The sequence below is a fragment of the Carettochelys insculpta genome, chromosome 5 (genome assembly GCF_033958435.1).
Source record: "Carettochelys insculpta isolate YL-2023 chromosome 5, ASM3395843v1, whole genome shotgun sequence".
NCBI lineage: Eukaryota > Metazoa > Chordata > Testudines > Carettochelyidae > Carettochelys > Carettochelys insculpta.
In genome coordinates, this window is record NC_134141.1 from 129,816,537 (window position 1) to 130,104,894 (window position 288,358).

A 288,358-nucleotide genomic window follows, 5' to 3' on the forward strand; every position below is an offset into this window, starting at 1 on the left:
ATGTGCACCTTACTACACACGAGCAAGTGGTCAGTGTCACAGTCTGCGCTGTGGTAGCTACGTGTCACCCTGACATTACCTAAATGGCTGCGTTTGGTGAGGATGAGGTCAAGCTGGTGCCAATGTTTCGATCTTGAGTGTCGCCATGAAACTTTGTGCTGGGGTTTGACGTTGAAGAAGGTATTGGTTACGCAGAGGTCATGTTGGGAGCAGAGTTCAAGGAGGCGCTGTCCTTCTTCATTCATCTTCCCTGTTCCGGACTGTCCCAGACAGGATGGCCAGCTGTAGTGGTCGTTGGCAACTCTGGCGTTGAAGTCACCAAGGATGAATAGCAGCTCATGGGAAGGTACCGCACTGATGGCAATGCTAAGTTCATCATAGAACTTGTCCTTAACTTCCTGGGCAGAAGTTAAAGTAGGCGCATAGACACTGAAGATGTTGACCATGCCCATTGGTGTTTGAAGCTGGATTTTCAGCTTTCTCTCAGTTCCCACATTTGGTGGTACGACTGAGCCAACTAGGCTGTTTCTGATTGCGAAGCCAACACCGTGTTCCCTGGTCTCTTCTGGAGGCTTCCCATGCCAGAAAAAGGAAAAGTCCTTCTCCCTGAGACATCCAGAGGATGATAGCCTTGTTTCCTGGAGGGCCACGATGTCCATCCGCAGTCTTCTCAGCTCGTTGTTAATGATTGCTGTTTTCCGGGGGTTACTAATGCTCTGTAGGTCTTCTGTAAGGCCCGGAGTCATGGTCCTTACATTTCATGTGCCCAGCCTGAAGGCTGGATTATTTTGTTGCTTGTTTGTTTTGCCTGGTGTAAGGTTAAAGATCCACCTGTCGGTGATTCCCTAAGTCCCACACACCCAGTGGAGCAAGTGGACCGTGGTGAGGCAGCACCTACTTGGCTGGGGGCTGCCCAGCTTGAGGCGGGTGGTAGCTGCCCAGTGAGATCCGAACGGATCAGATCAGAAAGGATAGGTATGGTAAACAGGGAGGTGGTGCTGCCTTATATATCAAAAATATGCACATCTGGACTGAAGTGGAGATGGTTGCAGAAGACAGACATGTTGAGAGTCTCTGGATTAGGTTAAAAGGGGTGAAAAACAAGGGTGATGTCATGATAGGGGTCTACTACAGACCATCTAACCAGGTAGAAGAGGTGGATGAGAATTTCGCTAAACAGTTAACATTTTCCCAAACACAGCACTTGGTGGTGATGGAGGACTTCAGCTATCCAGACATATGGTGGGAAACACACCACAGCAGGGCACAGAATATCCAGAAAGTTTTTGGACTGCATGGATGGCAATTTTTTATTTCAGAAAGTAGAAAAAGCTACTAGCAGGGAAGCAGTTCTATATTTAATTTTAACAAATAGGGAGGAACTCACTGAGAATTTGAAAGTGGAAGGTAGCTTGGAAGAAAGTGACCATAACATCACGGAGTTCATGATTCCAAGCAATATTGAAAGGGAGAACAGCAAAATAGAGACAATGGATTTCAGGAAAGCAAATTTTGGTAAACTCAGAGAGCTGGTAGGTAAGGTCCCATGGGAAGCAAGATTAAGATTAAAAACAGCTGAGGAGAGTTGGTAGTTTTTCAAAGGGACATAATTAAGGGCCCAAAAATACCACGGCATAGGAAAGCTAGAAAGTATGGTAAAAGACTGCTTTGGCTTAGCAAGGAGATCTTGCATGATCTCAGTATAAAAAAGGAATCGTATAAAAAGGGGAAAGTAGGAGAAATTACAAAAGATGAATGTAAGCAAACAATACATGTATGCAGCGGCAAGATTAGAAAGGCCAAGGCACAGAATGAGCTCAAATTAGCTAGAAACAAAGGATAACAAGAAGTCATTCTATAAGTATATTAGAAGCAAGAGGAAGACCAAGGAGAGGGTAAGCCCACTGCTCAGTGAGGAGGGAGAAACAATATCAGGAAACTTGGAAATGGCAGAGGTCCTTAATCACTTCTTTGTTTTGGTCTTGACCAAGAAGGCTGATGCAGAAATGCCTAACATAATGCATGCTAGTGGGAAGGAGGTAGGTTTTGGATAAAATACATAAAGGACAAGTTAAAAATTACTTAGAAAAATGAGGTGTCTTCAAGTCACCAGGGCCTGATGAAATGCATTCTAGAATATTTAAGGAGCTGAAGAGGAGGTTTCTGAGCCTTTAGCTATCATCTCTGAAAGGTCCTGAGAGATTCCAGAAGACTGGAAAAGGGCCAACATAGTGCCCATCTATAAAAAGCGGGGAAACAAACCACCCAGGAAAGTACAGACCAGTTTAACGTCTGTGCTGGGAAAGATAATGGAGCAAATAATTAAGGAATTCCTTTGCAAACATCTAGATGAAAATAAGGTCATAGGCAACAGCCATATCATGCCACACCAATCTGATAGCTCTTTCTGGCAGGATAACAAATCTTGTGGATAAGGGAGAGGCAGTGGATATGGTATACCTAGACTTTAGAGAGGCATTTGACACGGTCTCACATGATCTTCTTATCAATAAACTAAGTAAATACAACTTAGATGGAGCCACTATAAGATGGGTGCATAACTGGCTGGATAACCCTTCTCACGGAGTAGCTATTAATGGTTCACAGTCATACTGGAAGGGCATAACAAGTGATTTAGATACTGGCATAGAGAATATGCTTATTAAGTTTGCAGATGATACCAAGCTGGAGGGGTTGCAACTGCTTTGAAGGATAAGCTCATAATTCAGAATGATCTGGACAAACTGGATAAATGGTCTGAGGTAAACAGGATGAAGTTTAATAAGGACAAATGCAAAGTACTCCACTTAGAAAGAAACAATCAGCTTTATACATATAGAATGGGAAGCAACTGTGTAGGAAGGAGTTCTGCAGAAAGGGACTTAGGGGTCATAAGCTGTGTCTACACGTGCACGCTACTTCGAAGTAGCGGCACTAACTTCGATGTTAGGCGGCGAGACGCCGAAGTCGCGAACCCCATGAGGGGATAGGAATAGCGCCCTACTTCGACGTTCAACGTCGAAGTAGGGACAGTGTAGATGATCCGCGTCCCGCAACGTCGAAATTGCTGGGTCCTCCATGGCGGCCATCAGCTGGGGGGTTGAGAGACACTCTCTCCAGCCCCTCAGCTCACTGGTGGCCGCGTGGAATGGCCCCTTAAAGGTCCCCTCCCCCTCCCTTCCTCTGCAGGAAGCTGAGGGAACATGCAGGCTGCAGCCTGCACACGCGGGCAGCCTGCAGCACCCTCAGCCCCACAGAGCGGCGATGGCTGGCCAGCAGCCCCCCCAGCGCCCCCAGGGGACCCCCCCCAAGGGGAGTCAGGGCAGCCAGGCTGGGAAGCGGCAGCGGGGCCCCTCCTGGATGGAGGCCGAGCTGCAGGACCTGCTGGGGCTCTGGAGCGAGGAGGAGGTGCCCCAGGTAATGGGGAGCAAGAGGCGGAACGCGGATGCGTTCGCTCAGCTGGCCGACGGCCTGGCTGCCCGGGGTCGCCCTGCCCGCACTCCTGACCACATTAGGAGTAAGGTCAAGGAGCTGCGGCAGGGTTACTCCCGGGCCCGGGATGCGGACAGCCGATCTGGGGCCGCCCCCGTCACTTGCCCCTTTTACAGGGAGCTCAGGGACATCCTGGGCTCCCGGCACACCTCCTCCCCTCCGGCCACCCTTGACACGTCGGCTGACGAGCCCCAGCAGGCCCTGCAGCCGGAGTCCGCCCCGGAGGCAAGCCCCGCACCCCGGGGGCCCCCCCCGGAGGCCACCCCCGGGACATCGCGGCAGGAGGAGGAGGAGGAGGAGGAGGGGGGCTCCTCCTCCGCAGAATCCAGCCTGCAGATCCTCCTCCTGCCATCCCGGAGCAGCAGCAGGGCCTCCGACCCACGGGGACCTCCGGACCGTGGGAGCGGACCGACAGATAGGTACCCCTCTCTGGTGGACACCCCTGGGCTTGAGGGGCGGGGGTAAGAGATATGTGTCCAGGGCCCCCCACATGCTCACATGGCCATGGCCCCAAGGACACCAGGGCCATGGCCCTCACAGGACTGCAGCCATCAGCCCGTGCCCCCGCCACCCCGCATGACAGTGCCATGCCCCATCCCCGGGCCAGGGGGGGAGTGGAACCTCGAGGGGCCCCCGGGAGGAGGGAGTGGGACACCCCGCAGCAGCAGCATGTGATGGAGTGGGGGGAGTGCAAAAGGGAGACTCAGGCTACATATGAGCAACAAGAGCCGAATAGCTCCCAGGGGCAAAGGAGGATCCTGGCGCTACAGCTGGCAGGTGACACCTCTGCCCTGAACAAAGAGGAGGGAGGAGCCGAGCTGGCTTGGAATTGGGGGGCGAGGGCGGGGGCCACAGGTAGAGGCTAGGGGAAGGGAGAGCTGGTAGGCAGCCAGCCTGAGGAGGGGGAAAGCTGCATCCCAGAGGGGCCCCCCTTGGGGTCTTCTCCCCACGACAGGTTGGAAGGACTGTCTCTTCCAACAGCTGGTGCTGTCACTCCTGCCAGAAACTGGGCATCTGTGGCCTAAGAAACCTCTCCTGCTGTCAGACCCTGCGGGGTGAAGTGAGAGTTGCTCCCACCAGGGGACGGGGTGCAGGGCAGGGGGACCCCTGAACCCCATCCATCACAGCAGCATCTGCCGGGGACGGGGACGGGGAACCTGCAACACAGGGCTGCGGGGACAAAGGCCACGGCTCAGGGCCCACACTAACGCCTGTCTCCATTCTTCTTCCCCCCCTCCTCTCCTGTGTTCTGCACCTGCACCATCACAAGGACCGGAAGAGAGTGCCGGCGAGGCGTCAGTCGTTCCGGAGAGCCCTCCGGGACCATCGCTCCAGGCCAGCCCCTTGGCCGAGGACCGACCGGCCCCGCGGCGGGCTAGACGGCGGACCCCGCGCCTACAACCGCCGCCGGCGACGGACCCCCAGCTGCTGGCCATCCTCCGTCGGCAGCTGGAGGTCGCGGAGCAGCACCTCCACGTGCAGGAGCGGGCGCTGGCCTGGCGCCAGGAGGCATGGGGGGCCTACATGCAGACATTTAACCGCCTGGTGGACTACCTGGCCCCCCATGCCGCGCCAGCCGAACCATCGCCCGCCCTGCCCGCTCCTGCAGCCCCACCACCAGCTGCTCCACCTGTCGCCGGCCCGTCCGCCGTCGCCCCGCCACCCACCCGCGAGGGCCAGAGCCCCGAGGGACCCCTGGAGCCACCTGACACTCGCCGGCCCCCATACCTTCCGGTCCAGCCCGCTCCCACCCAGCCACGGACCAGGCTGCGACCGCGGCGGGGCTCCCGGCCGGCCACGCCCAGTGCCGGGCTATAGGGGCGAGGGGCCCGGGACGTGGCCCCCCCCCTTGTATACATTTGCACCCGGTTTTTTTGGTCCCCCCGTTTGCCCCGTCCCCCCCATGTAAATAATTCTCCCCTTTATCCTCCCTGGTTTTCTTTTTATTATTTATGGCACACAGTTGTTTCTTTGCATTGTTTTATTTTTGTACATATTGCTTTGGTTGAACGTTTGTACCTAGTTTTCTGTTTGTGGTTCACATATTTCTTTACATCCAAAAAAAAAAAGGTTCGGAAAGACAAAAAAAAATTTACATTCAGCCACAAGTGCGTGCTGTCATTTGTCCAGGACAAGTGGGGGGGGCGGTGGGGTGCTCCATGGTGTGGGCGTTGGGGCAGGAGTGTGGGGGAGGAAGGGGCGGGCAATAGGGGGCCTGGGCAGAGTTCACCCCGCGGCCTGTTCGTCGAAGTGGGCCCGCAGGGCCTCCTGGACCCGGGTCCCCTCGGGGTCCACCTGCCGCCTGGGGGCAGCAGGTGGCTGGACGTGTGCCCTGCCGGCCTCCGCAGCCCAGCCCTGCAGAAAGGTCTCCCCCTTGCTCTCGACCAAATTGTGCAGGGTGCAGCAGGAACCCACAATCTGGGGGATGTTGTTGGGGCCCACATCCAGGCGGGTCAGGAGACATCTCCAGCATCCCTTCAGGCGGCCAAATGAGCGCTCCACCACCTGGCGCACACAGTTCAGGCGCTCGTTGAAGCGCTCCTGGCTAGCAGAGAGATGGCCCGTGTAGGGGTGCATGAGCCACGGCCGGAGGGGGTAGGCTGCATCTGCGATGACGCAGAAGGGCATGGTGGTGTCCCCCAGAGGGATCTCCCGCTGGGGGATGTAGGTCCCCACCTCCAGCCGGCGGCACAGGCCCGAGTTCCGGAAAACCCGGGCGTCGTGGGTGCTGCCAGGCCAGCCCACGTAAATGTCCTGGAAACGTCCCCGGCTGTCCACCAAGGCCTGCAGGACGACAGAATGGTAGCCCTTGCGATTGAGGTATCGTCCGCCCCTGTGATGCGGGGCGCGGATGGGGATGTGAGTCCCATCCAGAGCCCCGAAGCAGTTGGGGAAGCCCAGGGTGGCAAAGGCGGTGATGGTGGCATCTGGGTCCCCCAGCCTCACGAACCTGTGCAGGAGCATGGCATTGATGGCACGCACAACCTGCAGAGAAAGCACATGGGACGGCACCAATGAGGGGTGAGCAGGGTGTGCGTGGCCCTGCCCTGCCCTGGCCTGCCCTGCTCTGGCCCCCCTGCCCTGGCCCCCCTGCCCTGCTCTGGCCCCTCTGCCCTGGCCTCCCCCCGTGGGTTCGCTTACCTCCATGAAGACAGCCCCGACGGTGGCCTTGCCGACACCAAACTGCTGGCCCACGGATCGGTAGCTGTCCGGAGTGGCCAGCTTCCAGACAGTTCTGCACCGTGAGGGCATGCCGCATAGCAGTGTCCTGGTGCCTGAGTGCGGGGGTGAGCCACTGGCACAGCTCCAGGAATGTCTGCCGGGTCATCCTGAAGTTCCTGAGCCAGTGGTCGTCGTCCCACTCCCCAAGCACCAGCCGCTCCCACCAGTCGGTGCTGGTGGGGTAGCTCCACAGCTGCCGGCGTGTGAGGCGGGGGGTGGAGCAGGGTGCTGCAGGGGTATGGGTTGAGCCCTGCTGCCCTGGGGGCATCTCCTCCCCTGGGGCAAGGAGGTGCTCAGCTGCCTCCCACATGGCATGGGTGAGGGCAAGCCCTGCTCCTGCCGGGAGGGCTGGGTGGACCTCTAGCTGCTGCTGCTGCTGCTGCTGCTCCTGGGGTCCATGACTGCGGCGCCCGGGGTCTGTGTGCCTATGGCTCCTCAGACCGCGTGCTGTGCAGGCTGAGTGTGTCTGGGAGGGGCCCTTTAAGGGAGCGGCTAGCTGTTGCCCTGGAAGCGCTAGTCCGCCCTGTGACCCTGTCTGCACCTGTGCTGGCATCCCTATTTCAATGTGTGCTACTTGGGCGTGTAGACGTTCCCTCGCTGCATCTATTTCAATGTTGGGCTGCGCAACGTTGAAGTTGAACATCGACGTTGCCGGCCCTGGAGGACGTGTAGACGTTATTCATCGAAATAGCCTATTTCGATGTCGCAACATCGAAATAGGCTACTTCGATGTAGGCTTCACGTGTAGACGTAGCCATAGTGGATAACAAGCTAAATATGAGTCAACAGTGTGATGCTGTTGCCAAAAAATCAAACATGATTCTGGGATGTATTAACAAGACTGTTGTGAGAAAGACATGAGAAGTCATTCTCCCGCTCTACTTGGTGCTCAATAGGTCTCAATTGGAGTATTGTGTCCAGTCGTCGGCACCACATTTCAAGAAAGATGTAGAGAAATTGGAAAAAGTCCAGAGAAGAGAAACAAGAATGATTAAAAGTCTAGAGAACATGAGCTATTAGGGAAGGCTGGAAGAACTGGACTTGTTTAGTTTAGAAAAGAGAAGACTTACAGGGGACATGCTAGCAGTTTTCAAGTACCTCAAAGAGGGTAACAAGGAGGAGGGAGAAAGATTGTTCTCTTTGGCCTCTGAGGGTAGGACAAGGAGCAATGGGCTTAAACTGCAGCAAGGGAGGTTTAGATTAGACATTAGGAAAAACTCCCCACCTGTCAGGGTGGTTCAACACTGGAATAAGGTACCTAGGGATGTTGTGGAATGTCCATCACTGGAGATATTTAAGAGCAGGTTAGACAGACACCTTTCGGGGATGATCTAGATGGTGTTTGGTCCTTCCAAGAGGGCAGGGAACTGGACTCGATGACCTCTTGAGGTCCCTTCCAGTTCTAGGATTCTATGATCGTTTTGGAATCCTGGGACGACCAGCAGTGCGTACAGGACTTCTGCATGCACCAGTGCACTTTTATGAAACTTGGTGATGAACTGGCACCTGCCCTGAAGTGCAGCAACACAAAAATGAGGCAGGCTTTACTGGTTCAGAAGTGAGTGGCAATCGCACTGTGGAAGTTTGCAACACCCGACAGTTACCAGTCAGTGGCAAATCAGTTCCGGGTAGGCAGATGTACAGTGGGGTTTGTGGTGATGGAGGTGGCCTGTGCAATCTGTCGGCATATCCTCAGGAAGACTGTGACCCTGGGAGATGTACAGGCAATAGTGGATGGCTTTGCTGTCCCAGGGTTTCCTAACTGTGGTGGGGCAACAGATGGCATGTGCATCCCCATCATGGCTCTGGACCACCTGGCCTCAGAGTGTATAAACTGAAAGGGGTACTTCTCCATGGTGTTGCAGGGGCTGGTAGATCACAAAGGTTGTTTTACTGACATCAATGTTGGCTGGTCAGGGAGGGATCATGATGCATGCATATTCTGAAATTCTGGACTGTACTGAAAGCTCCTGGATGGGACTTTTTTCCCCCACTAGAAAATCAAGATTGGCGATGTGGAAATGCCTATTTTCACATTGGGCGACCCTGCATACCCTCTGCTCCCTTGCCTTATGAAGCCCTACAAAGGAGCCCTGGAACCCAGCAAGGAAAACTTTAATCACAGACTCAGGTGCAGAATGGTGGTGGAATGTACCTTTGGCCATTTAAAAGCAAGGTTCAGATGTTTATTAACATGTTTGGACTTTCTGAAGGTAATGTCCCCACTGTGATTACAGCATGTGCTATTTTGCACAACATATGTGAATCCAGGTGGGAAACTTTCCCACCAATCTGGAATTCTGAAGCTGAGGCCATAGGCAGGGCTATCTTGCAACCACCTACACAACCATCCACCAGTAGCCATGCTGAGGCAGCAGCAATAAGAGATGTTTTAAAAAAAACAGATTCATGAATGATCTGTAATGCACATGCTACCCGTGTTTTTCTGTGACATAATGCCAATAAATCATACCATGACTTAATGAATGAATGCTTTAACTTGGTGGGAGGGGGCTAAGTTGCAATAATTAGAATGCATGTGATGGGCAGCTGTGCCTTCAGCCACTGCCCCCCCCCCAAACACACACAGTTCCTTCAGCTGTGCACATATGTTGTGGACCAGGGACTCTGAGTGGGCAGCTGCACCTTTGGCCACCTTTCCAAGCTGCCCAGTTCCCTCAGCTGTGCGTCCATCAGCTGTGTGTCTGCTGCAGACCAGGGAGTACTGGTAGCTATCTGTGCCTTCAGCCCTCCCCCAGCCTCCAAGCTCAAAGGAATGATTTTATTTTGGTGGGAGGAGAGGTTTAAGTGGCTGGGAAAAGAAGACTTCTCAAGGGTGCTTGAATAGCCTTTTGCAGTGACCCTGAGAGGCTGGAGCACCAGGCTACCCTTGCCCTTCCTTCCTGCGCGTGGGGACCACGACGATAGGGGGTGGGCGACCTCTCCTCAGGGAACTCCGGCCACCGCGTATCAGCTGCTGCACTGCTGGGTTGGAAGTCCCTCTGCAGCTGCAGCAGGGAGCACAGGGCTGCCGATTGCTCTGTAACTGCCATTACGAGCATTGTGGTGGCTTCACTCTGCTTTGCCACTTGCTACTGATGGAGGTCAAGCATTCTCTGGTTAAACTCTGCTTGACTCTGATGCCACTCAGCTGTATTATGAAGCCAGTGAACAGCGTCCTTTGTCAGCTTGGTGTATTCTGCCTCAGTCTTTTCCATATGCTGCAGGATAAGATCTTGTTTGTATTTCTTTTGTCTACGATTCTTCTCTGCTATGCTGGGCACTGGCTCTGGAAAATGACGGTCAAATTAAGATACAATTCACATAATGTGCTTTGTAGTGCAATGAATGGGTCTCTGTGTCTACTATCAGTGAAACTTTACTTTTTGAAGGACACTCATGGGTTATTAAGGATGGTGCAGTAAGTGTGCATTTCACAATACATCACTTGCCATCACTTATCCAGCACATTTCTTTGCGAACATGGTAAGCTATAAGCAATTGTCTGCTTTTCGGGGGAAGGGGAGAGCTGCAAAGCAGGGGAAGCTGCTAGGTGTCTTGGCCAGGTGTCCTGGGGGTGTCCTGTGGCAGGGAATCTTTTTTTTTTGGCTGGTCCTGGTGCAATCTTCCCCAATGATCAAGCCACATGTAGGGGATGGTGGGAAGGGTTCGATTACAGATGCAGGGATGGCTGCTTGTGTGTGGGGGGGGCGTGGTTCGATGTACAATCAAGAAAAAAAATAATCCAAAGAAAGGCTGGATGTAAAGCGACATGGGAGGGGCAATGCCCAGCAGAGCATGGCAGCTGCATGGTGCCACACAGTCCTGAAAAATCAAAAGAAATGCTGGGACATGGGAGGGGAAACACCCAGGAGAGCCTGGCAGCCACAGGAGAGTCCTGAAAAATTAAAAGTGTTGGTTGGAAAGGGACATGGGGGTTGGAAGCACTGCTGAGCTGCAAACTGCATTGGGGGGTGGGGAACATTAACACGCTGTTCTGAGGGGCACAGAACCATAGCTAGCAATCCTGCACCCATACACAACTCTATAGCTATACCCACCCCCAACCTACTTCTAGCATGAAGAATAAATACTCACCTCAACCACTTGGTCCAGTGGGCTTGGGGACCAGTGTGGAGGTGACCGGTGTGGAGGGGCCCACCATGGAGGTGCCTGCTGTGGAGTGGACCAGTTCCAGGTCGATGGTGAAGAGCTCTGGGCTGTCTGGCATAACTTCCTCTGTCCCCCTGCTTATTGCCCCCTTCCTCCCCTCCGCTGTGTTCTTCCTCTAGGCCACTCAGCTCCTCTGGGCTCAACCCAAAGTCCATACCAGGGCCTCCACAAATGTCATAATTCAGAATGGGCTCTGTGGTGAGGTTGCTCCCAATAAGGATGTGCAGCTGTTGATAATAGCAGCAGATCCATGGAGCTGCCCTGACCACTGGTTGGCTTCCCAGACATTTTAACAGGCCTGCTGGAGTTCTTTCACCTTCAACTGGTATTGCATAGATTCCCAGGAGTAACCTCGGGCGGTCATCTCGCATGACATATGCTCATAGATTGCTGCATTTCTCTTGGCCACCCCAAGTCTCTTTGCCATCAATTGGTCTCCCCAAATGGCAATAAGATCCAGACTCTCCTGGGGGGTCCAAGCTGGGGCTGTCTTGCAAGCTTGGCAGCCTTTATATTTGTTTGGCTGGGCTGCTGAATCCCAATTCAAATTTTAATTCAAATTCAATCAAAACTTCACAGGCTTCCTTTGACCTTCTTCCTGCACACATGGATGGACAGCAGTGCACAACAAAGTGGTCATACTTGGAGGGTCACTGTGTAGCTTTGTGGGATACTTATAGGATGCTTCTGGAGGCTAATAAATTCAAATTAAGGACATGGCACTTCCACACTACCCTTGATTTGAGATTTTAAATTTGAATTTGATGCTATACCCATCCCATAATATCGATATTTTGTAATCATTATTATGGCTCAATAAATTGAGATAATAGTATTGACCGTGAAGACAGTGATGTTTTAATATTGAGCTAACAACTTGAAATTTGATTTTATCTTGTAATATAGACGCAGCCACAAAGTCACTTCCATTATCTGTGACAAAGACAAACATGGCACATCCATTGCAGGTTACAGCAGCTGATCACTCATCATCCATATTGTCTTCCTTCTAAGACCCTCCTCAGGTGTTGTATTTACTGCTCATAGAATCCTGAAAGGCAAAAAACCGCACATCCTCTGGGGGAACTCCTCCCACAGGCGAATTCCCAGGCAAACTCCTTTTGCCTGTCTTCTGCTTGCTGTTCACTCAGGCTACGTCTACACGTGCACGCTACATCGAAATAGCTTATTTCGATGTAGCGACATCGAACGTCTACACGTCCTCCAGGGCTGGCAACGTCGACGTTCAACTTTGACGTTGGACAGCACCACATTGAAATAGGTGCTGCGAGGGAACGTCTACACACCAAAGTAGCACACATCGAAATAAGGGTGCCAGGAACAGCTGCAGACAGGGTCACAGGGCGGACTCAACAGCAAGCCGCTCCCTTAAAGGGCCCCTCCCAGACACAGTTGCACTAAACAACACAAGATCCACAGAGCCAACAACTGGTTGCAGACCCTGTGCATGCAGCATGGATCCCCAGCTGCCGCAGCAGCAGCCAGAAGCCCTGGGCTAAGGGCTGCTGCACACGATGAGCATAGAGCCCCGCAGGGGCTGGAGAGAGAGCGTCTCTCAACCCCTCAGCTGATGGCCACCATGGCGGACCCCGCTATTTCGATGTTGCGGGACACAGATAGTCTACACGTCCCTACTTCGACGTTCAACCTCGAAGTAGGGCACTATTCCCATCCACTCATGGGGTTAGCGACTTCGACGTCTCGCCACCTAACGTCGATTTCAACTTCGAAATAGCGCCCAACACGTGTAGCCGTGACAGGCGCTATTTTGAAGTTGGCGCCGCTACTTCGAAGTAGTGTGCATGTGTAGACACAGCCTCAGTTAGCAATTGGCTGCTTTTTATATGTCTCCTGGTTCAAAACAGTTGGCCTGGCTCAAAGCCTTTCCTCCAGTCACCTGCTCAAGGCCCCCCTGGAACAAAGCCCTCCCAGTTCACACTTTTCAAACAACCAACTACAAAGTCAAACAGTCCTTACAATTAGCTCTACTCAAACAAATGGTCATGGCAGACAGACACTTGGATATTCAGCCCCTCAGCTCAGAACACAGATACGAACCATTGTACGATGGCATACTAACTTAAAGTGTTCTTCCTTTCCACAAGCCCAAGACAAGGAGGCAAAAAAATTGGCCAAGTGAGCCACACTACCACACTTAAAACTGAAAAGCAGATTATTTTTGCTATGAGGAAATGAAACAGGAGTATGCAGGGTTGTGTGATTGGGTGATACAAGTCAAATGAGCAGCTAATAGTTTAAGTGCAGACACAAAGATAGCAGCAGTCAGACAGAACCTCTTTTATCCTGTGCCCTCTCAAATACCTCCCTCTTGGCAACTGCAGCATCAAAAGTTAGGGTTCTCACATCTTGCACCAGTAACCATTCACCACGGAGGTCACTGGCTAGGCCAATCACAAAATATCTCAGAGCATGATTATCATTACATCCCCAAAATCACCGTCTTGGGCCAATCACTGCAACTAAACCAATGTATGGTTTCATTAGGCTGCTGAACTTAAAAATGTGTTTTTCTTTTTAATAGAATAGAACCTCTGGTGTCAGAATACCCAGTAAGGTGCTGCAGAGTCACATCAAAATAGGGCTTGGCCTCCAGGGGGTCCATCATAAATATCAATGCTGTCACAGCCTAAGAAGTTCTGTAACAGGGCAACCTAGCAGCACTAGAGAGTTGCATGATCTGCACATAATTTGAGAAATTTGTAAAAAAAAGTATTGCCATTAAAAGCAAGTAGGATGAACAGGCAGTATGGGTTACACAACAGACATACTCATTGCCATGATAATGTTAGTACTGTAGCACCGTAAAAACTAACAGATTTATTTGATCATAAGCTTTTGTTGACAAAACCCACTTTGTCAATGGGTTTTTGCCCACACAAGTTTATGATCAAATACAGAAGCATGGCTACCCCCTGATACTTGTCTTTGCTATAATGTTATGCACAGATGCATGCAAGAATGACAATTGCAAAACATCCAGAAAAACAAACAAAAAAGAAAGACGTAGTTAAATTGTCAAACAAAACATGCAAAAACCATGAACCAGTTAAGTCTGAACAGCAGACACTGAGTAGATGCATGCATCCAATATTATGCATGCACATACAAAGGAACTGGAACACTGAATATAGGGAACAAGGCAACACACACTCAAACCACACAATCAGTAATGAATCTAAGTTCTGTAAGAGGAAGAGAGACTGACCAGAGCTAGACATCATCCCATCACTTTCCTCCTTCAGCCAGTTGTCTCTCTATGGCTACGTCTACACGTGCCCCAAACTTCGAAATGGCCACGCAAATGGCCATTTCGAAGTTTACTAATGAAGCGCTGAAATGCATATTCAGCACTTCATTAGCAAGCGGGCGGCAGCAGCGCTTCGAAATTGACGCGCCTGGCCGCCGCGCGTCTGTAGCCAGACAGCCAGCCCCCTCTCAGACCAGCATTGCTGGGAAAACAAGGGAGCCAAAACAACAGGGCACTTAACATAAATTCCAGCACAGCCTTTGAAGCTGTGAGAAAGCACAGGTGTGCTGCTACAACGTGCCTCTGGGAACATATACAACGATAAGGCTCACAGCAGACAGAGAAGCTGTAACAGACACACACCAACATCCTAGGTGGGAAAATATTTACCCTAATAAAAGGAATGTCCAGTAATCGAAACTTATTGTTTCTCTCCCTTGCAAGTGTAAACTACTCTTGCGAGAGCTGGCGTCGCCCAGACGGACCAGCCCCAATTTGGCATAAGAAAGGAGAAAGAGAATAAAGGAGTACAGAGGTATAAATATGGGACCTACAGCACCATGATTTTTGAGTGCTTTTCACTATCTATCTGCTGGTCAGACAAGTGACAGCCTCCCAAGGCTTCTGCAGCTAAAAGGGTCCATAAACCTTGTCCCTTATTCGTCTTTCCGCAGAATTGAGTGACCGATCCTGGCTTGGCACCGCTGGAATCAAGAGATGCAAGGAGGGTAAGAAGCACCCACACCTGATCTCCTATCTTTAGTGTACACATATTTTGAAATAGAGCTCTATACTTTGTTTTCTTTCTTTGGGATTGTGGCTTCAGTTTTGTAACTTGTTTGTGTGTGTAACATCTATACATTTAAATAAGTAGGCACTAGCAATTTTGTAACCACATGATTAGAATCTAGTTTAATAAATTTTGGTAACCGTTTGTGCATAAGCCTGACTTGTTTCTCTGGGTTACTGTAAAGCAGCCAACACAATTAAAGAACCTCAGCCGTTTTGGCTATAAAGCCTGGCCATTAGGTGAGAGTACTAAGAGCCTAGCGTTGAGTTGTGCTGCCTCCACGGGGCAAACTCTTGGGGCGCCTGTCAGTCAATCCTGACTGCCCACTGCGAAGGGGCTCTGAGCTCTAGCAGTTAAAGTCACGGGTGTTTAGGACCTTGGGGCATCTGCCAGCCTAGCCCGGGCTGCCCGCCGCGAAGGGACAGTGCGTCCTAGTGGTTAAAGTCACGGATGGTATAAAACGGGCATAGCTGGCACCTCACCAAACATCCTTGGCCATCAGCTAACAGCGTCTTGTCCAGACGGGGCTGCTTTTCGAAAGGATGCCGCCTGCTTCGAAGTCCCCTTATTCCCATGAGCTGACAGGAATAAGAGGACTTCGAAGTAGGCGGGGTCCTTTCGAAAAGGAGCCCCGTCTGGATGAGACGCGCGGCGGCAAGCTGTGTCAGTTTCGAAGTGCCGCTGCCGCCCACATGCTAATGAAGCGCTGAATATGCATTTCAGCGCTTCATTAGTAAACTTCGAAATGGCCATTTGCATGGCCATTTCGAAGTTTGGGGCTCGTGTAGACACGGCCTATGTGACAGACTTCCTATCCAAGTCAATATAAATTATTTGGGGGTAGGGGGAAGATTCCATACAACACTGTATCAAATGCTTTATCAAACCCCAGATCTCTCTCGGTACTTATAGTGCCTTCATTGTAGGAGCCCTTCTCATGTTGCCCCCTTCGCCTACTCAGTTTGTAACTCCTTCACAAGAGCAATTAATTTGCTTTAGCAAGTTTTGCTCTTCAGAAATTTCCTGTGTTGCTAATTACTCATGACTACAGAGGGGAGAGAGAAAAGTTCTTACCTTTCCCGCGTGAGTGGGACATCTGGTTTAATTAGAAGAATTCGGTATCTGCCAGAAACAAACCAATTTAATAACAATAATGAATAAGCCTCTGATACCCTGAGATTATCCAGTATCCCCATTACAGCAAAGATGACCTCAAATCTGTACTCCCCAGACCATATTCACTATCTGAGGTCCTTTTTAAACTTTTTAATCAAGACATTTCAGTCATTGTTGGGCAGACTGGCATTTCCCCCACCGCAGTACAGGATTCACTTCCCCACCAACTTTCACCGAACAACATTTCAAGATTTTAACAAACCTATCTGCAAATTCCTCAAACGAGGGTCTCCAGGAAAAGCCATTTCGCCGAATCCGGATGGTTTCCAGTAATCCATTGTATCTGAGCTGAGAAGAGAGCACAATAAGTTTCAAAAAGAGATTAACAGATTTCACAGCCAAAAGGGACATTATGATTATCTAAGGTTGGCCTTTTGCACAGCATAAACCAAAGAAGTTCATATGAAAATTCCTGTAACCACACCAACAACTTCTGGTTCATCTAGGGACAACTGTTGGAAAAGTCATGTAGGAAAACAAAATGTCCTATACATTCTTGAAACTTTTTGGGGACAAATCTGTTTAAAAGTGGAAAATGACAGCTGGCCTTTTTAGGGTGCCTCACACTACGAAATAAATTCAAACATATTAATATCGACTTTGTAATTCTGGAATGTATAAGTTCGAATTCGACCATCCTCACCTCAAGTAAATGCCAATAGACACTAATATTACTGTGTAAGATTTTTACAGTGGCAAAGATCCTGCAGACCCACAGGAAATTACACTTTGAGCCCTAAGAATTGGGTAAAGATGGGTGTTTGAATTAATAGTATTGCACATTGAGCCCTGGGAATTGGGTAAACATATGTGTGTCCCTGTAGTGTGAAAGGGATAAAGAAATTTTTGTGGGTAACAAGGAAGAAAGAGGGTAGTGGAGCACTCACTGGGACACATATCTTGAAAAAACTCCATTACTGAACAAGGTGAGTAACTTCCTCTCCTTCTTCAAGTGGTATCCCTGTGGATACTTCACTTTAGGTGACTTCTGAGGTAAGGAGGGGGATTTGGAACTGAAGTCATAGTAGATGAAAGCACTATGGCTGCGTCTACACGTGCACGCTACTTCGAAGTAGCGGCAGTAACTTCGAAATAGCGCCCGTCACGTCTACACGTGTTGGGCGCTATTTCGAAGTTGAAATCGACGTTAGGCGGCGAGACGTCGAAGTCGCTAACCCCATGAGCGGATGGGAATAGCGCCCTACTTCGACGTTCAACATCGAAGTAGGGACGTGTAGACGATCCGCGTCCCGCAACATCGAAATAGCGGGGTCCTCCATGGCGGCCATCAGCTGGGGGGTTGAGAGATACTCTCTCTCCAGCCCTTGCGGGGCTCTGTGGTCACCGTGGGCAGCAGCCCTTAGCCCAGGGCTTCTGGCTGCTGCTGCTGCAGCTGGGGGTCCGTGCTGCATATACAGGGTCTGCAACTAGTTGTTGGCTCTGTGTATCTTGCACTGTTTAATGAAAGTGTGTCTGGGAGGGGCCCTTTAAGGGAGCGACTTGCTGTTGAGTCCGCCCCGTGACCCTGTCTGCAGCTGTGCCTGGCTCCCTTATTTCGATGTGTGCTACTTTGGCGTGTAGACGTTCCCTCGCTGTGCCTATTTCGATGTTGGGCTGAGCAACGTCGAAGTTGAACATCGACGTTGCCAGCCCTGGAGGACGTGTAGACGTTATTCATCGAAATAGCCTATTTCGATGTCGCAACATCGAAATAAGCTATTTCGAAGTTGGGTGCACGTGTAGACGTAGCCTATGTGAACAAATGTGATATTGGAAGATGCGTGTTGTAGCAATGCACAGCACTGTGTAAAAGTGTGCAGTGAAGTCCAGGCTGCAATTTTGTGTATTTCTGCAAATGGGATATTCTTGAGGAAGTCTACTGATATTGAAAGAGTCCTAGCAGAATTTATGTGGATCCCCACAGGGACTGTTGCTCATATTGGAAATAGCAAAGTTTGAGACAGGCTGATATCTATTTGGACAGGCATTGATTAGAAATGGTCTGTCATTTGGATCAGTCAGTGATGGAAAGAAATAGTTTTGGAGACTCATAACACAATTTTGTTTTATCAATATAAAACATGAGAGCCTTATGGATACCCAAAATGCATAATCTGGATTGTCTACTGTCCATATGAGGCTGTGGGAAGAATGTGAGTAAGCATATCATTTGGTTGAGTGAAAGGACGATACCACTTTAGGTAAAGATTTAGGGTGTGTTCTGAGACATACTTTTTCTTTAAAAAAAGATGATATAATGTGGGTCAACAACAAGGGCTGCTAGTTCTCCCACCCACCTGGTCAATGTAATGGCCACTAGAAATGCAACCTTCATAGAAAAATAAAAAATAGAGCTTGTAGCCAAGAGCTCAAATGGGGTGTGGAAGACCAGACTGAGATTCCAAGGTGGAGCCGGTTTATGTACATATGGCTAGGAGTTTGAGAGATCCTTTAAAAAGCATTTGGTGATGGGATATGTGAAAATCTAGAATATGTTGATTTTATTATGAAAAGTAATAATAGTTGACAGATGGATACAGATTGAGTGTGCAGAAAGTTCAGTTAGAGTTCAAGCAGGTAGTCTAGAACAAAGTCTAGAGTAGCCAACACAGGTGTGGGTCTGCTTCCATTCACCTCATGATTCGAAGCAGTTCATCTTACATGCATGTGTGCTGAGTAGTGTCTCCAAAGCTGTAAAACAATATGCTCTGTACATCTGTGCACTATGTCATTTCAGAGAGCCATGGTACAGCTGTGCTTTGAGTTGAAGATGTAGTGATCCAGATGCATGATGTGGCCCCCATCCTGCAATAAAAGTTGAGGCATAGGTGGGAATTTATGCAGTAGACAGAGAAGTTACTCACCTGTAGTAACGATGGTTCTTCGAGATGTGTCCCCGTGGGTGCTCCACAATAGGTGTCGGGCTCGCCCGGAGCCACAGATCGGAATTCTTCTAGCAGTTTCTATTGGATCGCGCATGCGCCGATGCGCGCCACTCCCTTGCGCGCCCCCGGCCATGTGCGCGATCCGGTCCCCGCCAGTTCCTTGACCAACCACCTCGGCTGCTCCTGAAAAACACCAGACAGAGATCCGAAGCGGGGAGGATGGGCGGGTGGTGGAGCACCCATGGGGACACATCTCGAAGAACCATCATTACTACAGGTGAGTAACTTCTTCTTTCTTCTTCGAGTGGTCCCCGTGGGTGCTCCACAATAGGTGACTACCCAGCAGTAACCCACGTAAGTAGGTGGGTAATCAATTTATGTGCAGCTTGCCCCCCGAGAGGACTGCTGTCGACAGACAGGTATCCTCCTCGAATACCCGATGCAGGGCGTAATGCTTGGCGAAGGTGTCGTAGGATGACCAGGTAGCTGCTCTACAGATGTCTTTTAACGCAATTCCCTCGAAGAAGGCTGTTGATGCTGCCACCGCCCTGGTGGAGTGAGCCCTAGGCGGAGCCAGCAAAGGGGTCTTTCGAAGCTCATAGCACATTTTTATACAGTATACAATGTGCTTCGAAATTCTCGGGGAAGAGAGGCCTTCCCCTTTTGACCTGGGAGCGAGAGACACCAGAAGCCTGTCCATTTTCTGGAAGGACTTAGTCCTGTCGATGTAGAAGGACAACGCCCTTCTCACATCTAGGAGATGTAGGTGCGCCTCCTTGCTGGAGCTGTGAGGCTGCGGGTAAAACGAGGGTAAGACTATTGGTTCGTTAAGATGGAACTCCGAGGAAATTTTTGGAATGAAGGCTGGGTGTAACCGTAAGGTTACCGCCTCCTTTGAGAATACTGTGCAGGCAGCGTTGCCATCACTGCTGTGAGCTCACTCACCCTGTGGGCTGATGTAACCGCAAGAAGAAAGGTTGTTTTCATAGTAAGGAGTCGGAGGGGTACCGTGGCTAAGGGTTCGAAGGGTGGTCCTGATAGCGTGCTGAGCACCAAGTCCAAACTCCACAATGGTGGTAGCGGTTTTCGAGGGGGGTACAGGTTTACCAGCCCCTTCAAGAACCTTGTGATGATAGGGTGGGCGAATACGGTGGGCCCTTCCTCTACATGCCAAAAAGCTGATATAGCTGCGAGGTGGACCTTTAGCAAGGATAGAGAAAGCCCGTCTTGTTTGAGGTCCAATAGGTATTCTAGTATTACGGTTATGGGAACATCGAGGGGAGCTAACTGTTTGGCAGAACACCAGGCTGTAAAGCGTGTCCATTTCTGTTCATAAGTCCTCCTGGTGGAGGCCCTTCGGCTACACTCTAAGACTTGTCGTACTCCCTCCGCACACATGCTGTCTAAGGCGCTGAGCCATGGATTAACAATGCTTGCAGGCATAGTCCCTGAGGGTGCGGGTGCACTATGGACCCCTGAGCCTGCGTGAGTAAGTCCGGCGCCACCGGTAGGGGGAGTGGTGGACAATCCGACATGCGCAGAAGCAAGGGAAACCATTGTTGTCGGTCCCAAGTTGAAACTATGAGTATCATGCGAGCTCTCTCCCTTCTGGCTTTCTGCAGAACCTTGTGGATAAGCGTTGTGGGGGGAAACGCGTAGAGCAGAGGGCCCTTCCATGAAATCATGAATGCATCCCCCAGGGACCCCTACCCTATTCCTGCTCTGGAGCAGTACTGGGACACTTCTTGTTGTACTGGGTGGCAAACAAATCGACTTGGGGAAACCCCCAGGTACGAAATATGCGCTGTAGTAGGTCGGAGCGGATCTGCCATTCGTGCGTGAGTGCGAAGTGCCTGCTCAGCTGCTCTGCCTTCACGTTGTGGGAGCCCGGCAAGTACGAGGCTTTCAACGTTATGCTGTTGGTGATGCACCAGTTCCACAATTGGACTGCTTCTGCGCAAAGCGTACGGGATCGTGCCCCTCCTTGTCGATTGATGTAGAACATAGTGGAGGTATTGTCGGTATTGATCCTGACTACTTTGCCGTGCAGGTATTTCCGAAAATGTCTGCATGCATTGAACACCGCTCTGAGCTCCAGTATGTTTATGTGCAGTGTCTGTTCTGCAGGGGACCATAGCCCTTGTGTCACCTTGCTGCCAATGTGCGCTCCCCATCCTATGTGGGAGGCGTCGGTTGTAAGAAAAATAGAAATTTGTGGTTGGTGGAAGGGCACCCCCACTAGCAGATTCTTGGGATTTCCCCACTACGCTAGGGATCTGTGCACTTCCGTCGTGGGCGACACCACCCTGTGGACAGTGTGGGATGCCGGTTTATAAACACTCGCCAGCCAATGCTGCAGGCTTCGCATGTGTAACCTGGCATTCTGTACCACAAACGTCGCTGCCGCCATGTGCCCCAACAGTTGCAGGCACGTTAGGACCGGCACCGCGGGGCTGTATGTCATGACTTGCACCAGGGAGTTGATGGCGCGGAAGCGGGCGTCAGGCACATATACTCTTGCTGCGATAGACTTTATGCGTGCCCCTATGAACTCTAGATCTTGCGTGAATGCTACTCTTTTGAACAGCTCCTGGAATTGTTTAAGGTCGTCCGGAGGGGAGACATCCCCGGGGGCCATGGCCTCATCTGGGGAGGATGAGGAGAAACCGCTGGGGTAAACCTCCCCCAAATCCTCTGGCTCCCGAGTTCGGTGGCATACTTGCTCCCTGGTGGGCTGTAAAGGGAAGTCTCAGGATTCTGGACCTAATTCCCCCTGGGACAACTGCGTTCCCGTCCCAGAGCGAGAGTGTACATGGGAGTATTGACGAGTAGTAGGAGAGGACCTGCCCCTGGATCAAGACCTGCGGTGTCTGTGTTCAACATGATGAGGACGACCATAGCAACATGGGCAAGGGCCTGGTGATGGAGACCTGGACCACAATCGGGGAGTGTACCCATGATGTCTGGGAGAGCGGGATCTCCGTGACGACATTGACAGTGGTGAAGCTGGTTTGTGATAGTACTCAAAGGGATCCATGCCCAAAAATCGTGAAGGTGGCCTGAGCCACAGCGAAATTGGTTGGAGGAACAGAGAGGGAGGCCCGAAATAAGCAGGTGGAGTTGCAGCCCGGCGGTGCGGCATGTGTATCTCGGGAGGGGGGATGGGTGATAAGGGCAGCGCAGCCCTGCCTGGAGATGGACTAGGGTGCCGGGTTTTAGCTCTGGCCTTGCCCCTCCCCTGCGGGGTGGGCGCTGCCCCCTCTGGTGCCGGGGATCTCGGCCCCGTTGTCGGTGCCGTGTGGGTAGCTTCCTCCGGCGCCAGCAGGCTCCGTGCCGGGTGCCCCTGGGCCGTTGGCGCTGCGGGAGCCGGTGCCACGTGCGGCGGCACTGCCGATTCCGGTGCTTGCCGCGCTGGCGCTCACGGCGCCTTCCGTGCTGCCTGTTGTATAATCGGAGGCTCGGCCTCTGCCACGTGCACTACTGCGCTGCTGCTTTCATCGGCTCACGGCTGGGGGCTCTGCGTTCCACTTGTCCTGCTCGCTGGGACTGCTGGCAAGGATTGAGCCGGGGAGAGTTTCCTCCTCTTCTGCACAGAGGGGGTCAAAGAGGCTGCCTTCCTTTTATGCAACCCCGAGGGCCCTTCTGTGTGAGGCTTCTCCGGCGGTTCAGGCTGGAGGGCCTTATCAAACAAGATCATTTTGAGCCTCATTTCTCTGTCCTTCCTGGCCCTGGCTGTAAGCTTAGCACAGTGGGAACACTTCTGGGTAACATGAGACTCTCCCAGGCAGCGAATGCATTCACTATGCCCATCAGAGGCCGGCATAGCCTCGCGGCATGACTCACACTTCTTAAACCCCAAGGAAGCCATCACGGTGAGTCTTTACTGTTAATAGGGTACTTAGCCACTAATCAGTGCTTTCTAACCCAAAATAACATTCACAGCCTTCAGGGCAGCGGACGGCTTAACAGCCTTCTTGTCCACCCCTCCTTCGTTCCTCTTCTCTCTGCTATCTAATATGCTCTTTTTTTTTTGTATAATAGTGACAAACAAACGAACTGGAACTCACTCAGATTGAAGTGACATTAGAGGAGGTTTTGGAGTTAATTGATAAGCTGAATAGTAACAAGTCTCCAGGACCAGACGGCATTCACCCAAGGGTTCTGAAAGAACTCAAATGTGAAATTGCGGAGTTATTAACAGTGGTTTGTAACCTATCCTTTAAATCTACTTTGGTACCAAATGACTGGAAGACGGCCAATATAACACCAATATTTAAAAAAGGCTCTAGAGGAGATCCTGGCAATTATAGACCGGTAAGTTTAACATCAGTACCAGGCAAATTAGTAGAAACACTAGTAAAGAATAAAATTGCAAGGCACGTAGAAGAGCACGAATTGTTGGGCAAAAGTCAGCATGGTTTCTGCAGAGGGAAGTCGTGTCTACCTAATCTATTAGAATTCTTTGAAGGGGTTAATAAACATGCGGACAAGGGGCACCCAGTGGACATAATATACCTAGATTTCCAGAAAGCCTTTGACACGGTCCCACACCAAAGGCTTTTATGTAAATTAGGTGGTCATGGCATAGGAGGAAAGGTCCTTTCATGGATCGGGAATTGGTTAAAAGACAGAAAACAAAGGGTGGGAATAAATGGTAAATTTTCACAATGGAGGAGGGTAACTAGTGGTGTTCCCCAGGGGTCAGTCCTGGGACCGATCCTGTTCAACTTGTTCATCAATGATCTAGAAAATGAGGTAAGCAGTGAGGTGGCAAAGTTTGCAGATGACACCAAGTTGTTCAGGACAGTCAAAACCAAAAGGGATTGTGAAGAACTACAAAAAGATCTCAGCAAACTGAGTCATTGGGCAGCAAAATGGCAAATGAAATTCAATGTGGCTAAGTGTAAGGTAATGCATGTTGGAAAAAATAACCCAAATTACACGTACTACATGATGGGGTCAAATTTAGCTACGACAGATCAGGAAAGGGATCTTGGAGTTATAGTGGATAGTTCTCTGAAGACATCCACGCAGTGTGCAGCGGCAGTTAGTAAGGCAAATAGGATGTTAGGAATTATTAAAAAAGGGATCGATAATAAGACAAAAGATATCATACTTCCCCTCTATAAAACTATGGTATGCCCACATCTTGAGTACTGCGTGCAGATGTGGTCTCCTCACCTCAAAAAAGATATATTGGCATTAGAAAAGGTTCAGAAAAGGGCGACTAAGATGATTAGGGGCTTGGAAAGGGTCCCATATGGGGAGAGGCTAGAGAGACTGGGACTTTTCAGTTTGGAAAAGAGGCGATTGAGGGGCGATATGATAGAGGTATATAAAATCATGAATGGTGTGGAGAAAGTGAATATAGAAAAATTATTTACCTTTTTCCATAATACAAGAACTAGGGGACACCAAATGAAATTGATGGGTAGTAGGTTCAAAACTAATAAAAGGAAATTTTTCTTCACACAGCGCACAGTCAACCTGTGGAACTCCTTGCCCGAGGAGGCTGTGAAGGCCAGGACTCTATTAGGGTTTAAAAAAGAGCTTGATAAATTTTTGCAGGTTAGGTCCATAAATGGCTATTAGCCAGGGATAAAGTATGGTGCCCTAGCCTTCATAACAAGGGCAGGAGATGGATGGCAGGAGATAAATCACTTGATCATTGTCTTCTGTTCTCCTTCTCTGGGGCACCTGGCATTGGCCACTGTCGGCAGATGGGATGCTGGGCTGGATGGACCTTTGGTCTGACCCAGTATGGCCATTCTTAACTACACATAAAAAACAACTATCTTATCTGTCTCTGGCTTTAGCCGGAGTGGATTCCATCTGCAGCCGATGGCGGTTGAGAAGGAACTGGCGGGGACTGGATCGCGCACATGGCCAGGGGCGCGCAAGGGAGCAGCGCGCGTTGGCGCATGCGCGATCCAATAGAAACTGCTAGAAGAATTCCGATCTGCGGCGCCGGGCGAGCCTGACACCTATTGTGGAGCACCCACAGGGACCACTCGAAGAAGAAAGATTGTCATGTGAAGACGGTATGGATACTCAGTTTGTTGTGTCCATTTGGGAGCTACTAGGATCATTCTGGCCTTGTCCTATTTTACCTTGTAGGGTACTCAGGGTATAAGGGCAGAAGGAAGGCATATAATATAGAGGACATTCCACTGGATGAGGAAGGCATCCTGGTAAACACGATGCAATCACACAGAAGTTGTGTTTGATGCACCACTGCCAGAGGCACATGGCTTTCATGCATATGGTAAAGAGATAAGTCATACATTGGGTGGGCTGTGCAGCTGTCTGCAACGCTAGTGCTTTCAGCAGGCAGTCCAAATATGAAATATCATTATGCCTTCCTTGGGTAGCTGGGCTTTTACTACAGCAAGTACTTTGGAAAATATCCTCTGTACAGGTGAAAGTCCAAAAGGTAGGACTTTATACTAAAAACGGTCCTGTCCAAAGGGTAGGACTTTATACTGAAAATGGTCCTGTGCCATTGTAAACCACAGAAACTTCTGATGTATTGAGTGTCTGTGTAACTGCTGACAAGCAGACTAGAACCTGAACCTCTGGAGGTTAGTGCATGCATCTTTACAGTTTGAACTAAATGCCAATTGGCTGTGGAGGATATGCATTCTCTCTCTCTGTCAAATGGTCTAAGTGCCACTAGGTGGGACAGTGAACCACACAGGTGTGTGGGTTACAGCTGGATATATGAAAATATGCATCCTGGAGGTTGAGGGCTGAGAACCAGTCCCCACTCTGTAATGTTGGATTCATGGTGCTTACCAGGATAATTTTGAATTTTTGTGTTTTTAAAAGTGTTTTGAGTTGCCTTAGGTCTAGAATAAGTCTCCAGTCTCATGTCTTTTTTCTGTATGAGAAAATACAGAGATAGAACCCTTTTCCTCTGTACTCAGCTGGTACAGTTTCTATGGCTCTGAGGGATATAAAAAGATTCACCTCTTCATGCAGTAGATGTAGATGAGAGGGGTCCTTGACGAAGGACCGGGAAGGAGGGTGGGTAGGGAGTTTGGAGGCAAGGGGGATGGAGTACCCCGTTTTGATGATTTCCCATACCCATCTGTCCTTGGTGATGGAACACCAGATGAGGTAAAAACGGATTAGGTGATCTCCAAAGAGTTTGCCATTGGGTGATTTGTCAGCAGAGAGTAATGGGGTTCCCGAGTCCATGGCCAAGATTTCAAATTTGCTGTCTGAATGTTGAAGACAGGGAAGCCATAGTCAAGGAGGCAGATTACCTTCTTCCAGGGGTTTTCTGTCTGTGGCTCTGCTGGTTGTAGAACCTGTTGCACTGACTCTGTGAAGGGGTCCAGAACTATTGCCAAGTTTGTAAGTGGTCTGTTGTCATTTGTTCCTAGGTGCATGGATATGTAGCAATCATAAAGTAGCCTCAGAGTCTTTCAGTGAGTTTAACAACTTGTTGGTCTTGTCTGCAAAACGTTTGGCATCTTCAAACAGTAAGTCCTCTACAGTGGCCTGTACAGGCTTTGGAAAACCAGACAGGTGAAGCCAGGAAGCATTCCTCATAACTGTTGTGGATATGGATCTTGCTGCAGAATCAGCACTTCTCCTCAGCACCTCTCTCACCACAGGCTCTTCCTCCAGGACCTGCTAGTGCTTGTCCTTCCAAGGCTTTCCATAGCACCTTCTCTCCACAGCTCCTTGAGTGCAGTGCGCTAACAGAAGAGGAGCCCTTTTTAGACAGTATCAACTGGTTCTTCACTGGTTTCAGGTGTCTTGATAGTCTGTCTCCCTTGGTTCTGGAAACATCCTAATTGACTCCAGGTGTCTTAATTGACCTGTGTACCCAAATTGTTTCTGGCAAGTCTCTGCTTGTACTGGATTAGCCCTTGTTAGTTTACCTCAGGAAAAGGGATCTACTTAATCCAGGGCTAATATACTTCATTTCTACCACTTTCCTGTAGCCCTCTGGCTTGATCCTGTCACAATAGCTAATATGATGCCAATTTTAAAAAAGGGCTCCAGAGATCATTTAAGAGTAGGTTAGATAGACATATGAGGGGTGGTTAAGATAGTACTTCATCCTGCCATGAGGGCAGGGTACTGGACTTGATGACCTCTTGAGGTCCCTTCTAGTTCTAGTGTTATATGATTCTATGATCCTGGCAATTACAGATGAGTAAGTCTAACTTCAGTACTGGGCAAAGTGTTTGAAAATACAGCAGACAACAAAATTGACAGACACATAAATGAACATAATTTGTTGGGGGAAGAGTCAGCATGGCTTTTGGAAAGCCAACAAGTATGTGGACAAGAGGGAGCCATTGGACACAGATACTTATAATGAGAGGGCCTGACAATCAGGCTTGGTATAAGGCCAAATCACATTGGGGTCACCAATGTAACAGGATACCTTTACTGGCGTGGTGTCCAGACATCTGTTCTGCTCCCTGCTGTGTTTACAACTTTTGGCTGCATGCATATTTGCCCTCTCGAAATGCCTGTGCTGGCTCTGATCAGCTAGCCTGCACAGCAGACTTCAGAGCGCTCCCAATAATCACACATCAAGAGAGGTACGAAAGAACTGAAACCAGGTTTATTGTTGACACATGGGCTTTAGCACACTGTGTCCCCCCACTTGGACACCAGCAGTTTTACACTAATGCATGCATGTGCCTTGACAATAAATGCAACTCAGTTGATGGCAAGGGGGCTCTGCACCCCCAAGATCACTCGACGCAGCCCCTGTTACACACACTTTTATACACCGGTATAAACAATATACACATATTATGTATACCAGGGCCTCCCCTAATTGTAATATGTTGACACCCTTACTTTAACTAGATACTACCCATTACCTTGTAGATAGCGGTACCATCTATATAGGTAGTCCATCATGTCCAAAGATGACATCTTGAGCTTGCACAAGCTCATTGGTTGTGGACTCACATGTGACTGAGGAGTCCAAGCTTTCAGCGGCATGGGCATTCACAGTGGGGGCAAGGGAATTGTCCTGACTGTTGGTGCGGCTGCTGCTGTTGCTTTCTTCCTCTCATGAGCATCAATAAGGTGCACGCGTCGCTGCTCTTCACAGTTGTCATACGCGTGTCATATGAGAGCACGCCAGCCTGTTCGGTCTTTTGCACGCTGCTCTTGCTGATCTGGTTTTAAACCAGCATGAGCAACGTTGACCTTCACGCAGTCTTTATACCTCTTGCAAGGCCTACCTTGATTCCTTTTGCCCTGGGAGAGTTCACAGTAGATACTACCCATTACCTTGTAGATGATGTTACCATCAAAACAACACTATCCACCATCGAAGGGGTAGCCGTGTTAGTCTGGATCTGTAACAGCAATGAGGGGTCCTGTGGCACCTTACAGACTAACAGAAAAGTTTTGAGCATGACCTTTTGTGAGCACAGACTCACTTCATAAGATGCTGGTCTTGGAAATCTGCAGGGCCAGGTATAAATAAGCCAGAGCAAGGGCGAGGATAACAAGGTTAGCTCAGTCAGCAAGGGTGAGGCTTACTACCAGCAGTTGATCTGGAGGTGTGAACACCAAGGGAGGGGAAGCAGCTGGTAGCAAGCCTCACCCTTGCTGACTGAGCTAACCTTGTTATCCCCACCCTTGCTCTGGCTTATTTATACCTGGCCCTGCAGATTTCCAAGACCAGCATCTGAAGAAGTGAGTCTGCGCTCACAAAAGCTCATGCTCAAAACTTTTCTGCTAGTCTATAAGGTGCCACAGGACCCTTCGTTGCTGTTACTATCCACCATCTTGTCAAAATGACCCTGTACTGAACCTGGGTTAGAATGTACTTGGGGCTAAGCTGTTATCTATGGGGAAGGTCCTACCATGTAGAATGTCCTGTTATCTTCCTAGAACATGTTTGTGTATCACTGAGCACTTAAAACTTTGGGGTAATGTTCTGATTATCCCTGTCTCTACCACATTCCTGTGAGCAGCGCCTGTCTAGCTCACAGCTTGGCTTTTTGCTTTGCTCTATGTTAATATAGTTAACCCTACGTTGTTCAGGCTTGAGGTGCTTTAGTTAGGCAATGACCATTGCTTAGGCCTTTAGCTTTACACCAAACCTGATTGTCAGGCCCTCTCATTACTACAGTTACATTTCAAATGGGTAGACCATGTAGTCTGTTCAGAAGAATCAACAAGGAATCCTGGGTGGCACAGGACTCCTCATTTTTTATAGTTTACTTAGATTTCCAGAAAGCCTTTGAAAGAGTCTTTCAGCAAAAGCTCTCAAACAAAGTAAGCTATCATGGGATAAGAGGGAAGGTACTTTCACTGAGTGGGAAACCAATATTCCCTATAAGCTCTACATTCAAGCAGCCACTCAGGAGAAACTGAAATGCCACCCAGTTGATTAGGAGAGTGTTTACTGCTAGGTTTTGTGTTTTTACTAGTGGTGAACACATGCCTCACGCACATAAAAAAGTTATCCCACACATGGATGGAAAGTGCCACATAAGACAGAAAAGATTAGAGGGAACATTGCTAGTAATTGTCCAAAAGTTTGGAAACAAACAGTACAAATAAATAGTTTGTTTTCAGAGGAGAGAAATAACTAATGATAGCTCCCAGGGTTCTGTACTGGGAGCAATCTTATTCAACATATTTATAAATGTTCTGGAGAAAGGAGTAAACAGTGAGGTGATAAAATTTGGAGATTATATAGAATGGCTGAAGAGAGTTAAGTCCAAAGAAGACTCTGAAGAGCTTCAAAAGGATCTCACAAAACTGGATGAGTGGACAACAAAATAGCAGATGAAATTCAATGAAAATAAATGTATATTGGAAAACAAACCTAACTACAGTAAACCCTCGAAATGCATGAGTTAAGTGCAACTCAAAATCCCGCTCCCCTGGCCCTGCATGGCCCTGGTGTAATCCCCATGGCCCTGGCTCAATCACTCCCCGGCTCCATGCAGCCCCTGTTCAACCCCTCCTGGCCCCACTTATCACTCACACATGGCTCCAGCTCACCCCAAATGCCCGACTCTGGCTCCAGCTCCCCACCCCTCATGCACAGCTCCAGCTCAACCCCCATGGTCCTGGTTCAAACCCCCTGCCAGCTCACCCCCCTACACCTGTCTCTGGCTCCACCTCCCTACCCTTCACGCACAACTCCAACTCAATTTCTACATCCCTGGTTCAAACCCTTTGCCAACGCACCACCTCTGTGCGTGGTGCTAGCTCAACTCCCTCCCCTTGCCCTGGTTCAAACCCCTGACACGTGGCTACGGCTCAACACCCCACCTCCCCAGCCCCTGGTCAAACCCTTGGTGGCCCAGCTCACCACCCAAGCACAGTTCCAGCTCACCACCCCCCATGTGCAGCTCCAGCTCAAAACACACCCCACCCCAGTTCAACTGTCTGCAGTCCCAACCCAGCCCAGGCTTAACCCTCCCCAACTTCCCCCCCAACCCCCAAACCCCAAGATTTACCTTTCCAAAGGAGCTGCAGGTGCTTCTGCTGTTTCCCCAGTTGCAGAACGTACATTCTGCCAGGGAAAAAAGCTGCCCCCCAACTTATGTGAAATTCGAGTTACACAAGGGTGCACGGGAACGCAACCCTCACCTAAATTGAGACACTACTGTATATGTTTAAAATAATGGGGACTAAAGAGACAGTTACCTGTTTGGTAACTGGTGTTCTTTGAGATGTGTTGCTCATGTGCATTCCAAACTGAGTGTGTGCTGGTGTACGCCCAGTTGCCGGAAAGTTTTTTCGACTAACTGGTAGCCATCTGGTTGGAGCGGTGCCCCCTACAGTGGTGCTGATAAGGAGACCTACTGTAGGGTTAGAGAAGATTTTGTAATGTTCGAGAGTGCAGTCTGACCCCTCTGTGAACGCTCAGAAGAACCTAAACAGACCAGTTTGTACAGGGTGAGAAGCTGCAGAACAAATAACCCTGCCAAGGCAACAACTGCAAATCAAAGTGCGCTTACCAAAACTTTAAGGCTACGCTGTCAGTAGGCCACAAAAAATAGTGATAGTAATACATAGGCAATTTTAAGCAAATAAGTTTAAGCTTTATTAGTTAGTGTTAGGAGGCCTGTTACAGAGCCTTTCCCCGCGTGAAGCTCCGACACGTCCGGTTTTCCCCCCATTGGTGACTGCGGCATTTCCGGGGCTCCCCTCACAGGTGTCATGCTTTCAATAAACTAAATATAGCACTCGCCTCCTGGGTGCAGCCTCGTTTCCGGGGAACCCGAGTCTGGTGGGTTACACCTAGGTACGCACCGCCTGACCTGCCCCCCACTCAGTTCCTTCTTGTTGGCTAACCTGACGGAGGGGAAGGTAGGTGGGTTTTGGAAGGCACATGAGCAACACATCTCAAAGAACACCAGTTACAGACCTGTCTTTTTTTCTTCAAGAGATTGCTCATGTGCTTTCCAAACTGGGTGAATACAAGCTAAATGTTAAGGAGGTGGGGTTGGAGCCTCAAAAGGACTGCAGCATCCTCCCTTGCATGCTGTGTCAGCGCATAATGGGCCATGAGCGTATGAATTGAGGACCAGGTGACTATCCTGCTGATGTCCTGGACAGGAAAATGGACTAAATACGCTGCAAAAGATGCATGTGCTCTGGTAGAATGAGCTCTGATCAGAGGGGGGGAGCATGCCCACCAACTTGTAACATTCTTAAATGCAAATCACTATCCAGAAGAGGATCCTCTGGGAGGAGACTGGGCAGCCCTTCATTCTGCAAGCCACTGCCATGAACAGTTGCTGTAACTTCCTAAAAGACTTGGTCCTGTCCATGCCAAAGCCCTGTGAACATCTAAGGTATGTAAACTCTGTTTCCTAGGAGGGGCTTGAGGTTTTGGGTAGAACACTGGCAATATCTTGGCTGACGTGGAAAGAGGAGACCACCTTCAGTAAGAATGCTGGATGGAGTCTCAATCTATCCTTATCTTGTGGAATACCATATAGCGTGGGTCCACTGTCAGTGCCCACAACTTAGACACCCTCCTCGCCAATGTGATGGCTGCCAAAAAAGCTGCTTTGTAACTTAGAAACAGTGGGGTCCAAGAAGCCATAGGCCGAAGGGGACCCCCATAAGTATTGACCACACCAAGTTAGGGTCCCACACAGGTAAAGGGGCCTGCACCCATGGCTTAACCCGCTCCAGGCCTCTCAAACCTTTTTAACCACCAGGTTTGAAAAGACTGAGGCTACCCTGGGACCAAGGTGAAAGGCTGAAATGGCTGCCAGACACACCTTAATGGAAAACAAGGACAGCCCTTCCTGACTTAAATACCACAGTTAGTCAAGAATGACAGGTATTGAGTCCTGAGAAGGGGAGAACACCTTTTAAGCAACTCAGCTGGAAAACCTCTTCCACTTGGCCAGATAAGTTGCCATTGTGGAAGGTTTCCTACTATTTAACAACACTTACCTTACGGGACCGGAGCATGAAAGCTCGACATCCCTTAGCCATGGAGCTTCCAAGCAGTGAGGTGCATGGATTGAAGGTTGGGGTGCTGCAGACACCCCTCCTACTGAGTTAGCAGGTCCAGCCACAACGGGTGTGTGATTGGTTTGCAGCCCGACATTTCCAGAAGGACTGAGCACCAGTGCTGCTGGGCCCACACTGGGGCCACCAGGATGACAGATGCCCTATCTGAAAGAATTTTGGAGTAGGACCTTGTGGACAAGCAGAATCAGAGGGAAAGCAAAGCTGGAGGCGGCCATACCGCGGAAGCCGATGCCGACATCTGCACTGGCATCAGGGTGAGGGAAGAGGAGGGTGCCAAGGATGTCGCTTCCAGAATGTCTGGCTGATCCTGAGACTGGTCCCACGGCGATGTTTCAAGTTACGCTGATGGTGCTGAGGAAAGCTGGCACCAATGGTGTCCTGGACAGCCCCATAAATTGCCCCTGGGATTTGTGAAATGCCTATGGGGTCCAAAACGGCCATTGGGTACCCTCCTGACCTACAGATGAGCTTCTGGCACCCTCAGAATGGCGGTTACAATGGCTGAGTCAGCTGTGGAACAATGACTCCAATTCCTGCCAGAACTTGAATAATAGGACTCCAACTCTGATGCTGAGAGCTCTGAAGCTGAAGACCAGGGGAGCCATGGGACCTTGTTGGAATGGTGCCTGGGGAGCTGGTTCCTGCATCGGTCCCACGAAAGATGGCGGGGTGGGGAACACAGCAGGCATCTGAGGTGGACAAAAGTGTTCCAGCACCACATACGGGGGCAATGTCAGTGCCAACAAACTTTGGGGCACGAGGTGGATCATCGCCAAAGCCACTGGGGGCAAGGCAGGGGAGGCAAGCACCTGTGGCCCCTCCAGCACCTGGCTGCTGTGCCTTTCTTTCGGCGGCCAGGCATGCAGTGCTGCGGTGCACGTAAGATCCTGCGCCATTCAGAATGCCTCTGGTGTTGAGGGGAATTCTAAAACATGCAGGTCCTGCCCTTGCACCGGAGTCAATGTACGTGCCTCAGGCTCATGCACTGGGTAATGTGGAGCAGGTGTGCTGGGGTCTCCTTGGTGCCGCAGGGGAGCGGCCCCTATTGTGACATTTCTTTTCCTTCTTTGACAATGAGGATTGCTTCTGTGCCTTCCCACCTGAAGGGTACCTGGCTCTTCCTCTCAGCACAGAGTCTCCTTCTGTGCTGACACTGGTGCTGGCGCTGGCGTGCTCTGCACTGAGGAGGCTGTACTGGGCCCTTTGGGGTGGGGAACATCTGGCTGCAATGCCATCTACATGAGGAGCACTTTGAGCCTCTGAGCCTTGTCTTTTAAAGTCCTGGACTTAAACAATCTGCAAATCACACAGTGGTCTCCCTGATGGCCCTCACCAAGACAGCCAAGATACTCCACGTGTGGATGGGACTTGGGCATATGCTTGCCATAGTTCTTGCAGTTCCTGAAGCCCCAGGAGCCAGGCATCTCTCAGCACTGAGCTGCCATGAGGTACAGTCCCAGTAATTAGGAACAATGAACACAAACTACTAAAATGTAAGTAGAACTATTTACAACTAATTTACACTATTTGCACTATGAACAAAGACTACCAGCAATGAACAAGAGAGAAAGGGAGCTCCAGCAACCCACAGTGTGGCGAGAAGGAATTGAGCAGGGGATGGGGTGGGCAGTGCATATATAGGTCACCATATTGGTGCCACTCTAGGGGGTGCCGCTCTGCCCCTATGGCTACCAGCTAGAGCAAAAAGCTTTCCAGCAATTGGTCTTGCGTCAGTGCACACCCAGTTTGGAATGCACATGAGCAATCACTGGAAGAAGAATTAGAAAGACTTGATTATGAACGGGACAACAGATGTCCATCAACAAGGCATTCAGTGGACACTTTTCAAACAGCTAGAGGACATTGATTTTGCTGATGATGTTGCCCTCCTTTCACATCAACATGAAAGCATGATAGAAAAGGTCACAACACTACACAAAACTACCTCAATGACTGGATTGAGCATTAACAAGGGAAAGACCAAAACAATGAGGATAAACCAGTCCAGCACCACCACCATCACGCTGGGAGGGGATGACCTAGAAGATGCGGAGCAGTTTATCTGCTTGGTGAGTATTATGGGCATACATGGAGGAACAGATAAGGATATCAATACCAGGACAGGGAAAGCAATAGCTGCACTCAATATTCCCATATAGAGTTCACAAATAATATCTGTGAAGATGAAACTGGGGATCTCCAACACAAAATGTGAAGAGTATGCTCTTTGAGAGACCTGGCGTACTAAAACGTTTTCAAATCACAAACTACAGTTATTCATAAACAGATGCTTGAGGTACATCCTTCACATCAAATGGCAAGACTTCATCACAAATTAGCAGCTTTGGAACAGAGCAGGACAAGAACCAGTTGACACTGAAATCAAGAGAAGAAAGTGGGGGTGGCTAGCCCATACTCTCAGAAAACCATCATCCTGCATAGTCCATCAAGCTCTCACATGGAACCCACAAGGAAAATGCAAAAGAGGAAGACCTAGGACAACGTGGAGATGGTCTACTGAGAAAGAAGGACAACAACTGGGGTACTCCTGGAGCCAGCTAAAAATTTTGTCCCAAGACAGAGTGAAGTGGCAGAGTCTTGTAGATTACCTATGCGCCATGCAGAACACAAGGGTTAAGTAGTAGTAGTACTGGAGAGTGATCTTGGAGTCAGTGTGGACAATTCTCTGAAAACATTCATACAATGTGCAGCGGCAATCAAAAAAGTTAACAGAATGTTGGAAATAATAAAGAGAGGCACAAAATAAGACAGAAAATATCACATTGCCTCTACATAAATCCTTGTTATGAAGGGATGATCTAGATCAGCATTTCATAGAATCACAGAATCATAGCATTCTACTGCTGGAAGGGACCTCAGGAGGTCATCTAGTCCAGCCCCCCTGCCCAAAGCAGGATCAACCAAACTAAAACATCCCAGCCATGACTATGTCAAGCTGGGACTTAACCTCCAAGAATAGAAATTCCAACAACTCTCTTGGTAACATATTCCAGTGCTTCATCACCCTCCTGGTGAAACAGTTTCTTCTAATACCCAACCTGCACCTAACCCTCTGTAACTTCAGACTATTACTCTTTGTTCTGCCATTTGTCACCATTGAGACCAGTCTCTCGATCCTCTTTAAAGCCTCTTTTCACAAAGTTGAAGGCTGCTATCAAATCGCCCCTCACTCTTCCCTTCTGTAAACTAAATAAGCCCAAATCAATCAGCTTCTCCTCATAGGGCATGTGCTCCAGATCCTTAATCATTTTCATTGCCCTCCACTGAACCCTCTCCAATGTGTCCATATCTTTTCTATACTGGGGGGGCCCAGAACTGGACACAATACTCCAGATGTTGCCTCACCAGTGTTGAGTAGAGGGGAATAATAACCTCTGTAGATCTGTTAGAAAAGCTTCTCCTAATGCACCCCAATATGCCATTAGCCTTCTTGGCTACAAGGGCACACCGTTGACTCATATCCAGGCTCTCATTCACTGTAATCCCCAGGTCTTTCTGCTGTTCTGCTACTTAGCCAGTCGGTCCCCCGTCTGTAACAGTGTTTGGGATTCTTCTGTCCCAAAGTGCAGGACTCTGCACTTCTTGTTGAAGCTCAAATTTCTTTTGGCCCAGTGCTCCAATTTGTCTAGGTCACTCTGGACCCTATCCCGACCCTCCAATGTATCTACCTGTCCCACTAGCTTAGTGTCACCTGCAAATTTGCTGAGAATGCAATCCATCCCCTCATCCAGGTCATTAATAAGGATGTTGAAAAATACTGGCCCTAGAACCATTCCTTGGAGCACTCCTCTTGAAATCAGCCACCAACCAAACACTGAGCCATTGACCACTAGTCGTTGGGCCCATCCATCAAGCCAGCTTTCTATCCAACTTACATCCATGTATCCAATTTATCTTATGGGCAAGAATGTTGTGGGAGACTGTATCAAAAGCTTTGCTAAAGTCAAAGTATGTCACATCCATTGACTTCCCCATGTCCACAGACCCAGTTACCTCATCACAGAAGCTAATCAGATTGCTCAGGCACGACTTGCTCCTGGGGAATCCAGGTTGACTACACTTGATCAATTTCCCCTCTTCCAAGTGCTCCAAGATGGATTCCTTGAGGATTCCCTCTATGATTTTTCTGGGGACTGAGGTAAAACTGACTGGTCTATAGTTCCCTGTTTTGTCCTTTTTTCAAAGATGAGTACTACATTTGCCTTTTCCCAATCATCTGGGACTGCTCCCAATCGCCACAAGTTGTCAAAGATAATAGCCAAAAGCTCTGCAATGACATCTGACAATCCCCTCAGTACCTTTGGATGCATTAAATCTGGACCCATGGATGTGTGTGCATCTAGCTTTTCTAAATAGCTCTTAACCAGTTCTTTCTCCACCAAGGGCTGCCCTCCTCCTTACCAGACTGCACTGCCTAGTGGCGTTGTTGGAAAGCTGACTTTCTCTGTGAAGACTGAGGCAAAAAAAGCATTGAGTACTTCAGCCTTTCCCATATCATCTGTCGCCAGGCTACCTCCCCTCATCCAGTAACAACCTTACACCCTCTTATTGTTAACTTGGCTGGAGAAACCCGTCTTGTCCTTCACATTCCTTGCTAGCTGCAATTCCAATTGAGCTTTTGCTTCCTGATTACCCTCCTGCATTCTCCAGCCATATATTTATATTCCTCCTTACTCATCTGTTCAACTTTCCACTTCTTATACACATCCTTTTTGAATTTAAGCTCACCAAGTATTTCCTTTGTAAGCCAAGCTGGTTGCCTACTATATTTGCTTTTTCTACTGCACATTGGGATGGCTTGCTCCTGTGCCTTCAATAAGACTTCTTTAAAATACTGCCAGTTCTCCTGAAATCCGTTCCACTTCATATTAGTTTCCCAGGGGATCCTGCCCATCAGTTCTCTCAGGGACTCAAAGTCTGTTCTTCTGAAATCAAGTGTCTGTATTTTACTACTCACCTTTCTTCCTTTTGTCAGAATCCTGAAATCTGTCATCTCATGATCACTGCAGCCTATGTTGCCACCCACTTCTGTTTCCTACTATTTCTTCCCTGTTTGTGAGCAGCAGATCAAGCTGAGCATGTCGCTCGGTCAGTTCCTTCAGCACTTGTCCCAGGAAGTTATCCCCAGCATTCTCCAAAAACTTTCTGGATTGTCTGTATGCTGCTGTTTTGGTCTCCCAACAAATGTCTGGGTGGTTAATGTCTCCCATGAGAACCAGGGCCTGTAATTTGGAAGCTTCGCTTAGTTGTCTGAAGAAATCCTCTTCTACCTCATCTGGTGACCTACAGCAGACCCCAAACACATCACCACCTCTGTTGCTTTCACTTGTAAGCTTTACCCAAAGACACAACTGGCTTTTCTCCCTCCATATATGGAAGCTCTGAGCAACCATACTGCTCTTTCACATAAATTGCAACTACTCCTCCTTTTCCCCCCTGACTGTTCTTCCTGAACAGTTTATAGCCTTCCATGACAGTGCTCCAGTTATGCAAATCATCCCACCAAGTCTCCATTAGTCCAGTCACCTAAGACTTTTGACTGTGCCAGGGGCCCTAATTCTTCCTACTTGTTTCCCAGCTTCTTGCATTTGTGTATAAACACCTTAGATAATAAGCTGATTGGCCCACTTTCTCCTTTCTAATGAGTGGTTCTTCTTTGTTGTACCTTCTTCCTTCTCCAATTCACGGCTTCTGTCACCATCTCCCGATGAATCTATTTTAAAACACTCCTCACGAGGTTTGCAAGCCTGCCAGCAAATACGCTCTTTCCTTTCTTCGTAAGGTGGCTCCTGTCACTTCCTAGCAATACTTGTTCTTGAAACAGAATCCCATGGTCAAAGAAATCAAATCCCTCTCTCCAACACCACATTCACAACCATGCGTTTATTTCCATAATTCGCCAATATCTACCTGGACCCCTTCCTTTAACTGTAAGGATGGATGAGAACACCAGCTGCACTCCATATTCCTTGATCTTCCTTCCCAGAGTTACATAATCCTCAGTGATCTGCTCAAAGTCATCCTTTGCTGTGTCTTTGGTTCCTACATGAAGGAGGAGGAAGGGGTAATAATCCACAGGTTGATGATTTCTGGAAGTCTCTCTGCCACATCCTGGATTCTAGCTCCTGGTAAGCAGCAAACTTCCCAAGATTCTGGGTCTGGATGGCAGATGGAGACTCTGTCCCTCTAAGGAGGCAGTCCCTGACCACCACCACTACTCTTCTTCTCTTGTGGGTGATGGTCATAGAACTGCCATCCCTGGCACTATGCATCCAGTGACTTCCAGTCAGTGGAATCTTCTTCTGATCCCTTCTCTGAGAGGTCTCTGCCACAGCAATCTCCACAATATCACCTGTGCAGAGAGCTTGAAAGCGGTTGCTTATCTCTACAGGAACTGGAGATGTTTGAATTGGCTTTCTTCTCCTGGAATTGGAGATCTCAATTGGCTTTCTTCTCCTGGAGGTTACATGTTTCCAGTTTTCTTCCTCAGTTTGTACTGCCCTCATTAGTTGCTCAGCCTGTTGTGCCTGCAGTACTAAATGATGCCTTCTGTCAAGGAAGTCTTCACCTCTGATGGACTGGAGGGTTGATATTTGTGCCTCAAGTCCTCTGAACTCTTCTTCCAAGATGGCAACCAGCTTCCATTTGGTACAAATGAAATCCCTTATATCTTCTGGGAGGAAGACAAACAGCATATGCAGTGCAGGTCACAATAGCTGACTTGTTACTATCTGTTTTTTTCCTTTCTTCAGAGAATTCCCTCAGAAGATATTAGAGCTGCTTTGAAAGGCAGAAGGAAAACAAAACTGGCTCAGTGGGGTTCACCTTCTCACAGGTGACTCCCCTGTTAGTAGCCCCTATTTCAAGCTCCCAGCTGGTCACACTCCTGCTGGTCACGAGCCACAGTTCCCAAACTGTATTCTGTAGAACAGTGGCTTTCCATGCAATGTGAATACATGTTCCATGAAAAAATTTTGATGCTAGCAATATTTTTCCTGCTAAAATTTAAATATGAAATTATGTGTGTGTCTACAATACTAAGTTATTTGAATAGCATTTAGATTGTAGGTATATTAATATTTATAATGCATTCATGATAGCACAGTTGTTATGCAACTCATGCTGAAGTAGCATCAATTTGGATCGTTTCAGAATGAGTCACGTTCAGAGAATTCACTTAATGCTGTACCTGATATGAGGATTTAACTCTCCAGCATCATTCCTAATATTAAGTCCATTTGAGATCAAAAGATGCAAAAACACTCTTCCCATTTAAAAAAACTGTTCATTGTTAATTATTTTCCAATAGTTTTCTGTAAAATAATAAATTTATAGAAACACAACATTTAAAGATATTCTCCATATCTAATTTGTTTGCATTTATTTTTCATAAAAATGTTTAAGTTTTAAGGAAAGACAGTCCTTTTTTAAACAATATTGTCATTTCTATTTTTGTACAAAAGAATGATACGAACCATCCTTCTTTCCTCTTAACCATCCTGTTGCATTGATGTTTTGTTTTGGATTTGTGATTAATTTTTAATTTTTATATTTAATTTTACAGTTGTTAAACATCCTCCTATCAGGACATTAGTTGCTCATTCAGATGATTTTCTCTTGTTATTTTTTGACCTTTGTAAAATAAAAGACATCTAAAACTAACTCTTTTAAATCAACTTTTGAGCATTACATATAGCAATTTTTGGTGTGAAACCCTCTCCCTTGCCTCCTGGCCCTGACCAGAATGGATGTGCTCCATCAACATATTCCAAGCCCATAAGTGTTCTGTGGCCAAATTAGTTTGGGAAACACTGATTTTAGATGGTTCCTGGTCCTGCCATGAGGGCAGAAGACTGGACTTGATCTCTCAAGATCCCTGCCAGTTCTAGTATTCTGTGATTCTATGGTATGTCCATATCTTGAATATTGTGGGGGGTGGGGTTTCTGGCCAAGGGGGAGGGTGCAGGAGCAAGGGAGAGTTCAGGAGCAAACCTGGAGTGGGAGAGCTGGGTGGAAGGGGAGTGCAGGAGCTGATTGGGGCTGGGATAGCTGGGCGGGGTGGGGGGGAGGGGAGAGGGATGGGGATGCAGGGGCTGGTCATGAAGGCAGTGGAGAGGGCACTTAACTGGCTCTGTGCTTCCTGCCACTCCAAGTTCCTACCAACCACTGCCCCTATTGGCCAAAATCTGTCCAACAGGAGCCGTGGAGAAACCCCCCACAAGAGCAGTTTCCAGCACTGCATTCCCGCAGCCAGCAGGAGGGGTAGCAGCAGTGTGCAGCACCATGCTTCTCCCCTGCACGCTGGATCCAACCTGCTAGACTTGGGGCCCCCACATATGCCTAGATGCTGCTATTGAATGAAGAGTGGTTAAAGAAGCCTTTTAAAAATTACATAGTTGGTAGAGCCATTGTGCTTGTTGATTGGTGGTTCTCTTAAAAAAAGTTGCCACTGCATGATGATTGGATGCTTTGCACATGTGGCTGCACTTTAGCGAATCGAATGCTGGCTTATGCAAGTATCACTGGTGTGATGAAAGTAGTGCATAACTAATAACTTCTGGAAATGGTAGTGGAGTAAAAAGTACAATATTTTCTTTTGAAACGATTTGAGTAAAAAGAGAAGTTACTCACTTATGTAGTAACGATGGTTCTTCGAGATGTGTCCCCATGGGTGCTCCACATTCGGTGTTGGGCTTGCCACAGCGCCACAGATCAGAGATTTCCAGCCGTATCTCATCGGGTTGTGCATGCGCCGATGTGAGTCGGTCCTTCGCGTGCTTTTGGTCACATGCGTGATCCGGTCCACGCAAGTTCCTTGATCAACCACCCTGGATGCTCCTGAAAGACACAAAGCAGAACTCCAAAGCGGGAAGGAATGGGTGGGTAGTGGAGCACCCATGGGGACACATCTTGAAGAACCATTGTTACTACACAAGTGAGTAACTTCTCTTTCTTCTTCGAGTGGTCGCCATGGGTGCTCCACGTTAGGTGACTACCCAGCAGTGACCCCAAAAATGGAGGTGGGTATCAGATTTATGTGCAGCTTGCCCTTGAAAGGACTGCTGTCAATAGACGCGTATCCTCATCCAACACCTGGTGCATCGCATAGTGCTTGGCGAAGGTGTCGCAGGATGACCATGTCGCCGCTCTGCAGATGTCCTTTAATGCCACTCCTTTGAAGAAGGCTGTCGACGTTGCCATTGCTCTAGTGGAGTGAGCCCTGGGCAGAACTAGCAGAGGGGTCTTACGGAGCTCATAGCACATTTTTATGCAGGATACAATGTTATTTGAAATTCTCTCTGTTGAGGGGCCTTCCCCTTTTGATCTGGGTGCAACAGACACCTGGAGTCCGTCTGTTTTCCGGAAGGGCTTAGTTCTACGTAAAAGGCCAACGCCCTCCTCACATCGAGTGAATGCAGCCGCGCTTCCTCACTCGAGGTATGCAGTTTTGGGTAAAATGAAGGTAAAACTATTGGCTCATTAATGTGGAACTCTGAGGCAATCTTTGGAAGGAAGGCCGGGTGTAATCGTAAAATCACTGCCTCCTTTAAGAAAATTGTACAGGGTGGCATTGCGATTATCACTGCCAGCTTGCTCACCCTGCAGGCTGATGCAATTCTGAGAAAAGTTGCTTTTATGGTAAGTAGCCGGAGGGGTACAGTGGCCAATGGCTCGAAGGGTGGTCTAGACAGTATGTCGAGGACCAGGTCTAAGCTCCATGAACGCAATAACAGTTTCCGTGGTGGGTATAGATTTGCAAGCCCCTTTAGAAACCGTGTGGTAAAGGGATGGGCAAATACGGTTGACCCCATCTCCATATGTCGGAACGCAGATATAGCCACAAGATGGACCTTTAATGACGATAAAGTAAGTCCACCTTGTTTCTGTTCCACTAAGTACTCTAGGATTGTGGGAATGGAGACGTCCAGAGCAGTCAATTGCTTGGACAAACATCAGGATGTAAAACACTTCAATTTGTGTGCGTAAGCCTTCCTGGTGGAGGCCTGTTGACTGCACTTCAGGACCTCTTTTACTCCTTCTGAGCATGTTCTCTGAGGCGCTGTGCCGTGGATTAGCCATGCTTTCAGGCAGAGCATTCAAGGATGGGGGTGTGTTATGGACCCCTGACTCCGCATGAGAAGGTCTGGTACTATCGGGAGGGGGAGTGGTGGGCAGCATGACATGCGTAGCAGCAAAGGAAACCATTGCTGTCGATCCCATGTTTGGGCTATGAGTCTTATGTGCACCTTCTCCCTTCTTCTAGGGCCTTGTGAATGAGCCTTGTGGGAGAGAATGCATACAGCAAGGCATCCCTCAGTGAACCTTGCCCAATGCCCATTCTGGAGCAGTATTGCGGGCATTTCTTGTTGGTGTAGGTGGCAAAGAACTCAATCTGGGGAAACCCCCATCTGTGGAATACATTGTGGAGTAGATTGGAGTGGATTTGCCACTTGTGCGTGAGAGCAAAATGTCTGCTTAGTTGGTCCGCTCTCACATTGTGGATGCCCGGCAGGTATGAGGCTTTTAGCGTTATGTTGTTTGCAATGCACCAATTCCATAGTCGGACCATGTCTGCGCATAACGCATGAGATCTGGCTCCACCTTGGTGATTGATATAGAACATTGGAGTCAATACCAACAACTCCACAACTACCTTGTCCCACAGGTATTTGCAGAAGCGCCTGCATGAATTGAATACTGGTCTGAGTTCCAGTACGTTTATGTGCAACGCCGTCTCTGCAGGGGACCATTGCCCCAGTGTCACTTTGTTGCCCATGTGTGCTCTCCATCCTATGTGGGACGCATCCATTGTGAGAAAAACCGCAATTTGCAGTTGGTGGAATGGCACCCCTAATAGCAAGTTCTTGGGGTCTGCCCACCATGCCAGAGACTTTTGCACCTCCATTGTGGGAGATACCTTTTTGTGAATGGTATGAATCATTGGCCTGTACACAGTCGCCAACCAGTGCTGTAGGCCTCGATATGTAGCCTGGCATTCTGCACCATGAACATGGTGGCAGCCATGTGCCCCATGAGCTGTAAGCAATCACCTGCACTAAGGATCTGACAGCGCGAAAACAGGCATCGTGCAGATATACTCTCAACGTAGTAGAGTCTAGGTGTGCCCCTATGAACTCTACGATATGCGTGGGCTCCGTTGTCGATTTCTGAAAATTGATGACTAGGACCAGCGAGAGGAAGGTCCTTGTAGTGATGTTTATCATGCGCAGGACATCTGCCCTTGAGACACCTTTCAGAAGGCAATCGTCCAGATACGGAAAAATGAACACACGCTGCCGGTGTAGGTAAGCTGACACTACCGCAAGCGTTTTGGTAAAGACTCTGGGTGCTGAAGATAGACCGACTGGGAGGACCCTGTATTGGAAGTGCTCCATGCCCACTTTGAAGTGAAGAAAGTGCCTGTGTGCCGGATGGATTGTTATATGGAAATACACATCTTGTAAGTCGAGGGCTGCGAACCAATCCCCATCATCCAGTGCCGTGACTATGGAGGCGATTGTAGTCATCTTGAAGCGCTGTTTGCACAAATACCAGTTGAGAGCCCGTAGGTCCAGGATTGGCCTCCAGCCTCCTGTCTTTTTCTCTGTTAGAAAGTATCGGGAGTAGAAACCTTTCCCTTGGAATTCATCCGGGACTCTCTCTACCACCCCTATAAATATGAGGTGGTCTACCTCTTGCTTTAACCTCATCTCGTTAAAGTTTTCCCTGGGGAGGGAGTGGGAAGGGGGTTTTGGTGGTGGTAGGAATCGGAAAGGGATGATATATATCTCTTGGCTATAATTTCCAACACCCACCCGTCCGTCGTAATGCTTTCCCATTGTCAATAAAACGGTCCGAGTCGGTGGTGGAGCATATGCTGTGATTGACAGTGAGGGATGTTCTTGGTATTGCAGTCCTCAACATAGCCGTCAAACTTGCTGTCCTGGGGTTTGCCCTGACAATGTACGTCCTTGTTGGGGACATTGCCTGGATGTCCTCTGCTGCTGCTGTTGGTGGCTTTAATCATCCGGACGTTTGTCGGGAGACCAATACATCAGCACGCAGACAATCCAGGAAGTTTTTGGAGAATGTTGGGAATAACTTCTTGGTACAAGTGCTGAAGGAACCAACTAGGGGCCATGCGCAACTTGACCTGCTGCTCACAGACAGGGAAGAACTAGTAGAAGAAATAGAAGTGGGAGGGAACCTGGGCTGCAGCGACCATGAGATCGTAGATTTCAGGATCTGGACAAAAGGAAGAAGAGTGAGCATTAACATACAGACCCTTGATTTCAGAAGAGCAGACTTTGATTCCCTAAGAGACCAGATGAGCAGGATCCCTTGGGAAACAAAGATGAAGGGAAAAAGAATTGGAGAACTGGAAGTATTTTAAAGAAGTCTTACTGAAGGCACAGGAACAAACAATCCTGCTGCATAGTAAGAAATGCAAACATGGTAGGCAACCAGCTTGGCTTAACAGGGAAATCCTTAGTCAGCTTAAATTCAAAAAGAATGCTTACAAGAAATGGAAACGTGGACAGCTGAATAAGGAGGAGTATAAACATATGGCTGGAGAATGCCGGGCAGTAATTAGGAAAGCGAAAGCACAATTGGAACTGCAGCTGGCAAGGGATGTGAAGAACAACAAGAAGGGTTTCTACAGGCATGTGAACAATAAAGGGATTATCAGAGAAAGTGTGGGGCCATTACTGGATGAGGGAGTGACAGATGATGCAAGAAAAGTTGAAATACTCAATGCTTCTTTTGCCTCAGTCTTCACGGACAAAGTCAACTTACACATGACGGTCCTAGATGATGCAGTATGGGAAGGTGGAGGGCAGCCATCTGTGGGGAAGGAACAAGTTCTGAGCTATCTAGAAAAACCAGATGTGCACTAGTTCATGGGTCTGGATTTAATGCACCCCAGGGTACTGAGGGAATTGGCAGAGGTCATTGCTGAACCTTTGGCCATTATCCTTGAAGACTCTTGGAGATCGGGGGAAGATACCAGATGACTGGAAGAAGGCAAATGCAGCGCCCATCTTTAAAAAAGGAAAGGAGGACAATCCAGGGAACTATAGACCCATCAGCCTTACCTCAATCCCTGGGAAAATAATGGAGGGAATCCTCAAGGAATCCATTTTGAAGCACTTGGAAGAGGGGAAGTGATCAAAAGTAGCCAACATGGCTTCACCAGGGGCAAGTCCTGCCTGACCAATCTGATTAGCTTCTATGACGAGGTAACAAGCTCTGTGGACGTGGGGAAGTCAGTGGATGTGATATACCTTGACTTCAGCAAGGCTTTTGATACAGTCTCCCACAACACTCTTGTCCATAAGTTAAAGAAATATGGATTGGATCCTTGGACTATAAGATGCATACAAAGCTGTCTTGATGGTCAGGCCCAACAGGTAGTGGTCAATGGCTCAATATCTGGATGGCAGTCTGTTTCAAGTGGACTGCTGCAAGGCTCGGTTCTGGGGCCGGTGTTATTCAACATCTTTATTAATGACCTGGATGAGGGACTGGGTTGCACCCTCAGCAAGTTTGCAGATGACAAAACTAGGGGGAGAGGTAGATACATTGAGGGTAGTGAGAGAATCCAGAGGGACCTGGATAAATTGGAGGACTGGGCCAAAAGAAATCTGATGCGGTTCAATAAGGAGAAGTGTAGAGTCCTGCACCTGGGGAGGAAGAATCCCAAATATTGTTACAGGCTGGGGACCAACTGGCTCAGCAGCAGTACAATGGAAAGGGACCTAGGGGTTATGGTGGATGAAAGGCTGGATATGAGTCAGTGTGCCCTTGTAGCCAAGAAAGCTAATGGCATACTGGGGTGCATTAGGAGCAGCATTTTGAGCAGATCTAGACAAGTAGTTATTCCTCTTTATTCAGCACTGGTGAGGCCACATCTGGAATACTGTGTCCAGTTTTGGGCCCTCCAGTATAAAAACAACGTGGATTTGCTGGAGCAGGTTCAGCAAAGGGCAACAAAAATGATTAAGGGTCTGGAGCACAAGACCGATGAGAGGCTGAGGGATTTGGGCTTGTTTAGTTTACAGAAGAGAAGACTTAGAGGTGATTTAATAGCAGCGTTCAACTTCCTGAAGGGGAGCTCTAAAAAGGAGGGCGAGAAACTGTTCTCAGTGGTGTCAGATGGCAGAAAAAGGAGTAATGGTCAGAAGTTGAAGAGGGAAAGATGTAGGTCAGATATTAGGAAAACCTACTTCACCAGGCGGGTGGTGAAGCATTGGAATGCGTTGCCTAGAGAGGTGGTGGATTTTCCATCCCTTGAGGTTTTTAAGTCCCGGCTGGACAAGGTCCTGGCTGGGATGACTTAGTAGGGGTTGATCCTGCTTGAAGCAGGGGGCTGGACTAGATGACCTCCTGAGCTCCCTTCCAGCCCTATGATTCTGTGATGTCCCTGATCGTAACCCTGCTGATATTGGGAGTGCTGGGCTTGGTAGGCGTAACGTCTTTGTTGAGGGTAGAATCTCTTCCTCCTATAGGGAGGGGTGTACTTCCCCAGTGTCCTGAGTGTGGTCCTTGAGTCCTTGCTAGACTGTAGGACCGAATCGGTGGAGTCAGCATGTAGTTTTTCCTTGTCAAACAGAAGCTCTACGATTTTTGTTTGCAGATCCTTGGAGATGCCAGATGTTTGGAACCACGACTCTATGTATCATCACTGCTGTGGCTGTGGAGTATGCCACTGTGTCCGCTACATCCAGGGCAATCTGGACACCTGTGCATGAAGCTGCATAGCACTCCTGGACTATTGCCTTCTAGGCAGGTTTCTTATCTGGGAGGAAGTCCATGAGAGACTTAAGTCTAGTGTAATTGTCGAAGTTATGATTTGACAGGTGGGTGGCGTAGCCAGCCATGCGCAGTAATAATGTGGAGGAGGAGTATACCTTCCTCCCGAATAAGTCCAGTTTTCTTGCATCCTTGTTGGACCCCGCAGACTTATATTGTGGTGCCTTTGATCTGTGCTGCGAAGATTCAACTACCAGGGAATTTGGTTGGGGGTGGTTGAACAGAAATTCCATACCCCTGGATGGTATAAAGTACTTCTTGTCTGCCCTTTTGTTCGTAGGTGGAATAGAGGCTGGCTCTGCCATATATTTGTGGCAGCTTCCATAATGGCTTCATCTAGTGGGATGGCTATTTTAGATAACGCAGGGGGTCTTAGGTTCTTGAAGAGTTTATGGTGTTTTTCCTGCACTTCTGTAATCTGTATGCCCTGAGTGTGCAACACCCTCTTAAAAAGCTCTTGAAATTGCTTGAGGTCATCTGGGGGAGACATATCCCCAGGAACAACCACCTCATCTGGGGAGCACAAGGAAGTGTCACTGCGATAAACCTCCTCCGGTTCCCTGGACACCTCCTGTGTCCATTCCCTTGAGGATTCTAGGGGGAGGTCTAACGACTCTGGACTTGTCTCCACTGGAGAGGCATGTGTTCTTTTTGAAGGGAGAGAGGAGATGTAGCCATGTATTGAAGATTGAGGCAGGTATCTGTCCCTCGATCTTGAGCCCCTGTGCTGATAATGTTCACCATGATATGAGTGGCCATAGCAGCAGGGGCAGGGTCCCAGTTATGGAGATCTAGACCATGATCAGTGTCTGTATGCATAGTGCCAGGAGGAGCATGATCACCTTGATGAAGTTGAGATTGGCGGGGATGCTCTACAGAAGTGCTCATGCAGTTCTATTAGGAAGACAGCAAGACCGGTGAAGGATGTCTGAGCCAGGGAGACGGTGGTTGAAGAAATGGAGATGGAGGTCTCAGGAAGGCTGGTGGTGTTGCTGCCCATTCTGGCATACCCATCTCAGGAGGAGAGCTGGGAGAAAGTGGTATCCCGAGAATGTCAGGGGATGGGCTATGGTGCCGGGCCTTGGATCTTTCCTTGCCCAGCCCGTGTGGCTGTATGGTCGATGCTGCCATCTCTGGTGCCTGGGACCTCGGTGCGGCTAGTGCCACGCCCAGTGCCACTACACGTGGTTCCGTGAGCATAGCTGTCTCAGGCACCATCGGGCCCCATGCCAGGGTCTACAGTTCCGGTGCTCTCGGTGCCACGAGACTCAGTGCCGTAGCTTCCAGTGCCTGCCATGTCGGCGCCTGCAGGGTTCTCGGGGCCAGCTGTTTACTGGTCAGAGCCCCAGGCATTGCTTTATGTTGTGCAGCCTTCTCGCTGCTTTGAACAGCCAGCGGTTCACAGCCCTGTGCCTCGCTTGTCCTGCCCACAGATACCACTGGCAAGGATTGAGTTGGGGATACCTTCTTTTTCTTATGCGTAGAGGTTAAAGAGGTTGCCTTCCTCTTATGCAGCCCTGAGGGCCCTTCCTTCTGGGGCATCTCCGACGGTTCGGGCTGGAGGGCCTTGTCGAACAAGATCATTTTTAATCTCATCTCCCTGTCCTTTCTTGCTCTGGCCGTTAGTTCAGAGCAGTGAGGATATTTCTGGGGGACATGGGCCTCTCCCAAGCAACAAATGCATTTACTATGGCCATCAGAGGCAGGCATGGCCTCGCGGCACGATTCACCTTTCTTAAACCCCGGCAAAGACATCTCTTTCAAGGTACTTAACTCCTTTCAGTGTTAAGTAAGGCACTTAACAGCTACTAATAGCTAACAAAGCAGATAATGTTTACAGTCTCTAAGATAGCGGACCGCCCCAGGCAGCTGCCTCCTCCTTCTCCCCCTTTCCTTTCCTTTTCTTTTTCTCTCTCTCTTTTTTTTTTTAACTATATACCAAAAACAAACTTTCAGTCTTAGAAAACGAGAAAAACTAGTAACTATATTATACCGATTTTTTCTGTCTCAGCAGTTGGAGCCGGAGCGGATTCTGTCTGCAGCCGTTAGTGGTTGAGAGGATCTGGCGTGGACCCGATCACGCATGTGACCGAAAGCGCATGAAGGACCGATGCGCATCGGTGCATGTGCGACCCTACAAGATACAGCTGGAAGTCTCCGATCTGCAGCACCGCGGCAAGCCCAACACCTAATGTGGAGCACCCACAGGGACCATTTGAAGAAGAAGTCTAAGTATCACAAAAATAAGTTACCGTAACTGACCTGAATATAATTGTCAGAAGAGAGCTACCACCTCAGTAGGAAAAGTATCATCCAAGGTTGAGATCTTGAATTCCAGGGAAAGTGCATCCAACTGTGTGTCTTACTAGGGAGGCTGGGAGTGATAACTCTAGTGCCCCAGTAGGCAGACCTGTTATGCTCAGAAAAAAGGGGTAGAGGGAGGGCTGGAGTATGCTCTTTGGTGACAATGTCCTGGAGTATGGAGAATCCTACGCACTCTGTGTTTGAGTGGAGAAAGAGCTATGCCTTCTGTGCTCCTTCCCCACTTCATTGCTGAAAGAATAAATTTCAGTGTTCATTCAAGCAATGCAGTCTTTAAACCGCATCCTCACAATGGGGTTGGTCCTGCCCAGTCCCACCTATGTTCAGGCCCAGCTCCTCTTTCACAGGCCTGGTTCATTCCTGACAGAATCCACTTGAAAGAAGGCTCTCCTAGCCCCTCCAGCCTTGCAAAGAAGACAGTCCCTACTCACCTGCTCCAACACCACTTGGCTGTCAACCACGCCTGGTTCCTTCTGGCTGTTTGGTTTGATACAGCGCACAAAGTGAGGATTAGCAGAGTACATTCGTTCCATCAGGACTGAGAGTGAATGCTAGTAAGAAGCAAAGAAATGGGTCAACAGTTCAGTAAGCCAAATTATTTCCTCAGACTGGTAGTCATGTTAGTCTGTAGCTTCACAGAAACCAAGCAGGGCTGTAGCACCTTAAAGGCTAACATTTATTTATTATCAGAGGGGTAGCCATGGTTAATCTGTATCCACAAAAACGAGAAGTCCTGTGGCACCTTATAGACTAACAGATATTTTGGAGCATAAGCTTTCATGGGCAAAAACTTGCTTCATCAGATGCAATGTAGTGGAGATTCCAGAGGTCTAATTATACAGAGCTCTACTCCCTCATGAAAAGGAGAGAGTCCCAATCAAGAGGAAGACCAGAGCTGACGAGCAGCTAGTGTGAAGGTGTGAACACCAAAGCTGCGTCTACACGTGCACGCTACTTCGAAGTAGCGGCACTAACTTCGAAATAGCGCCCGTCACGGCTACACGCGTCGGGCGCTATTTCGAAGTTAACTTTGACGTTAGGCGGCGAGACGTCGAAGTCGCTAACCCCATGAGCGGATAGGAATAGCGCCCTACTTCGACGTTCAACGTCGAAGTAGGGACAGTGTAGACGATCCGCGTCCCGCAACGTCGAAATTGACGGGTCCTCCATGGCGGCCATCAGCTGGGGGGTTGAGAGACGCTCTCTCTCCAGCCCCTGCAGGGCTCTATGGTCACCGTGGGCAGCAGCCCTTAGCCCAGGGCTTCTGGCTGCTGCTGCTGCAGCGGGGGATTCATGCTGCATGCACAGGGTCTGCAACTCGTTGTCGGCTCTGTGCATCTTGTGCTGTTTAGTGCAAGTGTGTCTGGGAGGGGCCCTTTAAGGGAGCGGCTGGCTGTTGAGTCCGCCCTGTGACCCTGTCTGCAGCTGTGCCTGGCACCCTTATTTCGATGTGTGCTACTTTGACGTGTAGACGTTCCCTCGCTGCGCCTATTTCGATGTCGGGCTGCGCAACGTCGAAGTTGAACATCGACGTTGCCGGCCCTGGAGGACGTGTAGACGTTATTCGTCGAAATAGCCTATTTTGATGTCGCAACATCAAAATAAGCTACTTCGATGTAGGGTGCACGTGTAGACGTAGCCCAAGAGAGGAGAAACTGCTTTTACAGTTGGCCAGCCACTCCCAGTCTGTTCAATCCTTGGTTAATGGTGTCAAATTTGCAAATGAATTGTAGCTCCACAGTTTCCCTTTGGAGTCTGCTTTTGAAGTCTTTTTTTGTTGCAGGATGGCTACTTTTAATTTGGATACTGAGTGTCCAGGGAGAGTAAAGTGTTCTCCTACAGGTTTGTGCATGTTACCATTCTTGATATCTTACTTGTGTCCATTTATTCTTTTACACAGATATGGCAAAACAAAATAACAAAACACCACTGGCCATCACATACAGCTCCCAGCTAAAACCTCTCCAGCGCATTATCAGTGATCTACAACCCATCCTGGACAACGATCCCCCGCTCTCACAGACCTTGGGAGGTACGCCGATCCTCACCTACAGTCTGGCAACCTGAAACAAATTCTCACCAGCAACTATAGACCACACAACAGTAACTGCAACGAAGTGTCCTGTGGCACCTTATCGGCTAACAGAAAAGTTTTGAGCATGAGCTTTCATGAGCACTGACTCACTGATGAGTCTGTGCTCATGAAAGCTCATGCTCAAAACTTTTCTGTTAGCCGATAAGGTGCCACAGGACCCTTTGTTGCTGTTACAGATCCAGACTAACACGGCTACCCCTCTGATACTTGACAACAGTAACTAACTCAGGGACCAATCCCTGCAACAAACCTCTGTGCCAACTCTGCCCACATATCTACACCAGTGATACCATCACAGGACCTAACCACGTCAACCACACCATCAGGGTCTCATTCACCTGCACATCTACTAATGTAATATATGCCTTCATGTGCCAGCAATGCCTCTCTGCCATACACATTGACTAGACTGGACAGTCTCTATGTAAAAGAATAAATGGACACAAATCAGATATCAGGAATGGTAACACTATGGCATCCCATCCAAAATTATTAACTTGATTCGTTCAGTGTATGAACCCTTGACATACTAGTTGTTCAAAACTGTATCTTGACAGAATCCTTCAGCATACTGTCTGGAGTGCAACAAGGGCGCCTATTGTCACTTTTCCTGGTCTTGATCACAATGGACTGGATTATGAACCGGACAACAGATGGCCATCAACAGGGCGTTCAGTGGACATTTTTCAAACAGCTAGAGAACAATGATTTTGCTGATGTCACCTTCCTTTCACACGAACATGAAAGCATGAAATAAAACGTCACAACAGTACACAAAACTGTTTCAGTAACTGCACTGAGCATTAACAAGGGAAAGATCAAAACAGTGAGAACCAACCAATCCAACAATACCATCACCACTCTGTGAGGGGATGATCTGGAAGATATGGAGCAGTTTACCTACTTTGGGAGTATTATGGGCATAGATGGAGGAAAAGATAGGGATATCAATGCCAGGGAAAGCAACAGCTGCATTCAAGACTCTCCATCGCATATGAAGATCACAAAGAATATCTGCAAAGATGAAACTGCGGATCGTCAACACAAATGTGAAGAGTATGTTCTTGTGTGGATGCAAGACCTGGTGTACTAAAACGTCTTCAAATCACAAGCTACAGACATTCATAAACAGATGCTTGAGGTACATCCTTCACATCAAATGGCAAGACTTCACCACAAATGAGGAACTAGGGAACAGAGCAGGACAAGAACCAACTAACTTTGGAAATCGAGAGAAGAAAGTGGCAATAGCTAGGCCACACTCTCAGAAAACCATCATCCAGCATAGTTTGTCAAGCTCTCACAATGAACCTGCAAGAAAAACACAAAAGAAGAACTTGGATAACGTGGAGAAGGTCTACCGAGACTGAAGGACAACAACTGGGGTACTCCTGGAGCCAGCTAGAAGTTACATCCCAAGACAGAGTGAAGTGGAGGATATTTATAGATGACCTATGCTCCACACAGAGTACAAGGGTTAAGTAGCAGTAAGTCATCATCATCAATAACCATAGGCTCAGGGCCCGTTGGTGTCTGATGCCTCTTCTCACTATTTCCTTCCATCTTTTCCTATCTGGTGCAGAGTGGCTTAGTTTCTGTAGACTAGCTCCACACCATGCAAAAACCTGTAGAACACTTCAACCTCCCTGGACACTAAGTAACAGATTTAAAAGTAGCCATCCTATAACAAAAAAACTTCAAAAACAGACTCCAAAGAGAAATTGCAGAGCTACAATTCATTTGCAAATTTGACACCATCGGTAAAGGACTGAATACAGACTGGGAGCGGCTGGCCAGTTACAAAAGCAGTTTCTCCTTTCTTGGTGTCCACATTGCCACATTAGCTGCTCATCAACTCTGGCCTCCCTCTTGACTGGGACTCCCTCCTTTTCATAAGCCTGTGTAATTAGACTTCTGGAATCTCCACTACATTGCATCTGATGAAGCATGCCTTTGCCCAGGAAAACTTATGGTCCAAAATATCTGTTAAGTCTATAAAGTGCCACAGGGCTTCTCATTAATTATTAAGTAATGTGTTTTTGTGGGTAAGGTCCACCTCTTCAGATTTTCAGATTGGAGTAGCCAGGAATTTAAGGTGCTACAAGACTGCTTGTCTTTTTGTGACATTATTTCCTGATTTTGGACTCAAAAATGTGTAATCCACTCACTCCCCTTTGTCCTAGGACTATAGCAATGTTAACTGCTCACTTAATTTTGAATGGCCTTTTGCAATATTTTAACTCCTTTTCTGTTCCAACTTTTAATTAGCTCTGAAATTCTGAGTACACTACCTCCGTGTCAGCTTGAAAGCTTGCCTCCTTCACTAACAGAAGTCGATTCACCTTTTCTCAATATGATCCCAGGACAAACATGGCAACAACAACACTGAAAACCAAGAAAAACCTAGACCCTACTGGATCTTTAGTCCTGTTAATGAAAACTTAACAGTGCCTGCCTGGGCTCTGGCAGTGGGAGCTCCCTCCAAGCAGTGCGCACCAAGGCTTTTCCCTCACTATGGCCTGCATTTGTAGCTCAGAGAAGTCCCTTATGCATGTGCCAGGAGCTCTACTGATCATGAGTGGGTGTCTTGGGGCCAGTTTAGAATTTCCTTTCATGTTACTTAACAAGCACAGCAAAATAATAATACTTTACCCGGAACTGAGAACCCACTGACTGTTTCCGTGTGTTGTTGAAATTATCAGTTGTTCCTGGCAAGACCTGAAATCAGACCCAAACATATGTATCTTACTCTCTATACCATTCCCCAGAGCTCCAGCTCCCTGTCTCTACCCAAGGAACAGGTTCACATGGCAGTTCGGAAAAAAGACAAGAGAATGGATTTCAAAGGCTAATGTGAGTATGCATTTGCCAGAGACAGAAGTGGGAAAGCCCAATGCCACAAAAGAAAAAAAGAGCTATACAATCAGAGATAGATTGCAATGTGCAGGACTGCCTATCCTTATTCTCTCTCCTCTTCTTACAGCTGCTTCTGATGGGAGAATCATGCCACCAGAATCAGGTCACCCTGGGGACTAGGGCACCATTTGGGAAGGAGTTAGAGTGATACTTTGAACCCTGAATTTCACAGCTGAGGCGTACCAAAAGCACATACCCTAGCCCCAGATGCAGCTTTCAGCTGCAACAGAGCTTGTGTTGTTCCCAGCTTTGCCTTTGGTGCAGTGAGTTTGTCTATAAATATCGGGAGATGAGGTGATTATGACAACAAAAGGCTTGTCATTCAAGTAATTGAGGGATTATTAGATGATCATGAAAACATTGCCAAATACTCCACTTCAAAGATAGGAAAAAAGGGTAGGAATAAACAGTGGTGCGCTTCAGGGGTCTGTATTGGGATCAGTGGTGTTCAACTTATTCATAAAAGATCTTGGAAAAAGGTTAAAGAGTGTGGTGGCAAAATTTGTAGACAATATTAAATTATTCAAAATAGTTAAGTCCAAAGATGATTGTAAAGCATTACAAAGGGATCTCACAAAACTGCGTGATTGGGCAATACCGTGGCAAAAGGAATTAAATGTTGACCAATGAAAAGTAATGCACAAGGAAAAACAATTTCAAATGTAGATACAAAATGATAGGTCTAAATTAGTTTTTACCACTAAGAGCTTTTACCAATAGAGATCTTGGCATCATTGTGGAAATATCTGATTGATGTGCTGTGGCAATCCAAAAAGCTTAACAAAATACAGAGAGCCAGATGATTTACCCAGTGTTATTTGGGTCCTTAACTCAATTTTTGTTTTTTTTTGGAAAATAAAATGAAAATGTACATTCTTCATTTAAATCATTGCTCTCATGTGGGGCTCAAGGTGAGAGGTTCAGCACGCAGGCTATGCCAGAAAGAGCGGACTATACCAGCCCTCTCTCACCACAGCAGCTTGGGACCAGGTGATAAGCACTTATCCATGGCTGCTGCAGCTCCAGAAGGCACAGCCATAGGAAATGTATACATCCTCTAGCAAAGGCAGGTCCAGGTTAGCCTAAATGGGGGCCACAAAAGGACCACCTGTCCCCTGGCAGCAGCAGCAGCTCTGGGTTGGGTGCCCTGGCACAGGGGGGGAGATGCTCCCCTCTGTAGCCTGTTTGGGGCTCCTGGAAGGTCTTCTCCCCTTCTGGGTCAGTGGGCAGCCTTCCCCCTGCACTGCCATAAATGGCCAAAAATCCCCAAGTCACTTGTTCAGGGGGACGAAGTCCCACCTTGCCTCAGGTGGGTTAGCAGCAACAGTTCAAAAGCTCCCTGTCTTACTTCAGGCAGGGGCTGGGGAAAATTAGCTCTTGGTAGGGCCTAGCCTGACATTTGGGCAAGAGCAGGCCCACAGTCTTAGAAAGGCCCCCAGCCCTAGCTCAGGGCAGGGCAACAAGCCCACAGTTCACAGAAAGCCCCTGGCCCTAGCTCAGGCATGGTGGCAAACAGCTGAAAGGAGCCCACGCCCTGGTGCAAGGTGGGCAGCAACACCACAATCTTTAGGTGGCCCCCGGCCCTAGCTCAGGGTGGAGCGGCAAACCCACAGTTTCAAAGGCCCGGGCCCTCGTGCAAGGTGGGGCAACAAAACTACAGTCTTTAGGTGGCCCCCAGCCCTAGCTCAGGGCAGGGCAGGGCACCACACATCAAAAGGAGCTCAGGCCCTGAAGCAAGGCAGGTAATGCCCAGCCTAACTCAGCACGGGTCAACACAACAGTCTCACAGTAGCCCAGGCCCTAACTCAGGGCAGGGCAACAAACAAACAAAGTTCAGGAGGCCCTCCAGCCTTAGCACAGGGTGGGGTGGCAACTCAACAGTTCACAAAGCCGAGGCCCCAGCTCAGGGTGGGGCAGCAAACCCAGTTCACAGTTCTCCCTGGGCACAGACACTTACCTGTGCCAGCCAATGACAGGGGAAACTGCCACCAAGCAAGTGGGTGGCAGGGGGATACAGGCCCACCCGCTACACTGCATCCCAGCCCAGGGGCCCCAATTGCAGCAGCACAGCCTGCTGCATGGGTCAGAGGGGAATCCAGACCACAGCACAACAACCCGAGGCCCTTTAATGGTCCTCTCACCCCCTGGGCCACTCTTGGTCTCCCACCCCCCCGGCACATACTCGAAGTCTGGCTGACCTCTTGGGGCTCACAGGGTTTCAGGTCCAGCTGAGATCCAGGGGCCCAAGTCCAGGCTTATGCAGTGTATTTATTCTGAGCCTGCCTCAGGCTGAAGAGCATACTCAGGTCAGTTCTCTAGATCCAGCTGGTCTTTTTTGGCATGCAGGTTCTGCTGGGGTCCACAGGGTGTCAAGACCAGCAGGGGCCATAGTGGCCCAACCCAGACCTTGGCCTCCCTCAGCAGGTCCTCAGCCACCCAGGCAGGGAGCCCTGAGCTGTCCTGTAGAAGCTCAGCATAGGCTGAGTCTTCAACCTCCCACACAGGGAGGCCAGATCCATCCTCTGGATTCTCTAAAGGCTCAGTCCCACCTGAGCCCTCAGCCCAGGCTCTTATAGCCTTGGCCCCACCTTATGACTTCCAGTCAGGTGACTGGGAGGGGCCAGGCTCCATACAAGATGGCTGCTGGAAAGGTTCCTCCCCTTCCACTTAGTGGGGTGGCTACTCCACCCCATTACATCTCCTTTAGCCCCAGCAAGGAGCAAATGCAGCTGTGGGTGTGGAGCAGGCACTGCCTTCCTCAGCCCCCAACACAGAGCTTCCATAGCCAGAAAGGTGAGGTACCCCTCCCATGACCCCACAACAGAATAGCCCAGAATGGGAGCAGCTGCAGTAGTTCTGCACTGGGGCTAGCTAAGAGAGGTGGCTCTCTGTATGCCTACCATGAGCCACTGCCTCCCTGAGCCATCTTTCAACATTTGCTCAGTTGTGTCAATTCTGAGAACCGTACTTACTTTGGTGATTCTGTCTCTTTTCTGTTTGGTTTTACAAGAAGCTGTCGCATTCCAGGTATATCCCATTTGGGAAGGGTGAGGTACAGTTTCATCTGACCCAGGCACTTGCCAGCCAGAGTGAGGAATGCAGCAAACTGCACTTTCCCCTCACTTAGTGATGAAGGGGAACAGGTGGAGTGTGGGTGGCTCGAGGCCTGGGAAGTCTGAGATGGGGAAGCAGTGAAGGGCACCCCCAGCCAGCCCTTTTTATCTGCTTGGTTATTGTCTCTTTTCTGCATGGTTTATGAGACACAATCCCATTCAAGGCTCATCCCATTTTCCTGGCACAACCATAAAAACAGCCATACTGGGTCAGACCAAAGATCCATCTAGCCCAGTACCCTGTCTTCCAAGAATGACAGTGAGAGAGCTGTGTTAGTCTGTATTCTATCAAAACAAAACAGCAGAAATATAGCATTTTAAAGACTCGCAAAATAACGTACTAGGTGATGAGCTTTCATGGGACAGACCCACTTCTTCAGATCATAGCCTTACCAGAACAGACTCAATACATAAAGCACAGAGGTCCAAAAATTGTTATGACTTGATTGTCCAGTGGCCCCCCTGGTTCTTTAGCGGGCTTCCTTCTTCTAGTGTACTCAAAAAACATTTTGCTATTAACTTTCTGAGTTTTCAGCAAGCTGTTCTTCAAACTCTTTTTTTTTGGCTTTTCTTACTATGTTTTTACACTTGACAGTTCATGCTCCTTTCTATTTTCCTCACGAGAATTTAATTTCCACTTTTCAAACAATGCCTTTTTATCTCTAACTACTTCTTTTATCTTGTTGTTAAGCCACAGCTGTACTTTTCGGTTCTCTCGCTGTGTTTTTTTAATTTTGGCTTACACATTTAAGTTGACTCTCTATTATGGCATCTTGAAAAGTTCCTGTACACAGTGCAGGGATTTAGTTTTTGGCCCTGTACCTTATAATTTCTGTTTAAATAACCTCTTAATTTTTGTGTAGTTCCCCTTTCTGAAATTAAATGCCACAGTGTTGGGCTGCTGAGGTGTTTTCCCACCACAGGGATGTTAACTTTTATTACACTGTAGTCACTATTTCCAAGTGATCCAGTTATATTTATCTCTTGGACCAGATCCTGCACTCTACTTAGGACAAAACCAAGAACTGCCTCTCCCCTTGTGGGCTCCAGAGTCAGCTACTCCAAGAAGCAGTTATTTAAGGTATCAAGAAATTTTAGCTTTGCATCCCTTCCTGAGGTGATGTGTACCCAATCAACACGGTGATAGTTGAAATTCCCAAATATTATTGAGGATTTTTTTCATAGCCTCTCTGATCTTCCTTAGCATTTCACAACTTGCTCTACATTATAAGAGGAAGATATATACTAAATCTGGTGATCCTAGCTGTTACCATTTAGTAGTAGTTCTTGAACAGACAAACAAACAGACACACAGACAGACTCTCAGAAATATAGTAGATCATTAGGAAGGAAATAGATAATACAACAGAAAATTTGTTCGAAAACCTCCCCTAATGATACTTCATTCTGAGACAGATCACATTATAGAATCACAGAATCACAGGGCTGGAAGGGACCTCAGGAGGTCATTGAGTCCAGTGCCCTGCTTCAAGCAGGATCAACCCCTCACTAAGTCATGCCAGGCAGGACTTTGTCAAGCCGGGACTTAAAAACCTCTAGTGATGGAGATTCCACCACCTCTCTAGGCAACACATTCCAGTGCTTCACCACCCTCCTGGTAGTTTTTCCTAATATCCAACCTACTCCTCTCCTATTGCCTCTATATAAAGTGATTGTATGCCCATATCTTGAATACTGCATGCAGATCTGGTTTCCCCATCTAAAAAGGAAGTACTTGTTTTGGAACAGGTACGGAGAAGGGCAACAAAAATGATTAGGTGTAAAAAAACAGCTTCCATGTGAGGAGAAATTAAAAAAATCTGAGCCTTTTCAGCTGGAAAAAGAAATTACTAAAAGATGGAATATGTTAGAGCCGGGGTGCACAAACTGGGGTGTGTAAAATTTCAAAAGGGGTCACAACACAATTGGCTGCCCCTAATCCCTGAGGAGGCCCTCCGGTGTGTCTTGCAGCCTCTGTCTCCATCTGCCATCAGCAGAAGGACAGCTTCATTTCCATTCCCTACCTCTCATGCCCAACTGGAAGCAGGTGCCTCTGCAGCCTCTGTGGGCTAGGATGACCTGTGCTGCCAGTCCTTCTGTTCCTCACCGTCCCCTGGGAGTGCTGAAATCATTTCCAGTCTCCCAGCCTGAGCAAGCGGAGGCAGCTGAGTGGGGGTAAGCCTCTACCAAGACAAGTCAGGCTTTTTTTTTTTTTAGTGTAATTAAGTCGATCTTTTGTTCTTTTGTTTAACTTTGCCTGGGAGGGCTGGAGAAGGGGGCATGGGGCGGAGAGGGTTCTTTAAACAGCAGGGAGCTCTTGGTTTTTCATTATTTTTAACCCCAAACTGGACAGTGGGTGGGACAGGGTCTTGAAACAGCAAGATAAAGAGGTTTTATATATATATATATATATATATATATATATATATAAAGCACTCTCTGTTTCATTAACATTTTTGAAATATTACTGTTTTTATGTATGTATACTTGCATTTATATACCGATTAATGAAGTTTTTACGTTTTACATACTCATTTTCTTATATGTACTGAAAGAGGGTTGTTTTTTTTTCATGTGAACATAAGTGAAATTTGTGTCTGTTCAGATTACATTAGACAGGTTGAGAGGCCACAACTAACTGCAGAAATGAAAAGGGTGACCTGACGTAAAAAGTTTGCTCACCCCTGTGTTAGAGCTCTAGAAAATCATGAATGGTGTGGAAAAACTGAATAAGGAATTATTATTTACTCCTTCACTAACATAAAAGTTCATCCAATTAAATTGATAGACAGCAGATTTAAAACAAACAAAAGACATTATTTCATCAGTCAACCCGTGGAACTCTTTGCTACGGGATGGTGGTGTAGCCAGACAGAATCCCCCTTGCTCTTCTCCATCTTGCCTGCCCCTCTGAGGTGCCTCAGACCAGCACAAAGTACAGGGAAACAGCACAGTCTTAGAATGTTTTGAGAGCACAAAGTACAAGGCTTAAGAATGTTTTGAGATGCCTCACAAACACAGATGTGCCATGTTAGCATGACCCTGGACTGGGAAAAATACAGATAAGAGGGCTAATAGTCTGGTCGATGACCACAGGGCCTCAAGCTGCCCTTGGCTGGTACTGATAATTGATACGCCCACATTTTGTCCCAGAAAAGGAATTTCCTGTCCATGTGAAAAAAACACCCTGTCTTAATAAATTTAGTTATCTCTATCTTACAAGTGTAAATTAGATTGCAACTGCCTTGTAAGAATTTGCGTCACAAAGATGAGCCAGCACAATTTGTACCTTGAGATAAGGAAGAATCTACGTGCCCCAAGGGGTATAAAGAAGGGTCTGGCAGCCCACTCTAACTGAGCTCCAATTACCTATACCTGCTGGTCGGGTAAGGTCTTTACCTCCCGAGGCCTGAGGGGACGCCCTCCTCATTTGTTCTTCACGAGGGATTCAGTTAACGACGTTGGCTACGCCGGAGTCGAAGGACGCAGGGGTGAGAGTTATACCTGCAATGTTTTTTTTGGGCACATTTAATAGTAAGAGCTCTTTAGTCTGAGTCGTCTGGTCCTCAGATGGGTAACTTTCTCTAATTGACGTGTCATTTGTATCATCCTACTATAGTAGCTAAGCAAATAGAGCAATAACCTTGTAACCATTAAGATTTTTATTGCAATAACCGTGTAACCATTAAGATTTTTGTTTCTGCTTTAATAAATAGTAACCATGTTTAAGCTTCAACCTGACTCCTTTTAGTTGCTGTGATTCAGCCGAACACAAACAAAGAACCATAGCCGTTTGGCTATACCAGCCTGGTCAGTGGTAAGGTGCAGTAAGAGCTGAGCTTTGAGTCATGTTGCCTCCATGGGACAGACTCCTGGGGGTGCCCGTCAGCCTCCCTGGCTGCCCACTGTGAAGGGACAGTCTGTCCTAGCAGTCAAAAACTTGGGTGGTATAAGCTCTCTGCACCAATCTCGGGGGCACCCGTCAGCCACACTGGCTGCCCACTGTGACAGGACAGTCTGTCCTAGCAGTTAAAGTCCCGGGTCAACCTTGGGGGCATCCGTCAGCCATCTTGGCTGCCCGCTGCAAAGGGACCCACCATCCTAGCAGCTAAAGACTCGGATGTAAAATAGGCTCACAGACCACTCATTACCCGGCCATTGGCTGACAGGTGGAAAGGCCCCAGTAGAAATAAAATAAATTAAAAAAGGCTAGATCTATCAATGGTTACTAGCCAGGATAGGCAGGGATGGCATCTCTAGCCTCTGCTTGCAACATACTGGGAATGGGAGACAGGGATGGACTATCTGATGATTGCCTCTTCTGTTCATTCCTTCTGAAGCACCTGGGATTGGCCACTGTTGGAAGACAGGATACTGGGCTAGATGGACCATTGGTCTGACTAAGGATTGGCCATTCTGATGTTCTCATATAGAACCCAGATGTATCTGCCCCCTTCTGTACCTCACTAGACCCCACTCCCCTCATAGAGGTGACGTAGAGGCCAGAAGACCTCACAATGTGTCTCTCTCTCCCTGCAGAGTTAGTGACAAAATAAGAATTTACATTAAAAATTTAAGTTTAACCAGTGTCGCTTAAGTGACTTGCCACAAGATGTCAGAACATGTTAGTGTTACAGCTGAGTGGATCTAATATTTATTGATTTTTCTTTCTCTCATATAGTAATTACATAGATACAGTTCTGCTGCCAGTTAATTGCTAAGTTATCTACCAGAAAAATAATGTTTTCAGATGCCCTAGCAGACCCTGGAAAGAGATTGTTTGTGAGAGGAAGGGCAGATTGGGTTAATTGTCCTCCTACCCCATTGCTGCTTGGCTTAACTGAGCATGCTCAGTAACATAGCTGAAGCTGCTGCCTCAGTCTGCCCCCCCCCCCCGTGCCTTGCTTGCCCCCTCCCCATCTCCCCACACTATCACAGCATGCACATGTCTCCCCATCCCAAAATATGACACGGTGCCCCTGCATGGAGACCTTATGGTTCTTACCTTGGCTTTAATGTGAGGCATCAGGGTCCCTGTTCTGGAGACTGTGGCTGGATAAAGAAAAAGTTATTGCTGAATTCTGCAATCCTGTCCCTCAAACCACCTGAAACTATCAGCAGATCTGTAACCCCCCCCCACCAGTGCAGAAATCTTTACCTGGTGCCCCTCTCTGTGTATTAGGTTGTCCCAATGACAGATCCAATTATTGTCATAATAACTGAGTTAGAGAATTAGGAGATTAGCTCAGCCAGTTTTGGTTGGTTCTAGCTTATAGTGTGAGATGGAATAAATAGAAAAGCTGCTCTCTGTGTTCAAGCAATTTCTTCCTAAACTTGGTGACTCCAAAACAACATACAGTAAACCCTGATTTAATGGACTAATGCAGGGAAGGGGAATCTATTAAATCTGAAAGTCAGTTATACCCATATCTGCAGGAATGGAGCCACCTTGCCAGGTGCACTAGGGAGCTCACTGTTTGAGACCTCGAGGAATGCAGCAGGCTCGGGAGAGACAGCTAGGCTGCGGCGGCCCCGGAGGCCCCAGCTGTGGTGGTAGCCCCCACCGCTCCAGAGGCCCCAGCTGCTCTGGCAGCTCTTCCAGTCCTGGCAGCTCCAGCTGCTCTGTCTCCAGCAGCTCTGGTGAGTTGCTGGTATTTATCTGGGGGTTTGGGGCAGGCTGTCGGACAGCGTCCATTATATTGGGGTCCATTAAATCGAGGGTTTACTGTAGTAAAGAGACAATGACGATGGGATTCCTGTGCTGCTTCCAGCAATAGAAGAAGTCACTATAAGAAAACAGTCCTTTTTCTATTCTGAAGGGGGTGGGGAGGGAGGTGAGAATGGACCCTAATGGTGCAAACTTCAGATTTTTTTTTTGTTTAAAGGCATGGCTATACTTAGAGGGCCACTGGGAACATTTGAGGATACTATATAGCAATGACACATATATACTAAGCATTTCAAGCTTCCTGTTGTTGCAAATGACATTAAGGAAGAGAAGAGGTAGTCAATATTCTTAAGTGATGTAGAGGTGAAGACATACTACCTGCTACACAGTATACTGCACCCTCTTAAGAGAGAGACTAAATCTTAGGCTATTTCATAGAATCATAGAACACTAAAACTGGAAGGGACCTCCAGAGGTCATCAAGCCCAGCTCCCTGCCCTCTTGGCAGGACCATTGTGGGAACCTATCCCACAGTTCCCTCGGCCCCACATTCTGAGCCAGGAGCCAAGCGCAGTGTGTAGCTTTGTGGGATACGTACAGGATGCTTGGGAAGGCTAATAAATTTGAACGAAAGACACGGCGCTTCCACACTTGCCTTTATTCGACATTTTAAACTCAAGATTGACGCTATACCTGTCTGTTAATATTGACATTGTTATCGATATTAGGGCAGACTAAAATCAAGCTAATGACATTTACAGTGAAGACAGTGACATTTTAATGTTGAGGGAACTCCTTTAAATTTGATTTTATCTTGTCGTGTAGATGCAGCCTTAGTTCTTCTTTGGTCCCATTTTTTTTTAACCCAAGCCTCCTGTACTTATGTTTTTGTCATGGGAGACCTGGGATTATACTTTGTATCTTGGTAGCTGTGATCAGCATGCTGCACAAACATTCAGTCTAAAACCGACACCCTAGGCGGAAGGAACAGTGAAAGGGATACAAGTGAAGGGGCTGTAGTCCAGGGTTAAGCAGATGCCTGTGCCACAAGCAGGGCTCCCAGGACAGTGCACAGCTCTTACAGCAGCACTTGTTTAATGGATTCTGATGGATTTATTCTTTCATTTATGCACTGTCAGGGACCATTGGTGACACTACCCATTGGGCACGCATAGCAAAAGTGTACTGACCTGTAAACAACACACTAAGTAGTGGGGTGACACTGTTGATGAACAGACTGCGGATATTTGCGGGTAAAGTGTCTCTATTCTTTTCTAGGAAGCCACTGGAAGCATACTGAACCTGGGAAAAGAAGCAGTGCAAGAAAAGCTATTTACCAATGCAACCCAAGATCAGTAGAGCCCAAAGTGTGACATCAAGATCCACACTGGCAGCAAACAAGAGTCCAGGATGTACAAAAATCCATGATTTTTAAAACATTTTTGTATTAATGTTTTTTTCATGTCCTTTCAAATACAATGTGTTTTTCTTTTAAAAAAAATGAACCTGTTTAGAATGAAACCTGAATTTAATGCAAGACATGTTAAGGCCTACATTTATTATAATACAGTTGTAAATAAAAAACACATTGTGATAAGAGAAGTTTATGAATCAAAAACACTTAAGGTTCCTTTCTTTAATGCGAACGCATTTTATACGTTTGTTTTTCAAATTCCAGCTCCCATCCTGATGCAGCTTGATATACATCATGAGCAAAAGGTAAATTAATTAATAAGCAACATTTTATTCACTCTTTTCTAACCTATTAAAATGTATGATTAACAAGAATTTGAAAATATTAAGTCATATTATTAGTCAAATATTAGTCATAATTATTCTCCTAGGTAGCAAAAATTTTCTTCTAGGGGAGGATCATGATTTTTTTGTCCAAACAGGGTCATCAGCACAAAACAATTATAGAGGCATTTCTTTTGGTGCCTTAAACCATGATTTAAAGTAGTTGATTTCAATCAGTTCATCCCACAAGAATCCAAGCATTTACATTAGTATGAATTTTGTGTCTTCTATGGATGCAGTTTGAGTACCCCGCCTTAAAGAAATGCAAATAATAATACCCAGACACTACAATAATGGTGGGTGGCTGGCAACATAAACTGAAGATAGCAATCTTTTTTACTTTGCTTTCCTCATTTTAATCCATTTTCTTTCTATTTGCAACATTTCATTGTCATTCCTTTTTCTATTCTCTTTCCCTCATTCCATTAGGTAGTTACACTCTCCACAATACTTTCTTCTCCCCATTCTCCCACTCCCCTTATTTCTGGCTTTCAGTGTCACATGGTCTCTTCTGCTTTAATTAGATGTTAAGTATTTTAATAATAAATACAACAAGGAGTCCTGTGGCACCTTAAAGACTAACAGACTGGGCATAAGTTTTTGTGGGCTGTACATCACTTCATCAGATGTATGACGTGAAAGTTTCATGCATCTGAGGAAGAGAACTGCAGCCCATGAAAATTTATTTCCTAATAAACGCTATTTTTCTGAAAAATACGAACAGCTGCTACCTCTCTGAAGCTACTGTAATCACAAAGGCTATGGCCACACTAGGAAGTAGTTTCAAAAGGAGGGTCAATTTTGAAACAAGCAGCAGAGCAACTACACACAAATTGCCTGTTTTGAAATAAAAAGGTGGTCATTTTGAAAGCATTGTTCCACTCCCATCTTGGAAACAATGCCTCATTTTGACATCAATTTAGAAAGGAAATGTGTGTAGCCACTCCCTTGGTCACCATTTTGAAATTACCAGTCCTCCATAGTGCTGGCCTCTCCCAGAGCACAGAGACACTCTGGCCAGCACCCAGGGCTGTATGGCTGCCAGCTCTGGCTGCTTTAAAGCTGCAGGGACACAGAAGCCCCACGCAGGAAGCTGAGCATATGCTGGCAGCCATAGGAGCACATACCCGTACCTGCACACTCCCTAACACCCCCCAGAATGGCGAAAAATCATCTAGCTGGAGCCACGGCCAGCAGGCAAGACCCCTGGGAGCCCCAGGAACCCCAAGGCACCAGGTGGCATGGCTTGCAGGACCCTGGGCAGCTGGCAAAGTGGAGGGGCGCTCTGTGGCTGGAGGTTGAGGTTTGAGATGTCCTGACCATCTGGGAGGATGAGGATGTCCTGCTCCATCTGGAGGGGCAGAAGAGCGATGCAGCCAATTTCACTTGGCTGGCTGACAACATGGCCGAAAGGGGCCACCCCCCCCGCAGACTCCCGACCACATGTGCTCCAAAGTTAAGGAGCTACACCAGGGCTACACAAGGGCCCAGCACTTGGCCAGGGGTCGGGGACAGTGCCTGTGAGCTGTGCCTTCTTCGCTGAGCTGAACCAGCTTCTCAGCTCCTGGGAGGCAGGACTCCTGGAATGGGCCCTGGACACCACTGAGCCAGAGGGTGAAGATGAGCAGCCACAACTGGGGCCCTCCACATCACCCCGGACCCCACACCTGGAGCCCCAAAGCGAGGACAGGGACAGTGAGGGAGAGCGAGGCAGTGAGGGCATGGTCTACATTGCCGTACCCTCAGGGAACATGAGGTGGGCCACTTCCGCCCAGGCTCCCCCGAGCCTCCAGAGGCACATTCAGGTATGACCAGGTATGTTGGGCATCCCGGGCCCTGGGGACCAGCTTCCGCCGCTGCCAATTCGGGGCTGGTCACATGGCCAGAGGCCACAGTCCACGGACCCTGGGGACGGCCACAGTTGCTGTCCAGGAGAGGCCTGTGCTTTGGGATGCCCATGTGGGGCCATGGACAGGCACAAAGAGCATGTGGCATGGAAGAACATGGAAAGGCCAACCGAGCCCCACATATGAACCAACCATGGACGGACCCCACTGTGTCCAGGATGAGCCAGGACCCCCCCCACGGGCAGCGGGAGACAGCTGGTGGGGATGTGGCCACCATCCCACAGGATCTAGTCGTGTGACTGATGGGGCACCCCTCTCTCCCTTTGTCTTCACAGACTTGACATCTGTGAGCCACCCCAGGCCCCTCAACATCCCAGGGAGGCCTGCAGCAGCTGGCAAAGGGGAAGGAAGGGATAGCTCAATGGTTTAAGCTATCCCTCCCTGCTAAACCCAGGGTTGTGAGCTCAATCCTCAAGGAGGCTGATTAGGGCAAATAACTGTTAGGCATGGTGCTTGGTCCTGCCACAAGGGCAGGAGACTGGACTGGAATAGTTGACCTCCTGAGGTCCCTTCCAGTTCTAGGAGATATGTATATCAAATTATTTATTTACATTTTATCTAAGGGGCAACACCACTGAACACTGGGCCCCAAGCCAGGCAGGCCCACTGCCACAGATGGTGGATGACCGCACAGCAGCCTACACATCTGCATGGTGGGAGCAAAACTGCTTCCTTTGGGAGTGGTTGATGATGGAGTGGGCAGCTTGGGACTAGGTGGCCGGGTACCTCGATACCCTCACCCAGGCCGTCACCAGCCATCTGCTCCATTGACAGCCCCTCCCACTGCTGCCCCCACCCCACCTGAAAGGGAGAAACTGGTGCAGTGACTGCAGGCTGGTGTGCCCACCCCAGCCATAGCTTCACTCACCCCTATCACAGAATCACAGGGCTGGAAGGGACCTCAGGAGGTCATCTAGTCCAGCCCCCTGCTTCAAGCAGGACCAACCCCCACTAAGTCATCCCAGCCAGGACTTAAAAACCACAAGGCATGGAGAATCCACCACCTCTCCAGGCAACGCATTCCAATGCTTCACCACCCACCTGGTGAAGCAGTTTTTCCTAATATCTAACCTACACCTCTCCCTCTTCAACTTCAGACCATTACTCCTTGTTCTGCCATCTGACACCACTGCGAACAGTTTCTCACCCTCCTCTTTAGAGGTCCCTTTCAGGAAGTTGAAGGCTGCTATTAAATCACCCCTAAGTCTTCTCTTCTGTAAACTAAACAAGCCCAAATCCCTCAGCCTGTCCTCATAGGTCTTGTGCGCCAGCTCCTTAATCATTTTTGTTGCCCTCCGCTGAACCTGCTCCAGCAAATCCACATTGTTTTTATACTGGGGGGGCCCAAAACTGGACACAATGTTCCAGATGTGGCCTCACCAGTGCCAAATAGAGGGGAACAGCTGCTTCTCTGGATCTGCTTGAAATGCTCCCCTCCTGGCAAGCCCAATGTTGCCAACCCCATGCCGCCCCCATACCTAGTGGTGCTCCTGCCACTGTCCCAACTGCCTAGGGAGCCCCAGACCTGGGGTAGTTGGGGCTCCCAGGTCACTGTGGCTCCCATCCCCCCACCCCTATGGACAAGTGAGGCCCCCCTGCTACCCCCCATGTATATAGTTCTCCCCACGCCACCCTCCCATGTAAATAGTTGCATTGAGGCTTGAGCGGTTTGGAATAAGTGACAGTTAACTTTATTAAAAGGGTGTTGGTGTAGTGCATTGCGTGGAGACAATGAGGGATGTGCGTGCAGATGGGGGTGCTGGTGGGGCAGAGGTGAGAGGTGGGTGTGTAGGGGAGGGGTTGCATGGGGCAGGCTGAGAGTGGGTCATGGAGGTGCCAGGGTGAAGGCCTCCTGGAGGTCCTCCTGCATGCGCACCCTGTCCTGGTGTGCCTGGCAGCACAGGGCCACACCCAGCTGCTGAAACTGCAGGACAGCCTCAGCTGCCCAGCACACCACAAAGAGCTCGTGCTTGCTCTCCATGAGCTTGTGGAGGGCACAGCATGCACCCACGACTGTGCCCATGCTGGGGAGACCCACCTTCAGGCACGTGAGGAAGCACCTGAAGCATGCTTTCAGGCACCCAAAAGCCTGCTTGACTGTGTTCCAGGCTTGGTTGAACTGGGAGTTGTAGTGTTCCTGGCCCTCAGTGGTGTGGCCCATGTAGGGGCTCATTAGCCAGGTCTGGAGGGGGTAGGCCGCATTGGCAACTATGCATGGGGGCATAGACATGCCCCCCACCGGGAGCTCCTGTGGTGGGACGTAGGTTCCATTAGCCATCCTGCACCCAAGCCACAAGTTGCGCAGTATGCGGGCACTGTGGGCCCTGCCTGCCCACCCCACACAAATAACTGTGAACTATTCACTAGCATCCACAAGGGCCTGGAGGACGACGAAATGATAGCTCTTCCAATTTATATAATGTCCGCGGCTGTGTGGTGGAGCCCAGATGGTGACATGGGTGCTGTCCAACATGCCGAAACAGTTGGGGAACCCCAGCTGCTGGAACCAGGCCATGGAGGTTTCCACGTCTCCCAAGCAGATGAGCTGGTGCATGTGGTAGGATGCATGGGGGCACCTGGCCCCTTCCGCAGAGCCCCTCCCAGGGGCCCATCATTGGTGCATGACTGTGGCAAAGGACAACCCCAACGGTGGCCTTCCCCACCCCAAATTGGTGGCTGACTGAGCAGTTGCTCTCTGGGGGGCCAACTTCCACACGGTGATGGCCAGCCCCCCTTTTCTACAGGGGGGTGCAGGCCACATGCATGTGTCCTGGTGGTGTAGTGCTGGTGCCAGCCACTGGTACAGATCCATGAAGGTGGCCCTGCTCATCCTAAAATTTCAGAGCTGCTGATCGTCGTCCCACTCCTCCACCTTTCCCCGCTGGTGGGGTACTGCCAGAGATGACAGCGAGCCCGGGGAAAGGGATGCTCCAGGTGCACTGTAGTGGGGGCCTGCAGGAAGCCAGCCATGTGGCAGACAGTCTGGAGCCTGAGATGGACTGCAGCGACGACAGCCATCAGGCTGGCCATGATGTGAAGGACATCATCCTAGAGGTGCTGCATGTCCATGGCACGCTGCGGTGTTGGGTCTGAGCAAGGCTCTGCCGGTGCTGTGCTGGGAGGATGCATGCCGCACACAGCCTGAGCCCTCGGCATGTGCATGGGGCAGGTGTTAGGGAGCGGCCCCTTAAGCAGGAGGCTGGCCTGTGCTCCAGGAAGAACTTGCCAGCTATTCTACCCTTCCCATGCCATTTCCTGCCCCATTCTTGCAAAAGGAGTCTTTCTACTGTGTAGCTGCTCCCTTTCAAAAGGACCTGGGGGGAGGGGTGTGGTTCCTTTCCATGCTGAGGATCGCAACGTCGCTCCACACTTGGTGTGTAGTTGCTCCACATCGAAACAACTCTCTTTGAAACTAGGGATCTGGATTTCCCCTTTTGAAATCCCTTGCTACTGTGGCCACAGCCAAATGTCTTAGATGGTAACTCCCTGTACAAATACTGAATTGAAGAGTTAAATCACAGAACACTAGTACACTGAACTGCCTATTCATTTCTTACAAAATTCACTTTCATGTAAATGAGGAATTTAATATATTATGGCTAAGGTTATCAGTCCAGGGAAAGTATGTGTGTATCTGTCCTAAATTAGGCTCCTTAGTCTATATTTAAGCTTTGAAATAAGTGGCCCAATTTTCAAAATGCTAAAAGTCCTAGTTGCTCCCACTGTGGTTGCTGATGTTTGCAAATACCGCAAAGATTCTGGTATTCTGGGCTTATAGACTTCAAGCCTTAGAAAGGAATCAGCAAAGCACTAGCCTAACACAAGAGTTCATCTACAGCAGACACCCAAACATCTGATCTAATTGAAATCAGGCCCTGAGCAGATAATCAGAAATTCAGATACAGTCATACCCCGAGATACACCCATTTGGGTTATGAGAATTTGACTTTACAAGGAGTTGCATTCAATACCCTTACTTCAGCTTATGAGGCATTTCTTCGCATTTACAAGGACTGATTTGGATTTTGCACGCATCAGCGGGATGTGGCCGCCCTGCAGCGAGAGAAAGGCCGCGGCTCTAGGCAACGGCTGCTTGCAGCTGCTGCCCACCTGGCACATCTCTCCGCAGTGCCTGGCAGCAGTTTCCCGGAGCCCCTGGCCAGCCACAGCAGGCGCCCACCTCCAGAGCCGGGAAAGGAGGAGACAGCGCCCACCCGCGGAGCCGCCACCCCGGCCCACCCCCACCTTTACCTTGACACTGCTGTGGCTGGTCTGGGTCTCCGCCTCAGTGCTACGGCAGCGGCACGGCACGGCCTGGCCAGCAGATGTGGGCTCCCTGCGCTCCTGGCAGTGTGGGCCGGGGCCAGGCGGAGACTGGTGGCTCTGGTAGGCGAGCACTGAGGGGATGGTGTCGGCCGCATTGGTCTTGACAAAGAGGCCGTGCAGGGAGGCAGCAACGCGGTGTGGGGAGGTAGACTCGTCCGAGTCCCAACAATAGATCATGCTGCTCTGCGAGACGTGGATGCTGGGTGCACAGCCCATCCTGGCCCTGCCGCTGCCGCTCACCCCCACAGGTGGCTTGGGGGCCGCTGCCACCCACTCTGCACAGCTGTGCCTCAGGCGCCACTCCCTCCCGTAGCGCTCCATCCCATTTAGCGCCTGGCTTGCCTGCCGCTGCCTCCTCGGCCGCCGCTGGTGGGGCCTCTCCACCGCGGAGCCCCATACAAGTGAGGCATCGCCTCTTGCCAGCTGGGGGCCCCCTGTGCATGCCTAGCTCCCCGCGTGACCAGCCCCTGGCACTGCCCCCTCCCCGCTTGCTTAACCTAAGCTGCGCTCAGGATGGGCTGCCGCCCCGTGCCCTGCTCTGCCCTGCCCATCCCCTTGCACTGGCCCCGCTTCTGCAGCCGTGGGCAGCTACCCGGCTTTGCGCCCCCATCCCAGGCACTCTTCGATTTCTGTTCCCCTTGCAGCCCTGTCTCTGCACCTGGGACAGCCCCCTGAAATCAGGTAAACAGCCATATTATAGAGTAATTAATGAAGAGAAAATGCCTTGTTAGTTTGTGTTATGATAACTAATGTTAACTATTGAAGTAATTGTGTTCATTTTAATGGGATTTGGTGTTGTTTTAGCATAAATGGGTGTAAATTTTGGGGCTCAGGAACGCATAAAATTTTTTCAAATTGAAATTAATGATAATTATGTTTTCAACTTAGGAGAATTTGCCCTAAGAGGGGTTTTTCAGGAACAAATTACCCTTGTAAGGCAGGGGAAGACTGTAATCTGGAGAATGGTCAAAGAGCTTTCTATCTGTTATTTTAAGATGTGTGGTTAATTTTAAACCAGCTGATCCCTCCAAGAAAATCATTAACACGCATACTCCTTTTGTATTTTCAGTGAACACGAACTGTTACTTCTAGTAAAGAGTAACAGTTTTAAATGATCATCCTAAATTACAACAAAAACAGCAACAATGTACTATTTTGGAGTTGCCTGAGTTTATCATTTGTGGATTTTAAAATAGGTACTGTACTTTCTACTAGAAGTAAAAGCTTATGTAAACTATGAAAAAAGAAGCAGTTTATGTTTTAATACTTTATAACGACCTCGTGTGTATTTGTTTACTTAATACAGAGAAGTGGATAATAGAGGGTCAGATACACAGGGTTCTACTGTACCATGGTGATGGGTAGGTTACAAATATTTAGACAAAGTCTATCGCTTCCAGGGGAAGCCCCACTTTGCTGAAGGGCTACAGTCCTCCCACAGATTCAAAATCTTTAAGAAACCTCTGTATTCGTCTGGACTGACCTATGTAGTACAGGACGTGGAACTTCTCCAAATTAATTCATACAGTAGATGTTTTAGAAAACATCCAATCTTGATTTAAAAATTATCATTGATGGAGAATCCACCATATAACTTAGTAAACTGTTCCAGTGGTTAATTACTCTTACTTTAAGAAATCACGTGTCATTTCTGGTCTGAAATTGTCTAGCTTCACCTTCCAGAAATGATCATGTCAGACCTTTTTCTGCTAGACTGAAGAGCTCATTATTAAATATGCGTTCCCTGTGCAGCTACTTTGATGCTAATTAAGTCACACCCTGTTTGTTAAACTAAATTCACTGAAAGTGAATTGACATGGGGTTTATATAACAGATTCAGATTCCTAATGTCTGCTTAGTGTCCATACTCCTGTACCTCTAACAATGTCATATATGCCATCATGTGCCAGCAATGCCCCTCTGTCATGTATATTGGACAGACAGGACAACCACTTCGCCAAAGAATGAAGAGAAACAAAGCAGACATTAGGAATCTGAATACACATAAACCTATCAGTGAACATTTCAATGGAGTGGGCCAAACAGTTAAAGACCTGAGAATATGCGTTTTAAAACACAGAGGGCTTGTCTACACTATCACTCTCCTTCGAAGGAAGGATGGTAATTAGGGTGTTGGGAGTTTACTAATGAAGTGTTGCGCTGCATACGCAGAGCTTCATTAAGCAAATTCCCCCCGCGGCAACTTCGAAGTTTTAAATTTCAAAATATCAGCTTACATCGAGCCACGGCTCACCTGCTGGTACTTCAAAGTGCCAGGACAACTTTGAAGTCCCTTTGCTCCTCAAAATTTTGAGGAAATGTGAACTAGAGTTTATGCTCAAATTCAATACTTTGTGACTTGATCTTAATAGAGATAGAAAGTACCTTATGTATTACAAAGACAGCTTCCCCATCTTTGATATTCATAGTGATCTCATGCAAGTCACTTAACTTAATTTTCAGTAAGTAATTTCCCACTCCTCCCCAACCTTTTCTCCCCCTTCTGTCCTATGTATCTGATTTGTTAGTTTTTAAGGTGCTACATGACCGCTTGTTTGTTTTGTCAGTTTTCATTTTGATTTTTTTTGGCCTGTATCTCTCTGTTATATAATCATGATGCCAATTCACTTTCAGCACCATTTCCAGTACAGCACTATCTCCAGATCTGAAGAAGTGGGTTTGCCCCACCAAAGCTCATTACCCAATAAATTATTTTGTTAGTCTTTGAAGTGCTACATGACCGCTTTTTTGTTTTGTTATGATACAGACTAACACAGCTAACTCTCTGTTACTAAACAGACAAAGTTTCTTGAATCTACCACTACAAGGCAGACTTTCTAACCCTGTAATCATTCTCATGATTCTTTTCTGAACCCTCTCCAATTTGTGAACATCCTTGAATTATGGGCATCAGAGCTGGACACAGGATTCTAGCAGTCATCACACTGAGATTCTCTTCTTCATGAATTCCAGGATCACACTAGTCTTTCTAGCCACAGTGTCACATTAGGAACTTGTGTTCAATTGATTACCCACCATAACTCCCAAATCTGTTTCAAAGTCACTGCTTCCCACTAGTCAGGACTGGGGACTCTAAGTATGTCCTATGCTTTGTTTCTAGATGCACACATTTACCTTTAGCTATATTAAAACTCTAAGAACTCCAGTTTAGCAAATGACTGAGAACACACTGAATCATTGGCCTGTGCTCTTCATTATTTACTTGCCCCAATTTTTGGTTCATCTGACGACTACCAGCAATAATGTTGTTTTCTTCCAAGTCATCAATGACAATGTTAAATAGGATACCTCCTAGAAAACCCCATCTTGCCTAAGGTGTGGACCCCAAAGAACACCTCTTCTGCCTATAGCCAAATGGCCCCAAAGCACACACATTCTCTTTCACCTGTATAAGACAGAACACCACTCTGTACCTTCAAAAGTACTTACCTTCCCTGCATAGTGAATGATGCTGAACCCTAGCACATGGCTCCTGCATGGCTGGAAGTGTGAGTTCCCCTTTAATGTGCTGTTCAGTTTATCCACAAAGGTTTTATCACTTGCCTGCAACACAAGAGATTTCACAGTAAAACCCTGCAAAATGAGAAATTAATGGTTATTGTTTATGCAACTTTCCCATTCCCGCCAAGACACTGGGCAGGGATCTACAACTGACTGGAAACTTATTGCAATACAATACAAATGTAATAAAAGCTGATCTAATAGCTGAGATAGTGATGAAGAGAATTCTTGTCTGTACAATGACTCCTCTTACCAACAGTTACTTAGCCTTTCAGCAAACTCCAAACTGTATACCTGCCACCAACTTCCAGGACTGACATTCACCCACATGTGAATAAAGGGATGAAGCAGATTCTCCATCAACTGAAGCCTTTACCTCAAGATTGGGTGAGTCTCTTCATAACACATCCATCTAATCTCAGACACAGATTACTGGGTGAAATTCTGTGGCCCACATTATCTATTCAGTTTGTCTGTTATGAGTTGCACAGAAATGACTCCATATCCCAGGGACAACTGCACCATTCCAAAGTGGAACTATATGATCTAATGTGCCTCCCTGACTTGCAGATCTTTGGCATGACAAAATATGCCAAAGCCCCAATCCTGCAAATGCTTTTATACATAATTCACTCTATCTATGTGAATAATATCATTAAAATCAAGTGGGCTAATTGTTATTATCTGTACGATTGAAACATAAAGCAAATATTGAGGACCTAAAACAAATCTAATAGAACTGGTACATTGTGAGGAAGAATAAAAAGCTACCAGGTGAGCTGGCGAATCCTAAAATTATTTACTGTGCTCTGGCTGTAATTCCTCTGGGGAAAAATGCAAAGAGCGGCAGTAGCCAATATAACTTCACAGGAGATTAACTTCAAAGATGGGGATATGTAATTAAACAATGCCCAAAGTATGGGAATCATCAGCATAAAAATGTATCACTCTTCAGTCAGGAAACGTTTCTTTTGTTGTTCATTCAAGTATCAAGCAGGCTGCTATGGGATTATCAGCAAAAACGGTATTTTTTTGTGTCTGGTGTATTCACTTTGTGCATTTAGCATTTACACTGATTTTTTACATTACATTATTATGCTCAGGAAGGGTCTTATCAAAAACAATAATGTTATCCAAATAGCAGCAAGAACCCTCAATATTACCAAATTGCTGAGAGAGCATTCTCAAATAACCAATGGAGCACAGACTCACAAAACCAAAAGGGATTCATTGAGAGCTGTACCTAGCTAATTGCATTTTGAAAACAAGCTTCCAGACACAGGTATTTGCCAATAACCAAATCAGTAACCCAAAACAGAGAAAATCTGGAATCCACTGTCCCAGCACACCACATCAGAAATTGCTCATGTCTCACATTTATTAAGAGCCCTAAAATTTTTGAAGTTGAATTTTACCATTTTTCCTGTATGCTGTCACTGTGGATAAATTTTGAGCTACAAGCCACAGAACAGATATGATTGTATCTAATGGCTTGACTATAAATGATGGATCGTATGGTGTGTGCTGGATGGAACCTGGAGGAATGTAGGTAAGTGTAGCAGTCAGTGGGTTTTAGTAGAGAGTGGTGTTGATGTGGCCATCAGTGATTTGTACTGTGGTGTTCAGGAAACGTCTCTCTCATGTGGAATGGTCAAGGCTGAGATTGATGGTAGGGTGCAGGTTGTTAAAATCTCTGTGGAATTCTTCCAGAGTCTCTTTACAATTGGTCCAAATGATAAAATGTCATTGATGTAGCATAAGTAAAGGAGAGATAATAGGGGAAGAGAGCTGAGGAATCATTGTTCTAAGTCAGCCATAAAAATGTTAGCATACTGTGGGGCCATGTGGGTGCCCATGGATGTGCAGCTAATCTGGAGGTATAAATTGTCCCCAAATCGGAAATAATTGTGGGCGAGAACAAAATTACATAGGTTAGCCACCAGATTTGCTATGGTAACATCAGGGATGGTATTCCTGATCGCTTGTAGTCCATCTTCATGTGGAATATTGGTGTAGAGAGCCTCTACATGCATGGTGGCAAGGATGGTGTTATCAGGAAGGTTTCTGATGCGTTGTAATTTCCTCAGGACGTCAGTGATATCTCAGAGACAGCTAGGCATGCTGGTTGCATAGGGTTTGGGGAGAGAGTCTACATAGCTAGATAGTCTGGTAGTAAGGATGCCAATACCTGAAATGATAGGGCATCTGGGGTTTCCAGGTTTATGGATTTTAGAAAGCAAATAGAATAATCTGGGTCATAGTTCAGATGGTGTGTCTGAGTCCCATGAGCTCCCATGGGAATAAGGGGACTTCAAAGTAGGTGGGGTCCTTTCAAAAAGGAGCCCTGTCTGGACGAGACGCGCGGTGGCGAGGCGCGTCAATTTCGAAGTGCCACGGCCACCCGCATGCTAATGAAGCGCTCAATATGCATTTCAGCACTTCATTAGTAAACTTCGAAATGGACATTTGCGTGGCCATTTCGAAGTTTGGGGCACGTGTGGATGTAGCCGTAGTGTCCTGAGGTATGAATTTAGATTGTTTATTGTCCTTTCTTTTTGTAGGGAGTGGTAATGCATATTATCGATTTCTTGTCTCGTGTAGGTAAGTCCCACTCTGTGGGGTCTTGCGTGGCTGTGATTATTGATCCTCTCCAGCCTGCAGCACAGGATACTGATCAAGTGGTTCCTCAGTTTCTCAGAGAGTGTGGGGCATAGTTTCTCACTATGATCAGTGTAGTACGTTGGTTGTAATGTTTTTTTTCACCGTTAGTCCCTTGGGTACCATGTCCATCTTTTTGCATTTGAAGACAAAGATGATGTCTGTCTGCATCTGAGCGATTTTTTTCATATAGTTGATAGGCCTTTACCAGACTGGCCAACTCCACATATATACGCTGAGGGAGTAGAGTGTGGTTCTAAAATCTTTAAGTGTATACAGTGATTCATCTGTCCCCTCAGTGAACAGGTGGTCTTCAAACGATAGATCTTCAACTGTTGTCTATACTTTCCAGGAAACCCAGTGAATAGAGCTGTGATGACTATTTCACAGCAAGTTGCACAGAGCAAGAAGTTGTCATTGCGCCTTCCAATGTTACTTGGAATGATGACCTAGCCTGCAAGTGTTCTTAGTCAGGAATATGTCCTGTAAATTCATAGTAATTAACAAAGTAATCTGTAGTCATGAGTGTTGCTAATTTGCAATCCTAATGTGTAAACTCAGTGATTAATTCAATTTTCTTCTGAAGAGATCTAGTCTGTTAGGCTATGGCTATTCTATTGTTGCTACTTCGGGATACAAATATATCTTGAATGGCTGAACACCTATTTTGAACATGGTATTCCTCTTCCACTACCATTCATCATGAGAAGGGCAGCAGAAACAGCTGCTTATTTCAAACTTCAGTTCCGTTTGGGGTGCACCTACATTTATAAAAGTAAACTCAAAATAATTTATGCAGTTTGCATTGTGCAAATTGTGTAAGTTATTTCGATTTACGGGTACAGCGTAGCCATAGTTTTTGTGCTCTTATGGAGATCAAAGTTTTTCTAAAGAAAACTCAAACTTAAGAAGTCTTCATCCCAGTTTCAGCTGGGCCCAGCCCTGAAGGCTTGTCTTCTTCCCAAACACGTCTTGCCTGGAATGTGGCATTCTCCACAGGTTGATTCAAGGCCCAGAAGAAACCTTCTTACTCCCCACTGCTGCTGTCAGTATCTAACAGCAATCACCTGCAGCTATCTCCCCCTATATAGGGCCAGGAGCATCCTCAAGACTTTTATTCAGGTACATTGAACTCTTTTTTTCTCATAAAGGGTCAGTCACTCTATGACAGTGAGACAAAGTAGCATTGCTCACAACAGTTTAGAAAGTATCTTGGTGCTTCCTTGCCCTCTTACTTCAATGTTACAGAGCCAGGATCATGGTTCTTATGAGTGTGCCAGATATGCGCATGCCATTACAGCAAGCCTCATGAGATGGGAGCGACATTTGCTCTTTGAAGATGACTTAGAGGGAAATTTATCCCTCTTCTCTTTGTTTGAATAGTTTCTCACTCTTTCCCTGCTGCATCTTACTGATGTCTTTTGAAAACTGTTTCAGAGAAGGTGCCAATATTGTGCTCAATGGAGCACCCCTGCAGCAAGTAGACTGCGCAATCCCCCAACCTGGGTCCCTGAGCTGGCTTAAGGTCCTGCCCTCATGAATCTGTTCATTAGGAACTTTTCAAGCCAGCTCTCTCTAGATTGCCTCATCCTCTGCGATAACTAGCAGCAGACACCACACTTAAAAGTAGAGTCAGATGTTGTGGTCATCCTTCACAGGAAACTGCCTGAGGCAGAGCAAACAATTTTTAAATTCAATCAACTCGAGCATGTTAGGAGCCAGTCTTTTAGATACAGCTGAGTCGGCAAGTTAAAATCTGAAAAATTATCCCTCCTTGCACTCATTTTCTACTGCAGGTAAGTCACCAAAATATAAATGAAAACTAATATACTTATTTATAAATAACTATACACACAAAACAAAAGAACTAACCAAATCTCAGCTGTGTACAGATACAGTGCACTCCATCTCAGGCCAAGTATGATGAGGAACTGGAGTGGAGATTGCCTAGTGCCACCTTTCATAACCTCGATAAAGAACATGAGAATACAGAGTATCGGAGGGGTAGCCGTGTTAGTCTGGATCTGTAACAGCAATGAAGGGTCCTGTGGCACCTTACAGACTAACAGAAAAGTTTTGAGCATGAGCTTTCATGAGCACAGACTCACTTATTCAGATGCTGGTCTTGGAAATCTGCAGGGCCAGGTATAAATAAGCCAGAGCAAGGGTGGGGATAACAAGGTTAGCTCAGTCAGCAAGGGTGAGGCTTACTACCAGCAGTTGATCTGGAGGTGTGAACACCAAAGGAGGGGAAGCTGCTTTTGTATTTAGCCAGCCATTCACAGTCTTTGTTTAAGCCTGAGCTGAGGGTGTTGAATTTGCAGATGAATTATAGCTCAGAAATTTCTCTTTGGAGTCTGGTCCTGAAATTTCTTTGCTGTAGGATAGCTACTTTTAAGTCTGCTACTGTGTGGCCTGGGAGATTGAAGTGCTCTCCTACGGGTTTTTGTATATTGCCATTTCTGATATCTGATTTGTGTGCATTTATTCTTTTACGTAGAGACTGTCCAGTTTGTCCGATGTATACAGCAGAGGGGCATTGCTGGCACATGATGGCATAAATTATATTGGTAGATGTGCAGCTGAGTGAACCCACGATGGTGTGGCTGATCTGGTTAGGTCCTGTAATGGTGTTGCTGGTGTAGATATGTGGGCAGAGCTGGCAACGAGGTTTGTTGCATGGATGGGTCCCTGAGTTAGAGTGAATGTGGTGCGGTATATAGTTGCTGGTTAGGATTTGCTTCAGGTTGGCAGGTTGTCTGTGGGCAAGGACTTGTCTGCCTCCCAAGGCCTGTGAAAGTGGGGGATCATTGTCCAGGATGGGTTGTAAATCCTTGATGATGCGCTGTAGAGGTTTTAGCTGAGGACTGTAGGTGATGGCTAGTGGTGTTCTGTTGGTTTCTCTCTTGGGCTTGTCCTGTAGTAAGAGGCTTTATGGTACACGTCTGGCTCTGTTGATCTGTTTTTTCACTTCCTCAGGTGGGTATTGCAGTTTCAAGAATGCTTGGTAGAGATCCTGTAGGTGTTTGTCTCTGTCGGAGGGGTTGGAGCAAATGCGGTTATATCTTAGGGCTTGGCTGTAGACAATGGATCGTGTGACTACAGAGAATACAGAGGTGCATGTTGTGAATAAGGCCAGAAGACTACAGGAGAGTAGTAGAAGGGAAATTTATTAGCCCCAAATTAAATAGGTCCCTGTTCCTTGGATAAATTAATAGAAACTAATTTAGAACTAGCAGGAACTTGCCAGAATCATTCAGGGCAATCAAACCTCTTGGAGCCAATTAGGAGGTTTCCAGAATCAAGTGAGTCAGACTCATCAGAGCACCTGGGGCCAATTAAGAACCAGTTAGACTGATTAAAAAGGGCTCCTCTTCTGTTAGCTCAGGGCATGCAAGGAATTGAGGAAAGCAGGTGCTTTGGAGGACCTGGAAGAAGCAAGCACAAGTAGGTACAAGAGAGAAGACCCTGGGGAAGGTGCTGGGGAGGACTGTGGGGAATTGGCCCAGGGAACTGTAGTTGTCATTCACCTATTATCTTAGACATTTGCATACAGCGGCTTTCATTGGACCCCTGAGCTGGAACCCAGAGAAGAGGGCAGTCCAAGTTCCACTCACCACACTCTCCCCATTTAAACACTGGAAAAGGTATATGTCCTTCCCTGTGTCACTTAGGACCATAGGTTTGGAAAAGACCACAGGAGGTCATTGAGTCCAACCCCCTGCTGAAACCAGTACCAATCCCAATCAAATCATCCCAGCTATGACTTTGTCAAGCTGGGACTTACAGATCTCTAGGGAAGGAGATTCTGCCACTTACACCAGTAACCCATTCCAGAGCTTTACCACTTTCCTAGTGGTATAGTTTTCCCTAATATCCAACCTAGACCTCCCACACTGCAACTTGAGACCATTGCTCCTTCTACTGTCATCGCCACCCTCTTTGAAACCCCCTCTTCAAGTAGCTAAATGAATGGATTGCATCCTCAGCAACTTTGTGGATGAAAAATCTAAGTTACAGAGAGGAAGGTCTAGGCTGGATATTAGGAAAGACCATATCATTAAGAGGGTGGTAAAACATTGGAATAGGGTACCCAGAGAGGTGATGGAATCTCCATCTCTAGAGGTTTTTAAGTCTCATCTTGACAAAGCCCTAGCTGGGACGATTTAGTTGGGATTGGTCCTGCTTTGAGCAGGGGGTTGGACTTGATGACCTCCTGATGTCTCTTCCAACCCTGTGATTCTATGAAAAAAATATTACCAGGCTCCCTCTGCTTTATGTGGCAAAATTTACATTCCAGAGGTAAGTGTTTGTCTCATTCAAGAAGGTCACATTTAAATGCACAACAAGGGAGGAAGAATTTGCTACACTTGTACATATTCATATGCAGCTGTCTCATGGCAATGCTGGGAAAGCATTAACAGAAGAGTTATCACAGTTAAACCACTGTACGGGCATTGTGTATGATCTTCAAACACATAGTTTTTGGCCAAACCAAATCTGATTTTTGCTGGATGGGCCTCCATTTTCAGGACTTCACTGCCCAAAGGCAACTTCTTACCTCCTGGAACTGTTAAAATATGTGGCTAACTAAGGACTGTAACACCATGTTCCCAACCGGATATCAGAGTACAATATTAATTCCTCAAAAATGTGATTCCTGAAGTTGTCCATTGAATACTGAGCTACTGCTTTGCATATCTACTGAGGATCCTGTCTAATGCTTGCTCTACACTTAAAAGTTAAGTTGACATAGCTAAGGTGCCATAACTACGCCAATCCATCCGCCTGTGTAGAAACAGATAGATAAAAAAAAAAATACTTCCATTGACTCAACTACCCTCATTTGGGAAGGTGGAGTTTCTACAGTGACAAAAATAAACCCTTCCATCACTGTAGGAAGCATCTAGACTAGTGGTTCTCAATCGAGGGTTCATGGTCCCTGAGCCAGTTTAAGGGAGCCACAGCACCCAGTGGCTGAAGCCTGGCACCCAGAACCATGGTTCTCCCAAGGCATTTGTGATGGAGTTGGGGGAGTGCATGTGAGACTCAGGCTGGATGAATGTGAGACAGGCAGAGCAGCTCCCAGTGGCTAAGGATGACCCCTGGGGGTGTAACCTAAGCTGGCAGGTAACACCTCTGACCTGAACAAAGAGTAGGGAGGAGCCAAGCTGGGTTTTAAATTAGAAGTGGCAGTTGGAAGCTGGGAGGAGAGAGAGTTGGAAGACAGCCAGCCTGGTGAAGCAGGAAGCTACACCCCAGAGGGGACCCCTCGGGCTCCTCTCCCCAGGATGGGTTTGTATGACTGTCTCTGACTGCTGCACTGACTCTTCTGTAAGACGCTGTGCCTCTGTCGACTAATAAACTTCCTGTTCTACTTGCTGAGTGAGAGCCACTCCTGCCTGCGGAGGGGGTGCAGTGCTTGGGGACCCCTGAACCTCATCACAGCATTGAAACCAGAAGCAGAGACCCAGCACTGAAGCCCAGAACCCCAGTAGCTCCATGGACCTGAAACTAGGAGTGAAGCTCAAGTCCAGAGCCCGAGTACCCCCATATGTCTAAAGCCCAGAGCCATGGGGCTCCAGCAGCTAAACCAAAAGGATGCACCCTGCTACCCCTAGTGTCTGATGGCCAGGGTCCCAAGGCCAAACATCCTCTGCCCCTTGCGGCTGAAGCCTGGAGCCCTGCAGCGTTAAAGTCCCAAAGCTCTGCTGTCACACCTGATGGCTGAAGCCATAAGCTCCACCCCCTGCTGGGCCCTGGAGTTTTTACAAGGACTCAGAAAATTCGAGACCTCCTGATCTAAATTACTGCATTAGACCCACTGAAAGAGGGGAGGAAGGGCAAAAGGCAGTTGCGCCTGGGTCTGGCTTTTCAAAGGGGCCCCAGCTCCATCTGCCCTTTTGAAATGCCGTGGAGTACTATACTGCTGTTCTGTGCATGGGGGAACAGGGGGAAGGAAGGGCTGACTGCCACAAGCCTCGCCCCCTCTGTGGGCAGGGAGCTGGGCTTCCCCTCCCACCTTCTCCCTGGGCTTGCAGTGACTGTTGGCACCAACTGAACTAAAGACTAAAGCTTTGGTATCAAAGCTGTACTTCTGCAGCGTCCAAAAAGTAAACACGACCCAAGGAATGTCTAAAAGAAGAGTGGCCTCATAGAAGAAAAACAAACTGTAAACATCTACAGCAGGTTTTACTCTGTCCAAATATTTAAGCAAACTTCAACCGTCATAAGAGCAGTGCAAGAGACTTTACTGGATAGGTCTCCAATTAGGCATTCTTCTGATAGCTCCTTTTTTTCTGCAGAACTTACTATTATCTCAGAAGTATAATGATGAGAGTTGAAAAGTGAACATTGTTTAGTGCTGATCATTTTAGCAGAATCTCAAACTAAGTTCTCCAGCAGAACTACTTATCACACGTCTTGGAGGGAGAATTCCTTCTGAATCCCACCAGTTCATCTTTCAGGGAACTAGTTATTCCCTACAGCTGGTTTTAGCCTTTAGTGTCAAGTGTAGGGAGAAACCATTCCCCCAATTCCCTCTAGGAGATGATCCTGCAGTCTGATAAGTCTCAATATCATGAAATTCACCCTGAGTTCTCCCCATTACTCCTAGTTACTCCCCTCACGTATCTGCAGATCGAAGTGCCTGTGCCTCATTCCATTTCACCATCACTTAGTTCCTTTAATGCCTGAATACCTAACAGTTCTCATGTAGACAGTGCCTGAAAAGCAGCATTCCAGGGGCTTGTGAGGTGGGATGTGGCATGAGTCTTAGTGTATAAAACAAGGAGTATTACAGCAGTTGAGAATCAAGGCAGAATGGGATACAGCCATGCCCCACATACTGACCAACTCTCACAGCACTTGAATCCTCCTCTGTACTTTGCTACCATACCCTGCTGGACCTCCCTCTCTCTTGAAAGTTCCCATCAACCCTCAGCACCCAAGGATCTTGCCTAGACTACAAAATATTACTACATTTGAGCTCACTGAACACTCAATAGCCATGATGACACAATGCTGCCCAGGATTAGCTCTGGCCTGGAGCCTCACAGACATGATCCAACATGGTAACCTTTTCCACTCCAGAAAAGGCCAATGTTTCACCTCAGAGATATGTTGCAACAGCACCCACAATATCTTCTCTGTCCCTATAGCACTCCAGTCACAATCACCATACCTGAGGGAAAGCACTCTGCTCATCTAGGAGAGAGAGAAGCCCCAGTGGCTTGGCCAGGAACAGGTCCTGCAGCAACAGAAGGAAAAAAATGAGTCTCTCACATAATGGCAGTGGAAACAGTCCATTCTCTCCTGAGAGGCCACCTTCCCTCCATCTGTTCACTACACACTTTGCCTCTGTCTTCAAGGAAACTTTTCCCTAGATCTTAACCCTGCCAACCTTGGATGCAACACCTTCTCAGTCCCTCCCCTGGACCTGGGGCTCGAGAGCTCTCTCCCATGCCCAGCTCCAGGTTACTCACCAGAATGGGTTTGTTATTGTTGAATGTAATTGTCTCCCAGGGCAACCCTTCCTCCTGATATGCAGCCTGCTCCAGCTGGAAAATGTGCTGAGACAAAGAAGAGAGTAAAACCGGAGCTCCCACTTGCACCAAAAGTCTTTAACCAAGCAAGCCATGCCTCTTTCGCCTTGACATGCTATGTGCAAGGCAGAGTCATAGCTTCAAACCACCTCAGCACTCACATGCCTCACCAAGACAAGGTTACGCCTATGGGCAATCCTGCTACGCCGGGGCAACATGCAGTGGTAACTCCCATGCATGAGGAGGCCCCTTCTCCTGGTCATGTCTCTGCTCCCATGGCAGGATCACCACTATCATTTCCTCAGCCCCACGGGGGGCATACTGTACTACAAGAAGTCACCACTCTTCCCTCCCATGGCTCTCCCGACACCATGTGGCAGCCCCTGCCAGGCCAGAGATACCACATCTGGAACTCACATAATTGAAGAAGTGCTGCAGCTGCTCGTTCGCCAGGTTTATGCAGAGCTGCTCAAAACGATTCACCACAAAGTTCTCAAACCCAAAGATATCCAAGATCCCTGGAAGGAGGGAGAGGAGCCTTAACATACACCCTTGCAGACTCACGAAGGGGGTGGCTGAACATTCCCTTGGCTACGCCCCCTATTTTGTCAGCTAAAATTTCCCTTCATTGAGCCCATGACATCACACCAAGCTCTCAGCCCATCAGAGACTGGTCTTGGTGGGAACCCCTGAATTACACCTCTTCCACAGGCTGCCTTGTCAACCTTGCACTGAATCTCATTCTCTCACACCAACCTCATCTGTGCAGCCAGCTACACCTCATTCACCTTCACTCCACAGACACCCCCCTTACAGACAATAATATTAGAACTAAATCCCAGTGAACTCTAGAGACCACCCTTACCAAAAATTCAAATTCTAATTCAAACCATGCCCCTTTGCAAAGATAGAATTCTCCTCCAGATTTACATCATTGCAGCTAGTTTCCTCTTCAGACTGAGCCACCCCAGAGACAGTGTGAAAAAGACAGTTACTTATTGCCATAACTGATGTACTTCATGATGCGTTGCTCATGTCAATTCAACTTCGGTGTGTATGCTCACCACATCCACTGGTGCCTAAAGATTCTCCCTCAGCAGTATCCGTAGGTGACAAGCTCCAGAACCCCCCCGAGTGAGGTACCCAGGCCACGCTATGTAGGGTGCTGCCAGGCCCCCTCCTCCATCCATTCCAGAAATTACAACAGAGGTCAAGGAGTGTGGGATAATGAATGGATAGGGGCAACACATCTCTAAGAACACCAGTTACAAAAACAGGTAACTGTTTTTTCTTCGTCAAGTGCTTGATCGTGTATGTTCAACTTAGGTGACTCCAACTAATATCTGTGGAAGTGGGTAGGCATTTAAGAACATGCTGAAAGAAACACAGCTCTACTGAACCCATCATTGTCTCTATCTTGTTTTGTGATGGTGTGATGGGACAAGCTATGTACCAAGACTTACATCATGGCCTTACACATTTCTTGAACTGGGATGTGAGCCAGAAAGCCCAAGGAAGACGTGAGCCCCTTTAGAATATGACGTCATCAACTGGGGCAGCTGGACACCTGCCATCATGTTTTGATGCAGGAGGTGACCAACTTGGAAATCCATTGTGAGGATACTGGACAATCTTTCATACATTTAGCCTAAGCCAGGAGCAACTGGGAAGACTTATGAAAGGCTTCATCTACTCTAGACAGAAGGCAAACACTCTCCTGACTATAGGACTCCTCCCCAGCCTCTGTACTGGGGATATACCTCATACACCAGTTCTATATGGAGCAACTCGCCTACCTCCTATCTGAGAAAGGAGTTGAGTTTGGGGTGAGTATACAGACACGCATGGCTCCTCACAATGGTGAAATATATATTCTTGGCTCTGTTCAAGATCAGCAGGAGTGAAGAGAGGGGTTTGCCACAGGGCTTTGGCTATCAGGCAACGCTATCATGAAAACATAAGGCCACCCTAGTTGGGGAAACCTAGCCACCCAAACAGAGTCTGAGGCTTTCTCCACCTCCTCAGTTTGGAGGTCCAAGTTGGTGACCACCATTTTCTAAAAGTCCTGATGTGCCATAGTGTCACCCTGAGGGATCTATGGAGGAGTGCCACGATAACCTTGTCTGAGGATAAAGAAGAGGAAGCTTGGGCTAACTGCCCTTCCTCCACTGATGTGAGCTGATCCTCCATCTCCTCCTACACATTGGGGTAGGAGGTCTAATGGACTCTGGCACTGGTGGGCGGCTTGCTGGGGAACCAGAGAGTATGTCCAAAGACCCAGCCACCGAATGGGTTGCCTGGAACTATACTGAGAATCCCCAGGGAGCCCACGGAACGGCCATGGTGCCTGGGGCTACTAAGCAGTCTGTGAAATGGACTGCACTACTGGCTGGGACGACTTAGATGTGGTTGGTCCTGCTTGAAGCAGGGGGCTGGACTAGATGACCTCCTGAGGTCCTTTCCAGCCCTATGATTCTACGAAAGGAGTCCAAGAAAGCTGGCTGTATTTTAAAGAACCTTTACAAACAACAGACACACGCAATCCTGATGTACAGTTAAAAAAAAAAAAAAAAAAGCAAATATGGTAGATGACCAGCTTGGCTTAACAGAGAAATCTTAGGTGAGTTTAAATGCAAAAAAGAAGATTGCAAGAAGTGGAAACGTATACAGATTATTATGGAAGAGTAAAAATATACTGCTTAAGCATGCAGGAGTGTTATTAGGAAGGCCAAAGTGCAATTGGAGTTGGAGCTAGCAAGGGACGTGAAAGGGAACAAGAAAGGTTTCTACAGGCCTGTTAGCATTAAAAGGCTGGTCAGGGAAGGTGTGTGACCCTTACTGAATGGGGGAGTTAACCTACTGACAGATGATGCAGAAAAAATTGAAGTAGTCAATGCTTTTTTTGCCTCTGTCTTCACAGAGCAGGCCAGTTCCCAGAACATGCACCATGCAAGTATAGAATGGGAAGGAGGTGGGCAGTCCTCAATGGAGAAAGAACAAGTTAAGAATGATTTAGAAAAGCTGAACATACAGAAATTCATGGGGCTGGATCAGATGCATCCAAGGGTGCTTAGGATGTTGGCTGATGTGTCTGTAGACCCACTGGCCATTATCTTTGAAAACTCATGGTGATCACGGAAGATCCCGGACTACTGGAAAAAGGCAAATGTAGTACTTATCTTTAAAAAAAGGGAAGAAGGAGATCTGGGGAACTAAGGACCTGTTTGCCTCACCTCAGCCTCTGACAAAATCACGGAGGGGATCTTCAAGGAATCCATTTAAAAGTACTTAGAGAAAAGAAAAGTGATGATGAATAGTCAACATGGATTCACCAAGGGCAAGTCATGCCTGACCAACCTGATTGCCTTCTGTGATGAGGTAACTGGCTCTGTGGCTTTGGGGAAGGCACCTCGACTTTGTCAAAGTTTTTGATAAGGTTCCCCACAGCAGTCTTGCTAGCAAGTTAAAAAAAGTATAGATTGGATAAATGGACTTTCAGGTGGATAGACAGCTTGTTAGATCTTTGGGCTCAATGCATCCATAGCTCTGTATCTGGCTGGTGGCCAGTATCAAGCTGAGTACCCCCAAGGGTCAGTTGTGGGGCCAGTTTTGTTCAACATCTTTATTAATGACCTGGAGTACGGAATAAATAGTATGCTCAGCAAATCTGCAAATAACACTAAGCTAGAGAGAGGTTAATATGTTGGAGGGTAAGGATAAGGTCCAGAGAGACGTAGACAAATCAGAGGACTGGGCCAAAGGAAATCTGATGAAGTTCAACAAGGACAAGTGCTGAATCCTGCACTTGGGATGGGGGAATCCTAAACACCGCTAGTGGCTGGGAACTGACTGGCTAAGCAGCAGTTTTGCAGAAAAAGACCAGGGTATTACAATGGATAAGAAGCTGGATATGAGCCAACAGTGTGCACTTGTAGTCAACAAACATAAAGGTATAGTGGAGTGCATTAGTAGGAGCATTACCAATAGATGTAGGGAAGTGATTCTTCCCCTTTGTTCAGCACTCGTGATGCTGCATCTGGAATTTTGTAACCAATTCTGGGGGTCCCATTGAAGAAATTATGTGGACACACTGGACAGTGTCCAATGGAAGGTGACCAAAATGATTAGGGGGTTGGAGCACATGGCTTGTGAGGAGAGGCTGAGGAATTTGGTTTTATTTAATCTACAGAAGAGAAGAGTGAAGGAAGATTTGATAGCAGCCTTGAACTACCTCAAGGGATGCAGAGAGGTAGCTGTCTTAGTCTGTATCTTCACTAAACAAAACAAAAAAAAGCAGTCCTGTAACATCTTAAAGACTAACCATATTATTTAGTAGATGATGGAAGAAGTGGATCTGTCCCACAAAAGTTTATCACCTAATCAATAATATTGTTAGTATTTATGGAGCTACAGGACAGCTTTTTTTGATTTACCTCAAGAGCAGTTCTAAAGAGAATAGAGAGAAGTTCTCAGAGGTGACAGGCGATTCAAAAAGGAGCAATGGTCCCAAGTTTGGGTGGAGGAAGTCTAGGTTGGATATTAAGAAAAACCATTTCACTAGCAGACTGGTGAAGGTCTGGAATGGGTTAACCAAGGGAAGTGGCAGAACCTCCTTACCTAGAGGTATTAAGTCCTGTAGCTCCATAAATATTAACAAGTCCTGGTTTGACAAAACCCTGGCTGGAATGATTTAGTTGGGGTTGGTCCTGCTTTCAGCAAGGGGTGGGACTCAATGACCTCCTGAAGGTCTCTTCCAATCCTATGATTCTATGATTGCATCGGGCAAAGGGAGAACAACTCTGACGCAGTGCTGGCTAAGAGCAGATGCCTCCAGATGCCCAAGATGGTGAGTGCACATGCTGCTCTGTCTGATATCGAGAAGCGCCCAATGATGCAGATGCCAGAGAACCATGGAAAGTGTTGAGGCCTACAGTCTGTGGACCAATGACAGTCTTGAGACCTGTGCCTAGGCAACAGGGACCAACATCAAGAAGCGCCAGGATTTGGACCCTCTGACTTTGATCTGAGAATTGCCATACTAGTGAGTAATGCCGGCATGGGGAGTGGTGTTGTGCATGCAGGAATCTGGCCCTCGATTAACAGCTCACTTGCAGGGAATGACTACTCTGGCATGCCACAGCTGCCAGCGGGCACCTGCCTCCATAGATCTATGTCTGGTCTCTGGTAATGCTTGGGCTGAAGTACCTGGCTCCAGTCTCTCTCCCACTGAGTGTTTAGGGCAATAGTGGGACCTCTTGTCTACCTGAGAGAAGGAGAAAGAGCATTGAGCACTTGGAGACTGAAGAGTGAACGATGGCTTCCCTCTACGTCAAGGCCCAGGCTATGCTGGAGTGGGTGGCATCGTCAAAAAAACATCTTGACCAATCTGAAATGCCTCCAGAGTGGACAGGACCTGGTTGCTCAAGGTAGGCATTGGAGAACAAGGGGGAGTGCCTAGTTCCATCTATGCCAATATTTCATCCAAAGGGTGATGTGCCCCATGGACTGATGGATGTTTAGTCTCACACGTGGATGGCAACTTTTCCTTTACTGCTGTCCTAGAACTCTTAGTTGGTACCACAGAAAATGACCGGGGCCAGGTTAATGATGCTAGGGGAGTGCTCCATACTGAGGCGCTGGTGGTTGGTGCTGATCTTGGGGAGTGAGTCTGGACTCACTTAGCAAGGCTTGTAGCCACAGTATTCTGTCTTTAGTGGTTCAAGGACAATAATATGGCCACTTTTCATCTCGAGAGACCATAGTTAGCAGCAGTGGTGAGGATCTACGGGCAGTGTTCGAGTCTGCAGTTTCTCTTGAGGCTTATCTGTCCACTATTGGATTTGCATAGTCAACTGCAATAAGTGCATTTCAGTCTACTTCTGAATTCCTGAGTCTAAGAGCTTTTCCTTGTAAGACAAAGTTCTTTTCTTTGCACATACACTATCAAAGGATGATGTGCCCTGTCCTAGCAATCGTTGCCAAGTATTTTGATCTGATGATGTAGATTCCCAGGATTTTGGATCCATGTTGAATTTTTTTTTAAATGGTGTTTTTGCATGTATCCTTGAATCTCACCTTTGGTTTTCCTCTTGTTCTCCACCCACATGACAGTTCACCGAAGAGGATTTCTTTGGAAAGATGTTCATCACCCATTCTTCTCACATGACCAAGCCATTGTAGTCTTCTGCTGTTGGGGATTGCAATGAAACTGGGCATGCCAGATCTTGACAGCACATCTGCATTTGAAACTTCATCTTGCCCGTGGATATTCGTAATTCTGCAGAGGCAGTGAAGATGGGAACTGTTCAATTTTTTTTCCTGGGTCAAGTAGGTGGTCCATTCCTCAGAACCATACAGCAGGATACTCAACACACATGCCTGGTAGATTAGTATCTTTGTTTTCACTGTCATCTTAGGATTGTTCCATGCTTGTTTCATAAGTCTGCCAGAAATCGTAGATGCCTTCTGGATTCTGATGTTCAGTTCTTTGTCCATGGATAGGTTTGTGGTGACAGTAGATCCAAGGTAACAGAATTATTGAAGCACATCTAATGGGCTGTTATCCAGAATGACATCGGGTCACTGAGGTATACCCTGAGTGAATACAACCGTTTTCTTCATGCTTACATCAAGGGAAAACAGCCTGCAGGATCTGGACAGAGAATCCATCAGTGACTGTAACGTGTCTTCATTCTGAACGATAGAGCTGCATCATCTGCGAAGACGAATTGCCTGAGGAGGTCTTTCTTGACCTTAGTATTGGTCTTGAGTCTTGCCAGGTTGTTGAGAGTACCCTCTTAAATGCTGCACTGCCTGGGTTAGTGTTTGGAGCAATTATGTTGCCCAAGCAGTACTATCTTACTCTCGGTCACCCCAGTTGAATCCGAAGGAAAGACAGAAGTCAGTACATTTGGAAATGAGGTGACTGCAAGGAGATGCCAGAAAGCAGGTTTGATGAATCCTCCCTGCTAACTGCCTTAGGGTCTTCACTCCGGATTTGCTGTTTGGGTTTACTCCCATACCCTTTGGATCTCCCAAACCTACTCAGAAGGCAGTGGGGAATTTTCTGACAGGCTTGTATTCCCTGGGGTGACATAAGGAGTCACACTTCCTTGGATGCCAGTGACCAAATCATGGTTCATATGCCATATGGATTAACCGAACTAATCCAAGGACTTAAGTAACCCAGACCCTCATCTTATGCAGAATGAGGAGGCAGCAACCACTCAGTCTGACCTTTCAAAAGAGATGATACTCCTGTGAGAGAGAGTTTCTGGATCAGTATCTACCAACTCATATTGTATCAATGTACTATATATGTACACCATAACACAGTATACATAGTACATTGATACAATATGAGTTGGTAGATACTGATCCAGATACACTTCCCCTCAGGGCATTCTTGTTTTTATATGGTAACCCAACAATATTCTGTCAGGAAGCGAGTACCTTGCCTAGTGCTTAGAGCAGAAGCTGAGGCATCTGCAAACTTGAATTCTATTTCCAGCATTTCCTTGTTTCAACTTTAGCAAAAGTCCACAAATGGCACACCAACATTGAGAGTGGCTTTCAAAGCACATTGGCAGCAAAGCAGTTAGAAGAGGCCCATTCCTTCAGCACTTGTGAGGCCCAGCTCTCTCTCTGCCTTAGTTTCTCCATCTGGAAACTGTGTTTAATAATAACTCCTGTCTCACAGAGATATTGGGAAAATGAAAAAGAAGTTACTCATCTTCATGCAGTAACAATGGTTCTCTGAGATGTGTCCCTGTGGGTGCGCCACCTTAGGTGTCATGCTTGCCCTGGTGCCATGGACTGGAGATCTTCATAGCCATTTTCAGCTGGACCATGCATGTGTGGACTCTGATGTGCTGCTTTGCACTCTTTTAGTCACATGCACAGTCCAGACTTAACCAGTTCCTCAAAACTGCTTCGAACCTGAAACAGAAGAAGAAGAATCGAAAGCAGGGAGGAAGGATGTGTAGTGGAGCACCCATGGGGACACATCACAAAGAACCATCATTACTGCACGAAGGTGAGTAATTTCTTTTTCTTCTTCGAGTGTCCCCATGGGTACTACACCTTAGGTAACTGAGTAGCAGTACCCTCCCACTCCCCAAAATAAACTAGGAGGCAGGTACCAGATTCAGGTCTTGTTCAGGACAGATAACACCACTGTGGATAGAGAGGTATCCTCAGTCATTTGCTGGTGGATGGTGTAGTGCCTGACAAACATGTTGTAGGATGCCCAGGTTGCCGCCCTGTGTATGTCATGAAAGGAGACTTCTCTGATGAACGTCGTTGACACTGCCATTGCTCTGGTCAAGTGCGCCCTTGGTTGGCAAGGTAAGGACATGCTCTGCAGCGAATAACAAGTTGTGATGCAGGATGTGATAAGGTTAGACAGTCTCTGCAAAGATATTGCCTTGTCCTTAGGATGGCAGGCTATAGACACTATCAACCTCTCGGTCCTCTGAAAGGGCTTGGTTCTCTCAATATAGAAGGCTAAGGCCCTTCTCACATCCAATGAGTGCAGTTACACGTCACGTGCCAAGGTGTGCAGTTTAAGGTATAACGCTAGGAGCACTACTGGCTTGTTAATGTGGAACTCCAAGGTGATCTTAGGGGTGAAATAGGGATGTAATCTGAGCATCACCTTTCTCAAAATGATATATGGTAGGATTGCCATCAGGGTGGACAGTTCACTCACCTTTTGGGCGGATGTAATTTCCAGGAGGAACACAGTCTTTAACGTCAGCAATCGGAGTGAGACCATGGCTCGTACAGGCCTCTCATCAGTATCTCTAGAACTGTGTCCAAACTCCATGGTGGCAAAACAGGCCATCTTGGGGGCGGTACAGATTAGCCAGCCCCTTGAGGAAACGTGACGTAATTGGGTGAGCAAAGGCTGATGTACTGTCAATTGTGTGCCTGAATATTGCAGCCAGGTACACTTTCAATGATGTCAATGCTATATCTTGTTGTTTCAGGTCCAATAGGTAGTCCAGAATAGTATGGATTGGCACTTCACTTGGAGACAGTTGTCTGGAGGAGCACCAGATCATGAATTGTTTCCATTTAGAAAGGTAAATCTTACATGTATTCTGTCGCCTACTCTACACAAGCACCTCTTTCACCTGGTCTGAGCAGAGGTCCTTGGCATTGTTGAACCAGCTATGAACCAGGCTGTGAAGTGGAAAGTGCAAGGTTGCGGGTGCACAATTGCCCCCTGATCCTGAGTCAACAGACCTGTGAGACAAGGCAGGAGCTGCAGCATGTGCAATGACATCCTGCGCAGGATAGAGAACCAATGCTGGTGTGCCCAGGCAGAGGCTATCAGTATGAGTTTGGCTTCATCCCTGTTGACTTTCTCTAGCACTCTGGGAATTGGTACTGTTGGGGACAATGTGTATAGTAGTGGACCCCTCCAACTGATTAGGAAGGTATCGTCTAAGGAGTTTGGTCCCAGACCTGCTCTGGAGTAGTACTGATTGCACTGGTGATTCAGATTGGTGGCAATCAGATCTATGACAGAAAACCCTCATGGATAAAAAAAAAACAGGGAGAAGGATGTTGTGGCGGATCTCCCATTCGTGATCCAGTGCAAAACACCTCCTCAAAGCATCCACTTCTGTGTTGTTAATGCTTGGTAAGTAAGACAGTACTAGTGTTATGTTGTTGTGAATGCACCAGTTCCACAGGCGAATTGCCTCTGCACAAAGGGATTGGGAACATGCCCCTTATTGGCAATTGATGTAATACATCGTGTCCATATTGTCTGTGAATATTTTGACAGGCCTACTGTGGATGCATGCTAGGAAGTACCTGCATGTGTCATGCACCGTTCTGAGTTTCAGCAGGTTTATATGGAGAGATGTCTCCGCAGCAGTCCACCGGCCTTGTACAGGTTGGCCATTCAGGTAGGCTCTCCATGGTATGAGAGAGGCAGCCATCATTATCAGCGCGGTTGGTTGTGGCCAATGAAATGGGACACCTTAAGGCAGATTGTCTGGCATAGTCCACCAACACAGTGACTGGAGAACTTTGCTTGGTACTGGGATCCATTTGGGAATATTGTGACTTGTGGGTCTGTACAAGGTCACTATACAATGCTGGATGCATCAAAATCACAGGCATGCATTTTGAACCACATAAGTGGTGGCTGCCATGTACCTCATAAGTTGAAGACAAGTTATGATCTGCACCTTTGGACTTGTAGACACTGTGTGAACTATGTCTTGAATGGTACAGTAACACTGGAGCAGAAGGTATGCCCGAGCTGTGATGGTGTCCAATTGTGCACCAATGAACTCTATACTTTGTGTGGGCTACACAATCAACTTCTGGTCATTTACAATGAAGCCCAATGAGTGAAAGGTAGCTTTTGTGACATGCGTCATCATGGCAACTTCTGCTTGAGATGCCCCTTTGGTAAGACAATTGTCTAAGTATGGAAAGATAATAATGTTGAGATGCTGGAGGTGCACTGCAACAGTCTTGGAGAACACCCTGGGAGCTGTGGTGAGGCCAAAGGGCAGAACCCTGTACCGGAAGTGTGCCTCACCCACCACAAACCAGAGAAATCGCCTGTGGGCAAGATGGATGGTTATATGAAAATAAGCATCTTGGAGATCAACCAATCAACATGATCTAGTGCAGGAATTATGGAGGTCAATGTGACCATCTTGAAATGTTATTTTCACAGGTAGCAATTCACATTTTGAAGGTCCAGTATCAGTGTCCAGTATCAGTCTCCACCCCTATCCGCCCAACTTCTTCTCGTTGAGGAAGTATCGGGAGTAGAACTCTCTCCTGAACTCATCTAGTACTGGTTCCACTGCCCCTATGGCAAGGAGGTGATCCATCTGTTGTCATAACACGATCTCATGAGAGGGGTCCCTGAAAAGGCACAGAGTAGGAGGGGTGGTGTGTGGGATGGTGTGGAGAGGGATGGCATAAGCCCAAAGACACTATTTCCAACACCCATCTGTCTGTTGTTATTTGGGACCACTGACTGAAGTATGGTCATAGACGGTGATGAAATAACTTCATGGGGGGAGGGGGACTGGGCAGAATGGTGACCTTGGTGGGATTGTGGCTCTCGATGACATTGTCAAACTTGCTATCTAGGTTGTTGCGACTGCTGATTGTGAGGCCGGTTGTTCCTACACTTCAATGCTCCCTGAGGGGGGTCTTGATTGATCAAATTGTCTTTCACAGAACTGTCTCTGGAATGGTTGAGTATCTCTCATATGATATGGCCCAAACTGTCGGCGCCTGAATGGCGGGGCGTACATACCCAGACTTCTCAGGGTGGTTCGGGAGTCCTTACTTGAACGTAGTACTGTCTCTACAGATTCAGTGAAGAGCTTTCATCTGTCGAAGGGCAGATCCTTCACTTTACTTTGGAGCTCTTTAGGGACACCTGAAGTCTGAAAACAAGACACCCATCTCATAACTATTGCTGTGGCTGTAGAGCGAGCCACTGTATCGGACACATCAAGGGCAATTTGTACACTGGTCCTTGAGGCAGCGTAGCCTCCTTGGACAATCGCCTTAAGTAAGGGCTTTTTTGAGTCTGGTAAGTAATCCATTAAAGTCATGAGTTTGGAGTAACTGTCAAAATTATGGTTTGAAATATGGGTCTCACAGTTGGCCTCGTTAGAAGCAAAGTAGAGGAGGAATAGATTTTGCGACCAAAGAGGTCAACACGTTTAGAGTCTCTCTCTGTCAGCTTATACTGAGGTGCTTTAGCTCTGTGCTGAGGAGCCTCCACCACCAATGAGTTGGGCTGAGGTGGGTAAACACATTCCATATTGGAGGAAGGGACAAAATATTTCTTGTCTACCCTTTAGTTGGTCACAGGAATGGACGCTGGCATCTGCCGTATATTGTCTGCAGCTTCCACAATGGCTTCTCCAAGAGGGATGACTATTTTCAAAGAAACCAGGGGTCTCAAGTTCTTTGACAGTCTTTGTTTTCCTTCTTGGACCTCTGCCCGTTTAACACCCTGGCTGCAGGCAACCCTCCAAAACAAGTCCTCAAACTCCCTGTGATCATCAGGGGGAAATATGTCACTGGGAATGACTGCCTCATCTGGCGAGGACGAGAAGGCATCAGTAGGGGAGGGCACTCGAGCTAACATGTCAGCGTCAGAGAAAAGGACCTCTTCTTCCCCTGATTGAGGGGGAGAGGATGGAGGTTGAGGCTCAGAAAATGGTGGAGCTACTGGAGACAGGCTGGGTGACCAGGAAGCCACTGAATAGTTCTCTGGGGACTTGCACCGCATACATGTATCCCAGTCCCAATAATAATGCATCTCATGGTCCTGAGTTCCAGAATAGCTCTACTGGTGTCTCACAGAAGAGTAACACCTGTGCAGGGAGTGATATCTATAGCCATGTCTGTAAGATAAATGACACGACTGTGACTGCACTGATGAAGGAGGTGGAGACATGGAGATACGACTACCCTGGTGCCGCTGTGGCTTGACTTCATACAGTGAAGGAGATCGTGGTTTCAGAAATGGAGGTGGCCATCTGGATCTATTGGAAGGTGACAGCGGACAGAGGAGTGGTGATGGAATTGAGAACCAACCAGGAGATAGCTGCGAGGTAACTGAGATAGGTGGTAATAGTGAGTGATGTGAAGAAGGCTCAGGATTATGCCTGTGCTTGGACTTGGAAGTAGCTTTGGTGTGTTTACTGTCTTTGGTGCCGGTGCCAGTACTCAGGTTGGCTCCGTAGATGACTGGGGAACGGTCAGCGCCAATGCACTTGGTACTGGCATCAGTTGTGCTGTGGACTTGTGGCTCAGTACTGATGTTGTAGGTGCTATACAGACCGATGCTGTCATCAGTGCTGCATGGACTGGTGCTGTCACTGGTGCCACAGTTGGTGCTGGGGCAGACAGTACTGCTGAACTCGGGCCCATTGATGCCCATAAGCGTTGCGGTGCAGATGCCACCATCAGTGTCGATTTTGAGTGGTCCAGACCCGATCTGTTTCCCGGTTCTGCTTCAGGTCTCAGTGCCAATAAAGGGACCAATTTCTTGGTGTAGGCCCTTTTAGATGAGCCACAGACCATCTCAGTGCCACCCTCAACCTCACTCATCATTCCGCTGGGTAAACTGGGCTACAAGCGAGTGGAAGAAGCTCTTGGCCATTTGTGCGCAGCAGCCTCCTGAAGAGAGCACCCTGCGCTTGTGCTGGCTATCTTCAGAAGGTTCAGCACTCTCTAAAGAAGACAGCTGGAGGACCTTGTCAAACAGGATCATGTGCAACCGCATCTCCCTGTCTCTACAAGCCCATGAAGTTAGCTTTGAACAATGTGGGCACTTTTGAGGAACGCGCCCCTCTCCCAGGCACTGAATGAACTTAGAATGGCTGTACGAGGCTGGCATTGCCTCTTGGACATGTTGCACTTCTTAAAACTGGTGCTGCTGGGCATGATTATATAAGTTTTCAGCCGTCAGTGAGTTAGCAAAGACCTTTTTTTTTTTTTTTTTTTTTTGGTAAAACACTAACTACAGAACCACTAGTAGGAGTCTGTCAGCTCCAACAATGAACTATTAACAAGGACCATAACTGATTAAAACTTTAAACTTACACTTTTAAAGTTCAACTATATAACTCTCTCTGTTTCAGATAAAAGAACCAAGAAGGAATTCCATTGAGGGAGAAGGAGAAGAGAAGGTAAAGCTCTGTCTGCAGCTGTTGGCAGTTAAGAGGAATTGGCTGAGTCCGGACCATGCATGTGACTAAAAGAGTGTGGAGAGGCGTGTCAGAGCCTGTGCATGTGCAATACATCTGAAAAAGGCTACGAAGATCTCCAGTGTGCGGCGCCAGGGCAAGCTTGACATCTAAGGTGGAGCACCCAGGGGGACACTCGAAGAAGAACCAAAACTTATTTGACTAATGCCCACTAGCAGTCTATGCCAAACTTGCTCTTGAAGCCTTCTAGGTGCTGGGACCTACAGCCCATGGCAAGAAAGGAAGCTGAAAGTGGGCAGACTATGAGCCTTAGGTCATCATAAACCAAGGTAAGTAGGTGGAAGAAAATCCAATGGCCCACGAGAATATGAGCATCCTTTTGCCATCCAAGCTAAACACTTTGCTTCTTCTCTCCTGCTCCTCTGAATCCATGGCCTGGGATAACCTCAGGATCAATTAATTTGAGCACAATGTTCAAAATGCTGACAATAACTATACAGCAACCAGGCCAAAGCAATTCTACATGGTAAGTGTAGCAATGCAGCCTCCCTGGGATCTGCTTCTCTCTCACCCTGGGCTGGCTGGCCCCATCCACAGGTGGGCTGCAAGCACTCTGCTGACATGGGCTGAGTTACCACCCTGAACCTGTACTCACAAAGAGGGTGCTTACCTTGCCAGTGAATGGCAATGCCAGAGCTGGTTGGGTCCATTCACAGCGTGGCTGCAAACACACTATGGGCTGGAGGGGCTGAACTACCAGCCTGCCCCTGCCCCCAGCAGATCTCATTTCCCTAAAAAAAAGGGGTGGAGGAAACCTTTCTACTATCTTCTATCGCTCCACTCCTGTCTGCTTCATTTCTCTTTTTGCTCCCTCCCGACTCAGGGGGAGATGCTTCTGGCTGAGCTAAGGCACATGCAGCTGGGAAAAGCTCCAGGGCTGCAGATAGAGTTTGCAGGGAAGAGTAAAATCCCATCCATTTTTAGATTTTTTTAAAAACCTGGCTGGACAGAAATTTAATGGCTGACAAAGAGGACCTGTACAAGAAAAAACAGACGTATGGTAACCCTAGAGGACAAAACGATCTCCAGAGCTAATACTTCTTGGATTTGGGTTTCTCTGAGACAACTAAGATAGTCTGCATGGGAGTCATTAACTGGCATAGGCCTGCAGCAGCTAGAACACTTTAAAGACAGGGGCGCAGGGGCATGCCCAATCCACTGGCTAAGTCCCTAACAGGGATCTAACTAACTCGTAGGCACAACTATTTACAAGTAATCATCAGGATGAAGTTTAATAAGGACAAATGCAAAGTGCTCCACTTGGGAAGGAACAATCAGTTTCATACATACAAAATGGGGAGAGACCATCTAGGAATGATTACAGCAGAAAGGGATCTAGGGGTTATAGTGGACCACAAGCTAAATATGAGTCAACAGTGTGATGCTGTTGCAAAAAAAGCAAACGTGATTCTGGGATGCATTAACAGGTGTGTTGTGAACAAGACACAAGAAGTCATTCTTCCTCTCTACTCTGCACTGGTTAGGCCTCAGCTGGAGTATTGTGTCCAGTTGTGGGCACCGCAGTTCAAGAAAGATGTGGAGAAATTAGAGAGGGTCCAGAAAAGAGCAACAAGAATGATTAAAGGTCTAGAGAATGTGACTTATGAAGAAAGGCTGAAAGAATTGGGCTCATTTGGTTTGGAAAAGAGAAGATTGAGAGGACACATGATAGAGGTTTTCAGGTATCTAAAAGGTTGTCATAAAGAGGAGGGAGAAAACTTGTTCTTTTTGGCCTCTGAAGATAGAACAAGAGGCAATGGACTTAAACTGCAGCAAGGGAGGGTTAGGTTGGACATTAGGAAAAAGTTCCTAACTGTCAGGGTAGTCAAGCACTGGAATAAATTGCCAAGGGAGATTGTGGAATCTCCATCGCTGAAGATACTTAAGAACAGGTTAGATAGATGTCTATCAGGGATGGTTTAGACAGTACTTGGTCCCGCCATTGGGGCAGGGGGCTGGACTCGATGGCCTCTCGAGGTCCCTTCCAGTCCTAGTAATCTATGATTCTATGATCAGCTAGAGGGATACTTTACAAATGAATATGCTACTAAAATAAAGACTACAGCTGAAGCTGTAGCATGCACTTCCAAGCACTGTCACTGTTGGCAAGAAAGAACTGAGAGAGGAAGAGGTCTGGCAGTGCCCTGTATAGCAGAACCTACATGTACAACTCCAGGGGGTGCTGGAGCTGGGCCCCCATGGATACTGCTGAGGGAAAATCTTCTGGCATGGGTGCATGCCATGAGCATATACATGATGAACAAGCACTTGAAGATGAAATAATCTTCTCCAAAGCCACCATCTTCCTGAAATTACAACCATGTACTCAGTCGCAGTGACACCTCCTCCCCCAATGTACTTTGTCTCTTTGGCTGTGGCATATGCATTCAGGGGGCTGACAGGAGAAAAATAGCTGGGACTCACCAATCTCGTTCAGTTCTACCTCAGGATCCACATTCTCAGCCAGCAGTTCATTGATTTTGTGGACAATCCAACCAAACACACGGCCATAGACCATCTTAGCAATGGAGTCCCGGGCATCTGCACAGTCATATAATAAAGACAGATGGTCACCTAGCCACAGGTACTCCTGGCTCTGGCAGAGTTTCTGTGCTTCCCTCTATGCCATCAAAAGGACCTTACGGTGGAACCTTCCGATACCTGGGGGCCCAAGAGACCTAAGGGCTCCAGAGGGAGAGGGCAGGACAACAATGCACATGCTAACTAGGGAATTTGGGACTGGGCTAGCTCTCTGCACCTTTCCATATGATTAATGCTCTGTCTGAAGTGGGTTATAAAGCTCTGTTTAGACTATAACTACCTATCCATTAAAAGATGGATTTTGACCTTCACCTATCCATTAAGATTTCTAGGGAAGAACACTTCCACTCTACTCTGGATTGCTCATGTGCCCTCTTACAATGGTGCAGTGTTGGAAAGAATATGTTTAGGAGACCATATAAAATGGAAGGTCTCATTTGTTGAGGATTTTAACCATCTTTTAGAATAATTTCCCCAGGATAATTGACATACAAACTCCCTTCATCTTTTATCAAGTACTATGCAGTTTCTCTCTGTACACAAACACATCCATGGGGCTAGATCTAATGTATCCAAGCATATTGAGCATTGGCTGATATGTTACCTATCAGCTCTGTGTTGTTGGGGAACCAGGGTACAATAGCCAGCCTCTCTGATCCACAAAATGCCTCTCTGCCCCCAGCCTCTGCTTGAGCCAAAGACAATCAAAAGAAATACTTACAAAAAGAAATGAAAAGGTGAGCAAAGGCACGCCTAACCTCCTCTAGACATGGGTGTCAGGATTATGGAAACTCCCCTAACCTCATTTGCATCAAAGATAGAAAAGGGAGGCATCTCCAGTAGCATATAGAATGGAATACTGAGATTCCACAGCAAAACTGTACTGAACAGGAAATCACTGCATGATGAGGAATCTCTGCTCTGGATGCTAATGAACCCAAGGCTGCACACACCCAGCTTAGTAATTATCAGATCAATTCTATTAATAAATCCTCTGTTGGCATCTAAAATACTGAAGATGCCTAATTCCATTACGAGCTCCTTCAAAGGAACACTGCCCATAGCCAGGAATGATCAGTTCCTATTATCTAGCCTAAACAAAACAACTGTGAATCAGTTTACCCATAAACAGATATAATGATCTCCCTTGGACCATTGTTCTTTCTCAACAATGCCCCCCTCTGCTCATGCACAAGTAGAGATGTCTGGATCCAACATCTGCATCAGTTCCATGGGGACTTCATCTTCTTCTGATTGATCAACCTGAGGGCTCTGTCTCCAGCACTCTGCACCTAAGCCACTATCACCCACCACAACCGCCAAGGAATCCTGATTGATTTAAACTTCACAGAGTGGTGAGTTCCATCTCTTTCTCTCTAGGTATAGCCGTCTGACACTGCCTCGTGTAATCAGATAGTTTGCTAAACCTAACGTTCATAACTAAGTTTAAGGTATTTTTAATATTATAACTGCTTTTGTTTGTTTGGCTCTCCTTACATGATTACTACTTGAAAATAAATAACTTTCATGGTTAAGCTGGTTCCTCCCCCCACCTTCTTTCGTGGGTATTTTTGGCTTCTCCATCTGCTCTGCAACAATGCTCCTCATGTCAAGCATGGGGACAGTACATCAGCTATACATCATGCCCGGAATCTATGTCATTTTTGTTCATATGTCTTTCTAGTCCTAGGCTTGTGGCTATTAATGAGAATTGATTGTACTTCCATTGAACATTGCAGTTCCAGAGTTGTCAACTCTGAAGAAGCCACTCTCAGAGGTGCAAAAGTTTGACATGTGGGTGGACACATCACTTCTCTGTCATGCATCAACAGGTGAGGAGTCTGTGAGAGATGTAAATATAGAGCCAGCAACATCTGTTTGAGATATGGTTACTAGGCTTGTCTGGGCCACGCAGTAGATATTAGGATGACTCAAGCTTTGTCCCTGTCTTATTTTGTATACCACCTTCTGAATTATGGGTCTCAGAGGGAAGGCATACAGTAGAAGAGCATCCCAGGTGATTGCGAATGTGTCCCCCAGAGAGTTCCTGCCTAGTCCTGCTTGAAATCAGTGCTTGGGGCATTTTGCTTTACTGTTCTATAGTCAGGCATCCCCAAGTTTGAAATATGGTATTTATGACCTGCAGGTCTATTTCCCATTGGTCAGTGGTAATTGTGTTCTGCTTGCCTGGAGGTATGTAGCCAACATTTATATGTTGTTTGCTATGCACCAATTCCAGGGATTAATAGCTTCAGTACAGAGTTGCTACGAGCATGGTCTGCCTTGGTGGCTTATATAGTGTATAGTGGTTGTGTTGTCCATGAAACTCTTTACTGATTTGTTGCTGATGAATGGAAAAAGTGTTTGTATGCTTTCCTGACCATCCTCAGTTCCAGGATATTGATATGCAGAGTTGTTTTGATTGGGATCCAGCATCCCTGTACCATGTATTGACTTGATTAGATCCCCCAGCCCTGTAGGGAGGCATGTGTTCTAATTATCAATGCAGGCATTTGTGCTGGGAGTGAAACACCCTGGCAGACATAGTGAGGGATTGTCCACCAGTTCAGGGATAGGCTGACTGTGTGAGGCATACTGAGTTTTCTGTGAATAAAAAGTGTCTGTGGGGCTTGTAAATGGTGTTTAGCCATGCCTGGAGGATCCTCATATTAAGCCTTGCATGGTTTACCACAAAGGTCATGTGCTGCAATGTGGCCTAGGAGTTGTAGGCATTGTTTTGCCGTGACTCAAGGGCTCTGATGGACAGTATTTGAATACTGTAATGTTTCAGTACATCTCTGGTGGAAGTATTGCTCTGACCCTGATGGTGTCCAGGTGTGCCCCACGAAGTTAAGTTTAGGGATAGGTGTGAGGTTACACTTGAGAAAGTTGACTTAGAGTCCTAGTGATATTAGGATAAGTAAGGTGTCTCCAACTGCATGCTTAATCTCTTGGTTTGAGAATGCTACCTACCATCAGGCAGTCATTGAGGTAAGAGAAAATGTTTATGTCCCTTTGTTCCAGTTGGGTGGCTACTGCTACAAAAATCTATGTAAATGCCCTTAGGGCCATAGCCAGACTAAAAGGGAAGACTCGGTATTGAAAATGTTGGTATTTGATCTTGAACTGCAGTACTCTCCTGTGTGCTGGATGTATTGCGACATGAAAGTAGGCATCCTGTAGGCAGAAGAATAACATCCAGTTATTGTTTATTATTGTTGCCAGTGTGACCATCTTGAAGTGTTCGTGGCACAGGTGCTTGTTTCAATCTCATAGATCTAGTATAAGTCTGTATCCTATACTTCTCTTCTAGGTAAGGAAGAATCTGCAATAAAACCCCTTTCCCCTGTGTTGTAATTACACTTCTTTTGTTGCTCCCAGATAGCGAAGGTGCTGTACTTCCTCTTCTAAGAGGCTTGCAAGCAAAGGTTCCCTGAAGAGGGACGGGGAAGGAGGTTTGGTGAGGGGAGGAAAGGGATGTAATAGCCTCTGGTTATTATTTTCAGTATCTACCTGTTCAACGTTAAGTGTTGAACCATGTTGGATAGTGTGGGAGAAAGTGATTGTTGAAGCACTGGAACGTAGAACATGCTAGGAGAGAGGTTGAACCCTAAACCAAAGTTCCAAAAGAATTATCTTGATGTATAGGGCTGTGATGATAAGGATACGTCTTGAGGCTGGCGTCTTTTTGGTTCTCTTGGTCACCTTCATTGGTCATAACACCTTTGTACCTCTGGATAAGGAGAAGCCCTAAATTGCTGGCTGTAGAATCTATCGCCTCTCACTTGATTGCTGTACATACATGCCTAGGGTTTTTAAAGTAGCATGCGAGTCTTCTAATGTGTGTAGAGAAGTGTCAATGAATTCCGCAAACAGCTTTTTGCTTTCAAATGGTAGGTCCCCAACTTTATAATGTATCTCTTTAGGGAACCCAGAGAGATGTAACCAGAAGTTCCCCCTCATCACAACTGCTGTGGCAAGAGATAAGGCCCCAGCATCTGCCAGGCTGAACGAGACTTGGAGAGCTGTACAGGAGATGAGAGGACCCTCTGTGGGAGTACCTTTAAACTCACCTCTTGTTTGCTCAGCCAATTTATCAATAAAATATGTTAAAGAGTCAAAGCATTAAAAGGGTATTTGCACAGGATAGCCAAATAGTTCACAATTCTGAACTGTGAGGAGGTGGAGGAGTAAGCCTTTCTACCAGATAAATCAAGTCTCTTCCATTCTTTGTCATAAGGGGTGGACTTCAATTTGGTCTGCTTGACCCTGTGGTGTACTGCATCCACAACCAATGAATTAGGTGTGGGGTGGGTGAATAGAACTTCTGCCCCTTTGGCAGGGAAATAGTATCTTTTGTCTGCCCCCGTTGATGTCCGGAGTGTGGTGGCAGGTCTCTCTCAAACTATCTTTGCTATGTCCAAGACAGCTTTACCTATCCATTAGGCTAACTTGTTGACTGATGAGGTCTGGAGGATGTTGGTGAGCTTATGTTGAGGCTCTGGCATCTTGGTCACTGATATCTTGAGCAAGTCTGCCAGTCTTTTAAACAGGTCCTTGAAGGACTGAAGTCATCAGCTGTAGTAGGTGGGAGGGGCATTAATGTTACTTCAGGTGAAGAAGAGGAAATTATAGATAGTAGTCCTGTGTCTTGTACCTGAGACTTGTTTTCATCCTCATCTTGGGAGGGGATGGAAGAGGGAGGTTGTGCACCTTGGGGGCTTTTGTGTGGTCTGCATTTGTGCCCAAAACTGTCCCCCTGGGTACCAGAAAGGCCATGTTGTCCATATGGGCATAGGGGCATACTGGAGAATGGCTGCCACTGCTTTGGTGGTTGCTGCAGCTGTTTGGGCAAGGAGCATCTGGGCAAATGCAGCATGGATTGTATCTCCTTTTCTTCCTTGTTGGATGAAAAGCATGCCTTGGAGCTGACTGTTGTGGAGATGGAGGTAGGCATCCATCTACTGGGGTGGCACTGGTACTGAACAGTGGTGTCCCTGGTACTGAGGTGGGAGCTTAGACTGTGTGTGCTGTTAGTGGCGGCAGTACTGAAAACGTCAGTACTGGAATGCATATTACAGATTGCAGGGTTGGTACTGGTGTGGTGTGCACCGTGAATGTTGTTGATACCGAGCTGGTAGTGGTCAACATGGGTACCGTAGTCTTCGGTGCCTTTGATACTGATGATGGCACATGCTTCTTCAGCTGTGTACTAGTGGCAGGAGAAGTCTTAGTAGTTGTCTTTTCCTCTCAGGACACTGGTGCCTTCAAAGTTTCTGGTGCCTCATGGTCCTGTGAGGCTAATGGTACTGTGATTGATTTCCGGCCAGAAGTCTTCTTTTTTTGACTGTTCTCTCTGAGGTGAACACTGCAACTTGTAGTTCACTGGCTGCTTGGGGACATCTGTGCTGGGGAAGCCCTGGTCTCAGGCCATGTCTACACTAGGAAAATAAGTCTGTTTCATATATGCAATTCTAGCTATGCCCCTACCAGACACCAAATCAAACCCCGGAAGATCAAACCTGAGTGGCTCAATCTTCTGGGTAATGTAGATGTGGCCTTGGGGTCTGAGATTGGTCTCAATGATTTCTTCAAAAGAAAGAGCTTCAGTTGCAGGTTTCTTGCCTTGAGCAATCTGGCTGAGTCCTTTTTACAACATGGGCACTTCTGGCGAACATGTGCCTCACCTAAACTGTGGAAGCATTGAGAGAGGCCACCTGATACTGGGACTGAGAGTCTGCATGTAGAGCATCTCTTTAATCCTTGTGAGCCGGACATAGCTGTGTTATAGACAAAAGACTTTTTTTTTTTTTAAAATGCGATGACAAGTGGCAAACAAAAAAAAAAGAAAAGAAAAGAAAAACAGTTATGTGAGATAACTAGGAAAAAATGAAAGGGTTTTGTTTTTTGTTTCTTTCTTTTTTTTCATTTTTTTTTAAGATGTGACAGACCGCTGCCTGGGGGCTACAGAATTCTGCAAGAAGGCAGGTATACTGGCTGGTGATAACCCCTGACTTCACCCAGGAGTTTATCTTACAAACAGATGCATCAGACATGGGCTTAGGAGTGGTCCTGTCCCAAGTACTGGAAGGAAAGAAACACCCAATCCTATATCTTAGTAGGAAATTGCTCCCCAGGCAGAGAAAATATGCAGTGGTCAAAAGAGAGTGCCTCGTGGTCAAGTGGGCTATGGAGGCCCTACGATACTACCTACTCGGGCGTCAGTTTGTCTTAGTTACAGACCATGCTCCGCTGCAATGGATGCAATGGAATAAAGAGAAGAATGCCAGGGTGACCCGGTGGTTCATATCCTTACAGCCCTTTCAGGTGCAGCACAGGGCAGGTAAACTGAACGGGAATGCTGATGGACTTTGTAGGATGCACTGTATAATGTCCCAAGTTGCCCAACCCCCTGGTGTTGAGCAGTGGGGGAGGATATGTGGCAGACTGCTGCTTGGGGGCTACAGAATTCTGCAAGAAGGCAGGTATACTGGCTGGTGAGGAATGCTATCCTGTTTCCCAATTAAGGCAGACAGCTGGGGGCCTCATTAGCCATTAGCCACAGCTGAGTCTAATCAGCAGTCATTGGCCCTGCACTCCCTATAAAAGGTTCCCCCTAGCTGGTTGCAGGGGGGGAAGATTTTGGAAGGAGCAGGTGCAGGTGCAGGAGCACTGGGAAGCGGTGGGTGAAGTGGCTCAGGGTAAGGTTGCTACATTGGGGCAGGGGTCAAGGCCCTGCCAGCAGCCTCTTGACCTTGTAGGGACCCTGGGCTGGAGTCCGGGGTAGAGGGCGGGTCTGGATTCCCTCCACCCTTCCCCAGAGGGTTACTCCACTAAAACAGGCATGGGCCTGCAAGCGGACTGGTTTTATCTGCCCCAGTTGGGATTTGCGTATGATGAGGATGGCTTGCTAAGCGGAGACTCCTGCCTCTGGAAAGGCCTGGGCAGATAAGGGGTCTCCATGAGTCTCTGAGGCACAACTGAGAAAAATGCCAGGAAGCGCAGGGACCCACAGGGGTTGACAAGGGACTTCATCACAAAGAGAAAACAAGAGAGTATAACCTTGGATGAAAGAACTGGGGTTAATAACTAACTTTCCTATAGAAAACTATTCTAAGGAAAAATTGAGCGCTGCTGGAATTCTGACCTCAGCCAAGGGCAGTAGAGAAAGAACTGAGGGACAGCTGATGGAGTGTAACAGCACGCAGAGCCTAAAGATGCGTACCACACAGGGGAACTGCTGCTAAAAACTTCCAACTATAAGTGCAGGACCTCCAGAAACAACTTAAAGAGGAGCACCCACAGGGACAATTCTTGAGGAGGAAATAATTCTTCTGCCCTACTCTGTGCAGATTAGGTCCCAACTGGAGTAGAGTGTCCAGTTCTGGGTACTATGTTTCAGGAAAGATGTGGAGAAACTGAAGACGGTTCAGAGAAGAACATCAAAAAATATTAAAGGTTTAAAAAAAAAAATTATCTGTGAGGGAAGATTGAAAGAACTGGGTTTGTTTAGTTTGGAAAAGACGCTTGAGAAAGAACATCAGAGCTTTCAAGTAGCTAAAAGAGTGTTATGGACTAACATATTTTGGAGCATAAGCTTTTGTGGGCAAAAACATGCTTTGTCAGATACATGTCAAGTGTATCAAGTGCACATGCTTAGAAATCTTGCTGCCATGCTATGAATTTACATGGTAGAAAATAACTATTTTATTGTCTGGAGTGACATGAAAAAAAGAGATTTGATAGACAGAGCGAGGAGTTTTCACACTCCCAAACTGTGTCTTTTTTTCTATGTAAAAGTAATTGAGAGGTCTCGGAAGGGTAGCCGTGTTAGCCTGTATCTGCAAAAACCATGAGGAGTCCTCTGGCACCTTAAGGACTAAGCTTTTTGGGCATAAGCTTTAGTGGGTAAGACATACTTCGTCAGATTCATGGTACGAAGTGGTTTTCACTCACAAAAGCTTATGCACAGAAAAATCTGTTAGCCTTTAAGGTGACACAAGATTGCTTGTTGTTTTAAAAAGTAATTTAGAAATTCTCATATTTCAAAAGTTTGTTATTAAAACCAATTTATTTTAATGTATTTTTTCTTAATGAAGACATATCCAAATTTCATTTCTTTCTTTATGAGGAAGTATAAAGAAAGAAAACTGCATATTTTTTATCATTATATATATTATTCTTTCTGCTTTTGACACTATTCTTTCTGCTTTTGACACTCATTCCTTGGTGGTAGACTATTATGATACCATTTAAGAATCTCTTTCTTACATGCTACAAAGGATTGGGCACATTGTTAGTGCTTTGGACCAGGAAGCCTAACTTCACCTACAGCATTGTGCATGCTTCCAGGCACACTTACTACAATTCCAAAGATTGTTACTGATTTGGAGGAGTTAAACTTGTCAAAGATATGAATCAGCTCTCCAAGTTCTCCAAAACACTAAAGAGTTGAAAGGACCATGCCTACCCCAGCTTCCAGGGCCCTAAGCCACCCCTTTGTTTCTGAAAGCAGATACTCATAATTGACAAACATATGCCTAACTTTTAATGCTGGTGAACTGGACTAGTAGATGTCCTATGGAGTTGCCTGAAGAAGTTTGCCCAACTCAGAATGTGCCTGTGCACTGAAAAGAAACATACACATTTGGTCACGTGTGAACACACATAGATAACATGTGCCATTCTAATCAAAAGATTTATCAAACATCCTTATTTAAATAATGAATGCATATTCTCAAAATACAACTTTTAAAATTTATTCCCCCATTTGACCTCTCACATGCTTTTGTTATTGCTGTTTGAAAAAGCAGTAAGTCAAAGTGCACTACAGACCAGTTAGTGTTCTATAGAAGGGTCCAGATGGATAGGTACTACATGATATGCTACAGCAGTGTTTCCCAAACTTAAGACATTCACATATCCCTTTTGGGACTTCAGCCTTATCAGCATACTCCCTCTCCCAGTGCCGTCCCAGTGCTTATATCCTGATTTTTACTAATTTATTTTCTGACACTTACAACTTGATATCCTTTCACATACCACACTTTGGGAAACACTGTGCAACAGTGCTTTAAGGCCTGCATTCCAGCTTGCCACACACTAAACAGTCATGTGGACAAGCTCTCTGCATTTATACAGGCCCCATCAAGAAAATATTCTGTCGTTAACAGAAATAATTTGTGATGACAACATGTCCCTGTACTATTTTATCTTCTGATCTGTAGCCCAAATCAGATTTCTCTCCTGTGTTCTAAATGTATTCAGAAGCACCACAGAAGGAGCAGCACGAGTAAAATTAACCATGTCCTCAATAGTGAGGGTGCAAGACACCTATGAATGCAAGTAATAAACTGTACTCAAAGACACAACTAGAAGCTCCAGCAGAGGAAGGAAACCCTTACAAAGGGAATATATTAATGATCCCAGGGACAAAGCAGAGGCCACCTTTTTAAAGGATAGTCTCCCTCTCTCACATATAAACATGTTCACATGAGTGCAGTAGACTAAAACCTAACACAAAGAGCTGGAGAAACATACTGTTTAGAAGACAGACCATCTGGCTGGTTGGCATATATACAGGATTAAACCTTAACAGGAGAGGCATCTGGTTAAATCTGTTATGTTTGTACGACAATAAGAACGGCCATATAGGGTCAGACCAAAGGTCTATCTAACCCAGTAGAGAAAGGTTACTCACCGTAGTAACGGTGGTTCTTCGAGATGTGTCCCCGTGGGTGCTCCACATTAGGTGTCGGGCTCGCCCGGCGCCGCAGATCGGATCTTCCAAGCAGTTTCTGCCGGACCGCGCATGCGCCGGTGCGCGCCGCTCCCCCGCGCGCTCCCGGCCATGTGCGCGATCCGGTCCCTGCCAGTTCCTTGACCAACCGCCTCGGATGCTCCTGCAAAACACTAAACAGAGATCCGGAGCGGGGAGGATGGGCGGGTAGTGGAGCACCCACGGGGACACATCTCGAAGAACCACCGTTACTACGGTGAGTAACCTTTCTTTCTTCTTCGAGTGTCCCCGTGGGTGCTCCACATTAGGTGACTACCCAGCAGTAACCCAAGATAGGAGGTGGGTAATCGGATTATGTGCAGCTTGTCCCTGAGAGGACCGCTGCCGAGAGACGGGTATCCTCTTGGAATACCCTGTGAAGGGCGTAATGTTTGGCGAAGGTGTCACAGGATGACCAGGTCGCCACTCTGCAAATGTCTTTTAGCGCAACGCCCTTGAAAAAAAGGCTGTTGATGCTGCCACCGCCCTAGTGGAATGAGCCCTGGGCGTGGCCAGTAAAGGAGTCTTTTTGAGTTTGTAGCACATTTTTATGCAAGATACGATGTGCTTAGAGATTCTCTGCGAAGAGAGACATTCTCCTTTTGATTTGGGAGCGATAGAGACTAGGAGCCTATCCGTTCTCCGGAAGGACTTGGTCCTGTCCATATAGAAAGCTAGCGCCTGCTCACGTCCAGGAGGTGTAGGCGCGCCTCTTTGTTAGAGTTATGAGGCTTTGGATAAACAAGGGTAAACAATAGGTTCGTTAGTATGAAACTCAGAAAGAAACTTTAGGAACAAAGGCTGGATGCAGCCGTATGGTTACCGCCTCCTTGGAAAAACAGCGCAGGGCGGCGTTGCCATAACTGCCTCAAGCTAGCTCACCCTGTGAGCTGACGTGATTGCGAGAAGAAAGGTCGTCTTCATCATAAGGAGGCGGAGGGAAACCGTGGCCAAAGGCTCAAACGGTGGTCCCCTTTTCGCATTAAGCACCAGGTCCAAGTTCCACAGAGGTGGAAGCGGTTTCTGAGGGGGGTATAGGGTTACCAGCCCTTTGAAGAACCTGGTAACCATGGGATGGGCGAACACCGTGTGCCCTTCCTCTTCGTGTCTGAATGCCAAAATGGCGGCCAGGTGGACCTGAAACGAGGATAGCGAGAGTCCTCCTCTCTTGAGGTCCAGTAAATACTCTAATATCACAGCCATAGGCACCGAAAGGGGGCTAGCTGTTTGGTAGAACACCATGCCGTAAAGCGAGTCCATTTCTGCTTGAAGGTCTTCCTGGTGGAAGTCCTCCTGCTACTTTCTAGGACTTGCTGCACTTCCTCCGTACATGTGCTCTCTAGGGAGCTGAGCCATGGATTAACCACGTTTGTAGTCGCAGGCTTTGGGGGTGCGGATGCACTATGGACCCCCGGGCTTGCGTGAGCAGATCCCGCGCCACCGGAGGGGACATCGGTGGCCGGTCCGACATGCGCAGGAATAGGGGGAACCATTGCTGTCGATCCCACGTTGGGACTATCGGGATCATACAGGTTCCTTCCCTCCTGGCTTTCTGCAACACTTTGTGGATGAGCACTGTGGGAGGGAAAGCGTAAAGCAGGGGGCCCCTCCATGAGATCGCGAAGGCATCCCTCAGGGACCCCCGTCCCAGTCCTGCCCTGGAGCAGAATCGTGGGCACTTCTTGTTGTGCTGAGTAGCAAACAGGGTCTATCTGGGGAAAAACCCCATGCGTGGAAAAATCGGTTGCAGCAGATAGGGACGGATCTGCCACTCGTGCGTGAGTGCGAAACGCCTGCTCAGCTGGTCTGCCTTCACATTGCGAGCGCCTGGTAAGTACGAGGCTTTCAAGGTTACATTGTTGGCGATGCAGCAGTTCCACAACCGGACTGCTTCTACACATAAGGCACGGGACCGAGCTCCTCCTTGCCGATTTATATAAAACATGGTGGAGGTATCGTCTGTACTGATCCCGACTACCTTGCCTTTCAGTTGGTCTCGAAAGTGTCTGCAGGCGTTGAACACTGCTTTGAGCTCCAGTATATTTGTGTGCAGTGACTGCTCCATAGAGGACCACAGCCCTTGCGTCACCTCTTCGCCCATGTGTGCTCCCCACCCTATGAGGGGGGCATCTGTAGTAAGAAAAACCAATACGTGTGGTTGGTGGAAGGGTACCCTTGTTAGCAGGTTCTCGTGGTTTACCCACCATTGCAGGGATTTGCGCACCTCCATTGTGGGCGACGCCATCCTGTGAACAGTGTGTGCTGCCGGTTTGTATACGCTCGCCAGCCAATGCTGCATGCTGCGCATGTGTAACCTGGCGTTCTGTTCTACGAAACGTCGCTGCTGCCATGTGGCCCAGCGGCTGTAAGCACATCAGAACCGGCACCATAGGGCTGAAGGTGAAGCCTTGCGCGAGGGAGCCGATGGCCCGAAAGCGAGTCTCTGGTAGATACGCCCTCGCTGTAATAGAATTTATGCGTGCCCCTACGAACTCTATGTCCTGTGTGGGGTCTGTCTTTGATTTTGTCAGATTGATAAGCAGGCCGAGCGAAGAGAACGTGCCTGCTGTGACACATATTATGCGTAGTACCTCCTCCTTCGAGGCCCTTTTGAGTAGGCAGTCATTCAGATACTGGAATATAAATACCCCCTGTCTGTGCAAGTAGGCTGACACCACTGCCAAGGTCTTGGTGAAGACTCTGGGGGCTGTAGGAGAGCCCAAACGGTAGGACCTTGTAAGTCGAGGGCTGCGAACCAATCTCCATCGTCTAGTGCCGTAAGGATGGAGGCGTTTGTGATCATCCGAAAACGTTGCTTGCGCAGGTACCGGTGAGGCCTCGAAAAATCTAAGATGGGCCTCCCCGTGAGGAAGTACCTCAAGTAGAACCCTCTCCCTTGCAGTTGCTCCGGCACTCTTTCCACTGCCCCTACGAGCATGAGATGGTCTACCTCCTGCTTGAGCCTCGCTACATGGGAGGTCTCCTGGAGGTGGGGCCCCGGGTGGAGGTCATGGCGGTGGGAGCAACTGGGAGGGGATGGCGTACCCCGTGGCTATGATCTCCAGCACCCATTTGTCTGTGGTGATCCTTTGCCACTGGTTATAAAATGGTCGGATGATGACCTTGAGCACTGGTTTCATGCCCTCTGGAAGCGAGTCCATGAGGGAGGTCAACCTAATGTGGTTGTCGAAATTATGGTTCGCTAGATGCGCTGCGTAATTTGCCATTGGCAACAGTAGCGTGGAGGAGGAGTAGACCTTTCTGCCCAACAGCTCTAGCTTTTTGGCATGTTTGTCTATTCCCCCACGTTGCGACGACTCCACCACCAAAGAATTTGGTTGTGGGTGGCTGAACAGGAACTCCATGCCCTTCGTGGGCACGAAGTATTTTTTTTTTTTTTTTCGCTCTTTTGTGGACAGGCGGAATAGTCGCAGGAGTCTGCCATATCATAGTGGCAGACTCCAAGATTGCGTCATCAGCGGTATTGCTATTTTGGAGGAGGCCGGAGGTCTCAGATTTTTGAGGAGCTTATGGTGTTGCTCTTGCACCTTTGCTGTCTGGAAGCCTTGCGTGAAGGCCACCCTCGTAAAACAGCTCTTGGAACTGTTTGAGATCGTCCGGAGGATGGACGCCCCCCGGGGCCGTAGCCTCATCCGGGGAGGAAAGCGAGGAACCGCTGGGGTACGTCTCTCTGGACCCTTCCGGTTCCTGCTGATGATGGTACACCATCTCACTAGAGGTGTGCGAGGAAAATCTCGGGGTTCCATAACCAGTCCCCCCTGAGATGCTTAAGTCTCTGTCCCCGGTCGCAATTGCCCTCGGGGGTACGAGATCGTTCGTAGGGATCTTTCCCTAGTAGATTGCCGATGGTGTCTATGCCCTGCGTGGTAGGGGCAACCATGGCAGTATAAGTACTGGTCTTGGGAAGGTGACCTAGACCACTCCCTTGGTGCATACCCTTTGCGTCTGGGGGAGGGAGACCGTCGAGACCCCGGAGAGAGCGACTTTGCCTAATAGTCCAGCGGTTCAAATCCCAGGAAGGATGGAGGTGGTCCCAGCCAGGGTGAGGCTGGTTGCAGAAATGGAGAAGGGGGCTCCGGGTAGGCCAAGGGGGGGGGGGACCCCTGCCTTCTAGTTGGAGTCTGCAACATAGCGGAGGGCTGTGAGAAAGCAACTCCACAGCCCTGTGCGGAGAGGGGCTGCAATGCCTCCTCTTGTGTGCAGTCTTCCCCCTCCCTTGAGGAGGTAACTCCGCCCCTGACATACAGGGGATCCCGGCCCCGTCCGCACCGAGCTCGGCACACTCGAAGTCGGTGCCGCACGTGCGGTGTCCTTCGGTGCCAGCAGGCTGCGTGCCTGCGCGCTCTGCACCGCCGGTTTTCCGGGGGTCGGTGGTACCGGCGCTTGTTTAGCCGCCGCCCTGCCTGCGGTGCAGGGCGGCTGGCTGATTATCGAAGGGTGAGCCGCTTGCATGTGGCTCTCCGTGCCGCCGCCGATCAGCTGTTGCTGCGGCTGGGGGCTGCTCGCTCCTCCCGTCCCGCTCGCTGTTGCTGCCGGCAGGGATCGGGCTGGGGAGCATACAGGGCATTCCGGCGTCTGCACCGAGCTCAGCACGCTCAAGGGCGGTGCCGCATGTGCGGTGTCCTCCAGTGCCGGCAGGCTACGTGCCTGCGCGCTCTGCACCGCCGGTTCCCCGGGGGTCAGTGCCGCTGCCCGCGGTGCCGCCGGTACCGGCGCTTGTTTAGCCGCCGCCCTGCCTGCGGTGCGGGGTGGCTGGCTGACTATCGGAGGCTGAGCCGCTTCCACGTGGCTCTCCGTGCCGCCGCCGATCAGCTGTTGCTGCGGCTGGGGGCTGCTCGCTCCTCCCGTCCCGCTCGCCGTTGCTGCCGGCAGGGATCGGGCTGGGGAGCATACAGGGGATTCCGGCCCCGTCCGCACCGAGCTCGGCACGCTTGAGGGCGATGCCGCATGTGCGGTGTCCTCCGGTGCCGGCAGGCTACGTGCCTGCGCGCTCTGCACCGCCGGTTCCCCGGGGGTCGGTGTCGCTGCCTGCGGTGCCGCCGGTACCGGCGTTTGCTTAGCCGCCGCCCTGCCTGCGGTGCGGGGTGGCTGGCTGAGTATCGGAGGCTGAGCCGTTTCCACGTGGCTCTCCGTGCCGCCGCCGATCAGCTGTTGCTGTGGCTGGGGGCTGCTTGCTCCTCCCGTCCCGCTCGCTGTTGCTGCCGGCAGGGATCGGGCTGGAGATACTTTCCTCCGTTTCTGCGCTGATGGAGTGAGGGAGGCAGCTTTCCTTTTAAGGGCCCCGGAGGGTCCCTCCTGCTGCGGCCGCTCCGGCGCTTCTGGCTGGAGGGCCTTATCAAGAAGCAGCATTTTTTTTTTTTTTTTTTTTTTAAAAGCCTGAAGAGGACATTGTTGATGAGTCTTTGAGTTTTTAAGTGGGTACTTAGCACCTTCTTTGTGCCGTTTTCCCCGTCCGATGGCCTGCCTTAGCAGGAGGGCTGATAGCCCTAGCTCCTGGCCTCCGGCGCTTGTTACTGGGACTGGCTGAGCTGTCCCTCTCCTAGCTTGTTCGTTGTTGTTTTTTTTTTTTTTTTTAACAAAATAACAACCGGCTAGCTTATAGTAGCCTAAGTGCCTGAAAAAAAACTTTAAGAAAAAACAGATAAAGTCGTTGAATACACTACTTGGCCTTAGCCTAGTTGGATTCCGTCTGCAGCCGACGGCGGTTAAGAGGAACTGGCGGGGACCGGATCGCGCACATGGCCGGGAGCGCGCGGGGGAGCGGCGCGCACCGGCGCATGCGCGGTCCGGCAGAAACTGCTTGGAAGATCCGATCTGCGGCACCGGGCGAGCCCGACACCTAATGTGGAGCACCCACGGGGACACTCGAAGAAGAACCTCTCTTCTGAGTGGCCAATGCCAGATGTCCCACTTCTGACTCACCCCATTTCTGACTCTCTCACATACTGTCTCTTTCAATTCACTTTTCAACACATACTTGTATCGATGTTGTTACTATGTTTCACTCCCTGCAATGCACATATATTCTCTGTAATTTTCTTTCATCAAAGAGTGTTAAGTTAGTGTTCTGACTGATCTATTTCATTAAATTATTTGAGCAGAGTGTTCCAAAATGTCCAACCCATCCTAGCTAGAGTAATTTTTTAAAATATATATTATATCTGGGGTTCTTGTTTCTACTGGTGGTGCACATCCCCACATTCCTCGGACCACATAACAAAATATATTCTCCCCCTGGAGGAGAAAAATTAGAGTGAACATTGCAGATGGTGTAAGTTCGTTGAAGGACATTCCGCTTCCATCTACTTCACTTCAGTTCTTGCCTAACTAAGAATACATTACCAACACCCTGATCAGGATGATGAGGATTTTGAAATGTTCCAAATGACAAGAGAAGCAATAAAAGTAGAAAACTCAATAAATAAATAATAGGGGATTTCAACTGTCCCCAAGCTGATGGAGCTTATGTCACCTCCAGGCAGAGACGCAGAGATAAAATTTCTAGACACCCTAAATGACTGCTTCTTGAAGCAGCTAGCTCTAGAACCCACAAAGGGAGAGGAAATTCTTGATTTAGGCCTAAGTGGAGCACATGCTCTGGCTCAAGATGTTAATATAGCTCAGTGGTCAGCAACCTTTCTGAGGCGCAAAGCCAAAATTTGAGCTTTTGACCTCTATGAAAGGTCCGAGTGCTGGTGATAATTTTTAAAGTCCCTAGTAGTCCTACCTACAACAGATTGATTAATAAATAAAGATGCAGAGCTTTATTGTTGAGGTAGTGGTTGGTAGCATTAGCTGATCTTTTATTAATCCACAGGTGGCATGGCTTTGAGCAAGCTCCTGGCTGCATGGGAGAGGACTAGGCTGAGCTGCTGCCTGACATGCCAATGAAAATCACCTTGTATGTTGGTCTTGGCACCTGTCCGGGGGTTACTGACCCCTGATATATCTCAACAACTCAGTAATAGCAACCATTATATAATTTAATCTAACATCCTTATGGAGAGGGGAAATACCAAAAAAGCCCACCATGGCAGCAATTAGCTTCCGAAAGGAGAACATACACACACAGGAAGCTACATAAATGGAAATTAAAAGGAAGAGTCTCAAAAGTGAAATGCCTGCAAGCCCCATGGAAATTTTTAGGAACACTTTCAATGTACACACCACAATTGGAAAAAACCTAACGAGGGACAAAAAAGTGCCACCGTAGTGTTGTGAAACTGGTAGCACTTTTTTGGTCCTCTTGCTATGTTTTTTGTTTTTTTTTTAAATTGGTGATGTGCTAATTTAAACAAACAACAAAGTAAAAGATGTTAGGGGCAAAAGAGGTAAGTGTCTTATGCCTAATGAACTATCTTGTATATCAATCACAGGTCGATCATGGACATCACAACATGAAAGATTCTTTACTTCTGTACTCTATATTCTGGCCATCTCAACCATCTGTATGGGGCAGTATTAATATTGTGAGAAGTCAAGTCCTCCCAGACAACCTGAACACCCATGCCTCGTCATTTACTTACTACATGTTTTAAACATTAGCATGGTTATTTCCCTGTCACAGTAGTCGAAGCACCAAGAGAAGAATCTGTTGACTCAGTTAAAGATCGTTTCTAAGATCAGTCAGAACATATAGAAAGACAGGTTACTCACCGTAGTAACGGTGGTTCTTCGAGATGTGTCCCCGTGGGTGCTCCACAATAGGTGTCGGGCTTGCCCGGCGCCGCAGATCGGATCTTCCAAGCAGTTTCTGCTGGACCGCGCATGCGCCGGCGCGCGCCGCTCCCTTGCGCGCTCCTGGCCCTGTGCGCAATCCGGTCCCCGCCAGTTCCTCGACCAACCGCCTCGGATGCCCCTGCAAAACACTAACAGAGATCCGAAGCGGGGAGGATGGGCGGGTAGTGGAGCACCCACAGGGACACATCTCGAAGAACCACCGTTACTACGGTGAGTAACCTGTCTTTCTTCTTCGAGTGTCCCCGTGGGTGCTCCACAATAGGTGACTACCCAGCAGTAACCCAAGATAGGAGGTGGGCAATCGGATTATGTGCAGCTTGTCCCCGAGAGGACCGCTGTAGAGAGACGGGTATCCTCTTGGAATACCCTGTGAAGGGCGTAATGTTTGGCGAAGGTGTCGTAGGATGACCAGGTCGCTGCTCTGCAAATGTCTTTTAACGCAACGCCCTTGAAAAAGGCTGTTGATGCCGCCACCGCCCTAGTGGAATGAGCCCTGGGCGTGGCCAGTAAAGGAGTCTTTTTGAGTTCGTAGCACATTTTTATGCAGGATACAATGTGCTTTGAGATTCTCTGCGAGGAGAGACCTTCTCCTTTTGATTTGGGAGCGAGGGAGACTAGGAGTCTATCCGTTTTCCGGAAGGACTTGGTCCTGTCTACGTAGAAGGCTAGCGCCCTCCTCACGTCCAGGAGGTGTAGGCATGCCTCTTCGTTGGAGTTATGAGGCTTTGGATAAAACGAGGGTAGAACAATAGGTTCGTTAATGTGAAACTCAGAAGAAACTTTGAGAACAAAGGCTGGATGCAGCCGTATGGTTACCGCCTCCTTGGAAAAAACAGTGCAGGGTGGCGTTGCCATGACTGCCGCAAGCTCACTCACCCTACGAGCTGACGTAATTGCAAGAAGAAAGGTCGTCTTTATTGTTAGGAGGCGGAGGGGGACCGTGGCCAAGGGCTCGAACGGTGGTCCCATCAGCGCGGTAAGCACCAGGTCCAAGTTCCACGAAGGTGGAATCGGTTTCCGAGGGGGGTATAGGTTTACCAACCCTTTGAGGAACCTGGTAACCATAGGATGGGCGAACACCGTGTGCCCTTCCTCCTTGTGTCTGAACGCCGAGATGGCGGCAAGGTGGACCTTCAACGAGGATAGTGAGAGTCCTCCTCTCTTGAGGTCCAGTAAATACTCTAGTATTGTAGGTATAGGCACCGAAAGGGGGGCCAGCTGTTTGGTAGAACACCAAGCCGTGAAGTGAGTCCATTTCTGCTTGTAGGTCTTCCTGGTGGAAGTCCTCCTGCTACTTTCTAGGACTTGCTGCACTTCCTCTGTGCATGTGCTCTCTAGGGAGCTGAGCCATGGATTAACCACGCTTGCAGTCGCAGGCTTTGGGGGTGCGGGTGTACTATGGACCCCTGGGCTTGCGTGAGCAGATCCGGCGCCACCGGAAGAGGCATCGGTGGACAGTCCGACATGCGCAGGAGTAGGGGGAACCATTGTTGTCGATCCCACGTTGGGACTATCAGGATCATCCAGGCCCCTTCCCTCCTGGCTTTCTGCAAGACTTTGTGGATCAGCACTGTGGGAGGAAAAGCATAAAGCAGGGGGCCCCTCCACGGGATCGCGAACGCGTCCCCCAGGGACCCCCATCCCAGTCCTGTCCTGGAGCAGAATCGTGGGCACTTCTTGTTGTGCTGAGTGGCAAACAGGTCTATCTGGGGAAAACCCCATGCGTGGAAAATCGGCCGTAGCAGATCGGGACGGATCTGCCACTCGTGTGAGAGTGCAAAATGCCTGCTCAGCTGGTCTGCCTTCACATTGTGCGCACCTGGCAAGTATGAGGCTTTCAAGATTATATTGTTGGCGATGCACCAGTTCCATAAGCGGACTGCTTCCGCGCATAAGGCACGGGATCGAGCTCCTCCTTGCCTGTTTATATAAAACATGGTGGAGGTATTGTCTGTACTGATCCCGACGACTTTGCCTTGTATATGGTCTCGAAAGTGTCTGCAGGCGTTGAACACTGCTCTGAGCTCCAGTATATTTATGTGTAGTGACTGCTCCGTGGATGACCACAGTCCTTGAGTCACCTCTTCGCCCATGTGCGCTCCCCACCCTATGAGGGAGGCATCTGTAGTGAGAAAAAATGATATTTGTGGCTGGTGGAAGGGTACCCCTGTTAGCAAGTTCCTGGGGTTTACCCACCATTGGAGGGATTTGCGCACCTCCGGTGTGGGCGACACCACCCTGTGAACGGTGTGTACTGCCGGTTTGTATACGCTCGCCAGCCAGTGCTGCATGCTGCGCATGTGCAACCTGGCGTTCTGTACTACAAACGTCGCCGCTGCCATGTGGCCCAGCAGCTGTAAGCACGTCAAGACCGGCACTGTAGGGCTGAAGGTGATGACCTGCACAAGGGAGCCGATGGCCCGAAAGCGAGCCTCTGGTAGATATACTCTCGCTGTAACAGAGTTTATGTGAGCCCCTATGAACTCTATGTCCTGTGTGGGGTCTATTTTTGATTTTGCCAGATTGATAACCAGGCCGAGTGAAGAGAACGTGTTTGCTGTGACGCGTATCATGCGTAGTACCTCCCCCTTCGAGGCCCCTTTGAGCAGGCAGTTGTCCAGATACGGGAATATAAATACCCCCTGTCTGTGCAGGTAGGCTGACACCACTGCCAAGGTCTTGGTGAAGACTCTGGGGGCCGAGGAGAGGCCAAACGGTAGGACCTTGTACTGGAAGTGTTCGTTGCCTACCATGAACCGGAGGAATCGCCGGTGAGCCGGATGGATAGTTATGTGGAAGTACGCGTCCTGTAAATCGAGGGCTGCGAACCAGTCTCCACCGTCCAGTGCTGTAAGGATGGAGGCGATTGTGATCATCCGAAAGCGTTGCTTGCGCAGGTACCGGTTGAGGCCGCGAAGAGCTAAGATGGGCCTCCAGCCTCCTGTCTTTTTCTCCGTGAGGAAGTACCTCGAGTAGAACCCTTTTCCTTGCAGTTGCTCCGGCACTCTTTCCACTGCCCCTATGAGCATGAGATGGTCTACCTCCTGCTTGAGCCTTGCTACTTGGGAGGCCTCCTGGAGGTGGGGCCTGGGTGGAGGTCATGGCAGTGGGAGCGACTGGAAGGGGATGGCGTACCCCGTGGCTATGATCTCCAGCACCCATTTGTCTGTGGTGATCCTTTGCCACTGGTCGTAGAATGGTCGGAGGCGATGGTGGAATAGCCGCTTCGGATGACCTTGTGCGATGGTAGTGATGGCGCAGCCCTGGATCTGTGTGTCAAACTTGTGGCCTTTGGCCCTGCCCCGAGGACGCACGGCTCTGTTGTGAACTTCGCCTGGGAGTTCTGTACTGCTGGTGCTGTTGCTGTCGCCCTTGCTCGTAACCCCTGTGGTACTGGGGACGCTGTTGCTGGTATTGGTACCGTCTTTGTTGAGGGTAGTACTTTTTCTTTTTGTATGGAGGGGTGTAAATCCCCACGGTCCTGAGTGTGGCTCTTGAATCTTTACTGGAATGAAGGACCGAGTCAGTTGATTCAGCAAACAGCTTCTGCGAGTCGAAGGGAAGGTCAACTATCTTCGCCTGCAGATCCCTCGGTATACCCGAAGTCTGGAGCCAGGACTCCCTTCGCATCACCACTGCCGTAGCTGTGGAACGTGCTGCTGTGTCCGCAACGTCCAGGGCGATCTGAACTCCCGTCCTCGAGGCCGCGTAGCGTTCTTGCACGATGGCCATGAGCACCGGCTTTTTGTCCTCTGGAAGCGAGTCCATGAGGGAGGTTAACCTAGAATAGTTGTCGAAATTATGGTTCGCTAAGTGCGCTGCGTAATTTGCCATTCGCAACATTAGAGTGGAGGAGGAGTAGACCTTTCTGCCGAACAGCTCTAGCTTCTTGGCATCTTTGTCTGTTCCCTCTGTCCTGAATTGAGATGTCTTTGATCTTTGTTGCGACGACTCCACCACCAAGGAATTTGGCTGTGGGTGGCTGAACAGGAACTCCATGCCCTTCGCCGGCACGAAGTATTTCTTATCCGCTCTCTTCTGGACAGGCGGAATAGTCGCAGGGGTCTGCCATATCATAGTGGCGGACTCCAAGATTGCTTCATCAAGCGGTATTGCTACTTTGGAGGAGGCCGGAGGTCTCAGATTTTTGAGGAGCTTATGGTGTTTCTCTTGCACCTCTGCTGTCTGGATGCCTTGCGTGAAGGCCACCCTCTTAAAAAGCTCTTGAAACTGTTTGAGATTGTCCGGGGGATGGACGTCCCCCGGGGCCGTAGCCTCGTCCAGGGAGGAGAGCGAGGAACCGCTGGGGTGCGTCTCTCTGGACCCTTCAGGTTCCTGTTGGTGATGGTACACCCTCTCACTAGAGGTTTGCGAGGGAAAATCTCGGGGTTCCATAACCAGTCCCCCCTGAGATGCTTGAGTCTCTGTCCCTGGTCGCAATTGCCCTCTGGGATACGCGATCGTCTGTGGGGATCTTTCCCTAGTAGATTGCCGATGTTGTCTATGCCCCGCGTGATAGGGGCAACCATGGCAATATAGGCACTGTTCTTGGGAAGGTGACCTAGACCATTCCCTTGGTGCATACCCTCTGCGTCTGGGGGAGCGAGATCGACGAGAGATCTGGGACGCTGGAGAGAGCGATTTTGAATAGTATTCCAGCGGTTCAAACCCCAGGAAGGGTGAAGGTGGTCCCAGCCAGGGTGAGGCTGGTTGCAAAAATGGAGACGGGGGCTCCGGGTAGGCTAGGGGGGACCCCTGCCTTCTAGTTGGAGTCTGCAACATAAGCGGAGGGCTGTGAGAAAGCAACTCCACAGCCCTGTCTGGAGAGGGGCTGCGATGCCTCGTCTTGTGTGCAGCCTTCCCCCTCCCTGGAGGAGGTAACTCCGCCCCTTGACGTGTAGGGGATCTGTGCCCCGTCGGCGCCGTGCTCGGCACGCTCGAGGGCGGTGCCGCACGTGCGGTGTCGTCCGGTGCCTGCAGGCTGCGTGCCTGCGCGCTCTGCACCACCGGTTCCCCGGGGGTCGGTGCCGCTGCTTGCGGTGCCGCTGGTACCGGTGCTTGCTTAGCCGCCGCCCTGCCTGCGGTGCGGGGCGGCTGCTTGATTATCAGAGGCTGAGCCGCTGCCACGTGGCTCTCCGTACCACTGCCGATCAGCTGTTGCTGCGGCTGGGGGCTGCTCGCTTCTCCCGTCCCGCTCTCTGTTGCTGCTGGCAGGGATTGGGCTGGGGAGGCTTTCCTCCGTTTTTGCGCTGATGGGGTGAGGGAGGCAGCTTTCCTTTTATGGGCCCCGGAGGGTCCCTCCTGCTGCGGCCGCTCCGGCACATCTGGCTGGAGGGCCTTGTCGAAGAGCAGCATTTTAAGCCGCATCTCCCTGTCCCTCCTTGCTCTGGCTGTTAGTTTTGCACAGAAGGAGCATTTCTGTGCAACATGGGACTCCCCAAGGCACCTTATGCATAGACTGTGCCCATCAGACGCTGGCATTGCCTCTCGGCAGGACTCACATTTCTTAAATCCTGAAGAGGACATTGTTGGTGAGTCTTTCAGTTGTTAAACGGGTACTTAGCACCTTCTCTGTGCTGTTTTCCCCTTCTGATAGCCTGCCGCAGCAGGAGGGCTGATGGCCCTATGCTCCTGGCCTCTGGCGCTTGTTACTGGGACTGGACTGAAAGCTGTCCCGCTTGCTGTTTGTTTGTTTGTTTGTTTGTTTTTTTTTTGAAAAATAACAACCGGCTAACTTGCAGTAGCCTAAGAACTTGAAAACTTTAAAGAAAAAACAGTTAAAGCCTATTGAATATGCTAATTTGGCCTTAGCCTAGTCGGATTCCGTCTGCAGCCGACGGCGGTTAAGAGGAACTGGCGGGGACCGGATCGCGCACATGGCCAGGAGCGCGCAAGGGAGCGGCGCGCGCCGGCGCATGCGCGGTCTGGCAGAAACTGCTTGGAAGATCCGATCTGCGGCGCCGGGCAAGCCCGACACCTATTGTGGAGCACCCACGGGGACACTTGAAGAAGAATGCCTATTCCCTTCACATGATAATCCTACAACCCTGGGTGACCAAAATCCAGTTAATGGCTCCAAAATGTGTTTGAACAGACCATTTGTCATTATGGTACATGTAAACTCAATGATAACCCATGCTGCTTGCTTGCGTTCTGTGCCTCCCAGAATCTTTCCACTGTTGGGTCATGATTCAAGCAACAACAAACAAAGCAGGTTTCATGGATTTTTCATTATGGAATCATTCACAAGAAGTCAGACCACATCATTACACACAATAGGCTTCTCTTCGCCTCCTGTAAAGAAGCGGTTTCCAACTTTTTCAGTAACATGGCACGCTGCAATGGAACAAACAACTCCATGGCATACCCACTCTTTTTCAGCTGAATCAATGGCTCATAAACATCACCTTTACTTACATTTACTATACTTATGGTCTTACCAGAGAGGCTGGCAACATAGTAGTGAATACAAGCTAAACAAGGATAAAATGCATTAAGGTTTCAAATCCAACACAGAATACACCATCTTAGATTGTGAGCACAGATACATTTTCAAAATCTCCTCAATATCATGCTAGGTATGTTGAGTAAATGAGTAGTCACTGAAAGCAGGCTCTCCTCCCACCAGCCTGTTAGATCCACAGTGTGGCATTTAAACCTTGTCTCAGCTCCAACAGGCTTGTGCTCCCTCTACAGCAGAGAAGAGGAACGCGCTCCCTGTCAGTTTGTTTGGGCCAGAAAGCAGCATTTCAGCTGCCTCCCAGCACAAACAGGGGCCTGAGGGTCAGCATTTCCGCTCAGAGTGGTGCTGCAAACAGCCAAAACAGAGAAGAAATTGAAGAAATTTCATGGCACACTTGGATAGTTCATGTGGCTCACTGACTGAAAACCATTACAGTAGAGTATATTATAGTGCAAAATTCATGACAAACAGATCACCATCTAGGGGTCCCCTTGCTCCCAACAGTAAGTAAGCCTCTACAATGAAGAAGTTTGACATCAACACAATTTGCATGCCAGGTTTAGCCCACAAATTTTGTACTGACATCAGCAACAGATTTTTGGGCCTACCTAATCTGCCAGATGACATGGAGGCTTCCTGGTTCTTGTTCACTTCTACCCACAACAAACCAATCTGCTGAGCAGACGATTGGCTATAGGCATCCAGCACACTAAGCATGGCTATCAGAGGAGGCTTTCCATGTAATTAAATCACAGCTCACCAGCATGGTGATAGGTGCACTCATAATCGGCTCAAGCAAACACTAAACACACTGGCATTCCATGATCAGGAGGCTTATTATAACCATGTTGTGGATGACGTTGAATGTGGCTTAGCTAGAGGTGACTTGAAACCAGCATTCCATGCCATGCATAACCTCAGTGGTAAAGAAGTAGTCACTACGAATACTATCCGGAATGACAAGGAAGGTCATCCATGTAAATCCAATAATGATATTCTCTCACTGGCCTATTCTGTTCATTCTCTCTGAAGCACTCACTTCACAAGGCCACAATCATAATCAGAAGACTGGATAGTAGGTCACAAATATTGCTCAGACCTAGTATGGTTGTTTTCATGTTCTGGGTTCCCTTTCATCTGGCTGTTGATCTTAGTCAAGACGGAAAGTTGGTGCTGACATACTGGAGCCAGGGGGTCTGACAAACAGGGGAGGTGGAGTTGGGTGTTCCAGAGTACCATTTCAGGAGGGGGAAGCAGCCAGGCATATCAGGACACTGCTTATGCATCTTCCCGTTCCCTTGACTCTCAGGGAATAAGGGGAAAGTATATAGATCGCATGAATTACTCCTTTGCCCCCTCCCCTAACTGGCCAGGAATGAGAGGCATGTGTACAAACCATGTACTACCCCCTCACTCCATGACAGTCAGAGGAACAGGAAGAAGAGCAAGCAGGATCCTGGCTGCTGCCTGCACTGCTGCCCTCCCAAAACGGTGACCTTGTGGTTGCTGTCCATGTGCTGCTATCACCATAGCTTTCGTTGTCTCCTCAGCTATTCCAGAGATCAGAGCTTTGTGAGGGGCACTTGTTCAGGACAAACCTGAAGCTGGATCAGAGCCAGTTTAGGTATTTCTTTTCCTTTTATCCCTAGACCTTTTTGCCTGCAAGATAGAATGTGGTGTGACTAGGAGCACCTGAGACTATCCCCAGCAGGAAGAGTGCAGATGGACTCCGCCTGACTAGAGGCAAGAGTCGGAAATCCATGGGCACGGGGAAGCCAATGGGTCCTGGCTTTGTACCAGGCCCTTGCCTGAATCCTGACAGAGATATCCAAGACAGAGACAGGAGTTATTGGAGACTAGGTTTTATTATTTTATCTCTGAACTGGCTTAACAAAGGGTGGTTGAACACCAGGCTAGGAAGTCCCTTGGACCAAGTAACTGTTTTTTGACACTGATCAGACTTCCAGGCACTGGGGGAGGGGGCACAGGGAAGAGGGGAGGGAGGAGCAGGAGGTGGCACTATGTTCCTCTCACTACAAGGTGACAACCGACAGACTCTACTAGTCAGGGTCCCACATGCCTCTGGAAGACAGAAGGAAGAGTCTCAGGTGCGACCTTGATGCCATCGGTACTTCCATGACAATAAAGGAGTGGGCCAGGAGAATTCATTTCTAACCGCTCTTAGTTAGCTATTTCTGGAGGCCTGTGAAGCCATCCTAGGGCCAAATGATCTCAATGGAATAAGAATTCTCTGCAGTGCAAAGTGATCAGCTGCGGAGACTGTTCTCTCCTACAGACAACCTCCCAGCCTTATGAGGATTCTCACCAACAGCCACAGTCTATATCGCAGGAACACCAGTCCTGGGACTCTTCCTTGCAACAAAGCCCACTGCCAGCTTTATCCACATATCTTTTCTGGAGATATCATCACTGGACCTAACCAGGTTATTCACAGAATCATGGGCACATTCTCATGTTCCTCGACTAACATCATATATGCCATCATGTGCCAACAATGTCCAGATGCTTTGTATATCGGACAGACTTCAAATTCTCTTAGACAAAGAGTTAATGGGCACAAAACGACATAAAAACACTCCTGACCCACAAACCAGTTAGTTGGCATTTTAATGGAGTGGGCCATTCTGTTAATGACTTAAGAGTTTGGGTGTTACTGAAGAAAAATTTTCACAACACTCTTCAAAGAGAGGCTGCTGAACTCTCTTTCATATTCAAATTTGACACATTAACATGTGGTCTGAACCAAGATTGGAATTTTCTGGGTCACTGTAGGGGCTCATCTGCATACTTGGCTTAATCTAATTCTTGACTCCCCCTCCCCCAGCCCTCTACTCTCTGATTTGCTCACTTTGGTAATTTTTCTTCCGATTTGTCCACCTTGATTACGGTTTTTGGTTCTCTGTGCCTTAAATATTGAATCTGTTCTGGTATGGCTATGGTCTGAAGAAGTGGGTCTGTCCCACGAAAGCTCACCTGATAAATTATTTTGTTAGTCTTTAAAGTGCTACTTGACTGCTTTTTTGTCCTGCTTCAGAGAGTGTACATGTTCTGTTGGGACAATGCCACACCAGGCTTTAGGGTCATGGATATGATAGATGTGCCCAGAAAGGCTCTTCCAGACTTTTCTGATTTACCTTTCCTGTCCCTTACCCTCTGCTTGCTGCAGGGTGTGGAAACGCTGAATCTGCTCTCCCCGGGTTATAGACAGCTTACAAATGAGGCATTTCAATAGCTCCTGTTCCTTGACTCCAAACTGACCCTGGGAGAGAAGGGACCAAAGAGAATGATCAGTTGGAACTGCTAGTTCCATAGTGCTGTGGCCATGTCTCTGCACCTCTGTGCAGCACCCAGTACAACAGGGCCATGATCTGGACTGGGGCTTCTGGACAGTATTGTAATGTAATAAAAAAAATGACAGTGAGGAAATCAAGTCACAAATTCTGATGTTACCACTCTCTCTAAGACCAGCTTGCTTGCTCGCTCTTACAACACATAGCTCCCTCCCTCTTGGGCCTTCTTGTGCTGCTGCTGCAGCCTCTACCCAACCCATGCACACACACACACCTTCCTAGCAAGAGCCACATTTACATCCAATTAGCTATATAATACATTATTAAGCACTTGAGATGAAAGCTGTGTCGGGGAGAAAGAAGAAGTTACCCATTTTTGTACAGTAACAATGGTTGTCCAGAATGTGTCCCTGCAGATGCTCCACATAGGTGTCAGCACACCCCTGCACTGTAGATCACAATGTTTTGCAGAGGAGTGTCCCCCTCCCCCGCACATGACCACTAGATGTCTGAGGACATCACCAGACTGCGGAGTGAGCACACGGCACAGCTCTCACCTGTTCCTTTTCTACCTGGAGTTCTTATAGACTCCAAGTAGAGGGGAGAATGGGAGGGTTGTGGAGCACTCACAGGGACTCATCTTGGAGAGCCATCATTACTGAGTAACTTCTTCTTCTCCTTCAAGTGCTCCCTGTGGGTGCTCCTCGGACGTGACTCTGTAGCAGTACCCATTTGATGGAGGTGGGTATTACAGTCTTTATGTGGATTGATGCAGGACCATATCTGCCAAGGCAGTTGCAGGTATCAGCCCTTTCTGCAGCACATAATGCTTTGCAAACATATGGTGTGAGGACCACATGGCCGCTCTACAGATGTCTACCAGAGGGACATTACTAAGAAAGGCATTTGTTGCAGCTATGGCTCGTGTGGAGTGGGCTCTAATGGTCTGTGGCAAATGCTTTCCTTTAGGTTGGTATGCAGTGTATATGAACTCTGCAAACCAGTTGGATAGGTGTTGTACCCAAATACCTGTTCACGTACGAGGCCCTGACCATTGTATGAAGAGTTTGTCAGATTTTCTATTTGATTTAGTTCTATCAAGGTAAAAAGCAAGTGGGAGTAGTAGTTAGAAGGGATAAATATTAGATAGCTAAATAAGGAAGGCTGAAACACAAAGTCTATAGGTAGAGACCTACAAGATTGTAGTTTGCCTATTTTAGGCCTTAAAATGAAAAAAAGGCTGATGCCACTAAATAATCAAAAATAAATCAATGTCATAAGATTATTGCAAAAGGTATACCACAAGGTAAACTTGCAAAATTTGGTCAAAAATTATTTTTAGATTGCAAAAACACTGTAGAAACATATTTTTGCTTAGTGTGCGCCTTAATCACAGAATACAGGCTGCGTATCAGTGATAACAAGAATAAAAAGAACTATATATGACCTATAAAAATAGGGTACATCAAGTTTTTGGAGACAACAAACCAAAAGGAAAAAAAGGTTGACACTTTCATGCACATATGCAGAATATAGATATAGGCAAAAACACATCATAAAAAGATGATGCCCAAACTGAAAAAGCGGCGCTTCACATAGAAAAACTCCAGCAGATGCCATCCTCTTACTTATGATCACTTTGTAAGAGACCCATCAGACTCTAACACTGTTCTAAGAGGAGAACATGATGACAGCGGGGCATGTGTATGTTTACAATTTGAGTCTCATGACACAAAAACAAAGGGCCAGCAAATGAAATAATTAGTCTATAATTATTAAATAATTAGTATATAATTATTAAAAAAGAATAATTAGTAAACAATTTGTATCTGCAAAAACAATGAGGCACTTAAAGCAAGCAAAAGGAATTATATCTTCACATAACACATAGCCAACCTGTGGAACTCCTTGCAAAGGGATGTTTTTAAGTTCAAGACTTTTAACAGGGTTCAGAAAAGAGCTGGATAAATTTAAGGAGGACAGGTCCATCAATAGCTATTAGCAAGGATGGGTAGGAATAGTGTCAGAAGCTGCAAATCGGTGACAGGGGAGGGATCATTTGATGATTACCTTTTCTGTACATTCCTCAGGGACACCTGGCTTTAGCCACTATTGCAAGACAGGATACTGGGCTAGATAGACCTCGGTCCGACCCACTATGGCCATTCTTACATTCTCATTCTTATGCTCTGATATTCATTATTGTATTAATAAACTTTAATCAAATTGATAAAATATATTGGACTGTGCCATGTAATTGTGTGTGCTACTTTCCTTGGTTTTCATGTGTTCTTGTGAGCTCCACATCTGAAACAAGTGGCAGAGGTAACTCTGTTGAAATCAAGAATGTAGCCACCATTCTAAGGTCACTAAAATTACTTCAACAAAAATAGCTACATCTCAGAGAGCTGTGGCACATCCCATGGTGGGACTCTGAAATGAAGTCAGAAACCCAGAACTGGATCTACTCATCGGGATGCCACTGTTGAGAGTAGAATACTGAGGTAGCAGAAGAGGGGGTGGCACACAGGAGCCTGTAAAGAAGATGAGTTGCTGCATTGTGGATGAGCTGGAGGTTTTTCAAATCAGGGAGCGTTATTCTTAGTGAAAATTGCAATAGTGAAGCCTAAATTACAGGAAACTGCACTCCACCAAGGCTAGCTCAGATGCAATGTGCAAACAGGCCTGTGCGAACAGTAGATGACCAACAGATGAGGAAAAACAAAGCTAGTTTCTGTGTTTCAACAAACTAGGAATTAAAGAGATATGGGTGTCAGGCCAGAAAGAAGAAGGCTGCAGTAATTCAAAAAGGAGATATCAGAGCCTGAACAAGTGTTTTAACACTGAGGGCAGAGAAGACAGATTAGGTTTTCAATACAATATAAAGAAAGCAGGATTTGGATTCTGCCTGGATGTGAGGGACTGAGATAGAAAAGGATTGGTCTGTAGCCCCAATACTTCTCCAGCTCCACTTTTGAGCCTGCCTTTGAACTGAGTAACCTGCTGGTGGTTAAAACCTATGTAAGGTGTGTGATGGGGGAGAACAGGGCTTCAAGACACCAGACAGCAGAGCAATCTGATGTATTCCTAGGATGACTCCTCAATTTTTTGGAGTGTCTTTACTATCAGGGATAGGAATCCCCTCTGCTGCATCAGTCAGGGGTAGCATAAGCAGCACCAAAGCATGGAAGGAACCCAAAAATGGACCCTTTCTGTCCTTCATATATAGATTTATAGAAAATTCCTAATATAAATATTTCCCAAAGCTCTCACATATCCCCAGTGGGAGCACAATCTTGTCACACACTTCTTAGCCTCTCACTTGACTCACCGCTGCTGCCTTCAGCCACCCTTTGGCTGTTTCACTAACTCTCACAGCCCCATTGTTCTCCTGGGACTGGAAGGTCACATTGCCCAGAGACAGGACTCCACCCAGGATTGTCTGCGTGTCCACCTGCTCCTAAAATACACAACAGAGATGACATCCACAGATGTGTCTGGACATGTACGTATATGATGAGCCCAAGCATCCCCCATCTGGTGGAACTTCAAACTTGCTGCAGTAGTGGAGGGAAAGGAAGGTCAGATATGGGGAAGAAAGGGCACTCTGAACTGAATTTCTTAGCCTGTGAGCAGCACAGTAAACTGATGGAGGGAAGCGGAACTAGAGCAAATGGGTTGAACTGAGTGTGGAAATAGAAGCCAGGAATAGGGATCCCATGATTCTACAGGGGGGCATGAGCAGGTGGTAACAGTGACAGAGTATCTATGGTACTCACCTGTTCCTGGAAGCCCACCATATCCAGGGCATTACGCACCTCCCAGTACTTGTGCTTCCAACATGCAATCACATCCTCTGCCCTGACCCAGCCACTTATGTACCTGGGAAGACAAGTGAGTCAACCTGTCATTACTTGTATTAGGATACAGTCTGGATACTGTGGTGCTCCGTACCTGCTTTCATCCTTTGCACGCTATTAAAATACTTTATGTACAAAAATATCCTATGTGGTATCATATGAAAACTCATAACTCACTGGTCAATATTGTTCTGATAAAATGTGAGGCAACAATGTATGTAATAAGATTTTATTGTATGATGTTACTATGACATACTCTCATCTAGGGAGCAGCCTAAACTGTTTCTCAGAGACAAAACAAACAGAGTCCTCAGACAGGTGCAAAACAGGCCATATCACTTGCTAATTGTTATTTGTTGGCAGGTAAAGCGGCACAAGCAAAATCAAACTTAAAAAGTAATAGTTTGGGGCTTCATTCCACCAAGAGTTTGTCTCTTGAACTTCAGCTGGAGACACTTCTCAAAAAAGGCAAGGCAAAGAACATCATTCTTCTCTTTCTCTCTACCCACAGCATCCATGATATCTGAAGAACATAGGAAGCAGCATGGGACAGGTGAAGAGATCCTGACAGAAAGAAGTTGAGCTAGTAGGACTACTGATGCATGAGCTAAGAAACACCTTGCTTTGAATTCACCCAAGTTTGTTAAGTTGGACATTAGTTATGTTCTACTTTTTTCTTGCAACAAAATCTGACTTTTATGCCTCATTAGTTGTATTCATTTAAAATCTATGTTTCGAAGTTAATGATTTTTTATTGTTTATCTAAGTCTATCTGTTTGAACTGAAGTTTTTGGTAAACTCCATTTGGGATAAGATTTGCATATATAATTTTTTATTAATAAAATTACAGCCTTCATCTGACTTGTGTTGTTCAGTACAAGACACACATTTCTGGAGAAACTCAGGGACTGCAGGTTTGCTGGTTTTGTTCTGCTGTAATACTCATTCAACATAACTGGGAATAATTTACATGCTGAAGCCAGTGTGTGAACAAATTAGGAGTGGCAGTTCTCACAGCAAGGTAATGTGAAGGGCACCTCATGTAGGAGACCTGAAAGGATACAGCTGTTCATCAGTCCAGAATGTACCCTGGTGTATCACATATGCCTCATATGGGAACACTGTGCAGGACTGAGTCAGTCCTTGTGCCAAAATGATAGGTCAGGCACAGGATGTGGAGAGGACTGCAGGGCCGTGTCTACACGTGCCCCAAACTTCGAAATGGCCATGCAAATGGCCATTTCGAAGTTTACTAATGAAGCGCTGAAATGCATATTCAGCGCTTCATTAGCATGCGGGCGGCAGCGGCACTTCGAAATTGACGCGCCTTGCCGCCGCGCAGCACATCCAGACGGGGCTCCTTTTCAAAAGGATGCCACCTTCTTCGAAGTCCCCTTATTCCCATGAGCTCATGGGAATAAGGGGACTTGGAAGTAGGCGGGGCCCTTTCGAAAAGGAGCCCCGTCTGGACGCGCCGCGCGGCGGCAAGGCGCGTCAATTTCGAAGCGCCGCTGCCGCCGCATGCTAATGAAGCGCTGAATATGCATTTCAGCGCTTCATTAGTAAACTTCGAAATGGCCATTTGCATGGCCATTTCGAAGTTTGGGGCACGTGTAGACGTAGCCCAGAGGTACAGAGAAAGAACTAATTTCCTGACCACTGACAGAGCCAGGAACAGAACGCAGTCTTCTGAGTCCCAGACCAGTGTCCCATCATTAGACAATACTTCATCTCTGTGCAGATCCCAGCTCCAGCCTTCCATGACAATCCCCAACCTTGTGCTCTCCTCTTATTACTTAGCCCTCACATCAGATCCAATCCTCTTCCCTGCCACCTCCCACATGGGGCTGTAGGAGCCCATTCTGATCTACATCCTACTGCGAAGCCAGTGCAGATCCTACCACTCATGTACCTGTACAGTGAGGGATCTAGCAGTCCATATATCTCCCTTTCCTCTGCTGTGAGCCCAGCAAACATATAGTAGAAGACATGGAAATTCCTCTCGCCAGCATCTTGTTGCACCACACGAGACTTCTCTAACAGATACTCACTCAGCTTGGCACCCCTCACTGTATGGGAAAGGGGCAAAAGGAAAGAAATCATGACACAAAATGACAAGTTCCACTAATCCAGAGACCTAGCCCTGGGTCCCACCTGTACTCCTCTGGAACCTCAGCTGTATGTATTTTCCAAAGCGACTGCTGTTGTCATTCATCACTGTTTGTGCGTTGCCAAAGGCTTCAAGCAATGGGTTCACCTGAAATGGAAATGCAGAGTTGATGTGGAAGTCTAAAACAAGAAATCTTTAATGTTCCCTCCCAGCTACAATGGAATGGCCCAGGTAGGTTGCAGAGGGAATCAGAGGAATTATGTAATCGTGTAAAACAGCCTCCTGGCCTCCTGACATCCAGAGAGAAAAAATAAGATTTTTAGTTAGTCAAATACAGCTGGTAATTCACAATGTAGCAAAATAATTCAATGTAACCATGGACTGTATAAACACATGTACTATGTCCTGGAGCAAAGAGAGGATAGTATCATTTGTCAGGCCCTGAAAAGAATCCTTGGGTTTCTGCCCTCAGCCTCTTAATCCCAGAAGCCTCCCACTCCCACCAGGCAGGGAGAGTAAGGAGGGGCCCCTCTTATGGATGGCCCCAGCTGGGATATTGTTTGCAGGTCGATGTCACACAATGCTAGAAAGATACACACACTGGGGGAAGCTCACAATAGAGAAAAATATTAATATGGGGCAGAAGAACTGGGTTATAGAACTCAGGAAATAATCTTTCAATCTTAGTTAATAATGACTGGAGATGGAAGGGCCCCTCCACATGATAATCCACAACTATGAGATAGATTCACTGCTCCACTGCATGTTTCCTGTGCCCCCAACCTCCTGCAGTGACACAACTGCAGGTTACAATACTCCAGCAGCAATTCATGGATTTTAAAGACAGAGGAGACCATTACGATTCTCTAATTTTGCCTCCTGCTTAAGGGCTCATAGAAGCTCACCCAGTAATTATTATGTCTTATCAAGCACACTTTACTTGTGATCTATAAAGCCTCCTTTAAAAGATATGTAATCTTGATTTAAATACTGTACTTCAAGTGATTAAAAATATGCCACATCCTTATGCCAGTTGTTCCAACGGTTAATTATCCTCACTGTTTAATATGTGCACTTTATTTCCAGTCTTAGTTTGTCTCGCTTCAGTTTCCAGGCATTGGATCTTGTTATACCCTTGTTTGCTAAATTAAAGAAACCTCTGCTATCCAAAATCTCTTTCCCTCCAGGTAGGCAATGATCAAGTTACCTATGTAGCTACCTTTGGATAAATGAAATGGACTTTCTTTAGTCTCTCACTGTAAGGCAAGTTTTCCTGATCTTCAGTCATTTTTGTAGCTCTCTTCTGAACCCCTTCTAATTTGTCAGCATCCTTTTGGAGGAGTGAACACAAGAACTGAACACACTGTTCTAGTAATAGATTTCATGAAGGCTTTATATAGCTGCAGTGCCACCTCTCTGTTTCTAGTTGATATTCCCCTCCACAAACACTAAATTATCGGAGCTGCCCTCTTAATTACTGCATCACATTGGAAGTTCATGTTCAATGACTGTCTACTGTGACTTTCACTGCTTTCCAGAATACTGTCTTCTATTTGGTAAGCGTAATGTACATTCTTTGTGCTTAGACACATGGCCTGTCACCTTCCTGTGTTAAAACAGAGGTTGTACAAACAACCCCACATTACCAACTGATCTAGATTGGCATGTATAACTGACCTAACTGACCCGTCACTTATTGGTGGTGATGGGGGACTTCAAATATCCACATATCCGTTGGGAAAATAACACAGCAGGGCATAGATTATCAAACAAGTTCTTGGACTGAATTCAGGACAATTTTTAATTTCAGAAGGTTTAGGAAACTACTAGGGGAAAGCTGTTCTAGATTTGATTTTAACAAATAGGGAGGAAATGGTTGAGAATGTGTAAGTGGAAGGCAGCTTGGGTGAAACTGATCATGAAATCATAGAGTTCATGATTCTAAAGAATGGCAGAAGGGAAAAGTGCAAAATAAGACAATGGATTTCAGGAAGACAGACTTCACAGTAAACTCAGAGAGCTGGTATGTAAGGTCTCATAGGAAGAAAGACTAAGAAGAAAAATAATTGAAGACACTTGGCAGTTTTTCAAAGGGACATTATTAAGGGCCCAAAGAATAAACTATTACACTGAATAGGAAAGATAGGAAGTATGGCAAGAGAGATACTCCCTTAGCCTTTCTCCTTCCCAGGATAACCCACAAGGCAGTGGGGTGTGGAGAATGTGGTTAGAACGCTGTGGTTGACGCAGCCCTCGATGCCGTCGAGCTCCTACCAGTAATGGACGAACTGGATCAAGAACCGACTGTGGATGAACTGAAGAGAGCCATTGACAGCATTGCAGCAGGAAAGGCCCCTGGTCAGGATGGTATACCACCAGAGGTAATCAAATGTGCCGCGGACACACTCCTGGAACCCCTACATGAGCTACTGTGCCTCTGCTGGAAAGAGGTGAGATTCCACAGGATATGCGCGATGCTAACATTGTAACCTTGTATAAGAACAAAGGAGACAGAAGCGACTACAACAACTACCATGGAATCTCCCTCCTAAGCGTCACTGGTAAACTGTTTGCTCGCGTCATCCTTGGCAGACTCCAGAAGATTGCTGAGAGGGTGTACCCCGAATCGCAGTGCAGATTCCGCGCAGAGAGGTCTACCGTTGACATGGTCTTCCCTCTAAGGCACTTGCAGGAGAAGTGCAGGGAACAGAGGAAGCCACTCTACATAGCCTTCAGCGACCTGACCAAGGCCTTTGACTTGGTCAGCAGGGATGGTCTGTTCAAACTGCTCCACAAGATAGGCTGTCCTCCACGGTTACTCAAGATGATCCAGTCTTTCCACGAAGACATGAGAGGAACCATCCAATATGACGGTGCATTATCGGATGCTTTCAGAATCAGGAGCGGCGTCAAACAAGGATGCGTGCTTGCTCCGACATTGTTCGGGATTTTCTTCGCACTCCTCCTGAAGCATGCCTTTGGATCTTCAACAGAGGGCATCTTGCTGCACACAAGACCTGATGGGAAACTGTTTAACCTTGCAAGGCTGAAAGCTAAGTCTAAGGTGTGGGAAGTCCTCATCAGAGACATGCTGTTCGCAGACGATGCTGCTGTAGTGTCTCACACAGAAGACCAGCTTCAAAAACTGCTGGATCAGTTCTCCAAAGCGTGCAAGGACTTTGGGCTTACCATCAGCCCAAAGAAGACAAACGTACTCGGTCAGGATGTTGCTGAACCCCCATCAATCAGCATTGACAACTATACGTTAGAGGTCGTCCACGAGTTCGTTTATCTCGGGTCCACCATCACTGACACCCTGTCGTTGGACACTGAGCTAAACAGGAGGATCGGAAAAGCGGCCACAACTCTGTCCAGACTCAGCAAGAGAGTGTGGAATAACAACAAGCTGTACACTCACACCAAAATGCAAGTCTACAGAGCCTGCATCCTCAGCACCCTCCTTTATGGCAGCGAGACTTGGACCCTGTATGCCCATCAGGAAAAGAGGCTGAACGTCTTCCACTTGCGCTGCCTCAGGCGCATCCTTGGAATATCATGGAAGGACAGAGTGACCAACACTGCCATCCTCGAGCAAGCTGGAATCCCAACCATGCACACCCTCCTCAGGCAGCATCAACTCCGCTGGCTTGGCCATGTCCACAGGATGAATGAAGGAAGGATTCCAAAAGACATCCTGTATGGTGAGCTAGCCTCTGGCAAAAGACTTCCCGGACGCCCCTAGTTGTGCTACAAAGATGTCTGCAAGAGAGACCTCAGAGAGGTAGACATCAAGCTGGACAACTGAGAAGAACTAGCAGATGACCGCAGCAGATGGAGGCAGGGGTTACACAAGGGCCTTCAGAAGGGTGAGATGAAGATCAGACAGCTAGCAGAGGAGAAGCGAGCGCACAGAAAGCACAATAAGGACTTGCCAGACACCCACTACATCTGCAAGAGATGCAGCAAGGACTGTCACTCTCGTGTGGGTCTTCATAGTCACAATAGACGCTGTAAATGAAGTCCTCAATTGAAACTGTAAAGGGCGCGATCCATAGTCTATGCAGACTGAAGGACGCCTACATGGCAAGAGACTACCTAGGCTTAATCAGGAGATCTTAAATTATCTAAAAATATAAAAGGAGTCTTATAAAAAGTAGAAACTAGGTCAAAATGCAAAAGATGAATATAAGCAACTAACAGAAGTATGTAGGGGTAAAATCAGAAAGGTAAAGGCACAAAATGAGCTCAATTTAGCCAGAGACATCAAGGGTAATAAGAAAACATTTTACAAATGCATTAACAGCAAGAGGAAAATCAGGGCTGGCCCACTGCTCAATGAAGAGGGAAAATCAATTACAGAAAACACTGAAATAGCAGAGGTGCTTAAGGACTTCTTTGTTTCTGTTTTCACCAACAAGGTTAGCGGTGACTGGATGCCTAACATAGTGAATACTAGTGGAAATGACGTAGGTTTAGAAGTTAAAATAGGAAAAGAACAAGTTAAAAATTACTTTGAGAAGATACACGTCTTCAGATCACCAGGGCCTGGTGAAATCCACCCCAGAATACTCAAGAAACTTACAGAGGAGATATCTGAACCATTAACTATCATATTTGAAAAGTCATGGAAGTAGGGAGAGATTCCAAAATTTGGGTAAAGGGGATATATAGTCCCCATCTATAAAAAGGAAAGTGAAAACAACCCAGGGAACTACAGACCAGTCAACTTAACTTCTGTCCCAGAAAAAATAACAGAGGAAATAATTAAAGAATTCATCTGCAAACATCCGAAAGGTGAAAAGTTGATAGTTAATAGCCAGAATGGATTTGTAAAGAACAAATCATTTCAAACCAATCTGACAGCTTTCTTTGACAGGATAACTAGTCTTGTGGCTAAGTGAGGGAGCAGTAGACATAGCACACCTAGCCTTTGGTAAAGCATTTGATATGGTCTCGCATGACCTTATCAATAAACTAGGGAAATACAACCTAGATGGGGAATATTATAAGGTGGGTTCATACCTGTCTGGATAACTGTTCTCAGAGAATGGTTAACAGTTCACAGTCATACTGGAGGGGCATAAAATATGGGATTCCATGGGGTCCAGTTATGTTCAATAGCTTCATCGATTTAGATAATGGCATAGGGAATATGCTTATAAAATTTTCAAATGATACCAAGCTGGGAGGATACCAAGTGCTTTAGAGGATAGGGTCAGAATTCAAAATGACTTGGGCAAACTGGAGAAATGGTCTGAGGTAAATAGGACTAAGTTAAGAAGGACACTACAGCCGTGTCTACACGTGCACGCTACTTCGAAGTAGCGGCACTAACTTCGAAATAGCGCCCGTCACAGCTACATGCGTCGGGCGCTATTTCGAAGTTAACTTTGACGTTAGGCGGCGAGACGTCGAAGTCACTAACCCCATGAGGGGATAGGAATAACACCCTACTTCGACGTTGAACGTCGAAGTAGGGACCGTGTAGTCGTTGCGCGTCCCGCAACGTCGAAATTGCGGGGTCCTCCATGGTGGCCATCAGCTGAGGGGTTGAGAGATGCTCTCTCCAGCCCCTCAGCTCAATGGTGGCCGCATGGAGCGGCCCCTTAAAGGTCCCCTCCCGCTCCCTTCCTGTGCAGGAAGCTGAGGGAACGTGCAGGCGGCAGCCCAGACACGCGGCCAGCCTGCACGTCCCTCAGCCATCCAAACCAGCCACCCCACCTGCGATGGCTGCCTGGCAGCTCCCCCAGCGGACCCCCCCCAAGGGGAGCCAGGGCAGCCAGCCCAGCCAGGCGGGCACCCAGGCTGGCAAGCGGCAGCGGGGCCCCTCCTGGACGGAGGCCGAGCTGCGGGACCTGCTGGGGCTCTGGAGCGAGGAGGAGGTGCTCCAGGTAATGGGGAGCAAGAGGCAGAACGCGGATGCCTTCGCTCGGCTGGCCGATGGCCTGGCTGCCCGGGGTCACCCTGCCCGCACTCCTGATCACGTCAGGAGTAAGGTGAAGGAGCTGCGGCAGGGTTACTCCCAGGCCCGGGATCCGGCCAGCTGATCTGGGGCCGCCCCCGTCACTTGCCCCTTTTACAGGGAGCTCAGGGACATCCTGGGCCCCCGGCACACCCCCTCCCCTCTGGCCACCCTTGATACTTTGGCCGATGAGCCCCAGCAGGCCCTGCAGCCGGAGTCCGCCCCGGAGGTAAGCCCCGCGCCCCGGGGGCCCCCCCCGGAGCCCACCCCCAGGACATCGCAGCAGGAGGAGGAGGAGGGGGGGGGCTCCTCCTCCGCAGAATCCGGGCTGCAGATCCTCCTCCTGCCATCCCGGAGCAGCAGCAGGGCCTCCGCCCCCCCGGGGATCTCCAGACCGTGGGAGTGGACCGACAGGTATGTACCCCCCTCTGGTGTACACCCCTGGGCTTGAGGGGCAGTGGGTAATAGATATGTGTCCAGGGCCCCCCACATGCTCACATGGCCATGGCCCCAAGGACAGCAGGGCCATGTCCCTCACAGCAGTGCATCAGCCCCTGCCCCCCCGCACGACAGTGCCATGCCCCATCCCCGGGCCAGGGGGGAGCGGAACCTCGAGGGGCCCCCGGGAGGAGGAGGTGGGACACCCCACAGCAGCAGCAGCAGCAGCAGCATGTGATGGAGTGGGGGGAGTGCAAAAGGGAGACTCAAGCTAGATATGAGCAACAAGAGCCAAATAGCTCCCAGGGGCAAAGGATGATCCTGGGGCTACACCTGGCAGGTGACACCTCTGCCCTGAACAAAGAGGAGGGAGGAGCCAAGCTGGCTTGGAACTGGGGGGGGAGGGCGGGGGCCACAGGTAGAGGCTAGGGGAAGGGAGAGCTGAAAGGCAGCCAGCCTGAGGAGGGGGAAAGCTGCATCCCAGAGGGACACCCGTTGGGGTCTTCTCCCCAGGACGGGTTGGAAGGACTGTCTCTTCCGACAGCTGGTGCTGTCACTCCTGGGAGAAACTGGGCATCTGTGGCCTAAGAAACCTCTCCTGTCAGACCCTGCGGAGTGAAGTGAGAGTCGCTCCCACCAGGGGACGGGGTGCAGTGCAGGGGGACCCCTGAACCCCATCCATCACAGCAGCATCTCCCGGGGACGGGGATGGGGAACCTGCAGCACAGGGCTGGGGGGACAAAGGCCACGGCTCGGGGCCCACACTAACGCCTGTCTCCATTCTTCTTCCCCCCCTCCTCTCCTGTGACCCGCACCTGCGCCATCAGAAGGACCGGAAGAGAGTGCCGGCGAGGCATCAGTGGTCCCGGAGAGCCCTCCGGGGCCATCGCTCCAGGCAAGCCCCTCGGCCGAGGACCGACCGGCCCCACGGCGGGCTAGACGGCGGACCCTGCGCCACCACCAGCCGACGGCGACGGACCCCCAGCTGCTGGCCATCCACCGTCAGCAGTTGGAGGTCGCGGAGCAGCACCTGCAGCTGCAGGAGCGGGCGCTGGCCTGGCGCCAAGAGGCATGGGGGGCCTACATGGAGACTTTCAACCGCCTGGTGGACTACCTGGCCCCCCATGCCGCGCCAGCCGCCGCAGCGCCCGACGTGCCTGCTCCACCCGCCGCACCACCAGCTGCTCCGCCCGTCACCGTCCCGTCCGCCGTCGCCCCGCCACCCACTGCCGAGGGCCGGAGCGCCGAGGGACCCCTGGAGCCAGCTGAGACTCGCCGGGCATATCTTCCGGTCCGGCCCGCAACCAGCCAGCCCCGGACAGGGCTGCGGCCGCGGCAGGGCTCCCGGCCGCCCACGCCGAGTGCCGGACTTTAGGGGTGAGGGGCCCGGGACATGGCCCCCCCCTTGTATATAGTTTGAACTTATTATTTTGTGCCCCCCGTTTGCCCCGTCCCCCCCATGTAAATAGTTCTCCCCTTTATCCTCCCTGGTTTTCTTTTTATTACTGAGCACACTTTTTTTTTAACTATTGTTTTATTTGTACATATTACTTTGGTTCCACACGTTGTATATACTTTGTTCTTGTTTTATATATTTAATAGTTAAAAAAAAAAGTTCTCAAAGAAAAAGCAGTTTAAGTTCAGCCACAAGTGCATGCTGTCATTTGTCCAGGAAAAGTCGGAGGGGGGTGCGGTTGGGTGCTCCATGGTGTGGGCGTTGGGGCAGGAGTGTGGTGGAGGAAGGGGCGGGCAGTGGGCAGCCTGGCAGAGTTCACCCCGCGGCCTCATCATCGAAGTGGGCCCGCAGGGCCTCCCGGACCCGGGTCCCTTCGGGGTCCACCTGCCGACTGGGGGCAGCGGGTGGCTGCACGTTGTCCCTGCCGGCCTCCACAGCCCAGCCCTGGAAAAAGGCCTCCCCCTTGCTCTCCACCAAATTGTGCAGGGCACAGCAGGCACCCACAATCAGGGGGATGTTGTTGGGGCCCGCATCCAGGCGGGTCAGGAGACATCTCCAGCGTCCTTTCAGGTGGCCAAATGAGCGCTCCACCACCTGGCGCGTGTGGTTCAGGCGCTGGTTGAAGCGCTCCTGGCTAGCGGAGAGATGGCCCGTGTATGGGTGCATGAGCCAGGGCCGGAGGGGGTATGCCGCATCTGCGATGACGCAGAGGGGCATGGTGGTGTCCCCCAGAGGGATCTCCCGCTGCGGGATGTAGGTCCCCACCTCCAGCCGGTGGCACAGGCCTGAGTTCCGGAAAACCCGGGCGTCGTGGGTGCTGCCAGGCCAGCCCACATAAATGTCCTGGAAACGTCCCCGGCTGTCCACCAAGGCCTGGAGGACGACAGAATGGTAGCCCTTGCGATTCAGGTATCGTCCTCCACTGTGATGCGGGGCGCGGATGGGGATGTGAGTCCCATCCAGAGCCCCGAAGCAGTTGGGGAAGTCCAGGGTGGCAAAGGCCACGATGGTGGCATCTGGGTCCCCCAGCCTCACAAGCCTGTGCAGGAGCATGGCGTTGATGGCACGCACAACCTGCAGGGAAAGCACATGGGACAGCACCAATGAGGGGTGAGCAGGGTGTGCGTGGCCCTGCCCTGCCCTGCCCTGCCCTCCCCCGCCCTCCCCTCCCCTCCTCTGCCCTGCCCTGGCCTCCCCTCCCCACCCCTGCCCTCCTCTGCCCGGGCCCCCGTCCCCTGCCCTGCGCTCCCCCCGTGGGTTCTCTTACCTCCATGAGGACAGCCCCAACGGTGGCCTTGCCGACACCAAACTGCTGCCCCATGGATCGGTAGCTGTCAGGAGTGGCCAGCTTCCAGACAGCAATGCCGACCCGTTTCTCCACTGTGAGGGCACGCCGCATGGCGGTGTCCTGGTGCCTGAGTGTGGGGGTGAGCCACTGGCACAGCTCCATAAATGTCTGCCGGCTCATCCTGAAGTTCCTGAGCCAGCGGTCGTCGTCCCACTCCCCAAGCACCAGCCGCTCCCACCAGTCGGTGCTGGTGGGGTAGCTCCACAGCCGCCGGTGTGTGAGGCGGGGGTGGGGGCGGGGTGCTGCAGTGTTGGGGGTTGAGCCCTGCTGCCCTGGGGGCAGCTCCTCCTCTGGTGTAGCAAGAAGGTGCTCAGCTGCCTCCCGCATGGCATGGAGCAGGGCAAGCCGTGCTCCTGCCGGGAGGGCTGGGTGGACCTCTGGCTGCTGCTCCTGCTGCTGCTGCTGCTGGGGGTCCATGACTGCGTTGCCTGGGGTCTGTGTGCCTATGGCTCCTCAGACCGCGTGCTGTGCAGGCTGTGTGTGTCTGGGAGGGGCCCTTTAAGGGAGTGGCTAGCTGTTGCCCCGGAAGCGCTAGTCCGCCCTGTGACCCTGTCTGCAGCTGTGCCTGGCATCCCTATTTCGATGTGTGCTACTTTGGCGTGTAGATGTTCCCTCGCTGCGCCTATTTCGATGTTGGGCTGCGCAACGTCGAAGTTGAACATCGACGTTGCCAGCCCTGGAGGACGTGTAGACGTTATTCATCGAAATAGCCTATTTCGATGTCGCTACATCGAAATAAGCTATTTCGATGTAGGCTTCACATGTAGACGTAGCCTAGATTTCCTGGAAATGCTTCTCCTAATGAACCCCAAATATGCCATCAGCCTTCCTGGCTACAAGGGCACACTGTTGACTCATACACAGCCTCTCATTTACTGTAATCCCCAGGTTCGTTTCTGCTGCACTGCTGCTTAGCCAGTTGGTCCGCAGCCTGTCACAATGCTTGGGATACTTCCATCCCAATCATCTGAGACCTCTCCTTAGCTCCAAGATTTTTTAAGGATAATGGCCAAGGGCTCTGCAGTAGCATCTGCCAATTCCCTCAGTACCCCTGGATGCACTAAATCCGGATCCACAGATTTGTATGCATCTAGCTTTTCTAAATAGCTTTTAACCTGTTCTTTCCCCACTGAGGGATGCCGAACTCCTTCCCATACTTCATTGCCTAGTGCCATAGTCTGGGAGCTGACTTTCTCTGCGAAGACTAAGGCAAAAAGAAAAAAACATTGAGTACCTGAGCCCTTCCCATATCATCTGTCACCAGGTTACCTCCCTCATCCAGTAGCGGCCCCACACCCTCCCTGATAACCTTATTGTTAACATGCCTGTAGGAACCCTTCTTGTTGCCCTTCACTTTCCTTGCTAACAGCAGTTCCAATTGTGCTTTTGCTTTGCTGATTACTCCCCAGTATTCTCCAGTCACATATTTATATTCCTCAGTCACCTGTGCACGTTTCTACTTTTTCTATGCGGCTGTTTTGAGTTTAAGCTCGCCAAGGATTTTCCTGGTAAGCCAAGCTGGTTGCCTACTACAATTCCTTCTTTTTTTTTACTGCTCCCCAGGATGATTTGTTCCTGTGCCTTCAATAAGGTTTCTGTAAAATGCTGCCAGTTCTCCTGGGCTCCTTTCCCCTTCATATTAGCTTCCCAGGGGATCCTGCCCATCAGTTCTCTCAGGAAGTCAAAGTCTGCACTTCTGAAATCAAGGGTCTGTATTTTACTGCTCACTCTTTTTCCTTTTGTCAGAATTCTGAAATCTACCATCTCATGATCACTGCAGTCCAGGTTCCCACCCACTTCTATTTCTTCTACTAGCTCTTCCCTGTTTGTGGGCAACCGGTTAAGCTGTACATGGCCCCTGGTTGGTTCCTTCAGCACTTGTACCAGGAAGTTATTCCCAACATTCTCTAAAAATGTTCTCGATTGTCTTCTTGAAGATCCTTCCAGTTCTTGTGTTTTATGGTTCTATGATTTACTATTTCAATTTTTGTGTCATCTGCAAGTTTTACTAATGATGTATTTCCTGCAAATCACTGATATTGACATTGAGTGGCACTGGACCAAGACAGATCTCTGTAGTAGTCAATGAAACATAACCACACTAGAGAACAATTCTTCAGTTACAACTCATATTTCCTGATCAGTTAATATGTTTAATACATTTTATGAGGGCTATATTGATTTTGCATAGTGTTAAATAAAGTCAGACTGTCATGCAGAATTAAAGTATAATATGTTAACACACTTACTTTTATCACCTGATCATGTGACCTCCAAAAGTAGTTTGTCTAACAAGACCTATTTTCCACAAAACCATGTTGGTTCTGACAGGGATCAACATTATGCTAAACAGCCTATGACAAGGAACATACTGTTTATTCATTTCAAATACTGGCATAAATCTGGCTATCTTCTAGTCTGCTGGACTACACTATTCACCAGTGTTCTAAGATTTAATACAAAACCACACTAATGGTTCCAAGAACAGTATAGCTATTTTTAAAGATTTTTAGATACAGCTTATCTGATCCTGCTGAGTTAGAAATGTTTAAGTTGAAGAGATGCTGTTTAACATCTTCCCTAACTGCTGATGGAATAGAAGTTATTTCAGTAATCAATATATCATCCTGCTTCTCAAACAATATTTAGTGAACCTATGTATCTTGTCTACATGACTAACAGTCTCATATTGGATTTATATCGTTGCTAGGATTTCATTTACTCTGTGCTTTTGCCACACCCAGTGACTCATTGGCAGAACCGCCTGAGCCAACTGAGAGTCTCTGTGTGGCCACTCCTCTATCTATCTGGCAGCATTCTCCTTCAGCAACTCACCTGTAGGATCTGTTGCTCCAGTTGTGAGTTGCCCTTGCACAGGTTCATGATGTGTCGCAGCATCAGCTTTGCACTCTCAGTTTTCCCTGCACCACTCTCTCCACTGGCAAAAAAGAGCAGAGGGTGAGGACAGGAAACTGCCACCACTAGAACTTGGCTGTTCTTCCCCTTATATTTCAGTGCATCGCCTATTCTCTGAGCCAACACCTACCCTTCCCCAACATATACCAAGCCTACTGCACAACTCAAGGTGCCTCCTACTGACACTGCCTACATTACTACCACCTGGACCTACCACCAGGGCACTGAACTCTGTAGGTCACCAATGCCCTGGTAAGCCTCCACACCCAGTGTAGCCATGTAGCACCCTCCACTTGAGATTCTTCCATGACCCTGCAAATGGAGGGTCTTACCAATCATGACATTGTCTCCCACCACCCTGTGAAAATGACCAACTGGGCAGCCCCTTAGGCAGCCAGCCCAAAAGAAAATTCATATTGACCCCATGTCTTGGCAAAGAGGGAGGAATGACCTTGAAAGTCCTCGTGGTAGGTTCAGTCACTGCACTCCCCTTGGGACTTTCACTTGATGTGCCGAAGTACGATTAAGCCCACCTTCCTGCCCTCATGGGTGCCTCTCAGCTCTGTCCTGCTGAGCTAAGCACTCAGACCTCTTGCAGCAGTGACACAAAGATAGGGTCACAGCCCTCTGCATTATAACAGAGATGCTGAGATCAGCTCAGCTCTGGAAAGGTTCAGTTAAAGGAACTCTCCTCAGCACCTAAATGCACAGCTGCAGTGGGACGTGAACCTCCTGATAAATCCATCTCACTTCATATAAGGTTTGACACAAAGTAAGCTTGTGTTTGCCCCTTTTCTCATGGGAAAGAGATACACAGGAAAGAGAGTTGTACTTCACTGCACCAACACAGATTCCTTCCCTTCCCTCACTCCGTAACAATTACTTACATTGTAACAGAGAGGAAACGTGCTAGTCTATACACTATCAAAACAAAAAGCAGTCAAGCAGCAATTTAAAGACTAGCAAAATAGCAAAATAAACTATTTTGCTAGTCTTTAAAGTGCTACTTGACTGCTTTTTATTTTAATTACTTACATTGGGTTTATTAATGAACTAAAGTGATTTTATTAAGTATAAAAGATAGAATTCAAGTGGCCATAAGCAACAACACACAGAACAATGTAGGTTACTAAACAAAATAAAACAGAACAAACAAACTAAGCATAATACACTAAGAAACTGGTCACACATAATACCTCCCCATCAGAGTTGTGCTAGTAAGTATCTTTCACAGACTGAAATGCCTTCTAGTCTGGGCTCAATTCCTCTCCTACCCTGGGCCCTCTTCTCCCTACTGAGTATTAGATGTTTCCACCAGTCATCTAGGGTGGAGTAGCCAGAGAGAACTGATAGCCAAGTTTACCTCCTTCCCTGCCCTTACATAGGTTTTGTATAAGGCAAGAACACTTTGCCTTCAGTCTAAACCTTTTCTGACTTTCAGAAAAATACAGCATCCAAGATGGGTCCCAGCATCAGACAGCATGGTCATGTGTCTCGGTAAGACCTACTATAGCCCCTCCTCCCAGGCTTACAGAAGAACCAAGTCTATCCACAGATCCTTATCCTGAGCACTGGGCTATTAAGTTCCTTAAGTATTATTAATGACACTCATTTACCACAACTATATTAATGATAAAGGTTTATTCTTCATATTTCTAATTCCAAATACAGGAATTATACATCAATACAAACAGCATATATACATTCAGAAGATCAAAACCCTTTGTGATAACATGTCACATGAAGGATATTCCAGTTATGTCATGAGAGTGGTGGCCATATTAGTCTGTAACTTCAAAAACAACAAGAAGTCCTATGGCACTTTAGAGACAAACGAGTTTATTAGGTCATAAGCTTTCATGGGTAATGAAGTGGATTTTACCCATGAAAGCTAATGACCTAATACATTTGTTAGTCTCTAATGTGCCACAGAACTGCTTGATGTTTCTAGTCATGTTCATATTTTCATAAAGCACACAGAATACTCCATCACACACCTACCTCCACCAATCTTTTGCATGTGACAAGGCATCATTTATCCTCCCATCCCTCCCAAGCATAAACTGCCCCACTGGTTTCATGTCCTTAACTGAGCTGTGATCCTGTGACAGCACATGTGCCCTAAGACTGAAGTCCTACCCTGTGTGAAGATCTGTCAGTTACTGAACAAAAGCAGGAAATACCACACATACTCCAAAGGGCAGGACTGTTTACACACCTTGGCAATGCACCTTGGGTCCCAGGTGTGGCTTCGGCTCTGCAGCTTTCTGTGGCAACAGCGTGGAGTGATAGGGCAATGTACAGTTAGTTAGTTAACACAATACCTTAAGACTAAGAGACAGTATATAGAAAAGGAAGAGGGCAGCAAAGAAACAGTGAAATGGCCAAGATAGGAAATGGGAAGTCATTCAGAATATATACAGTTTCCTATATTCCCCCCAAAACTTTTGCCAGAGGGAAAAAACAAGCTGCCATGGTTTATGTGCATGAAAGACACCCGTCTGGGAATATTTTGAAGAAATTTGTTCCCTGGGTAAAAAAGGAAAACATGTCAAGTGTAAGCAAAGCAAGAAGATGGTGCAAAGCCTAGCTGCATGAATGATACATCAAAAGCAAAACTGTTCACTGAGAGAAAAATATGTGGAGGAAGATGTGGATAGGGGTCAGTGGATCAACTGGATAGTAACTTAAATAATTCACTTTGCAATGCATCTTTCTTCAAAACTCACTCTTATGCCTTTTCGGGGAAGTGTGATTTGACAAGTAAATTCCCAAGCTGTTTGTTGTGTTGGATATTGCTACAAAAAAGTTTCTTAGCTAATCCTTATGGCTTATTTAATTAGTTAACTAAGTGTAGAATCTTAACAGAAAGGTACACTTGTTTGTCCAACAAAACAAAACAAAACAAATCAGAAATGTAGCACTTTAAAGACTGAAAAACTGATTTATTAAGTGATGAGCTTTCGTGGGACAGACCCATTTCCTCAGGTCAATCTCATTTCCAACACAGACTGACATTAAAAGTACAGAGGACCAAAAGGGAAAAAAAAACCCTATTGCAAATTTTTTTTAATTTTTTTTTCGTCCTCTGTACTTATAAATGTCAGTCTGTATTGGAAATGAGATTGATCTGATGAAGTGGGTCTGTCCCATGAAAGCTCATTACCAAATAAATCAGTTTGTTAGGTTTAGAATCTATCACTCAAATATATAGTACAGAAAGCTGCAGTATGAGAAATCTAGACTTGCCAGTTGCCACTGAGTGTCATTTTCTTATTTTATATTACCTAATACATGGCCTTTATTTGTAATGTCATAGCCACAGGCCATAATGATGATGCCATAAGTCTATTCCCTATTTTACTCCTGCATAACTTAGGTTTTCCATGAGCCCGTGATTATTATTTCCAAAGGAACCCCAGCCTATACAGTAAAACCCCAGTAATCAGACATAATCAGGACTGACTCATGGTCAGATACTCATAAAAGTTAGATAAGCTGTGCTGGGATTGGGGGTTATGGAGCGGGAGGACAGGGATGGGAGGGTGGGGCTGCCTCAGGCCCTTTTGAAATGATGGTGGTTGGCTCCCTGGGTGGGCAGCCCCCACCAGTCCCGGGGAGCTAAGACCCAGCTGGTTCCAGGCCAGAGTCATAGCCGCCCAGAGAGAAGAGCTCCGGGGTGCAGAGCTGACACCAGCCCCGGGGTGGGAAGCCCTCACTGGTCCCAAGGTGCAGAGACCCAGCTGATCCCAGGGCCTGAGCCACCTCAAGCCCCAGGGCACAGAGCCCCAGCTGCCCTGGGCTGGCTGGCAGTCAGCCGGTGGCCCTGGGGCGCAGAGCTCTGGCAGGCAAGCAGACTGTTAGCTGCCACCAAGCCAGATCCCTGGGCAGGCAGCCATCCCTGCGACCTGCCCAGGATGAGGAGGTCCTACCGGACAGCGGGGGGAGCCCCAGCCAGCCAGCCTGTGTGGGCAGCTGGCTGCACAGTGCTTGGGGAAATTATCCAAGCCCCTGATTATCCAACATTCCGTTTCATCCCACAACACCTCAGGTGATGTGGGATAAAATGGAGCATTGGATGACTGGGGTTCCCCTGTGCAATACTTGTTTTCTCAAAAAACACAAATACCAGTGAGTTCAATGGAGCTTACTCCAAAACTGAGTCTCAGGAGGGAGTCCTCACTGTTTTACAAAATTAAGTTCACTCTAAGCAGAGTCCATCTTAGCTTTTGTGGTAACTTGATTTAAATCAATCCACCTTGCGACAAGGACTTCAGCTCTGACACAAGCAGGAATGACGATGGCAGATCATATCAGCCTTCGTTTAGGAGCTGGCTGTTATGCAATGTGCCAGCTGCAGTCTCTGTGAGACACCTGCATTCAAACCCAGCAGAGCAAGCGGCAGTGGCTAATCTGAGTAATGATGAACATACAGAACTTAGGCCATGCTATTTCTGGGCCTGTTTTGAGGGATGGGATCTCCTACCTTCACAGCAATCTGTGCACTCAGAAGCAACAGAATTCAACATTTCTCCAAAACTAAATGCTACTTTGATGAACTAAGTATAACAAGGGGGCCATCCTTTACTCCTCCTTCAGATCTTTGCTCATGCTAAGTGTTTTCAATTATTGCTTTTGCTGTTTGTAGACAACACAAACCATGAACTTCCTGTTGTAGCAGCAGAGAAACAAGTTAATAACCTGATATATACATGTATATGATATATTTTATCATTTGTCCTGAAAACTTACCATACAAAAAGCACAAGCAGCAATCAGAAAAGAGATCACACAGGCTACTGACTTATCAGGGAACCCCAACTAATGGTTCTTACTTCACTCCTCTCCACCCCCTTCTCCAGGAGCCTAACATATAGCACCTGACCACAACCCTGACTTCATCATTACAGAGTCACCTACACTTAGCATACCATTAGAAACTGTGCCCTGATCCAGCAAGAATCAGGGAAAGCATGGCAAGAAGTGTCAGCAGGTTAAAAAAGGGAACAGGCAGACAGGACTCATGGGTTCAACTCCCTCCTACAGGGCTTCCTACATCATTAATAAGGAATTTCCACTCTAAGCATGTCCATTTTCTATGTATAGAAATGAGACATTCCTCCCAGGATCACACCAATCACAAGGCTTATCTTTCAAAGAAGTGTAATAGCCAAGAGGTAAATCTAGCAAACACTTAAACATAGTCAAATTTTACACAGTATTCCAAAATAACCAGGAGCCTGGCCCAAAACCCAGTAGTGTGCAAGGGGCTTTCACCTCCAGCTAATTCTGTCTACTGCACTGCACAGTTCCACAGTTGTCTAATAACAACACAGTGCGACCCTGCTTAACATGTCAGGTTCCATAACAAATTCACTCTGCTTGCAAGTGTCTGTGTATGTTATGGTTGGAGATGAGTTTGCAGATTAGGCTGGGTCCTAAACCACTGAGGACATTGAACAGCAGAATCTCATGCAAGCAATAGAAGAAGACTAGGAAACAGCAGAAGGATCAGCAAACAAATCTAATGTATTTGTGGCAAGCCATCCCCTTGAGAAGGCAGGCAGCTGGATTCCACACACCACTTTCATCTCTGCACTGTTTCTACAGTCGCTAGATACAGCAAGTTAAAGTTATCTAGTCTGAAGGTGACAACAAGCAGATCATTGTAGACAGATCCTTGTCTGGAAAGTAAGGGGGAGTTTCCTACTAGTATGTTTCAGCACTGATATACCCAATGGTACAGGCACACAAAGGAATTAGAATTTCTTCCATTCTTTCCCTTAATCCAGTGATTCTCAAATTTTTTGGCCCACAGCCCAAATCACTCAATGCAAATCTTTCTGTGGACTACTAACCAACAACCCAGGATGACAAAATGTCTTCTTTTATCTCAAAATATCTTAATTATTAAATTATTCATATTAGGCTACTGGAGTTATAAGAAGGCATATACAGGTTGAAACTTTCTTGTCTAGAACTCTCTTGTTGGGCAACATCCATGGTCTGTAAGGGCCATGGATGTTGCTCGACCAGAGACCATGCGGACAAGAGAGCCTCAGTTGCCCAGAGGCTTGGGAGACCCTGCAGGGAGACTGGCTGGGGCCAGACCTGGGAGCCCCATGAGGAGACTGGCCACGGCTGGGAGCCCAGCTGGCATCCCCACAGCAGCAGAGAGTCATGCTGGGGCTGGGGTCCGCAACAGCAGTCCGTGGCAGCGTGGAGCTGAGCCACGCCATGACTGAGGATGTCTGGAAGAAGCCCTGTGGCACCAGGAAGCAGTGACACAGCAGCAGGCAGCTGTGCTACAGCCAGGGATCCCTACCAGCAAGCGGGGGATCCCCACAAGCAACTCCATGGCAGTGGGGAGCCGCACCAGGGCCAGGGATGCCCAGCAGCAGCCCCTCAGAAGTGGGGGGCAGCCTTGGGGCTGAGGATCCCTGCTGGAAGCCCTGCAGTAACAGGGAGCTAGGCTGTGGGGGAAGCCCCCCTGCAGCCCAGCAGCAGGGACCCCTGCCAAAAGAGCCCCCCTCCATCTCCACAAAGCAGCCTGAGAGCAGGCAGATAGTGGTGCTCAGAAGGGGGAGCACCCATCAGGCGAGCCCAAGGCCTGACCTCCTTTGGTCCAGCAAATTCCTTCATTTGGAACCACTCAGGTCTCAAGGGTGCCAGACCACAAAGGCACAACCTATATAACTGGTAAGAAAGGAAACATTTATAATCAAAATCGTTAAATAGATTAAGTGCTCTACCTTTGTTAGTTTATCAAACTTCATTTTAAATAAAATATTAATTTATCTCTAAAAATAGGTTTCAATGTGGTCTTTATTTATGGCAGGGGTAGGGAACCTTTTTTGACTTGGGGGTGACTGATCTACAGAAAAAGCAGTCAGGTGCCATAGAAGTAAGAGGCAACCCTCCCCCTAAAACAAACAAACAACCCCCTACCCCAACCCTCACTGATGTGCCTCCAACTGACATATCTCACTCCCATGATGCTCCAGCCCCACTGCAGGCAGGGAGGGGCAAGAGGAGGGCAAGGAGACAGGGAGAACCAAACTTCAAGGCTTCCCACAGGCCAGATTAACTTTTTTGGGGTCCCAGGTGTAGTAATGAAACGGCCTGACAATCAGGCTTGGTGTAAGGCATGATTATATATTACGATTTAAAAATAATTGCACATGGCTACACAATCTCACGGAAGAGAGAAGTGTTTGTTCTTTTACTTTCACACGTATATACCATATGAATGCTATCCAATACATTGTGGGTTATCCAACACAGAAGGACTCTCTGATACCACATAGAGTAACCACACCTATACAGTTGTCTGAACTTATAAACTGAGACCTTACCATCTATCACAATCAGACAGATAGCAAGCCAAACCCATCCAGCTGAAACTGTTTTAAAGTTAGTGTATAAAGCAGAAGGAAGGCAACAAGCAAAACATAACCACAGAGCCATGCCACCTGATCATAAGAAAGCCTGAGAGTGGACAGTTGCAAACAGGAAAAATTCCTGGACAAAAATTGACAACAGATGAAAAATGGTAAAAGAACTGACTTTACTAAAAATACACAGGAAACATATGTTTGTTGCTGGATGGTTCACAATGTTCTTAATTGTAATTGGTCTATTTTTTGTGTTTGTTTTTATACACCTCCTGAACAGGCATACGTAAAAAATAAAATTAAGCAGCTAAAATTTGTTAAATTTGGCAAAATATCTAAATTTACGTCATGAGGATGCTAAACGTGTGTACTTCATGATGAGCACCCCTTGATGGGCGCAGAAGCCAGTCAAGGTATATTATGCAAACTGTGTGGGAACTCACACTGGCCTAGAGGTTAATCAGGCTTGGTACATTAAACACAAAGGATGGTGGCTATGTGAATGCTATGCTACAACTGACTCTAATGATACTAAAAGAAGCTGGGTTCATATGGTAAGCAAAGAACTGGTTCAAGAGGTGATACAAACACGAGATATGGTCTGTGCTCTGAGGTACTCAAAATTTTTCCATACCCAGACACACGTGTGCTGCCAATGATATTGGATTTTGTTTGCCTGTTACCAGCACAATTCAAATTGGTTCCCATGCCTTTTGGCCAACAAGCAGTGTTAATACCACTACTGAAATGCTTACCCCCCATCCCCAAACACTCTACAAGATCTTTTGATTAATTTGTTTCCTCCTATAGAACCTTTACAAGTGGACATGCATAAGTTGGTAGCCAGAACAGGAGAGACCCCAATACCCATAGCCCAACAATACAATCCTGCCACTGAGCAAAAATTGCTGTTTGCAGAAACAACTGAGGCCCAACACAGATGGTTAATAGGTACTCATAAGTACTCATGTTTGCTTATATTTACACCTTTTACTCACATTCACATTTATATTGATATATCTGATATACTTATTCACACAGGAATTCCCATGCCTATCACCTACTCACCTAATGATTTATATAATCTTTATGTAACAAGTTATAAGCATTTACGAGCACTTACAGAATCACAGAACGCTAGACTGGAAGGGACCTTCAGAGGTCATTGAGTCCAGTCCCATGGCCACATAGCAGGACCATGATAGACCATCCCCTGTAAATGTCTATCTAACCTGGTCTTAAATATCTCCAGTGATGGAGATTCCACAACCTCCCTCAGCAATTTATTCCAGTGTTTAACCACCATGACAGTCAGGAAGCTTTTCCTAATGTCCAACTTGAACCTCTCTTGCTGAAGTTTAAGCCCATTGCTTCTTGTCCTACCCTCAGAAGCCAAGGAGAACAATTTTTCTCCCTCCTTCTTGTAACCCTCTTTGAGGTACTTGAAAACCGCTATCATATCCCCTCTCAGTCTTCTCTTTTCTAAACTAAACAAGCCCAGTTCTTTCAGTCTTCCCTCATAGCTCATGTTCTCTAGACCTTTAATCATTCTTTTTGCTCTTCTCTGGACCTTCGCCAATTTTTCCACATTTTTCTTGAACTGGATGCAGTACTCCAACTAAGGGCTAATGAGCGCTGAGTAGAGCAGAAGAATGACTTCCCACTTCTAGCTCTCAACACTCCTGTTAATTATCAGGTTGCTGAGTTAGTCTCCTTCTTCAAAAACAACAAGAAGTCCTGTGGCACCTTAGAGACTAACATATTTTGGAGCATAAGCTTTCATGTGCAAAGAGCCGCTTCATCAGATGCAAGTTCTTGGCCCCCTGGAGGTGTCCCACAGTGCCCCAATGTGACCACTCTGGCCACCACTTTTATCTCTGCTGCTGTCTAGGTGTGCAAGAAATGGCCCAGGAAGGTCTGGATTTCATTTCCTGTTTGGTCAGAATGGAGAGCACAGCAGGCAGCACATCTCAGTGGCACATATGGCCATGAATTTCCAGGGTTGCAGATGAGCTCCAGCATGGAGCATGCAGGAGATCTAGGACCTCATTGCTGTGTGGGGGGTTGAAGCTGTACTAGCAAAACTACAAAGCATCAAAAGAAATGCAGACTTCTTACTCCAAGATCTCACAGAGTATGATGGAAAAAGGATAAAACAGGGATGCCCTGCAGTGCCACATGAAAACACAGTTGCTCAGGCAGGTGTACCAGAAGACAAAGGAAGCAAATGAATGTTCAGGATCATTGCAGTAGACAACCTGCTTCTATGAGCGGCTGCATGGGATTCGGGGGGGGGGCAGGGGGGCAACCACTGTCCCTAAAGGGTTCTGTAGATATCTCCCAAGAGATCCCTCAGGCAGCCTCTGGAAACAGCAGGGAAAACATTATAGATGAAGAAGAGGACGATGTTCTCCAGTTCTGGGCACCCCAATTCAAGAAAAATGTGGAGAAATTAGAGAAGGTCCAGAGAAGACCAACTAGAATGATAAAAGGTCTGGAGAACATGACTTATGAAGAAAGGCTGAAAGAATTGGGCTTGTTTAGCTTGGAAAAAAGAAGATTGAGGGGGGACATGATAGCGGTTTTCAGATATCTTAAAGGATGTCATAAGGAGGAGGGAGAAAACTTGTTCTTCTTGGCCTCTGAGGAGAGAACAAGAGGCAATGGACTTAAGCTGCAGCAAGGGAAGTTTAGGTTGGATATTAGGAAAAAGTTCCTAACTGTCAGGGTGGTCAAGTACTGGAATAAGTTGCCAAGGGAGGTTGTGGAATCTCCCTCGCTGGAGATATTTAAGAACAGATTAGATAGATGTCCATCAGGGATGGTGTAGATAGTGGTCGGTCCTGCCGTCGGGGCAGGGGACTGGACTCGACGGCCTCTCGAGGCCCCTTCCGGTCCTAGTGTTCTATGATTCTATGATTCTATAACAGTGGTTAGCAGGCAAACAGAGCGGCTGATCTCACTGACAGCCAAGAACTTTTTTTAACTTTGTGCCTCATCCCCTTCACCCAGGATGTTTTGCAGCCAGACTCTGATAGTGGGGAGAGCATCTCCGCTCAGTTCTCATTTTTAATCATGCTACAAGTGAGTTAGGAGAACTGGGTGTGATCTATGGCAGGCACTGTACCTACACAGCCCAGAGACCTCAGAACAACTTGTTAATGTGTCTGGGGACAGAGAACCAATCCTCTTTTAACACCTCCATAAAGCTCTCCCAATCAGTGATGCAGGTCTTAAAAAGATCATACTGTCCCCTGATATGGAGCCCTACAAATATTTGTAATTGTTCTCTCTCTTACCTGATGACAATACACTGGTTCTGAAGTCCTGTTGTCAAACGCCCCAACATGGCCTGGTACGCTCTGTCAGCAATGGCAAAGATGTGCGGGGGCAGGGTGCCCTTGCCATGGTTCTGATATTTCTCTGCTATCTGGGAGCAGGGGAAGAACACAATTAATGTTTTGATATTACAGTCAACTCTTTAATATCTGGCAATCCCAGGACTGGGATGTTGCTGGATATTAAAAAATGACACTTAAAAGAGAGATGGCTGTGGGATCCTTGGTGGTGGGCAGAAGACCACACCAGCCCTGTGGCTGGGAGATGGCTGGGGTGCAGAGCCCCTCCAGCAGCTTCAACCTTGCGGAGCTGGCCAGAGTGCTGGGTTCAGGGGAACTCTTGCAGACCCACAGCTGGGAGAAATCTGCCGGGGGAGGGGTGGGGCTCTGCGGGTGGCACAGGTTCCACTGTGGTATGGGGAAACACCAACACACGAGGCTTTGCCGGCGTCCCCGGGATCTGCCGCAGCACAGGGGAACACCAGTGCACAGGGCTTTGCTGGTGGCCCAGGGCCTGGGGATCTCCTAGCAGCCTGGGCACCATCGCAGTGCAGGGCTCTGCCAGCAGCCCGGGGATGTGCCAGCAGCCTTGGGCTCTGCTGACAAGCGTGGCTGCACCAGGGCATGGGGCCCTGCTGGCAGCCTGGACACAGGGGAACCCAGTGGCCCCAGGGAGAACTCAGGCGAGAGCAGAGCTCCATCAGCAGATGGGCTGGGGAGCAGAGCTCCACTGGGGCAAGGGGAACTCTGGCAGCCAAGGGGCTGAGAACCAGCCGGTCCAGCCCCAAGAAACCAGAGGTAGAGCCAGCAGGTGCTGATGCCAGTTAATTGAGAGTTATGGTTTAACAAATACTGGTTTTGAGTTTACTGTACGATTTCCATGATATGATACAGTAAATCCAAAATACACCATTTGTCAGATGAAGATGTTCAGAAATGTAATGTGCTCTGGAACTCCCTGCTACTGCTCTGCTTTGGAACCTTCTGGCAAACTGCAAACGTCATCTCTGTTCTTGAGCATTTGTGGGGAGGAAGACAATAACATAGGGTGTGAACAGTGGTTTCACTGTGATGGTTTCTGCAATGACTATTTTTTTACTGCTGTATGGTCAAGTCAATGAGTATATTTTATATGTATTTAAATCTACAATACTGTCTTTCAAATAAGATGAAGCACCTAGAGGCATGGGTGACAGAGAAATCAAAACACAGCTGACAAAACCATATGACACTACTACATTTTCGAAAGCATAGAGGCTCAAAAGCATATGGAAAAGCCTCCTACAAAAGTCCAACTAGCAACGTTCCTTATGTATAACATAACTTCACAGAGAAGTAATGTGATTGGAATATCCAACAGCAAAGGGAACTCTTTTGCAAAACTCTGTTTCCCTGTCTGGTCCAGCCCCAAGAAGGATCACCTGCAACCACATGAGGCACCACACACTCCTGTTAGTACCACCACATACTGGAATGAGGAGAGACTTACTGGTTTCTCATAGAGTGGGAGGCTCTGGAATGGGTTCATCGCAATCAGAATGTCCCCAATATATGTCTAATGTAAGAAGAAAATTCCCATCAAGATAAGTAAGCTTTGCACTATGTCCCCCTTGCACTACACGATTGAGCTGTAGTGAGAAACCCATGTTCCTTTGCATCGCTTCCCACCACATCCCCTTGCCCCACAACCCCAGTAACCCACCCTTCCCAAGCAGTACTTAATTTGTACTGAAAGAGATACTCAGTACATTTTTAATTTGCATAACTGGAAATGTACTGCAGGCTTAGCCCTGGTAGCACAAATTAAGCACAGTCCACGCACCCTGTGCACACACATATAGTGTGGCATAAGGTCCCCTAGGCCCCTTTCCGCCCTCCGTGTCCCTTGGCGCTCACACATAGCCCAGTGTCCCTGAGCCCCCCAGTACACTCTTCCAGTGCCCCATGACCCAGGCGGCCCCCACACATACCAGAAGTCCCTTCTCTTACCCTCCTGTCACTTCTGCACAAGCGGAGCCCAACAGCAGACCCCTCGGCCGCAGCTCCCCTTCGCCCGCACCCAGCATTGCTCTCGCTCCCCCACTCACATAGATCCGCTGCTGCTGGAAGCGGCTGCCCAGGCTCTGCAGCAGTCTCGCCTCGTCCAGCTCTGCCAAGGCCGCCAGATCCTCGCTCCCGTCGCAGGCCAGTGGCCCCGACTCCCCAAGAGGCATCATCCCAGCAGGGATTAGCACCGAGCGCACCCCAGCACCAAGAACACAACCAAAAGAATTGGATCGAGCCGATGAAGTGGGTCTGGCCCAGGAAAGCTCAGCATTGAATAAATCATTTTGTTTGTCTTTAAAGTGCTACATTTCTGCTGCTTTGTTTTGTTGGAGCACAGACTAACACAGCTACCTCTTTGTTACTAGTCAACAAAAAGAATGCTAATTTTTATAGACCCAGAATATAAACAGCTGCAAGAAGGAAAACTAGAGTGTGAAAAGGCAAATTATTGTGATTGTGACATCTCATTGTCTCATTGCTTTGTTCTAGGGTGGTACTCTTTAGATTTTTTTAAAGCTATGAGCTTATCTACACAGTGACCCTGTAACTATAGTGGTTTGAAAGTGTACAGACAAGTCCTAAACTCCACATCAAGAAAATAAAAGCCTATCCAAAATGAGTAGTCACATGAAGCTCCCTTATATTTTGGGAAATAAACAAACAAACAAACAAACTGCAACCCAAGCTGGAGAATAGCTAGGCTACTGATGTGCTGACCACAGCCTATCACCATGCTGATTAACACACTGACTCATTGGTTCCTTGGCTTGTCCTATCAGTCCATATTGGTCAGTTGTTGCCTGTTTGGGGCAGTGTATTCCTATGTGTTTTCTGTACAGTGTCTAGCACATCATGACTCTGGCCATAACTGGCGCTGTCCCAGGTGATTCAAAACAAATAATAAATCCCACCTGTTGGTGCATTTATGCCAGTATCCAAGTGATTACTTCCATATAGCTAACTCCTTTAGCTGTACTTTCTAGTTGCCATCCTTTGTCCTACTTGCTACTGTTTTCCTTTCTTCTCTTTCCCTCAGACTCATTATTTTAGGGTTACCATATCTGAATTTTCAAGAAAGATGACACCCCTCACAGAGAGTGGATCTGTATTGGTATCTACCAACTCACATGGTATTGGTGTACTGTCTTGTCTCTGTGGCGCCCTATAGACTAACAGATGCTTTGGAGCGTAAGCTTTCGTGAGCAAAGACCCACTTCGTCAGATGCGTCTGACAAAGCGGGCCTTTGCCCACAAAAGTTTATGCTCCAAAATATCAGTTAGTCTATAAGTCGCCACAGGACTTCTTGTGGTTTTTGAAGATACAGACTAACTCAGCTACCCCTCTCATATTTGTCTTCTCTCTTTCTGTCTTGGCAGTCACTCGATAATGAGTAGGATATCTTCATGTAACCCTCTTATTTGTGAGTCCGTGATGGCTGATCAGCCTGATTCTGGAGCCAAAGGTCTTATCACAGAAGGGTCAGATGTTGGTAGCTGCTGGAAGGAGGTGGGGCAGTTTTTGCTGTTCCTCTCTTCTTCTCTGCCTCTCCTCCTCTGCACTGCAGCAGGACCTCTCAAATTGTGCCACCCCCTCACAGATTAGCACTCTACAATGGTGATGGTCCTGGGCAAGCTCCTCCCAAGCATTGATACCAATGCTGCACTTTTTCCTATATGCCTTAATCCCAACTCTATAGCTCTTCCACTGGCCCCCAATGTTCTTCTGTCCCTCCTTCAACTTGGAAAACAGAATCTGTTTTGGGAGGCACTGATCAGACATCCAAACTACATGACCAGCCCAACAAAGCTGTTGAAACAAAAAGCAGTCAAGTAGCACTTTAAAGACTAGCAAAATAGTTTATTAGGTGAGCTTTCGTGGGACAGACCCACTTCTTCAGACCATAGCCAGAGCAGAGCGGACTGAATATTTAAGTCACAGAGAACCAAAAACAGTAAGCAAGGAGGACAAATCAGAAAAAGATAATCAAGGTGAGCAAATCAGAGAGTGGAGGGGTGGGGGGAAGATCAACTTGGCTCAATCTAATTCTTGATCTTCCTCCCCACCCCTCCACTCTCTGATTTGCTCACCTTGATTATCTTTTTCTGATTTGTCCTCCTTGCTTACTGTTTTTGGTTCTCTGTGACTTAAATATTCAGTCCGCTCTGCTCTGGCTATGGTCTGAAGAAGTGGGTCTGTCCCACGAAAGCTCACCTAATAAACTATTTTGCTAGTCTTTAAAGTGCTACTTGACTGCTTTTTGTTTTGATAGTGCATAGACTAGCACGGCTTACTCTCTGTTACTATTCAACAAAGTTGTTGGTGAATGATAATGGTTTTAATGCTAGTCATGTTTGATTCTTCCCAGACACTCATGTTCATGTGTCTATCTTCCCAAGAAATATTTATGATTCTCTTGATGCAGCATTGACGATACTATTGGAGTACCTTCATATGACACTTGCATGTTGTCCAGGTTTCACTTGCATACAGTAGCATCGGAATAACCACTGTGTTGCATACAAGTAGCTTTGTCTTGCACAAATGTCCTGGTTTTCAAACACTCTCTGTCTCAAGCAGGCAAAAATCAGAGCTTGCACAGCTCAGATAATGCTGGATTTCTACACCAACATCAACCTTAGCAGAAAGATGACTCCCAAAGTATGGGAAATGCTCCACATATTGACACAACATGAGTTGGTAGATACTGATACAGATACGCTCCCTCTCACGGGTGTCCTCTTTTCTGAAAGTTCAAATATGGTAACTCTAATTTATTTAAGTCCCTTTTAAACCTTTCACCCAACACTTTCACCTTTCTCTTCGGCTGGAACGATTTCACTCCAATTTTGCACTTCTTCCTCCGCTGGTTTACTCTCCAGCGACTCTCTCGCTCCTCTCTTCCCCCTGTACTTGCTGACCTCCCTGTTCATCCACCGCTCCGTTCTGCTGCGACCGAGAGAACACAGCAAGCGATCGATCATCCGGGCTCGTCCATGCCCTTATCCCCCTCGGAAGGGCTCCTCAGACTCCAACCCCGGCTCCGCGCCTCCTCTTGCCTCAGGCGCCCCGCTTCCCCGCCTGACCCAAGCCTCCGCGTTTCCTCCCGCCCACTGCTCTCCAGACCTCCTCCGGCCCCGCCTTCCGGCCCTCGCTACAGCCTCGGCTCCATTCGCCGCCCAAGCGCCCTTCTTTTCCTCGCGCCCTAAGTCATCCCGGGCTTGTCAGACTGGTCGTTCCGGTCCCAAGCTAAGTACTGGGTAGGACTTGCCCGCCAGCCGGAGCCGGAGCCATCGGCTCCTTAGCCAGGCATACGGCCCGCCGTAGCCCCTCCCCCGGCCTAGGTGGCGGCCGTTTGAATGCTGGAGTGCGGCTCTGGGTGGAGCAGCTGCGCGGCTGACTGAGGCCCAGCAGGCAGGTAATTGAGTGCCGAGTTTCCTCAGGGTTTGGCTTTGCTCGCTCGGAGCCTCGGTCTGTGGGCGCCAGAAGCTGGTGTCATCAGCGCTAGGACGGTAGCTGGGAGGGTGGAGATGCTGTGCCGCTGTCCTGAGGGGGTGCGTGGGAGCCTGTGTGGGCAAGATACGGGGGAAAGCGGCCTTGGGCTCGGCTCCTGTGGCCGGGACAGGAGCTTCTTCCGGTGTACTAGGGTGGGGGCAAGGTTCTGTGCCGCGCTGTTTGGAGTGGGGGCTGTGCCTCTTGTTCGCGCTGTTCTTTGTGGGGGGCGGGGGAGGCACGGCACAGTGCGTGGCTCTCCTCTGAGGTCGCGGGCCTCGTGCAGTAGCGTGGAGGAGGGGAGAACCGTGAGCTGTTCCGTGGGGTGAGGGGGCAACCCTGTGCCTTTCTGCTGTACTGGGCATGTGTGGGACTGGGGGAGACCAGAGTCCTGCGTTGCCCTATGGGGGTGAGCCAACCTTGTGCTATCTTTCAGTATTGAAGGGGGGCCTGGGGGAGGGAGTGGAACTGTACACTGTTCTGAGCCGGCGTAGCCCTGTTCTCCTCTTCTGCAGTTTTCTGGGAGGAAAGGGACAGCATGGTGTACTGGAAGGGGAGAAGGAGACGACCCTGTGCTCCCCTGCTGCACACTCTCTGTGTGTGTGGGCGGGGGGAAGGGGACCGTGTTCTCGCCTGTACGTTGTTGTGGGGGGAAGAGGAAGTTCTGTGGTGAGGGTAGGAAAAATGACTATAGGTGGAATGCTCTTTGGAATATTCTACAGTGGAATACTCTTTAGGAAAAATGAGAAGGATTGACTGTGGTCCAGTCCTCCCACTCTAGTTGCCCTTTCATTATTTATCCACAGTGGAACAGCTTCAACACCAGAGGCGAAGGGAGCCACCACACTAGAATATTCCATAGGTCAGTGGTCACAGAAATGTCCTGAGAGATGGGAAGTACCCCCCCATTTTTTAAAAAAACCCTCTTTGTCAGCTGGGGTTCCCACATTGCAAGCGAGTAATCTAACCAGGGGGCTAAAAGTTATAAGGGTACCACAACATCCTACTCTTGGACTTGAAAGTGACCCACATGAACCATTGGATGGACCCTGAGCAACTTACCGGATTGCTCACCTATGCTGAGTGCAGGGCCTGAATGCCCATCTTTCCTCACTCTGGTGCCTAGCTGAGAGATACTCCTCTAGAGTGAAGTAGCAGAGTGCATGCTGATAGGGCAAAACACAGGTGCCTAAGGAACATTTATCTCTACAATTTAAACGCCCACTGCATTTAGCAAGAGTCTGAGGGGGTTTCTTGGAGCCCAGAGTGGGATATACGTGCCTTTGGTCTGGCTATGGTCTGAAGAAGTGGGTCTGTCCCATGAAAGCTCACTTAATAAACTATTTTGCTAGTCTTTGAAGTGCTGCTTGTCTGCTTTTTGTCTCATTACCCTTGTCGATCATCACTGCTTGGGCCTCTGATCATGCTGTAGGAGTCTTGTATCAAGATGACAAAACCCATGTTTAAATGTGGTACTACTCTAGTAGGCCTGCTGATGGGGAGGAAGACTGGGGACAAAAGGGGTAAACAGTCCAAGGCCCAGCAGTTCAAAGAATCTCAAGCTCTTCAAAGCACCAGTGGAACAATGCTCACCATGCTCCCGGAAGCTCTGAGGGTTGGGGAAGAGTGGCGCTGCTGAGGACTAGCTGCCCTGGCTCTGCTCTTTCTGCCTGAGACCCACTACTTGTGGGAGCACGGAGTCACTACACACACACGCACACCTTGCACAGGGGCCTGGTGAGGATGTTTGACATATTAGAACACTGGGAACCAGAGAAATGGCTACTTATTGTATATAGATGGAAAGGATTGCCCATGGCTACTGTTGCCTGATTGCGTATAATTATACAAGCTTATTTACCTGGCATTGTTTGGGTCCTTAACACAATTAAGACTGTGCACTTTCCCCTTACTTCCTGACACGTATGAAGGGGAACAGACATTGCTGTCCCTGTACAAACTGGGGAGGGTGGGGAGCTTCAGCCTCACCCCCCTGCTCTCCCTAAAGGGCACCTGGGGGGTGGCAGGCTTAGGACTGAGACAGTCCTGGATGGAGGGGTGTGTGCCCCACCCAGCCCCTTTTACCTGCCTGCTGATTTTTATCTGTTCTTTATGGCTTAATGAGAAGCAGTCCCAATCTGGGCACATCCCATTTTCTGGGCACAACCAAACCCTAACCTAGTTCTAAGTTATGATAAGAGAAAGCTGTATGTTGAATTTGGTGGTCCTAGCTCCACCATTTTGGAGGAGATCTTGAACAAACTCTTTCAAATATATAGTGTACTAGAAGATTTACTGTTTGATTCATTATTATTCTTATTATTTTGACAATGTACATGCTTCATTTAACTCATTGCTTTGTTAGGGGGCTGGGATGCAGGGTTCATTATGCAGCTTGCTCTGGGGAGAGGGGGATGACCCAGCACTTTTCCATCACAACATCTTGGGGCCAAATGAGAAGCGCCTCTTTGTGGCCACTGCAGGTCTAGTGGGCACAGCTGGGGGAGTGGTGCATTAAGTTAGGTGAGAACACAGAAGGACAGCTTGTCCCTCTGCAGCAACATCTCCAGTTTGGATGCCATGACTAGTGAGGAGGCACCACTTCCTCTGGTCCTAGCATGGAGCAGATGCAGCTGGAGGTAGGAGAGGAGGATGTTAGGAAAAGCTAGTAGAGTAGAGTGGTGAGACTCTGGAATGGGTTACCTAGGGACCTGGTAGACTCTTCTTCCCTGTAGGGATTTAAGTACCAGCTTGACAAAGCCATGGCTGGGAAGATTTAGTTGGAACTGGTTCTGCTTTGAGTAGGCAGTTGAGCTCAAGACCTCCTCAGGTCTCTTCCAATCCTATGATTCTATGAGTCTCATCTCCCTATGGACTTCACGGTCAGTAGCATGATTCTGATCAGATAGTCTAGAATACATCCTACTGCTGCTGCTATTATTATTATTATTATTATTATAATAATAGCAGGGAATTACTACCCATAGAGATTCTGTGGTACGATTTGGTTCATTTAAGATTTTTACTCCTGGGCTGTGGCCACACTTGGTCAAAACTTCGAAATGGCCATGCTAATGGGAAAATTGAATACTAGTGAGGTGCTGAAATGAATATTTAGCACTTCATTAGCGTGTTGCCAGCTGCAGCATTTCAAAAGTGCCGCTTTCGAATGCACGTGGCTTGGCTACGTGGAAGTCCTTTTTGAAAGGACCCGCACGTTTCAAAATCCCCTTATTCCTCAGCTGACTTCACATCCACTGACTTCTCCATGTCCACAGAGCCTGTTACCTCATCGTAGAAGCTAATCAGGTTGGTCAGGCAGGATTTGCCCTGGTGAATCCGTGTTGGCTACTTTTGATCACTTTCCCTTCTTCCTGGTGCTCCAAAATGGATTCCTTGAGGAACCCCTCCATTATTTTCCCAGGAACTGAGGTAAGGTTGACCAGCCTATAGTTCCTTGGATTGTCCTCCTTTCCTTTTTAAAGATGGGCACTATGTTTGCCTTTTTCCAGTCATCCGGGATCTCTCCTGATCTCCAAGAGTCTTCAAAGATAATGGCCAAAAGTTCAGCAAGGATGTCTGCCAATTCCCCCAGTACCCTCAGGTGCATTAAATCCATACCCATGGACTTGTGTACATCTAGTTTTTCTAGATAGTTCAGAACTTGTTCCTTCCCCACAGATGACTGCCCTCCACCTTCCCATACTGCATTGTCTAGGACCGTTGTGTGGGAGTTGACTTTGTCTGTGAGGACTGAGGCAAAAAAAGCATTGAGTACTTCAGCTTTTCTTACCTCATCTGTCACTAGGTTACCTATCTCATCCAGTAACAGCCCCACACCTTCTCTGATAACCCATTTATTGTTAACATGCCTGTAGAAATCCTTCTTGTTACTCTTCACATCCCTTGCCAGCCGTAGTTCCAATTGTGCTTTCACTTTCCTGATTACTCCCTGGCATTCTTCAGCTGTGTGTTTATATTCCTCCTTAGTCAACTGTCCACGTTTCCATTTCTTGTATGCATCCTTTTCGAGTTGAAGCTGACTAAGGATTTCCCTGTTAAGCCAAGCTGGTTGCCTACCATGTTTGCATTTCTTACTGTGCAGCTGAATGGTTTGTTCCTGTGCCTTCAGTAAGACTTCTTTAAAATACTGCCAGTTCTATTGAACGCTTTTCCCCTTCATCTTTATTTCCCAAGGGATCCTGCTCATCAGCTGTCTCAGGGAGACGAAGTGTGCTCTTTTAAAATCAAGGGTCTGTATGTTACTGCTCACCCTTCTTCCTTTTGTCCGGATCCTGTCTTGTGGTTGCTGCAGCCCAGGTTTCCACCCACTTCTGTTTCTCCTACTAGTTCTTATCTGTTTGTGAGCAGCGAACAAACAGACCACAGGTATCTTTCAATGAAACAACGAGCAAACCACGAACATTACAGATAACTTAACCGAAGGGTCAGGTAATCACTCTTTCTTTATCAGGATAACTTCCTTGCAAAACTCTCCTGTTTGCTGCTTCTGTTAGGTGGTAGACAATGTAACTAGCTATAGGATGGGTTTGCATGATATTAATTCCATACAAAATTATGGCATGGCTAAAACAACACTCAATATGTTGAGATAAATGGTGGAAATATAATTTTTAATGCTAATGATAAAGTGTTGTGAAAAGTTGTTTTGTTTGGTTTTTTTTGGGTCAACTGAATTGGGAGGGAACAGCTCAGTGGTTAGAGCATTGGCCTTGTAAACCCAGGGTTGTGAGCGCTGTCCTTGAGGAGGCCTTTCAAGAGTCTGGGGCAGGTTAGATTAAAAACGTGTGTAAGGGATGACGATAGGTCCTGCTGTGAGTGCAGGGGACTGGACTCAGTGACCTCTCAAGATTCCTTCCAGTTCTTTGTCAAATTAATCATTATATCATAGAAATTTGACTGTAATCCTGTGTGAGAATATCAGTGCTAATAAAAATAGCTGATATAATTTCCTGACTTCTATAAAGCATTTACATTAGTTATTGTAGATAAACACCTGAACACGAGCTCAGAGTGGGTTAAAATGATGATGTTATGAGGGATTGACAAGGGAATGCAAAGTAGCAGCAGGGATAGTAACAGAGAGGTAGCCATCTTAGTCTGTGTGCTAACAAAAACAGAACAGTGGTAATATAGCACTTTAAAGATTAACAGAATGATGTATTTTTGGCGATGAACTTTCGTGGGACAGACCCAGTTCATCAGATCAATAGCATTTCCAGTACAAACTGACATCTGTAAGTACAGAGATCCAAAAAAAGTTCCAATAAAAACTAACAAATCAAGTACATGGGACTGAAGGACGGGATGAGGGGTGGGGAATGCTTGTGTCTCGCCTGAGATGATAATGAGCATTGAAGGAAGGGTAGGAGTCCTTGTAATGAGTGAAAATATTGTTGTTTTTGTTCATACCAAGTGTTAATGCGGCGAATTTGAATATGAACTCCAATTCACAAATCTCCCTATGCAATCTGTTTTTGAAGTCTCTCTTTGTTGTAAGACACAAATTCTTGGGTCTTTAACAGAATGACCCACTGAAGTGTTCACTGACCGGCTTATGTGTATTGAGATTCCTGATGTATGTTCTTTGTCCATTCATTCTGTGGTGAAGAGTTTTCCCGGTTTGTCCAATATACATAGTGGAGGGGCATTGCTGGCACATAATGGCATGTGTAATATTGGTCAAGGTACACGAGGATGAGCCCTTGTAACTAAGATGGTTAGGTCCAGTGATATCTCCAGAATAAATATGTGAACAATGTTGGCAGCGGGGTTTGTTGCAAGGAAAAGTTCCAGGATTAGTATTACTGTGGTGTAGCCTGTGATTGCTAGTGAGAATCTTTCTGAAGTTAGGAGGTTGTCTGTAGGAGAGGACAGGCCTGTCACCAAGGGCCTTCCAGAGTATAGCATCATGATCTAGAATAAGTTGTAGGTTGCTCAGGGTGGCTGCCATTATGCAAATGAGGCACTGAATATTCATCACCGCCTCATTAGCATTTTAACCTGCTTCATTTACATGCCCCTTCTGAAAGGGTGGGGCCTGTGTAGACATAGCCTATGTGTTCTAACTGCTGTTGGGTAAGTTTGTGAGATGCACCATGGGCTGTCTCATTAAGAAACTAACTGAAAGCTTTCCTGGCCTATTTCTAAGACCAGTTGTCTCGTTCTATGACTCTGCAGAGATGGGACATGTGGCTGGGGGTGAAGTGGAGGAGAGAAAAAGAGAGAGAATGCGAGAGTATATGAAATGGCTGCTGGAGAAATCTCAAACTGTATATGGCCTCATTATAAAAGGCAGTCACTCACTGTTAAGACCACAGCAGCTCTTGAGTCAGATTGTGTCCCTTCTCCCCTGCTTTGTGGATATAGGATACAGGGAAAAGGAGACACCCTGATATCAGCACTCCCGCTCAGCTCTACACATTTAATAGGAGGATGCCCTGAGTAGCTGCAAGAGGGAAGAGTAGGTCATCTAAGCATGCAGCTTACAGGGAACACAGACAGAAGGGCGTTATGACCTGACCGGGTGTTAGAGATGGGGTGCAGGATCTGGCCTGATGGTGCTTACCCATGATGGTTCCCAGTTGGTGGGGATGGGGCTAAGACAGCTTGCCTGACTGCCCTGGCCCCGCACCACTCCCAGAAGTGACCACCATGTGCAGCCCTTAAGTAGAGGAACCAAGTAGCCATGCACACTGCCCACATTAACAGGGACCACTGTTCCATCTTTCTTTGGCCATAGTTGCTGGCTACTGGGAACTACATCTCCAGCACTGTGGGTGGGGACAGCAGGTGAAGCTGGTCTGATGTCCTTTGCACCTAGAGGCTGCAGGGACATGCCAAGGATTCTAGTCTGCAGCACAGAGAGATGCTGCATGAAATTAAACAGCAGGCTGCATCCATCCCACAGACGACAGGTTCCCCACTTCTGCCCTACACAATTAAACAGTAGCAGTGCACAAAACCTCACTATATAGGGTGCAGTTTTGTTTCAAGTGTTTGTGGCTTTTATTACTCAAGGTAAAGCTACCAGCTGTTTGCTTTCCTATCCCTGAATCAGTCATAAAGAATCATGCTACTTCAGCCTGGGGTTGCACTCAATACTGTGGAATTGCAGCGGGCCCGCTGGGAGATGAAACAGAGCCGGACAGCCAAGGAACTGGTGCAAACAGAACAGAAATACCTGGAGCAGCTGGACTTGGTGACCACAGTGAGTATCAGGACTTCCTGGTGATGCAGTGACACACAAATATGTGGGTACACAGGGACTTGTAGGTCCCTTTTTGTCATTCCCCCTGTATCAGGTTCTCCCCGGATGCCATGTGGAACTAGGGTACTAGTGAATTCTCTGACTTATCAGTCAGAATTGTGGTCAATCAGAGCAGTGGGAGGAGAGGGGGAAGTCTCCAGGGAGCGCTACATTGCTGTTACCCCAGCTGGGTTGGGAGAGTGGCAGGGCTGATACACGAAGCCAGTTTGTGTCGTTGTTCCTCCCCCACCCCCACCAATTCCTGCCCCTGCCAGGCAGTGCCCATGGGCTGGATTCAGCTATAGCTTGCCTGATGCCAGGTTATGAGGCTCGGGGCTCCAAACTCCCCATGTCCTTCAGTGGACCAGATGCTGGGGAGGGGAGTACCAAACCTCGAGAGCTGGATCCAGAAAAGCCACTGGCTGGATCCTGACCATGGGTCAGAGGTTCCCCACCCCTGGTGTAGTTACTTCCTTCTGTGAACTGTGAGGGATAACACTTCTGTGTATCTCTTTCCTGATTAGTATTTTGTGGCAATTCTGAAGGCCAAAGGGACACTGAAACCAGCTGTTCGGGAAGCTATCTTTGGGCTCCTGGAATCCATACACCATGCCAGCTAGTAAGTGACCTGCTTGAGTGAATACCACACATGGATGGGAGAGATGCCCAGGGCATTGCTAACCTGTGCACATCTGTTAAGACAACCAGAGTATCCATAGCTATGAGAACTATTTGGATATTTAGAACAACAGTCTCTGAAGGGGAGGGACTTCACAGGCTTTTTCCCCCCGTACTATGCAGATGGCCTATTTGCATTATGTCCATCCCACTCTAACCAGGTTGAAGACTGTGCTTTTTGTTGTCTTGTAACCTGTACTGCCACCTGAGCAATGTATAATATGTCTCCATTCCTGGCCCAGGTGCCTTTTACCATGTCAGGTCCTGTTAGCTCATGGTCGGGCAAGATACCACCTATGCCCTTATTTTCATCCGAGTCTTTTAACTGCTAGGACAGACAGCCCCTTTGCAGCGGACAGCCGGGACAGGCTGACGGGTGCCCCAACGGTTGCACTGAGAGCGTCCCACACCCAGGTCTTTAGCTACTAGGACGAGAAAGTCCCTTTGCAGCGGGCAGCCAGGGTGGCTGATGGGTGCCCCAGAGAGTCTGTCCCGTGGAGGCGGCAAGACTCAGCGCTCAGCTCTCAGCACTTTTACCAATGACCACACTAATTACAGCTGAAAAGCAGCTGGGTTCTTGTTTTGTGTTTGGCTTGCGCAGTAGCAGGGAGAGTCAGTTTACAGCTTAACCAGTTACTTATTTATTGACCAAGGAGACTTAACTCTTATGGTTACAAGCTATATATACTTTGTTACAAGCTTACAAGATTTATACTTTGTTATAAAGTTTACAAGGTTTACACTTTGTTCTTTAGTTGCCAATAGCTAGCATGTAACAGTTCACAGATCTATTATTGAATGTGCACAAAGAAAACAAAAGGAAGGCAATACTCTTAACAGGTCTTATTCTCGCCCCTGCATTACCAACGTGGCATGGCCAGCATTTTCACTCAATCCCTCAGGAAGAAGCAATATTAATAACAAGGAAACGGGCGTCCCCTAGGACCTCGGGAGGCAAAGACCCTCCTGACCGGCAGGTAGAGGTGATTGGAGCTCAGTTAGAGGGTCTGCCGGACACTTACTTTATACCCATTGGGTCATGTACGCTTCTTCCTTATCTAAAAGGGTGCCAATTGAATTAACTCATCTCAAGACACTAGTTCTCACAAGGCTGGTTCACACCTGTGGGTTGGAGATAATTTTAGGGTATTCTTTCTTTATGGGCCAGAGATTTTTTTCCTCCGTCTGGGACGTTTGTGTAGGTGAATCAGCTGATGGTACTTAGCCAAGGGTAGTCTGAGGCCCGGCTGTTTGTTAGCCCATTGTCTCTTGCTGCAGCTCTGGAACATCAAAAAGACTGTGCCTGAGACAAGCACATCTGCGCGTTTGGGCATTCCAGGGCTGAGCTGTTTCTTTTAACCCTTTGGTGCTCTGAAGCACCCAGGAGAGATGAGATGGAGTAGAGGAAAGTGGGGGTTCTGTCTAGCTACAGCTCCATAATCGGAATCTTTACTATGTACTGAAAACATTAGTTATTTGGACTATTCCCCTCTTTGTCTGATCAGCCATAAAAATGTATGCGAAAGAGGCAACTTTTGACCCCACTGAAATAATGTACTTCTAATGTTTTATTGTTTTATATAGCCTTTTACAGGTGTAACTGATTTTAGGAAAGGGTTAATTTTGTATTTTTAATTTCTGTGTTTAAATTTTTTTTCTGGTTTTGTAGCGGTTGATTCTAAATTTTGTATTCTTATATCACCCATAAACTATTGTCCATATAAGATACTTTATTATTCAACTAAACTGTTCATATGCCTACCCACAGGCTGACCATTTGCTTCTCAATGTTTTAGAAAATAATCCTGTTTAGTTCACTCAGGAGCCCTTGTATGTATTCTGGATTTAATTTCTGGGTGGGAGGGGGCCATCCCTCATAATGAGTGATATAACAGAGCTTGAACTAGAGGGAGCCAAGACAATTTTGTTTATGTTGTTACCCACTTTGTGAGCTGGTCTCCTTGCACACAGTATTCTGCTGCTTCACTTGGAGAGAGGTAACTTGAAGCTAGGATTGGAGGGTTTCTGTCAGGAGTTGGAGCTCTATGGCCACTATGCTGAAAACTTGGAGGAAGCTAAGAAAACCCTGAAGGTGAGTACTCACTCTGTCCTCTTTTTTTGTCATGTCACTCTTCAAGCATAGATTTATCTCCTCTTTCTTTCCAGAAATAGTAGTAAGGGACCGGTTGTTTCCTGTTTTCCAGGCTCTTCCCTCTTCCTTGACCTATGGTGAAATATTCAGTATTTATTTAGCATGTCATACTTTCAAAGCTAAAGTTTTAAATAAGGGAGGGGAATCATGAGGGAGCACAGCTTTTCCTTTTCTAAAATTGTTTCCCTTCTGGCTTTTGGGAATTTGGGTCTTGTTCCTCCTTTTGCTGGGTCAGTGCAAACTCACCAGGGAGGGGAATTTGGAAAGGGATCATTAGGAAGGAGGAGCTTCCATCTGAATGGAGGATTACCAGCACTCCTATTCTTTCCCATTACCAAGAGAATCCTGAAGGGCAGGTGGGGGTTGGGGGGGGAGATGACGACTCCCAGATGGGATATCTATCTTTTCTTCTTCGAGTGGTCCCCGTGGGTGCTCCACAGTAGCTGTTGGGTTCGCCCAGCGCCGCAGATCAGAATTTTTCTAGCAGTTTCCACTGGATCGCGCATGCACTGATGCGCGCCGCTCCCTTGCGCGCCCTCAGTCATGTGCACGATCCGGTCCCCACCAGTTCCTTCTCAACCGCCAACGGCTGCAGATGGAATCCGCTCCGGCTCTAAAGCCTGAGACAGATAAGAGAGTTGTTTTACTTGTTAGTTCGTTGTTTTTCACTATTATACAAAAAAAAAAAAAAAAAGGAGCATACAAAATAGTAGAGAAAAGAGGAACGGAGGAGAGAGTGGCAGACAAAGAAGGCTGTTAAGCCGTCTGCTGCCCTGAAGGCCGTGAATGTTATTTGGGTTGTAGAATACACTGATTAGCGGCTAAGTACCCTATTAACAGTAAAGACTCACTGCGATGGCTTCCTCGGGGTTTAAGAAGTGTGAGTCATGCTGCGAGGCTATGCCTGCCTCTGATGGGCATAGTGAGTGCATTCGTTGACTGGGGGAGTCTCATGTTACCGAGAAGTGTTCACACTGCGCTAAGCTTACAGCCAGGGCCAGGAAGGACAGAGAAATGAGGCTCAAAATGATCTTGTTTGATAAGGCCCTCCAGCCTGAGCCGCTGGAGAAGCCTCACACAGAAGGGCCCTCTGGGTCACATAAAAGGAAGGCAGTGTCTTTGACCCCCTCTGTGCAGAAGAGGAGGAAACTCTCCCCGGCCCGATCCTTGCCGGCGGTCCCAGCGAGCAGGACAAGCGGAACGCAGAACCCCCAGCCGCGAGCTGATGAAAACGGCAGTGCAGTAGTGCACGTGGCCGAGGCCAAGCCTCCGATTATACAACAGGCAGCACGGAAGGCACCGTGAGCACCAGCGTGGCAAGCGCCGGAATGAGCGGTGCCACTGGACACTGCACCGGCTCCCATGGCGCCAACAGCGCAGGGGCGCCCAGCACGGGGCCTACTTGCGCCGGAGGAAGCTACCCACGCGGCACCGACAACGGGGCCGAGATCCCTGGCATGGGAGGGGGTGGCGCCCACCCTGCAGGGGAGGGGGAAGGCTAGAGCCAAAACCTGGCACCTCAGTCCATCTCCAGGCAGGGCTGCGATGCCTTTATCACCCATCCCCCACTCCCGAGATACACACGCCGCATCGCTGGGCGGCAACTCCACCGGCTTATTTCAGGCCTCGCTCTCCGTTCCTCCAACCACTTTCGCCGTGGCTCAGGCCACCTTCACAATTTTTGGGCATGGACCCCCTTGAGTACTATCACAAACCAGCTTCACCATTATCAATGTCGTCATGGAGATCTCTCTCTCCCAGACATCATGGGTACACTCCCCGATCGTGGTCCAGGTCTCTATCACCGGGCCCTTGCCCATGTTGCTATGGCCGTCCTCATCATACTGAACACTGACATCGCAGGTCCAGATCCAGGGGCAGATAGTCTCCCACTACTCGTCAATACTCCCGTGTACACTCTCGCTCTGGGACAGGAACGCAGTTGTCCCAGGGGGAATTAGGTCCAGAGTCCCGAGACTTCCCTTCATAGCCCACCAGGGAGCAAGTATACCAGCAAACTCAGGAACCAGAGGACTTGGGGGAGGCTTACCCCAGTGGTTCCTCCTCATCCTTCCCAGATGAGGCCGTTGCTCCCGGGGATGTCTCCCCTCCGGATGACCTTAAACAATTCCAGGAGCTGTTCAAAAGAGTAGCATTCACGCAGGACATTCAAATAGCAGAGGTGCAGGAGAAGCACCATAAACTCCTGAAAAATTTGAGACCCCTGGCTTCATCTAAAATCGTTATCCCACTGGACGAAGCCATTATGGAGTCAGCCACTAACATATGGCAGACTCCGGCCTCTATTCCGCCTACGAACAAAAGGGCAGATAAGAAGTACTTCGTCCCAGCCAAGGGCATGGAGTTCCTGTCTCGCCACCCACAACCCAATTCTTTGGTGGTTGAATCGTCCCAGCAGAGGTCAAAGACATCTCGGTACAAATCAGGGGGTCGGATAAAGATGCTAAGAAATTAGAGCTGTTCGGCAGGAAGGTCTACTCCTCCTCTACCCTATTATTGAGAGTGGCGAACTACGCGGCACATCTATCAAACCATAACTTTGACAATTACTCTAGACTCACCCCTCTCATGGATTCACTTCCGGAGGACAAGAAGCCAGTGTTAAAGGCGATTGTCCAAGAGGGCTACGCAGCATCGCGAACGGGAGTTCAGATTGCCCTGGACGTGGCGGACACAGCGGCATGTTCAACAGCTGCAGCAGTGGTAATGCATAGGGAATCCTGGCTCCAGACGTCTGGTATCCCCAGAGATCCACAGGCGAAGATCATGGATCTTCTTTTTGACAAGCAAAAACTGTTTGCAGACTCAACCAACTCGGTCCTCCACTCTAGCAAAGACTCGAGGGCCACACTTAAGACCTTGGGTATCTATACTCCCCCATACAAGAAAAAGAAATTCTATCCTCGGCAAAGACGCTACACTTACCAACCACAGTGCACAATATCAGCGAGGCTATGACCAATGGCGCCATCAGCAGCAGCAGTACAGGGCCTCCAGGCGACGTTCTCAATAAAACCGTACACCCTCGGGGCAAGCCCAGAGGCAGCAAGTTTGACGGGTTTGTCGAGGACTGCACTATCAACACCATCGCTCAATGCCACTCTCACCTCATGTTCCATCATCGCCTCAAACTGTTCCACTCCCAATGGCAAAAGATCACAACAGACAAATAGGTGCTGGAAATTATAGCCACGGGTTACACGATCTCCTTCCAGTCACTTCCACTGACGAAACCTCCCACCCGGCCTCCTCTCAGGGACACTGCCCACGAGGCGAGGCTGAAGCAGGAGGTAGATCACTTCATGTTCATAGGGGCGGTGGAAAGAGTGCTGGAACAATTCCAAGGGAAAGGTTTTTACTCACGCTACTTCCTAACAGAGAAGAAAACAGGAGACTGGAGGCCGATTTTGGATCTATGGGGCCTCAACTGATACTTGCGCAAGCAGCGCTTCCGGATGGTTACAGTTGCCTCCATACTTATGGCACTGGATGATGGAGACTGGTTTGCAGCCCTCGACTTACAAGACGCTTACTTTCATATAACAATCCACCTGGCACACAGACGCTTCCTCCGCTTCACGGTTGGCGGGGAACATTTCCAATACAGGGCTCTTCCGTTTGGCCTATCGTCGGCACCCAGAGTCTTTACCAAAACCCTGGCAGTGGTATCAGCCTACCTGCACAGGCAGGGTGTGTTTGTTTTTCCATATCTGGATGACTGCCTACTGAAAGGGGCCTCAAAGGCAGAGGTCCTACGCATGATATGCATCACCACGCACACGTTTACTTCTCTGGGCCTAGTTATCAACCTCTCAAAGTCAAAGACCGAACCCATGCAAGATATAGAGTTCATAGGGGCGCGCATAAACTCTATCGCGTCAAGAGTATACCTGCCCGATGCCCGCTTCCGCACCATCAACTCCTTGGTGCAAGTCATGATGTACAGCCCCGCGGTGCCGGTCCTAACACGCCTGCAACTGTTGGGGCACATGGCGGCAGCTACGTTTGTGGTACAGAATGCCAGGTTACACATGCGAAGCCTGCAGCATTGGCTGGCGAGTGTTTACAAACCAGCATCCCATACCGTCCACAGGGTAGTGTCGCCCACGACGGAGGTACAGAGATCGCTAGTGTGGTGGGAAAATCCCAAGAACCTGCTAGTGGGGGTGCCCTTCCACCAACCACAAATTTCTATTTTTCTTACAACTGACACCTCCCACATAGGATGGGGAGCGCACATTGGCAGCAAGGTGACGCAAGGGCTATGGTCCCTTGCAGAACAGACACTGCACGTAAACATACTGGAGCTCAGAGCAGTGTTCAATGCGTGCAGACATTTTTGGAAATACCTGCACGGCAAAGTAGTCGGGATCAACACCGACAATACCTCCACTATGTTCTACATCAATCGACAAGGAGGGGCACGATCCCGAGCGCTATGCGCGGAAGCAGTCCGATTGTGGAATTGGTGCATTGCCAACAACATAACGTTGAAAGCCTCGTACTTGCTGGGCGCCCACAACGTGAACGCAGATCAACTGAGCAGGCGCTTTGCACTCGCACAAGAATGGCAGATCCGCTTCGACCTTCTACGGTGCATATTTCATACCTGGGGGTTTCCCCAAGTCGATTTGTTTGCCACCCAGTACAACAAGAAGTGTCCCCGGTACTGCTCCAGAGCAGGAGTAGGGCAGGGGTCCCTGGGGGACACATTCATGATCTCATGGAAGGGCCCTCTGCTCTACGCGTTTCCCCCCACAACGCTTATCCACAAGGTTCTGCAGAAAGCCAGAAGGGAGAGAGCTCGCATGATACTCATAGTTCCAACTTGGGACCGGCAACAATGGTTTCCCTTGCTTCTGCACATGTCGGATCGTCCACCACTCCCCCTACCGGTGGCGCCGGACTTACTCACGCAGGCTCAGGGGTCCATAGTGCACCCGCACCCTCGGGGACGACGCCTACAAGCATGGTTAATCCATGGCTCAGCGCCTTAGAGAGCATGTGCAGGAGTCAAGAATTAGATTAAGCCAAGTATGCCAAAGAGCACCTATAAAATAATAATTTTTTTAAATTATTTTATAGGTGCTCTTTGGCATACTTGGCTTAATCTAATTCTTGACTCCTGCCCCTTCCCCCCCACCCCTCTGCTCTCTGATTTGCTCACTTTGATGATTTTTTTTCTGATTTGTCAACTTTGATTACTGTTTTGGTTCTCTGTGCCTTAAATATTGAGTCTGTTCTGGTATGGCTATGGTCTGAAGAAGTGGGTCTGTCCCGCGAAAGCTCACCTAATAAATTATTTTGTTAGTCTTTAAAGTGCTACTTGACTGCTTTTTTTACACAATGATTTGTAATGCAATATGTGTTTATAGGACATTCTCGAACTTTTTACATCTTCTATTTCCTCACACTTGGTATGTGGTTGTTTGGAGCACTATTTATGCTTGGGAAAGGAAAGGACAATCCAGGGAACCATAGATTGGTTAGCCTTACCTCAATTCTTGGAAAAATCATGGAGGGGTTCCTCAAGGAATCCACTTTGGAGCACGTGGAAGAGGGGAAAGTGATCAAGAGTAGTTGACATGGATTCACATGGAGTCGTGTATAACCAATGTGATTAGCTTCTATGATGAGGTAACTGGCTCTGTAGACATGGGGAAGTCAAATGCGATTATAACTTGACTTTAGCAAAGCTTTTGATACCGTCTCCCACAACATTCTTGCCCATAAGTTAAGGAAGTATGGATTGGACACACGGACTGTAAGATGTATAGAAAGCTGGCTTGATGGATGGGCCCAACAGATAGTGGTCAATGGCTCAATGTCTGGTTGGCAGTCGGTGTCAAGTGGAATGCCCCAAGGATTGGTTCTAGGGTCACTACTGGTCAACTTCTTCATTAATGACCTGGGTGAGGGGATGGATTGCACCCTCAGGAAATTTGCAGGTGACATTAAGCTAGGGGGGCCAAGTAGATATATTGGTGAGTAGGGAGAGGATCCGCAGTGACCTAGACAAGTTGGAGGATTGGGCCAAAAGCAATCTGATGAGGCACAACAAGGAGAAGTGCAGGGTCCTGTACTTGGGACAGAAGAATCCCAAGCACTGTTATAGGCTGTGGACTGCAGCAGAAAAGGACCTGGGGATTACAGTGGATGAGAGGCATTGCCAGTGTGGAGTACAGGAGAAGAACAACTTCTCTAGATCTGCTGGAAGTGCTCTTCCTAATGCACCCTACTATGCCATTAACCTTCCTGGGTACAATGGCACTCTGACTCATATCCAGCCTCTCATCTGTTGTAATTCCAGGACCTTTTCTGCTGCAAAAATCTAAGAAGAAACACCATATAGACTGAGAATGTCAGTGGAAGAAGGCTATTGCCCAGCATGGGGCTTGAATCTATGACCCTGAGATTGAGGCAGCATCTATACTATGAGATAACATTGAATTCATTTGTATCAGTTTTCTAATTCTGGAATTTATAAGTTCAATGTTTGACCATCCTCACTTGCATATTGACTGTTGCAGTAATGCATTGTTGGAAGCTATTCCTCAGTTCCCTTATCCCTGTAGCATTCTGGGTATGCTCAATGGTCTTGAGGTTATCTTCCCCCACAGCATTTTCTTCATTCTCTTCCTGATCCCTGAAAATAATGCAGAGACCCTCAAAATTAGACGTTTGGTTTTCCCCCCAGTACGGGTGCAGTGACTGTATTCTCTACTGGCCATTTACTTGTCCAACTTCCCATCACTGTCTTCATGTAATCCCTGAAATGAATGCAGGGGCCTGGCCTGTTTTTTAAAGTGAGAAGGAAGAGGATAGGAAAGTGTAGGAAAAAGAATTTTTGGTTTCTCCATTCACTATATTGGTGTTGGGGAGTCTTTGGCTTTCCAGTGCACTATAAGGCTTCTGTGCAATGACTGAGTCCTCAACTGGCCATCCACTGAGTATCCCACCTCCCATGATTGCATGCATGTGATCCCTGAAAGTAATACAGGGGCCAAGACTTCATTTGAAAGTGAGAAGAAAGAGGATAGAAAAGTGCAGGAAAAAAGAGTTTTTGATTTCTCCCTGGCATCAGCAAGCCCTGGTATGGGTAGAGGAAGGATGCAGTAGGGAGCTAGTTGAAGTGGTTCTTCCCTGGCAGCAGCAAGCCCTTTAGCCGCTGGGGGAGACTTTTCCCCAGCAGCAGCAAGCCCTGGTACGGGCCAAGGGAGGTGGGGGGGCAGGGTGTCAGTAGCTGGGGGGGCCTGTTGAGGTGGTTCTTCCCCACATCAGCAGCAAAGCACCGAATTTCTTAGCTGCAGGACCAGACTTTTCCCTGGTAGCAGCAAGCCCTTGAGCTGCCGGGGGCAGACATTTCCCCAGCAGCAGCAAGGCCTGGTAAGGGCAAAGGCGGGGTGTCAGTAGTTGGGAGGCTAGTTGAGGTGGTCCTTCCCCATGGCAACAGCAAAGCCCCCAGTATCTTAACCACCGGGGGAGACTTCTCCACAGCAGCAGCGGAGCCCCCAGGATCTTAATGGCTCAGGGAGACTTCTCCACAGTTGCAGCAAAGCCCAGAATATCTTTCCTGCCCTTGGAGTCCTAAACCCACAACTGGCAGTATGGTCAGTACTGAAGGGCAGGCACGTCCTTTTATTGGGTTGGGTTGGGGGCTACCAACATGATGTGGCTGAGCACAGGAAGGATCGAGACTGTGTGGCGTCTGTGGGGGAGGGAAGGGGGTTTGCAAACAAATATAACTAATGAGGAGAAGTTTCTTGGCATGTTATGCAAGCACAACTCCCAGCACAGCCTTGTTGACGTGGTACGGTAGAGCAGTGGCTGGCGCCAGACAGTGCAGAAAAAAATAGCAAGTGTACGGACAGAGCCACGAACTTCCTGCACTCAGGAAGATGCACTCAGAGCTAATAGCATGGAAAGAAAGGAGCCATTTCTCAGGCTGTCATACTAACATGAGCCCGCAGCTAAAGGCTCGCTGCTCCTGCTTGGAAATTCAGGCTTTTCCTGTTACTGGAAAGCAGTGGCCAGAGTGGAACACTGAGAGGGGCATTATGGGTTGCATACAGGATACTTCTGGAGGCTAATAAATTCACTTCTACCATTTAACCTGTTAACCATTAAAGCGGGAAAGGCAGCTAGAGCATGCTGGCTGGGCCAGAGTTGCTCTGGTCCTTGGCACACTGTGGGTAGGGACACACTAGCCCAGCCATAATAGCCCCTGCCCATGGCAGGAGGGCTACAGATGGGGTCTGCTGTGGTTGCACTGGAACACCCCTCATCTGCAGTGTCCCTGAAGGGCTGGAGTAACCTCCTCCCCCTGCCTGGCATGCAGGCTGCTCCAGCCCTTTACAGTTAAGTGGAACTGGTAACTTCTCATCCTGTCCTCAGTGGTTATGGTAATCAATTTATCATGCTTTTTGTTTTAAAACAAAATCCTTTTATGTATTTGAAGACTGTGATCACATCCTCCTTTGAGTCTCCAAATGAAACACATCCCGTTTTTTCAATTATTCCTCATCAGTCGTATTTTCTATACATTTATTGATTTCCTCTGGACTTTCTCTAATTTGTCCACATCTTTCCTGAAGTGTGATGCCTAGAACTGGACACAGTACTTGCAGTTGAGACCTTTTCAGTGCTGAGCAGTGTGGAAAGATATCTTTGTATCTTGCTTACCACATGCCTGGTAACACTTCCCAGAATGATATATGCTTTTATTTTTGCAATGCTATTACATTTTTGGCTTATATTATAGTCAAGACCTAAGGTACAACCGCATCTGCTCTAGTGTCCCACTTGCAGAGACAAAGAACTTCAAGATCTCTACTAAGAATTAATAAAATTTAATTATCCACCAAGAGAAATAGAAACACAGATTGACAGGGCCAGATGAATACCCAGAAGCCAGCTACTTCTAGACTGGCCCAAGAGAGTAAATAAAAGACCACCACTTGTCATCACCCAAAACCCTTAACTTAAACCCCTCCAGCACATTACTGACAATCTACAGCCTATAGGGGAACATGATCCCTCACTCTCACAGGCCTAAGGCGACAGGCCTGTTCTTTCCTCTAGACAGCCACCCAACCTCAAGAAAGTTCTCGCTAGCAGCGGTACCATACCATAGAAATACTAATCCTGCAAACTTTCTTTGCAACAAAGTCCATTTCCAGCTCTGTCGACGAATCTACACTAGAGAGACCATCACTGCAACATAACCACATCAGTCACACAATGAGGGGCTCATATTTCTGCACTTCCACTAATGTGATGTGTACCATCATATGCCAGCAATGCCCCTCTGCCATGTACCTTGGACAAACTGGACAGTCCCTATGTCAAAGGATGAATGAACACAAATCAGACATTAGGAATCTTAATATGCCCTTTAACTTAGCAGGACACTCCATTAATGACTTTAAGACGGGTCAGCAACCTCTCCGAGGCGGAGTGTCTTAATTTGACGCTTTGACGCCTATATATGGTTTGAATGTCAGAGATACTTTGTAAAGTCACTAACAGTCCTACTTACAAAACAAAAAGCAGTCAAGTAGCACTTTAAAGACTAGCAAAATAGTTTATTAGGTGAGCTTTCGTGGGACAGACCCACTTCTTCAGACCATAGCCAGACCAGACCAGACTCAATATTTAAGGCACAGAGAACCAAAAACAGTAAGCAAGGAGGACAAATCAGAAAAAGATAATCAAGGTGAGCAAATCAGAGAGTGGAGGGGTGGGGGGGAAGGTCAAGAATTAGATTGAGCCAAGTATGCAGACGAGCCTCTATAGTCTATAGTATATAGGCGGGCGTGTGTGTGCATGTGCTCTGGCCCTGTGCTCGGAGGTGGGGGAGGAGCATTCTGGTGGGGAGGCATGCTTTGGCCTTACACTCTGTGGGGGGTTGGGGCTGCGCTTTGGTGTGGGGGGTGCTCTTGCACTGCGCTCTGTCAGGGCTGTGAGCTGTGTTCCAGGTCGGGGGGGTACACCAGCCTTGCACTTTAGCCAGAGATAGGTTAGGGGACACTACCCACAGCCTGGTGGGCAGAATATTCTATTCCCCACATTCTGACCCTCTGTCCCTGTGCTCCAGTGGGGTGGGAGGGGGGCACACTCCAGCCCTGTGTTCTGGCTGCAGGAGGGGTGAGTGGCTACAGCCCTGCATTCCAGCACGGCAGAGCCCAACCCCATGTTCCAGCAGGGGGAGGGCTCGCGACCCAGCCCTCGCTCTGTGACGCAACTGGGACTACACGCTGCAGGCTCCAGCCCCGTGGCATGTGCTTCATGGCAGGGCTGGGGCTCCAGCCCTGTGCTCCTGTCCCATTCTGTGCTACATGAGGGGGAGGAGGGGTGGAGCCAGAGCTTCCCCGAATGCCACTCCAAATCAGCTTGCATACTTGGAGCTGCTGACCCTGCTTCAAGGTTTGTGTATTACTACAAAGATATTTTAATGCCAGCTGACAGAGGGAGACATCTGAATTGGAATTCATTTGCAAGTTTGATACATATCACCAGGGTCTCAACAAGGATCTCAACTATCTTGTACATTACAAGGACAATTTCCCCTCCTTTGGTATTTGCAGGTATGGCAGACATCCCACTTAACTAGATTTATGCTTCCCAGAGGTTTCTCCTCCCCGCGCTTACTTTTTGAGTTTTATATTTAGTTGATTCCTCAACCTTCTCTCAGTTCTGCTCCAGAATCTGAAGAATTGGTCTGTGCCATGAAAGCTCATTACCTAATAAATAATATTATTAGGTGCTTTAAGTTGCTACAGAACTGCTTGCTTTGTTTTACAGAGATACAGACTAACATGCCTACCTCTCTGGCACTGTTTGTTCTTATATTAGTTATGTTCTTGTGTTCTCATATGATCCATTATAATCCCAGATCATTTTCTGTAGTACTTTTTCCCAGGTACTTCCCATTTTGTGTTTGTATGGTTGATTATTCTTTCCAAAATATACATAAGAATGGCTATACTTGGTCAGATCAATGAGCTGTCTAGCCCAGTATTCTGTTTTATGACAGTGGCCAATGCAAGGTGTCTCAGAGGGAATGAGCAGAACAGGTATTCATCAAGTAATTCATCCCCTGTTGCTGATTCCTAATATCTGGCGAAAAAGCTAGGGACACTATCCCTTCCCATTCTGATTCATAGCCCTTGATGGGCCTATTCTCAATCGATATAGTTCTTTTTTGAACCCTGTTAAAGTCTTGGCCTTCACAACATCCCGTTAGCTAACTAATTTCTGAAGATATTGAATAGATTCAGACTCAGGACAGATCTCTCAGCAGCCCAGGCATTAATTGCAAAGGAAAGTCATGGGAACCCTACGATTTCTGCCCTCATATGTGGGTGGAGCACAAGTGCACAAGCACCTGTCTCATAGACACTGGCAGCCATAACAAATTGTTTCACATGCATAAAGTGCATGCACACATGAATTGTAGTCTATGGGTCCCAACAGCTCAAAGAACCTAATTACTGTAAGTAAAAGCTCTTTTCTTTCTAAGGTTCCATGCTCAAACCAATAAAATATATTGCTTTCTGGTATGCCAAACCTAGGATTCCTCTTTGCTTTGTTACACACAGGATCAGCTGAGGAAGAATAAGGCATTTTACCGGTTTAAGAAGCTTCAAGAGTCTCGACCTGAGTTCCTGGGATGGCAGCTAGAGGATCTGCTCCCCCTGCCACTGCAGAGGCTTCACCAGTAAGAAAACAGCTTTTGAGGATTCAGATGTCAGTTTAGCTCTAAGTGCTGGGAATCTGAGATGAAGAGAAGGAAATCCATGGAACTGTAGTTTATTGTGGGTGGATGGAGGCAGAGTGGCTGTAGTATCTTCAGGTCTGAATGGTCCATTGCAGCCCACAAACGTGTGTGAGCCTTGTGGGGATGCAGGGAGGTAAACAGCTATCTGAGGTCTCTCCAGATGGCGGAAAGACATTCAGCGGCATAGGCTGTTGGCTTTGCCAAGGAATCTTTCACATGGGGTGCTGCAGGACTCTTTCATTGGGTGTGCCAATTTGCTAGTGGAGATATTAGGTCATTATTTATTGGTTTCTGTGGCTGCTAGATCTAATCTAATTCAGATTTGAGTGGGTAAAATCTCTGTATTTTTCAGCCTCTGACTGAGACTGGGCAGCTGGGCAAGAGAGAAATGGCTGAAGTTTAACCCATGCCAGGCAGAAAGGGTGCTGTTTGATAGCTTCTATGTTTGCTCACTCTTTGTATGGGTGGTTGTCTCTGGGGCATCTTGTATCTCTCCCTGGTTGTACTTGAATAGTTTTAGGAGGAGGTAGAGGCACCAGATTGCCATAGAACCTTCTGTGGTTGATCAGAACTGCTGCAATAATCCTGGTCTGTTCTGCTAGGGCTTTTCTTTAAGAGCTGCCATTTTTATGGGTTCGAAGAGGGTTTCCTGCATGTGGTGGTTGGAAGCTAATTTAGCATGGGGGATCAATGAGGAAGTCCAATGTAAGCCCTTTGCCGAGATTCCAGTTGCAGCAGTGTGTTATAGGTAAAGCTATATTTTAGTCATGGATATTTTTAGTAAAAGTAATGAACAGGTCATGGTTAGTGAATAAAAAATCACTTCCCGTGATCAGTCAAAGACTTTTATTGTATATCTCTAACTAAAACTTAGAGGGGATGGCGACCCAGGAGTGTTGCGGGCGCTCAGGAAGCCTCGGTAGGTGGGGATGCTGCAGGTGCTTGGAAGTATGGGGGTTGGTAAGACTAGGGTAGTGGTTTTCAACCAGTGTGCCATGGCACACTGGTGTGCTGCGAGAACTGTCCAAGTGTGCTGTGAAATTTCATAGTTTCCCCTCGCTGTGGTTCTTTGCAGAGCCACTGCAGGGGGTGAATTGACCCCATGCCAGCTGTGGCAAGGGAGAGGGAAGGCAGGAGCCTGTTGGAGCTGGGTTTTGGTTTAAACGCTGCATCCTGGCTCCAACAGGTTGGTGGGGACAGGAGCCTGCTTTCATTGGTTACTCACTTACTCAACATCCCTAGCATGGTGTTGAGCAGATTTTGAAAATGTGTGTGTGCTCACTGTCAAAGATGGTGTATTTTGTGGAGGATTTGAAACATTAATGCATTTGATCCTTGTTTAGCTTGTTGCATGCACTACTGTGTTACTAAAGAGGTTTAGAAGACTGTAACTATAGTAAATATAAATAAGTGGGATGTTTATGTACAATTCATTCAGCTGAAAAAAGTGGATGTGTCATAGAATGGTCTCACTGAAGTGTGCCATGTTACTGAAAAGGTTGGGAACCTCTGACTAGTGCAGACACCTTACCTGGTTCCTCAAATAGCTACCTCCAGCTCCTAGCTCTACACGCTATCTCTGCTGCACTCCAGGCCCTGGTTCTTCATCTCTCATTGTCTGGGAATCATGAAAGCTGCAGAGATCTTGCTTGCAGCTGGAAGCAAGGGAGTTCCTGTCAATGTTCTGGGGGAATACCTCAGTGCCTATACCCCTGGACTCTGTTAATCATGACCTTGCACCTTCTACACACACTCAAACTTCTGCTGCTTGTAGGTAGGTAGACCTGAGATTGCCCCAGCAGATGCTGGTGTGACTGGCCAGGGGGCTGTCTGAGCTGCTCCATGACAAACACAGAGCTTTAGTTACATAGTTTCTTTGGTGCTGGTAAGTAGACAAAACATCTGAGTCTGGAGGGCAATTTACTTGTCAAGGGTGCATCGCACTCAGTGAGAGGGACTCTGTAGAACTTTAGTCTCCTGGACCATGGTGTTGGTTGATGACAAGGGATGTAGGAACATAGGAATTGATAGACTGGGTTAGATCTGAGGTCTGTTTAGTCAAATAACTTGTTTCTGACAGAGGCCACTTTCAAATACTTCATCAGTAGTATGCAGAAGCTGTATAATTTGCATATCACATTGTGTGTCATCCTCCAATACTCAAGAGATTGGTTTAAGACTGGATGTGTGATCAATATTCCCTCTATTTTTTTTCATCCATGGATGGCATGAATTTTATGTGCATCACCAATAGAAACCCCTCCTGTTGTCCTGTATAAGGCTGTGGGTGCTCTGCGTATTATCTGGGCGACACCTGACTCTCTCCTGGTTGGCCAAACAAGTGTTCAGCTTACAAGGAACACTGTGTATGATGTTTATTATTCCTTTTGAAGTGTTTATCGCTAATCATTATTAGGACAATTGATATTCTTGTTACACATATGTCAAATCCCTTTTTGAATCTTATCAGGTTCCTGGCCTATATGGTCAGGAGAATAGCAGCGTGTATGGGGAGAAGATGGAACTGATGCTGTCACGAAGGAGGGCAAGTGCTCCAAGACAGATTTGTCGTCCTTTTCTTAAAGACTGTGTCTTTCTAATCCCTTCTCCTGTCCGTAATAGGAAATGCTTCTGATGGTGACTGTACATGAAATGTGACTGCATTCTTTTACTTTTTCTGTCTCAGATACAAGCACTTGTTCACAGATTTGATGGAGAACACCAGCCCTGATAGTGTGGAGTTCCAGCAGTTTGCAAGTATGATGCATTTGTAGCTTTCAGCACCTTGTTCTCGATTATTTCCTTTGCTAACAATCAGATTTTAATAATCTCTCTCACCTTAAATTCTCTTCTGTGCGAAACCCTAGTAGATTATAGATTAAGTGCAAGGGATAATGATTTGACCACCTTTATAATATGCAAGCAAAATAAAGCCTGGACCGGTATTCTCCTCTCTCTCTCACACACACACACAGAGTTTTAAGAGTGCTAAAAAAACCCGAAAAAAAAAATCCCAAAAAGGGTCTTAGAATCATAGAACACTAGGACCGGAAGGGGCCTCGAGAGGCCATCGAGTCCAGTCCCCTGCCCCGACGGCAGGACCGACCACTATCTACACCATCCCTGATGGACATCTATCTAATCTGTTCTTAAATATCTCCAGCGAGGGAGATTCCACAACTTCCCTTGGCAACTTATTCCAGTACTTGACCACCCTGACAGTTAGGAACTTTTTCCTAATATCCATCCTAAACTTCCCTTGCTGCAGCTTAAGTCCATTGCCTCTTGTTCTCTCCTCAGAGGCCAAGAAGAACAAGTTTTCTCCCTCCTCCTTATGACATCCTTTAAGATATCTGAAAACCGCTATCATGTCCCCCCTCAATCTTCTTTTTTCCAAGCTAAACAAGCCCCATTCTTTCAGCCTTTCTTCGTAAGTCATGTTCTCCAGACCTTTTATCATTCTAGTTGCTCTTCTCTGGACCTTCTCTAATTTCTCCACATCTTTCTTGAATTGGGGTGCCCAGAACTGGACACAATATTCCAGCTGAGGCCTAACCAGCGCAGAGTAGAGCAGTAGAATGATTTCTCGTGTCTTGTTCACAACACACCTGCTAATGCATCCCAGAATCGTGTTTGCTTTTTTTGCAGCAGCATCACACTGTTGACTCATATTTAACTTGTGATCTACTAGAACCCCTAGATCCCTTTCTGCTGTACTCCTTCCTAGATAGTCTTTTCCCATTCTGTATGTGTGAAACAGATTATTCCTTCCTAAGTGCAGCACCTTACATTTATCTTTATTAAACTTCATCCTGTTTACTTCAGACCATTTCTCCAATTTATCTAGATCATTCTGAATTATGACCCTATCCTCCAAGGTAGTTGCAACCCCTCCCAGCTTGGTATCATCTGCAAACTTAATAAGCATACTTTCTATGCCAATATCCAAATCATTAATGAAGATATTAAACAGAACTGGTCCCAAAACAGACCCCTGCGGAACCCCACTTGTTATGCTTTTCCAGCAGGATTGAGCACCATTAACAACTACTCTCTGGGTACGATTAGCCAGCCAGTTATGCACCCACCTTATTGCAGCCCCATTTAAGTTGGACTTGCCTAGTTTGTCGATAAGACTATTATGCGAGACCATATCAAATGCTTTACTAAAGTCTAGGTATACCACATCTACTGCTTCTCCCTTATCTACGAGTCTCGTTATCGTGTCAAAAAAAGCTATCAGGTTGGTTTGACATGATTTGTTTTTTACAAAACCATGCTGGCTGTTCCCTATCACTTTACTACCTTCCAAGTGCTTGCAGATGACTTCCTTAACTACCTGCTCCACTACCTTTCCTGGCACAGAAGTTAAGCTGACTGGCCTGTAATTTCCTGGGTTGTTCTTATTCCCTTTTTTGTAGATGGGCACTATATTTGCCCTCTTCCAGTCTTCTGAAATCTCTCCTGTCTCCCATGACTTTCCAATAATGAGAGCTAATGGCTCAGCTACCTCTTCTATCAGCTCCTTGAGGATTCTAGGATGTATTTCATCAGGCCCTGGTGACTTGCAGGCATCTAATTTTTCCAAATGGTTTTTAACTTGTTCTTTTTTGATTTCAAAAACTAACTCTACCCCTTTTCCACCAGCATTCACTATGTCAGGCATTCCTTCAGACTTCTCTGTGAAGACTGAAACAAAGAAGTCATTAAGCATCTCTGCCATTTCTAAGTTCCCCGTTGCTGTTTCTCCCTCCTCACTGAGCAATGGCCCTACCCTGTCCTTGGTCTTCCTCTTGTTTCTAATATATTTGTAAAAGGCCTTCTTGTTACCCTTTGTGCCCTAGCCTTTCTAATTTTACTCCTGCATTCCTGTGTTATTTGCCTATGTTCATTCTTTGTAATTTGTCCTAGTTTCCATTGTTTATAGGATTCTTTTTTTAGTTTGAGATCATGCAGGATCTCCTTGTTAAGCCAAGGCGGTCTTTGCCCATATTTACTATCTTTCCTACATAGGGGAATAGCTTGTTTTTGGGCCCTTAATAATGTCTCTTTGAAAAACTGCCAACTCTCCTCAGTTGTTTTTCCTCTCAGTTTTTCCTCCCATGGGATCTTACCTACCAGCTCTCTGAGTTTACCAAAATCTTCCTTCCTGAAATCCATCATCTCTATTTTGCTATTGTCCCTCCTCCCAGTCCTTAGAATTGTGAATTCTATGATTTCATGATCACTTTCACCCAAGCAGCCTCCCACCTTCAAATTCTTGACCAAGTCCTCCTTATTTGTTAAAATCAAATCCAGAACATTTTCTCCCCTGGTGGCTTTTTCAACTTTTTGGAATAAAAAATTGTCTCCAATGCAGTCTAAGAACTTATTGGATAGTCTGTGCCCTGCTGTATTAGTGTCCCAGCATATATCTGGATAGTTAAAGTCCCCCATCACCACCAAATCCTGGGCTCTGGATGATTTTGTTAGTTGTTTTAAAAAAAGCATCATCCACCTCTTCCACCTGGTTAGGTGGCCTGTAGTAGACTCCTAACAGGACATCACCCTTGTTTTTTACCCCTCTTAAACTAACCCACAGACTCTCAACGCGTCTATCTCCTATGTCCATCTCCACCTCAGTCCAAGTGTGTACCTTTTTTATATATAAGGCAACACCTCCCCGCTTTTTTCCCTGTCTGTCTTTCCTAACCAGGCTGTAGCCTTCAATACCAACATTCCAATCATGCATATTATCCCACCAAGTTTCTGTGATGCCAATGATATCATAGTTGTATTTATTTATTAGCACTTCCAGTTCTTCCTGCTTATTACCCATACTTCTTGCATTGGTATATAGGCATCTTAGATATTGATTTGAACTTTCCCCCCAGTTTTTTCCTGGCCCTCTTTTTACTCTGACATTGTTGCCCATGCTCCCTCCTACTTCCGACCCATCTCCCAGGTTTCCATGTTCTCCACTTACTTGCGGGCTTTGCTCCCCTGTCCCCGGCAAACCTAGTTTAAAGCCCTCCTTACCAGGTTAGCAAGTCTGTGTCCGAAAATGGTCTTTCCCCTCCTCGAAAGGTGAACGCCATCTCTGCCTAGCAGTCCTTCCTGAAATAGCATCCCGTGGTCGAAGAAACCGAAGGCTTCCCGGCGACACCATCCATGCAGCCAGGCATTCACCTCTAGGATGCACCTGTCTCTGCCCGGGCCCCTACCCGCAACAGGAAGGATTGAAGAGAATACCACCTGCGCCCCAAACCCCTTCACCCGTGCCCCCAGAGCCCTGTAGTCACTCTTGACCTGCTGAGCATTACACCTCACAGTATCATTAGTGCCCACATGGATGAGAAGCATGGGATAGTAGTCTGAGGGCCGGACAATCCTCGACAATGCCTCTGTAACATCTCAGATACCGGCCCCAGGCAGGCAGCATACCTCCCGAGATGAAATGTCAGGGTGACAGATGGGTGCCTCCGTCCCCCTCAAACGAGAGTCTCCGACCACCACTACTCTGCGTTTCCTTCTTGCAGTGGTGGCAGGAGACTTCTCAGCCTCGGGGGTACGAGGCTTCTCCTCTTCTGTACTGGGTGACTCATCTCCTGTAGCAAGTACAGCATAACAGTTTTCCAGTACCACAGTGGGAGGGTTCTGTGCAGGGGTGGAACACTGCCTGCTGCCAGAAGTAACCAGCTGCCAGTGCCCACCCTGGTCTACCTCTTTCTCCACCAGTGGTTTATCAGCCTTCCTGTACACTGGGACAGTCACCTCCAGCAGACTCCAGATGAATACTATCTAGGAACTGCTCATGGATTCGGATACTCCAACATGGACACCTCCTCCTGTAACTCTCCCACCTGCTGCCTGAGAGATTCCACCAGCAGGCACCTATCACACTGAACGGTCCCCCCAGCCTGGATATCTGTAACTGGAACTTGCAAGGCCACACCAGGGTCTGGGTAGAGGCATCCATGGTAAGGCAGTCTGTCTGGCTACAGGCACAGGTGGAGGAGACAGCAGTAGTGGTGGCACAGGTGTTGCGGGTCTTCCTGACCATCGTAGGCCTCCCTTCTGCCAAACTCCTCTTAAACTCCCCTGTCAGCACCTCCCTGTCCGCTACACTCCCTGGTCGCTCCTGTCTCTGGCTTTTAAAGCCTGCTAGCCTCTGTCAGGCCCTCCCCCTATGAGTCACACAGGGGAAGGCTGATCAAGGAAGCAAAAGGTCAGGCAGGCAGGAAGGAAGGCTGATCAAGGAAGCAAAAGGTCAGGCAGGCAGTCCCAACTGAAACTAAAACTCCCTCTACCTGGAATCAAAATGGCAGTTCAATTGCCAGCAGTTAAAGCACATGCTCACTCACCCAGAGATCAGCACTCTCACGTGGTAGCTTCTTAAGCGGCGGGCTCACTTGCTCTCCTGCTTCTTGAACCAAATTATCTGTGAAGAAGAATTTAATCAGAAAAATGTGAATGATCATTGGGAATCACCGGAGAACATATTATTAGATGCCCAAAAAACCATGACTGAGGAAAAAGCCATGCTGTATTTAAAAGTATTTGAAAAAACAACAAATGAATGTGGTTTGGAGAGACAGTGAAGGCAGCTACAAAAATGTTGTATACAACCATGAAGAATGGAGAAATTGATAGTAATAAATATAAATAAGAAGTTAAGAATTGTTTTTAAAAAAAAAAAAGGCAGCAATGGACAGAGAAGAGGAAATCTGTGGCCCGCCAAGGTAAGCATAATAAGGAGATTTAAAATATATGGTATTTCCATTATTAGATGGAAATAGTAGAACTATCAATAACTAGCAGACTGACCTGGTGTTGCTCAGGTAATTAAATAAAAACTTTTTTTTTTAAACCTGTTTGGAAAATAAAAGGAAAAAGGATATGGTTTATGTCAATGACTGGAGATTGCATGAAGGAGCTCTCGGAAGGCAACAGGGCTTCCACTGCATGGCACTGTGACTGAGCAGCAGGGTGGAGGCTAGGATAGAGGGGCACTTACCTTTCCCAGCAGAGTTGAGAGCTCTGTCTCCATATGGTCACTATTTTGTTGCTGTGGGTGCCCCCACCCCCCCCGTGATCATGCTGCCGTATTGCTGTTCCCTGCTCTCACTGCTCCCAGTGATGAGTCTGAAGTAAGGAATGCAAGGCAACTTAGCCTCCCCTCTTCATTCCAACCCACCCCAAGAAAGAGCCCGCTCTCAACCATGGACTCAGTTGGTTAACTATCAACTGAGTTCTTCTTCCTTCAGCATGCAGGGGTTCTGATGGGGCTCAGGCCGGTGGTCCTGCAGCTTGGGTGGCTGGCCTGTGGCTCGCAGGGCTCTGGAGGCTCGCAAGGCTTGGGCTGTGGGCCTGCCACTTGGGCAGGGGGCTTGCAGCTGGCGGGGCTTGGGCAGCAAGCCTGCAGCTTGGGAAGCTGGCCGGGACTCTGGCAGCTGTCCTGCAGCTCGCAGAACTCAGGTGGTGAGCCTGTGGCTGGTGGGGCTTGGACATTGGGCCTATGGCTCAGGTGGCTGGCCAGGGCTCTAGCAGCTGGTCTGTGGCTCACGGGGCTTGGGCAGTGGGCTGGCGGGACTCTGGTGGGGGGCCTGCAGCTAGGGTGGATGTCCAGGACTATGGCAGCATGGGCCTGCAGCACACAGGGCTCCGGTGGCTCAGATCCGCAGCTGGTGGGGCTCAGGTGGCGGGCCCATGGCTTGGGCGCCTGGCTGGGGCTCATCATCCTTCACATTAAATTCATTTTGTTTCTGCTGTTTCTGATATTAAATTACATTTTTATTAAATTTTTGGGCCAAATATACTAAGTCTACTGCTTTTCCCTTGTCAGCAAGGCTTGTTATCAAAGAGAGCTGCTGGTGTGACGTGTTTTGTTCTTAACAAATCAATTCTGATACTTATCACCTTGTTATCTTCCAAATGTTTGCGCATGGATTCCTTAATTATTTGTTCCTTTATCCTTCTTGGCACAGAAGTTATGTTGTCTGGTCTTCAGTTTCCTGAGGTGTCGTGATTTCCCTTTTTTATAAATGAGCACTATATTTGCCCTTTTTCAGTCTTCTGGAATCCCTTCCCATCTTCCATGACTATTCAAAGTTGACAGCTAATGGTTCCAATACCTCTTCGATTGGCTCCTTGAGTACTCTAGGATGATTTTAATCAGACCCTGATGACTTGGAAACATCTAATTTTTCTAAGTAATTTTTAACTTGTGCTTTTTTTATTTTATCTTCTAAACCCTTACCACTAGCATTCACTATGATAGGCATTCCTTCACTATCAGAGTTGTTAGTGAAGACCTAAACAAAGAACTCATTAAGCACCTTTGCTGTTTCCAAGTTTCCTGATTTTGTTTCTCCATTTTTCATGGAGCAGTGGGCCTACCCTGTCCATGGTTATCCTCTTGTTTCTAATATATTTATAGAAAGTCTTCTTGTTTCCCTTTATGTCTCTTGCTAGTTTCAGCTCGTTTTGAGCCTTTGCCTTTCTGATCTTGCCTCTGCGTTCCTATATTGTTCGCTTATATTCATCATTTGTAATTTGTCCTAGTTTCTAATTTTTATATGATTCCTTTTTGATTTTGAGATCATGCAAAATCTGGTTAAGCTAAAGCCATCTTTTGCCTTACTTTTTCTTTGCTACGCAGCAGAATAGCTTGCTTTTGGGCCCTTGATGATATTCCTTTGAAAAACTGCCAGCTCTCTTCAATTGTTTTTCCTCTTAGTCATGAAGCAGGCTCTAGATGCTAATGAATTTTTTGGAGCAGCTGATCTTTGAGAGGATGGGCCTCTGGGTGCTACAATTGAGTGAGTCAAACACTTTGGTTAGTATGATGAAACTCATGTATAGGGCTTGGTTTCGTTCACAACATTTTTCTTGCAATTGTTGGGCAATGCAGATCATGTCTGCTGTTCCTTGGAGTGGTTGGAAGCTACACTGGGATTCTGGGAGAATTTCTTCTGAGAGTGGCATGTGTTGGTTTGCAAGGATTCAAGCTAAGATTTTCCCTGCTCTTGCCCAGATGGAGATACCACAATAATTTCCACAGTCCAACGTGTTGTCCTTCTTGAAGAGTTGGACAATCAGTGTGTCTCTGAACTCTCATGGCATCTGCTCCCTATCCCAGATCTCAGGAATCAGCAGGTGGAGTTGTTTGTAGGTCTCTGACCAGCCTTCTTTGAAGACTTTGGTGGGGGGAATTCCATCTAGTCGACTTACCTTGTTGTACTTCATCACTTTGATGGCAGCTTGGACCTCAGTCAGGGTAGACGGTGTTGCAAGATAGTCCCTTGACCGCTGTTGGGGGATTTGGTCAAGGGATTCTAGGACCACAGTGGAGCGGCAGTTCAAGAGGTCATTATAGTGCTCCACCAGAGAAAAGCAATGACATAATTGTCTTTCGAGATCTGGGTACCATCCTTGGATCTCAGGGGATGATTCCATGGTTTTGTGATCCATAAACAGCTTTGGTGGCATTGAAGAAACCTCTTGTATTGTTGATGTCTGTGAGTTACTGGGGTTCTCGCACCTTCTCAGTCCACCACTGGTTTTTCAGAATCCTTGTTTTATGTTGGACTTCTGCCTTGGCATGTTTTTCTCTCTTCATTGTGCAGTTAATGTCACTTTTACAGGCTTTAAAGGCTTTCTTTTTCACCTCAGTCAGGCTTTCAATTTCCACTTCATTCTCATCGAACCAGTCTTTATGCTCCTTGGTCTGGTGGCCAACAGTTTCTCCACAAGATAAATTGTTTTTCATTTTTCATTTTGATTCTGGCTTAGCTTGTGCTATGCGCTATGTTGAAACCCTCTTTAATAAGACGATAACTGTAGTAAATGTGACATATATGATCAAATGATTCAGCTGAAAAAAGTGGATGTGCTGTGGAATTATTTGTCTTATTCAAGTGTGTTGCGTCACAGAAGAGGTTGGGAAAAGATTGGTCTAGATAGTGCTTGTTACTGCCATGAGTGCAGGGGACTGGATTTGAAGACTTCTGGGGGTTTATTCCAGTTCTCTGATTTTGTGACTCGTGTGGGGGTCAAATGACACTGCTACAAAAAATGTACAGCTACGTTATGCAAGCATGTCCAGTTTTGTAATACATACAGTGACCAGACATCTAGAAGCTCCTCCTTAGCTCCTAGACGTCAGTAGTAGGGTTGCGTAGAGCAACATGCATGCTTTTCTCCAGTTCTTTCAGTTTTGTCTGTTTCCAAACTTGATGTAAGTCAATGGCAGTGAAGTGGTTTTCTTTAATTTTGATGCGCTATGCTAATTTCAGAAGCTGTGAAATCTGTTTCTGAGGTGTCTCAGTGGGTCCACAGCACAATTCGCAGCCAGGAGAACTCCAAACAACTGCTTCGGGTCCAGAAACTGCTCAAAGGACACAAGAACAAAGTTCTGTCTCCAGGTAGGTCTTACTCATCAGCTAGAGTAAGTGAATTGAAGGCAGCCTTGTGGTCATTTCTAATTCAACTCAAATAGGCTTAGAGAAGAAAATTGGCTAATGTCTCACAAATTGGCAAATTCTGAATGGAAGAGGTGACTGGTTGGCCTTGAGAGAGTTGGGCTGCCTGGGTGGTTTCACAATCTTTTAATTACCTGGAAGTGGAGGTTAACGGCACTCGCAGTTGACACTCAATAACAGCGATGGACAGTCGTGTGGTGAGTGGCCTACCTCCACCTCAGTGGGCTGCAGCAGCCTGTGACCCACTGAGGTTCCACTTGCAGTCCTGACCCCCGTGACTCTCTTTCACTATGACTCTGGAGCCCTGCACTTGACTGTGCCACCTCCTCCCTCCCAGCACTTTTTTGCAGTGTACAGATTGAAACATGGAAATATATACATCTTGTAGAACTGGAAGGGAACATGAGAGGTCATCAAGCCCAGTCACAGAGGGGCCTGTTACCATCCCTGACTTTTTGTAAATCTAACTTGCCCCAGACCCTTGAAACCCAGTGGGCCACAGTTTGCCCACCTGCAGCCCACTGAAATGAAGAACAGCTCATGTGTCCCACTCAGCTTGGTTGCCCATTGCTGGTCTAGGATTTTTGGCGTGGCATAGCTACAGCCATGATATAGCTGTTTACCGCACTGGTGTAATTGATAAATAAAAAATGTTTGGGAACTTATAAACTGGAGGATAACAAACCATGCTAGTTCAGAGTGGTGGTATTTTGAACAGTGTAAGCTTACAACCATATTTGTAGTGGCTTTATTCATTTAACAATGACTCAACAGTCATTTTAGGCTTCAGAGTGACATTTCTGGAATCTTAAATGCATTCAAACACAGTGAAATTGCTTGGGAGAGTCAAGTTCCAATTCCTTCTCTTCATTTTCTTCGCTTTTAATTTTTCTTGAAAAGGGATTGATTTGACTTAAGCACCTAACTCCAGGAGAGAGTTTATGACTGTGATTCCCAAGTAGAGGGAGGTGCTGCCTTGTGGCCTGAATTTAAGCTCCATCCCTCCAAAGGACTTTGGCACCATGACCAAAGCCTTGCCCCCTCTGTCATTTACTGTTGGCTAGCTTTGATGGTTCCTGATTCAGCATGTTGGCTTTTGTGAGTCCCATTCTTAGGCCCTAACACTATCCATGCATTGTCTAGGGAGCCAAGGTGTGTAACATAGGACTGTAAATTCCACTTGGCAGCAAGTGACAAAAGTATTGTAACACCTACATTCCCTTTGTCAGTTCCACCTTTGAAGGTCATTGTAGATAAACAACAGAATGCAGCAGTTGTATTCACAGTATTCCACTAGGAAAATGCACTTCTTGGTCATATAAACACAAGAACAGAGGACACTACTGGACTACTGTGTCCAGTTCTGGTGTCAGTTCTTTGGAAAGCACGTTGGAAAAAATTGCAGAAGGTTCAGAGAGGCGGTTAAAGAATTTGAGAACTGGGAAATCTGCCTTATAACAAACTCCCTAAGTCTCTCAACTTTTTCTTCTGTAAGATAAAGTTTGATCTAAAAAATACCTAAACGGGGGAAAAATGCCTGTTGGGGGACATCATGGATTCCCAGGATCAATAATATGCCCCTATCAGTCTCTTGGAAAAGTCCCTCCATTGTGCCAGAAACTCCCAGCTCTCTTTTTTTCTGGGGTAAGTCATGGGGCCTCACCACCTAGTTAGACTGTACTTCTGGGATTCTGCTTCAAAATATGAGCATTGTACAGTGAGTGCAACTGAGGTAGATTTCTGGTAGGGACTTGTACAGTCTTCAGGGATTAATGCACCTCATAAAGCATCTGCAGTAACACGGAAACAGCTTGTCAAAACAGGTTCATTAGTGAACTGGAATACAGCACAGGAAGTCCTTAGGTTAGCATAGAGAAACAAAAGTTAAAACGTAAGCCACTATAGTTAAGCTGTAGTGAATCTCATTTTTCAAGATCTGACAGGACAGGTCTACACTTAAAATGCTGCACCAGTGCAGCTGTAGTGATACAAGTATGCTGCTGTTGCATATAAATCATGGGTGGCCAACAAATTAGGGACTAAGAGCCATAGATAGCGTACAAAGAGCCACATATTATATATTTATTTTTATGTATCCAGATAGCTAGATAAAAAATAAATATATATATGGCTCAGTGCCCTCCCCCTCCCCCAGAGCCAGGTATCCCTACCCTCACCCACACTGCTCTAACCTAATCCCCCTCCCCTCTTCTAGAAGCAGGCACCCCAGCTTGCTGCTATGACCCAATCTTCCACCCTTCCCCCAGAGACGGGAATTCCCACCCCCTTCCCACTCTAGCTCAGTGCCCTTCCCCAGAGCCAGGCACTCCCAATACCCACCTCAAACTCGATGCTGGAAACTCACTGGAGCCATTGCCACCACCATGTGCTTCTCCGTCCAAGTGCTGGAGCACATGTGCAGAGTGGTGGATGGCACTCCCAGCGCGTGGCTCCAAGCAGGAGCCATGTTTTACTGCTCAAAGACCCATGGGTTGGCGCCCCCTGCCCCCGATTTAAATGAAGATTCCACTATGCTGGGAATACAGCTTTTCCTGTCGTGTATTTAATCCATCTTCCCATGAGGAGGATACGTATGTCTACAGCAGAAGCTCTTGTCAATTTAATGTTGTCTACATGGTGGGGTTAGGTTAGTGTAACTAGATCACTCGAGTGTGGATTTTTCATGCACCTGAGTGATGTGGTTATACTGACTTGGGTCTGTATTGTAGACCTGGCCTTAGCACCTGGTTGTTCAGTCTTCAGATGAGAACCTCAACTCCTTTTAGCAGCCAACCTATACCTATTTGTTCTTGAGCTGCAGAATGTTGCTTAGCTTTCTGCTTGGTCATTTGGTTGCTAGGAGTCAATATACTGGTGATTTGGATTTGCCATTGTCTTTTCAGATGCTCCATTCATGTGGAGACTGAGGCCCAGATAGCTAGGCAGTATCTATATCCAGGTCTCCTAGCCAGATTTTCTGCTTACTGGATAACAGTGTACAATAAAGGATAAACTGGGGCACATATGGGATTCGTAAAAAATATAGAAAGTTCCCACTTTGCAAGCTGGCAAATATTGGGAGAATATCTGATGGCTTAAAGGTGAAACAAAACATTAAAAATGGAAATAAAGAGAACTGTTGAGCGAGGGTGATTAGCAGTTAAAACAACGCCAAAATACACTGGTAGAGTCTTTGTAATTTGAAGATTTTACATGAAGACTGCATGCCTTTTTCTAAAGGATATATATTCTAGTTTTAACCAAGAAGTTATAGGCTTGACTCACAAAATGCTGCTGAAGTTTTCAAGTCTATTTCATGTAGGAAGTCAGACTAGATCACAGTGGACTCTTTTGGCATTAAAAATCTGTGAGTAACCTATCCGTGGGCAAGTTTCTTCCTAATTTCCAACAATTTGAGGTTACTTTGTACTGAGCTAGGCTGGATCATGTCCCTTTTGATTTTACATTAAACTGTAATAACACTGAAGATGTTCTCACTGTCAGCAGGGCTGACAGCCACCGTGGGCCCCAGGATAAGATCGGGGGGCATCCAGCTCCACTCTCGCAGAATGGTTGGGGCTTAGGGCAAGTCAGCTCTTAGCACTGCCCATACCCTGCCACTCACAGCCACGCAAAGGAGTGGGCCACCACTGCCGTTGTGTTTCAAAGGGCCCAGAGCTCTGGACCTTGAGGCAATTGCCCCCTTTGCAGGCAGGCCTGCTTACTGTACTTAGAGACCTAACCTTTTTAAAAGAAAAAAAATCCTAATAAGCTCTTCACCTCTGTGGCAGTAAGGTGTCATAGGCTAATGATGCAGTGCCTGAAATACATGTTGCTTTGCTGCCTTTTCCCTTGATATGAAAGATAAGGAACAGAAATACTTGCTTACCTTTTCTATCCCCTTTTCTGTTTTGTATCTCTCCATTACACCCCCTTAGTCTTCTTTTCTTTAAGGTAAACAGTCTAGCTCTGAACCCTTCTATTTCTGTTACATTCCTTTTGAAGTGAGGTGAACAGATCTGAACACAGTATGGGGTGTCCCGTTACTTTTATAATGGCATAATTTCATACCATTCCACATGCATATATCAAGTTTTATGCATGTTTTTCTCGGCACTTTCTGTACACTGAGCAGAGGTTTTATCACACAGTGTCATTGAGCTGGGCAAGGTGGGACAGACCCTTGGGTGGCAGATGGGTGGGGCTGGAGGCAGCCAGCCTTCAGCACTGTCTGGAGTGCTGTGTTGTGCACTCTTGTCGGCAATTTAAAGGGCTTGAGCTAAAGCTACTGCCACAATAGCAACAGTGGGTGGGAGTCCTGGGGCCCTTTGAATGGAGAGGCCCTTAGGCAACTGCTCTCTTAGATCCCTCCCCCGCATCAGTGGGCTTACTTAAATCCCGGTAACCTGTATGAATAATTCCACTTATTCCTTCAATTGATGTTATCTTGCCATTTTCACCACTGAGTCCCATCTCACAGTTGTGCTTTCTCCCTGCAAAACCAGGACGCTGGTATATCCAAGAAGGCTGGCTCATGGTGGTGCCCACAAAGGGTGAAGAAGTGAAGCGTAAGATGTTCTTCCTCTTCTCTGATATCTTGGTTGCGACGAAGCCATGCCATCCACTACATCCCCTGAACTCGGACAAGTTTGCTTGCCAGGCTGTCTATCCACTTAGCCAATGCACAGTGGATAAGGTGTTTGGCCACACCCAGAGCCAGGGAGGGCTGCTCAGTGTAAGTTTCTCTCAGTTTTTGGCTGCCGCTTCAATAGGCCTTGTTCCCCCTTCTCTTCCACAAACATCCTAATCTAAAATAGAATGAATAAGAGAGAGGATATTGGGTGTAACTGACCCCTGTGGCTGAGGCAGTGATGGTGAGAGTCAAGGTGAGTCTCTTAATTGCTGCAGGAGGAGCAGGCTAAAGAAGATAAAAATAGTGGTAATGATAAATATGAAGACCTAATTTCTGATGGATAGCATGGCCCCTGCTCATTGTTCTGTCCCCAGTATATCCATGGAGAGGCTATTTCCAAACTGGCCCAAAGAGACCATGGTGAGTAAAAGGCAATTGAATGGTAACTAGGGCCTTGGTTCATCTGAAATCCTACCAACTAACATGTGGCTAGATGCTTTGCAACTGTTGCCAATAATGCAGCTCCTCATTGCTGCTTTTCTTTCCTCCCCCTAGTCTTTTCAATGATTGACTTTGCATAGTGTACCCATGGGTGCTCCACTATAGGTGCTGGACTCATCCCGGCACTGCAGATCGGAGACTTTTCAAAGCTGTATCTGGTCAGTCTGCGCATTCATGGTTGCTGCGTTGTTCCATTTGTGCTCTTTTGACCATGTGTGCAGGCTGGCTCGATCCAGTTCCTCTCAACCACCCCAGGCTGCAGACAGAACCTACTGCCTCTCCACGAGTTTGATGTTGAGAGACTCAAATCCTCTATTTTCATTCTTGTTCTCATTAAGTTTACTTCACGTGTTAATCTATTGCTAGTTATCCTTTTTTTTTTTTAAAAAAAAAAAAAGGTAGTTTCAGTTGAGGTTTGAATTACACTTACAGTTGACATTTAAAGTTCGTTGTTTAAGTTTTTACAGTTAAAGTTAAAAGGTGAAGTTCAGATCAAATACTTCAGTGGATGATGCTTTTCTATTGTTATACCATTAAGTAGCTACATAACAGATTGGTGAACCGGATTGCGGTCCAGCTGCTTGCAATGCCTAGCTCACAGGGGTTCAAAAATGGCTGAGTTGCAGGAAAAAAGTTGCTGGCTTCTAAAGAACTTGTATCCTGTGCAGTCCTCTAAAATAGCCACTTCTGCAGAAGACGACCTTATGGAGGCTGCTGATGGAATATGGCAAACCCCTGCCTCAGCCCTTCCTACTAATAGACAACTAGACAAGAAATCCTTCATGCCCCCCAAAGGAGGGTGGAGTTCGTATTTACACATCTACAAACTAATTTGTTCATAGCGGACACAGCACTACATAGATCACACAAACCACAAGTTAGGGGTGCACCAGCAGACAAGGACACCAAACGACTTGACATCTTTTGGAGGAAACAGTATTCTTCAGCAGCGCTGTTACGGATAGCAAATAATAAGGCTCTCCTCTCTAACCACAACTTTGATAACTATGCTAAGCTGATGTCTCTTTTAGACTACCTTCTGGAGTCCAAGTGGCCAATCCTTAAGTCAGTGGTAAAAGAAGGCTGTACTGCAGCCAGAACAGCAGTCCAGATAGCCCTGGAGGTAGCAGACACAGCAGCATGGGCAACAGCTTCTGCTGTAGTAATGCAGTTTGCTTCATACCTGTAAGGTTGAAGACCTTCGCTTTGACAAGAAAAAGTTATTTGCAGAAAATACTGATGAAATTCTCCATTCTAGCAAAGACTCTTGGACAACACTATGCACTTTGGGGATGTACACCCCTCCGTATAGGAGGTGGCAATACCACCCTTATCAGAGATGTTATGATGCAGGGTTCTATAGCCCTCTGTTCCATTAACCCTATAATCATCTTTGTGCTCAGCAGAGGTCGCAGAGGTGTAGAAATCAAGGGGGACATATTCAAGGCCCCCAGTCAAACAGACAGCAAGTTTGACTTACTGGTTGAGAGCAGCAACGTCATCAGCTTTCCCCTCCAACCTTCTGGGGTTTTTCACCACCACTTGAGGCCCTTTCTCCATCAAGGGGCCTCCATCACTACTGAGTAAAATCCATCTGCACCCTCCACACCACCCTATCCATCCCTCTTCAGAGACCTCCTCATGAGACTTTGCTTTGTGAGGAGGTAAACCATCTCTTATTCCTAGGAACAGTAGAGTGAGTTCTGGACGAATTCAGGGGCAAAGGCTTCTACTCCCATTTCTACTTTACGCAAAAGAAAAACAGTGATTGGAAACCAATACCAGACCTGCTGGTGCTGAACTGCTATGTGTGGAAGCAGCAATTCAAAATGGTGACCCTGGCCTTAATAATCCCAATTTTGGACCTCAATGGTTAGTTTGCTGCTTCTGACCTCCAAAACGGCTACTTTCATGTTACCATCCCCCCCAGCTCACAGATGGTCCCTTTGGTTCACAGTCAGGACAGACCATTTCCAATACACGGTCCTCCCATTCGGGCTCTCTGCAGCCCCCAGTGTTATCCAAAACTCTGGCAGTGGTGGCAGCATACCATTGTGGCTGGGGGGTTGTGATATTCCCCTACCTAGATGACTGTTTAATAAAAGGATCCTCATCTACAGAGGTGGTACATATGGTGCGTACTACAAAGACTGTTTTTCACTCTCTGGGCCTTCTCATAAATGAGAGGAAGTCAACCCCCCAACCTATACAGGATCTAGCGTTCATTGGTACTCAATTCAATGCAACTACAGCAAGAGCTTACCTGCCTCTTCACAGATTCCAGGTCATTCAAGACCTATAAGCATCCTTATGACCAGTCTCATGGTCCAAGTAGTGGTATGGCTCAAACTCATGGGCCACATGGTGGCTACAACTTTCGTGGTGTAGCATGCCAGGCATCATTTTCACTCACTGCAACGTTGGGTGATCACCATTTACAACAGTACACACCAGTCTTCACTGCTTGGTGATACCTCCGCCTCATATACTCTCATCTCTTCCATGGTGGCAGAGCAGGGAAAGTTTCTTATCTGGGGTTCCCTTCCATCCCAGGCAACCTTCCCGACATATTACCCACGGACACCTCCTTACTAGTGTGGGGAGCCCACATGGACACCCTCTCCATTCAGGGCTGATGGTTGCCTCAGGAATGCCTTCTGCATATCAACCTGCTGGGACTCAGGGCTGTTCTCAGAGCCTGCCAACATTTCCTTCAGTACATTCAGGGTACCACGGTCCAAATGAGAACAGACAATGTGGTGACAATGTACTATATCAATTGCCAGGGAGGGAGTCAATGAGACTTTGGAATTGGTGCATTTGGAACAACATCATGCTTGTGGCATCTTACTTACCTAGGCTCAACAATGTTGCAGCGGATTTGTTGAATGGATGCTTGTCACTGGATCATGAACAGGAACACCACAATGGAGTAGTCTGCTCACTGTTCCAACATGGGGGCTCTCCCCTCATCAATCTCTTCTCCACCTGTTGCAACAAGAAATGTCGCCATTACTGTTCCAGAGCAGGAGTGGGGCACAGATCACCGGGTGACATATTCTGGAGGACAAGGGTTTAGAGGTATAGTTAGTTATAATTCTGTAGTTAGCTATGTATGTAGTTATTTAGTGTTACTGGGGGTTCCTCCCTATGTCGGCCCTGACTTCAGGGCATGCCAGGCTCTCAAGGCCTCAGAACTTGCATGAGCCTTGGGAAGTTGATGCCCAGGGGCAACCCTCATACTGACTGCTTGAAGTGTCTGCTGAGGGACACCAAATGGACAAGTGCCCTATATCTAGTAGCTTTCATCTCTTGACTAAGAAGGAGCAGGACCACTGCCTTAAACTCCTCTTAATGAAGGTGGCACTGCAGCTCTCGGTGCCAAAGCCATCCTTGGCATCTGTGGTGTGAGCTGCCCCAGCATTGGTGTGTGACTTGGCCCTGAAAAAACATTCTGGCCATAGGCACTGCTCCCAGTCCCTGGGGCTGGCAAAGAGGAAGAAGGTGCACAGGGGCAGGTTGCCAGTAAAGGCACCACTTAAAGAACCCAGTGGGGTGCATCCAGTGCAGGGGCATCCTCATGCAACAACCCTACCTGCAGGTCCATCAGCTCTGGCACCATCGGTAAGCTCAGTAGTTGTAGTCTCCTCGTGTGGAGACTGGCTGGAAGAAGAGAGAGCTCTTTTGTCAACGCCCGATACCTTTAAGGCCACAAGAGGTCTCATCAAGATGATATTTCACTTGTCTCTGCCATTTGGATGCTACCATGCCATACTGCTGTCAGGTGTGGCACTAGAGCAGGCACCTTGTGCCTCTCAAATGGCACCAATCTCCACATAAGTAGTTGGCACTCCTTCATCTTTGGTGCCAGTGGCCTTGACGCCCCTCCCCTGGGTGACATCCCATGTGCCGATGGAACCAATAGTACCGGGCACTATATCTCTTGACTGCCATTTCATTCCCTGTAGCACAGATGCATGCAACACCGTTGAGTGCGGCACCAGCCTCTCGAATACTGGTGATGGTGGCTCCAACTGGTGGCTGGTACTGATAGCATCAGTAGTAGTAGTAGTAGTAGGCATCCTTCAGTCTGCATAGACTATGGATTGCGCCCTTTAAAGTTTCAATTGAGGACTTCATTTACAGTGTCTATTGTGACTATGAAGACCCACACGAGAGTGACAGTCCTTGCTGCATCTCTTGCAGATGTAGTGGGTGTCTGGCAAGTCCTTATTGTGCTTTCTGTGTGCTCGCTTCTCCTCTGCTAGCTGTCTGATCTTCATCTCACCCTTCTGAAGGCCCTTGTGTAACCCCTGCCTCCATCTGCTGCGGTCGTCTGCTAGTTCTTCCCAGTTGTCCAGCTCGATGTCTACCTCTCTGAGGTCTCTCTTGCAGACATCTTTGTAGCACAACTAGGGGCGTCCGGGAGGTCTTTTGCCAGAGGCTTGCTCACCATACAGGATGTCTGTCTTTTGGAATCCTTCCATCATTCATCCTGTGGACGTGGCCAAGCCAGCGGAGTCGACGCTGCCTGAGGAGGGTGTGCATGGTTGGGATTCCAGGTTGCTCGAGGACGGCGGTGTTGGTCACTCTGTCCTTCCATGATATTCCAAGGATGCGCCTGAGGCAGCGCAAGTGGAAGACGTTCAGCCTCTTTTCCTGACGGGCATACAGGATCCAAGTCTCGCTGCCATAAAGGAGGGTGCTGAGGATGCAGGCTCTGTAGACTTGCATTTTGGTGTGAGTGTACAGCTTGTTGTTATTCCACACTCTCTTGCTGAGTCTGGACAGAGTTGTGGCCGGTTTTCCAACCCTCCTGTTTAGCTCAGACTCCAACGACAGGGTGTCAGTGATGATGGACCCGAGGTAAACGAACTTGTGGATGACCTCTAACGTATAGTTGTCAATGCTGATTGATGGGGATTCAGCAACATCCTGACCGAGTACGTTTGTCGTCTTTAGGCTGATGGTAAGCCCAAAGTCCTTGCACGCTTTGGAGAACTGATCCAGCAGTTTTTGAAGCTGGTCTTCTGTGTGAGACACTACAGCAGCATCGTCTGCGAACAGCATGTCTCTGATGAGGACTTCCCGCACCTTAGACTTAGCTTTCAGCCTTGCAAGATTAAACAGTTTCCCATCAGGTCTTGTGTGCAGCAAGATGCCCTCTGTTGAAGATCCAAAGGCGTGCTTCAGGAGGAGTGCGAAGAAAATCCCGAACAATGTTGGAGCAAGCACGCATCCTTGTTTGACGCTGCTCCTGATTCTGAAAGCATCCGATAATGTGCCGTTATATTGGATGGTTCCTCTCATGTCTTCGTGGAACGACTGGATCATCTTGAGTAACCGTGGAGGACAGCCTATCTTGTGGAGCAGTTTGAACAGACCATCCCTGCTGACCAAGTCAAAGGCCTTGGTCAGGTCGATGAAGGCTATGTAGAGTGGCTTCCTCTGTTCCCTGCACTTCTCCTGCAGCTGCCTTAGAGAGAAGACCATGTCAACGGTAGACCTCTCTGCGTGGAATCCGCACTGCGATTCAGGATACACCCTCTCAGCAATCTTCTGGAGTCTGCCAAGGATGACGCGAGCGAACAATTTACCAGTGACGCTTAGGAGGGAGATTCCATGGTAGTTGTTGCAGTCGCTTCTGTCTCCTTTGTTCTTATACAAGGTTACAATGTTAGCGTCGCGCATATCCTGTGGAACCACACCCTCTTTCCAGCACAGGCACAGTAGCTCATGTAGGGGTTCCAGGAGTGTGTCCACAGCACATTTGATTACCTCTGGTGGTATACGATCTTGACCAGGGGCCTTTCCTGCTGCAATGCTGTCAATGGCTCTCTTCAGTTCATCCACAGTTGGTTCTTGATCCAGTTCATCTATTACTGGTAGGAGCTCGAGGGCTGCGTCAACCACAACGTTCTTGCGTGAGTATAGCTCGGAGTAGTGCTCAACCCAGCACTCCATCTGTTAGGCTTTGTCAGCAATGACTTCACCAGATTTGGATTTCAGAGGTGCCATCTTGTTCTGGGTGGGTCCTAATGTCTTCTTCATACCCTTGTACATTCCTCTGAGATTACCAAAGTCGCCACAGGTCTGGATGCTGCTGCATAGCTGGAGCCAGTGGTTGTTGGCACAGCACCTGGCTATCTGCTGTACTGTTCTTCTGGCCTCTCTAAGTGCTTGCTGGGTACTCTGGCTCGGTGAGCGTTTGTACTCCAGGAGTGCAGCGCACTTCTTTTCAATGACTGGAATCATCTCATCGGAGTTAGCTTCGAACCAGTCGTTCGTGTTTCTAGCTCTTCTTCCAAACACCGACAAGGCCGTGTTGTAAACTGTATCCCTCAGATGTTGCCATTTGGATGTCGCATCGTGCCCCCAGGGCCGCTGCACAGATTTTCCTGCAGGGTCTCTCTGAACTTTTCAGCTTTCTCCGAGTTTGCTGTCTTTCTGGTGTCAATGCGGGGCCTTCCAGCAGGTTTAGAGCGGTATAGCTTCTTGGGTCTCAGCTTGAGCTTGGAGCAAGCTAGCGAGTGATCTGTATCACAGTCAGCACTACGATAGCTGCGTGTCAGAAGGATGTTTTTGAGGTTATTACGCCTAGTGATGACCACGTCTAGTTGATGCCAGTGCTTCGAGGATGGGTGTCTCCACGACACTCTGTACTGTGGCTTCGTTTGGAAGAATGTGTTTCTGATGCACGGATTGTGGTACGTGCACAGTTCAAGGAGACGCTGTCCATTGTCATTCATTTTTCCCACACCGAAGGTATTTGCGCTACAGCATGTCATAGAACTTGTCTTTTACTTCTGGTGTGGCATATAGGGTTGGAGCATAAGCGCTGATCAGGTGGACGGGACCGGCGCAAGTTTGAAGCGTGATCCGAAGAAGTCTTTCTGATCCGCCCATGACTAAATCCACCTTCTTCTTTGAGTGGTCCCCGTGGGTGCTCCACAGTAGGTGTCGGGCTCGCCCCGGCGCCGCAGCTCGGAAGATCTTCAGCAGTCTCCGTCGGGTCGCGCATGCGCCGATGCGTGTCGGCTCTTCGCGCGCTTATGGTCACGTGTGCGATCCGGTCCCTGCCAGTTCCTTCTCAACCACTAACGGCTGCAGACGGAATCCTCTCCGGCTCCAACGCCTGAGACAGATAAATCTTATTTTTCTCTTTCTTTCTCGTGTTAATAGTTTTTAACAGTTCATAGTTAGCAGTTCTATAGTTATTATAGTTAGTTACTCTGTTAAAAGCTGTTTAAAGCTAAAGACTATCTTAAAACCGCAGCAGCCGCCTTCGGGCGGGCCCGGTGTTTTTTGTTTGTCGGCCTTCAAAGGCCAACAGTTATTAACATCACCTAACAGACTGTTAAGTGTGCTATTAGCACCTAAGGACTCAGAGTTAAGTTTTAACAATGCCATCCCCCGCCTTTAAGAAGTGTGAATCTTGCTGGGAGGCCATGCCTGCTTCGGATGGCCATAGCAGATGCATACGGTGCCTCGGGGAGACGCACGTTCCCCAGAAGTGCTCCCGTTGTTCCAAGTTGACTAACAGAGCTAGAAAAGATAGAGAAATGAGGCTGAAGATGCTGCTAGTTGACAAAGCACTTCAGCCTGCCTCATCGGAGGCAACGCATGCGGAGGGCTCTTCAGGATCGCACAAGAGGAAGGCTGCCTCTTTGACCTCCTCTGCGCAGAAGAAAAGAAGAGCCTCGCCTACTCGATCCCTGCCCCTTACTGTTGGGAGCAGGACGAGTGTAACAAAGGGCCCGCGCACGCTGGCTTCCTCCACTGGTAAAGCCGCGGCGCATGCAACCACTCAAGGCCCTGCAGCTACCGGGGAGACGGCACCGAGAGCCATGCGGGCACTAGTCAGTCCGGCACCTGCTACTGCGGCACCAATCGAGACTTCCCCGGAGGCACCGGAGACGACGGCACCGAGGACATCGGCACTGGGATCGACGGCACCGGCAACAACGGCACCGGGAGCAGTGGAAATCAGCATGACACCTGCTCCGGTACCAAGTTCACCGATAAGACCACCTGAGAGGATAAAGGCTAAAACGAAGACCAGGCACCGCAGCCCCTCTCCTGAGGTAATTGCGCTGCCTCTGTCACCACGATCACCACCGGAGATTCGACAGGCAGCAACACCTTCAGCCTGCCACAGACGTCCTTCTCCTTTTCTTCGGAGTCCATCCCAGGGATCTGCACGCTTTTCTCCATCATCTAGCAGAGATCCCTACGAGTCTTCTCACAGAGGCTCTCCTTGTACGTCGGTATCATCTCGGAGGTCTCGACATTCCAGGCACCACCCTTACATCCTTGGGTCATGGTCCAGGTCTCCATCGCCGGGCCCCTGTCCCTGTTGCTACGACCGCCATCATTATGCGGGGCGTCAACATAGGAGGTCGACGTCTCACTATGGATCCCCATCGACTACCCCTCAACGCCACAGTGTTCTGCTTCCACCTGGGGAAACGCCACGAGTTCCCCAATCAGAGGCTGGGTCTAAAGGCATTGAACCCCACCTCGAAATTCCACAAAGGCAATCACATCAATACAGCCAGGATCCAGAGGAATTGGAGGAGACATACCATAGTGATACCTCCTCATCCTCACCAGACGAGGCCGTGGTCCCTGGAGACATTTCTCCCCCAGATGACCTGAAACAGTTCCAGGAGCTGTTCAAACGAGTAGCTCAATCCCAAGATATTCAAGTGGCGGAGGTGCAGGAGAAACACCACAGACTCCTTAAAAACCTCAGGCCTCATCTTCTTCTAAAATTGCTATTCCTCTGGACGATGCAATCATGGAGGCAGCCACTAATATATGGCAGACTCCAGCATCCGCTCCTCCTACCAACAAAAGAGCGGACAAAAAGTACTTCGTCCCTGCGAACGGTATGGAATTTCTATTTAGTCATCCACAGCCAAACTCGCTAGTGGTTGAATCGTCCCAACACAGGTCCGAATCGTCCCAGTACAAATCTGGGGGATTGGACAAGGACATAAAGAAGCTGGATCTTCTGGGTAGAAAAGCTTACTCCTCCTCTACTCTGTTGCTTTGCATGGCCAACTATGCCGCTCATTTGTTGAATCACAATTTCGACAACTATTCCAAGCTTACTGCCCTCATGGACTTCCTTCTGGAGGATAAAAGGCCAATTCTTAAGGCAATTGTGCAAGAGGGCTACGCGGCTTCTCGAGCGGGCGTGCAGATTGCACTGGATGTGGTGGACACAGTGGCCCGCGCCGTGGCCACTGCAGTGGTAATGCGGAGAGAGTCATGGCTTCACACATCCGGCATTCCAAAGGAGTTACAGGTCAAAATTGCAGACCTCCCCTTCGACAAAATAAAATTGTTCGCTGAATTGACCAACTCAGTCCTACACTCGAGCAAAGATTCCAGAGCGACATTTCGGACTTTGGGGATATATACCCCACTGTTCAGAAGGAAGAAATTTTATCCTCAGTAACGCCGTTATGGTTACCAACAACAACATACCCAATTTCAACGGGAGTATGATCAGGGACGTCATCAACAAACACATTATAAGGGCCCTAGGCGCCGGCCTCAGCAGGGCAACGCCTCTGCAGGGCAAAGTGCAAGACAGCAAGTTTGACGGGTATGTCGAGGGCCGCGAAGCCAAGACTGTACCTCAGTGCCAATCTCAGTACATGTTCCATCACCGACTCAAGCCATTTTACCCACAATGGAAAAGCATCACGTCGGACAAGTGGGTATTGGAGATTGTAAACACAGGATACACAATCCCCTTCCAGTCTTTACTTCCACCAAATCCTCCCACCGCACCCCTTCTCAGAGACCCCTCTCACCTACTGGAATTAAGGCGGGAGGTGGACCACCTCCTATTCATAGGGGCGGTGGAGAGAGTACCGGAACAATTTCAAGGCAAAGGGTTCTACTCCAGGTATTTCCTGATGGAAAAGAAGACAGGAGGGTGGAGACCCACATTGGATCTACGTGCACTGAACCAGTACCTACGCAAACAGCGCTTCAAAATGACTATGATGGCTTCAATAATCACGGCACTAGACCATGGCGATTGGTTTGCAGCCCTCGACTTACAGGATGCATATTTTCATATCGCAGTTCATCCAGCCCACAGGCGTTTCCTCCGGTTCCTTGTGGGCACAGATCATTTCCAGTACAGAGTCCTCCCTTTTGGACTCTCTTCAGCATCCAGAGTCTTCACCAAGACCTTAGTGGTGGTGTCAGCATACCTACACAGACAGGGAGTTTTCATTTTCCCGTACTTGGACGATTGCCTGCTAAAGGGAACTTCCTGGGCGGAGGTATTACGGATGATACACATCACCACAAAAACATTTACCTCACTGGGCCTCATCATCAATTTCTCAAAGTCAAAGACCAACCCCACGCAAAATATAGAGTTTATAGGGGCTCGGATAGACTCAGTCACATCAAGGGTGTATTTACCTGAGGCTCGTTTTCGTGCCATCGAATCTCTCGTACAACTACTAACGTACAGCCCCACTATTCCAGTTCTCATGTGCTTACAACTGTTGGGGCATATGGCAACCACCACGTTTGTGGTGCTAAACGCCAGGCTGCATATGCGAGGATTGCAGCATTGGTTGGCAACCGTATACAAACCCGCAATCCACACCGTCCACAAGAGGGTGTCACTTACAACAGAGGCATGAAGCTCGCTAACATGGTGGGGAAACCCCAAGAATCTCCTAACAGGGGTGCCCTTCCGCCAACCGCAAATTACTGTGTTCATTACAACAGATGCCTCCCGTATGGGATGGGGGGCTCACATGGACAGCAAAACCACTCAAGGATTATGGTCCCCCACAGAGAAGACACTGCACATAAACATATTAGAGCTCAGGGCAGTGTTCAATGCGTGCAGGCATTTTCACAATTATCTGCGCGGGAAAATAGTCGCCGCGAATACCGACAACACCACCACCATGTTTTATATAAACCAACAAGGGGGAGCCAGGTCTCGTATGCTTTGTGCGGAGGCAGTCCGACTCTGGAACTGGTGCATCGCCAACAATATAATCATGAAGGCTTCATACCTACCGGGGGTCCACAACGTCAAGGCGGACCAACTCAGCAGACACTTTGCACCCACTCACGAGTGGCAGATCCGTTCAGACCTACTTCACCAGGTGTTCCGCAGATGGGGTTTTCCCCAAATCGACTTGTTCGCCACCCGAGAAAACAAGAAATGTCCCCAGTACTGCTCCAGAGCGGGCATGGGACAGGAGTCTTTGGGGGACACCTTCATGATCCCATGGAAGGGCCCTCTACTTTATGCGTTCCCTCCCACAACACTTATACACGAGGTCTTGGAGAAGGCCAGAAGGGAGAAAGCACGCGTGATACTCATAGTCCCAACCTGGGACCAGCAACAGTGGTTCCCATTGCTCTTGCGCATGGCTCAACATCGGCCATTTCCCCTACCAACAGTACCGGACATTCTCACTCAGGCTCGGGGGTCAATACTGCACCCGCACCCGAAGAGACTTCGGCTACAAGCATGGCTAATCCATGGCAAAGCGCCTTAGAGACTACATGCTCAGAGGGAGTACAACAAGTCCTTGAATGTAGTCGGAGAACTTCCACCAGAAAGACTTATCAGCACAAATGGTTGCGTTTTTCCGAATGGTGTTCCTCCAGGCAACTAATACCCCAGGATGCCACCATACCTACGATTCTGGATTATTTGCTACAACTCAAACAAAACGGACTTTTGCTATCCTCTGTAAAGGTGCATCTGGCGGCTATATCAGCGTTTTGGCGTGAAGAGGATGGATCAACCACATTTGCCCATCCTGTTGTCTTGTGTTTCCTTAAGGGGTTGGTGAATCTGTACCCCCCTTGGAAACCAATACCGCCGTCATGGAGTTTAGACCTAGTTCTACACACCCTCTCGGGACCACCCTTTGAACCATTGGCTACGGTCCCCCTTTGACTACTTACTATTAAAACTACTTTCCTCCTGGCAATCACATCAGCTCGCAGAGTGAGTGAGCTCGCGGCCATAATGTCCACACCACCCTGCACGATCTTCTCAAAAGAAGCGGTGGTCTTACGATTACACCCAGCCTTCGTTCCGAAGGTCTCTTCAGACTTTCATATCAATGAACCAATAGTGCTGCCCTCGTTCTATCCTAAGCCTCACAACTCAAATGAAGAGGCACGGTTGCACTTACTTGACGTAAGAAGGGCACTGGCCTTCTACATCGATAGAACTAAACCTTTCCGGAAAACAGACAGACTCGTGGTGTCCATTGCATCCAGGTCAAAAGGAGAAGCGCTATCTTCACAGAGGATTTCAAATCACATTGTGTCTTGCACAAGACTGTGTTGCGAGATTTGCAAGACTCCTCTGCCAGTTCCACCAAGAGCCCACTCTGCTAGGGTGATGGCGGCGTCAACGGCGTTCTTCAAAGGCATCATACTGAGAGATATCTGCAGAGCGGCGACGTGGTCTTCCTATGACACCTTCGCCAAGCACTACGCCATGCATAGGATGCTTGATGAGGATACACGCCTGTCGACAGCAGTCCTTTCACGGGCAAGCTGCGCATAAATCGGGTACCCACCTCCTTTTTCGGGGGGGGTTACTGCTGGGTAGTCACCTACTGTGGAGTACCCACGGGGACCACTCGAAGAAGAAAGAGAAGTTACTCACCTGTGTAGTAACGATGGTTCTTCGAGATGTGTCCCCGTGGGTGCTCCACTACCCACCCATTCCTCCCTACTTCGGAGCTCTGTTTGTGTTTTTCAGGGGCGTCTGGAGCGGTTGATCAGGAACTGGCGGGGACCGGATCGCACACGTGACTGTAAGTGCGCGAAGAGCCGACGCGCATCGGCGCATGCGCGACCTGACGGAGACTGCTGAAGATCTTCCGAGCTGCGGCGCCGGGGCGAGCCCGACACCTACTGTGGAGCACCCACGGGGACACATCTCGAAGAACCATCGTTACTACACAGGTGAGTAACTTCTCTATTTGTAGAAGGGTGTTTCTGACGGCAAAGCCAACACCATGCTGTCTGGGTTCTTCTTGGGCTTTACCCTGCCAGAAAAAGGTGTAATCCTTTTCCTTTAGAGATCCCGAATCTGCGAGTCGCGTCTCTTGCAGGGCAGCGATATCAACTCGGAGCGTCTTCAGTTCCTCATTGATAACAGCGGTCTTTCAGGTGTCACTGATGGCCTGAAGATCTTCAGTCAAGCCGGTCAGCATGGGCCGCACATTCTAGCAAGCAAGCTTAAATTGTTGATGTTTCTCATTTCTTGTTGATTTTCTTATTGGTTTGCCTGATGCCCAAATTTCAGTCACTTGTCAGGTTCAGGAACGTTAAGCCTCACGCACCCAGTGAGGCAGGTGAATTGTGGCAGGACAGTACCCTTCTGGCTGGGGGCTGCCCAGCTTGAGGCGGGCGGTGACTGTCCAGTGAGATGCGAGGATCTCTCGCACCGTCGAAGGCAACCCCTGGCGCTCGTTCTCTACGCCAATCGAGTAAGAGCTTATAACCGGTATCTGTTGCCTCCCGTGTTGATGCAACGCTGTTCAGCGATGCTGGAGTACCTCTCCGGGCGCGAGCCTGGGCACTTATTATGGAGACACTGGGCTGCCCAGACACCAGTGTCCCCCTCTCAGCTTTACTGATATAGTCCAAAGGAGAGGATAACCTCCACGTCTGGTACCAGCTCAGCTGCAGGAGTTGCCGGGACAGTGACAGAAGTTGACACTGAACCGCCTTTTGACTCCACTCCGGATTTTCTGTCAGGGTTTACTCCCTTAGCCTTTCTCCTTCCGAGGATAACCCACAAGGCAGTGGGGTGTGGAGAATGTGGTTAAGGATCCCACTACTTCATACCTCCCTGTCACCACGAGTAACCACAGCTCCCTGCAGAGCAATGACTTCATATCCCTAGGTTCTTCTTCGAGTGTCCCCGTGGGTGCTCCACATTAGGTGTCGGGCTCGCCCAGCGCCGCAGATCGGATCTTCCAAGCAGTTTCTGCCGGACCGCATGTGCGCCAGTGCGCACCGCTCCCTTGCGTGCTCTTGGCCGCGTGCTCTTGGCCACGTGCGCGATCCGGTCCCCGCCAGTTCCTCTTAACCGCCGTCGGCTGCAGACGGAATCTGACTAGGCTACGGCCAAGTTAGCGTATTCAATGGTTTTAGCTGTTTTCTTTAAAGTTTTTCAAGTTCTTAGTCTATTGTAAGTTAGCCAGTTGTTATTTTCAAAAAAAAAAAAAAAACAAGCGGGACGGGATTCAGTCCAGTCCTAGTAACAAGCGGAGCACCGGAGGCCAGGAGCCTAGGGCCATTAGCCCTCCTGCCGCGGCAGGCTATCCGAGAGGGGGAAAACAGCACAGAGAAGGTGCTAAGTACCCCATTAACAACTAAAAGACTCACCAACAATGTCCTCTTCAGGATTCAAGAAATGTGAGTCTTGCCGAGAGGCAATGCCAGCGTCTGATGGGCACAGTCACTGCATAAGGTGCCTTGGGGAGTCCCATGTCACGCAGAAATGCTCCTTCTGTGCAAAATTAACAGCCAGAGCAAGGAAGGACAGGGAGATGCGGCTTAAAATGCTGCTGTTCGACAAGGCCCTCCAGCCAGATGTGCTGGAGCAGCTGCAGCAGGAGGGACCCTCCGGGGCCCATAAAAGGAAAGCTGCCTCCCTCACCCCATCAGCGCAAAAACGGAGGAAAGTCTCCCCAACCCAATCCCTGCCGGCAGCAACAGCGAGCGTGACGGGAGGAGCGCACAGCCCCCAGCCGCAGCAACAGCTGATCGGCGGCGGCACGGAGAGCCATGTGGAGGCGGCTCAGCCTCCGATGATCAAACAGCCGCCCTGCACCGCAGACAGGGCGGCGGCTAAACAAGCACTGGTACCGGTGGCACTGCAGGCAGCGGCACCGACCCCTGGGGAACCGGTGGTGCAGAGCGCGCAGGCACGCAGCCTGCAGGCACTGGAGGACACCGCCCGTGTGGCACCGCCCATGAGCGTGCCGAGCACAGCGCGGACGGGGCCGAGATCCCCTACACGTCAGGGGGCAGAGCCACCCCCTCAAGGGAGGGGGAAGGCTGCACAGAAAACAAGGCACCGCAGCCCCTCTCCAGACAGGGCTGCAGAGTTGCTTTCTCTCAGCCCTCCGCTCATGCTGCAGACTCCAACTAGAAGGCAGGGGTCCCCCATAGCCTACCCGGAGCCCCCGTCTCCATTTTTACAACCAGCCTTGCCCTGGCTGGGACCACCTTCACCCTTCTTGGGCTTTGAGCCGCTGGAGTACTATCACAAATCGCTCTTTCCAGTGTCCCAGGTCTCTCGTCGATCTCGCTCCCCCAGACGCAGGGGTTATGCACCAAGGGAGTGGTCCAGGTCACCTTCCCAACAACAGTGCCCATGCTGCCATGGTCGTCCCTATCACGCGGGGCATAGACACCACCGGCAGTCTACCAGGCAAAGATCCCCACAGACGGTCCCGTATCCCCGAGGGCAATCGCGAACGGGCACAGAGACTCAAGTATCTCAGGGAGAACTGGTTATGGAACCCCGAGATTTTCCCTTGCAAGCTTCCAGCGAGCGGATGTACCATCACCAACAGGAACCGGAAGGGTCCAGAGAGGCGTATCCTAGTGGTTCCTCGCTCTCCTCCCCGGACGAGGCTACGGCCCTGGGGGACGTCCATCCTCCGGACGATCTCAAACAGTTTCAAGAGCTGTTTAAAAGGGTGGCCTTCATGCAAGGCATCCAGACAGCAGAGGTGCAAGAGAAACACCATAAGCTCCTCAAAAATCTGAGACCTCCGGCCTCCTCCAAAATAGCAACACCGCTTGACAAAGCAATCTTGGAGTCCGCCACAATGATATGGCAGACCCCTGCGACTATTCCGCCTGTCCACAAGAGAGTGGACAAGAAATACTTCGTGCCGGCGAAGGGCATGGAGTTCCTGTTCAGCCACCCACAACCAAATTCCTTGGTGGTAGAGTCGTCGCAACAAAGATCAAAGACATCTCAATTCAAGACGGGGGAACAGACAAAGATGCCAAGAAGCTAGAGCTGTTCAGCAGAAAGGTCTACTCCTCCTCCACACTACTGTTGCCAATGGCAAATTATGCAGCGCATCTAGCGAACCACAATTGCAACAACTACACTAGGTTAACCTCCCTCATGGACTCGCTTCCAGAGGACAAGAAACCGGTGCTCAAGGCCATCGTGCAAGAAGGCTACGCGGCCTCGAGGACGGGAGTTCAGATCGCCCTGGATGTTGTGGACACAGCAGCACGCTCCACAGCTACGGCAGTGGTGATGCGAAGGGACTCCTGGCTCCAAACTTCGGGTATACCGAGGGATCTGCAGGCAAAGATCGTCGATCTTCCCTTCGACTCGCAGAAGCTGTTTGCTGAATCAACTGACTCGGTCCTTCATTCCAGTAAAGATTCAAGAGCCACACTTAGGACCGTGGGGATTTACACCCCTCCATACAAAAAGAAAAAGTACTACCCTCAACAAAGACGGTACCAGTACCAGCAACAGTGTCCCCAGTACCACAGGGGTTACGAGCAAGGGCAACAGCAACAGCACCAGCAGTACAGAACTCCCAGGCGACGTTCCCAACAGAGCCGTGCGTCCTCAGGGCAGGGCCAAAGGCCACAAGTTTGACACACAGATCCAGGGCTGCGCCATCACTACCATCGCACAAGGTCATCCGAAGTGGTTATTCCACTATCACCTCCGACCATTCTACGACCAGTGGCAAAGGATCACCACAGACAAATGGGTGCTGGAGATCATAGCCACGGGGTACGCCATCCCCTTCCAGTCGCTCCCACCGCCACGACCTCCACCCAGGCCCCACCTCCAGGAGGCCTCCCACGTAGCGAGGCTCAAGCAGGAGGTAGACCATCTCATGCTCATAGGGGCAGTGGAAAGAGTGCTGGAGCAACTGCAAGGGAAAGGGTTCTACTCGAGGTACTTCCTCACGGAGAAAAAGACAGGAGGCTGGAGGCCCATCTTAGATCTTCGAGGCCTCAACCGGATCACAATCGCCTCCATCCTTACGGCACTAGACGATGCAGATTGGTTCGCAGCCCTCGACTTACAAGACGCGTATTTTCACATAACTATCCATCCGGCTCACCGACGATTCCTCCGGTTCATGGTAGGCAAAGAACATTTTCAATACAAGGTCCTACTGTTTGGCCTCTCCTCGGCCCCCAGAGTCTTCACCAAGACCTTGGCAGTGGTGTCAGCCTACCTGCACAGACGGGGTATTTATATTCCCGTATCTGGACGACTGCCTACTCAAAGGGGCCTCGAAGGAGGAGGTACTACGCATGATACGCGTCAGAGCAGGCACGTTCTCTTCGCTCGGCCTGGTTATCAATCTGGCAAAATCAAAGATAGACCCCACACAGGACATAGAGTTCATAGGGGCACGCATAAATTCTATTACAGCGAGAGTGTATCTACCAGAGACACACTTTCGGGCCATTGGCTCCCTCCTGCAAGTCATCACCTTGAGCCCTACGGTGCCGGTTCTGACGTGCTTACAGCTGCTGGGCCACATGGCAGCAGCGACGTTCGTAGTACAGAACGCCAGGTTACACATGCGCAGCATGCAGCACTGGCTGGCGAGCGTATACAAACCGACAGCACACACCGTTCACAGGGTGGTGTCACCCACAACAGAGGTGCGCAAATCCCTGCAATGGTGGGTAAACCCCAAGAATTTGCTAACAGGGGTACCCTTCCACCAACCACAAATATCAGTTTTTCTTACTACAGATGCCTCCCTCATAGGGTGGGGAGCACACATGGGCGAAGAGGTGACGCAAGGACTGTGGTCCTCCACGGAGCAGTCACTGCACATAAATATACTGGAGCTCAGAGCAGTGTTCAACGCCTGCAGACACTTTCGAGACCATATACAAGGCAAAGTAGTCGGGATCAGTACAGACAATACCTCCACCACCTTATGTGCAGAAGCAGTCCAGTTGTGGAACTGGTGCATCGCCAACAATATAACCTTGAAAGCCTCGTACTTACCAGGTGCTCACAATGTGAAGGCAGACCAGCTGAGCAGGCGTTTCGCACTCACGCACGAGTGGCAGATCCATCCCGATCTGCTACGACCGATTTTTCACGCATGGGGCTTTCCCCAGATAGACCTGTTTGCCACTCAACACAACAAGAAGTGCCCACGATACTGCTACAGGGCAGGACTGGGACGGGGGTCCCTGGGGGACACATTCGCGATCTCCTGGAGGGGCCCCCTGCTTTACGCTTTTCCTCCCACAGTGCTGATCCACAAAGTCTTGCAGAAGGCCAGGAGGGATGGAGCCCGAATGATCCTGATAGTCCCAATGTGGGATCGACAGCAATGGTTCCCCCTACTCCTGCGCGTGTCGGACCATCCACTGATGCTCCTTCCGGTGGCGCCGGATCTGCTCACGCAAGCCCAGGGGTCCATAGTGCATCTGCACCCCTCAAGGCCTGCGACTACAAGCGTGGTTAATCCATGGCTCAGCTCCCTAGAGAGCACATGTACAGAGGAAGTGCAACAAGTCCTAGAAAGTAGCAGGAGGACTTCCACCAGGAAGACCTACAAGCAGAAATGGACTCGCTTCACAGCATGGTGTTCTACCAAACAGCTAGCCCCCCTTTCGGTGCCTATACCTGTAATATTAGAGTATTTACTGGACCTCAAGAGAGGAGGACTCTCACTATCCTCGTTAAAGGTCCACCTTGCCGCCATTTCGGCGTTCAGACACGAAGAGGAAGGGCACACGGTGTTCGCCCATCCCATGGTTACCAGGTTCCTCAAAGGGTTGGTAAACCTATACCCCCCGCGGAAACCGCTTCCACCTTCATGGAACTTGGACCTGGTGCTTAATGCGCTAACGGGACCACCGTTAGAGCCTTTGGCCACGGTTTCCCTCCGCCTCCTTATGATAAAGACGACCTTTCTTCTCGCAATCACGTCAGCTCGCAGGGTGAGCGAACTTGTGGCAGTTATGGCAACGCCACCCTGCACTGTTTTTTCCAAGGAGGCGGTAACCATACGGCTGCATCCAGCCTTTGTTCCTAAAGTTTCTTCTGAGTTTCACATTAACGAACCTGTTGTTTTACCCTCATTTTATCCAAAGCCTCATAACTCTAACAAAGAGGCACGCCTACACCTCCTGGACGTGAGGAGGGTGCTAGCCTTCTATATAGACAGGACCAAGTTCTTCTGGAAAACGGATAGACTCCTAGTCTCTCTCGCTCCCAAATCGAAAGGAGAAGGCCTCTCCTTCGCAGAGAATCTCGAAGCACATCGTATCCTGCATAAAAATGTGCTACGAACTCAAAAAGACTCCTTTACTGGCCACGCCCAGGGCTCATTCCACTAGGGCGGTGGCGGCATCAACAGCCTTTTTCAAGGGCGTTGCGCTAAAAGACATTTGCAGAGCGGTGACCTGGTCATCCTATGACACCTTCGCCAAACATTACGCCCTTCACAGGGTATTCCAAGAGGATATCTGTCTTTCGACAGTGGTTCTCTCGGGGACAAGCTTCACATAATCCGATTACCCACCTCCTATCTTGGGTTACTGCTGGGTAGTCACCTAATGTGGAGCACCCATGGGGACACTCGAAGAAGAAAGAAAGGTTACTCACCGTAGTAACGGTGGTTCTTCGAGATGTGTCCCTGTGGGTGCTCCACTACCCGCCCATCCTCCCCGCTTCGGATCTCTGTTTAGTGTTTTGCAGGAGCATCCGAGGCGGTTGGTCAAGGAACTGGCGGGGACCGGATCGCGCACGTGGCCAGGAGCGCGCAAGGGAGCGGCGCGCACCGGCAGAAACTGCTTGGAAGATCCGATCTGCGGCGCCGGGTGAGCCCGACACCTAATGTGGAGCACCCACGGGGGACACAACTCGAAGAACCACTGTTACTACGGTGAGTAACGTTTCTACCCTCCTCCCCACCTTTTGCCACCCCTTCCCCCAGCTACCATCACCACAGGATCCTTCCCAGCCCACTACCCCCATTTGCTCCCATGTCCACCCTCCTCACTGCACTGGCCCCTCTCCCCACAGCTGCTCTCAGTGCCCCCAGGTCCACCTTTCCCCATCACTCTTCAGGCTCTCCTCATCAGAGACTCCTTTTCCTGATAGTGCTGCCTTGCAGGGCACAGGTGGAACACCATACCTGAAAAGGACAACAAACTGATAGCATCAGCACTGAAGCAAACCAGCCGCTCTGAGTAGGGATTCAGTGTTTCCCAGGTACTGCTTCATGGCACCATTAGGCTGAGGACTCCCTAGGTCCAGCACCCAGTACTCGTTCGAGTTGGGAGAGAAGTTGTCCTGTAGCTCATATCACTCATGCTCCTGGCATTGTCAGCACCAGGAGTCACCAGTGCGAATGTCCTGGCCTCCACAGTTGCAGAAGTCCATGAACTGGCCCTTTTGGGCATTGCATCAAAGGTGATATTGATGGTGTAGGTAGCCAGGCTGCCCCTCAGCCACAGTTGTTCTTGCACCATTGGGGGAGGTGGCTCAATGCCTCTAGTGCCATCTGCTCTAATGTTGGCACAACCAGAACCAGATCCATAGGTGGGCCCCCTTTCTCCTTTGTGCCGATGGGTAGTGTCAGCACAGCATCTATACACCCAGGTTTGGGACACAGAGGCTCCAGTCCCCATGGCCTCCTCTGCCCCAACCCATTTATCATGAAATCATGTTTCTGCATAGTGTCTCTGGCCACCATCATTTGCTCCCTGGATCCAGGGACTGATACATGTCTTCATGTCAAAGGCAATGTATTTTTTCATATCCATTATACCCTCCCACAGAAGGCTCCTGCTTTTGTTGTCTGGGATTAACATTACCAGCTCTAACAAAGAGAAGTACCGCTATAGACACACAGATCTCAACTGTCCTGAGAGTAGGTACAAAATGTGCATCAGTAGTGGCAGCATTCCTGCATAAGCATCACATGCAGAAATCCACATACCTGGATGATTGGCTCATCAAGGATGACTCCCAGGAGCAGGACACGTGGACCTAGCATGCAACAGTTCAAAAGACTGGGCCTTATCCTCGAAGCTTCCAAATCCACACTGGTTCTAATACATCACATAGAGTTCACAGGGGCCTTAATAGACTCTACCATAGCCAAAGTGCCACATCCAGAAGGAAGCTTCCAGGCCCTCGGTTCCCTCATTCCCATCCTCCAACAGTTCCTCATGGCATCCCTCATTCCATCCTCCAACAGTTCCACATAGCAAGGATGTGCTTGCAGCTGCTAGGACATATGGCAGCATGCATGTAGGTTTGGTGCAAAAACCTGCCTTTGTCTCTGGCCCATACAGGCCTGGCTAACATGATCTACAAACCAGGCAAGGACCCGCTAGGCAGGTGGTAGTTCTTCCCCACCCCATTGTTCTGCAGATGTTCAATTGGGAGCTACTATGGCAAGTGATTTGTGCAGGAGTGCTCTTCTCCAAACCAAGCCACCCACAGTCTGTGGTGATGGACGCTGTTGCTCTAAAGAGGGGAGCTTCCCTGGGCCTATTGAAGACTCGATGTCCAGGGTCCCAGGATGAGCTGGGCATTCATATAAATATGAGGGAACTCCAGGCCATGCACTTCCCTTGCCAGGTCTTTTGGGATCACTAAGGAGGCGTGTGCATGGAAGTGTTCAAGGAGAGCACCACAGCAATGTTTTAAGTGAATGAGCAGGGTGGTGCTCACTCCTCTCCTTTATGCCAGGATGTCCTGGTGCTGTGAGAATTGTGTATCACCAGTGACAGAACTTCTTTCCTCCCAGGAGTTCACAGCAAGCTAGCAGACCATCTCAGCCACTTGTTCACCCACTGTAAGTGGTCTCTTAGGGCGGACATTCTGGTACTCATGTTCCATAGATAGGGGTTTCCCCTGTAGACATTTTTGCAACAAGAGCCAACTGTAAGTGTTCCACATACTGGTCCTTCTTAGGCAGTAGCCCAGTTCCCTGTCTGATGCCTTTCACACCCGATAGTTGGACCAGATGTGTTATGCTTTTCTCCCAATTCCCCTCCTCATGCACAGGATCCTTCTGAAAATCAAGGACAGGGCCTTTGTCATCCTCATAGCTCCAGCGTGGCCCACAGAGCACTGATTTACACTAGTAGTGAGTCTTTCCCTGTGCCCATAATCTCCCTCTGCAAGCACCTCATCACTCAGGACCATGGCAGGCTCCATGAGCCCAAACTGAAATACCTCTGCCTAACAGCGTGGATGATTTGAGGTTGAACCCAATGGAATTGGGCTTCTCCAGCTCAGTTTGAGAGGGCCTTGTGGGAAATAGACAACCATCTACCAGGGCCAGGTACCAAACTAAGTGGACACATTTTTCCTTGTGGTGTCAGCAAAAAGGGATTTGGCCCAGGGGTCTCCCATCTCTGTCGTCTTAAGATTACCTTATGTGCTTAAAGCACCAAGGGTTAGCACATTCTTCTGTAAGTGTGCACCGAGAAGCCATTTCTACCTTCCATGTGGGGAGATAGGGTCAGTCTGTGTTTACAGATTTCTTGGTGACCCATTTTTTCAAAGGGTTTGACCAGCTGTACCCTCAGGTCAGGCAGCCCATTCCCCAATGGGAGCTGAACCTCATGCTCTCCAAGCTGATGGGTCTGCCTGTGGAACCTCCAGCTGTCTGTTCCCTGTCCTACCTGTCATGAAAGGTAGCCTCTGTGGTAGCTATAATCTCTGCCAGTAAGGTCTCTGAGCTCAGTGCCCTCAGAACCCCTATGCTGCCTTTTTATAAGGACAAGTACAGTTATGGCTGCACCCAACCTCCCTGAGTAAGAGAGTCTCCCACTTCCACATCAACCAGATCATATTCCTGCTTGTTTTCTATCTGAAACCTCATGCTAATGATAGGGACTATGTTCTGCACTCTCTCCACTTTTATAGCACCTTCATGTTTTATACAGAACAAAACAGAGAGAGCCGTGTTAGTCTGTACTCGAACAAAACAGTTTAGAACGTTGCCATGGCTCTTTATTGAGGCTGAAAAGTGTCCTTATTTCCTCTCAGGGACTCTTCCATTAGATCGTGTCCTTTATCAGAATGTGTTATGACTTAGTGAAGTTGCCACCCACTCCATTGAATGCCCACTACACTAGAGCCAGGTACTATACTACTCTAGGTATCTTTGGCAGCGTTTCTTGAGAGTGTTGCGATCTAGGCCATCTGCTGAGTGGCAACGTGGTAGTTGGCGCACACTTTCACATGACACTACACCAGCAGCATGCCCAGGATGACACGGCATTCAGTAGGGTGGTCCTCACTTCAGCCAGTAGATGACTTCTGACCCCTCATCCAAGCGAACTGCTGGTAATTACATATTGGAATGCACATGAGCAATCATTTAAAGAAAAAATGGTTACTTACCTTTTGTAATTGTTGTTCTTTCAGGTATGTTGCTTATGTCCATTTCAAATCCTGCCCACCTTCCCTGTGTCAGAGCACCAGCAAGAAGGAACTCAGAGGCTGGGGAGTGGAGGGGGCAGCTGTGCTTTATATACACCACTGGAGCAGTGCCACATCAGAGGGCTCCATAGCTGACCTTATGGGAACTGCTTGGGTAAAAGCTTTCCAGAGACCATGCATACATGGGCACACATTATATTGGAATGGACATGAGCAACACATCTCGAAGAGCAACCATTGTGAAAGGTAAGTAACCTTTTTTCCCTCCCCCTCCCATGCCAGAGCTGTTGGTTTTCTATTGCAAAGGGAAGATCACAGAAATGTATAGGAGAGGGTGAGTCAAGGTGATGGCCCATGTGATGCTGATTGTCTCTGGTGGGGCCACTGTCTTGGACAAAGGAGGTGTTAAAGATGGATGTTGAACTTTCTCCTTCTATTCTGTTCCTTCCCTCTGAAGCATCTGGCATTGGCTGCTGCTGGAAGACCCAGTAATGAATTAAATGGATCACTGTTCTGAACTAGCATAGCTATTCTAACGTTCTCTTCTCTTTCAGCTCTCCTTTCCTCACAAGACACTGCTGCTGATGTCAAATAGCCAGGAGGATATTAACAACTGGTATCTGAATCTAACAACTGCTATCAGGTAGGCTATCGTCTGCTTTCTGCTGTTCAGTAGGTGACGTTTTTTTCTCTGTATGTGTACTTATGGTATAGGAGGTGGGACAGCGCAGTGAAGTCATCATGTGTTTCAGGAAAGATGAGTAGCTATAGCACCAGTCATTGTGGGAGGGAAAGGAAGCTTTGAAACTTGAAGCAAACCTTAGCAGGAAAAAACTCATGGTGTGGACAGAAAGTTAAAATGGACTTTTCTTCACAGGCAGCTGAAAGCCAGGCCCACTGCTGTACACCAGAAGGAATACCTGGCAAAACAACTTGTCAGCCCAAGAGAGGGCCACACAGTCGAGCAAACATGCCAGGATTTATAACTGCATAGGGATGTGTGTGTTGTGGGCACAGCATTCTGCCACCTTTTTTGCCGGTGCCATTTTTAAAAGGCACCACTGCCGCCACACTGCCTCCAGCTCCCTGACTGCAAAGGAAAGAAGGAGGACTCAATTTAATTGGCTTAACAGCCAGACGGACCATTAAACCAATTAAATTGACTCCTGCTCTTTCAGTGTACAGGTCAGGGAGCTGCTCCTTCGGCTATACGTGTGGGGAGCTGTGCAGCTGGAGAAGCAGCAGGAGCATGTGGAGCTCCTTTTGAAAGGTAAATCCTAGGTTTGGCAGTGGGAGGGAGTTGCAGAGTTTTAAGCCTGGCGGTGGATTAGGGCTGTGAGAGGTGGGTGGGGGGTTGAGCTGAGCCAGGGCCACATAGCTGTAAAGGGGGGTTGAGCTGGGGCCATGTGGCTGAGGGGGTGGGTTGAGCCGGGGCAGTGTGTGGCGGGGCTGAGCTGGGGAAGGGGTTGGGTTGGCAGGGTGTTGAGGTGTGGGGGTGGTTTGAGTGGGATGTGGGTTGAGCCAGGGCCATGGGGCAGGGTGGTTGAGCCAGGGAAGGGGGTGGATATGGGGGGTGTTAAGCTGGAGCTGTGCGGGTGAGTTGAGTGTGGGTGGGAGCTGTAGGGGGAGCAGTTTGTGGCTGCGGGGTGGGGTGGAGGCATAGGATGGGCAGTTTGGGGCTTAAGTTCTGGAACCTTTTTGTGTAGGACTGGTTGTGGGGTTACACAGAGAATGGCCCCGTGTCACAGACAAACTCCTACGCATGCACCCTAAATGCTACCATTATAATTTCTGTGCAAATATGCCTTGTAAGGTATCACTTTAAAACTTGTAATTGGATGATCAACAGCATGACGGCAAAATGTATGTAGCAGCATTATATGTGACATTACAAGCATAACTTTTAATTGTGACAATAAAAGCATATTTTCTAGATAAATTTGAGGTGTAGCTAAACCATTTCATCAGTGATAAAGGGCAAGCTGATGCCTTAGCCAGGTGTAAACAAGGCTGATGGACATTATCTACTAAATGGCTTTATTTGTGTTGGGGCAGGAAAGCGGCCGGGAAACAGCATGGAGTTTTCTTTTCCACAAATGGCCCGTTGCCTTGCTCTCTGCTGCAAATGTTTCTCAGGTGGGAGCTGAGTTCTTCCTTCCTCTTGCCTTCATATTTTCTGCCTTTGACAAGACAAAGGAAGCAGCCATTAGACTCTGGGAGAGGGATCATTACATAAAGAATTTGGTCAGTAAGACTGCTGAACGCATATAGTAAGAAATCTGTACTTTGAATATAATCTGGTTTGTTTGGCAACAGTGATTGTATTTTATTTTTCTTGTAACAATTTCTGGTTTTTATGGTTCATTATTTAAAATCACTAAAATTCACTTAAAATCCTTCTCTGTAGCTCATAAACTTTTTTGTATAGTTTTATCTAATCCAGTATGGTTTAAGTTGGGGTGTTCGGCTAACAATTCAAAATTATAAACTGAGACCATATCTACATTGGCAAATGAATGACACCCCCGTGAATGATAAAGTTGTGCTGACAACAAGTGGCAGTGTGAAGAGCACTTTGTCAGCAGGAGTGTTAAGTATTTTCTAATTATAAGAGCCAACAAACAGTGGCTACACTGCCCAATTGTTAGCAACAAGCTGTGTCACCTGATGAAGCAGGTCTTTGCCCACAAAGGCTTATGCTCCAAAGTATCTGTTAGTCTGTAAGGTGCCACAGGACTTCTTGTTCTTTTAGATTTCAGAAAGCTCTTGACAAAGTCTCTCACAAGGCTCTTAGGGTGTCATGGCATAAAAGGAAGGTCCTCTTATGAATCAGTAACTGGTTAATAGTCAGAGAACAAAGAATAGAAATGAACGGTCAGTTTTCAGAATGAAAAAGAGGTAAATTGCAGTGTCCCTCAGGGGTTTGTGCTGAGAGTGATACTTTTCACCACACTCATAAATAATCCCAGAAAAGGGGGTAGATAGTGATGTGATCTAATTTATAGAGGATACAAAAATATTCAAGATAGTAAAGTCCAAAACAGTGTGAAGAGTTACAAAGGGATCTCACAAACTAGGTGTTTTGGGCAACAACAAAATGGCACATGAAATTCAATGTTCATAAATGCAAAGTAATGCACATTGGAAAAGAAACAACTAGCTACAGGACAGGTTTTTTGTTTTGTGAAGACTCAAACATGGCCACCTCTCTCTGAGACTAAGGGGTGATATGATAGAGAGATATAAAATAACAGCATGGAGAATGTAGACAAGGAAAAAAGGTGTTTTTTTTCCCTCCATAACACAAGTACAGTAGACCCTCAATTTGTGTGAGAGTTATATTCCTGGAAAACCAGATGTAACTCTAAATTTGCACAAGTTGAAGCAGCAAGGAGGAGGCAGGGCCACCAGCTCAGCAACAGCAGCTGCTGCTGCAGCCGGGAGCAGGTGATCCCCCTGTTAATGGGGAAGAGAGCTGGCAGAGCACTTTGCTCAGTCAGCTCTTCCCTGGGGATCCTCTTGTTAACAGGGATTCCTGTGTCAAAAGGTTGCTGGGTGGCTGGCTGTGAGCCAGCTCAGCTGCAGCAGCTGCTGCCGTGGGGGAGAAGCGGGTGGCGATTCCCCTGTGAAGGGGAATCGCACCTGGCCTGGGGTGCCATCGCTGATGGGTGAGGGCTTGTTAACAAGGATTTCTTCCCCCACCATTAAAAGGCTGCTGGCTGGTGGAGCTCAGCCAGAGGCAGCAGCTGCCACTGCACAGGCAAGGGGGGAGGAGATCCTCCTGTCAAAAGCGAACAGAGCTGGCACAGCCAGCTCTTCCCCTGACTGCTGTCACCCTTGCTGGGAGTGGTGGTTGGGGTTGGGCTACCCCTCCCTGCCCCATGACAGCACTCGGGGGCAGATCTGCTTCCCTTTGATAGGGGGAGCTCCTCCCTCCTCCTCTGTGCAGCAGTGACTGCCTCTGGCTGGAACTTCTGGGGTACCCCTCCAATCGTGTTAATGTGAGATACATGGTTGTCAAATGCGCATATCTCAAGAGTTTACTGTGCTGGGGTTATCAAATAAAATTAACAGGAGGCATGTTTAAAACAAAAGGATGTATTTTTGTCACACTATGCAGTCAACTTGTGAAACACTTTGCCAGAGGATGTGGTGAAGCCCAAGACTATAAAGGGTTGAAAATAGACCTAGATGGCTGTATCTACACAACAAAATAACTTCCAAGATGCTTACTTCAAAGCAGAGCGTCAACACACAAAATGCACCCTCCCTTACTTTGAAGGAGGCTCCCCCTTACTTCGAAATTAAGTGTCTACACACAAGTAGCCCCTACTTCGAAGTAAGGGGCCAGGAAATGATGCAGGCATGGGGTCGCATGGCCGAAAAGCCTTTCTGGGCTCGCAGACAGCTGACCCCTTAAAAGATTGCTCCCAACACCCAGAGCCTGGACGTGCTCAAGGCTGACAGGCTGTGGACAGCAGCAGAGCATGTGCAACGGGGAGCAGACAGAGACCATGCCAGCTTACTCTGTCCCTGAGGACAATGCCCTCTCCACCCTGGTCAGCAGGGCAAGCAGCAGGGCCAGGTCATCTGCATGGGACCCAGCCATGAGGCCCTGCGCCTGACCCTTCGGCCCCTCCCCCATTCCCCCCCTTAGTTGGCGCCAGTGGGCATATGCCACCAGCAGCAGATGGTGAGATGGCTGGTGCTGGAAGACTGGGATGACGAGTGGTGGCTCAGGCACTTCCGCATGACCCACTAGATGTTTGAGGACCTCTGCCACTGGCTCGCCCCAGTCCTCAGGTAGCAGGACACCCGGATGCAGCCAGCGCTCCTGGTGTAGAAGAGGGTGGCCATCACACTATGGCGGCTGGCCACTCCCGACAGCCACAGATCCATCGGCCACCAATTTGGAGTCAGCAAGGCCACCGTCGGAACAGTGCTGATCGAGATATGGCCAGCCCCCACCACAGATCCACTGTGGGGAGGGGACGACTGGGAAAGAGGCAGGGGACTTGTGGGGGGGGGGTCCACGGGGCCTTCCAGACAGGCATTCATGGACGTCTCTCCCCCGCCCAGCCACGCGGGTTGTCCAAACCATCAACACCGTGCTCCTGCGACGCGTCATGCCTGGGGGACCTGGAAGCCACCCTTTCCAGGTTTGCGGACCTGGGCTTCCCTAGTTGTTTTGAAGCCCTAGACGGGATACGTGGTGATCTGGGCTCTGGACTACAGCGAGGGCACCTACATTAACAGGAAGGGGTACCACTCGGTGGTACTCGAGGCCCTGGTGGATGTGAGGGGCCGTTTCCTGGATGTGTGTGTGGGGTGGCCTGGGCAGGGCCTGTGATGCCCAGGTGTGCTAGAATTTGTGGCTGGGACTCTGGATGCAGGAGGGCACATATGTCCCCCCACAGGAGCTCCCACTTGGGGACAGAACGATGCCACCCTGCATTGTGGCCGATACAATATATTTGCTGCGCCTGTGGCTCATGCAGCCCTATACTGGATACACTATGCCGGGCAAGGGCACCTTTAGCAGTCACCTCAACCACACCAGGAGCACAGTAGAACAAGCATTTGGGAGGCTGAAGGGGAGGTTTCACAGCTTCCTCACCAGACTGGATGTCAGCCTCCTGAACGTCCCCTTGGTGATCGCCACCTGCTGTGCCCTCCACAACCTTGTGCCGGAGGGCTGCTGGAGGGCTGGGCCATGGACCCGGGGGTTGGCTATGAGCAGCCAGCCGCTACCCTGTGCCACAAGGCACAGAGGGATGGGGTCAGGGTCCATGAGGCCCTGTGCCAGACCTTCACACAGGGCCTGTCCTGACCCCCCACCCCCACAACCTTCACGCTTCCGCCCTCACCACTCTCCCACAAATCACCAGGGATACTGGGTTAGGGTGAGAACAGTGAACTTTAATGTGGGGAATAAACTATGTCACAAAACAGAATGAAACGGTTGGCAGTGGGGAGGTGGGGGCCTAGGTGGTGGGACCAAACTGGGAGGGGAGCTGGGATGGGAGTAAGAAGCCCAGAGGTGTGTGGGACCGGAGTACACGTTGGCCACAGCCGCCCCTACCACCCCAGGTCTGGGGACCCCTGTAGGGCCACAACGGGGTGCACATCATAGGGAGGTAGGGCTGGGGCTGGGCCAGGTGCACCTGCCTCAGCCATCAGCCACCGGGCCAGCTTGAGGTGCTCGGCTGGTGCCAGGTCTGCCACACATTGGGCAGCTGCTGGGGAGGCGGCTGCGGGAGGGGCTGCAGAGAGGGGCAGTTGGAAAGCGTGTTTGGCAGGTTTGCAAGGTGTGAATTGGGAGAGCTTCCTTCCAGGTGGGCCTTCAAGGGCTGATTAGATTGGAGGCAAAGGCTTTGAGCTGGGCCTAACCAGCTAGCAGCTCTGTAAGAAGGCAGCCCCAGCGAATCCTGTGAGCAGCGAACAGGAGCAGCTAACAGGGAGTTTGCCTGGGAGTTCGCCTTAGGGAGGAGCCCCATATCCATTTTCCCTTTCTTATACAGTGTTTCTCTTGCGCCCTTCAAGGCGGCACTAGAAACAAAAAAGGGATCTCTGAAGAGAAAAAGAATGGACAGTGACTGGTGAGAGGTCTGTTGTTGTGACCTGAATGGCATGTGCCATGTTTGTCTTCCTCCCGGATGATGGAAAGGATTTTCTTTGTACCAAGTGCAAGCTGGTAGCCATTTTAGAAGAGAAGGTTAAAGGATTTGAGGCGCAAATATCAAGCCTCAGGTCCATCAGAGAGGGTGGAGATTTTCTGGATAGAAGGCAACAGATAATACCGCAGGAACAGCAGGCTGCTCAAAACAAGGAGGAGAACTGGAAGCATCTTTTACCTCCAGGAGGAGAAAACCAGTTCAGGTCTCTCCAATTCCAGTGGAGTTAAATAACCAATTTCAGCCTCTCTCCACAGGTGATACAGCGGAGATAATTGGGGCTGATACCTCACAGGGATTGGATTTGAAGGATCCGCATGGAGTCCCCATGGTTTCTAAGGCATGCGATGCGCAGTCCTAGGGATGGGAGTTCTATGACCACCATCCCTAAGAGAAAAAGATGGGTGGTGGTGGTCGGGAACTCCCTTCTAAGAGGGACGGAGTCATCCATCTGCCGCCCGGACCTAGAATCCTGGCAAGTTTGCTGCTTGCCTGGAGCTAGAATCCGGGATATTACAGAGTGTCTGCAAAAAATTGTTAAACTTGTAAACTATTACCCTTCCTATTTCTCCACGTAGGGACCAATGATACAGCTAAGAGCAACTTTGACGAGATCACGGCAGATTACGTAATCCTAGGAATGAAGATCAAGGAATACTGTGCACAAGTGGTGTTCTCGTCTATTGTTCCTGTGGAAGAAAGGAGTCCACGTAGGAATCATCGAATTACAGAGGTAAACACGTGGTTGTGTAGGTGTTATAGCAGGGAAGGATATGGTTTCTTTGACCATGGGATTCTTTTTTGTGAACAGGGATTGCTGGAAAGAGATGGGGTCCACCTCACAAAGAGAGGAAAGAGCATCTTTGCAGGCAGGCTTGCAAACCTAGTGAGGAGGGCTTTAAACTAGGTTCATCAGGGGAAGGTGACACAAGCCCTGAGGTAAGTGGGGAAGGAGTAGGGTACAATTAAGCAGGTTTCCTGGGTGAAGAGGATTAAGTGGGCCAATCGGCCCCTTGTCTAAGGTGTATGTACGCAAATGCAAGGAGACTAGGGAACAAACAGGAAGAATTAGAGGCCCTGGCACAGTCCGAGACGTATGAGGTGGTTGGAATAATGGAGATTTGGTGGGACGATTCGCATAACTGGAGCACAGTCATGGAAGGTTATAAACTGTTTAGGAAGGACAGATGGGAGAAAAGGAGGAGGAGTTGCACTCTGTGTCAGGGAGCGGTATGATTGCTCAGAGCTCCAGTATATGGTGGGAGAAATTCCAGTTCAGTGTCTTTGGGTCAAGCTTTGAGGCAGAAGTAACAGAGGTGATGTTGTAGTTGGTGTCTGCTATAGACCGCCAGATCACGGAGATGAGGTAGAAGAGGGTTTCTTCAGACAGCTAAGTGAAGCTTCTAAATCACAGGCCCTGGTTCTCATGGGAGACTTTAATCATCCAGACATTTGTTGGGAGACCAATACAGCAGCACACAGACAATCCAGGAAGTTTTTGGAGAATGTTGGGGATAACTTCTTGGTACAAGTGCTGAAGGAACTGACCAGGGGCCATGCACAACTTGACCTGCTGCTCACAAACAGGGAAGAACTAGTAGAAGAAATAGAAGTGGGAGGAAACCTGGGCTGCAGCAACCATGAGATCGTAGATTTCAAGATCCGGACAAAAGGAAGAAAGGTGAGCAGTAACATACAGATCCTTGATTTCAGTAGAGCAGACTTCGACTCCCTGAGAGACCGGATGAGCAGGATCACTTGAGGTATGAAAATGAAGGGAAAAAGAGTTCAGGAGAACTGGCAGTATTTTAAAGAAGTCTTACTGAAGGCACAGGAACAAACCATCCCGCTGCATAGTAAGAAATGCAGACATGGTGGGCAACCATCTTGGCTTAACAGGGAAATCCTTAGTCAGCTTAAATTCAAAAAGGATGCTTACAAGAAATGGAAACGGGGACAGTTGACTATGGAGGAGTATAAACATACAGCTGGAGAATGCTGGGCAGTAATCAGGAAAGCGAAAGCGCAATTGGAACAGCAGCTGGCAAGGAATGTGAAGAGTAACAAGAAGGGTTTCCACAGGCATGTTAACAATAAATGGGTTGTCAGAGAAGGCATGGGGCCATTACTGGATGAGGGAGGTAACCTAGTGACAGATGATGCAGGAAAAGCTGAAGTACTCAATGCTTTTTTTTGCCTCAGTCTTCACGGACAAAGTCAACATCCACATGACGGTCCTAGACAATGAAGTATGGGAAGGTGGAGGGCAGCCATCTGTAGGGAAGGAACAAGTTCTGAGCTATCTAGAAAAACTAGATGTTCACAAGTTCATGGGTCTGGATTTAATGCACCCGAGGGTACTAAAGGAATTGGCAGAGGTCACTGCTGAACCTTTGGCCATTATCCTTGAAGACTGTTGGAGATCAGGAGAGATCCCAGATGACTAGAAAAAGGCAAACATAGTGCCCATCTTTAAAAAAGGAAAGAAAGACAATCCAGGGAACTATAGACCAGTCAGTCTTACCTCAATTCCTGGGAAAATAATGGAGGGAATCCTCAAGGAATCCATTTTGGAGCACTTGGAAGAGGGGAAAGTGATCAAAAGTAGCCAACATGGATTCACTAGGGCAAGTCCTGCCTGACCAATCTGATTAGCTTCTATGACGAGGTAACAAGCTCTGTGGACTTGCGGAAGTCAGTGGGTGTGATATACCTTGACTTCAGCAAGGCTTTTGATATGGCCTCCCACAACATTCTTGTCCGTAAGTTAAGGAAATATGGGTTGGATCTTTGGACTGTAAGATGGATAGAAAGCTGGCTTGACAGTCGGGCCCAACAGGTAGTGGTCAATGGCTCAATATCTGGATGATAACCGGTTTCAAGTGGAGTGCTGCAAGGCTCGGTTCTGGGGCCAGTGTTGTTCAACATCTTTATTAATGAGCTGGATGAGGGACTGTATTGCACCCTCAGGAAGTTTGCGGATGACACAAAACTAGGGGGAGAGGTAGATACGTTGGAGGGTAGTGAGAGAATCCAGAGTGACCTGGATAAATTGGAGGACTGGGACAAAAGAAATCTGATGTGGTTCAATAAGGAGAAGTGCAGAGTCCTGCACCTGGGGCAGAAGAATCCCAAGCATTGTTGCAGGCTAGGGACTGACTGGCTCAGGAGCAGTACGATGGAAAGGGATGTATGGGTTTTGGTGGATAAAAGGCTGGATATGAGTATGCCCTTGTAGCTAAGAAAGCTAACGGCATCCTAGGGTGCATTAGGAGGAGCATTTCGAGTAGATCTAGAGAAGTAGTTATTTCCCTCTATTCGGCACTGGTGAGGCTACATCTTGTATATTGCGTCCAGTGTTGGGCCCCCCAGTATAAAAAGGATGTAGATGTGCTGGAGCAGGTTCAGCAGAGGGCAACAAAAATGATTAAGCGGCTGGAGCACAAGACCTGTGAGGATAAGCTGAGGGATTTGGGCTTGTTTAGTTTACAGAAGAGAAGACTTAGGGGTGATTTAATAGCAGCCTTCAACTTCTTGAAGGGGAGCTCTAAAGAGGAGGGTGAGACACTGTTCTCAGTGGTGTCAGATGGCAGGACAAGGAGTAATGGTCTGAAGTTGAAGAGGGAGAGGTGTAGGTTAGATATTAGGAAAAACTACTTCACCAGGATGGTGGTGAAGCATTGGAATGCGTTGCCTAGAGAGGTGGTGGATTCTCCACCCCTTGAGGTTTTTAAGTCCTGGCTGGACAAGGTCCTGGCTGTGATGACTTAGTGGGGGTTGATCCTGCTTGAAGCAGGGGGCTGGACTAGATGACCTCCTGAGCTTCCTTCCAGCCCTATGATTCTGTGATTCTGTGGGCTGGTGAGGAGGACAGGAGGCTGGACAAGGTGGGCGGCCAAGGCCTGGCCCTTGGTATCCATGCTGCCGGCCAGCCTCACCCACATCTACCGCTCCATTGCCAACCAGTTCCAGAGCACCCTGGTCATCTCCTGCACAACTGCCCAGTTGGTGGCAGCCTCCTAATCCCTCTAGCGTCGTCTCCTGTAGGCCCAGCTGCAACTGTGGAGGGATGCAGGCTGGGGCAATTGGGCGGCCTCCTGGCCCCCTGCGACCATGGCCCACTCAACTGTGTGGTAGCGGCTGACTAGCAAGGGACCTGTGGAGACAGAAGAGGACAGGGGGATGGCCTGTGAGTGCTGGCTCCCAAACCCAGGGATGGTGGGGCTCCACTCCCTTGCTGCCTGATGGCCTGTGAGATCCTGGATGCCCAGAGGTTCCTGCTTGGTGAAGGTTGGCCTGTGTTATTCCCCCTCCCCTCTCCTCAGGTGTGTGGGCTGTGGGGCTGTTCTGGGGAGGCCCCGTCCCTTGCGATGTCCCAGACACCCTGTACGTACCAGCTGGGACCTCCCGGGGCTTGGGCTCCGCTCAGCTCGACAACTCCTGGCTGGGTGTCTGCAGGCTACTTCGAAGTAGCCCCTTAATTTGAAGTTAACTTTGAAGTAAGTTTGTAGTGTACACACAGCCGATATGTTCCTGGACTATAAATCCATCAATGGGCTATTAGCCAGGAAGGGCAGGGAGGCAAAACCATGCTCTGAAATATGCCTAGCTTCAGTATGTCAGAAGCTGGAAATAGGTGATATGGAACGGATCTCTTGCTTTTTTTCATTCTCTCTGAAGTGTATATCATTGGCCACCGTTATCATACAGCATATTGGGCCAGATGGACTATCTGTCTGTCCCTCCTCCCCCATGCAGCTGGGAGCTTGCTCAAAGCCAGGCCAACTGTGAATTGACAAAAAATCAGCTAATGCTACCAAGCATCACCTAAACAGTAAAGCCCTGCATCTTTATTTATTTATTAATGAAACTGTTGGAATTAGGACTCTTAGTGACTTTAAAAAGTATTGGCACTCAGACTGTATATAGAGGTCAAAAGGTCAAATTTCTGCATTTTGTCTTGGAAGAGTTGCTGACCCCTGATCTAGATGTACCACATGCATTGCTTCCCCTTTATCCATGAGGCTTATTACCCTGTCAAAGAAAACTGTTAAGTGGGTTTGACAGGATTTGTTCTTGACAAATCCGTGCGATTGCTTATCATATTATTGTCTGGGTGTTTGTAAAAGAATTCCTTGATTATTTGCTCCATTATTTTTACTGGTATAGAAATTAAGATGAGTTTGGTTTTTTTTTATATTTTCTCTTCTCCAGTCTTTATGAATCTCTGCTGTCTTTCATGACTATTCAACAACAATGGCTGATGGGTTAGATATCTCCTCAGTCAGCTCCTTGAGTATTCTAGGTTGAATTTCATCAGGTCCTAACTTGTCTTAAGTAATTTTAACTTGTTCCTTCCTTATGATAGTTTCTGAACTGACCCCATTTTCACTGGCATTCACTATGTTAGGCTATGTCTACACTACGAGATAAATTCGAATTTAAGGCAGTTAGCTCGATATTAAAATAACACTGTCTTCACTGTAAATACCATAAGCTCAAATTAGGAAGCACTAATATTGATATAATATCATCGGAACCTGCTGGGTGTAACATCAAGTTAAAATTTAAAATAAAGGCCGGTGTGGAAGCACCATGTCTTGAAATTTATTAGCCTTCAGAAGTGTCCCATATGTATCCCACTAAGCTATGTGGTTACTTGCTAGGTTTGGCCGCTTCCCTCTCCGCTGCTTTCCAGGTGCGCAGGAGGGAGGTCACAGGAAGCCTGCGAATTTGAATTCACCAGCACCCAGGCCTGGAAATGTAAAGGGAACCCATAAGGGAAAAATTTCTTTTACCCATTGGATTGTTAAGCATCTCCTTCGGTCATGAGCAATCAGGGTAGTGATCTGCCTAGTACTCCTCAGTCTCGCTAGAGAGCTCCAGCGTGAAACCATCAGGAGATTATGATGCTGGGGTGAGGGCAGAGCAGTTTGGGGAGAGGAATTCTCTCATAAGAACATAAGAATGGCCATACTGGGTCAGACCAAAGGTCCATCCAGCCCAGTATCCCGTCTGCCGACAGTGGCCAATGCCAGGTGCCCCAGAGAAGGAGAACAGAAGACAATGATCAAGTGATTTATCTCCTGCCATCCATCTCCTGCCCTTGTACTGAAGGCTAGGGCACCATACTTTACCCCTGGCTAATAGCCATTTATGGACCTAACCTGCAAAAATTTATCGAGCTCTTTTTTAAACCCTAATAGGCTACGTCTACACGTGCCCCAAACTTCGAAATGGCCATGCAAATGGCCATTTCGAAGTTTACTAATGAAGCGCTGAAATGCATATTCAGCGCTTCATTAGCATGCGGGCGGCAGCGGCGCTTCGAAATTGACGAGCCTTGCCGCCGCACAGCGCGTCCAGACGGGGCTCCTTTTCGAAAGGGCCCCGCCTACTTCGAAGTCCCCTTAGGGAATAAGGGGACTTTGAAGAAGGTGGCGTCCTTTCGAAAAGGAGCCCCGTCGGGACGCGCCGCGCGGCGGCAAGGCTCGTCAATTTCGAAGCGCCGCTGCCGCCCGCATGCTAATGAAGCGCTGAATATGCATTTCAGCGCTTCATTAGTAAACTTCGAAATGGCCATTTGCATGGCCATTTCGAAGTTTGGGGCACGTGTAGACACAGCCATAGAGTCCTGGCCTTCACAGCCTCCTCCGGCAAGGAGTTCCACAGGTTGACTGTGCGCTGTGTGAAGAAAAATTTCCTTTTATTAGTTTTGAACCTACTACCCATCAATTTCATTTGGTGTCCCCTAGTTCTTGTATTATGGGAAAAGATAAATAATTTTTCTATGTTCACTTTCTCCACACCATTCATGATTTTATATACCTCTATCATATCACCCCTCAATTGCCTCTTTTCCAGACTGAAAAGTGCCAGTCTCTCTAGCCTCTCCCCATATGGGACCCGTTCCAAACCCCTAATCATCTTGGTTGCCCTTTTCTGTACCTTTTCTAATGCCAATATATCTTTTTTGAGGTGAGGAGACCACATCTGCACACAGTACTCAAGATGTGGGCGTACCATAGTTTTATATAGGGGAAGTATGATATGTTTTGTCTTATTATTTATCCCTTTTTTAATAATTCCTAACATCCTATTTGCTTTACGAACTGTTGTTTGGGGAGAGGAATTCTTCTTGCAGTTTGGGGAGAGGAATCGGGGGCAAGCAGACTTCAGATGTCCAAGAGAAACATGAGCATATATGATAAGATCTCACATTTAATGATTGCCAGGGGTTACTCCTGGGACTCTATGCAATGTTGGGTGAAAGTGAAAACTCTGGCAGGCCTATAGTAGAGTCCAGGAGGCCATCTGGCGGGCCTGAGTCATCTCCAAAGACCTGCCACTATTATGAACAGCAGCACGTGCTTCTTGGGGAGGATTCCACCACGTTGCCCACTCTTCATTACAACAGCTGTGTGGAGGCCCTGGTCTGGAGTCCAGGATGAGCTGAGAGGAGCTGAGGAGCCAGGAAGAAGAGGCCAATGGAGAGGAGGATGGGGGCAACCAGCAGGGGCCCGGGGAAGTTCTTCCTGACAGTCCAGAGCTCTTCACCCTAGATCTGGAACCAGTCTTCTCTATGCTGGTCCCCAAGACCCTAGGACCAAGCTGTTTGAGTTTTTTTTTTTCTGAATGCTAGAAGCGGGTTGCAGGAGGGTATAGTTATGGCTACGGGTATAAGTTTTCTATGGATCTGTGCCCCTCAGAACAGCGTGTTAATATTTCTGGGAATGGAGTGCTTATCCTTTCTGGATTTCTCCTCGAAGGCCTCATCCAGGTATTCTTATATTTTTTGCACCAGGTTTTGGGCAGGCCTGACATATTGTGGCTTCCACAGTAGCACACCTTGCCACATTAGGCAACCAGATAGTGATCTGGTGTCATGGCAGCACATGGCATTTTTGCATATTTTCCAGGCTTGTGGTCACACAGAATGACCAACTCTTCTCTGTCAATATTCGTTAGTTTTAGGAGGGTGATGTCTTCCTTGGCAACCTAAAAAAGCGTCGGAATTTGGGTTGGATTTTTTTGCAATGCTTCCTGACCATTTACATCTCCCTGGAGCACAGTGCTACGCTTCGTGGCTACTATGCGTGCTGTCTCCCCGCCTCTGTGCGGGTGGTATGCTCTCCAGGCCGTCTCCCCTCCCACTTCCCTTTCTCCTTGCATTTTTTTTTTCAGTTTTGATCGTGACCTGGCAAACAGCTAGAAATTCCCCACCCTCACCCCAACCCAGCATTTTTTTTTAATTACTGGGATCCTTCTGCACCCAGCCATCCATGCAGCTGGAACTGAACTGTTTTCCACCCTTTCTGCTCGCCATGCATTTGCTGGGCTCTGTTGACCCTGCTACCACAAATTGGCATGTGTAACACAAGTGGGTATGCCTTCCTTTATGTGGCTTTTTTTTCCCCTGATAAGGGCTGCTCTGGTGGCTGCTGAGAAACTTTTTTACTCCAACCCAGCAGATGGCTGGAAACAACCCCATTGGCATTTTTTTTTTTTTTTCAATTTACAGGGATCCCTCCGCACCCAGCCTTCCATGCAGCTGGAATCGAACTCTTTCCCACCATCTCCCTTCACAGTGCAGCTGCTAGTCTCTGTGGGCCTTACTCCTTGTGGAGGATTGCTCCAAGCACAGCTGAAAAAACTTATTCCCCTGCTCCAGGACACCAGATGGCTTCCCCTTCTATGCATACCCCTCCTTCCCCCACCCCCAGAAAGCAGACAATAGCTTACCATGTCCACAACTAAATGTTCTGGATAAATGATGGTAAATGGTGACTTGTGCAATGCATGCTTTGAATCCCATCCTTAATAAGCCTTAGGCAGCCTTGCAAAAAGAAACTTTCCCTGATAGTAGAGATAGACACCCATTCATTCCATAGATCAGTGCTTTGTGTGAATTGTATCACAATTTTGGCCTTCGCTTTCCAGTTGGCATGCCCAGTGGGGGAGACAGAGTGAGGAAGTGCAGAAGGTCCAAACAGGATCAGATCCTGTAGTACATGGAGCAGTCTGAAGCAGAAACCAGTGACCTGAAAAGGAGAGAGCAGAGTGGCGGCAGAGTAGAGAACAGTGACAGCAGAGTATGCTTAACTTTCAGAGAGAGCAAGTGGCAAAGCTGAGGGAGGACATAGAAAAGCTCATAACATCAGTGAGTAACCACAGGGAGGTTTTGTGCTCCATGCTGGAGCTGCAGAGGGGCTCCCAAGGCAGCAGTTGGGAGTCCCCTGAAGATGGATTGCGCCCCCCCCCATCCCTCTTGTCGCAGTCCCTGAATGCGGGGAGGGAGGGCAGGCAAGGACAGCCTGCCACTATAGGCCCAAGGGCTCTAGCCCCAAGAGCCACTGCAAAAGGGTGTTCCACCACCCTTGACAACCCTGTTTTTTTCTGCTACTTCCACCTCTCCTTCCCCCAGAATAAACTTATTCTTTTGAGGTCTGTGTGACTTTTGTTTTGGTATGCATGAGTGGTAGGGTGCACAAACAATTGTGGGTACTAGGCAGAAGTGAAGAGGGCTGGTAGTACAGCTGCCTGCCACTATGCCGAGGTCTGCAGAGGACTTGTGGCAGAGGCACCTGGGCAGTGTTGGAGAGGGCCCATAGCACAGCTGCCCACCACTACACCAAGGTGTGCAGAGGACTTGAGGCAGAGGTACTTGGGTTGGGGTGAAGAGAGCTGCCCCCCCCCCCCTTTTTTTTTTTTTTTTAAGGAAAACGACCCTCCCTCCACATCCATTCTTCTGCCTGCAACTTAACCTCCTCCTGCCAAGTAAACGCATTCTTTCTGGTCTGATTTATTGATTCACATTTGGTGGGGAACACAGATCAGTTTGGTGAGTGGGGGTTAGCTGTTATTACAACAGAGAAATACATTGCTATCAGGTGTATTGCAGATAATTCATGAAGCTATGTTTTAAAGCATCCCTCATTGCTGCTGCCTCTTGCATGGTTACTGGTGAATGGCTGCATAGGTGGCTGTGAGTAAACCCTCCCCATAGCCTCAGCCTCGATATTCCAGTCATTCAGGAAATTTTCCCACCTCGATTCACCAATGTTATGCAGAATAACACATGCTCTAATCACAGTGGGGACATTAGTTTCATAAATGTCCAAATGGGTCAATAGGCATTTGAACCTCGCTTGTAAATGGCCAAAGGTGCATTCACCTGCCATTCTGCACTTGCTGAGTCTTTGGTGTTTTCCTTGCTGTGGTCCATGGCTCCTGTGTAGGGTTTCATAAGGCAAGGGAGCAAAGGGTAAGCTGGGTTGCCCAATATTACAATAGGCATCTTCATGTCGTCAATCTTTATTTTTCTAGTCTGAGAAAAAAGTCCCATTCATGAGCTTTCTGTATAGACCAGAATGTGATGATGTGCTTGTTGTGAACCTTCCTCAACCATCTCACGCTGATGTCAGTGAAATGACCTTTGTGATCTACCAACACCTGCCAAACCATGGAGAAGGAACACTTTCTGTTTATATACTCAGAGGCCCTATTGCCCTACTCTATTGCCCCACTGCAGTTAGGAAACCCCTGCCCAGCCAAGCTATTCACTATGGCCTGTACATCTTCTAGGGTCACAGTCTTCCTTAGGAGACTCTGACAGATAGCATTGACTTCCTGCATCACCATGGTCCCCAGTGTAGATCTGCCCAAGAAAAATTGATTTGCCACTGACTGGTAACTGCAAACTTCCACAGAGCGATTGCCACTCACTTCTGACCTGTTAAAGCCAGCCTCATTCTTGTGTTGCTGTGCTTCAGGGCAAGGGTCAGCACATCCCAAAGTTCCATAAAAGTGGACTTACACATGCAAAAGTTGTGCACCAACTGCTGGTCATCCCAGGACTCCAGAACGATGTGGTCCCACCAGTGTATGTTGGTCTCTCGAGTCCAAAACTGCCACTCTGCTGTCAACAATGCAGTCAGGCCATCCAGCATTTGAGAGTACTTGGACTGCAGTAGATTTCCTCTTCAAAACCTTCATCATCATACTCAATCATCATCTCACTTTCTAACTGACAGAACGAGTCATAGAATCATAGAAGAGTAGGACTGGAAGGGACCTCGAGAGGCCATCGAGTTCAGCCCCCTGCCCTCATGGCAGGACCAAGCATTTTCTAGACTATCCCTGAAAGCCATCTATCTAACCTCTTCTTAAATATCTCCAGTGATGGAGATTCTACCACCTCCCTTGGCAATTCATTCCAGTGTTTGATCACCCTGACAGTTAGGAACTTTTTCCTAATGTCCAACCTGAACCTCCCCTGCTGCAATTTCAGTCCATTGCTTCTTGCTCTATCCTCAGAGGCAAGGAAGAACAAGTTCCCTCCCTCTGCCATATGACACCCTTTTAAATACCTGAAAACTGCTATCATGTCCCCCCTCAATCATCTCTTTTCCAAACTAAACAAGCCCAATTCTTTCAGCCTTTCTTCATAGGTCATGTTCTCTAGACCTTTGATCATTCTCATTGCTCTCCTCTGGACCCTCTCCAATTTCTCCACATCCTTCCTGAACTGCGGTGCCCAGAACTGGACACAATACTCCAGCTGAGGCCTAACCAGCGCAGAGTAGAGCGGGAGAATGACTTCTCGTGTCTTGTTCACAACACACCTGTTAATGCATCCTAGAATCATGTTTGCCTTTTTCGCAACAGCATCACACTGTTGACTCATATTTAGCTTGTGGTCCACTATAACCCCCAGATCCCTTTCTGCTGTACTCATTCCTAGGCAGTCCTTTCCCATTCTGTATGTGTGACACTGATTGTTTCTTCCTAAGTGGAGCACTTTGCATTTGTCCTTATTAAACTTCATCCTGTTTACCTCAGACCATTTCTCCAGTTTATCCAGATCCTTTTGAATTATGACCCTATCCTCCAAAGAAGTGGCAACCCCTCCCAGCTTGGTATCATCTGCAAACTTAATAAGTGTACTTTCTATGTCAATATCTAAATCGTTAATGAAGATATTGAACAGAACCGGTCCCAAAACAGACCCCTGCGGAACCCCCACTAGTTATACTTTTCCAGCTGGATTGAAAACCATTAATAACTACCCTCTGGGTACGGTTATCCAGCCAGTTGTTCACCCACCTTATAGTAGCCCCATCTAAGTTGTATTTGCATAGTTTATTGATAAGTATATTATGTGAGAACGTGTCAAATGCTTTACTGAAGTCTAGGTATACCACATCCACCGCTTCTCCCTTATCCACAAGACTTGTTATTCTATCAAAGAAAGCTATTAGATTGGTTTGACATGATCTGTTTTTAACAAAGCCATGCTGGGTGTTCCCTAGCACCTTACCACCTTCCAAATGCTTGCAGATGATTTCTTTAATTACCTGCTCCATTATCTTTCCTGGCACAGAAGTTAAGCTGACTGGCCTGTAGCTTCCCAGGTTATTCTTGTTCCCCTTTTTATAAATGGGTACTATATTTGCCCTTTTCCAGTCTTCTGGAATCTCCCGTCTCCCACGATTTACCAAAAATGATTGGTAAAGGCTCAGATACCTCTTCTATCAGCTCTTTGAGGATTCTAGGATGCATTTCATCAGGCCCTGGTGATTTGCAGACATCTAATTTTTCTAAGTAAATTTTAATTTGTTCTTTTCTTATTTCAACTTCTAAGCCTACCCCTTTTTCACTAGCATTCTCTATGTCAGGCATTCCTTCAGATTTCTCAGTGAAGACCGAAACAAAGAAATCATTAAACATCTCTGCCATTTCCAAATTCCCTGTTACTGTTCCTCCCTCCTCACTGATCAATGGCCCTACCCTCTCCTTAGTCTTCCTCTTGTTACCAATGTATTTGTAAAAAGCCTTCTTGTTTCCCTTTATGCTTGTAGCTAGTTTGAGCTCATTTTGTGCCTTAGCCTTTCTAATCTTGCTCCTGCACGCTCATGTTGTTTGCCTATATTCATCCTTTGTAATTTGTCCTAGTTTCCATTTCTTATAAGATTCCTTTTTTATTTTGAGATCATGCAAGATCTCGTGGTTAAGCCAAGGCAGTCTTTTGCCATGTTTTCTATCTTTCCTACACAGCGGGATAGCTTGCTTTTGGGCCCTTAATAATGTCCCTTTGAAAAACTGCCAACTCTCCTCAGCCGTTTTTCCCCTCAGTTTAGCTTCCCATGGGACCTTACCTACCAGCTGCCTGAGTTTACCAAAATCTGCCTTCCTGAAATCCATTATCTCTATTGTACTGTTTTCCCTTCTACCCTTCCTTAGAATTGTGAACGCTATGATTTCATGATCACTTCCACCCAAGCATCCTTCCCCTTTCAAATTCTCAATAATTTGCTCCCTATTTGTTAAAATTAAATCTAGAACAGCTTCCCCTCTGGTAGCTTTTTCAACCTTTTGGAATAAAAAGTTGTCTGCAATGCAATCCAAGAATTTATTGGACAGTCTGTCCCCTGCTGTATTAGTTTCCCAACATATACTTGGATAGTTGAAGTCCCCCATCACCACCAAATTCTGGGCCCTGGATGATTTTGTTAGCTGTTTAAAGAAAGCCTCATCCACCTCTTCCACCTGGCTAGGGGGCCTGTAGTAGACTCCTAGTAGGACCTCATCCTTGTTTTTTACTCCTCTGAGTCTAACCCAGAGACTTTCAACCTGTCCATCTCCTACGTCCATCTCCACCTCTGTCCAAGTGTGTACATTTTTAATATACAAGGCAAGACCTCTGCCCTTCTTTCCCTGTCTGTCCTTCCTAAGCAGGCTGTACCCTTCAATACCAACATTCCAATCATACGTATTATCCCACCAAGTTTCTGTGATGCCAACGATATCATAGTTGTATTCATTTATTAGTACTTCCAATTCTTCTTGCTTATTTCCCATATTTCTTGCATTTGTATGCAGGCATCTCAGACATCGATTTGGTCTTGCCTCCCAGTTTTGCCCTGGCCCTCTTTTTACTCTCCCAGTGTAGCCCATACTCTCTCCCATTTCAAATTCATCCCCCATGTATTCATGCTGTCCGCTTACCTGCAGGCTTTGCTCCCCTGCCCCCCTCGAACCTAGTTTAAAGCCCTCCTCACTAGGTTAGCCAGCCTGTGTCCGAATATGGTCTTCCCCCTCCTCAAAAGGTGAATGCTATCTCTGCCTAGCAGTCCTTCCCGGAAAAGGATCCCATGGTCAAAGAAACCAAAGCCTTCCTGGCGACACCATCTACGCAACCAAGCATTTACCTCTAGGATACACCTGTCTCTGCCTGGGCCCCTACCTCTGACAGGCAGGATTGAAGAGAATACCACCTGCACCCCAAACTCCCTGACCCGTGCCCCCAGAGCCCTGAAGTCACTCTTGACCTGCTCAGCATCACACCTCGCAGTATCATTAGTGCCCACATGGATGAGAAGCATGGGATAGTAGTCAGAGGGGCAGATAATCCTCGACAATGCCTGCGTTAACATCTCGGATACGGGCCCCTGGCAGGCAGCACACCTCCTGAGATGAAATGTCAGGGCGACAGATGGGCGCCTCCGTCCCCTTCAGAAGAGAGTCTCCAACCACCACTACTCTACATTTCCTTCTTGCAGGGGTCCATGAAGTTGCTGTAACAGCATAGTCAATGACTTGAAGCATTTGAAGATCCCTGCTTGCACTAGCGCTCTGATGGAGAAAGTGGTGCGATCTCCTGTTTGTTTTCACACGGTTACTGGTGCTCAGAATTCTGGGACAGTGCTTTGCATTCTGGGATAGTGACATCAAACACCCACAAGCAACGGGGGCTAAGGCACTGTGGGTTAGGTACCCAAAATGCATTTCTCATGCAGTCGAACTTGGATAACGGGGATGTGGAAACTTGACACGAAGAAATGGAGGGTTGAATTTCTGGAAGGTTTGTGGACCCTTAAATTTGAATTCATAAGAAGAGATTAAAAATCAAATTAATTAAAAGTCATATTTGTCCCACAGTGTAGACATAGTCTCAGGCATCTAATCACCACCAGCCTGGTTGGTGAAAATCAAAACAGAGAGGTCGTTAAGTACCTCCACATTTTGTTATTGTTTTTTCTTCATTAAGTAATGAGCCTGTTCTATCCTTGGTCTTCCTCTTGCTGCTAATGTATTTGTTTTCTTGTTACCCTTTGTCTCCAGCTAGTTTGAACTCATTTTGTGCCTTGCCTTTGTTTTTCTAATTATGCCCCTATGTACTTGTGTTATTTGCTTATATTCATCCTTTGCAATTTGGCCTAGTTTCTACTTTTGTAGTACTTTTTTTTTTTTCATTTTTAGGTCATTTAATCTTTTCAAAGCTAGGGTAGTCTCTTGCCACACTTCCTGTCTTTCCTTCTCAAAAAACAATTGCATTTTACATCTTACAAATTTTTACATTTGTGTAGAGGCCCGTGCTACAATAGCGCCCTAGCTGGGTGGCAGGGGCTATCACAGCTGCCTGCAATCCTAATGGCCCCCGGGCTCTTACTCCTTTAAGGAACCAGCTGGTGGTTGGCTGCAGCTGGGGAGGCTGCCTCTGGCCCGGGTGGGGCAGCCCCAAAGGCTCACCCTTCCCTCAAGACCAAGCAGCAGGCAGCCCGCAAGTAGTTCAGAGGGCCCCGGCCCTTGCGGCAGGGTGGGGCGACAGGTAAGGCTGCAGTGTTTGGGGAAAAACCCAGCCCTCAGTTCAGGGCGGGGCAGCAGTTACAGTGTTTGGGGAAAAGCCTAGCCCTCAGTTCAGGGCGGGGCAGCAGTTACAGTGTTTGGGGAAAAGCCTAGCCCTCAGTTCAGGGCGGGGCAGCAGTTACAGGGTTTGGCTCTCCCTGATGCGGGGTTGGCTTAGCCCAGCAAGGGTTGACCCTGCCAGGGAGGGGTAGGGGGTCGCAGGCCCTCCCACTCCACTGCGACCCGGCCCGGGGCCGTGTGGATCGCTTACACCTGCCTGTGGTGGTGGGGATCCAGGCCACAACACACCGCCATGGGTTCTGGTGAAGTGTTCCCCGGGCCCCTTCCTACCTCCACCTCCATCTGGGTAGGGTCCCAGTCAGTCTGGTCGGTGGGTCCTGGTGGGTAGGACCCCTCCAAGTCGTTTGCCTTCGGGGGCTTCAGCCAGTCTGACATCTCTATGTCATTGGGGTAGTCTGGCGGCGGCAGCACGGTGGGTCCAAGGCCGTTGGGGGCTTCTGCACTGCAGGGGTTCAGTGGAACTCCAGGGTCAGCTGCTTCCGGAGCCTCTGGGGGGGCTAGGCCCAGGCCGTCTGTTTGGGCTTGGCAGGCCCTCTGGGGAGGGGGCTCTCCACTGGCGTGAGGGCCCTGGTAGATTGGGGAGGTCCCCTGGGGCATCCGTATCTGTAGCTGCCCAGGCTGGTCTAGGCAGCTGGAGGGAAGCTCTCGCTGACAGGCTGGGCAGCGGCGGGCTCTCTGCCTCTGGCGCCCAGGAGCCCGAGCAGGAGCTCCCTCCCAGCGCGGTGGCCCAACAGTTAATGGGCCCTGAGCTCCGCCCCTGGCCCTTCTGGCTTTAGGCACCGCCCACTGAGGGGCAGGGCACCGGTGTTCCGGCTCAGGGCCTGCCCACAAGGGCCTCTGAGCAGCCTCCTCCACCTCTGAGTCTGCGGAAGGCCACAGTGGCTGGCTACAATTTGATAATTCTAACTAGTGAAATACTGCATTTCAGTGAGATTCTAATTAGAAAGAGCTAGGTTCACCTAACTCTACATCTGCAATATCAGAAGAAATTGCTGTTCTAAGATGCTCATGCACATTGAATCTGCCCTCTCTACAGTGTTTTTCCCTAGACTTGTCAAAGTTCAAGGTCTCTGCCCTTAGATTGTGTTTTAGCTTCAACCTAGGTTACATAAGAGAGCCAAAACCTTCAAGATGATCAGTCTTGACCATTCTGCTGCTTTGGTAGAAAGGAACTTTTTACAAACATTGTTTGTTTTTAAAAACAAAAACCCTATAAAAAACAAAACAAAACACTGTACAACTTTCTCAGGGGCCAGTGTGAAACTGCAATGAGCTCCCAGAAGAGCTGCCTGTATTTTAAGGAAGCTTTACTGAGGATGAAGGAAGAAATTATCCAGTGTGCAGAAAGAATAGTAAATATGGAAGATGATGAGCTTAGATTAACATAGAAATCTTTGGTGATCTTAAACACAAAATTGAATCTTACAGGAAGTGGAAATGTGGACAGATGACCGAGGAGGAGGAGATGTTGCTCAAGCATGCAGGGAGTAATTGGGAAGGCCCAAGTGCGGATGGAGTTGCAGCTAGCAAGGGATCTGAAGGATAACAAAAAGGGTTTTTACAGATATGTTGGCAACATGATCAAAGACGTGTGTGACCTTTACTGAATGGGGACAGGAACCTAGTAACAGATGATGTGGAAAAAGGTGAACTACTCAATGCTTCTTTTGCCTCAGTCATCACAAAGTCAGCTTCCAGACTGCTACACTGGGCAGCACAATATGGGAAAGAAGTGAGCAGCCCTCAGTGGTAAAAAGACAGGTTAAGGACTATTTAGAAAAGGTGAGCAGGCACAAGTCCATGGGACAGATCTAATGCATACAAGGGGACAGAGTTGGTAAATGTGATTGCAGACTCACTGGCCATTGTCTGTGAAAACTCATGGCAACTGGGGAAGGTCCAAGATAATTTGAAAAAATGCAAGTATAGTGCCCATCTTGAAAAAAGAAAGGGAAGGAGAATTAGGGGAACAACAGAGCAGTCAGCCTCACCTCACTCCCTTTGAAAATCGTAAGAACGGCCATACTGGGTCAGACCAAAGGTCCATCCAGCCAAGTAGCCTGTCTGCTGACAGTGGCCAGTGTCAGGTGCCCCAGAGGGGGTGAACTGAAGACAATGATCAAGCAATTTGTCTCCTGCCATCCATCTCCAGCCTCTGACAATCAGAGGCCAGGGACACCATTCCTACCCTTGACTAATAGCCTTTTATGGACCTAACCTCCATGAATTTATCTAGCTCTTATTAAATTCTGTTATAGTCCTAGCCTTCACAGTCTCCTCTGGCAAGGAGTTCCATAGGTTAACTATGTGCTGAGCAAAGAAGAATTTTTTTTTAACTAGTTTTAAACCTGCTACCCATTAATTTCATTTGGCGTCCTCTAGTTCTTGTATTATGGGCACAAATAAATAACTTCTCCTTATTCACCTTCTCGACACCTGTCATAATTTTATATAACTCTATCATATCCCCCCCTCAGTCTCCTCCTTTCTAAACTGAAAAGTCCCAGTCTTTGTAGCCTCTCCTCATACAGGACCTGTTCAAAGCCCCTAATCATTTTAGTTGTCCTTTTCTGAACCTTTTCCAGTGCCAGGATATCTTTTTTTCAGTGAGGAGACCACATCTGTACACAATATTCAAGATGTGGGCGTACCATAGATTTATATAGGGGCAGTAAGATACTCTTTGTCTTATTTTCTATCCCTTTTTTAATAATACCTAACATCGTATTTGCCTTTTTGACAGCCTCTGCACACTGCATGGATGTTTTCAAGGAACTATCCATGATAAAAGATAGTTACCTGTTCTGTAATTGGTGTTCTTCGAGATGTGTTACTCATGTCCATTTCAATCTGGGTGTGCGCTGGCGCATGCCCAGTTGCCAGAAGCTTTTTGCCCTAGCCGGTAGCCCTAGAGTCAGTGCATTGCCCCCAGAGTGGTGTCTTTATGGCCACCCATATATGCACCGCCTGACCCAACTCCTGCTCAGTTCCTTCTTGCCTGCTACTCCAACAGAGGGGAAGGTGGGAGGGTTTTGGAATGGACATGAGCAACACATCTCGAAGAACACCAGTTACAAAACAGGCAACTATCTTTTCTTCTTCAAGTGATTGCTCATGTGCATTCCAATTTGGATGAATGTAAACCAGTGCCTAGGAGGCGGGGTCAGAGCCCTGGAAGGAGTGCAGGAGAGCCCTGCCCACAGCAGCGTCTCCCTGTGTGTGCTGCATAATGCGCTGAGAACGTGTGAATGGAGGACCAAGTGGCCACCCTGCAGATGTCCTGGGTAGGGACCCTGGCCAAGTATGCCACAGAGGATGCCTGTGCCCTGGTGGAGTGAGCTTGTCTAAGCTTGGGGGTGGGGTAACCCCTGATTGGGGGTGGGGTAACCCCTGCCAGTTTGTAGCACTCTCTGATACAGGCCACTATCCAGGAGGAGATCCGCTGAGAGGAGACTGGGTACACCTTCATCCTGTCTGCCACTGCAACAAACAACTCTTGTGACTTCCAGAAGAGTTTGGTCCTGTCCATATAGAAGGCCAGTGCCCTTCAGACATCCAAAGTGTATAAACTCTGCTCCCTAGGGGAGGCATGGGGCTTTGGATAGGACACCTGTAAGGCGATGTTTTGGTTAATGTGGAAGGGGGAGACCACATTAGGCAGAAACGCCTGGTGGGGTCTTAGCCTGACCTCATCTTTGTGGAACACCGTATAAAGTGGGCCCACTGTGAGGGTCCTGAGCTCCGCCACCCTTCTGGCTGAGGTAATGGCCCCCAGGAATGCTGTCTTGTAACTAAGGAATAACATGGAACAGGTGGCGAGGGGTTCAAATGGGGAAGCCATAAGCTTAGACAATACCAAATTAAGGTCCCATGTTGGCAGGGGAGCCCAAACCTGCAGTTTGATCCTTTCCATTCCCTTCATGAATCTTTTCACCACTGGGTCTGAGAAGACCAATGACATCTTGGGCATTACCTTACACTTACCCACATTAAATTTCATTTGCCATTTTGTTGCCCAATCACTCAGTTTGACGAGATCTTTTTGAAGTTCTTCACAGTCTGCCTTTGTCTTGACCGTCATCTTGAATGTCATCTGGAAACTCTGCCATCTCACTGCTCACCCCCTTCTCCAGATCATTTATGAATAAATTGAACAGGATTGGTCCTAGGACTGACCCTTGGGGGGCACCACTAGTTACCCCTCTCCATTGGGAAAATTTACCATTTATGCCTACCCTTTGTTTCCTGTCTTTTAACCAGTTCTCAATCCATGAAAGGACCTTCCCTCTTATCCCATGACAACTTAATTTACGTAAGAGCCTTTGATGAGATACCTTGTCAAAGGCCTTCTGGAAATCTAAGTATACTATAGCCACTGGATCTCCCCTGCCTGCATGTTCAAAGAACTGTAACAGATCAGTAAGACATGATTTCCCTCTGCAGAAACCATGTTGACTTTTGCCCATCAAATTATGTTCTTCTACATGCCTGACAATTTATTCTTTACTATGTTTCCACTAATTTGCCCGGAACTGACGTTAAATTTACCAGTCTGTAATTGCCAGGGTCACCTCTAGAGCCCTTTTTAAATATTGGTGTCACATTAGCTATCTTCTAGTCATTAGCTACAGAAGCTAATCCAAAGGACAGGTTAAAAACCAGTGTTAATAGTTCTGCAATTTCCCATTTGAGTTCTTTTAGAACCCTTGGATGAATGCCATCCGGTCCTGGTAATTTGTTAACATTAAGTTTATGTATTTGTTCCAAAACCTCCTCTAATGACACTTCAATCGGGGGGACATGATAGCAGTTTTCACGTATCTAAAAGGGTGTCATAAGGAGGAGGGAGAAAACTTGTTCTTCTTGGCTTCTGAGGATAGAACAAGAAGCAATGGGCTTAAACTGCAGCAAGGGAGGTTTAGGTTGGACATTAGGAAAAAGTTGTTAACTGTCAGGGTGGTCAAACACTGGAATAAATTGCTGAGGAAGGCTGTGGAATCTCCATCTCTGGAGATATTTAAGAACAGGTTAGATAAATGTCTATCAGGGATGGTCTAGACAGTATTTGGCCCTGCCATGAGGGCAGGGGGCTGGACTTGATGACCTCTCAAGGTTCCTTCCAGACCTAGCATTCTATGATTCATTTAAAATTCTTATTTCATTTGATTCTGCGTTGTCTTTCACATACAGTGCCACCCAGACAGCCCTGTCTATCCTTCCAATATATTTTATATCCCTGTATGATTGTGTCCTATACATTGTCTTCATTCCACCAGGTTTCCGTGATGCCTATTATGTCAATTTCCTCCTTTAATACAAGGTACTCTAGTTCACCCATCTTTTTAGTCAGACTTCCAGCATTTGTGTAGAAGCATTTTAAAGATTTGCCTCTGCTTATTTGTCTTCCCATCCCAGATGTATTAGATTCTTTTATACGTGATTGTTTGTCTGATCTAGCCCATTGTTTGATATCTCCCCTCCTCTCTTTTTTACTAAAGCCTAGAGTATCTCTATCAACAGATTCTCTCTAAGAGGAGTTTTTGTCCAATCCACATGCTCCTCTGACCAATTGGCTTTCCCACATCTCTTAGTTTAAAAATTGTTCTATGACCTTTTTAATGTTTAGTGCCAGCAGTCTGGATCCCCTTTGATTTAGGTGGAGCCCATCCTTTCTGTATAGGCTACCCCCTCCCAAACGTGGCCCCAGTTCCTAACAAATCTAAACCCCTCCTACCTACACCATCATCTCATCCATGCATTGAGACTCTGAAGTTCTGCTCGTCTCCCTGGCCCTGCACGTGGAACAGAAAGCATTTCTGAGAATGCCACCGTAGAGGTCCTGGATTTCATTCTCTTTTCTAGCAACCTAAATTTGGCCTCCAGGATGTCTCTCCTACCCTTTTCTATGTCATTGGTACCAACATGTACCACAACCACTGGCTCCTCTCCAGCACTACATATATTAGTCTATCTAGATGCCTTGAGAGATCTGCAACCTTCGCACCAGGCAGGCAAGTCACCATACGGTTCTCCCAGTCATCGCAAACCCAGCTATCTATGTTTCTAACAATCGAATCACCCACTACTAACACCTGCCTTTTCCTAACAACTGGCATTCCCTTCCTCGGAGAGGTATCCTCAGTGAGAGAGGATACGGTAGCATCCTTTGGAAGGAGGGTCCCAACTATAGGATGGTTTCCCTGAGCTTCCAATGGCTGCTCTCTTCCCCTGAACCTGTCATCCTCCTTAAGAGCACTGGGGCTCTCAGACTGGAGGTGAAACAGTACTACAGTGTCCTGGAAAGCCTCGTCCACATACCTCTCTGCCTCCCTGAGCTCTTCTAGTTCAGCCACCCTAGCCTCCAAAGCCCAAACTCGGTCTCTGAGGGTCAGGAGCTCCTTGCAACAAGTGCACACATATGCCACCCACCCACAGGGGAGGTAGTCCTATATGTTACACGCTATGCAGTAAACAGGATAGCCCCCACTCTGCTGCTGGGCTTCTGCCTGCATTTTCTCTATTGAATAATCTGAGTATAAATGGGGGTTTTATTTAAAGGCTTGGGATATACATTATATGTCAGAAGGAAATGACACTCTCTAACCTCCCCTCTAAAAACTCCCTCCTGTTTGCAACTGCCCTGTTCACAAGCTCCCTGGTTGCTATCTAGCAGGGTTTATAAAGCTCTGACCTTTCTGATAGCCCCACCCTCTGGCTACAGCTCAACCAATGAGCAGAGAGTTTTAGATTTCAGTCCCAACTATGACTCTCAGCTTCCACCTGCCACTCTGATCACATGGTCTTGCAAACAAACACACAGCTCAGCACTCAAAAACCTCCAAACAAACAAGCCCAGAACCCTCAAGCACAAAACACCCACATGCTCCAGACAGCCACTTACCTCAAGGTGCTGGAAATTGCCCCTCCTTCATCAGGAGAGCCCCTCTCAAAACTCCCTCCTGTTTGCAACTGCCCTGTTCACAAGCTCATACATATAAAAAATCGGAGATACACGTCTCCTAGAACTGGAAGAGACCTTGGGAGGCCTTCTAGTCCAGTCCTCTGCCCTTTTGGCAGGACCAAGCACCATCCCTGACAGTTATTTGCCCCAGTCCTTAAATGGCCTCCTCACAGATTGAGCTTACAACTGTGTGTTTAGGAGGCTAATGCTCAAACCACGGAGCTATCCCTCCCCCCAAACCTATTTGTCTCAGTTCCCTAAGCGGTCCCCTCAAGGACTGAGGTCACAAACCTGGGTGTTGCCAGCCACTGCTCAAACCACTAAGCTATCTCTCACGCAGCAGGTCCTCAAGGAACTCATATTCAAACACTTGGAAGAGAGGAAGGTGATCAGAAATAATCAACATGGATTCACCAAGGCCAAGTCATGACCGACCAATCTCATTCCCTTCTATGATGAGATAATTGTTTCTGTGGATTTGGAGAAAGCGGTGGCTGTGTTATGCCTTGATATGGTCTTTAGATATGCTTTAGATAGATAAGCTTTAGATATGGTCTCCCACAGTATTCTTGCCAGCAAGAAATCTGGCTTGCATGAATGGCTTATAAGGTGGATAGAGAGCTGGCTAGATACCCAGGCTCAGCAGGTAGTGGTCAATGGCTGAATGTCTAGTTAGTAGCCCGTAACAGAGTGTCCCAGAGGTTGATCATGAGGCTGGTTTTACTCAACATCTTCATTTATGGTTTGGATAATTACATGGATTGCACCCTCACCAAGATCACTCATGACACTAGGCTGGGGGTTAAGATAGACATTGTGACTGGTAGGTACAGTGTCCAGACTGACCTAGACAAATCAGAGGATTGGGGAAAAAATAAATCTGGTTAAGGGTCAACAAGGACACATGCACAGTCCTGAATTTCATAGGGAACAATTCCATGCACTACTACCGGTTGGAGACTGACTGGCTAATTGGCAGTTACGCAGAAAAGGATTTGAGAATAAAATGACAAAAAAGCTGGACATGAGTGAACAGTGTGCCCTTGTTGCATATTGGGCTGCATTAGTAGCAGCATTGCTAGCATATGGAAGGAAGTGTTTAATCCCTTTTACACAGCACTAGTCAGGCCCCAGCTGGAGTACTGCATCCACTTTTGGGACTCCCACTACTGAAAAGCTGTAGACAAACTGAAGTGACTCCAATAGAAGGTAATGAAAATGATTAGAGGGGTCAAACTCATGACTTATGAGGAGAGATTGAAGAAACTGGGTTTATATAGACTGCAGAAGAGAAGAGTGAGGGAGAATTTGATAGCAGCCTTCAACCACTTGAAAGAAAGTTCCGAAGAGGATGGAGTGATGTTGTTCTTCGTGATGGCAGTTGACAAAACAAGAATCAAGGGTCTCTAGTTGTAGGGAAGAGGTTGGATATTAGGAAAAACTATTTCACTAGAAATGTGTTGATGCGCTGGAAGGGGTTACCTCGGGAGATGGTGGAATCTCCATCCTTACAAGTTTTTAAGGCCAGGCTTGAATTAGTTTGGCTTTTCCTGCTTTGAGTAGAGGATTGGACTGGATAACTTTCTGAAGTCTCTTCCAACCTTAATATTTTATGATTCTGTGTTCAGATAGACAGAATGGAAACATGAATAAAGGCTGAAGGAACAGAGTATGTTTAATTTGATTGGGGGAAAATAGGAAGTTAAGGGCACATATGATAGCAGTCTTCAAATTCTTGAAAGTCTTCTGTTAAAAAAAAAAAGATGGAGGCAAGTTGTTCTCTCTTATAACACAGGGCAGGATTGTGTTTAAGAGGCAATGGGTTCAAAATCCAGCATAGCAGATTTAGAGTAAATCTCAGGAAAAACTTCCGAATGGTAGGACAATGGAACAGACTGCCTTGGGAAGTTGTGGAAGCTTCTTCACTTGAAGTTTTCAAAAGGATACTAGCTAGGATGAATTAGGTGAGTGGTGGGCAACCTGTGGCTGGTGGGCTGCATGCAGCTCAGTGGGACTCCACCTGCAGCCCATGGATCCCTTTTGCACAGTGGGGCACTGGAGCCCCACACTTCCTACTCTCCCTCCAAGCACTTGCAGAACACCATGAATTACCTGATTCACACCACATCCCCGCTACTCCCTCTCTCTCCTAGAGCTGGAATACTGCAAACCAGCTGTTCAAGACGTGTGTAGGCCACGGACGGAACCCCAGTGGACAGAAGGCTATTGTGGCTAAGATGAAGGAGGGCCCCTCAGGCCTCCCACTGACTCTTGGTTGCCAATTGCTGGTTCAGATGCACCAAATCCTGCATCTTTGCAGATCAAGTGACCATTACCCTAACCCTATGATCAATAAATAAAAATACTTTTCTTCTTGGCAGTCACTTGATAACAAGTAGGATGTCTTCATGTCATCCTCCTATTTGTGAGTCCTTTGATAGCAGATCACCCCAATTGCAGCTGCAGATCTTATCACAGAAGAGGCAGGTGTTAGCACCTGTTGTAGGGGCACATGGTAGTTTTTGACACTTTTCTTCTTCCTTGCCTCACCTCATCTACACTGCAGCAGGACCTCTCAAATTGCACCACCCCCTCATGAATTACCATCCTCCACTGGGGACAGGCTTGGGCAAGGTTCTTCCAAGTGTCAACGCTGATGCTGCACTTTTTTTCCACGTGTGCCTTCAGCATGTCCTTATATTGTTTCTGCTGGCCCTCAACATGCCTCTGCCCTTCCTCCAATTCAGAAAACAATCTGTTTTGGGAGGTACTGATCAGACATCTGAACCACGTGACCAGTCCAGTGAAGTTGCTGATGAACAATAATGGCTTCGATGCTAACCATGTTCGACTCTTCCAGGACACTGGTGTTCATGTGCCTATCCTCCCAAGAGATATTTAGGAGTCTCCTGAGGCAATGTTGATTATATTGTTCAGGTGCCTATATATGTTGTCCGGGTTTCACATCCATACAGTAGCACTGGACCAGCCGCTGCATTGCAGTAAAATGCTTTTACTGTGTTGTTTAAGGTAACTTGCCCTTATTAACTTACTCGCTATGAAATGTAAGCTAAATATTTCCTCTCATAATTTAAATATGAATAGAACTATAGTAAATAAAACAATGTTTCACATTACTCTGGCTTTTTCAGGTAATGTTGATTGTTAATTTGGCTTCTGATCCACCAAGGTCTAAGCATCACTCTCTACTCTTACCAATGACAGTCAGTGTGCCCAAACTGCCTTTCTGTTTGGAACATGAATGCCAATCCCACCCCCATTATTATGTTTAATTGTGGAATTAATCTCCTCTATGTGACATTTTGATTTGTTTCTAAAACAAGCTAGCCTAAAGATGAAAAAGACGGTAAGAGTTTACAGAACTAAGAGGCTGCATACTGATTATTTCAATTTCTAATAAAGTGCAAGAATACCTTGTATATGAAAAGCTAGTCAATCACCCATTGCACAATTGCATAGAACACTATAAATCTGAGCATTGAGCCATCACGTTAGGGAACAGAAACATGCACCCGTGAGAGAGGGAGGTGACATCCAACCAACAAATAACAGAAAAATGGCCATATGGGATCAGACTAATGATCCATTTAGCCCAATGGTTCTCAGTCTTTTCCAGATGGGGACACATTTTGACAATTCAGGAAGATTTGGTGACCCGGGGCAATTAAAAAACGGGGACGGTGGGAGGGAAGCGGTGCCGTAACTAGCTAATTTTGCACCCGAGGCAAGAATGTAATACTGTGCTCCTTCATGTTTATATATTAATAGTTATTCCATAAATAGGGAAAATACATTAATAAAATAACAACACCATTTATTATAGGTTATTATTTTATTATTATACTTAATCTGAATTGTGGTGGGGGAAAGACTCATCCTCAAACTGCTCCCCCGCCAGCCCCGGCTTAAACCCCGCACTCAGAGGCCAGGGGGGTACTCAAAAACAACAAAATGAAAACTGAGAAATCAGCTACATAGAAGAGAAGGGGGTGCAAAAGGGGGAAGAGAGAAGATGAGGGGGGAAATTAATGTCAGAGCCTATTAAGTGGCTCACCTGGGATCACTACAATATGAAAGAAATGGAAGCTGTTTTTGTAACACATAAGACAGGTATTCAACCTTTTTTTTCTACTGGGGGCCACATAGCAACTTTTTAAAATGTTCGAGGGGTTGAACACAAAACAGCCCCAAGCCACCTCCACCCCCACCCCTGCCCCCAGTGTTAGACCCCCCTCAGCAACCCCAAACTGCCCCCCAAGTCTTAGACATCCCTCAGCAGCCCCACACGGCCCCCAGCCTTAGAAACTCCCCCTGCAGCCTCACACTTCACCCAGCCTTAGATCCCCCACAGCCCTAAACTGCCCCAGCCTTAGACATTCCCCCTCCTCTTGCAGCCTCTTCACAGGTGCTGCTAGGCTGGGCAGCTCCATCAGCTCTACTGCTCCCAGCAGGTAACAGTCTTAAAACCAATTAACTCACGTGTTAAGCTTTCAGCACCTAGGCATAAGATAATTGCTATCTCTAGCATGTTGAAAAGTAACAGAGAGATAGCCGTGTTAGTCTATATACTATTAAAATAAAAAAGCAGTCCAGTAGCACTTTAAAGACTAACAAAATGATTTATTAGGTGGTGAGCTTTTGTGGGATAGATCCACTTCCTCAAACCAGTCAACCTTGATAACTATTTTTGGTTCTCTGTGCCTTAAATATTGAGTCTGTTCTGGTATGGCTATGGTCTGAAGAAGTGGGTCTATCCCGTGAAAGCTCACCACCTAATAAATTATTTTGTTAGTCTTTAAAGTTCTACTGGACTGCTTTTTTTATTTTGCTATCTCTAGTGACAGAGACAGGTGCCATCTCCAGCAGCTATCTCTAGTGATAGGTATCTGAGGCAGCAGTGTTAAGAAACTGCAAATGGCTTCTTTAACAGCCACATGCAGTTGGGAGCTGCCCAGCTGGTGACCCTTAACAAATTTAATGGTGACACATAGTTTGGGAATTCCTGGTTTACAGGGAAAACTGGTCACTGGGTGGGATCCATGAGCCTAGAGAGAATCCCCAGGAAGAGTCTAGAGCAGCAGTTCCCAATCTTTTCCAGGTGGGGACCCATTTTGACAATTCAGGAAGACTTGGTGACCCAATGCAATTCAAAAATAGGGGAGGGAGAGGAGGGAGAGCTGTAATTAGCCAGATGATCTAGGGAAGTGATTATTCCCCTTTATTTGGCACTGGTGAGGCTACAACTGGAGTAGTGCATCTAATTGTGACACACACCCTTACAGAAAGGATGTGGTACCACTGGAAAACAAAATGATTAGGAAGTTGGAGCACATGACTTGTGAGGAGAGGTTTATTTATCTACAGACGAGTGAAGGGGAATTTGATATCAGCCTTCACGTACCTGAAGGGGAGTCCTAAAAAGGATGGGGAGAGCTGGTTTCAGTGGTGACAGATAACAGAATGAGGAGCAGTGGTTTCAAGTTGCAGTGGGGGAGGTCTAAACTGGAGACTAGAAAAATCTTTCACTAGGAAGGTGGTGAAGCTAAATCCTGCCTTGACAAAGATCTGGCTGGGATAATTTGGTTGGGATTGTTCCTGCTTTCAGGAGGGAGTTGGACTTGGCAACCTCCCATGGTCTCTTCCAAACCTACAATTCTATGATTGAGCCCTGTTTGTACCAGATTCTGTTAGCAGAGCCTGCCTTTTTCTCTCAGTATAATGTTGCCATATCTAGGCAAAGTCTTGGCCATTGTGCTTAGGCCTTACACCAGGCCTGTAATACACAGCTTTATGTATTAGGTACTCAACTTACTACAGTGGCTCTAGTAAGTACAGGCCCAGTATGAGGCCTTAGGCCTGAACTAAAGTAATGGTCAAGACTTTGCTAACAGAAAGCAAAGTTCAGCTGTGAGCTAAAGGAATGCATTGCTCACAGAAGTTGGCAAGAAGAGGGTTGATGTTGCATAAACATATCTACCTAGCATATTGAAGTATGAACATTGTACCAGAACACCCTACCCTGGAACATTCCACAGAAAAGAAAGACCAGGCCGACCCATCCCAATGACAGGGGCAAAAGGGTAATATGATGGATAGATTTGTTTTGTTTGAACCAACATGTACAAGGTGAGAGGTGGCACCTGACTACGTAGAAGGGTTGTACCTCAATACGTCAGGAGTGATGTGTAAATTGTTTGTACCTGTGTATAAGAATGTACTCCTGGGGTGTGGTCCGGGTCCGGCCGAGGGGGCAGTGGAAAGTCCTGCCACTGACTCAGCCGAGTCCATTGATTGTGGGTGCATATTTGTAGTATGCCCTGACTTAGACTAAGAAGTCTACAGGGAACTACTATTGTGTCCAATACGGCAATAAACCTGGCCGACGTGCCTTTGCACCTTACTAGATTCTGTGGTCATTGGGGGTTCTCTTTGGGTGTGCTGTGTCAGCTATCTGCAGAGCTGGAGCAGCGCACAGAGGGAACACACGCACGCAGCCGAGTGATACCAACACTGGAGAGCAGAGCACCACGCTGGTAGCATCTGACAACAGTGGCCACTAGTGGACATATCAGGGAAGTTACAGTTAGTTTTTGAACCACGTTACAATTATGGCCTTCACAACATCCTCTTGGCAGGGAGTTCCATGGTTTGACAGTGCATTGTGTGAAGATATATTTCCTATTCTTCTGGGAAGCATTAAAAAAGGAATAGATAATAAGACAAAAAGTGTCATATTACCTTTATATAAATCCATGGTATGTCCACATCTGGAATACTGTGTGCAGATGTGGTCGCCGCATCTCAAAAAAGATACATTGGAATTGGAAAAGGTTCAGAAAAAGGCAACAAAAACAATTAAGGGTCTGGAACATCTGCTATATGAGGAGAGATTAATAAGACTGGGACTTTTTAGCTTGGAAAAAAGATGATTGAAGCAGGGGATATGATAGAGGTACATAAAATCATGACTAGTGCAGAGAAAGTAAATAAGGAATTGTTATTTACTCCTTCTCACAACACAAGAACTAGGGGTCACCAAGTGAAATTAATAAGCAGCAGGTTTAAAATAAATAAGAGGAAATATTTTTTCACACAATGCACGGTTAACCGTGGAACTCCCTGCCAGAGAATATTGTGAAGACCAAGACCCTGGCCTCTGTTTGCAAGAGGCTGGAAATGGGCAACAGGGAATTGATCACTTGATGATTACCTGTTCTGATCATTCCCTCTGGGGCAACTGGCATTGGCCACTGTCACAAGACAGGACACTGGACTTGATGGACCTATGGTCTGACCCAGTATGGCTGTTCTTATGTTCTTAAAACCTACTGTCTATTAATTTCTTTAGGTAACCAATTTTTTATTATGTGAAAGAGTAAACACGCCTTGATTTGCCTTCTCCATGAGTCATGATCTAGCCTTCTAGCACATCCCCTCTTAGTCATATCTCTTCCAAGTTGAAAAGTTCCAATTATATTAGTTTCTCCTTGTATGGAAAGTTTTTCCACACACTTAATCCAGCCCATGAAATCTTAAGCTCTAATACAATTGTTAATCTTTAACATGCCATGGAACTCATTGTTTATGCTGAAACAAACATGATTACTCCTCTGAAAAAAAATTTCTCACCCTTCTCAATAACCTTTTTGAGTTCTAATCTTTGATATGGGACTGACCAGTGCAGCAATGGGTGTTACATAGTGGCATATTTATTGTCTTATCTGTTGCAACCATAATGCTTGCTAGCATTGTTAGCGTTTTCTGCCTGCTGCTCTACAATGAGGTGGTGTTTTCAGAGAAACACAGTGACTCCAAGATCTCAGCCTCCATTATTTTGTACGTATAGTTGAGATGTTTTCCCAAGTGCATTGCTTTCCATTTATCAACTCTGAATTGCATTTCCCAGTTTGTGAGATCCCTTTGTAACTTTTCAGTCTGCTCAACTTAATTATCCAGAGTAATTTCATATTGTCTGTAAATTTTGCCATCTAACTCTTTGCTCTTATTCAGATAATTTTATGAATATATTGAACAGAGTTGGTCCGAGTAAAGATCCCGGGCTGGGGACAAACCACTATTTACCTCTCTCCATTCTGAAAAGCATTCAGCAGCATGTTGTATGGACGTAAGACATGGGTAAGAACGAAAGACTTGAAAAGAATATTAGCGTTTGAGAGGAGTTATTATGGAAAGATTCTGAGAATAGGATGGATGCAGAAGGTCACCAATGAGGAATTATATAGAAAGATAGAGCCAAAAGAGAACCTGCTGCAGAAGATTATAAAATGAAACCTACAACTATTTGGGCATATTTGCAGAATGAATAACAAATGAAAAATCAAGACCCTGGTATTCGGCATAATGGACGGTTCGAATAGGAGAGTCGGACCCCACAGAGAATGGAGAGATGATATAGTAGATTGGTGTGGAACTAGTCTACAGAAATTAAGCCACTCCACACTGGACAGGGAAAGATGGAAAGGAATAGTGAGAGAGGCATCAGACACCAACAGGTGCTGAGCCCACAGTTGATGATGATGATTATGAAAAGTGATCATTTATTCCTACATTTTTCCCCTGTCTTTTATCTGATGTTTGATTGATTATCAGAGGACTTTTTCCTTTTATCCTACGATTGCTTATTTTGCCTAAAATGAGGCATCTAATCAAGGGTTTTCTGAAAGTTCAACCACACTATAGCCACTGGATCACACTTGTCCACAATTATGGACTCCCTTAGAAAATTCTAAAAGATTGCTGAAGCATGATTCCTTTTTATAAAACCATGTTGACATTTTCCCCAACAAATTCTGTTTATCAGATAATTCTGTTCTTCATTAGTTGCAACTTGTTTGCCTTGTACCATTAAGATTACTAACCTGTAATTGTCAGGATCACAGCTGGAGCCTTTTTAAAAATTTGCATCCCAGTAGTTATCTTCTTGTCAGCTGGTACAGAAATGGATTTAAATGATAAAATGGATACCTCAGTTATTAGTATCAGAACTCATGGGTGTATGCCATCTGGTCCTGGTACTTCTGACTGTTTATCTATTTATTCCAAAACCTCATCTACTGACATTGTAATCTGGAACAGTTCCTAAAATTTCTCTTCTAAAATGAAGGGCTCATGTGTCAGAATCTCCCTCACATCCTTTGCCATAAAGATTGATACAAAGAATTCATTTAGTTTCTCCACAATAGCCTTGACTTCTCTGGAGTGCTCGTTTAGCATCTTCATTGTCCAATAGCCCCACTAATATTTTCCTGCTTCTGAGTCTAAAAAAAAAATTATTAGTTTTGAGTTTTTTTGCTAGTTGCTCTAACAATTTGCTTTTGCTTTGACCAACTATACTTCTACTCTTGACTAGCCAGAGTTTATGCTCCTATGATCCCCAATAGGATTTGATCTCCAATTTTTTTTAAGGATGGCTTTTTGCCTCTAACGACTTTTAACACTTGTTTAGCTATAGTGGTACTTTTTTAGACTTCATTTTTTAATTTAGGGTATATAATAATTTCAACCTTTATTATGGTGTTTTCAAAACATTTCCATGGAGCATGCAGACTTTTCGTTTTTGTGACCGTACTTTTCAATTTCTATTTAATGAGCTTCTTCATTTTTGCGAAGTTATCATTTCCAAAATTAAATGCTATTGTGATGGGCTTCCTAATTATATTGTGGTCACTATTACTAAGCTATACGACTCTCTGAGACCAGATACCATCCATTGCTTAGTTCTAATCACAAACTGCCTCTTCAGCTAGGTTCCAGGAATAGTTATTCCAAGATTCAGACATTTAGGGTTTCAAGAAATGTTCCTTCTTAAACAAGGAGTCTGGTACAATATTTGCTGTCACACAGACAAACAAAGAAGTTTCCTTTTTGGAAGTGATGCATTTATTTGCAAAGCCTATCAAGGGTCAGATTACTCATCATTTACTCCTCCAATCAGGCTTCCACTTACACCACAAAGAGAACTGGGACTTGAATGAATACTTCCTGCCTAATCCTACAGAACAAGATCAAAATCAAACCCAGATCTCAGGGAGAGGACTAGTCTCAGGAATTTTTAATAGAAACTAGGACACCTGCAAGCATATTTTAGGAAGTGAACACACTGCTCTCACATGAGGAAAGTATTTAAATTTGAAGATCTGATTCTTTCCTGAAGTGGAATCTCCTCCATTTCCCAGTGTATAATTACCCCTTACCCTCTAGTCCCAGAGAGGAAAGAGAATGTTGTATTACACTGCAGTCCCTGAGTGCAGCGAGGTTGGTGCCTTCTCTGGGACCTGGGTAACTCTGGTCTTCAATATGTCTTCACGGTAACCTTTTAAAAGCTGATTGAGTAAGGTCTTTTCATTGTCCCTGCCTACAACTGTGAGTGGTGGGAAAGGATTCCCCTTGTATTCAATCACAGCCATCTTGGCCCGATCCAGGTTTTCTCGATTGGGGATCTGAAGCAGTCGTGTATAGTTCCCAGAATGAGACTGGAAACGTGGTGCCAACAGTTTAAACAGCTTATGGATAAGATCTTTTTCCTAGAAAAGGAAAGAACCAAAGAGAACATATATCCACGTTAGAGCAGGGGTTCTCAAGCTTGAGGGCTGGCACCCATCAAGTCTCCTGAGATTACTACATGAGGGGTTGCAAGCTGTCAACCTACACTCCAAGCTCCACTTTGCCCCCAACATTTACAAGTGTTAACTATAAAAGGGATCATCAGCACAAATGTTCAGGAACCACAGCACTTATCATGAGTCATTTTACTCTCAATGCCCAGCCCTGGGTCTCAACTGGCACCTTACACAATTGTCAGGCCTGCAGCCCCTCTATCCTCCGCAGGTCTGCAAACCTTTCATGGGCACTCAGACTGCCCCTCCCCGAGAACATGACCAAACACTCGGAGCACCACGCCTGCTCCTCCTCCCGTCCACACCCGTTACAAACGCGGTCTCTCGGGGCTCAGGGCCGCTTCCCGCCCTGGCTGAGCTGCTCGACAGCATGCCGCGAGCGCTGCCTGGCTACTCACCGTCAGCCAGAAGTCAGCCATGCGCATGGCCTTCTCGTCCGCGTCTCCCCGCTTGGCGTAGTCGATCAGCTGTAGAAAAGCAAGGCTCGTCAGCCTGGGACTGGACGGTCACCGCCGGACCAGCCCCTTAGCCTCAGCGGCCAAAGACTGAGCCTCGGTCCTGCCTATCAGCCGCATCTAGACCCCCGCGCCCCCCTACCCGCTCCGCGTAGAACTGCATCTCGTCCGCGCGCGCCCAATACGTCTCGATGCGCTCGTGCCGCACTAGCGCAGTCACCAGGTTCCGCAACATGTCGAGGCGCGAGCGCGGCCCGAGCCCGAACCGCCGGTGCACGCGGCCATGGGCGATCGCGGCGGCCACCGACAGTCGCATCCCTCTCTTACTTCCACCGGAAGAGGTGCCTGAGCGAGCGGAACTCTGCAGGTTGGGTTGGGGCGTCACTGGGGCTAGGGGCGGGGCTGGAGGCGGGTAAGGCCGGGTTTGCGGCGTCGCAGCCGCTGTGGAGGCTCGACTTGGAATGCCTAAGCGCCGGTAGAGTAAACGGTTCCCGGCGCCCTGCGGCAGAGTCCGGTCTGCCTGGGGGCGGAGCCATGGGACCGCGCGCTGGGACGTCCCGGAGTGCAGTCTGGGTAAAGCTCCGAGCTACGGCGAGGGGGACCTGGCGTAGGGGGCACCCCGGACCCTACCCCGCCGTTGACAGGAAGGTTCTGAGCGAAAGGGGGCGCTGCCGCTTCTACCTTTCTGCAGCCCCCGGGGGAAGGGCCGCAAAGGCCCCAGCTCGCTCCACTTTTCGTCCCTTCCTCGAGCGACGGGCCGGAGTGAACTGGGACCGTTGCCCGGCTGCGGAGGACTGGGGCGAACCTCCACTGAGGGCATCAGACACCTCCACATTAGAATCTGACAATGGGCCACATCCCCACTGAGTGATCTGAGTAGTTTTTCTTTCTCTTGAGCTATGCTACTGATAATGGGCCATTTCCACCCTGAATGAATAGACCTTGTCAGCCCTCCCTCTTACTGGGACCCCACTCCTTAAATACTCCCCCCGACTCATGCATCTGGTGACGTGCATCTTTGCCCACAAAAGCTTATGCTCCAAAAAGAGTATAAGGAGAAAGGAGCACAACATGGGCAGCTTTTCTGGCTGCTGTTTCTCTCTTAGTTCCCCCACAGCCCTGTTCTGCAGGACAAGCTATAGGTGACACAAGAGGAGGGGGGCAGCAAAAGTCACATGCCCTCAGTGCCACAGGACTTCTTGTGGTTCTTGAAGACACTTCCTAGTCTCCCACCAGCAGCTGGTGAGTCCCTCCCACCTGTGGCACTGAGGGCGTGTGACTTTCGCTGCCCCCCTTCTCTTGTGTCACCTATAGCTTGTCCTGCAGAACAGGGCTGTGGGGTAACTAGGAGAGATGCAGCAGCCAGAAAACCTGCCCATGTTCTGCTCCTTTCTCTATTACCTGCCCCTCCCATTGAGGAAGAGGGTGGAGTCTCAAGATATAGCCCCCTAGGAGTGTCAGCGACAGGGCTGCAACTCTGTTGAAGAGCAGGCAGTCTTTCTGCTCATTTTCCTGTGGACAGGAAAGTAGCTGAACTGCCAGGAGATCCTCCGGCTGTTTTACCACCACTATCACTAGGTCAGGTTGAACCTTATCCATACCCTGCAAGGTGTCTTACCTGACCCTCTAGCTTAGTGTAATTTGCAGATTTGCTGAGGGTGCATCCATTACATCGTCCTGGTAATTAATAAAAATGTTGAATAATACAGGCCTTAGAACTGATTCGTGGGGCACTCCCCTTGAAACTGACTGCCAACCAGACACTGAACCACCTTTGTAGGGTCCAGGCCTCTGTTCCTTCTCAATTAAAGGCCAGACTCATCTCCTTTCCCACCTAGCCAGGTTTTAAAACGAAATAGTAAACAGGTTTTACTCCATATTTTACCATAAAGTTGACAGGCTTCTTAAGTACCACCAGAAATCAAAATGTGAAACTGCAGACGGTTTAATTTGAAATCCAATAATTAAGAACAATTATTTTAAAAACAAAATATAGCAAATGGCATTGACTAATTTCAATTTTTTTCAAAAAGTGTGCTACAGTAGGATGACAAAATAATATAACATGAATAAATCCTACTATCAAAACCACCCTAACAGCATTAAAATAATTTGAATATTGGCCAAATTTGTAGAAAAATGTGCAAACGACATCAAAATTGGTATTGCATGTCAGACATGCCAATCCAGCAAACCTCAGTTTGTGGGGGGAGGTTTAGCTTGGTGGTTTGTACATTGGCCTGCTAAACCCAGGGTTCTGAGCTCAATCTTTGAGGGGGCCATTTATGGATCTGGAGCAAATAAATTAAAAAAAAAATAAAGAAACTGCCAGGGATATTGATAGGTCCTGGTGTAAGGGCAGGGGAGTGGACTCAATGGTCTTTGAAGGTTCCTTCCAGCACTGTGAGATTAGGTGTACTCCATATATCAGTTACAAACTTTGTAGCCCCAGTAACTATGCTGTCACTACAGCATTTCTTTCAGTAAATAAGATTTTTACCAAATATAAATTGTCCTTAAAGTTATCTAACACAATTTTTAATTTTATCATTGCAACATGCCAAGTATGAAAACACATCCCCCCAGAGCAGTGCCACATCTCTCGATTCCTAAACCAAGCGAAAAAGTGATATTATTCTAGAATCCCACACGGTTTATGCAAGTGTCAACCCTCGAGCGAGAAGCTGATGAAAATGTGAGCTTCCTTTCTGATGTCCACATTTTCCAACAGTTCTCCATTGACTTCAGCAGAAGGTGTATGAGATTGTGCCATTGGTGAAGGTTGGTGGAACACTTTAGTCTTTTTGGTGTTCAGTGTGATACTGAGATTCTCATATGCTTCAGCAGAGGCACTTAAGCTAGTCTGAACGGCTGTGGGAGAAAGAGCAGCAACAATTTTGTCATCTGTGTATTGGAGCTCCATGATTGAGGTCAGGGAGGTCTTGCTTTTAGCTTTCAGTCTCCTGGGAGTGAAAAGGTTCTGGTTTATTCTATAGACAATCATCACACCATCTGGAAGCTTGCCATCAATGAGGTCATGGTGATAAAAATGCAGAACAGTGATGGGGCAATGATGCAGCCTTGTTTGACTCTTATTTTGACCTCAAATGGGTTGTTTTGGGATCCATTGTTGTTCAATACTGTGGCCAAGCCTTATATATGAGTTTCATCGAGCTGATCAAAGCATTCTACTCAGTCAGTCTTAGTGCCCAGTGGACCATCCTCTCAAAGCGTGGCTGCCCCAAAAATTTCATTAGAATGCAGTAGAAAAATAGTTAGCATATGCTCACACAGTCTTGTGATGGTTGCTCACTTTCATTAGTCAGCCAAGCTAATGAAATATGAGGATGGATTGGGACCACATTTCTTTCAGCCTGGGCTCAGATACCAGTGGAAATGGCAGATGAACCCAAAGTCTATGGCGGAGCAGCCCTCTTCTTATAGCAGCATTGGGATCAGTGGATTTTGCATCCTATTTGAGAGTGCTTGCAATCTTTTGAAGTGTCTTAATGTTTTCTTAAGTTCATAGAATTCTAGGGCTGGAAGGAACCTCAGGAGGTCATCTAGTCCAACCCCCTGCCTAAAGCAGGATCAACCCCAACTAAATCATCCCAGCCATGACTACATCAAGCTGGGACTTAAAAACCTTCAGGGATGGAGAGTCCAAGAGATTTTCAAAGTTGTTATTTTTTATCTGTTGTCTCATTGATAAATGCTTGTTTCCTCTGCCAGAGTTCGTCCATATCCCTTTTCTTACATTTCAATGATATGCAGCCAGCCTGGTGCCTGTCCTGTTCCCATCCTAGAACATCTGGTGATGGTCTCACATTTATTAGACATATTCCTCACTCAAACAGCAAGGGGCTTTCATTATCTTAGAGGCAATATCATCAATTAGCCAGAACATTGTTAGTTTCAACAAACACTCCTCACACTCTTCTACAATATTTCAGTCTGAGTTCAATATCAGATAACAGGTAAACTATTACAATATTGTCCTAAATTATGACATTATCCTTACATACTACACAGGTAGGGACATCCCTAAGAAGGAAGTCATATTAAGTGTTCTGAAGCAGTTTTTAAGGCATAGATCTCGAAGGAGGAAGATATAATCCTTAACCTTTTACAGCTTGGAACACCAGCATGGTTGAGGCTTAGTAGTCAAAAATTGGAACATTACAGAAAAGTTTTACAGCGTATAACAGTTCTTTAGTGTCTCAGTGACAGAGAAATAGCCATGTTAGTCTGTATTCTATCAAAACAAAAAAGCAATCATGTAGCACTTTAAAGACTAACAAAATAATTTATTCGGTGATGAGCTTTTGTGGGACAGACCCACTTCTTCAGATCATAGCCATACCAGAACAGACTCCTGGTTCTGGTATGGCTTTGATCTGAAGAAGTGGGTCTCTGTCACAAAAGCTTATCACCAAATAAATTATTTTATTAGCCTTTAAAGCACTACATGACTGCTTTTTTCTTTAGTAGCTCAGTTACACTTGGCACATTGGCAGCCTTACTCTAAAAAATAAAGATGCATTCTGATGTTTGGTTGTTTGTTTGTTTTTTAAGTGGAGTTGTGAACTTTGCATTCCAGCAACTCTAATTCCAATTCCACTGTTGTATAACAGTGCCACTTAGATCTCTCTCTGCATTGTTAGATTGCTGTTACTTCATAAATGGAAGAAATATATATATTTTTTTTTACCATCAAAGACTTCTAAACCGGTAGGGAGAGGCAAGTTACTCCTCTTTCCATTCACTGGAAACCATGTGTACCCTCCTTGCAGGGCAGATATACCAGGAGCTCTGCGTGGGATCGCTGCAGCTGCCATTTTGCCCCATCTCAATAAATAGGTCACAGCAGAACAAGGCACTGACTAAAGGCACTAAGAAGCGGTTGACTCAAGGAGAGGAAGTTGCATAGGGGCACAGTGAGAAATGTAGGCTTTCACAGCCTTCACAGCTTAGGGGTAGGACCCCACCATGAAGTGATGAGATGGAAATTTCTAGTTGTCAGGAAATGGTGGGAAGCACAAGTTGCCATGAGATTAAATGCACAGATGAAGCATCCCTGAGCTGTGCTGCCACTAGAAGTGGCCAGGATCCAGGGTGAGGGGTGAGCTACCCCAAATGTGGGGACATGAGGTTACGGTAGGAGACCTTAGCTACCATTCCCACCACATCAATGTTGCTTTCCCTTGCTGTCATATGTGCCTGAGTTTCCTCCTCAAAAATCATTTCATCTCCTGTTCCCACACTCACAGCCACTCACACCCTCCCCAGTCTGTAGATTAAACCCTCCCCTTCAGGCACTACAACTCTGCAATGAAGCCTCTGTGAGCTCCATGCCAGTCCCAAGCCTGGATGAAGGAGGAGGGTTGGTCAGATGTGTGTCGATGCGCTGACTGTCAAACAACAATACGAATGAAATCTGGTGTCAGTACAACTAAATGATACAAGATGCCAATTCGGACGTTGCCCGGATAAACAAGGTCTGCGATACCAATCGAGTGATTGGGGTTGGGTCAATAAGTTGGCTACTGAAAGAGAATTATAGCTAACACATATGCTATCCATTGGAACATGGAACATTCGAACACTGTGGGCAACTGGAAGAGTAGAGCTGCTTCGGAAGGAGATGGAGAGATACCAATGCGATATACCTGGACCGGCAGAGATGGGTTGGACAGCATCAGGAGAGATATGCGGTTGCAAAGTCATTTGGTCAGGAAATGAAACAAAGCATGAAGTAGGAGTCAGATTCCTTCTTAGCAAAACAGCTAGAAGAGCATTATCAGGATACAAACCGGTGAGTGCAAGAATGATGGTAGCGAGATTTGAAGCAAAACCGTTCAACATCTCAGTCATTCAGGTGTATGCACACATGTTGGACAGTATGGAGGAAGAGACTGGGCTATTCTATAAAAACTTGGCAAAGACAGTGGAGGAGATACTGAAGAAAGATGTGTTGGTCATCGGAGGAGATTGGAATGCAAAGGTTGGAACAGATAAGGAAGGTTGGGAAAGAGTCATGGAAGGTTTGGATAGGAAGAAAGAAACAAGCAAGGTGAGAAATGGTAGAGTTTGCTACAGAGCACAAGATGGTGATCTGCAACACGAGATTCCAACAAAAGGACTGTAGGATGTGGACGTGGCAATAGAATGACGGGAAGTCCAAGAACGTGATAGATATGATTTTGATAAGAAAAGATGGATAACATCAGTACAGCAGTGCCAAACTTTCCAAGGAGCGGATATAGACTCAGACCACAGTCTAGTGATCGCAAACATCAACATAAAACAAAAAAGTAAGACAGAGTTTAAGAAAAGAAGAGATGTGTTGAGGCTATGTGAGGAAGAAACAGGGAATGCATACAGAGCAGGACTCGAAGATTAAGAATATTGCCACGGAGAAAGACCTAGATAAGAGAGTCGCAGAGATAGCCATCACTGTAGAAGAGGCAATTGAGCAGACTGTTCCAGGAGAAGAAAAGATCAATATGAAGTGGATTACCCAGGAGACACTGAAGTTGTCTCAAGAGAAGAGAGCATTGAAGATCAGAAGAGGTGTTTCTGAGATGGCAGCACAGCAGTATAGGTTGAAATGCAATGAGGTAAGGAAAGCAGCCAGAAAGGATAAGGAGCAATGGTTAGAGGAGCAATGTGAAGATACAGAGAGGTATTACGACGAATGTAAGACCAGGGAGGTGTATAAGACAATTAGGAATATTAACAGGAAATGGCAACTAAAGCAAATGGCAGTCAAAAATGAGAATGAAGAAGTGCTCATGAACAGGGAGAAGATTGTGCATCGATGGATGAGATATTGCACTGACCTATACAAAGCACACACCCAAGTGTCTCAGAGATACTGATCAAAGAACTGAGACAGATCTCCACTGAGCATCGAGAGCAAGACCAATATTTCGAAGGAGGAAGTAGAAAAAGCAGTGAAATGGCAAAAGAAGAACAAGAGCCTTGGAAATGATAAGATCATGGGAGAGATGATCAAATATGGCAGAGAAAGCATGATTCAGGAAATACATCGACTATGTTATATAGCATGGAAAGAAAGGAAGGCACCTCAGGAATGGACAAGATCTGTGCTAGTGACAATACCCAAGAAAGGAAGTACATTGGAGTACAAGAACTACAGCAAGATTGCCCTAACAAGTCATCTAGGTAAGGTGCTGATGATGATACTGACTGAGAGACTAAGATCACAGATAGAAGAACATATAGCAGGTGAATAAGCAGGGTTCAGAAAAGATAGAAGTACCATACAGCAGATATTGGCACTAAGACTGATAGCGGAGAAAGCGCAACGAAAGAACAAGAACGCATACACTTGCTTCATCGATTTTCAAAAGGCATTTGACAGTATAGATCAGAAAGTGACCTGGGCGGTGTTGGAGTCATATGGAGTGGATAGCAGACTGATATGGTTGTTGAAGGATATCAGTGATAATGCGGAGGCAGAAGTGAGAACATGTGGGGAGTTGGGAAGATGGTTTAAAACAAGTAGAGGTACGAGACAAGGAGAGCCAAGATCACCAAGTATCTTCATCGCACATCTGGAGAGAGCGATGAACAAGATCAAGGAAGAGGTACAAGGGTTATCTGTGCATGGGAAAAGAATTAACAACTTCAGGTTCACGGATGGTATAGTTATCATTGAGGAAGATAAGGAGAAGCGAGCAAAAATGGTGAAGGTGTTAAACGAAGAAGGGAAGCGGTACCGACTGTTTATGAACATAGGTTAAAAAAAAACCAATGGTACTTGATAAGGAAGTAGGAAGGAAGGAAGATCAGTGACAATGGTATTGAACTATAAAATGTAGAGAAGTTCACATATCTGTGGAGCAACATACTGTATGATCTAGACTGTAAGAAGGAAATAGCGACTAGAATAGCAAAAGCAAGAGCGAGTTTGAAGGCGATGGATAAGATCTGGAAAAGCAAAGCAATTAGCTTAAGAACAAAGCTGAGCATCTTGAAAACGTGTGTATTCAGCAGCATGTTGCATGGATGTGAGACATGGGTGATAACAAAAGATGACAGAATCACAGAATCACAGGGCTGGAAGGGACCTCAGGAGGTCATCTAGTCCAGCCCCCTGCTTCAAGCAGGATCAACCCCCACGAAGTCATCCCAGCCAGGACCTTGTCCAGCCAGGACTTAAAAACCTCTAGGGATGGAAAAGATTTCAAAAGAAGAATACTGGTGTTTGAAAGGAGTTGTTATAGAAAGATTCTGAGAATAGGATGGATGCAGAAGGTCACCAATGAGGAATTATATAGAAAGATACAGCTGAAAGAGAACCTGCTGCAGAAGGTTGTAAAATGGAAGCTATTTGGGCATATTTGCAGAATGAACAACGAATGAAAAATCAAGACCCTGGTATTCGGCATAATGGATGGTTCGAATAGGAGAGGCAGACCCCACAGAGAATGGATAGATGATATAGTAGATTGGTGTGGAACTCATCTACAGAAACTAAGCCACTCTGCACTGGATGGGGAAATATAGAAGGAAATAGCGAGAGAGGCATCAGACACCAACGGGCGCTGAGCCCAGGGTTATTGATGACGATTCAGGCACTGCACCCCAGTAACCCTCAGCAAGTTTGCGGATGACACAAAACTAGGGGGAGAGGTAGATACGTTCGAGGGTAGAGAGAGAATCCAGAGGGACCTGGATAAATTGGAGGACTGGGCCAAAAGAAATCTGATGCAGTTCAATAAGGAGAAGTGTAGAGTCCTGCACCTGGGGCGGAAGAATCCCAAACATTGTTACAGGCTGGGGACCGACTGGCTCAGCAGCAGTACGATGGAAAGGGACCTAGGGGTTATGGTGGATGAAAGGCTGGATACGAGTAAATAGTGTGCCCTTGGAGCCAAGAAAGCTAACGGCATACTGGGGTGCATTAGGAGGAGCGTTTCGAGCAGATCTAGACAAGAAGTTATTCCTCTTTATACGGCACTGGTGAGGCCACATCTGGAATATTGTGTCCAGTTTTGGGCCCCCCAGTATAAAAAGGATGTGGATTTGCTGGAGCAGGTTCAGTGGAGGGCAACAAAAATGATTAAGGGTCTGGAGCACAAGACCTATGAGGATAGGCTGAGGGATTTGGGCTTGTTTAGTTTACAGAAGACAAGACTTAGAGGTGATTTAATAGCAGCCTTCAACTTCCTGAAGGGGAGCTCTGAAAAGGAGGGTGAGAAACTGTTCTCAGTGGTGTCAGATGGTAGAACAAGGAGTAATGGTCTGAAATTGAAGAGGGAGAGGTGTAGGTTAGATATTAGGAAAAACTACTTCACCAGGCGGGTGGTGAAGCATTGGAATGCGTTGCCCAGAGAGGTGGTAGATTCTCCATCCCTTGAGGTTTTTAAGTCCTGGCTGGACAAGGTCCTGGCTGGGACGACTTAGTAGGGATTGATCCTGCTTGAAGTAGGGGGCTGGACTAGATGACCTCCTGAGGTCCCTTCCAGCCCTGTGATTCTGTATTCCCCGCCTGCCCATGGTTTTCCAGGGAGCCTGAAGGTAGGACCCAGGAGCTGCCACCATTTCAACCCAAATGGGCCTGGCCATAACCCTGCACTTCTAAAATACCAGAAGCCCCAATCTCCCTCCTCTCTCCCACCTGCCCCCACCCCCACCACTCAGCCTCAATCCTCCACAGTACCCCCACTGGTAAGCTGCCGTCCCTGGGCGCCTGTTCCTAGCCATGGTCCTTCCACTGCTGCATGCACCACGCCCAGCTAAAGACCTAGGGGGACTCCGGGTGCCATTCAGGCTTGTTTGTGGGAGACGTGGTGTACCTCGTTCTACATCTCCCTTGAGCCAGTGCTGGGAGGGCAGCACCTGGGAGACACTGTGTCCGGGCCTTGCTCTCCCAGCGGCCAGTGTGAGATTTGGCATTTTCTGATTGGCCAGGGGCACCAGAGTGGGGTGGAGAAGAGGAAGTGGCATCAACAGTCAGGAAGTCAAAAACTGGCATGCCAAGGAATTTGTTCTGTTCTGCTTGAGTCCCGCCCTTCCTGAGTGATGCATCTTGGGAATGGCGGTTTTCAAAGTGCTGTTGCCTCTGGTGCATTGGGAGATAGCGTGTTTCAGGCAATGGCCGCCGCCCGGGAGAGCACATTACAGTTCGGTTTCAATGGGACTCCTCAGCCCTGTCTTTTGTCTCTGCCCCAGCCAGCCTCCAACTCACACCCCTGTTCCTCCATCTCCTTTTGTCCATTCCGACAGCGGCAGCCTAGTCTAGCCTGCATTCACATCAACGTCCCTCCCTCCGCCCCTCCCCCTATCTGTGGGGCCCCTGTTTTTCCTCTCTACAACATCCAGCCCATTGCTTCCTTCATTCATGTGACCACTTTCTTTTCACTCTACAAGAACCCCCAGCCTGTACTTCTCTCTATTCTTCTCCCATCTAGGTGCCTCTTGTGGGTCCCTCAGCTCCCCAATGCTTCCCAGCCTGCCAAATTCCTACCCTAACACCATCTCAGTTTATTCCTCCATTCTTTGACCACCATCTTCCTCTTCAACAATTCTCAGTCCATCCCAACCCATACCCCAGTGCCTCCCATTTTCAGGCGCTGTTCATTCCTCTGGACAGAAGCAGTGTGTCCTCCTCATCAGATAGATGGAGGTAAGATGATGACTGCAGGTGGTAAGATGCTTGCATTCCTCCCATATGTTTCTCACTCCCTCTCTCTCTTCTCTAGTGTGTTGGCCAACACACTCTGTTTCTGTCTCCACCTCTCCTGGTGCTGTCTCCTTCTACAAGACGCAGGCAAGCATTTTACTGTGCATTCCTCAGGCAACGGCTCAGGAGATGGGGGGAAACTGGAAGGGACATAAATCATGCCAGGGAGGGGGCTGTGACAGCAGAGGTCTTTCCTCTGCTTGTGCCACCTCTTCTACAGGACAGGGGTATGCATTTTAGGTGTGCATCCCTCTCACAGGAGCCATGGGGATGTGGCAAGGGACATATATTTATGCAGGGTAGGGATGCAAGAGTGGAGCTCTGCTGTCATTGACTCAGTTTCTAGAGTGGGGCTCGCATTCGATGGGAGGAGGAGGGAGGGTTAAAACCAAAAATGCACAGAGCAATAGAGTATTTAATATAATGATGGGTCATGCTGCATTTTTTCTGCTGCACTTGCAGAGGAATCATCCAAAAGACCTGGCCACAGAAGCAGCTTACAGAATGAAGTGGGTCTTTGCCCACGAAAGCTTATGCTCCAAAATATCTGTTAGTCTATAAGGTACCACAGGACTTCTTGTTCTCCAAGCAGCCTGACATCCTTTTAAGGTGATGTGAACAATTGTTAGCTTAGAATTATAGAACAGTAATAGAATTATTAGAAAGTTAGAACACTAAGAATTAGTGAAGAACTAGGGAAAGTGAAAGGGGCAGGGGAAATTCATTTATCACAACGAAACCTTGTTTGTTTGTGTTTTTAAGACCCTGACAGGTCTTGTCCGTAATGTAGTTGGTACATAATAAAGACCTGGTCCTGCATTTCTGAGGCTTTTACTTCTTTGGCTAGTGTACAGGGTTGACCCTACCTGCTCCCCCTACTCCTCTCTTTGGTGTTCACAGTATGCTGGGATGAGGACCCAGGAGAGATTCAGGTACCGTCCAGCTATTAGCAGAGTGCCCCGAGCTGCCAATGTTTTTTCCTAGGGCTGGTGCACAGCTGTACCGGCCTCGGTGCACAGAAGAAATTTTATTCTGCAGATGCATGGTTCCCTGGGCAATCGCCGCCCCCCCAATGTGATCACCGCCCACAGAGTGGCAATGACACTCGGGCCAGTTCAGGTGACTGCACCGAGCATCTTCCATGGGGCAGCAGCGCCACCCATCGTCAATGAGGTGAGATGCGGACTGCGTTTCACTTGATGCATCAGTGACACTTGGTGGCCAGTTTTAACACGCATTGTCGTCCCCTCCCCGCTCCCGCAGCAGCAATACCCGTAATGCAGAGAGGGTTTCTCCTGGACAAAGCATGACAACCCCGTGGCAGTCAAGGAACCCACGGAGTGTGTCTCCCTAAGAGCAGCGAGTCGGAACGTAATCAGGATGCTGAAATCTTCCCGCGGGTGCGGTTATGATTGCTGCTCAAGAGCCGCTTCCACCACCCAGGCTATGTTTCCATGTCCGGTGAAAGGACCGGCGATGTTTTTCTCCCCCACGTTGTAGCTGCAGCATTTACTGCCTCCATCTCCCATCAGCCACTGCGGGTCCCGGGGTACTATGGGAGATGGAGTGCCCACTGCCTCTGTCATCAGACACGGTGGGCTGTTGGGGCATCATGGGAAATGGAGTCTGCCGTCAGTAGGCAGCCCAGCTGTCCCATTTGCAGGCCGAAGGCCCTGCGGTCCGGAAGCAGAAGTCGCCCTAGCAAAGTGGTGGTGGCTGGAGCCCTTGTGCGCTGAGGTGTAGCTCGGCTCTCTGTGCGCTCATAGCGGGACATGGATTCGGGCGTCAGTAATGCCCTCTACAAAAGGCCGTGTTCTCTCCGGACATGGTGGGAAGTGACGTATTACCGATGTCCTGTGGGCGGGATCTAGAGCTGATGGCTCCTACCACCCTGGTTTCCGCGGCAGCGACGTCTCTTCTCCCTCCCGCCCCGCTCTCCAATCGGGGCTCTGGGCGGACGCGGCTCGCACAAGCGCGGAGAGGTGTGCCGTTGTGCTTGTGGGAGCTGTAGTATACCGTGGCCTACATCTCCCATCAGCCACTGTGGGGCTAGCGACAGTCCGAGACTCGGCGCTTTCTCATTGGATAGGGGACACATTTACAGATTCCGATGGCAGAATGGACTGGCGGCGGAAGTTGTTGGAAGAGAAGCTGACACGAGCGGAAAGAAGCCCAACCCGGCGCGCCAGGAGATTGGTCTGTTCTGCGCGAGTCCCGCCCCTGGTGAGCGATGCTTCCTGGGAATTGCAGTTTGCAAAGTTCTGCCAGCTCGGGTGCGTTGGGTGACGGTACGTGTCAGGCAATGGGTTGGTGCAGCGCGGCCTGTGGCAGCTCACAGAATCATGAGGCTAGGAGGGACCTCAGGAGGTCATCTAGTCCAGCTGCCTGCTTCAAGTTCTCCTTGTTACTGTCAGGAATTTTTCATCCCTCGGGCATAATCGTCCCTGTGGGCCAGGGGAAACAAGCCTTTGGCCATTAAACATCATTACAGGGGCCGGTGGACTCTAAAAGGTACATAGGCTGTCAGTTAGCAGCCCCCTGTAATTGTCACTCTGTGTCAGTTGGTTTCCCAGGTAACCTGAACTCACAAACACCTCAGAATCATGGATTTGAAATCCAGACTCCTCATTGGATGCAGGTGAAGCAGCTTCTAGAAGCTTCCCTGGCCCGGAGGACCTGTTTGAAAGCATGCGCTTAGAACTCTCATATGGCAATCACCTCATGAATCATGCATAAACTCTGTGTATATAAGTCAGGCTGGCCCTGGCATTTGGGGCCCTTGGATACTGCGGGCAAGGATCATGCTGACCCTACACGGAACAGCGAGGCAACTAGGCATCCGCTGAGCATTTCGAGGCCAGGTTGTAAAGCCGAAGAGAGCTGAATCACAGCCGCACCTGTGGCCTTGAGCCGAAATCACCTCAGCGCTCGCCTCTAAGTGGTGCTGGCTGAATCACTGCCGCGCTAGTTATACCTAGCTGCACCATCACTGTCAGGACCCTGAGCCGCCTTGTGGCCTGAAGCGGCGTCTTCACGCCATCACGCCTCACCGCTCCCTAGCTCAAGTTTGCGTCAAGGAGCACCAAGCAGCCTTGAGGTGGATCAGGCGGGCGGCAACCTGGCCTCACCACTAGGGTGAGGTACTGCGTGCCCGCCTGTTAGGGCCTGCCATCACAGCAGCACCTTCGCTTCTGTCGCCTGCCGTCTTGCGGCATCGACGCTTCACCACTACCGGACTGGACTCATACTGGACAGGACCTTACCTAACCGGACTGAAACACGTACAACTTGCCTTGACACAACTACACACATAAACTAAACACCTTCCCACCTGGGTAATCAGGACCCTCTACAAGGGAAATGGGGGTTGCTCCTCTGTTGTTCCCTTCCCTGATGAGGGGAGGGAAGTGCCCAGGGGTCTGACCCTTTAAGGCCGGGCCTGGATGCTCAGGCAGGGTTTTTCTCCATACTAACAAAGCCTAAGCACATTTAATTAATCATTAGTATTTAATAGTTAAAGATAGTAAGTTTAAATTGTTGTAGTGTGTTGCTCTTAATGATAAGCCTTAACTAACCTTTATCCCTCTACTCTGTATCCCCCTATCCATACTCACCTCCTTTAAATAAACTGCAGGACAAGGCATTGCTTCCCTGCCTCCCTTAGCTGTTAATCCTACCACAGTGACCTGAGGAAGAGCATAAGCCTCCCAGGTACACTTAGCTGGGCCCACTAAGAGGGCACCGGGGACCCCCACAAAATAAAGGGACAGTCCTGACTGGCCCTCGGGTATCAACCCCTTGGGTCGGGCTAGCAACCCAACCCCGCACGGAGGTGGGGTTTAGCACCCTCACTCCGGCTCTGGAAGGAGACAGCGGGGATTTCTAAACTCCCAACAACCCTCATTCCTAAACCCCTCTATCCTTCCTCCCTCACTCCACTAACCAAATTTTTTCCCTTGCGGAATAATAAAATCAAATTCAAGGATTAAGGAGCAAGATGGATACAGTGTCAAACATAAGTGTAGGTATTAATAGAGTGTAAATAAGTGTGGACTTTAACTGTTACTTGTTCCATCCTGACCTTGTTGTGTTCCTTAATAAAAATCTTAGTTACTTTGTTTTTTGTCCTTTCACCCTTGTCCTTGTCTCATTGTTCCTGCTAGGTACTCCTTTCCAGGAGGCTCAGGGTGGAGTCCAGACACTTACCGGGGTGGGCATTATCCTGGCTGGGTTTCGTAGAGGGGATTTGGTCTGGGTCCCGGCATCGAACACACAGGGAGTTTGCTCCCTTATTCAGGGACTCATTTAAATATTATTTCATCCAGAGAGTCCCGTCAGTTACGTCTTTCCCCAGCCAGGAGCTCCTTACCCCCATGCGATTGTCTAGCCAGCAGTTGAACCCCCCTCACCCCACCTTTCCTCTTTTCCCCAGCCAGCCCCCCCACCTACACTCTCTGTCCCCCACATCCAGCCAGTGGTGGGACCTGCCCACCCCGCATTCCCTTTTCCTAGCTAATCACTAGCCTCTACCTTCTCTCCTCTCCACCCATCTGGCCAGCTGTGGGACCTTCTCAGCTCCCCACCTGCACATTTCCCCACTTTCCCATTCAGCCAGTAGTGTGGCCCCTCAGCTCCCCATTTTGCCCTTCCCCAGCCAACCCCCAAATCTGCATTCCTTCCCCCCATCCATCCAGCAATGGGACCCTTCAGCCCCCACTTCACCCTTACCCAGCCAACCCCCCCACCTGCAGTCCCTGTCCCCCACCTTTATCTGGGCAGTTGTAAGACCCCTGAGCCCCACATTTGTTCCCTTCTCCCACCAGCCTGCAACCTGCACTCTCTGCCCCTCCCCCAGCATCCAGCTGGCTGTGGGCTCCTCCCTTCCCCAGCCAGCCCCCAACCTGCACTCCTTCCCCCCATTCCTGTCCAGCCAGCTGTGAGACCCCTCAGCCCCCTTTTTCTTCTCTTCCTTGGCCAGCCCCCAACTAAGATCTCTGTACCACCTTCTCCTTTTGTCCATTCGAACATCCCCACCCAGCCTGCACCCATATCAACATTCTTCCCCCCCTTAAGCCTATCTGTGGGGCCCCTCAGTTTTCTTTCTGTTTGCAACACATAGTCCACTCCAGCCTGCACCCCCAGCTCATTCGTCCATTCATGGCATCCATCCGTTCCCCTTTCTTTCCCCTACAAGAACCCCCAGCCCAACCAGCCTGTACCTATCTCTACCCTTCTTTCATCCAGATACCACCTGTGGGTTCCTCGGATCTCTTCCCTCCCCAACACCCCCCCAGTCTGCCATTTCCTAACCTAACACCACCCCACTACATTTCTCTATTCCTGGGACCCCTTGCCCACAGCTCACCCCATTCTGCAGCCCAAGCCCTACCTTTTCCCCCATCCATGCTTCCACAGGTAAGGCCCCATCAATCACCGTCTTCCTCTTCAACAATTCTCAGTCCACCACAACCGAAACCCCAGTCCCACCCCCAGATACATTGGGTTTTTCAGCTCCCACAGCAACCTGCATCCCTTAACCCTATCCTTTCACTCTTCATGCCTCAGTTGACAGGGACCCTCATCCTTCCCAGCCCATCACAACTTATTGTTCCATCCCTGCCCCCACAGCCCAAACCAAACTGTACCCCTGTCCTTTCCTCCATCTGTGGGGTCCCCAGTGTCCCTTTCTCCTCCTCCTTCAACCCTCCCAACACAGTATCCTTCAATCTCCTCCCTTGACTCTGGGCCCACCATCATTCCTTTTAGGACATTGCAGCCTGTCCTCCACCAGCACGCATTCACCATCCTCCAACCTGCTCCCCCATTCCCAGACTTGGGAAAGATTAAAATCACCAATAGAGCTCTGTATAGTGATGATTCATGCTTGTTGTGTTTCTGCCCCCCACCCCTGACCCCGCTGGGCTTGAAAAGCAATTGTCCAGAGCCCCAGCCAAAGGAGATGCTGATAGAGGTGGGTTCAATTGGTCTTGATATCCTTCTAAGCAAAGATGAGCTGCCCTTAACTTTCTGCTTTCCATATAACTGGAAGATGGAGGTAGGATGATGACTGCAGGTGGTGAGTTGTTTGCATTCCTCCCATATGTTTCACACTTTTTTCTAGTGTGTTGGGCAACACTCTTTCTGTTTCTGTCTTAGCCTCTGCTTGTGCTGTCTCCTGCTACAAGATGCGGGCAGGCATTCTAGGTGTGCATTCCTACAGGCATGGATTCAGGAGAGATGGGGAAATAGGAAGGGACATAAATCATGCCCAGGGAGGGGCTGTGGCAGCAGAGTGGGACTGATAGATGGGAGAGGGAGGCAGGCATGAAGGCAAGGTTTCACACACCAGTAGAGCTTAGTGTACTGATAGTTCGTGGTTGGCTTTTTCTGCTCTATTTGCTGGAGACTCATCTAGGATTCCTCACCAGATGAAAAACTGGCAGAAGTGAATCTGAGCAGCCTGGATGTTCTTCTAAGGAGATGTGCACAATCCTTAGCTTTCCGCTGTCCTCATAAATGTCTGTGTGTGAGCGGTCAGCTTTCTGAATTATTCATGTGTAACCCTTCTGCAAGAAGGCGTCAGCAGCAACCAGGACTGGGTTCAACATATAGGGGTTCCTTTTCATGCATTTCATACAGAACCGGCTCGAGCCGCCACCTAGTAGCCTGTGAAATTCACACACACCTGGGCACCTCAGAGAGGCAATGCTTCCCCACTCCCAAGCACGCAGTCTGAGTGTAGAAAAGAATTTTTATGGAAAAGGTGGGAAAAATCATATGGTATAAGCTTGGGGAATACCACACCCAGAGTTCATAACCAATCCTCAACTAACCGTCCCAGCTCAAATGGCTTGAGCAGTGTCTTTTGCCTCTGAGGCTCATCAGTCCAATACTTTAGACAGCCAATCTACACCCCCAAACATTCTTTGTACCCTGCCTTCAATGCCCCATTTACAGTTTGGTCCAGTCCATGCAGGCCCTCACACATCACCCTCACTGAGCCAGAGGCAGCGCCAACTTTACATTGGTCTGGTGTTCAGCTGGTCACGCTGTCCACTGCTCCTTCTACCATCAGTCTGCCATGGGTTTGGCCTGAGGCAAAACCCTGTGATTTCAGCTCTCGTTATGTTATGTAGGCATCCTTCAGTCTGTGTAGACTATGGATCGTGCCCTTTGTAACTCCATTTAAGATCGTCATTTGCAACGTAGACTGTGACTATGGAGGCCCACGCATGACAGTGACAGTCCTTGCTACATCTGCTGCATATGTAGTGGGTGTCTGGCAGGTCCTTGCTGTCCTTTCTATGGGCTTGCTTCTCCTCTGCCAGCTGTCTGATCATCATCTTGCCCTTCTGAAGGCCCTTGTGTAGTTCCTGCTTCCAGCTGCTTCTGGAGTCTGCCGCGGCTGACACAAGCGAACAATTTACCAATGATACTTAGGAGGGAGATTCCACGGTAATTGTTGCACTCACTTCTGTCTCCTTTGTTCTTATACAAGCTTACAATGTTGGCATCCTGCATATCCTGTGGACCCTCACCCTTTCTCCAGCACAGGCACAGCAGCTCATGTAGAGGTTCCAGGAGTGTGTCCAAGGCACACTTGATTACTGCTGGTGGTATACCATCCTCGCCTGGGGCCTTTCCTACTGCAATACTGTCAATAGCTTTCTTCAATTCGACCACAGTTGGTTCCTGGTCCAGCTCATCCATGACTGACAGGAGCTCGACGGCGTTGAGGGCAGTATCAACCTCAATGTTCTCACATGAGTACAGCTCGGAGTAGTGCTTGACCCATCGCGCCATCTGTTTGGCTTTGTCAGTGATGACTTCACCAGATTTGGATTTCAGAGGTGACGGCTTGTTCTGGATGGGGCCCATTGCCTTCCTTATGCTCTCGTACGTTCCCCTGAGATTACCAGAGTCAGCACAGGTCTGGATACTGCTGCATAGCTTAAGCCAGTAGTTGTTGGCACAGCGCCTGGCTGTCTGCTGTGCTATTTTTCTGGCTACTCTGAGTGCTTGCTGGGTACTCTGACTTGGTGAGTGTTTATACTCCAGAAATGCAGCATGCTTCCTTTCAATGACTGAAATCCTCTCATCGGCGTTAGCTTCAAGCTGGTCGTTTGTGTTTCCAGCTCTTCTTCCAAACACTGACAAAGCCGTATTGTAGATTGTGTCCCTCAGATGCTGCCATCTGGATGTCACATCAGCACCCCCCAGGGTTGCTGCACAGATTCTCCTCAAGGGTCTCTCTGAACATTTCGGCTTTGTCTGAGTTTGCCGTCTTTCTGGCATCAATGCGGGGCCTTCCAGTTGGTTTAGAGTGGTGCAGCTTCTTGGGTCTCAGCTAGAGCGTGGAGCAGACTAGCGAATGATCTATATCGCAGTTGGCACTATGGTAGCTGCGTGTCAGGAGGACGTTTCTGAGGTTGTTGCGTCTGGTGATGATCAAGTCTAATTGGTGCCAGTGTTTCGAGCATGGGTGTATCCATGACACTCTGTGCTGTGGCTTGGTTCAGAAAAATGTGTTTGTGATGCACAGATTGTGGTATGTGCAAAGTCATAGAACTTGTCCTTTGCTTCTGGTGTGACGTTCAGGGTTGGAGCGTAAGCACTGATCAGTGGACGGGACTGGTGCAGATTTGAAGTTTCACCTGAAGGAGTCTTTCTGATCCGCTCATGACTAGTTCCATCATTTGCAGAAGGGTGTTTCTGATGGCATAGCCGACACCGTGCTCCCTGTGTTCCCCTTGGGCTTTGCCCTGCTGGAAAAAGGTGTAGCCCTTTCCTTTAGGGATCCCGAAGCTGCAAGTCGCGTCTCCTGCAAAGTGGCGATGTCAGTTTGGAGCCTCTTCAGTTCCTCGTTGATGACAGTGGTCTTTCAGTTGTTGCTGATGTACTGAAGATCTTCAGTCAACCCGGTCAACATGGTCCGTACATTCCAACAAGCAAACTTGAAACTTTGATGATTTCCTTTTCTTAACAATTTTCTTGTTGGTTTGTTTGGTGTTCATTTCAGTCAGTTGTCAGGTTTGGAAACCTTAAGCCTCATGCAGCCAGGGAGGCAAGTGAACTGTGGCAAGACAGTACCCTACTGACTGGGGGCTGCTCAGCTTAAAGCGGGCAGTGACTGTCCAATGAGATACGATGATCTCTCCCACCGTCGGAAGCAACCCCGGCGCTTGTTCTCTATGCCAATCGAGCAAGAGCTTATAACCGGTATCTGTTGCCTCCCATGTTGGTTCAAACCTGTTAAGCGATGCTGGAGTACCTCTCCAGGCGTGAGCCTGGGCAATTTTTATGGAGACTCTGGGCTGCCCAGACACCAGGCCCCTCCCTCGGCTTTACTGATATAGTCCTTCCACAAACCCCTTCCTCGTACACTCCTCCTTCCCCTCACACACACAAACAGCTATCACATCCACAAGGCAGTGGAGCACCTTCCTCTGCCTTCACAGGAGTTATCAATTTGCAAAAACAGTGTTGATTTTCAGCTCTCTGTGTCTACCAAATTAGATCTCATTAAAAGATACAAACAATAGTATCCAGCTCTATCTTTTAACAGGTAGGGAAGATCCTATCAAACTAGGCTAAAAGCTGTATGACTAACTTTCCTTTCTGCTTTACAATGCCTTAGACCAAGGGAGACCTCTGTAAGCCGTGTCTTACACAGTTATGATGACTGCCCTGTCCCCCACAACGGCTTCAAGCATTGGTAAGACTTCACAATTCTTATACTGAGTGTTAGCATAAATTGTGATTTACAATAGACAAATTTACAATGTGTTTACAATAGACAAAATCCCATTGATTCCTTGCTGCCCAGCAGGCTTTGTTTGCAAGTTATCACATATGCACACCTTTGCATTCTCATGCAAATGATCTCTGGGAGACACATTCCTCCCAGCCTTCAGCAGCGTTGAGTTCCTGCTGGCACGTTCCTTACACATCTGTGCTCACTGTAATTTCTTTACAGACTGTCAGCTTCCCATTTAGGCAGGGACCCCTGTGAAATTGAGTCTGGGGAATGAGCAATAGTGTGCTGTGCAAAGTGACTATTTTGGATGAAGATGCAATGAGCTCCTTTCTTGTCATGTTCCTACAGTGGTAATGGGAGGAGAATGGCTGATGGTGGGAGCCCTGTGATGTGTTAGATGTGAGAGAAAGAAGTTATGTGATGCTGTCACCTAAGCTACTAACTAGTTTGTTTGTTGTACACCCTTATGCTGGGTTTTACCAAGGTAAAAGAAGTGAACAGTCAATCTACTACCATCACACAGTGTGGGGAAAAAAGCGTGCAAGAGCCATCTAGTTGAGAGTTGAGCAGCCATCAACTTGACTGAGATAAGTGGCTGGTTTGGGGAGAGCTGTGCTCCTAGCCAACCTGGCTTCAGGTAGGGATGTCTTGTTAATGAGGGCTGAGTTTGTAAGCAGGGCTTCCTGACTAGTAGCAACAAGGGAGACCAGGTCACCATTTTCAGGTTCTGCTAATTTCTCTGGGCAGAAGTGGGTGTCCTCCTCAGCAGAGAGGTGGGTGTGTAGGAGGATGACTTGGGATAGAGTGTTGTTTACTTGCCTTGCTTCCTCCCATTGGTGTGTTTGGTTAGGGTTAGGGTTAGGGTTAGGGTTAGGGTTAGGGGTTAGGGGTTAGGGGTTAGGGTTAGGGTTAGGGTTAGGGTTAGGGTTAGGGTTAGGGTTAGGGTTAGGGTTTAGGGGTTAGGGTTAGGGTTAGGGTTAGGGTTAGGGTTAGGGTTAGGGTTAGGGTTAGGGTTAGGGTTAGGGTTAGGGTTAGGGTTAGGGTTAGGGTTAGGGTTAGGGTTAGGGTTAGGGTTAGGGTTAGGGTTAGGGTTAGGGTTAGGGTTAGGGTTAGGGTTAGGGTTAGGGTTAGGGTTAGGGTTAGGGTTAGGGTTAGGGTTAGGGTTAGGGTTAGGGTTAGGGTTAGGGTTAGGGTTAGGGTTAGGGTTAGGGTTAGGGTTAGGGTTAGGGTTAGGGTTAGGGTTAGGGTTAGGGTTAGGGTTAGGGTTAGGGTTAGGGTTAGGGTTAGGGTTAGGGTTAGGGTTAGGGTTAGGGTTAGGGTTAGGGTTAGGGTTAGGGTTAGGGTTAGGGTTAGGGTTAGGGTTAGGGTTAGGGTTAGGGTTAGGGTTAGGGTTAGGGTTAGGGTTAGGGTTAGGGTTAGGGTTAGGGTTAGGGTTAGGGTTAGGGTTAGGGTTAGGGTTAGGGTTAGGGTTAGGGTTAGGGTTAGGGTTAGGGTTAGGGTTAGGGTTAGGGTTAGGGTTAGGGTTAGGGTTAGGGTTAGGGTTAGGGTTAGGGTTAGGGTTAGGGTTAGGGTTAGGGTTAGGGTTAGGGTTAGGGTTAGGGTTAGGGTTAGGGTTAGGGTTAGGGTTAGGGTTAGGGTTAGGGTTAGGGTTAGGGTTAGGGTTAGGGTTAGGGTTAGGGTTAGGGTTAGGGTTAGGGTTAGGGTTAGGGTTAGGGTTAGGGTTAGGGTTAGGGTTAGGGTTAGGGTTAGGGTTAGGGTTAGGGTTAGGGTTAGGGTTAGGGTTAGGGTTAGGGTTAGGGTTAGGGTTAGGGTTAGGGTTAGGGTTAGGGTTAGGGTTAGGGTTAGGGTTAGGGTTAGGGTTAGGGTTAGGGTTAGGGTTAGGGTTAGGGTTAGGGTTAGGGTTAGGGTTAGGGTTAGGGTTAGGGTTAGGGTTAGGGTTAGGGTTAGGGTTAGGGTTAGGGTTAGGGTTAGGGTTAGGGTTAGGGTTAGGGTTAGGGTTAGGGTTAGGGTTAGGGTTAGGGTTAGGGTTAGGGTTAGGGTTAGGGTTAGGGTTAGGGTTAGGGTTAGGGTTAGGGTTAGGGTTAGGGTTAGGGTTAGGGTTAGGGTTAGGGTTAGGGTTAGGGTTAGGGTTAGGGTTAGGGTTAGGGTTAGGGTTAGGGTTAGGGTTAGGGTTAGGGTTAGGGTTAGGGTTAGGGTTAGGGTTAGGGTTAGGGTTAGGGTTAGGGTTAGGGTTAGGGTTAGGGTTAGG

The 288,358-nt window shown here is 47.9% G+C and overlaps 4 protein-coding genes and 1 long non-coding RNA gene across 6 annotated transcripts; 1 reads left to right on the forward strand and 4 right to left on the reverse strand.

The window, feature by feature from the left end:
• Nucleotides 1–16,036: 16,036 nt before the first annotated feature.
• Nucleotides 16,037–94,057, reverse strand: LOC142013950 (myosin-IIIb-like). Its single transcript, XM_074995972.1, has 12 exons — nucleotides 93,941–94,057; nucleotides 90,436–90,493; nucleotides 85,648–85,748; nucleotides 85,171–85,257; nucleotides 84,870–84,935; nucleotides 74,957–75,070; nucleotides 64,667–64,778; nucleotides 62,814–62,860; nucleotides 54,432–54,497; nucleotides 50,116–50,235; nucleotides 16,345–16,430; nucleotides 16,037–16,088 (listed from the first exon to the last, which is right to left on the reverse strand). The coding sequence occupies exons 1-12, from the start codon at nucleotides 94,055–94,057 to the stop codon at nucleotides 16,037–16,039; spliced, it is 1,026 nt and encodes a 341-aa protein (XP_074852073.1).
• A 4,278-nt stretch (nucleotides 94,058–98,335) lies between these two features.
• Nucleotides 98,336–159,891, reverse strand: LOC142013951 (unconventional myosin-VIIa-like). The gene is made up of 11 exons (XM_074995973.1): nucleotides 159,766–159,891; nucleotides 159,164–159,233; nucleotides 157,640–157,766; nucleotides 146,866–146,968; nucleotides 134,871–134,973; nucleotides 134,629–134,785; nucleotides 132,636–132,738; nucleotides 132,188–132,316; nucleotides 128,717–128,825; nucleotides 101,427–101,543; nucleotides 98,336–98,466 (listed from the first exon to the last, which is right to left on the reverse strand). The coding sequence occupies exons 1-11, from the start codon at nucleotides 159,889–159,891 to the stop codon at nucleotides 98,336–98,338; spliced, it is 1,275 nt and encodes a 424-aa protein (XP_074852074.1).
• Nucleotides 159,892–162,901: 3,010 nt separating this feature from the next.
• On the forward strand, nucleotides 162,902–226,510 carry ARHGEF39 (Rho guanine nucleotide exchange factor 39). Of its 2 annotated transcripts, none has more exons than XM_074994462.1 (10): nucleotides 162,902–163,140; nucleotides 170,256–170,445; nucleotides 171,009–171,103; nucleotides 173,134–173,254; nucleotides 184,936–185,054; nucleotides 187,801–187,871; nucleotides 196,391–196,519; nucleotides 201,082–201,311; nucleotides 225,738–225,826; nucleotides 226,061–226,510. In XM_074994462.1, the coding sequence occupies exons 2-10, from the start codon at nucleotides 170,308–170,310 to the stop codon at nucleotides 226,167–226,169; spliced, it is 1,101 nt and encodes a 366-aa protein (XP_074850563.1). In that variant the 5' UTR covers nucleotides 162,902–163,140; nucleotides 170,256–170,307; the 3' UTR covers nucleotides 226,170–226,510. The 2 variants fall into 2 exon arrangements, with proteins under 2 accessions (XP_074850563.1, XP_074850564.1); XM_074994463.1 differs by having other exon boundaries at nucleotides 170,296–170,445.
• Nucleotides 226,511–239,077: 12,567 nt separating this feature from the next.
• Nucleotides 239,078–243,282, reverse strand: LOC142013290 (uncharacterized). Its single transcript, XR_012645594.1, has 3 exons — nucleotides 242,674–243,282; nucleotides 240,600–240,898; nucleotides 239,078–239,855 (listed from the first exon to the last, which is right to left on the reverse strand). It is a non-coding gene; the product is annotated as an uncharacterized LOC142013290 (long non-coding RNA).
• A 16,080-nt stretch (nucleotides 243,283–259,362) lies between these two features.
• On the reverse strand, nucleotides 259,363–266,130 carry MRPL17 (mitochondrial ribosomal protein L17). Its single transcript, XM_074995952.1, has 3 exons — nucleotides 265,782–266,130; nucleotides 265,583–265,651; nucleotides 259,363–265,091 (listed from the first exon to the last, which is right to left on the reverse strand). Exons 1-3 carry the CDS (start codon nucleotides 265,953–265,955, stop codon nucleotides 264,795–264,797), a joined length of 540 nt encoding a protein of 179 aa, XP_074852053.1. The 5' UTR covers nucleotides 265,956–266,130; the 3' UTR covers nucleotides 259,363–264,794.
• Between the last annotated feature and the right edge of the window lie 22,228 nt (nucleotides 266,131–288,358).

Excerpts from the sequence above, each read along its gene's own strand:
- LOC142013950 (XM_074995972.1), bottom strand. The coding sequence starts at position 94,057 with ATGGAGTTTGGACACAGTTCTAGAGATACTGATGAGAGGCCTGTACGA. Across the intron at positions 50,236-54,431 it reads CAGTGGGTTCTCAGTTCCGG|CATTCACTCTCAGTCCTGAT; the intron begins GTAAAGTATTAT and ends GCTTCTTACTAG. Across the intron at positions 16,431-50,115 it reads GCCAAGTGGTGTTGGAGCAG|CTCAGATACAATGGATTACT; the intron begins GTGAGTAGGGAC and ends CTCTCTTCTCAG.
- LOC142013951 (XM_074995973.1), bottom strand. The coding sequence starts at position 159,891 with ATGCCTCTTGGGGAGTCGGGGCCACTGGCCTGCGACGGGAGCGAGGAT. Across the intron at positions 134,974-146,865 it reads TGGAGCAACAGATCCTACAG|GTGAACCCATTGCTTGAAGC; the intron begins GTGAGTTGCTGA and ends TTTCCATTTCAG. Across the intron at positions 134,786-134,870 it reads GAGGTTCCAGAGGAGTACAG|TGAGGGGTGCCAAGCTGAGT; the intron begins GTGGGACCCAGG and ends TTTCCCATACAG.
- ARHGEF39 (XM_074994462.1), top strand. The coding sequence starts at position 170,308 with ATGCTACTTCAGCCTGGGGTTGCACTCAATACTGTGGAATTGCAGCGG. Across the intron at positions 187,872-196,390 it reads GGAGTTCCAGCAGTTTGCAA|AAGCTGTGAAATCTGTTTCT; the intron begins GTATGATGCATT and ends TGCTAATTTCAG. Across the intron at positions 225,827-226,060 it reads AATCTAACAACTGCTATCAG|GCAGCTGAAAGCCAGGCCCA; the intron begins GTAGGCTATCGT and ends TTTTCTTCACAG.
- MRPL17 (XM_074995952.1), bottom strand. The coding sequence starts at position 265,955 with ATGCGACTGTCGGTGGCCGCCGCGATCGCCCATGGCCGCGTGCACCGG. Across the intron at positions 265,652-265,781 it reads TGCAGTTCTACGCGGAGCGG|CTGATCGACTACGCCAAGCG; the intron begins GTAGGGGGGCGC and ends GCTTTTCTACAG. Across the intron at positions 265,092-265,582 it reads TGGCTGACTTCTGGCTGACG|GAAAAAGATCTTATCCATAA; the intron begins GTGAGTAGCCAG and ends TTCCTTTTCTAG.